At 41.4% G+C, this 288,358-nt stretch overlaps 7 protein-coding genes and 1 pseudogene across 13 annotated transcripts; 4 read left to right on the top strand and 4 right to left on the bottom strand.

The window, feature by feature from the left end:
- Nucleotides 1-12,407: 12,407 nt before the first annotated feature.
- On the bottom strand, nt 12,408-13,519 carry LOC110487744 (annotated as a pseudogene).
- Nucleotides 13,520-27,341: 13,822 nt separating this feature from the next.
- On the top strand, nt 27,342-36,083 carry ctso (cathepsin O). Of its 2 annotated transcripts, none has more exons than XM_021561404.2 (8): nt 27,342-27,685; nt 27,971-28,076; nt 28,314-28,393; nt 28,933-29,100; nt 29,302-29,423; nt 30,752-30,915; nt 31,180-31,272; nt 35,837-36,083. In XM_021561404.2, exons 1-8 carry the CDS (start codon nt 27,473-27,475, stop codon nt 35,869-35,871), a joined length of 981 nt encoding a protein of 326 aa, XP_021417079.2. In that variant the 5' UTR covers nt 27,342-27,472; the 3' UTR covers nt 35,872-36,083. The 2 variants fall into 2 exon arrangements, with proteins under 2 accessions (XP_021417079.2, XP_021417078.2); XM_021561403.2 differs by having other exon boundaries at nt 27,344-27,685; nt 28,269-28,393.
- A 109-nt stretch (nt 36,084-36,192) lies between these two features.
- On the bottom strand, nt 36,193-40,077 carry tdo2a (tryptophan 2,3-dioxygenase a). 2 transcript variants are annotated; one of them, XM_021561402.2, is made up of 12 exons: nt 39,954-40,077; nt 39,687-39,792; nt 39,408-39,498; nt 39,074-39,144; nt 38,603-38,730; nt 37,879-38,065; nt 37,662-37,769; nt 37,433-37,544; nt 37,258-37,315; nt 37,086-37,165; nt 36,840-36,930; nt 36,193-36,716 (listed from the first exon to the last, which is right to left on the bottom strand). In XM_021561402.2, the coding sequence occupies exons 1-12, from the start codon at nt 39,989-39,991 to the stop codon at nt 36,563-36,565; spliced, it is 1,224 nt and encodes a 407-aa protein (XP_021417077.2). In that variant the 5' UTR covers nt 39,992-40,077; the 3' UTR covers nt 36,193-36,562. The 2 variants fall into 2 exon arrangements, 1 of the variants encoding a protein (XP_021417077.2); XR_002468502.2 differs by having other exon boundaries at nt 36,692-36,716; nt 36,840-36,905.
- An 11,713-nt stretch (nt 40,078-51,790) lies between these two features.
- si:dkey-237h12.3 (teneurin-3) lies at nt 51,791-216,826 on the bottom strand. Of its 3 annotated transcripts, XM_036943050.1 has the most exons (30): nt 216,317-216,826; nt 199,205-199,602; nt 196,602-196,877; nt 143,860-144,088; nt 130,924-131,162; nt 125,571-125,696; nt 123,874-124,088; nt 121,194-121,404; nt 118,770-118,871; nt 117,156-117,350; nt 112,896-113,096; nt 110,617-110,802; nt 108,699-108,719; nt 106,961-106,984; nt 105,974-106,120; nt 105,589-105,808; nt 102,129-102,248; nt 100,417-100,678; nt 96,022-96,289; nt 95,241-95,384; nt 81,110-81,359; nt 71,170-71,402; nt 69,320-69,474; nt 66,342-67,216; nt 64,400-64,575; nt 63,734-63,969; nt 62,313-62,609; nt 58,078-59,689; nt 57,690-57,820; nt 51,791-53,829 (listed from the first exon to the last, which is right to left on the bottom strand). In XM_036943050.1, exons 2-30 carry the CDS (start codon nt 199,458-199,460, stop codon nt 53,077-53,079), a joined length of 8,160 nt encoding a protein of 2,719 aa, XP_036798945.1. In that variant the 5' UTR covers nt 199,461-199,602; nt 216,317-216,826; the 3' UTR covers nt 51,791-53,076. The 3 variants fall into 3 exon arrangements, with proteins under 3 accessions (XP_036798945.1, XP_036798946.1, XP_036798947.1); XM_036943051.1 differs by lacking the exon at nt 106,961-106,984 and having other exon boundaries at nt 53,077-53,829; XM_036943052.1 differs by lacking the exons at nt 106,961-106,984; nt 108,699-108,719 and having other exon boundaries at nt 53,077-53,829.
- A 26,447-nt stretch (nt 216,827-243,273) lies between these two features.
- On the top strand, nt 243,274-248,776 carry aga (aspartylglucosaminidase). The gene is made up of 9 exons (XM_021561398.2): nt 243,274-243,586; nt 244,238-244,391; nt 244,548-244,660; nt 244,878-244,990; nt 245,563-245,668; nt 245,762-245,837; nt 247,831-247,938; nt 248,286-248,419; nt 248,512-248,776. Exons 1-9 carry the CDS (start codon nt 243,487-243,489, stop codon nt 248,610-248,612), a joined length of 1,005 nt encoding a protein of 334 aa, XP_021417073.2. The 5' UTR covers nt 243,274-243,486; the 3' UTR covers nt 248,613-248,776.
- A 43-nt stretch (nt 248,777-248,819) lies between these two features.
- Nucleotides 248,820-254,871, bottom strand: neil3 (nei-like DNA glycosylase 3). 2 transcript variants are annotated; one of them, XM_036943053.1, is made up of 11 exons: nt 254,634-254,871; nt 254,407-254,516; nt 254,126-254,260; nt 251,796-252,009; nt 251,451-251,525; nt 251,143-251,309; nt 250,932-250,985; nt 250,573-250,742; nt 249,876-250,302; nt 249,335-249,515; nt 248,820-249,190 (listed from the first exon to the last, which is right to left on the bottom strand). In XM_036943053.1, the coding sequence occupies exons 1-11, from the start codon at nt 254,739-254,741 to the stop codon at nt 249,008-249,010; spliced, it is 1,824 nt and encodes a 607-aa protein (XP_036798948.1). In that variant the 5' UTR covers nt 254,742-254,871; the 3' UTR covers nt 248,820-249,007. The 2 variants fall into 2 exon arrangements, with proteins under 2 accessions (XP_036798948.1, XP_021417072.2); XM_021561397.2 differs by lacking the exon at nt 250,932-250,985 and having other exon boundaries at nt 254,634-254,869.
- Nucleotides 254,872-262,642: 7,771 nt separating this feature from the next.
- Nucleotides 262,643-266,252, top strand: asb5a (ankyrin repeat and SOCS box containing 5a). 2 transcript variants are annotated; one of them, XM_021561396.2, is made up of 7 exons: nt 262,643-262,804; nt 263,189-263,268; nt 263,353-263,460; nt 263,681-263,831; nt 264,582-264,716; nt 265,041-265,232; nt 265,488-266,252. In XM_021561396.2, exons 1-7 carry the CDS (start codon nt 262,756-262,758, stop codon nt 265,613-265,615), a joined length of 843 nt encoding a protein of 280 aa, XP_021417071.2. In that variant the 5' UTR covers nt 262,643-262,755; the 3' UTR covers nt 265,616-266,252. The 2 variants fall into 2 exon arrangements, with proteins under 2 accessions (XP_021417071.2, XP_021417070.2); XM_021561395.2 differs by having other exon boundaries at nt 262,682-263,099.
- Nucleotides 266,253-266,398: 146 nt separating this feature from the next.
- spata4 (spermatogenesis associated 4) lies at nt 266,399-271,514 on the top strand. The gene is given in 6 exon segments (NM_001124526.2): nt 266,399-266,713; nt 269,051-269,180; nt 269,464-269,582; nt 270,729-270,949; nt 271,128-271,241; nt 271,338-271,514. Coding segments are annotated over 6 exon segments (780 nt in total). The 5' UTR covers nt 266,399-266,612; the 3' UTR covers nt 271,433-271,514.
- The last annotated feature ends 16,844 nt before the right edge of the window (nt 271,515-288,358 follow it).

Below are 288,358 nucleotides of genomic sequence, written 5' to 3'. Positions count from 1 at the left end.
ACTGTATATAATTTTTAAAAATGACGTTGCGTGTTGGAAGAGAGCTTTTTTCCTGAAGCAGACAGGCTATACAAATGGATATTTTGGGCATTCATGGACGGATTTAATCGGGAAAAATACCAATTTGTGATGTTTATGGGACATATAGGAGTGCCAACAAAGAATATCATCAAAGGTAATGTTTTATATTTTATTTCTGCGTTTTTGTGTAGCGCCGGCTACGCTAATTCTTTTGTTTACGTCGCCTTCAGGCATTTTGGGGTGTTGCATGCTATCAGATAATAGCTTCTCATGCTTTCGCCGAAAAGCATTTTAAAAATCTGACTTGTTGGCTAGATTCACAACGAGTGTAGCTTTAATTCAATACCCTGCATGTGTATTTTAATGAACATTTGAGTTTTAACGAGTACATTTAGCATTTAGCGTAGCGCATTTGCATTTCCAGGTGCGTCTCAAGTAGGATCAAGAAGTTAACTCATTAGTAATCTTGGGCACCATGGAAAAGTTATTTAATGAGTTACTATCTCCCGACTAAACTCTAAAGATATAAATATCTCTTCCATCAGTCACAGTCAATTCATTAATTCTTATTTACCTCATCAGTCTCATTCTGAATGACGCAAACCTCTTGGATATCTGCACGAACCCTAGCTTAAATGATGAATCAGCGATATACAAATTGGCTTAATTATTTATTTACTAACTAAATAATCACACAGAAATACATAAACACACACACATTATAGTGATTGGTTACTAACACAATGCATGGAAAGGTCCCTAGTGGACTAAACCAATGTGATGGCTTGTTACACAAAATGGCAGATTCAAAAGAGAGGGAAAGGGAGAGACAAAGGAATTTGACTATCGTACATACAGCTGATAACTATGATCATGGAAATGTGAATACCTTGCACATGAATGACCACTCATTCGAAAGAATTGCAATGTACATATTTACGTGTATGCTGTCTTTGCTGTCTTTCTGTTGAAATCGCCGGTCCATCTGTGGAGAGTAATTCATCAGAAGGCTCTGGTTGGATAAGTCTCTGGTTGTCCACCAGAGGTCACCATGTCCTTTGTAGCTGTAGCATCTCTGTCTCGGAGTGTCTGTTAGAACAGTCTTCCAGAGGTCTACCCCGCATTGTTCAGCGAGCACTGTTTGTTTGAATAGAGGTATCTATAGTGGTGAGATTAAATTGTGCTTTGTCTTCTCGTCTTAGGTCGAGTTTACTAGACTAAAGTACTTAAACAGCTGCAGACTGAGTGTTCCTGTATAGTTTCAGAGTTTCTAACCATTTCATACCTTTCAGCTCACGCTGTCAGTCACATTGGTCTAATGTAGAGACTAACCATTTTACATGTCCAGCTTACTGTCTGTGTACTGGTCCCAATGGTGAATTATTCAGGGTACAGCTAGAACCATTATACACGGCAGTAGCAACCCAGCAATGTACTGGTCTGATGTGGGGGTCATTTTTTGGGGCGGCAGTGGTTAGAGCGTTGGACTAGTAACCTGAAGGTTGCAAGTTCAAACCCCTGAGCTGACAAGGTACAAATCTGTCGTTCTGCCCCTGAACAGGCAGTTAACCCACTGTTCCTAGGCCGTCATTGAAAATAATAATTTGTTCTTAACTGACTTGCCTAGTTAAATTAAGTTAAAAAAAATATATATATATATATATATACACTCTGGAAAAGGGGCGGTTCCATTACATTTGGCATAATGTCTGTCCTCACGTGGGCGTGGTTACTGACTGGATAAACTTTATATTAACAACTATTTCTCATTTAGAAGGCTAAGATCACATTTTATCTTTCCACAAATAGTTTCATATTTAATCTTTCCACTTGCCATAAATAGTTTCATATAAGTTCCACAACATTTAGATGTAAATCTGAAAACTGGGAAATATACATATTCAGAGATACAGTTGTAGTGCTACTGTCCTTAGTTACATCACAAATTAGCAACATGATTGTTCTTTAAGTCCACCCCACCAATTACCATATTATTTGTGTCAGGAATATTGTGTCATTCTCCATTTTTGGATCCCATAGTTTTGGCGGGAGGAATCTCCTTGTAACAAAAGGGTTCTTTCCCCTCTATCCTGCAGAGCCCAAAGGCTGAGTTTCTGCAAGGTATTTACGACCGTCATAAAACTGTCCAACTCCATCCCTCTCCCCCTCTGCAGGAGAGAGAGGGCGCTGTAGAGCGGACCCACTGTAACCTGATCCTTCGGATCCTCACAGGAGAGTAGAGTAATGACAATGCCAATGTTATGGGTATAACTGAAGGGCTATTTGATAACAATGGCCGTATATGTCTTCACACCAGAGGGGTATACTACAAAGCAGGATCAATGAGTTAGCCAGCTAACTTTGATGTGTTGGTTAATTAATAAAGCTGAACATATATTTTGTTGTTGAGTCAATTAGACCATGCCCATTTCAAACTTCTCTTTCTAGAAACAAAAAAAGTGATTTCAAACTATGTCAGCTGGCTAACTATTTAGGCATGTTAGCTGGCTAACTCCTTGATCCTGCTTTATAGTATAACCCTCTAGTATAGCAACATGTTTAAAAAATATATATATACGACACATACAATTTGTCTTTGTCGCTGTCCACGTCTGTGTAGGGTTGCTCCAGTAGATATACTGTTACCTGCTGGTGACAATAGTAAAGGATGTGTTAACCCTCATGCTTGTCTCCCATAAGTGCTTGGTAACAGTTGACACCTAGCATGATGTATGGTTCTAAACAATTATTACATTGTTTGAACAGAGAATAAGCACACTGTTGGGATAATAGATTTCTAAAATGAGCAGCTTCTATCTTATTCACTTTCCAGGGGCGGAACAGCAGCTAGGGTTACCAGCCAGTGGCTATTTCAGTGGCAATAAGTTACACAACCTCTTTTAAGATATGTGATTGCTGCTTTTTAGAATACAGAGCGGGAGAAACGCTCACGACACAGCACTACCAATCATGTTCATATAAAAATGATCACTGATGGACATTTCAACGTAATTTACAGTTTTCAATTTTTCCCTTGAATACTGATTCTGCATTGCATAATTTCTGTGTTATGCGTGATCTCTCTTTGTAATGAATCTCCAATCAAATTGTCTAGCCTTGCAGAATGGATGCATGCAATTATCATCGCCCCGCCATGCCTTTCAAAATGAATACATCTGTGGTACAGATATTACTGTTTTAAACGTTGCTTTCTTTGTCAGTGGAAATGAATTCCAAACATTTGACAGAGGACGCCAAACTACATTTGATCAGGTACCACCAATATCAGACCTGCAGTTCTCTGTAAATCGATCAGACCCCACCAATATCAGACCTGCAGTTCTTTGTAAATCTATTAGGTACTACCAATATCAGATCTGCAGTTCTATGTAAATCTATCAGGCATCACCAATATCAGACCTCCAGTTGTCTGTAAATTTATCAGGCACCACAAATATCAGACCTGCATTTCTCTGTAAATCTATCAAAGGACCTTTCTTTGATACGAGACCATAGCTCTGTGAGATAATGACATCATAGACTCCAAACCAGAATGTGATGTGGAATCTCTCTTGTGCTTGGCTTAGGTTTTTATACTATACTGGCTTCTGGCAGCCTCTGAGAACTGAGAAATATGCCAATTAAAGTCCCTCCACATATTTTCAGTCCTTGTTAAAAGACCTTATGTCAGTCTAGTCAGGGAGCAGAAAATTCCACAGATCTCAGATCTGCTATTCTTGGCCACGGCAGAATCAGTTTTGTTTTGTTTTTAATATTATGCATTTTAAATAAGCCATGGAGGGCATTGCAGTTGCCATTTCCAGGGGAAGAGGTTAGTGAGATAATAGTCAAATTAGTAATCTCAGTTAACCCAGAACTAAAGTCTTACGTAATGAGTCAGCTGCTCTATTAAGTTCTGGATCCATACGTGTTAAGAGAAGAGATGAAGAGCTGCTAGAACAAGGAGTGTAATATGAAAAAGGACCTCCACCCCCTCTCTTTGCAAGTTACGTGCCAAATGTCCCATCCCCTCCTAAAATTCGAAAGATGCTAACACCTGCAAAATCACGATTTGTCTAAATAACCAGTGAAAAGCCCACAAACCAGAACTACTGCTGCTCATTATCCCACGCATCCCACTCTTTCCTGACAGATTCTACGGTACCAGTTATGTTTCCGTAGATCTGTCCATGAGAGATTAGCAAATTAGTGGTTGCATTAATAAATAGAGTCTGGATTGATAGATTCTCAAATTTGTCACGTGCTTTGACTGTCCTGGACACCAGGAATGCTTCTTGTGTTTTTATGATGAAACACTGGTCCAAGAAAAATCTGGAGACAAACATTTGTAATTCTATATTCCACAAACTCACATAGAAGCTTAAGATAATTTTGTTCCACTTGGAATTGATTTCAAACTGGTACAAAATACCTTTGCCTTTAACCATTGAGCTAGCTTGCTCATAGGGAAATATATTCCCAGATCATGACTTAACATAAGGAAAGCTCTCCTTTCTTATGTATATCAAAAATGTATACCCTGTGCCTGATGACAAATTGTGTTAGATTGTTTGATTAATCTAATTTCCTTGAACCCACACTTGACACTCCAGCGTCGGTTAACAAACGCAGTAGCCTATTATTCTGTAGTTATCAAGTCTGATCAACATTTTGTTAGAAACAATAATGACAGATAGGCTACACTGCATTTACACGACTTCCATACAGTAAAGAAGATGGATAGCAATATAACAGTTTAGCAAGAAACATGTATCGGCAAAACATTGAGGGCAATGATGGCTTAAGAAACTCTGGGGGCGGTATTTCATTTTTGGATAAAAAACGTTCCCGTTTTAAAACGGGATATTTTGTCACGACAAGATGCTAGACTATGCATATAATTGACAGCTTTGGATAGAAAACACTCTAACGTTTCCAAAACTGCAAAGATATTGTCTGTGAGTATAACAGAACTGATGTTACAGGCGAAACCCAGAAAAAAATCTAATCAGGAAGTCCCCCATATTTTGAAAGCGCTGCATGCCAATGACTCCTTATATGGCTGTGAATGGGCTACGAATGAGCTTACGCTTTCTACGTATTCCCCAAGGTGTCTACAGCATTGTGACGTATTTTTACGCATTTATGTTGAAGAATAGCCGTAAGGGACCACATTGAGCAAGTGGTCACATGATGGCTCCCGCAGAAAATCTTGCGTAAAGTACAGAGGTAGCCATTATTCCAATCGCTTCTAATGAGAAACCAATTGTCCCGGTGGATATATTATTGAATAGATATGTGAAAAACACCTTGAGGATTGATTCTAAACAACGTTTGCCATGTTTCTGTCGATATTATGGAGCTAATTTGGAAAAAAGTTTGGCGTTGTAGTGACCGGTCCATTTCTCAGCCAAACGTGAAGAACAAACGGAGCTATTTCGCCTACAACAATAATCTTTTTGGAAAAAAGGAACATTTGCTATCTAACTGGGAGTCTCCTGAGTGAAAACATCCGAAGTTCTTCAAAGGTAAATGATTTAATTTGATTGCTTTTCTTAATTTCGTGAAAATGTTGCCTGCTGCTAGCAGAGCATAATGCTATGCTAGGCTATGATAAACTTACACAAATACTTGTCTAGCTTTGGCTGTAAAGCATATTTTGAAAATCTGAGGTGACAGGGTGATTAACAAAAGTCTAATATATTTCATTAGTGATTTTCATGAATAGGAATATTTTCTAGGGATATTTATGCCCAATGCGTTATGCAAATTAGTGTCAGGCGATGATTACGCTCCCACATACGGGATGGGGAGTTAGTAGAAGTTAAATTAAGTGTAATTCAGTGAAATTATGTATTGCATTAAAATTATATATCTCCTGTCACGTTCTGACCTTTGTTCTTTTGTTATGTCTTTGTTTTAGTATGGCCAGGGCGTGAGTTGGGTGGGTTGTCTATGTTAGTTTTTCTATGATTCGCTATTTCTGTGTTTGGCCTGGTATGGTTCTCAATCAGAGGCAGCTGTCAATCGTTGTCCATGATTGAGAACCATATTTAGGTAGCCTGTTTTCTATTGTGTTTCGTGGGTGATTATTTTCTGTTCTGTGTTTGTATTTCACCGTTCAGGACCTTTTTAGTTTCGTTCTCGTGTTTTGTTGTTTTTGCAAGTATTCGTTTTCATTAAAAGAGAATATGAATACTTACCACGCTGCACCTTGGTCCTCCTCTCTCTCTCCCAACGACGAGCGTTACATCTCCTATCCTAAAAATGTATGCAATTGTATCTATGGGCATGACGCTTCTGGCAACTGGTATGTGAAATCATCAATGGCGTAGTCAACAAAATAACAACAACCAACATCAAATATCTTCAGCATGTGGGGTTCCAGTAGTCCAATGAGAAGTGGAAGTAGAGAGGAGGAGAGCCAGATAAGTGACGGGAGGAGGAAAATGATAAAGCACCTCTCTTCCCATATGCATTGGTGGCTTGAGCCATCGTAGGAGGCTAGCACCTGGCCTGACAGAGACGACAATGGAGCCTTTACAAACCTCTCCACTGTGAAAACCAAAAGTGGCCAATTAGGTAATTAAACCACCCACTACTTCTATTCTTCCATTTTACTTTACAAGGGTGGTGTGTTCATGTAATATAAGGTTAACAAGGGTGGTGTCTTCATGTAATAGAAGGTTAACAAGGGTGGTGTGTTCATGTAATAGAAGGTTAACAAGGGTGGTGTGTTCATGTAATAGAAGGTTAACAAGGGTGGTGTGTTCATGTAATAGAAGGTTAACAAGGGTGGTGTGTTCATGTAATAGAAGGTTAACAAGGGTGGTGTGTTCATGTAATAGAAGGTTAACAAGGGTGGTGTGTTCATGTAATAGAAGGTTAACAAGGGTGGTGTGTTCATGTAATAGAAGGTTAACAAGGGTGGTGTGTTCATGTAATAGAAGGTTAACAAGGGTGGTGTGTTCATGTAATAGAAGGTTAACAAGGGGGGTGTGTTCATGTAATAGAAGGTTAACAAGGGTGGTGTGTTCATGTAATAGAAGGTTAACAAGGGTGGTGTGTTCATGTAATAGAAGGTTAACAAGGGGGGTGTGTTCATGTAATAGAAGGTTAACAAGGGTGGTGTGTTCATGTAATAGAAGGTTAACAAGGGGGGTGTTTGTGTATTCAAAAGGTGCACCGCTTAATATGGAAGCGCAGGTGTACAGTATGAAGTGTGTGTGTGTGTGTGTGTGTGTGTGTGTGTGTGTGTGTGTGTGTGTGTGTGTGTGTGTGTGTGTGTGTGTGTGTGTGTGTGAAAGGTCAAGGACTAAAGTATATCAAGGTTGTATTTTACATTTAATTTAGTCAACAAGTGTGGATTAGATGTTGTTTGTTTCTGGGGTTTCCTACTGTAGATGGTAACTTGCTAACAACATACTAGAACTGGCTAACTAATCTCTGATTTACCCTCACTTGCTGGGAGATATCTCATTACTGGTTGGAGGATGATTCCAAAGCTTATTCAAAGGTTTTGGTGTTTAAAATTATAAGTACATTGGTTATCAGGATATATCAGGATATATTATTTATATATTCTTCAAGAATGATATATTCTTCAAGAATCAATGGGTATATATATATATATATATATATATATATATATATATGTATATATATATATATATATATATCAATAATTTAAAAGTAAAAACATTTCTGAAAAAAAGGTTACACCATTAGTGTCCATGAGGACTGCATGGCAGTCATAACTCAGTAATCAGTACAGGTCTTGAGTTCCTAAAGTGTCCACCTACTCATCCATTTAGCCTTTGAAAATGAACAGAATAACAACAGCATATAACAGAATGAAAACAGAATATAAACAGAATAATGGAATAATATAGGATAAGAATAACGTAACAGAATAGCAATAGAATAACAACAGACTAACTACAGAATAAAATAATGTGACAGAATGACAACAGAATATAACAATGTAAAATAACATAACAGAGTAACAAAAGAATATAACAGAATCACAAAACGGAATAACAATATAATAACATAATATACACCGATCTCAACAGCAATGGCTCTAGATTGAGAGTAGTGCTGTAACTGCTGCTCAACCAAATCTTAACCTTAAACATTCCACTACTATAAATGGGGAAATGCTGTTACGGTATAATCTCAAAATCAGTAGGGATAGTCTTCTCTGCGAGGCTGTGAACACACTGGGCCTTTCCTCTCTTGGCTGTGATCAAAGAGGTTGGGAGGACATGTTCTTCTTCTTCCCCTGCCTAGGCCTCACGACAGTCAATGATAAATAATAGAACTCATATGTAGCCCAGGGAAGTCAGAACATAGCATCTCCCCAGAAATCAAGGCGCCACGATCAAAAGATTAACTGTGAAAATGTATGCATGGGAGACAAAACAAAAATGTAACGAGTGTGTCAGTGTATGTGTATGCGTAGGGAAAAGGGGGTGCAGTGTGTGTATGTGTGTGCACGCATTAAGGTGTGTAAATGACTCAAGACTGTACTATGCGTGGGTGAGCGAGAGAATGCAAGAGCAAGTATGAGAGGGAGAAAGAGAGAGAGTATAAGTGAAAAGGAGAAATCAAGAGCATAGACACAGGAGTCCTCTCATACTTTAATCAACACAATTAGTTCCAGTGAACTGTTCCTATCATGCACAATCATATTTCATCGGAGTGAGATGCATGATTGTAATATGTGTGCTCAATGCTGCTAGTTGTTTCTGCTGATGCCATCCCACAGGGCACACACTGGTTGAATCAACATTGTTTCCACGTCATTTCAATTAAATTACCTTCAACCAATGTGGGATAGATGTTGAATTGACGTCTGTGCCCGGTGGGATCCTTCATGTTTCTTGGTGATTACCTCTTCCCTGCCTTTCTCTACCAATTTCCATGTTCATACAAATTGAGACTGAAGCATCTAGGGACAAAATGCAAACCAGTTACAAACTATTGCATCTTTCATTACTGTCCAGAGGAAGTTGAAATAGGCAAAAAATATGTAAATTTAAAGATGGACGCCATTATAGAGTGTGTGTTACTGATCTGATGTAGTTTCTTTGTGTCCGTTCCACTCTAATAAGCATTGATCTGATGAAGCGCCTTTGTGTCAGTTCCACTCTAATAAGCACTGATCTGATGAAGCGTCTTTGTGTCAGTTCAACTCTAATAAGCACTGATCTGATGTAGCTTCTTTGTGTCAATTCCACTCTAATTAGCACTGATCTGATGTAGCTTCTTTGTGTCAATTCCACTCTAATTAGCACTGATCTGATGTAGCTTCTTTGTGTCAATTCCACTCTAATTAGCACTGATCTGATGAAGCGTCTTTGTGTCAGTTCCACTCTAATAAGAACTGATCTGATGTAGCGTCTGTGTCAGTTCCACTCTAATAAGCACTGATCTGTTGTAGTTTATTTGTGTCAGTTCCCCTCCAATAAGCACGGATCTGATGTAGCTTCTTTGTGTCAGTTCCACTCTAACAAGCACTGATCTGATGTTTTATTCTGGGAGCAAACAAAGCAGATGGCATACTGCATCTTGGTAACCCATGCACTAGGCAGTGGCACAAGTACGCTCAAGTATTATTTTGTTTTTTGATAGGGGAAATGTTTTATACTATATTAGACTGGAGCAATTGTTTTAGTGCACCAGCCATTGTTTATAGTACCTCACATTGTAGTATTGAAATGGTCTCAAGTTAGGACTTTGCAGTGCTCTTGGCTGAAAGTGGGGCATTGGGAAGATGAAGTCAGAGAATGTGTGGAGTATAGACCTGCCTGGATTCTTCTGGAACATTCTGATTTCCCATGCAGTATCAGCTTCAAAGCAGTCTGGCACAATCCCCCAGAGTACCTCAAGCTGCAGGATGTGGTGAGTCAACACACATCAGCCAAACTACTAACACATATATTTGATATGTATGCAAAAGTGGTTGTTAAAAGTATTTGATCATATATCTAAAATACAATTTCATTGTATGCCTGACCTGTGGCCATAAAACATTTTTGGGAGCTTGAATGTATTCTTATTTGTGAGACTGGTCAACAAAGGAGGCACTAGAACATTCTCAATGACGCTGAAGTGATCAGTGAATTGGCCCTCAAGTAGTCAATGCAAGACTTATCCTGACTAAACCGGCCATGATACATGAGTGAGCGTTGCAAAAATAAATGTACACACGTTATTCAATTATTTCATCTACATTGCTAGTGCACGTCAACGAGCGTCTGCGTGGCCAAATGCTAAAATAGAATAGGGTTACAAGTCCAACCTCTCCCATCTCCTTATTGGTAAAAAAATAAAAAGTACAAACCCACTTGGGTGCTTGAAAGATTAACAACTAACTAGGTTTCCCTTTTTATCCTTGGATTAATCATTGGAGTAGAGAAACACACAATTTAGTATGACTCAGGGTCAAAATTATACAAAGAACCAGCTAAAACTAGGCTACCCTGAGCTGAGCAAGTGTAACGGCTCTCAATGGTGGTAGAAAGAGTAGACCAAGGCGCAGCGTGGAAAGTGTTCATGATTTTAATTCAACAAAACATTTTGTCGTGGAAATTTCCTGTATTTACCAAATCATGAGAGCAAACCACACACAAGTCAGAGTTATCATAAAGTCCATCTTTAATTATATGAACTCCATCACAACCCTGTGACTCTCAGATCAATTCAGTGTCTATAAATGAATCCTCTGAGAGTCCTTACACATTGCAACTGAGATCCTTTATGGCAAAGACACACATAGCCAGACAGCATTGGCCATAAATTATCTTTCAGCTTTGTCTCCTAAACTATGTTATTTTCTCGCTCTCAGAACCATAAAACAAAACCTATCAACAGGCATATATCAAATGCCCCCTCCTTGACAATATCACAGAGACACAGTGACTGGCACAGAGACATTGTGGAGCCAAGAGATACACGCTTGACCTCTCCCCTCTCTGCGGCCCAAGTAACTTAGTCCTGACAGAGAACAGATGACTGCAAATGGCGAACAGTATTATACAAAAATAAACATTCTGATGAGAAATAACTCACAAACATATAATGAATATAAAACATCTTACCTATGTTACCCTGTTATGGATGATGCGAATTTTCGCAGCTTTTTGTAAAAAATCGCGCAACATTTCAAAGTCCTGCTACTCATGCCAGGAATATAGTATATCCATATGATAAGTAGGTGTGTATAGAAAACACTCTGAAGTCTCTAAAACTGGTTAAATCGGGTCTGTGGCTATAACAGAACGTGTTTAGGAGTAAAAATCCCTGGTAAAACTGTTTACCAAAAACACCGCCATTCAATGTATTGTTTAAGGCGACCTAAAATAAATGAGGATCGCCTCATTTATCCTTGGTTACAACACGAATAGACCCCTCCTTTCTTGAGGCGCACCACAGTATGTTGTGAAACTGAAAAAATAGACGATGATTTCCAGACTTGCTGCTATCGAATACAGATCGCCCCGTGATCAATTTGATACATCATTCATCGTTTAGAAAAGTCGTTTGAAGTGATTTGTAAAAGTTTATAGGCGACTTTTGTAATTTTAAAAAGTGACGTTGCGTCTTGTAAATGGGCTTTTTGCAGCATCAGACTGGCCTTCAGCAAATGACATTTTGGGTATACAATGACGGATTTAATCGGGAAAAAGACCCAATTGTGATGTTTATGGGACATATAGGAGTGCCAACAAAGAAGCTCGTCCAAGGTAATGAATGTTTTATATTTGATTTCTGCGTTTTGGGTAGCGCCGGCTACCGCAAAATCTGTTGTTTACGTGTCGTGCTGGTATTTTGGGGGGTGCATGCTATCAGATAATAGCTTCTCATGCTTTCGCCAAAAATCATTTTACAAATCTGACTTGGTGGCTAGATTCACAACGAGTGTAGATTTAATTCAGTACCTTGCATGTGTATTTTTATGAAAGTTAGAGATTTATCGAGTACTATACTCGAGTACTATAGGTGGCGCTCTGAAATTTCCGCTGAGCTGTTCCTGTGCAGGGACCACCTCCGTAAGAAGGTTTACCAACTAATTCTGATTATTCCCCAACAACTTATACAAAATACCGAAAATGAAAACGCACAGTTCTGTCAGGCAACAGTAACTAAACAGAAAACAAGATCCCACAACCTAATGGTGGGAAAAAGGGCTGCCTAAGTATGATCCCCAATCAGAGACAAAGATAGACAGCTGCCTCTGATTGGGAACCACACTCGGCCAAAAACAAAAACAAAAAACACAGAATTTCCCATCCGAGTCACACCCTGACCTAACCAAACAGAGAATAATAAGGATCTCTAAGGTCAGGGCGTGACAGCGAGGCAGTTAACCCACTGTTCCTAGGTTGTCACTGCAAATACAAATTTGTTCTTAACTGACTTGCCTAGTGAAAAGGTTATATGAAAAAAAATGTAAAGGTGTCCATATGCACGTCAGGTAAAATAACAACCCAATATCCATCTCACAGGATGGACTAGCAACAGCTTCATCTTAAGCAAAGTACATTGTCTAGACATGGAAGCTGTTAGTCGGCTACAGACTCTTACATTGAAGTGATAGACAACAACATAAAGGGGCTGAAATGAAAGCTAGTTGTTGTTACATTAACATTTGAGTAATTTAGCAGAAGCTCTTATCCAGTTAGCTATCTAAAGATGAATGCACTAGGTAGGAAAACCACATATCCCAGTCATAGTAAGTACATTTTCCTCAAAGTAGCTATTTGCAAAGTTAGAGCTAGTAAGGTGGAAAAAAGTAAAGTAAGTTTTCTGAAGCTAGGCAGGGACTCTGCTGTCCTAGCTTCAGGGGAAAGCTGGTTCCACAATTAGTGTGCCAGGACAGGGAAGAGCTTGGCCTGGGCTGAGTGGGAGCTGCCCTCCTGTACTCGGATTGTGGTGTAGGGTTTGAGCACAGCCTGAAGATAGGGAGTGGCAGTTCCTTTTGCTGCTCCGTAGGCTAGTACCATGGTCTTGTAGTGGATGCGAGCTTCAAGGAGGACCGGGGTGACATAGGATAACTTGGGAAGGTTGAACTTAAGGCAGATTGCAGCATTCTGGATAAGTTGCAGCGGTTTGATGGCACAAGCGGGGAGCCCAGCCAACAGCGAGTTGCAGTAGTCCATATAGGAGATGACAATTGCCAGGATTAGGACCTGTGCCACTTCCCGTGTGAGGTAGGGTCAAACTCTATGGATGTTGTAGAGAATGAAAGGGTGTTGTCCAGGGTCACGCCAAGTTTCTTCGCACTCTGATAGGGAGACCCTGTGGAGTTGTCAACCATGATGGAGAGGTCTTGCAGCGGGCAGGCCTTCCTCGGGAGGAAGAGCAGCTGTGTCTTGTCGAGGCTGAGTATGAGGTGGTGGGCCGACATCCAAGTAGAGATATCTGCCAGGCATGCAGAGATGCGTGTCGCCACCTGGGTGCCAGAAGGGGGCGGGGGGAGAAAAGTAGTTGAGTGTCATTCATAGCAATGATAGGAGAGACCATGTGAGAACATGACTGAGACGAGTGATTTGGTGTATAGTGATACATTTAGTGATACAGAGTGGCTTTAGCAGCAGATACAGAGGAAGAGAAGGTAGAGATGAGGGAATGATAGGTCCTCCAGAAGTTTAGTTTTCCTCCATTTTCACCCAGCTGCCCGCAGCCCTGTTCTGTAAGCTCACAAGGGGACAGTACAAATCATACAGTGGTTCATCCTTTAAAAGTTGTGTCATACTGCGGCACACCTTGCGGGCTGCTGCAGCATTCTGTGGCACGTTATCTATTTGTCAGAAAATGTTTCTGTTAAGGAGAAGTGTATCTATATTTCCATGTCTAACAATTGTATTTTCATCGACATTTATAATGAGTATTTCTGTAAAATGATGTGGCTCTCTGCAATATCACTGGATGTTTTTGGAACTAGTGAACGTAACGCGGCAATGTATACTGAGATTTTTTTATATAAATATGCACTTCATCAAACAAAACCTATATGTATTGTGTATCATGAAGTCCTATGAGTGTCGTCTGATGAAGATCATCAAAGGTTAGTGATTAAGTTTCTCTCTATTTGTGCTTTTTGTGAAAAATGGCAGGGTTTTTCTGTGACTTGGTGGTGACCTAACCTAATCGGTTGTGGAGCTTTCGCTGTAAACCATTTTTTAAATCAGACACTGTGGCTGGATTAACGAGGATTTTATCTTTAAAATGGGGCCTAATACTTGTATGTTGGAGAAATTTGATTTATGAGATTTCTGTTAATTTGTATTTGGTGCCCCGCTAGCAGAACCCCAGTCCTTGACAGGTTAAGAATATCATGGAATATTTGAACATTTTCGTTTCTCCAATGCTTGTCTCAGAGCAGCACCAAACGGTCCTGAAATAGACATCCACAACGGGAAGGCTATGTATTCTGTGCCCAATTATGGTATCGCTCTTCGGTTACACATCCTTGGAATAGCAGAACAGCATAACGGTCTGGGCAGCCCTTGCTGTGCCTGGTGAGCAGTTCTGTTGTGAGAATAGGAATGGAAATGTCAGGGTGAACCGACAACCTGACGAACCCGCTACGTATGTTGACTGCCTGTCGGAGGTGAAGTTCCAGAGCTCACAGATGTGCCTGGCATGGATTGTGACTCCATCTCATTCCTCGCCCTTTTCAATGCGTCATTCTCCACCTGAATCTCCGCCAATGCCGCCTGACTCTCCGCCAATGCCGCCTGACTCTCCGCCAATGCCGCCTGACTCTCCGCCAATGCCGCCTGCCTCTCCACAAATGCCGCCTGACTCTCCGTTAATGCGGAGTGACTCTCCGCCAATACCGCCTGGCTCTGAACCAATGCATCAGCCATCGCCCATATCTCTGCCCTCAGAGAATGTTTCTCTTTCTGATGGTCTGCCTTCAATGACTCGATCTCGCTCTTCAAAGTTTGAATGTAAATCCATGAGCACCTTCATCAGATGAGCAGAATGGTACCTCCCTGAGCTCCCATCATCAGATGAGCAGAATGGTACCGCCCTGAGCCCCCATCGATTATAGTGGCCTATGATAGAAACAGTATATGAATTAAGAATTAAAAGTGACTCCACCACACAAATGCTCCACCACAAGAATCTAGCTTAACTAATTAATCGACTGCTGTTCTTTACTGTATGCTGCACATTTGTATTTAATTTCCAGCGAGACTATTCAAGCCATTGACTCACTGATGAATGAAGATGAGCGATCGGCAAAGGCAATCTGTGGGCATCACAATATCGCTCTAATCACATTCAGAAGACAGTTGAAGAAACTTGTATGGACTTATGGAAAGGCTCGGTAAGAAATGTTATATATATATATTTATTTTATTTAATTTTATTCTCAGAACATTATCCATGTGTGTGCTTGTTTTGTACTGTTCTGTAGTTGCGACCCAATTATTTGTCTGACAAACTAAGAACTTTGCATCCTGACGGCCCAGGCATGGATCAAAGCTGGTGAGACATTCAATAACGTCATCTTCAAAGACTAATCAACCGTGGCCCTTGAGCAATTTGTTCGCCGAAGATCAAGCAGGCGGAGTCCCAAGCATTCGCTCAAACTCCATGTGTGGGGGACAATTTCACGCCAGGGATCAGGCCTATATTTGATTTTTGATGGTAAGTTAGGCTATTTACAAAGCAAAAGGTACATAAAATATTGTAGTCTACACCTCACGGACTGTTATGTGTTCCACAATAAAACACTCTTGCCTCCTTTTAAGGTACAGTGCCTTGCGAAAGTATTCGACCCCCTTGAACTTTGCGACCTTTTGCCACATTTCAGGTTTCAAACATAAAGATATAAAACTGTATTTTTTTGTGAAGAATCAACAACAAGTGGGACACAATCATGAAGTGGAACGACATTTATTGGATATTTCAAACTTTTTTAACAAATCAAAAACTGAAAAATTGGGCGTGCAAAATTATTCAGCCCCCTTAAGTTAATACTTTGTAGCGCCACCTTTTGCTGCGATTATAGCTGTAAGTCGCTTGGGGTATGTCTCTATCAGTTTTGCACATCGAGAGACTGACATTTTTTCCCATTCCTCCTTGCAAAACAGCTCGAGCTCAGTGAGGTTGGATGGAGAGCATTTGTGAACAGCAGTTTTCAGTTCTTTCCACAGATTCTCGATTGGATTCAGGTCTGGACTTTGACTTGGCCATTCTAACACCTGGATATGTTTATTTTTGAACCATTCCATTGTAGATTTTGCTTTATGTTTTGGATCATTGTCTTGTTGGAAGACAAATCTCCGTCCCAGTCTCAGGTATTTTGCAGACTCCATCAGGTTTTCTTCCAGAATGGTCCTGTATTTGGCTCCATCCATCTTCCCATCAATTTTAACCATCTTCCCTGTCCCTGCTGAAGAAAAGCAGGCCCAAACCATGATGCTGCCACCACCATGTTTGACAGTGGGGATGGTGTGTTCAGCTGTGTTGCTTTTACGCCAAACATAACGTTTTGCATTGTTGCCAAAAAGTTCCATTTTGGTTTCATCTGACCAGAGCACCTTCTTCCACATGTTTGGTGTGTCTCCCAGGTGGCTTGTGGCAAACTTTAAACAACACTTTTTATGGATATCTTTAAGAAATGGCTTTCTTCTTGCCACTCTTCCATAAAGGCCAGATTTGTGCAATATACGACTGATTGTTGTCCTATGGACAGAGTCTCCCACCTCAGCTGTAGATCTCTGCAGTTCATCCAGAGTGATCGTGGGCCTTTTGGCTGCATCTCTGATCAGTCTTCTCCTTGTATGAGCTGAAAGTTTAGAGGGACAGCCAGGTCTTGGTAGATTTGCAGTGGTCTGATACTCCTTCCATTTCAATATTATCGCTTGCACAGTGCTCCTTGGGATGTTTAAAGCTTGGGAAATCTTTTTGTATCCAAATCCGGCTTTAAACTTCTTCACAACAGTATCTCGGACCTGCCTGGTGTGTTCCTTGTTCTTCATGATGCTCTCTGCGCTTTTAACGGACCTCTGAGACTATCACAGTGCAGGTGCATTTATACGGAGACTTGATTACACACAGGTGGATTGTATTTATCATCATTAGTCATTTAGGTCAACATTGGATCATTCAGAGATCCTCACTGAACTTCTGGAGAGAATTTGCTGCACTGAAAGTAAAGGGGCTGAATAATTTTGCACGCCCAATTTTTCAGTTTTTGATTTGTTAAAAAAGTTTGAAATATCCAATAAATGTCCTTCCACTTCATGATTGTGTCCCACTTGTTGTTGATTCTTCACAAAAAATACAGTTTTATATCTTTATGTTTGAAGCCTGAAATGTGGCAAAAGGTCGCAAAGTTCAAGGGGGCCGAATACTTTCGCAAGGCACTGTATCATGGCTCAATATTTCTTTGAGGAAGAAATCATCAAGAGAAATGCTGGACCCTATGTCAGAGAGGTGTTTCTGGGTACACATAGTTTCTTTCAAGGTAGGATTATAGCAATATTTTGTTACATTTAGGCCTACTTACATGTATATTTGTAAATATCCAATATTGGCTAAAGTTTTTTTTTTTTCTCCAAATGCAGACAATGACACAAAACACTCTGCAGCCCGGGTTTGCATTGCAAATGAGGGCATAACCTGGGTTAAGATGCCAGCAGAGTAAGTAGACCTTTATGTAGTAAAATAAAGGTTAAATACATTTCTTTATAAATGACCTACAACACCTTCGGTGGGACTACAGTAAATCGTAAAAACGTTTAAAATAATCTCTACATGTAGGTCTCCTGATTTTAAACCCGTTTGAACTTGTTTGGCATCAACTGAAAACATTAATCCGTAACTGTGCCATGCCGACAAGCACAGATGAACTGGTTCAAGGCCATCAAGATGTTTTGGATAGAGAAATTGATGATACAACAAATACATTGATCATGTCAGCAAGGTTTTACCTGTAGTTATGGAGCTGGGTGGAAGTGCGTCTAAAATGTAGTTCATATAAACATCTGCATTTGAATGTCTTTTTTCTCTTTATTTTATTAACAAAAGCATAAAAATGTTGATGAAGAAATACTGTACTGCTGTTTTGAGTTAGAAATGTAACACTTTAGAGTACTTATGCATCAAATACATTGCAAGTGGAGGGATTTCACACACAGTAGCCGGGCTATAAAAAGTATATTGTTCTGCTAATAGGAAACATTTGCATGATGGGCTACACCTGCAAAGACACAGCATCTTGTTAAGATTCTTTATTGTAACCACAATGTCACACAATTTATATCTACCTTTCCAATTACTTTTAGAGTTTGAGATTTACAAATGTGCGCGTTATTAGTTACACTGTTTTAGTTTGATCGTGGAGACTTTTTTTCTTGAAATGATTGTTTTATGTAGGAAGCTACATTTTCGACCAGTTACAATTGTAAGTAGGCCTAATAAAAAAAATCCTACTTCTATTAGGCTTTTAAGCCTCAGCCTACCTCAACCAGTTAAGTCATTTTATATGTCTAGGCTCCGAAGAAATAGACTCCCATTAAGCCCTCTTATTGTTTGTAAAGTGAAATTCAAATTAAGATTATTATTTAAATGAATTGCTCGACTGTTGTAGGTTCTCCATCTGTTGGTGTGCAAAACCTGCACAACAAGTTGGCTATATTTTCAGCACCAGCCACTGTTCACCTCCTATTGTTTCCGCTGCGGTTGCCAGCAGTTGTTTTTTAATTTGAACCTTTATTTAAACTAGGCAAGTCAGGTAAGAACAAATTCTTATTTACAATGACAGCCAACCCCGGATGACGCTGGGCCAATTGTGAGCCACCCTATGGCACTCCCAATCACCGTCGGATGTGATACAGCCTAAATTCGAACCAGGGACTGTAGTAAAGCCTCTTGCACCAAGATGCAGTGCCTTAGACCGCTGCGCCACTCGGGAGCCATGACCAATATAAACTCAGCAAAAAAAGAAACGTCCCTTTTTCAGGACCCTGTCTTTCACAGATAATTAGTAAAAATCTAAATAACTTCAAGGATCTTCATTGTAAAAGGTTTAAACACTGTTTTCCATGCTTGTTCAATGAACCATAAACAATTAATGAACATGCACTTGTGGAACGGTCGTTAAGACACTAACAGCTTACAAACGGTAAGCAATAAAGGTCACAGTTATGAAAACTCGGACTCCGAAAAACACCAAAAGAAAGATGCCCAGGGTCCCTGCTCATCTATGTGAACGTGCCTTAGGCATGCTGCAAGGAGGCATGAGGACTGCAGATGTTGCCAGGGCAATAAATTGCAATGTCTGTACTGTGAGATGCCTAAGACAGTGCTACAGGGATACAGGGTGGACAGCTTCATCGTCCTCGCAGTGGCAGACCACGTGTAACAACACTTGAACAGGATCGATACATCCGAACATCACACCTGCGGGACAGGTACGGGATAGCAACAACAACTGCACGAGTTACATCAGGAACGCACATTCCCTCCATCAGTGCTCAGACTGTCCGCAATAGGCTGAGAGAGGCTGGACTGAGGGCTTGTAGGCCTGTTGTAAGGCAAGTCCTCACCAGACATCACCGGCAACAACGTCGCCTATGGGCACAAACCTACCGTCGCTGGACCAGACAGGACTGGCAAAAAGTGCTCTTCACTGTCGATTCGCGGTTTTGTCTCACCAGGGGTGATAGTCGGATTCACGTTTATCTTCGAAGGACTGAGCGTTACACCGAGGCCTGTACTCTGGAGCGGGATCCATTTCGAGGTGAAGGGTCTGTCATGGTCTGGGGCAGTGTGTCACAGCATCATCAGACTGAGCTTGTTGTCATTGCAGGCAATCTCAACGCTGTGAGTTACAGGGAAGACATCCTCCTCCCTCATGTGGTACCCTTCCTGCAGGCTCATCCTGACATGACAATGCCACCAGCCATAATGCTTGTTCTGTGCGTGATTTCCTGCAAGACAGGAATGTCAGTGTTCTGCCATGGCAAGCAAAGAGTGCAGATCTCAAACCTATTGAGCACGTCTATCACCTGTTGGATCGGAGGGTGAGGGCTAGGGCCATTCCCCCCAGAAATGTCCAGGAACTTTCAGGAACTTTTTTTTGACCCCCCTTTGTTCAGGGACACATTATTTGATTTCTGTTCGTCACATGTCTGTGGAACTTGTTCAGTTTGTCAGTTGTTGAATCTTATGTTCATACAAATATTTACACATGTTAAGTTGTTGAAAATAAACGCAGTTGACAGTGAGAGGACGTTTCTTTTTTTGCTGATATATATTTTTAAATCAGAACATTAACCGTGTGTAGGTAGATGCTTGTATAGGTAGATGTGGAAAGATAGATACAAATGATTTGTTGCAAGTTGGGGGGTTTCACACCTAGCTCGGCTATTAAACAATTCTTTAGTTAAGGTTGAATAGTCTATTGTTCAGCTAATAGCCCATCCTGCTACGCTTGTGAAAAAGTATTAATATTCGTTTTTCCTTTGGGACCCAAATGCATAATGAGTGCTCTAACTCCCCCTTGTGGTGGTCTGGAGCAATGGAGCCGTGACGCTGGGTACCTCTAAGTCCCGCGGTGTAAGCTCGCAACTTTTAAATGAGGAACCACTGTAGGATGCGCAAAGGGAGGAGAGTAGGTTCAAAGAGGCAGAATCAGGAGACAGGAGGGAGAAGGATTTAGGTTGTGCATGCAGGGTACACTAAATTAGAAGGGTTGCAGCCAAGGCGTGGGGAGTGTCTCTACAGCCTACAGGGAGAAGAGCAAACACTTATAGAAAACACACACATAGTTGAAAAAAGCTACAAAAGACCAAAATGAGATCATCTGAAAAGAACTAGGCGAGATACAAAAGTGAGAGACTAGCGTGGAGCCTTCCTCTCATAACTCTGCAGAACCGTTTCAGTTTTGGCGAGAGACTGCTGCTGATACAACCGCCGCTAAAAAAGACAGGGGAGACTGAAGTACTAACGCTAATTGCTAATTGCCTTGCAGAGGGGAAGAGCACACCTCCCGGTACTAATTGCTGATTGCCTAGGAGAGGAAAAACCACTCCCCCTCCAATACAGCCACTGATTACCAAAACAACAACAGTCACAAATTGCCCTGCCCCATAATCATGGTTGATATGTCAACAATCATCTACAAGTTAATAGCAGTCAGCAGTTTACACACCAAGTAGGCTACTGGGAAGACAGGCAGCACTTGAAGTAGATGGTTGTAGCTTGCAAGACAGTACTAAACAACAGATAAAGACAAAAATAATACTTATCACTCCTGGAGATATTAGGAGTCCTCTAGATATAGAATGAAGCATGGTAATTGTGTAATCATTTACATCCAATTAAAATAGACAGAATCAGATTAGTATGACAAGATGAAGTGTGTGGATATGGAAGATGTCACAACACGCATGTCCCTTGACTGATAATGGATTTTCTCTGACAGGAGATCTCAGCTTGTAGATGTCTTGATGTTTTTCCGAGATTTATGATGCATGATGTTCCGTGAGCACTCCTCCGAGAATCATGCAGGTCTGGCTGGGAACTATGTGGGATGGAAAACAGCAATTTGTGACAGAGTTATCGATGAAACAGGAAATACTGCCATCCAGAGGACAGATTAAAAAGAATCCATGATTCACATTTTTGAAGCCATTTTGTTAATCAATACAATGTTGAACATCCTTCACCGTGAAGATGAGCTCCATACCCTATCTGTCTAGTGCCTGCCACAATGGTATTCCAAACTAATTTCCATGTAGTTCTAGTACTTGCTACTTTCTTATTTTTTGTTAACACTGCCCCTTTAATTGTCTCTACAGGTTCAGGAAAGCACCTTCTCACCCTCAGCTGCCCCTGATGTCACCAGGCAGGCCAAAACTCCATCCCGACATAACAAGCAGACATTTCCAGCGGCTTTTAAAACAACTTGTACACTAACAGGGCATTATCACCATTTTCACAGTACAATTCCAACCTCATAGTGTAATTTTTTTTTATACATGTACTCAATGGGTAGTTGCTCGGCAACCTATCTTATTGTCTCAGACATGTTCAGAAAGGGTGGAAGACGATGACAAAACCAAGACTTGGCTCTATATGATGGGAAATGCACTGGTAGCTGTGTTTCACAATGATGCCATGATATCAGTGGAGATGATTGCATTTGACATTGTCTCAAATAGTTTTAAGGTGATACCAGAAGCCCATAAATATGACATACTGTAATGAGTCCTGCAGGATGGGTGGTTTGACTGTTATTGACTGTGTTGTCTCATACTGAATGGATATTAATATATATATATATATATATATATATGTATTCACACACACACTACTGTTCAAAAGTGTGGGGTCACTTAGAAATGGTCCATTAAAATAACATCACATTGATCAGAAATACAGTGTAGACATTGTTAATGTTGTAAATGACAATTGTAGCTGGAAACGGCAGATTTTTTATGGATTATCTACAGGCGTACAGAGGCCCATTATCAGCAACCATCACTCCTGTATTCCAATGGCACGTTGTGTTAGCTAATCCAAGTTTACAATTTTAAAAGGCTAATTGATCATTAGAAAACCTATGTTAGCACAGCTAACATAAACTGTTGTGCTGATTAACTTTCTCCTGAAACGCATCAGTCTATTCTTGTTCCCTTCACAGAAAAGCACAAACTGGCTCTAATCAGAATAGAAAGAGGAGTGGAAGGCCCCGGTGCACAACTGAGCAAGAGGACAAGTACATTAGAGTGAGTGTCTAGTTTCCTCAACTGGCAGCTTCATTAAATAGTACCCACAAAACACCAGTCTCAACGTCAACAGTGAAGAGCCGACTCCGGGATGCTGGCCTTCTCGGCAGAGTTGCAAAGAAAAAGCCATATCTCAGACTGGCCAATAAAAATAAAATATTAAGATGGGCAAAAGAACACAGATACTGGACAGAGTAACTCTGCCTCGAAGGCCAGCATCCCAAAGTCGCCTCTCACTGTTGCCAATGAGTAGGTGTGTCCTACTCATTGGCAAACTTTTGACTGGTACTGTATATGTATAAACACAGGTCAATCACATGTTTTATTTAACCATTTAACCTTTAACCATGTGGGAGAAATGCAAAACTGACCCAAGATCACCGTCTAAGGGCAACTTCAGCCTATTCCCACCTCAGCCAGCATGTGACAGAGAGGCATCATATTAAACAAACACAGAGGTGGTTTAGGGTGTGTTCCCGACTTCACTAGTCATAACATCGCTGCATGCCACAAGACTTCATAATGTAGGTTCAAACCTTATCTCCAGAGCCCCTGCCTTCCCTATTAGGGTGACCTTTTCCCAAAAGGCCTCAGTCACCAGTCTCCAATTAAAGGTCTGTGTGTGTGTGTGTGAGTGCGTGTGCGTGTGTGTGTGTGTGTGTGTGTGAGTGTGTGTGTGTGTGGAGCGAGGCTAGCTGTTTGATGTGATCAATTTCCCCTGGGCTATCTGGGGTGGTGGTAGTTGCGTGACCTCGAACATTTACATAGATGAAACGTCGTTCTCCAGGATGTTTCCAGCCGAGAGGGTGAACAAGAGGCACATTCTTAAGGAGGTGTCGAGAGAGGAGGTGGGGAGGGAAGGCCGCTGGTGGTGGTGCTGCTACTCGTTTTCCTCCCTCAGCTGGCCATGTGTGCCGCCATTCATTCTCCAGACCCTCGGCCCCCTAAATTAACCACTGAACAATAATCAAATCGCTCCCTGTATACTTGCATTCCTCGATGGTATTAAATATACACATTATACTGTATGTAGGGCTATATAGAGATTGGGAATTCCCTGGGACCTTAAAATGTGTGTGTGTGTGTGTATGTGTGTGTGTGTGTGTGTGTGTGTGTGTGTGTGTGTGTGTGTGTGTGTTCCTGTCTGCCTGCATGCGTGTGTGTAGAAGGATGAATAAGTGAATAAATAAAAGGGGGCTTAGCACAGCATCCACAAATCTTAAAGGGGGCATCTGCATCTGACATCACAGTACTGTTACACCACATCCTTATGAAGGAAAACTTGAAAAGGGATATATACTTCCTACGTCAAAACAACCAATTTAAAGGACCGATAGTTTCACAGGTGAAACTCAAGGTGGTTTCTTCATACACTGTTTCTATATGTCAGTGTATTTATATCAGCCATTTAAAATAACCATTATAAACTTGCTATTCTCCTCTTGATTTTCACAGTCAATAATCTGTTTTGATATAAAACAGGAACAACACTGGATAAAAAAAAGTTTGTGAAAAGTTGACATTTGAAGTGTAAGTCCAATCTTTAGCTGTCGTTACTTTGAGTCACACCAGCCGATGCAATTGTCGAAACGTGCTCTCCGTGCCTTAGGGCTCCTGACTGCAGCATGGACTTTTTCAATCACAGTTGCATAGCAACCCATCTCCAACTCTAACATGGTTCAACCTACCAGGCCAGCTCAACCACCCCCGGAGTAGATTTCACTTTTGTTTCACAGCCTTCCACACTCACTTTCACATGATAAACTGTGTTATTCTGTTAAGTGATTGCTGATTTGACTCAGAATCCATTTCTGGCGAGGTGTGATATTCATGTTCAGCAGTTTCTCACTTTGTCAGTCATAACCTCAGCAATGACTGCAGGGAACTGGTACATCCCATCCCCAGACACGTATGGAAGCCCTATATCAATGGTATTCCTATGCATAAGCTAAACCTTTCATTTTCAGCAAATATCTTGATTGATATTTAATGCTAATAAAATACTGAGTAAATTACAAACTTCTGGTGTAATGTTCCTTTCAAACAGAGCATAGCCTCTTGATTCTTTCAGTTGCCCAAGACATAGCCTTTTTCACCATTCACTTCATAAAGAATTGATTACGCTGCCGTCTGCTGAGATAAAATGGGCTTCTATTAAGTAACTGCAGCTAAGTATGCTGAGTACACAGCGACACAAACCCGCGCACATACAAGCGCATGAAAGCACACACAAACAATGAGTTAAGGGGTGAGCCAAGCGGCAAGCTTTATTATGCAGCCATGGAGCTGGATGGTGAGTGTGTCTGATTTATGTTGGGATGGTCGGGAGAGATTTGTCAGAGTGAAGGGTGGGAAGGAGGGAGAGAGTGTATGTGTGTGTCAGGGACTAACATAATGAGTTGCTGAGCTGTAAAACATCTAAGGGTCAGGAATCTGGTGTTGCAGGTGACTGAGTTTGGAGTCTTTTAAGAGGGCATACAATGTGAAGTCAACTTGACAGAAGGTCTCAGACTAGTTTGGAATGAAACAGTTCTTGCACTGTTTGGGTGTTTGCATGGTTAAAAACATGCCACACAAATAACTGCCACTTTTGCATGGGATGTGTCGCACCATTGGGAGTATAGTAAAGAAAAGTGTGCCTGCGCATTTGTATGTACGGCGCATGCCTGTGTTTGTGTTTGAGGGTTGAAGGTGAAAAGGTGAACACAGTCTGTCAGCTCCCAACTTTTCACCCCTCTCACACCCTTTCTTCATCCCCCTCTCTCTCCTTGTGTGTCACAGCACAGTGGTAGCCTCTCAGGTAAGCAATGAGGTGCTACTGATGTGCGGTCCTGGTGTGGAGGTTGTGGGGACAGGGTAAAGATCACAGAGCACCGTGGAGCCTCTTCTTGTTTTCCATTACTGTCTCATCTCTCACCTGCCCCAACACAATTAAAGTTGCATGTGTGCACAGATACACATGCAAGTATGCCCGCCCGCACGCACGCACGTTTCCAAGAGTCAACAGAATCTAGTCTACACCACACAACAGCATCTAGTCTACACTACACAACAGAATCTAGTCTACACTACACAAAATAATGTCATTAGAAGGTTGAAATAATAACCCAAGCTGACAACAACACTTCATTGAACACATAGCTATTGAAATGTAATTTATTTGTGTCACCAGAATGTTCAAGACAGTGATGCTTTCTTGCCCTGTCTACACCATTCTGGGACCTGATGGCTCCCTCTCAGTAAGATCAACTCACGACGCAAGAACATGTAGGTCATTTCTGAGAAGAAAAAAAACTGTGCCATGCACCCACAGTCTTCATCTGAAGCTATTGATGATGGAGAGTGGTTTGGTGGGGACCAGGGGCGCAACTTTTACTGGAGACAGGGAGGACATTCACCACATTCTGAAATAGCATTTTTGACCCCCCCCCCCCCCCCCCCCCCCCCCCCCCAGTTTTATCATTTGAATGTGATACAAAACGAGGCAATTGTGCTTTAGGACCATGCAGACGCATCCGAGAGGTCGGGTAGGCTGTTTGGATTGTTTATCTGTCTGAATTAAAAAATACATATAATCAAAATAATTATGTTCCCCCCCACTTCTAAAACCAAAGTTGCGCCCCTCGTGGGGGCATACAGTACTTCACTATTTTGCAACTCGGGATAAATTGCCTATGGGTGTCACGGTAACAAGTGCTCTACTTCACCACTAGCCTATCAGAGAGGAGGTTAACATTTTAATACAAGTTTTTGCTGAGTCCTGAGTTATGGAGGACGACACAGTTGTTCACTTGGCCAAAGAATATTAGTCTATTTGTTATCTGGGTTTACAGACTCCTCTGGATGGTAAAAGTGGAGAGCAAACAAATTGCAGCAATTATGAAGGCAAGCCGTGCAGAAAACCTTTTGACATTAATGCAATTTCCTATTTTAAAAATGGAAAAGATGGGACGGCCATAAATTAACAATAAGATGGAGAAGATGTAGACTGGGCTACAGTGGGAAATAACATATTTTATTCATGGAACAGTTTGGCCTAACATTTAATTGAACTGGTGCAAAACATACAGAGCATTCGAGATGCTAGATATAGGCTACCTAAGTATGATTCAAAAACAGTGACATAGGCTACCCCTAAACTGTGTCATAAAAAAAACATGGTTTGGGACTCCAAATAAAATAGACTTAATTACCAGCTAGGACAAAAACAAAGGGGATCTATAAAAATGTGCATGATGATTTCATTTTCACTTATCTACACGTACACAACCACCCTATAGGATATACTGCACATAGGCTACACAGTACATGTTCTTAGACTTCTGGTAATAGTGCTTGCATTAATGGTACTAAAGCACCCTCAAGTGGATAAGACTCTTGCCAGAAAACCATAGGCCACCTTCATCTCATAATGTCCATATCAATCCAGGTGGAATACATACATTTTGTCATTATACTTTTTTGGATTATATGCTTAATTTGTAACGTTACATAATTTATTATGGGCCAATTGTCCACTAAATCCATCATAGCTATGAACTCAATAGGTGGCGGTATTGCATGTGTAAATGTGTAGGTCTAGTCTCCTGAATTGAACCCAGAGAAGAAGAAGAACGGAGACGGCGAAGAGGAAATTGAGCTAAAACGAATATATTTTAGGCTACAATGTCGCTTGTCCTACAATTCAAATGACGGGTGTTACATTGTTTCTCATGTTCCTCCTAAATGTAGGCATACTTACTTTTTCCGATGTTGCTAGTTGTAGTGACGTTTGGCAAACTATCAGGAAGTCCAACTGCTCTGCAGACACTGATGTTGATTTTGAGTCGTTTAGGAAACAATTTCATCGGAATTATAAACTCCACAGCGATTGTTATGATCGGCGCAGATCTTATTTTAAGGTAGGCCTGTCGGTGTTATGGCTTTTTCGTATTTATATTAGTTGAATTAAACTGTATTTGCAGCTGGGGAGTTGCAGCTGTGTGCGGGCACTGTGTCAGAAGAGAGACTAACGTGATTTGCGTAGGAAGAGGGATGGATATACTGTAGGTTTATCAAAGTTTTGAAATATGTTCGTCAATTAACAAATAAATTAAGTGGGGGGTAAGACTATTGTTATACCTTCTGGATATTCCATGAGAGTTAGCCTACTGTGACATGTACAGTGACATTGTGGTCTGTTGCAGAATTCCATCAAAAGGCAGGCATACCTGAACTCATTGTCAACAGACAAAGACTCAGCAAAATATGGCATTAACCAGTTCTCGGATTTATCAATAAATGAATTCAGAGGTAATACTATGCAAAACAAAAACGAATGTATTTGTTTCCCAGTGAACAAAACTGATTGACTGGGTTAGTATTGATTATTAATTTTATATTTAAACCAAAATAAACATGGAGGCTAACCAAACGCCACATTAACTGGAAGAAGATCGCTATAGCCTACTTGAACACTGAAATGTAATTGGACTTTCTCTACAGACCTGTATTTGACTGCCACAGCTGAAACAGTCCCTCCCTACTCAGGACTGAAGACAGGGGGACTGCCTGCCAAGTTTGACTGGAGGGACCAGTCTGCAGTCGGATCAGTACAGAATCAACAAGCAGTAAGAGCTTCCTTTTCCTTAAGATATCAACATACTTGTCTTTTCAAGGTGACACACTTCCTTATTGAAGTTGACTTTGAACTCTGTCTAGAGGTTTTCTCCTCATAGAAGTAAAAAACACTCACTTTGTATTAACTTCTATGAAGAAAAAACCTCTTGACATTGACCTCATGTATGTAAGTGTTATGTTGTGTCACCGTAACCTTGTCCCCAGGCTATTGCGAACGTCTGGTACGAGAGACCCATCACAGTAACTTTGCATTTTTGTTCAACATTTCCGCTACAGTCAGTAGATGGCAGTGGAGAACCATTTTATAGTCTTACTATCCATCTTTTGACACATGGACATTGTTTTCATAATAAGAAATCTTTATACTGCATAAATTCCACACATCCCACATCAAATCACATATTGCTGACATTATCTCTATTTGTTATAAAGTATATTAACAATTTATTTTGATATTTAGATGTTCATGTTAATGTCTCGCTGTAATGTTAAATGCCGATGCTTGAATGTCAAGGGTCTCTCATTGCAGTGTGGAGGTTGCTGGGCGTTCAGTGTTGTGGGCGCCATAGAGTCAGTCTATGCCAAATCAGGCCAGCCATTGAAACAGCTCAGTGTGCAACAAGTCATTGACTGTTCCTACAAGAACCAGGGCTGCAATGGAGGCTCCATTACCAGGGCCTTGAGCTGGCTGAAACAGGTCCAGATATGTTTTCTGAGGCCTTTTAAGCATCTCGTGTAATATCAAATGTTTGTCATTGATTATTTAGAAGTGATGGTGATTTCCACTGTTAGACTACTACTGTATACCTTTTAATCAACAAGATGTTCAACATGAAATATTTTTTACATGTAGTATACACATGCATTGAATTTGCTTCTCCCTGTCCTTTTCTTTCAGACTAGGGTTAAGTTGGTGAAACAGTCAGAATACCCATATAAGGCCGAGACTGGAATTTGCCATTTATTTTCTCAGTCACATGATGGTGTTTTGGTGAAGGACTTTGCTGCCCATGATTTCAGGTATAAGAGTGTCAACACCTTTTTTAAGTTGAATTCTAATGGGTAATATTTAACACATTTATTTAATTTTTTTATGAAGTCATATATGACTGTGACTTGGCATATAGCACAGGCGTATAGTTGCATATAAACAAGACCGTCTGCACAAGTTAAGCACAAATACTCCAATGTTCTTTCGGGAAATGTTTCACGATACAGCAGTATTTTCCCAAGTTCAGGGAGGCAGTTAGCCTAGCGGTTAAGAGCGTTGGGCCAGTAGCCGAAAGGTCGCTGGTTCTAACCCCTGAGCCGACTAGGTGAAAAATCTGTCTGTGCCCTTGAGCAAGGCACTTAACCCTAATTGCTCCTGTAAATCGCTCTGGATGAGAGTGTCCCCATAAATAACTAAAATGTAAAAAATGTAGTGAGTGCAATGTTTTCATTAAGTACTGCACCAAAGGTTCAAAGGTGGTTGCGATTCAGATGCAGTATTACTGTTTACCAGACTAATATGCTGTAGACAGAGACGGGTCATTAACACCGAGGTTCCCGCTGCTGTGTCCCCAACGCTCATATCCTGTTGTTTATTCAGACATGTACTAAGTTATTCCTGTGGCTACGGTGCATTGTGGGTAAATATCACTGCTGACTCAAAACAATGTGATGTTTATGGTCACTGAATAGGGACATTCTTATTTACACAAGTATTTCACTGTGCTGTTTGTTCCATGCATCTTTAATCTCCTCTTTAGTTTTTACAGCTGTCTTAATAATGGTTTTCTAGCTTAGCGTTGCTCCCTTCTCCCTCATACTTTCCCGACCAGGAAGAACTCTGAGCCCTGGTTAAAGGTGTTTGTAGTAGTCTGGTTATGTGGTCAGAAAAAGGGTCCAAGCTCAGATAGTGTTTTGATCCCTGATTTACATCATATATTATTATATAATGTTGTATCAACCTTCTACTGTATGGGCATAGTAATGACGCATTAACGAGGCTAAGTGGTTTAATGTTTCAACATTCACAGGTTTGGTCTCATTTTGGCTGGGATTCAATCCGATCGCGCTTAGTCCACAATGCACATTTCAAAGGCAATATTGCTCTGTTTGCAGAGACCACATTCACAGTAAACACTGCACGTCTGCTCAATAGGAAATTACCTTTACATGGTGCATTGTCCAAATCCACCATCGGATTGAATCCCGACTGGTCTCTTTTTAACCCAGATGTCTACCGCAAATCAACAAATGGTTTTGAAATTACATTTGGACAGTTAATTAAATTTAACATCACCCAAAAGTGGATGTTGATCTAATATCTTTGCCCGGTGGGGTGCCTGTGATGTCTTCTCTAGTGGGCTTGAGGAGGCTATGATGGGCAGGTTGGTGGAGTGGGGACCCTTGGCTGTGACTGTGGATGCCATCAGTTGGCAGGACTATCTGGGTGGCATCATGCAGCACCACTGCTCCTGCCACCATGCCAACCATGCTGTGCTGGTCACTGGTTACGACACCACAGGTATTCCATTCACTCACTAAATATGCATTCATCTGGGCGCCCACACACACACACAAATAAATAAACAACGAAAAATACACACAAGATGCACACAAACAAGACACACACTCAGAAAGTTTGTAGTTGATGTGAATTCTGTCATAATTTTTACATTTTATTACTACAATTTAACATGATGACAATTTCATATGCATGGAATACTTTGTCTACAGTAGTGTTCATAGTGTGTGACTGAACATTCTAAACATTGTCCCTCTGTTTCAGGTGACGTGCCATACTGGATAGTACAAAACTCATGGGGAACGTCATGGGGTAACGAAGGTTATGTTTACATTAAAATGGGAGGCAATGTTTGTGGTGAGTTTGAACTTGTTTACGCTTAGTCTTTACACTGCCTGATGCAACATTGTCCCGGAATTTGTTTGGTGATACCTGTTGACTAAGCATAATGTCAATTCAATGTTTTATATTCTGAGCACTTTTCATTTAAAGGTCCAATGCAGCTGTTTTTATTTCAGAATCAAATAATGTCTGGTGAACGATTAACTACAGTGCCTTGCGAAAGTATTCGGCCCCCTTGAACTTTGCAACCTTTTGCCACATTTCAGGCTTCAAACATAAACATATAAAACTGTATTTTTTTGTGAAGAATCAACAACAAGTGGGACACAATCATGAAGTGGAATGACATTTATTGGATATTTCAAACTTTTTTAACAAATCAAAAACTGAAAAATTGGGCGTGCAAAATTATTCAGCCCCTTTACTTTCAGTGGAGCAAACTCTCTCCAGAAGTTCAGTGAGGATCTCTGAATGATCCAATGTTGACCTAAATGACTAATGATGATAAATACAATCCACATGTGTGTAATCAAGTCTCTGTATAAATGCACCTGCACTGTGATAGTCTCAGAGGTCCGGTAAAAGCGCAGAGAAGAACAAGGAACACACCAGGCAGGTCCGAGATACTGTTGTGAAGAAGTTTAAAGCCGGATTTGGATACAAAAATATTTCCCAAGCTTTAAACATCCCAAGGAGCACTGTGCAAGCGATAATATTGAAATGGAAGGAGTATCAGACCATTGCAAATCTACCAAGACCTGGCCATCCCTCTAAACCTTCAGCTCATACAAGGAGAAGACTGATCAGAGATGCAGCCAAGAGGCCCATGATCACTCTGGATGAACTGCAGAGATCTACAGCTGAGGTGGGAGACTCTGTCCATAGGACAACAATCAGTCTTATATTGCACAAATCTGGCCTTTATGGAAGAGTGGCAAGAAGAAAGCCATTTCTTAAAGATATACATAAAAAGTGTCGTTTAAAGTTTGCCACAAGCCACCTGGGAGACACACCAAACATGTGGAAGAAGGTGCTCTGGTCAGATGAAACCAAAATTGAACTTTTTGGCAACAATGCAAAACGTTATGTTTGGCGTAAAAGCAACACAGCTGAACACACCATCCCCACTGTCAAACATGGCAGTGGCAGCATCATGGTTTGGGCCTGCTTTTCTTCAGCAGAGACAGGGCAGATGGTTAAAATTGATGGGAAGATGGATGGAGCCAAATACAGGACCATTCTGGAAGAAAACCTGATGGAGTCTGCAAAAGACCTGAGACTGGGACGGAGATTTGTCTTCTAACAAGACAATGATCCAAAACATAAATCAAAATCTACAATGGAATGGTTCAAAAATAAACATATCCAGGTGTTAGAATGGCCAAGTCAAAGTCCAGACCTGAATCCAATCGAGAATCTGTGGAAAGAACTGAAAACTGCTGTTCACAAATGCTCTCCATCCAACCTCACTGAGCTCAAGCTGTTTTGCAAGGAGGAATGGGAAAAAATGTCAGTCTCTCGATGTGCAAAACTGATAGAGACATACCCCAAGCGACTTACAGCTGTAATCGCAGCAAAAGGTGGCGCTACAAAGTATTAACTTAAGGGGGCTGAATAATTTTGCACGCCCAATTTTTCAGTTTTTGATTTGTTAAAAAAGTTTGAAATATCCAATAAATGTCGTTCCACTTCATGATTGTGTCCCACTTGTTGTTGATTCTTCAAAAAAAAAACAGTTTATATGTTTATGTTTGAAGCCTGAAATGTGGCAAAAGGTCGCAAAGTTCAAGGGGGCCGAATACTTTCGCAAGGCACTGTACCTTTCTGTGATTTGTTTTCAATTAAAATTGTCAAAAATAATTTAAAAAATAGCTGCTTAGCAATGACCAATTTCTCAGGGACACTCGTTTCACACCACTTCGATTAAAAAATGATTTTTGTAGCAGGTTAGGGGAGCATTTAAGCTAACCCTTTTCCTAACCTTAACTTCATTCTCCTAACTGGCTACGTTAATTCTCTTAAACTGCTACGAAAAATTATCTTTGGTATTGAAGTGGCATGAAAAAACTTTCACCAATTTCTCAAATTATTATTATTATTTTTTTTTGCCTTTTATTTAACTAGGCAAGTCAGTTAAGAACAAATTGGCCTGTGGTCTTAGTGGGGACGGGAACACTGAAAATGAGCTGTTGTTGGCAGAGCGGTTTGGAACTCTGTTTCTTATTGTTGTAACTCATTTAATGCCCAGTTATGTCACCAGGCAGGGCAAACTCCATCCCACCAAAACAGGCTGAAATATCAGTCTGTCTTTTCAAACAGCTCTTACACTAAAAGGGCATTATCATAGTTTCACAATTTCCCACTATTATTCCATTCTCATAGTGTGAATTGTTATACAGATATGTATGTACACTACCGTTCAAAAGTTGGGGGTCATTTAGAAATGTCCTTGTTTTTGAAAGAAAAGCACATTTTTGTCCCGTTTTTAAAATAACATCAAATTGATCCGAAATAAGGTGTAGACATTGTTAATGTTGTAAATGACTATTGTTGCTGGAAACGGCAGATTAATTTTTATGGAATGTCTACATAGGAATACAAAGGCCCATTATCAGCAATGATCATTCCTGTGTTCCAATGGCATATTGTGTTAGTTAATCCAAGTTTATTATTTTAGGCTAATTCATCATTAGAAACCCCTTTTGCAATTATGTTAGCACAGCTAACATAAACTGTTGTGCTGATTAATGAAGCAGTAAAACTGGCCTTTAGACTAGTTGAGCATTTTTGAGCATCAGCATTAGCGAGTTCGAATACATGCTCAAAATGGCCAGAATCAAATAACTTTCTTCTGAAATTTGTCAGGTTATTCTTGTTCTGAGAAATGAAGGCTATTCCAAGTGAGAATTTGCCAAGAAACTGAAGATCTCTTACAACGATGTGTACTACTCCTTTCACAGAACAGCGCAAACTGGCCCTAACCAGAATAGAAAAGAGTGGGAGGCCCTGGTGGACAACTGAGCAAGAGGACAAGTACATTAGAGTGTCTAGTTTGAGAAACAGACGCCTCACAAGTCCTCAACTGGCAGCTTCATTAAATAGTACCCACAAAACACCAGTCTCAACGTCAACAGTGAAGAGGCGACTCTGGGATGCTGGCCTTTGCAGAGTTGCAAAGGAAAAAGCCACATCTCAGACTGGCCAATAAAAAGAAAAGATTAAGATGGGCAAAAGAACACAGACACTGGACAGAGGAACATCCCGGAGTCGCCTCTTCACTGCTGACGTTGAGACTGGTGTTTTGTGGGTACTATTTAATGAAGCTGAGTTTAATGCATTTGAGCCAATCAGTTGTATTGTGACGACAAGGTATTGTTGGTATAGAGAAGATCAAGTCCATATTATGGCAAGAACAGCTCAAGTAAGCAAAGAGAAATGACAGTCCATCATTGCTTTAAGACATGAAGGTCAGTCAATCTGGACAATTTCAAGAACTTTTAAAGTTTTCCTCAAGTGCAGTCGCAAAAACCATCAAGGGCAAATGAAACTGGCTCTCATGAGGACTGCCACAGAAATGGAAGACCCAGAGTTTATTAGAGTTACTAGCCGCAAATTGCAGCCCAAATAAAAGACTTTGAAGTAACAGACACATCTCAACATCAACTGTGCAGAGGAGACTGCCTGACTCAGGCCTTCATGGTTGAATTGCTGCAAAGAAACCACTACTAAAGGACACCAATAATAAGAAGAGACTTGCTTGGGCCAAGAAATATGAGCAATGGACGTTAGACTGGTGGAAATCTGTCCTTTCGTCTGATTCCAAATGTGAGATTTTTGGTTCCAACCGTTGTCTTTGTGGGACTCAGAGTAGGTGAACGGATGATCTCCGCATGTGTGGTTCCCACCGTTAAGCATGGAGGGGAGGTGTGGGGATGCTTTGCTGGTGACACTGTCTGTGATTTATTTAGAATTCAAGGCCCACTTAACCAGCATGGCTACCACAGCATTATGCAGCGATACGCCATCCTATCTTGTTTGCGCTAGTGGGACGATCATTTGTTTTTCAACAGGACAATGACCCAACACACCTCAAGGCTCTCTCTCTCTCTCTATATATATATATATATATACACATACACACCTGTCAAAAGTTTGGACACACCTAGTCATTCAAGGGTTTTTATTTATTTATTTTACATTGTAGAATGAATAGTGAAGACATCAAAACTATGAAATAACACAAATGGAATCATGTAGTACCCAAAAAGAGTTTTAAACAAATCAAAATATATTTTAGATTATTCAAAGCAGCCACCCTTTGCCTTGATGACAGGTCACAAGGTGATGTTTTAACACGTTACCGCATGCATGACCGGCAGGGATTGAGCCACATTCTCCTTCACACTGTAGACATTGTGTTGGGCTCATCTTAATCAGTCTTTCTTTATTGGAGGAGTTCGTTTTCATAAGCAGTGAGTGACTATCAATGATTTGTGCATATTTGCTGTGGAAATGCCCTGTCAATCATTTTACAGTTATAGCTCTATGTCAAATCTCCCCATTCCTGTCCTTTCTGTAGGTATTGCAGACTCTGTGACTGCTGTCTTCCTGTGACTGTGTGAGCCATGGTGACGTTGATGTTTTTTCTAAAGGGATTCATTAGTGTGTTCAGTACTGCCAAATTCTCGATCAACTCTTGAAGGAATTATTTTCAAGACAATTCCCATGGAGGTCAGTCATTTTCTGGCAACCTTTTAAGTACTGTATTTTTATTGAGACAGATACAATGTATATTCTTCTGATACAATAAAATATATTTCTTTGCAGTCCTGTGATCATTTATATGGTGAATAAAGTATACAGTTCATTTTTCTGACATCACATAAAAACACCCAATCCGCCAATATCGAAGTACTGTACAAAAACATTACTCTAAAAAAGATTACCAATAGGCTTCTTTAGGGTACACATTCAGAATAACCCAAAGTGCATGGGTCGGTGCATGATTATCATAATTAGGCCATGTACATAGATCAAATTCTTTCTTACTTTAAATACAGCACAATATTATATAAACAATATACTTTATAAACACTAAATAATTATATAAACAATATATACATGCAGTCAGCTTAAGTGGTTAAGGTTATATACTATGTTACTTGTCCCATTATAAATAAAATGTATTTTATATATATTATATAATGCTCCCTGGGTCACGTGTGTCTTCATAGTTTAAAGGCTCCCTTTTGTTGTCACCTTTCCTCCATCTGATCTGACCATTTTCGACAGTTAATAACAGGTTCTAGTCTGAATCCTCACTACTGCAGTAGGAGCTGTCACAGTACTCTGCAGTGAACAGGAATGTGTGCTCATTGGGGTCCAGCTTGGGCATCCAGTGCCGAGGTATCAAAAATGTGGCCAGGTTGAAGAGATCCACAAAGACTTTGTAGCGATCACTGTTAGAGAGAAGAACGAACACCTACTTAGCTCCTTGAAGGGGTATAAGAGCATGTGCTTGACAGTAACTCTGGATTGCTTTGGATCTGGTTTATTTCAATAGATAATCATATATGACATACCTGACAGTAGAGCGCAGGTAGTGGTAGCCAGAGGAGCCTCCAGTGCCTGCTTTGCTACCAATCATTCTGTGCACCATGCACACATGGTTGTCTGAGACACAAGAGGAATATTACACTTATTTCAACTGTTCCAGATCAATGATACTCTAGACAGTTGAAAGCATGTTATCTAGTGCGAAATACAAATGGTGTAAGGGACACCTGTAACTGTTCTTTACATACAATATGTCTTTGGATGTAACTTACATCTCCATTTTGTCATGAGGGTATCAATGTCCATCAGGTTGGACAGGAGTTGGAAGGGAACCTGGAACCTGGGCTCCTCCCTAAAAATAACAGAGCAATTCACAATGTAATAATGACATCTCAAATGGTGACCAAACATAAGCCTGCCTAAACTGTAAGGAACCCTCCTTACCTGTAGAAGTAAATCATCAGAGCTCCTTGGAGAGCCTTGTAGGAGATCCGTCTCTCACCTGGCCAAACAACAGGATGGTTTCTTAGACCTGGGATCTGTAGTTTTAAACTAATTATGGGTAGTGAATTGTTGAGGCAGTTGGTGTTAGATGCTTAGCCTGGATGCAGGTACTCACCTTTGCTCAAAAGATGCTCATGTCTTTTGATGTCAAACAGAGAAGTGAAGAGCTCTTTTTGCTTCGTCAGCTCTTCCATCATCTCCTCCTTCTCCTCAGTGTCTGGCATTTTCTGCCAAAAGGACAAATAAGATCATAGCTTTTGGTCATATTATTTTATATTTATGTAACCTTATAAGTAATGTTGTGGCAAGTTTTTGGTACTGGATTATTTTAAAACAGCCCATACCACGATTTTCTTTTTCTCAAGACACAATCCTTCAAAGATGTTGGCTTCCAGTTTTTTCCAAAAGTTGAACCCATCGCCTTCAAGACCTGGGGTCCTTTCCAGCCATTTCTGAATAGAACAACAAACAGTATTTCTCAATACTGCTATGATATCAAGTCTTCAAACAGTATCTCTTTTCATATGTTTCAGTAATTTTGCTTTAGTGCTTCTCACACACCTCTACCAATTTCAGTAGACAAGGCTCCTTCTCAGAACTGAGCAGCATCTCACTCTCATGTCCTTTGAAGTTGTCCCTGTAGTGACGCCTGTTGTAGGGGACCCTCAGGTTGTCAGGGACCCCAATCTTGTTCTCCAACAGACGGAATTGGAGACTTTGGAACCCGGAGGCAGGTGACAGATACTCTCTACAACACACACGAGTAAAGAGTGTTACAATTGTAAAGAGGGTATCATTTTATGAGGTTAAAGGTTTGCAAAGATTTATATAAGCTAAAGGTTCTCCATGGGTTAACTATGGGGCTTTAGAAGAAAAAGAAACGCACACCTATTAAGACGAGGTGCTGGCTAGCGGAGTAGAAACTTGAAAATAAAAGAGAGCCGCACACTCTTGAGCTCAGATGCAAAAAATGTAATACCAACGTTTCGACAGCCAGTCTACGTTGAGACAGAAATAAAGGAACTTAAAATCAAGAAATTCAACCAAGACAAAAAAGACAAGGCCGATGGTAAAGTCTACTTCTGGAGAAAACCTGACAAAAGAGGTCCTGCTCCCCCTCTCCATGACAGACGCAGGAGGGATGCCGCTTACTTCTGTCCACCCTTGTCTGATCAACGCTCTACAACCAGCGCCTCATCGGCTTCCAGTGGTAGTTTATTCAACGAGAGACTGGACGGACGGAAGGGCGGAGGAGGCCGCAGGCATATTTAAATATGGGGCTTACCTGAAGTCATAGAAGTCCAAGGCGGTCATTGTCTCGAGCACGGAGAACTGGTCGACCAGCAGCCTGAAGATCACAACGATCCTATGTATGCGGGTGTTGACCTTCAGCATGTTGCGTTCATCACGAACCTGGTGAACCATGACCATTTTAAAGATGAGCTGTATAATTTTTTGGCTTCTAGGGGTGCTGCAATTGGGCCGTATTGGACAGAAAGAAGCACACCGCTTAACACCCATTAAAAAAAGGTTTAGGTCATTGACCTTATTTATATTTTGTGGTTTAATGAGGTAAAGCATTGACTCGTATTGTATTTTCATAATTTATGAACTATATGTTAAATTCAAGCCACAATTTGATGTACACAATAGCAACTTTAATTTCTAGAATGTACCTTTAATTTAGAAAGAAAAACAAACACACTGCTCGGATTGAAATGTTTGTCAGGGTACTCTTGCTTTCTGAGGTACTTACATGTCCACTAATGAAAATCTCTCGCACTGAATCCAGTTCCCAAAGAATCTGCTTGAACCAGAGTTCATATGCTGAAATAAAATAATAAAAATTAAATTAATCATAATGTCCCACCTTTGCAATTAAATTCAATTGATAATTTGTTGATGGAAAGTTGGTGGTGAATTGCTTTCAAGTCTTCCAGGATTAGGTGCAACCACGATGAAATGGTTAGATTGATGTATTGAATTGACTGGATTTCAAATGGAACCAAAGGGCATGCATGCACACTATGATTACAATTCCTCTATTGATTCTCAAATCTTGATGATATTTGACCACAAACATACTTCACCTTGATGGGTGACAATGAAAAGATGTTCATCGTGGATCTTGTTCCCTTTCAGTTCACTCTGAAGAACTTGGGCCGTCACAACCTTGTCAAGCTATAATGGATCAAAACAAATAACATTTAGTACTACAGCTAACACAAATTAAAATTGTACTTCCATTCCACCCCTTATGTTAATTAACCTATAAGAGATGGAGCAAATATTCCATCTGCAGAAGGCAATGATACTATGTTAAAAACCTTGTAGAAGATTAAGTTAGATGAAGATAGAGAACGCTTTACCTGAAGGTAGTCACCATAGATGATGCCACCTTTGCTGGCCTTGTTAATTCCTTTTTGAGAGTCATCTGCCTCCTCCTCATTCAGATGCAGCTTGCTCTTGAATAACCTGGGGAATGAAAATACACATGTATTGGCATTGATTAGCTGTCATACAAATCATAATAATGATAAAGATAATTTATTTAGCATTCAGCTCAATTATATGATGTCTTTGAAATGTCACAAACATTTGACTAAAACAGAATTTGAAATGTAATGATTGCATACAAGTGCTTCTTCTCAAAGTATGGACATCCGCCACTCATTGTTTTCCAAATGATTCAAAATTAAAGTAAAGATTTGATCCACTTCCGTTGGTTTAATAAAACTATCTCTGTGAAAACCCAGGTATTTAAGGGCTCTACACCACGTCATGTTATTGGCATATTTCAACATCCGGCCCACCTCCTTTTGCGCCATCCAAAGTGTGTGTGGGGGGGGTGCATAATATATTTTACAATAGCCCCAACCTTCAGCTACCTGCAACCCCTCCCATCTATCACTGAAGAGCATCCAGTTTAGACTTCTATTTACCATTTATTTTTCAACTGTGCTGTTTCACAAGAGTTCTGAACCTATCTACATTTTTACAGACACGGTATATTTTACATGTGTTATCTTGTTATTTTTTAGTCCCAACCGTTCTTGTTTAACCTTCTCTTGGGTAAACTCACTGGATGTAAAAAGGTCAAAACATCTTAGCAATCTATGTTTGCAATCAACCAAAACATACTTCTATCATCAGATGTGTAATGTGCAGTTCATAATATGAGCTGTTATTCAACCATCACACTGTTTAATGTTAGCATCATGTTACTTGAAAATGTGTATCTTCCTTAGCTTATTCATTTGAGTTTAAGTTTTAAAAAACATGTAGGTCATCAGAGGCCTTGTTATTATCCCAAAGTGTATCTTATAGAATTATCTATAGCCATATCATATCAATTTGAGATCTTTTTCACCTGTGAAATGTCTTTCTGCAGTATTTCTCAATAGTTTTTTTGTATATTGTACATTGTATTTATTGCATTTATTTATGTTTTTATGCATGTACAGTCAATATTGTCTCTTGCAAACTACATCTTATTTATTACAGCTCAAGTATATCCAAACTGACCCTGAGATGTAGTACCCTCACTCTATTGAACTGCCAAGTGGTCAACAATAACTGGATCTGAATTGTAGTACCCTCACTCTATTGAACTGCCAAGTTGTCAACAATAACTGGATCTGAGATGTAGTACCCTCACTCTATTGAACTGCCAAGTGGTCAACAATAACTGGATCTGAGTTGTAGTACCCTCACTCTATTGAACTGCCAAGTTGTCAACAATAACTGGATCTGAGATGTAGTACCCTCACTCTATTGAACTGCCAAGTTGTCAACAATAACTGGATCTGAGTTGTAGTACCCTCACTCTATTGAATTATCAAGTTGTCAACAAGTGAATTATATAATTTCTCAAATGTTCTTTCTGGTGCAAACACGAGTTGGATAAAAAAAAATGGAATTTGTAATGCCATCCAATGTTGTTATGTAATGTTGTTTATCTCTTGTCCCATCCTCGATATTGACCTGATAGATCAGCTTTAATATTGCAGACAGATTGTGGCTTCCATCAACGTAATTATCTGTATAATTTCCAATCATCCATGTATTTTATTGTAAATATATAAAATATAGATATTTAAAAATATATATATTTTCCTTTATTATTTTGCCCTAACCCTACCAACCCTCCCCTAATTGGAGAAAACTAATGGACAACAACATTTAGGCTTCTACTTCCAGCTTAGACATACTATAAAAAAAAGCATTTGTAATGCTGTCCAATGTTTTTTTACCTTTATTTAACCAGGCAAGTCAGTTAAGAACACATTCTTATTTTCAATGACGGCCTAGTGGGTTAACTGCCTGTTCAGGGGCGGAACGACATATTTGTACCTTGTCAGCTCGGGGATTTAGTCCAACGCTCTAACCACTAGGCTACTCTGCCGCCCCTTGTTGTTCTGTAATGTTGTTTATCTCCTGTCCCATCCCCGATATTGACCTGATAAAACAAAATTAAACGTATTTGAGCATACAGATCTAGGATCTTAATTTGATCTATATTGTCACAGCAAAAATAATCCTGCAGCAACAGGATCTGAACGTTTAGTACATAATTTTGCTTGATCGGTGGTTAGGCTATTATCCTAGGCTACATCAAAAGTGCAATACTGTTCATATAACCATGTGTTAGTGTGGTTTTACAGTGAAATTATGCAAATGACAAAGCTCATCTGCGTTTCTCAGCAACAAAAGAGTGATCAAATTAAGATCCTGTAACCTGTAACTGCAGTCATAGGCTACCAGGGAATCAGTCTTTCAATATTTGTAGTTCAGTTAATGTGTAATCTTTGCCATAGAAATGCTGACTTGCTGTAATTTTGTCATTTATATGTATTTTGTTTTCTGAGAACCTTGTTGACACAACCTTGACATAACTATGCCTTTGATCTACTCTCCTGGGCAGCCCATATTGTATTTTGAAGCACAGAGGCTATTGCTGGTCCCTAAACATTCAACACGGCTGGGTTTTTTTTTATAGATGAGAGATGGATAAACCACATCAGTCACACTACAAAACGTGTCCGTAATTACCTATTAGTATGTACATAGTAGTTACATAGGAAAAGTGGAATTACAGTGTAGATACAGGTGTACTTACTTACTTTTCTCTTTGCAGAATGCACAATTTTATTTTACAAATACAAATCAGAAAACTGAGTAATAAACCAATTCATTAGTGAGAGGAAGTTTAGCCACAATCTCTTTCAGTTTGTTTACAAATATTATGTTACAAATATGTTATTATTGTAATTATGTTACAAATATTATGTTACACATGTTACACAACTCACAAATCAAGTCAGTATACCAGTTGTAAGTGTAGCCATGGGTACATAGACTATAATTCCACTCTACCTGCCTATGTGACTCCATACAAATAAATAATGATAGGAAAAACAGACTCTTATTGTAAAGACCTGTATGTGCTGCCTTACTATTTGCTTTGCCCGTCCAGACCCCCTGGTGTAAAATGAGCTGAGTCCCATGTTAAGGGGACATTTTGCCAACAACATCAAAACCTCCTCACCAGACACTGAAGTCAGGAAGACTTTGAGTTTGGTATCAGCCAGGAAGGCTACTTATTATCTTCTTCCATCTGCTTTCTACTCGCTACAGCCTCTAGGAGTAAACAAAGTATGAAAGTACAGCCTTGTCTTTAAGGTGACCATGGCCTCTTTCCACTCTTCCTAACAAATATGGATCATGATACAATATTAGGTAATCATACTACATAATTAACATTTATATAAAATAAGGTAATTCATTTACAAATCCATCTCTGTCACATCCCAACAGAACTTGGTGACAATCATACATAGCTCTTCATAGAACAGTTATCCCAGCAGCATACCACCCTGCATACCACTGCTGGCTTGCTTCTGAAGCTAAGCAGGGTTGGTCCTGGTCAGTTCCTGGATGGGAGACCAGATGCTGCTGGAAGTGGTTTTGGAGGGCCAGTAGGAGTATCCCAATGCCCTGTGTAGGGTGCTTTTTTTCGGATGGAATGTTAAATGGGTGTTCTGACTCTTTGAGGTCATTAAAGATCCCATAGCACTTATCGTAGGGGTGTTAACCCTGGTGTCCTGGCTAAATTCCCAATCTGGCTCTCACAGTCACCTAATAATCCCCAGTTTACAATTGGCTCATTAATCCCCCTCCTCTCCCCTGTAACTATTCCCCAGGTCGTCGTCGTTGCTGCAAATGAGAATGTGTTCTCAGTCAACTTACCTGGTAAAATAATGGATAAATAAATCCCAGTTCCAGCACGCCTCAAGTCACTTTAAATCTCCCAGAGATCATTAGCTATTGATCAATATTGCTCCTGTTTTTCACCAAGTCTCTTTGTAGAACGCCTTTGAGCCAAGTCCCAAAAGCCTTTTGTGCCTCTCCTCAGAAGATCAGAGGCATGATAACAAGCAACTATTTCTGGTTGGGGACACAGTGCCAACCTGCACTGATGCTGCATGCTGCAGAGAGCTAGAGTACACACTAAAGCAGCCACAGCTTTTGTTCTTGTCTTAGCTGGTATACACCCAGCACAGAGATGAGCCATATGGAGGACATGCTAGATGCTTGAAACAGTGACCCAGACACTCTTGATTGATCGCCAAGCCTTTTCAAAGGCCAGACAGTCATCAAGGCCAGTTGTTGGTTTGCTTTCTCCCAGATACTTAATTGATTAGTTCATGACAATGCTGGCCATTAACTACATGTGGTCTCCATGGTCTGAGTCAGTACAACCCTTGATGATGGGCTCTGACATGTGCTCCATCCAGACTAAGGGCTTTATTCAATCCGCATGGCAGAAGCGTGATTGAAATTTAAAGGAACTTTAGTTGCCTGCATTCTAGGCTCACTCTGAAATTACCGTTACATTTAGATTGCAGAATCTGTAACACTTCAGCTTTACAGATCGGATAGAGCCCTAAATACAAAGAAATACATATAGCATCTGACCAAACTTGTGGTCAACCTTTAAAGCTCCAATCATTGCCTGATGTTGGAAGGCTTTTTGAAACAAGGCTGTCAATCTTCCAACATTTCAAGGGAATAGATGACTGTTTTGAGCCCACGGTCGCCAAGTTGGGGAGGCACTTTGTGACAATGGACCGGTAACTGATTGGCTCCGATCAAGCCTTTCAGATGGATGTATCAGGAGCCTGACACCAAAAATGCCATAGATCAAATTCTCCTTACATCAATCCACTCTGGTTTAAAACAGTCTCATCTCTGTGACGGATTTGTCAACAGCTCATTATATCTTTGAAAGTAGCTTGAAGTAGCAGACAGGCCATCTTGTTCAGATATACCATCTTGATCGCAGTTCTGTAGGTTAGTGGCTACAGACTAAAATAACATCTGAGTAGACATCCCTGTACAGGACTGCAATTTACATTTAGGGGAATTTTAGGGAAAACATTTTTTCTCAAGTTGTCTCAATACTTTCAATATGATTTATTTCCATGTCGGGGCCTGAAAATGCCCTTGTCCGGAGCAAAAGATGCCAACTTCAAACTCCCCCAAAAAAAGTGTTTAAAGGCACAGTTAACTTAGTGTATGTAAACCTCTGACCCACTGGAATTGTGATACAGTGAATAATAAGTTAAATAATCGGTCTGTAAACAATTGTTGGAAAAAGTACTGTCATGCACAAGTAGATGTCCTAACCGACTTACCAAAACTATATATATTTGTGGAGTGGTTGGAAAACGAGTTTTAATGACTCCAACCTAAGTGTACTGTATGTAAACTTCTGACTTCAACTGTAATTAGGTTTTAAGTACCCAGTAAAATGCAACTTGAGTAAAAGTCTAAAGTATCAAATTCCATACTAAAGTATCAAAAGTAAATGGAATTGCTGAAATGTACTTAAATATCAAAAGTAAAAGTATAAATAATTTAAAATTCCTTAAACTAGATGGCCCAATTTTTTTATTGACCTATAGCCAGGGGCACACTCCAACACTCAGACATAATTAATAAACTAAGAATTTGTGTTTAGCGAGTCTGTGTGGTATGTCACAAAATCATGTTACGACCATACATTTCAATATTCATTTGATATATCACTATTTTGATAAGTCTTGCTAAGTGGATGGGTCTCTACAAAAGGTGTAAACGGTACAGCCAATGGTTACTTGCATAACAGCAATATCAGAAATAGATATTGTCAATATAAATAAAATATTCACTATGTACATGAACAATATCAACAACGATAGTGATAGATGAGGTGGTTGTATGCATACAATCGAGGGTAAAGTGGCTGAGGAGCAGGATAAAAAAAAATAGTAGCAGCAACGAGAGTCATTTGATGATCATTTGAAAAGAGGCACTGCAGATAGTGCTGATGACTGGTCTATCCGAACCACACATGAACAAAGCAAAGCCAAGCAAATAGTCTGGGTAGCCATCTTATTAGATGTTCAGGAGTCTTATGGCTTGGGGGTAGAACCTATTTATAGAATCCTCTCGGACCTAGACTTGGCGCTCTGGTACAGCTTGCCGTGCGGTAGCAGAGAAAACAGTCTATGACTAAGGTGGCTGGAGTCTTTGACAAGTTTTAGGGCCTTCCTCTGACACCGCCTGGTATAGAGGTCCTGGATGACAGGAAGCTTTGCCCCGGTGGTGTACTGAGCCGTACGCACTACGCTCTGTAGTGCCTTGCGGTTGGAGGCTGAGCAGTTTCCATAACAGGCAGTGACGCAACCAGTCAGGATGTTCTCGATGGTGCAGCTGTAGAACCTTTAGAGTATCTGAGGACCCATGCCAAATCTTTTCAGTCTCCTGAGGGGGAATAGGTTTTGTCGTGCCCTGTTCACGACTGTCTTGGTGTGCTTGGACCATGTTAGTTTGTTGGTGATGTTGACACCAAGGAACTTGAAGCTCTCAACCTGCTCCACTACAGCCCAGTTGATGAGAATGGGGGCGTGCTCAGTCCTCTTTTTCCTGTTGTCCACAATCCTCTCCTTTGTCTTGATCACGTTGAGGGAGAGGTTCTTGTCCTGACACCACATGTTCAGGTCTCTGACCTCCTCCCTATAGGCTGCCTCTTCGTTGTCGGTGATCAGGCCTACCACTGTTGTGTCATCGGCAAATGATGGTGTTGGAGTCGTGCATGGCCGTGCCGTCAAGAGTGAACGGGGAGTACAGGAGGGGACTGAGCATGTACCCCTGAGAGTGTGTTTCTGTCCTTCCCTTGACTATGGTGCAGGGCATGTGATATCCATAGCCTCTTCGTCGCAAAACTCCCTGATCTTCTCAAAAACATACGTTTGTCTAGCTGTGTCCAGTCCAGGTGGTGCTTGTACAGGCAGACCATCTATGGGAGGAAGGATGTCAGCGTTGCGCAGCAGCTGAAACCTGGTCCCGACTGAGTCCGAACGCTCCTTGGCAACAACAACACCAGGCTCCAGAGCATTGACGCTGTTAAACTTGAAGATTTTTTTTAGAAGACATTACATCCTTGCACAACATCAATTCACCTCCCAAGTTTCAATAAGAAGAATAACCTCATACAATGCAATGGAAATTACATTCACCTGAAGTGCTGGTACTGCTTGATCTGTGGCAGCATCCTGAAGTACAGAGTATTGGTATTTGGTATATTATTAGGATCTGAATTAGCTGTTGCAAAAGCAGCAGCTACTCTTACTCGGTTCCACAAAAAACATGAAACATAATACAGAATGACATAATACAGAACATCAATTGACAGGAACAGCTCAAAGACAAAACTACTTACATGTTTTTTTATAGGCACATGTAGCCTACATATCAATGCATACACACAAACTCTGTCACAGTGCTGTCCTTCACAACACCAGCAATCTCAGACAAAGTGTTCACCATGGTCTTTCTGAAGTGCTGCTTGATGAGGCCGAAGCACCAGTCGGGGGCAAACTTGATGTGGCCTGTGATCAGGAAATTAAGGTCCAGACTGCGGTGGAGCTTGTGCATGGTCCGCCAGGCACAAGACCAGAGCACAAACTTGTTCTCGTTTTTGCCACTGCAGTTATCACAATTCAGATCCACACTTGTTTCCCCAACTCCGTAGTTGGTGAAGAAATGGTAAATGTAGTTGATGACTGCTCTGCTGCCTTTGCTGGTTGACATGCCTTGCTGTGACCCCTTATTCATGTCCTTATGCAGTGCAACAAGACCACTCGTGTGTTGCGGTCCAAACACTAAAAAGAGATACCCTCGTCAACTTACCCTCGCCTTATGCCCTTGGGGGAATCCCCGTCGTCATCTTGGAGGGTGCTCCAAATGATTAGCCAAGCAAGGGGAGTTTGCAACGTAAGCCCCTCAGCCCTTGTTTTTAGTCAGCTTTGCGAGTGTCCAATTAAATTCACTCCAGGGCCTGAAACTCTCCATAATTCAATTCACAACAACTGTACATCCGCTAAGAAAAGTCAGTGAAAACATAAAAACAACATCAATGGAGAAGTCAACATACAAGTGTAAGTAAAAACGAATGCAAATAAGTTAGTACACATGATGGCACAAACACGTCTCGTATAAAGTAAATATGTTTTTGTTTGGTTTTCTTTTGGAAATTGTAGAAATAAAACATTTTCCTTCTTCAGAATTTCCAGCTAGGCAGGTTAACGTTAGTTAGCTAATTAATTTGCTAGCTAGCATACAGTAGACCTATATTAATAATTATATATTTAATATAAGTAGACATGCACTCATAATTGACTGTAGCACATATAAAGCACCCACAAGCCACCGGTGGTTGAAAAAATCCATCATCATGGGATGAACGAGTGATGAATTTCCGGCCAAGGGTGGTCCATTTAAAAATCATTCCTCCTCCCACGCACCTTGCCCTGCAAGTGTATACTCATCGTCAGACGTCACGACACATCATCAGAAGTGTCCACTTAATTTGAGGGCTGAGGCAATACAGTAGGGTGTCTCTTTTAAGTGTTTGGACAGCAGCAGGGTCTGCAAAGTTCTCTACTTTTGATATATTTAAAAAAGCAATTTTGGAATCATCATGGTCCCAACAATAAACTGTCAACGCCATCTGCCTGATAGATGAAAATAAAAATAATAATTTTTGTTCAAATATGTTACATTTAATTAGGTTTTAGAGTCATAAAGCAACTGAGGAAAAACTCAATTGCTACAGTGTATACCACTTGAATGAAGAAAAATGCAACTCTTCATAAACTCCATGAAATATCAACACTGTCAGATTTTTGTCTAACGTCAATTCTGTCAGAGTGCTGTTAAAAATCTGATAGAATTATCATCTTTTTATTGAGGATATTCATTTTCAAAAATAAGTCTGTTTTAATCATCGGTTGTCAACTCCGTTAGGGGTTTGTCAAGTCCGTCACTGATGGCTAACCACCTTAAGAAATGTTTTTTGGTCAATATTCTGAAATAATATTTTGTCTCAGGATTGTAATTTGGTGGTTGAAGATATCCCTCTAGTGGTGTGGGGGCTGTGCTTTGGCAAAGTGGTTGGGGTTATATCCTTCCTGTTTGGCCCTGTCTGGGGGTGTCCTCGGATGGGGCTACAGTGTCTCCTGACCCCTCCTGTCTCAGCCTCCAGTATTTATGCTGCAGTACTTTATGTGTCGGGGGGCTAGGGTCAGTTTGTTATATCTGGAGTACTTCTCCTGTCCTATTCGGTGTCCTGTGTGAATTTAAGTGTGCTCTCTCTAATTCTCTCTTTCTCTCTTTCTTTCTCTCTCTCGGAGGACCTGAGCCCTAGGACCATGCCTCAGGACTACCTGACATGATGACTCCTTGCTGTCCCCAGTCCACCTGGCCGTGCTGCTGCTCCAGTTTCAACTGTTCTGCCTTATTATTATTGGGCCATGCTGGTCATTTATGAACATTTGAACATCTTGGCCATGTTCTGTTATAATCTCCACCCGGCACAGCCAGAAGAGGACTGGCCACCCCACATAGCCTGGTTCCTCTCTAGGTTTCTTCCTAGGTTTTGGCCTTTCTAGGGAGTTTTTCCTAGCCACCGTGCTTCTACACTTGCATTGCTTGCTGTTTGGGGTTTTAGGCTGGGTTTCTGTACAGCACTTCGAGATATCAGCTGATGTACGAAGGGCTATATAAATACATTTGATTTGATTTAATCACTGTTCTGCAACATATGCTTAAACAATTGAAATATTTGCTGTGCTAGACCTAAGGGATAATGTTTGCTTTAGAAATGTTGTTTTATGTTGTAAATCTAGAAAAACATGCCAAAATGCTAACGTAATTAACCCTGAAGCCTTTAATAGTGCTATAAAACTAAACAAAAATGTTGATGTTTGATGATTTGTTTTACATATTTGAATATTCTAATGTTACAATTAAACAATCAAGGCCATTAAACATTTGTTGGACAATAATTGTACAAATTGCCTTTTATGGTGTAATTTTATGAAAACATAAAAAAAAAAATGGTTGCTCCTTTATATGGTGTGATAGCTAATATTTTGGGTTTTTTATTTGACCTTTACTTAACTAGGCAAGTCAGTTAAGAACAAATTCTTATTTTCAATGACAGCCTAGGAACAGTGGGTTAACTTCCTGTTCAGGGGCAGAACTTGCAACTTTGCGGTTACTAGTCCAACGCTCTAACCACTAGACTACCCTGCCACCCCGTTATCAAAACATATATTTCAAAATTGTAAACATGAAGACATATATTTGAGATTGTCCCGTCTTTGAAGGATCCCTGAGCTCAGCCCAAAAAAGTCTCAGCCTCATGGCAAAATGTGTGAAATAACAAGAGAATAGTTAGAAAACTGCACATTTTTCTCTATATATTTTTGAGGGGTGAGTGAGGGCCTTGCTCAAAAACTGAGGAGGCTCTGCGAAACTGCGCTATGCCACTGGAATGTTCATGCATTGTCCAAGGCAACACATACCAGTAAACCAATTTCCCTCATTCAAGTTAAAAAAGTGTGTGTACACCCATGCCATGTATGATTGCACTGGTATTTCAGGCCCTGGGACTTTGATTCCTTTGTGTCATATGAAATGAATACGAGTCACATCAATTTAATTTTAGAACATGGATGTCTTTCACATGCGTCTGATGTGCTTATTGCATAATGCTGTTGGTCTTTGATATACTTGGCAAGTTGTGCCATGGCTTTTATGCTGTTCTTTGAAGTAGGTCACATAGCAGTGTGTTGTGATCTGCTGGTTTGCTTTGAATGTGCCTGTTGTGGTCACACAGTGATAGTGGTTATGTTGAGCTATGCCGTTGATAATTTTGCTTACACTTGTACTGGGACACCTTAGCTATTCTGTTTGAAGCATAGGTAAATGTTGCTAAAACTTGGTGATCATGCCCGTTGCTGTGGTTGTCTGATGCTGTCTCTGGGTACTAATAGCCAATGGATGCAGTCATCTGATGCTACGGTGATGTCTGATGCTTCTGCTAAGAAATCATGTCATGGAGTCCTGCAGTCTTCTCTGCAATATAAAACAAACTATGAAAGATATTTTGTTTAATATAAACTCAGTACAGTGACTGGTTGCGTATTGTATAGTAGTAGGTAAAGTACTGATCCCAGATCAAAATCCAGGAATGCAGGCATAATATCTTATCCAAAAATGCTTATCTGGGGTGGCAGGTAGCCTAGTGGTTAGTGCATTGGCCTTGTAACCGAGCTGACAAGGTAAAAATCTGTCGTTCTGCTCTTGAACAAGGCAGTTAACCCACTGTTCCTAGGCCATTGTTGGAAATAAGAATTTGTTCTTAACTGACTTGCCTAGTAAAGTAAATACTACTCTGCTGTAGACACTGTACCACTAGAGAGCAACAGAGGATTGTATAGACATTAAGGGTTCATATGTGTTGTATGAAATGTGGTCCTTCATTTCCTTTAAAACCAATTATTAAAATAGCATGGATCAGAATTACATGTGATTCCTTACAATTAGGCTGGGAACTGCATCACCTGTACATTTTGAAGAAATGTTCATGTTCAACAAATTAGTATCACATTAAGAATTCTTCAAAGGCTCATGCCTATGATTATGTGGGCAGGCTATAATTGAGCCTAAAACTTGTTCTACCGAGTGTGTGCCCTGTGATCTGATGCAACTCTTAAGGCTTTGATAACATTAGGAACGGCAAGCAATTATTACAATCCAAAATCTAATTGGTGTTTCCCCGAAACCCTAGGATTATGAAGTTGATAGAAGCCATCAGTGTTAAGGGGTCTTGTCAAAAATCCTGGTTTGTTACACTCACAAATCGGTTCTGTCACAATTTAAACAATTCAATTCAACTGTTACAAACAGCTGACTTCAAAGAGGAGCAGAATTTGGCCGTTTTAATCATTTTAGGGCACGCATTTAGGAAATTAAGGTCTCATTGAACACTTTCTAAACGCCTTTAGTAAACATCTTTAGTAAAGACTTGGTATTTTACGGTACTACCATTTCATTAGAACAAATGACAAATGAAAATGGCTGACTCGAAAGAAACAGTTTTAATCCATGATCTTATTAATTATACAAAACACAAGTTATGATAGCTGCTAACATGTATGGATTCTATATTTGGACAAACTTGTTTGGGGGATATGCATTCATTAATTATTTGTGTTCATTAAATATTTATTGGACAGGGGCCAAGTCACAAGGCATTATGCGTGATCAACACGCAAGGAGCAAATATTTCACTGAATGTGGTATATAGTGATCGTCTGTACCACTTTAAATAGATTTTGTTTTTACTGTTCCTTGACAGGATATTTCATACCTTATGCAACAAAATCTTGCAGAGACTTCTAAATTACATTTCATAATTCAAAGACGCATTATGATGCAATATCCAATATCGTTTCTTCTGTAACATAATACAAAAAATATATAAAAAAAGGTTTTAGATTTTATTTACAAGGTATAAACACAACATAAATTACTTGGTATAATCATCAATGGTCTGTTAATCAATTTCATAGAAAACAAAACAATAAAACTCATAATTTACAAAACATGGTGTTCCTGTGCTTGGACAAGACAAGTATCTGTGCCAGACTTCCTTCATACATATTTTGCCCGGATCTGCTACCAAGGCAGATGCACAAAACAAATATTTTGTATAATATGTCAATTGTTATGATGTCCCTTTTAAAAGCAACACAAAGGGGTATGAGCCAGGGTTTATCAAAGGGAGTGCTTCTCAATTCCGACATGTTAGGTGTGATGGTCACTGAGTGAGACGAAACCTCAAATTGAAAGGTCATCGATTCAAGACAAACATCTGGTAATGGACATTGCCGATTGAAGAGTAAAAATTCATACATCATATTTCCAGAGAAGTGCAGATATAATGCGTATGTAAACATTTCATTTCACCTTTAAATACTTTCTTTTAATTTTAAGCAGACAACACTTAGTAAAAAACAGAGACAAAAAAAGACTAAATATTTCCCAAAACACTACTATTTCTCCTGGCTCCTGGTTGAGAGTCAACAGTCCAATCAGTTTGTGCTACAGAGGTACATCTTGTCACTGCCCATATTAAGGTTTGGCGTAGTTATACATTTACTCTGTAGTAGTCCCCTGTTTAACAGCATTGCACAGCATTGCTTTCGATCCCATATGATTTACAAAAACACACACCCCACTCGGACATAGCTATATTTAATCTTTGGCCATGCCACTATTGTTGCTTTCGTTCCCACCGTCGCCACGCCTCTATTGAAACAGGCCATTCAAAGTATTTTTTGGCAGCAAGTGCACAATAGTTAGTTACCTTTTCCCTATTTCACTTTGCCGTAGGAACTGAATGTTATTAGCACTGTCCGCTAACTCCGGATATTGCTCGATGGAAAGTGCGTAGTATCCGTCGTACCCTAGCACTTTCCCATTGCTCAGAAGCTGCCTCTTCTCTCCCTCTGTCCATGGGCGGACGCCCTCCTCGCCATCCCGCACCCTCTGCTGTTCCCTGGCCCACACACTCACTAACGCCCTCTGGCGGGCCAACTCAAGCACGCGGGCCTTCTCCTCGTCCACCGTGGAGCCATAGCGCACATGCAGCGCAAGCGCCCCACGCCGCAACTCCACATCTGCGAAACGCCGAGTCCGGCTGTCCATGACCGTGGTGGACTGGGACACGCTGACATTGACACCGTTCTCCAGGGTCTTGCGGCCGCTGGTGAGGCGCAGTGTTGCCAAGTCGCCGTCGGGCAGGCCGGGCTTGACGAAGTAGTGAGTGTCGCAGCCTTCCACAGTGAAGTGCAGGTCTTCAAGGTAGAAGGCATTGTTGAGGACGGTGGCCACCTTGATGCAGTCCTCGTTGGCTACGTTGAGCGTGTGAGTGTGGGCGGTGCCCTTGTAGATGGCAAACATGACGGCCCTACCGATAGGGGACTGGGCGGCTGAAAACCATAACCAAGATTTCTCGCCTCGGCGGCCTCGGCCCGCATTGACCTCCGGCAGCCGCTCAAATGTTAGGAGGGCATGCGCCTGTCTGGTAACTTCCTGCTGGACCCCAGAGATGGACTGTGAAGAGAATGCAGTGAAACGTTAATGTCTGAGCATGGCAGAACTTCACACTGCAGTCCATTCATGAGCAGAAGCAGGCTTCAAACAGTGCCTGCAAGATAATTGTATTACCAGGAAGTGAGATAAAGCTACATCAAGGTCAAATGCCATTGTGGATTTTTATCATATAATGATTACTAGGCAATTCTTGACAGCTTAGTAAGCATTGAATGATGATTATGTTAACAATGACAAGTGGTAACGTCACATATGTAGTGTGTATAAATGTCTATGTATTTCTTGTGAATTTGTATTACAAGTACAGTATAATTATATCTGTGTTATGAATGTGTACTGCAAGGGCAAATATAACACATTGTCTTGGACAGCAGAAAACGTTAACTGGATACAATAAAGTTATTTGCTACTGTGCCAAATGAATTAAATAATAAATGGAAACCAATTTGTACTTCTTCCTATGAAAACGCTGTCCAATTAAATGTGATGCAAATTACAAACATAAAAAAGAAATTAAATAAATAAATAATTGTAGATCAGAAGAGATTACATGCTTCTTTTTCCACTGCTTGTTTGTCATAGTGGTTGATATTCATCCAGCAGACAGCTATGCTCTTTTATATCTCTACATTACTCACGGTTTTCTTACAAGGCCCTACTTCATAAACGTCTGTCTTATCTAGATCATCTTTAATATTGCAGATAAATTGTGGCTTCTATCAATGAAATTGTCTGTATCATTTCCAATCCCCCATATACAAGTGCTCAGCATATGTGGGAACTCCTTCAAGACTGTTGGAAAAGCATTCCTCATGAAGTTGGTTGAGAGAATGCCAGGAGTGTGCAAAGCTGTCATCAAGGCAAAGGGTGGCTACTTTGAAGAATCTAAAACACAAAATATATTTTGTTTTTAACACTTCTTTTGGATACTACATGATTCCATATGTGTTATTTCATAGTTTGAATGTCTTATTATTTTATTATTATTATTATTATTATTATTTTAAAATGTAAAAAATAATAACACATAAAGAAAAACACTGGAATGAGTAAGTGTGTCCAATCTTTTGACTGGTACTGTATATATATATTTTTTTAAATTAGATATATTTTTCCCTAACCCTACCACCCTCCCTTAATTGGAGTAAACTAATGGACAAAAATACTTGTTTTCTACTTCCTGCTTATACATACTATATACATTTTGTGGAAACAGTATATTTTACATTTGTTATCTATTGTTTGCTTTTAGTCCCACCTTTCAGCTACTCTCTACCCCTACCATCCCTCTCTGAAGACCATCCAGATTTGATTTCTAGCTGCCATACAGTATATTTTCCGCTGTGATGTTTCACAAAAGTTCTGAATCTTTCTATTCTCATAGTTTCTACAGATTGTAAATTAAAGATAAACATTTTTGCTAAGAGTATTATTATATTATTGATTGATTGACCACGACTTTTCAAATCACCCAGAAGATCTATTTGCAGATTTGCAGAGTTAGCTTCAAGTAAATGTTCAACTTTTTCTGCCATTCCTGAACCTGCGACCAAAAACCAGCTACATATGGGCAGCACCAAAACAAGTGATCTAATGATTCTGTCTATTCGCAGCTAAATCTGCAGAGCTGGGATGGTTGTATCCCCCAAAAACAGTTGAAGTAGGAAGTTTACATAGACTTAGGTTGGAGTCATTAAAACTCATTTTTCAACCACTCCACAAATGTATTGTTAACAAACAACAGTTTTGGCAAGTCGGTTAGGACATTTACTTTGTGCGTGACAGTAATTTTTCCAATAATTGGTTACAGACAGATTATTTCACTTAAAATTCACTGTATCACAATTCCAGTGGGTCAGAAGTTCACATACACTAAGATGACTGTGCCTTTAAAAAATGTGTAAAATTCCAGAAAATGATGTCATGGCTTTAGAAGCTTCTGATAGGCTAATTGACATGATTTGAGTCAATTGGAGGTGTACCTGTGGATGTTTCACGGCCTACCTTCAAACTCAGTGCCTCTTTGCTTGACATCATGGGAAAATCAAAATAAATCAGTCAAGACCTCAGAAAAAAATTGTAGACCTCCACAAGTCTGGTACCTTCAGCCAAACACCTGAAGGTACCACATTCATCTGTACAAACAATAGTACGCAAGTATAAACACCATGGGACTAAGCAGCCGACATACCGTTCAGAAAGGAGACGCGTTCTGTCTCCTAGAGATGAACGTACTTGGTGCAAAAAGTGTAAATCAATCCCAGAACAACAACAAAGGACCTTGTGAAGATGCTGGAGGAAACAGGTACAAAAGTATCTATATCCACAGTAAAACAAGTCCTATATCGAAATAACCTGAAAGGTCTCTCAGCAAGAAAGAAGCCACTTGCTCCAAAACCGCCAGAAATAAGCCAGGCTACGGTTTGCAACTGCATATGGGGACAAATATCATACTTTTTGGAAACATAAATAGAACTGTTTGGCCATAATGACCATTGTTATGCTTGATGGAAAAAGGGGGATGCTTGCAAGCCGAAGAACACCATCCCAACCGTGAAGCACGGCGGTGGCAGCATCATGTTGTAGGGGTGCTTAGCTGCAGGAGGGACTGGTGCACTTCACAAAATAGGTGGCATCATGAGGCAGGAAAATTATGTGGCTATATTGAAGCAACATCTCAAGACATCAGTCAGGAAGTTAAAGCTTGGTCGTAAATGGTCTTCCAAATGGACAATGACCCCAAGCATACTTCCATACTTTGGCAAAATGGCTTAAGGACAACAAAGTCACGGTATTGGAGTGGCCATCACAAAACCCTGACCCTGTTACTAAGAAAATATGTGGGCCGAACTAAAAAAGCATGTACAAGCAGGGAGGCCTACAAACCTGACTCAGTTACACCAGCTCTGTCAGGAGGAATGGGCCAAAATTCCCCCAACTTATTGTGGGAAGCTTATGGAAGACTACCCGAAATGTTTGACCCAAGTTAAACCATTTAAAGTCAATGCTACCAAATACTAATTGAGTGTATGTACACTTCTGACCCACTGGGAATGTGATGAAAGAAATCAAACCTGAAATAAATCATTCTCTCAACTATTATTCTGACATTTCACATTCTTAAAATAAAGTGTTGATCCTAACTGACCTAAAACAGGGAATTGTTACTAGGATTAAATGTTAGGAAATGTGAAAAACTGAGTTTAAATGTATTTGGCCAAGGTGTTTGTAAACTTCCGACTTCAACTGTATATAACATTCTATTGGTTGCAAGAATGTTGTATAATAATTGATATTATACAAAAAAACATGTGTCATATTATATTCATAAACTATGTGCCATAGAATCGGTACATCAAATATCTTCTCCAAACTATTTTTTCAACCTGTATGGCGCAGCTGTAAATGTTTTAGTTAGCTAGGTAAATCTGCTTTTAGTTTTAGTTTTAATGCACTGTATTGCTGGGAAAAAAAATCTAAATACATTTCATCTAATGTTCTGGTGCCGTTCGGACAGTTTAGAGTACTGATTGGGGAATTATTTGTGAAGGAATATAACTGTTTTCTGGGTGATTTGTGACATTTTACTTGTGCTTCCCATGACTGTGTTTTTGGATTTTAATGTGAATACTGTATATATGTATATTTTGTGTATAGCGTGTATATTTGTGTTGTATTGTGCAGGGCAGGGCACATTTGAAACAGAGACCTAGGTCTCAATACGTCTTCCCTGGTAAAATAAAGGTTACATATTTTGAATATAAAGTTCAACCTGGCTACTTTACATTTCTCTAATATATGGATCACAAATAGCAGGACAATAAAGGAGTGATTGAAATAATGTAAAATATGAAACCAACTGGTAAATCATCCCAGAGCTGGCTCTTCTTCAGTTCATAAGATGGGTGGGTCAGATCAAACTTTGGGACTGGGTAGCCAGGAATGGTGTTGTGTAGATGGAACCCAAAGGTCACCAGCCAGCTATTCACATCTACATGGGACAAATAAGATCAAGGTCATACTAAATATTTAATGACGTGGTTATGTCAAAATAGAAAATATGGTAATGTTTTATCATAAGTAATGAATGTCTTAGTTGTCATGAATAAGCTGGCATGATTGCATGCATTACCAGTTTAAGTATGTTCAAAGATTTCAACATTTGAATAGCACATTTAAATAACATGTTTACACGACGTGCACAATAAATGTTACTAAATAGAATATAAGTGACAAGAAATATCTTACCTGCGACATACTCTCTCACTTCATGTACTTTGCTGATGGGGTTGTTGTTTCTGAACATGTAGAGATTAAAAGGACCTGGCTCTTTCCCCACTCGTTTCCAGGTGTTGATGTCAGGCACAGTCCACCTGCCGGGCATAATGTCATAGTCCCTCTCACCAAAATGCAACAATTTGGTCAGTGGGTCATAGAGCCCCCCGTGGAACCCCAGCACCAGTTGAAAGTCCGGGTTGGAGTCAAAGTAGATCTCCCCATACGCCGTATACTGGACCTGCTTGATCAGGAGGCCATTGCTGGTGAATACGGCCAGAGGGGTTCCGGTGTTGTCACAGGCGATGTAGTACTCCTCTCCGCTGCTGATCTCCTGGGCAAACAGGTGTCCCTGCAGGTCATAGTACAGGGAGGTGATCTCAGAGCTGGAGTGGTTGTAGACGTGTGTGATCCTGCTGGGGTAGCTCAGGTCTGCATAGAAGTACTGCAGATGCTGCCCCAGGCTGTTCTTGGTAGACACCCTCCGGCCCAGGCCGTCGTAGCGGTATTGGATGGTCCAGCTATTGCCCTTGCTGTATACGCGTACCAGGAGGCCCTTTGAGTTGTAGTCGAAGATCTCGGAACCTCGCTGGCGGAGGAAGCCATCCTCGTCCATGCGGTATTGCACGTCTCCCAGGCGGGTGATGCGGTCGCGGAGGTCGTAGCGCAGGGGGAGCAGGCGGGCGCTGTTGCCTGGGTTCAGTAGGTGGAGGTTGCCGTTCAGGTCGTAGGTGTAGCGCCACATGACCTTGTCGTTGAGGTAGACCGTCTGGAGCTGGCCATCTACGTCGTACTCATAGCCGTACTTGGTGGTGTTGGCGAATGGCCCAATCTTGATTTCCCTCTTGGTGCATCGTCCCACGTCATCGTACTGGAAGGTGATCCAGTACATAAGGGATCGGAAGATCTCGTACTGAATCTCCTTGATCCGGCCGTGGGCGTCAAAGTGCTTGGTGTAGGTCATGACGGCCGTGGAGATGATCTGGTTGATGTCATAGTAGATGACGCCAAACTTGCCGAACTGCTCTACCTTGCCGGAGATGTCGTCAAACTGGTAGAGGTCGATGGGCAGCGGCGTCTCGTTGATGACACCTTGCACACTGGTAACGCGCAGGCTGCTGTCGTAGGTGTAGTCAAAGCGGGCGTTGACCATGCCGTCCTCGCTGAAGCGGAAGATCTGCCGGTCCACCAGGGGGCCCACTTGGCGGTAACGGATTGAACAGATGAAGCCCTCGCTCTGCAGGTTGACCGTTTTCAGCACGCCTGCCATCTCATCGTACGTGAAGCTGACCCGCGTGCTGTCATACAGGACTTCGGCTAGCTTGTTCTGCCGTCGGTACTTGTACAGGATCCGGCGGCCCGTGCCCAAGTGCACCACTCGCTGCAGGAGGCCATCCTCGCTGTAGTCCACTGCTACAGAAGCGTTGCTCTCAGGCGGGTGGAAGATGTTGCGATAGTAGCCCACTGAGCGGACTGTGTTCATGGTGTAGCGGGCCACACTGGGCATGGTGACAGCAGATAGCCGGTCCTGAGAGTCAAAGTCGAAGATGTACTGACGCTGGCTATGGAGCAGGAGCACCATCGACTAGAGGAAAGATGAGGAAAGGGAGAAAAAACTAATTATTGCTGTTTTATGACTACAAATAAATATATATGCACACCACCAGCTCACAAAATAGCCTAAACAATTGCATCAAACCTACACATGTTTATTTCTGACTCCATGGCAACTCCATGGCAAATCCATGGCAACTCAGAGTTCATTCATAATGCACTTTGGATGCTAGAAGTGCTTTCATTGGGCCATTGGTTACTTGAGCTCCTAAAGCTTTCAGTGTGCCTCGTGTTTCTTTGTTGACATGGCCTCTCCCTGTCTTGTAATGAGCACAAGGAGGGCCAAGTGAGGGCAAGGAAATCTCTGTATGGTTTTGCACGAGGAAAAGTCTCTGCAGCTGAGCCTTCCAGTAAGTGATCTCACTTATTTTAAGATCTGCCAGGAGTTACAGTAAGGGAAAAAAGTATTTGATCCCCTGCTGATTTTGTACATTTGCCCACTGACAAAGAAATGATCCATCTATAATTTTAATAATAGGTTTATTTGAACAGTGAGAGACAGAATAACAACAAAAAAATCCAGAAAAACGCATGTCAAAAATTTTATAAATTGATCTGCATTTCAATGAGGGAAATAAGTATTTGAACCCTCTGCAAAACATGACTTGGTGGCAAAACCCTTGTTGGCAATCAGAGATCAGACGTTTCTTGTAGTTGGCCACCAGGTTTGTACACATCTCAGGAGGGATTTTGTCCCACTCCTCTTTGCAGATCTTCTCCAAGTCATTAAGGTTTTGAGGCTGATGTTTGGCACCTCGAACCTTCAGCTCCCTCCACAGATTTTCTATGGAATTAAGGTCTGGAGACTGGCTAGGCCACCTGCTCTTGGGGTCATAGGCAGCATTCCTCCTCCTCCAAACACGGCGAGTTGAGTTGATGGCAAAGAGCTCCATTTTGGTCTCATCTGACCACAACACTTTCACCCAGTTGTCCTCTGAATCATTCAGATGTTCATTGGCAAACTTCAGTCGGGCATGTATATGTGCATTCTTGAGCAGGGGGACCTTGTGGGCGCTGCAGGATTTCAGTCCTTCACGGCGTAGTGGTGTCACCAATTGTTTTCTTGGTGACTATGGTCCCAGCTGCCTTGAGATCGTTGACAAGATCCTCCTGTGTAGTTCTGGGTTGATTCCTCACCGTTGTCATGATCATTGCAACTCCACAAGGTGAGATCTTAGGGGGTCAAATAATTATTTCCCTCATTAAAATGCAAATCAATTTATAACATTTTTGACATGCATTTTTCTTAGGGAAGTTCTGCGAGGAGTTCTGTTCTTAGGGAAGTTCTGCGAGGAGTTCTGTTCTTAAAGTGGAGGTGTTACCATAATGAGCAACTCTAATGTAGGCAAGTACCGTGTGTGTGTGTGTGTGTGTGTGTGTGTGTGTGTGTGTGTGTGTGTGTGTGTGAGGTTTAGAAGTTCTGCTTAAAACCTCTGAAAAGTAACTAAATATAATCTAAGTAATCCCCAAAAGTAATTTTTTATCATGAGAGGGCCATAAACAATAACTATAATAGTAATGCTGCATACTCCAAGAAAGGGTCAAATCTCACCTTTCTGGTGTAGGCACTTAAGGACACAAGCTTAATAAGTACACAGTACAAATATGATAGAAAAATGAAAATATGAACTATTTTTTTTGGTCTATTTCCTATTCAACAAAACTGTATGAATAAGGCTTGACATGACTTATATATGTTCTATATATAGTATAATCAATTTAAAAAATGACTAAATATAAGATTTCACCTTCCTTATAACTGTAAAATACATATTTTCTAAAGGTCTCTCTTGATCAAAACATCTGCCTCCATCACATCTCTGAACGTCTGACAGAGCTCCATCTTGGCTTTTTGAACTAGATAGGAACTCGCTTTTCATCTCATATTAATATTGTCCGTCTATGACAAACAGAACGTTTTTATTTTTTATCTATTAATTATTTTAGATTACTGGTATAAATAGATCTCTGAATGCACTACAGCAACGAAATCACTCTCTCCTGCTGCGTTACGATATAAGTGGCTGTGATGTAGGTTTCAGCCAGGAGTTGATGGACAGTCAGAAAGCGAATTAAATGGTAGGAGGGACAGTTCCTCTTCAAGTGGTGTCAGATTTCACATCCTGCTTCACAAAAGCAGAAGACACATACATACTCCTGTGTCCGTGAGAATCAGGGCTACTGCTCAATGCAGGGGCAGCAGGTAGCCTAGTGGTTAGAGTGTTTAGACTAGTAACCAAAAGGTTACAAGATCAAATCCCCAAGCTGACAAGGTAAAAATCTGTCATTCTGCCCCTGAACAAGGCAGTTAACCCACTGTTCCTAGGCCATCATTGAAAATAATAATTTGTTATTAACAGGCTTGTATAGTTAAATAAAGATTTTTTAAAATGCAATACATTTCAATCTATGATGACCACATATACATTTTTAAGCGAAAATATCACGCAAGTCCCCAAAACAGGGAAGAGTTAAGCAAAGTGTGTATGAGGCCTGCATTCCTATACACAATTACTTTCATCATCCATTTGTGTTGTGCACTGAGCGACCAGTGGAGAAACCAAATCCTTTTATTGAATCACTTCAACCCTCACCTTGTCCAGGTATGTGTAACTCCACGTCTTCCCGTCAGCAAACAATCTGGACACAACGCGTCCCTGAGCGTCATACTCCAACCGCTCGCTGGTCTGCCCCCTCTGGAGGGCACTGATCTGACCGTTGCTGCTCCGGCTGACGTTCACGGGAAGCAGCTTACTGCTGGGTACCCACAGCACAGGGTGGCCCGCACCGTCGTAGATAATCTTCAGCAGGAACTTCCTGTGGTCATCGTAAATCTTCTCCATCCTCAGCGTACGGTCGTAATCAACCGATAGAATGTTCCGTCCATTCACCTATTAGTTGGTATGTGTATTGAATCAAAGCCAAGCAAAAACAACAACAGACCATAGAGATCATATTAGATTACTAGAGGGGCTATGTCACAAACCCTCAAAGTTTCAGAATGGTATGAAAATGTCAGCCATTGGGAGAAATCCAAACCAGTCCGAATTGCAGTAGAGGCATAGGTGATGCATTTCATTCTCTTACTTAAGCAGGAAAATACAAGTAAGGCATATGATATATCAGTAATTGTATACTAACCTAAAATATTGTCATATAATTATAAATACAGTATACAAAAGTTTTATATCAATTTGATTTAGAAATAGCCTCTAAAATATATGCAAGCATACCATAAATGTCTTAATGTTGTCTTCTTGGAAAGCTGTAAGTGTTATAATATGATACCATATCAGTACAATATCATTTACAACTTGTCAACAACTGATTTAATCCTGTGTATGGCTATGCATTGACTGCATTGTTTGAATGAAATGTTGGCCTATTGGCAGTAAATTTGACAAATTATTGACTAGGTAGCTCCCAACTCCCTTACCAAAATGGCTGACCTTGTATTCCACCATAAGAAGGTTCATGTCAATTCTAGTAGTCTAATTCCTAATTCTATGCTACAGACTTTTAAGTCACAGAGTCACGGAGAGTGCACTTATTATTTTGTCTGGTGCCCTAAAAACAGCATTTAGTGTGATTGCCGCTCTTTGGCAGTCAGTGAGAGGAGATGAACAGCTCCTTCAAGGGCTTCATTAAACTGAGAGACACTGGCATTTGCTCAGAAACGATTAAACCCAAAATTGCTGTTAAGGAAAGTAACTACCCAAGTTAAGTTCATAACGTCAATTGTAAATCTCATTGGCAGGTTCTGGAGAAGAATACTGGCAGTATAGGGTATTGGGAATTTGGAAGCAGGTACTATTTTACTGCATTTAATTGAAATCAGGTATGCTCATATCTCACACGCAACTCCAGGATTAGTCATTGATGCATCCAGGGAGGCATTTCAATTATTTTGCTGTAGGTCAACACTTCAGGTAAGTGTCACGGTTAATATACAGTAAATTAGTGAACAACATGTCTTACAGATAAATGAAACTCTGATTAATAAAGGTAAACTCACCCTTAGCTTGCGCCCAAAAACAATGACTTTGCCCCTGGTTTGCTCCTTGCGGAAGCGCCACTCAACCAGATTCTGCCCACTCTCCCCTGGCAAACTCATGTTACGCCGTGCCACCGTGGGGTTGGCAGTGCCCGCCAGGATGTGGGGCTCAGTCTGGTAGTGGGTGTCCATTCCGTTGGCATAGGTGATCCTCAGAGAGTTATCATAGCCAACCTGATAACTGCTTCTACATTGATCTGAAATGTTTAAAAGACAGGGTCATAAATGATAACATTGTACTAAGTATTGTAACTCTAAATCATTGTTGTGGATACTCAGGGAAATCTTGCCACCTATATCAAAAAAATAACTACTCACTGGTAGAAAACTGATTAACATTTAAAACATAACTATAGAACTACAACAAATGGAATAATTAAATAAATAGCTCAATACAGTGGACAAAGAGTTACAATACAAGGTTTCTGCTTACCCCACACGCTGAGGAAGTAATCATTTACACTGTCTTCTGTCAAAACCGCTCACCCATAATGATACATGACTTAATCTTACTCAACATTGCCGTGACAACCCAAGCAACAATGACCAATAACTACTTTCAAAATGGCCATCTGAACTGTTTGTACTTGTTTTAGCAAGACAGAGAGGAGGAGATGTGTGGCTTACCCTGAGCCAATGTATAGAAGGCACGAATGGTGGAGGTATTGGTGGTAATGCTAATTTCCTCTTCAGTCAAGGAGCTCTCAATGTCCACGGTCAAGGCCCTGTAGATGTCGGTGTACAGGTTGTTCACTGTTCCGGTGGGGAACGTCACGTTCATTAGCATGCCTTCGCTGTCATAGCTGAAAGATAGATGGAGAAGTTAATGTAAAGGTGTCATTTTTTTCAGAGAATGTAGGCAACATCAAAGGGTCAAAATATGACACTGTGGGCAAATTTTCCAGTGTGTGTCAATGTGAAGGAAGTCACTGTGACTGCCACCAATTTCACATCAAGATGAAAATACACTGCTCAAAAAAATAAAGGGAACACTAAAATAACACATCCTATATCTGAATGAATGAAATATTCTTATTAAATTGTTTTTTCTTTACATAGTTGAATGTGCTGACAACAAAATCACACAAAAATGATCAATGGAAATCAAATGTATCAACCCATGGAGGTCTGGATTTGGAGTCACACTCAAAATTAAAGTGGAAAACCACACTACAGGCTGAACCAACGTTGATGTAATGTCCTTAAAACAAGTCAAAATGAGGCTCAGTAGTGTGTGTGGCCTCCACGTGCCTGTATGACCTCACTACAATGCCTGGGCATGCTCCTAATGAGGTGGCGGATGGTCTCCTGAAGGGATCTCCTCCCAGACCTGGACTAAAGCATCTGCCAACTCCTGGACAGTCTGTGGTGCAACAGGTGGATGGAGCGAGACATGATGTCCCAGATGTGCTCAATTGGATTCAGGTCTGGGGAACGGGCGGGCCAGTCCATAACATCAATGCCTTCCTCTTGCAGGAACTGCTGACACACTCCAGCCACATGAGGTCTAGCATTGTCTTGCATTAGGAGGAACCCAGGGCCAACCGCACCAGCATATGGTCTCACAAGGGGTCTGAGGATCTCATCTCGGTTCCTAATGGCAGTCAGGCTACCTATGGCGAGCACATGAAAGAAATGCCACCCCACACCATGACTGGAGGATGTTGCATCAGAACGTTCTCCACGGCGTCTCCAGACTCTGTCACGTCTGTCACATGTGCTCAGTGTGAACCTGCTTTCATCTGTGAAGAGCACAGGGCGCCTGTGGCGAATTTGCCAATCTTGGTGTTCTCTGGCAAATGCCAAACATCCTGCACGGTGTTGGGCTGTAAACATCGCCGAAACTGTTTACAGCAGGAGGCACATCAATGCGAGCTGTGGCAAGAAGGTTTGCTGTGTCTGTCAGCGTAGTGTCCAGAGCATGGAGGCGCTACCAGGAGACAGGCCAGTACATCAGGAGACGTGGAGGAGGCCGTAGGAGGGCAACAACCCAGCAGCAGGACCGCTACCTCCGCTTTTGTGCAAGAAGGAGCAGGAGGAGCACTGCCAGAGCCCTGCAAAATGACCTCCAGCAGGCCACAAATGTGCATGTGTCTGCTCAAACGGTCAGAAACAGACTCCATGAGGGTGGTATGAGGGCCCGACATCCACAGGTGGAACTGAGAAGTGGTCTGTTGTTCACCACCTGCAGAACCACTCCTTTATTGGGGGTGTCTTGCTAATTGCCTATAATTTCCACCTGTTGTCTATTCCATTTGCACAACAGCATGTGAAATTTATTGTCAATCAGTATTGCTTCCTAAGTGGACAGTTTGATTTCACAGAAGTGTGATTGACTTGGAGTTAGTGTGTTGTTTAAGTGTTCCCTAAACATTTTTGAGCAGTGTATAATATCAATTTAAGTAAATTTTAAGTGCAAAGCAGTAACTTATTTAGCTTACCTTATGATCAATGACTATTTCTTCATATTACTCAAATATAATTATCTAGTCAGACTCTCATCACCCCAAAAAGTGAAGGTCTATTCAGCCATTGCAGGAATCAGACCCTCTTACTTCTGTATACTCACTCGTAGAATGTGGTCCAGCCAATTTCAGAGGTCTTGGTAGCCAGCAGGCCAGTGTTACCATGATAGGTGAGCAGCACCAGTTCCTGGCCCTGAGCCATCAAGGTCTTCAGCCCACCGTTGGTCCCCATGGTCAGCCAGATGACCTGGTTGTCAGGGGCGACTATGCGCACAGGCATGCGGTTAGGGTCGCGGCGGATTCTCAGGGTGTTTCCGTTGCTATCGGTCATGGCGGTTACGTCGTTCTCCGTGCTGTAGCTGAAGGTACACTTCAAGTCACCCGTCATGAGGCTGGCGGTGTGTTGGTGGGTACCATTGGTGTCAAAGACGTACACTTCCTGGGCGTCCGGCGATGCCACCTCGAAGGTGTTGGCATTGGAGGTCAACACAGGCCCGTTCCTACTGACCGCCCGGATGCGGATGTTGCCCAGGTCTGCCATATACAGGGTGCCATCGGGTGCCACGACAAGAGAGGACGGTGCGTTGAGACGGGCGTCTTTGGCGTAGCCATCACCCGTCTGGTAACAATCGCAGTTAACATCGTTCTTACAGTCGCAGTCGGACGGCGACCCCACCAGATGGGTTATTTCACCATCGACGGATACAGTTCGGATTCGGCTCAGCTTCCGCTCGTCAGTTTCGGCGATGAAGATGGCGCCGTGGTAGGACACGGCGATGGCTATGGCAGACTCCAGGGGCGTCAGTGCTGCCCTTTGACCTCCACGGTCCATTCCGGCCAAAGGGCAGTGAATGGGCCGGCCTGCTGCAATGCTGACCTGCCCGTTCTCAGTGATTCGTAGGACCACATTGTTGTCCAGGACGTACAGGGAGTTATCCATGGGGCTGACCGCTAGGTCGGTAGGCCACTCCAGGAGCACCTGCAGATCGGGACATTGTTATAGGCACCACTTCACAGAGACATGGCATTAAAACGTGACTGTCAACCCAAATTACTGTGATCTTCTCCATCTACACATCACCAATGTGACATTGGCAACCTTGTCCCATTAGAAATGTCTACAATCTCTGATATATTTCAGTGTGACATCAGCATTGTCAAAAACTGTGGGAAAACACATCCTTAATCTTCCTTTCCAGACAGTGATTAATAACAAGGCATTTTGCCCTTAAGGCTGTCTCTGTGCCTGCTGTACCATGCATGCCAGCCTGCCAGTCTGCCTTCTTATGCGGGACAACATGCCTTGGGATGCTACAGTCTAGCCAAAAGGATATCTGTGTTGGCCAGTCCGCCTGATGGTTTCATGCCTCCATTAGGGTTCCGATAAGACAAATGGAAATGCTCTCTGGCATGTCCCCTTGGTGTAAAGGGCAGAGGTATGGGACTCCAATCCAAGTTGAGTTTGACTCTCGACTCCAATCCACTCCTGAAACGTCCCCTCTAGAGACCCTAAATATATGGTGTGTAATGGAGGCCCGCCATTCCATTTTAATATGATAAAAGCTTTCTTAGTTTTATTTTCTTCATTATTCATTTGCACCATGTCAGAGACTGTATGTAATGGAAGGGGATAGAGGGGAGATGTTTGAGAGGATAGACAAAGTTATATTGAGTTAATGTTTTAGCCTCATGAGGAGGTAACCTATTGCCTCCTGACAGGGCACTATGCTCATGAGGAGGTAACTTATTACCTCCTGACAGGGCACTATGTTCATGAGGAGGTAACTTATTGCTTCCTGACAGGGCACTATGTTCATGAGGAGGTAACTTATTGCCTCCTGACAGGGCACTATGCTCATGAGGAGGTAACTTATTGCTTCCTGACAGGGCACTATGCTCATGAGGAGGTAACTTATTGCTTCCTGACAGGGCACTATGTTCATGAGGAGGTAACTTATTACCTCCTGACAGGGCACTATGCTCATGAGGAGGTAACTTATTACCTCCTGACAGGGCACTATGTTCATGAGGAGGTAACTTATTGCTTCCTGACAGGGCACTATGTTCATGAGGAGGTAACTTATTGCCTCCTGAAAGGGCACTATGCTCATGAGGAGGTAACTTATTACCTCCTGACTGGGCACTATGTTCATGAGGAGGTAACTTATTGCCTCCTGACAGGGCACTATGTTCATGAGGAGGTAACTTATTACCTCCTGACAGGGCACTATGTTCATGAGGAGGTAACTTATTGCCTTCTTCATGCACCATTATCAACTGTTAAGGGAAGATTTTTGCATCTGTGGAAAGTTGTTGAAATGCTGAAATGTCATGTTGTTTGGTAGGAAAAATCAGTTGCTGACTACATGAACTTCGATTACACCTGATTAAACTAATCAAGGGCTTGGTGGTTATTTGACTTATATGAGTCAGACGTGCTAGTGTAGTGCAATAACAATATGCAGTCCTGAGGGTCCCTAAGGAACAGATTGGGAAACACTTCTCTAGATACCCAACAATAAGCCTCAGCAACTTGAAAGATAGAGGTCCTTAAACCACAATACAATGCCTTCTAATGTATTTTCTTCCCCTGAGATAACCATGCCCAAAGGTGTATTATTTAACTGTGTAAGTACTTCCATTATCATGATTTCATGGCAGTTTTGGGGGTTCGCTGCGGTCATAATTGCTTGATTTTACTGCAGCATATTTTATATTTTGCATGGCAATATGCAATGATTTTGTCCAAATTGTCACAAAAATGGCTTGATTGAACCATTTTATGCTAACCTTCTTTTTGTAGTGTGGTAATCAGACAGTTTAATGCGCTAATATTGCAGAGATTTGATGGTTTTATGCAGTAATAGTGCGATGATTGGTCAAATTGGCATGCCCTTGATAAAAATATATATATTTGCGATCTCAGAATCCTAAAGAGACTGACATGTAACACTCCGGACTGAGTGACTCATAGATGGGCAGGAAGAGAACCACAAGGTGGCGCTGTGATGTGAGCCCTATGGGAACTGACTTGAGGACCGAACAGGCTTGAGGGAGACCTGACTGGTAATCTGACAGTCACCTGATTGATGTCCATGCTGATGTCACAGGTCAGGGGGCGTGCCGACGTGAGGTCATTGGAGCCCAGGAGTGTGGATATGATGCCGCTTTGGTCAACTCTCCGGATCGTGGTGCCGTCCACAAAATATATCAGTCCATTCTTGTCCACAGCGATACCTGTCGAGGCAAAAGGGTGGAAGGTGGGAATAAAAGAAAGGCAGATGATAGATGTGTCAGATGTGGGAAATGTGAAGTTCTTTCTGCTTCCATGACTCTGTGGACAGAACACGACGGATACATGTGTCGAGTTTGGCTTCCCATTATTCAGGTCACTGCAAAAAGCACATCCTTCAATAATTCAACCGCCTGCTTTCCTGCTATTGAATAATTTCTCAGGGTGAAGTGGGAAAGGCTGTATCTCTACTGTATGTGTGCCTGGCACCGCGCATCCCGCCATATCCCACCTCTAAAAACAGAACTCATTGGTACAGTGTCAATGAGCGTGACTTTTTTCCCTTAAATTGCAGCTCCAACACCCAACAATCATCAACCCTCTTCACTCTATCTGTGAAATGGGTGGGCGTGGGGAAATGACGGCTAGGGCCAATTTTAGACGAAACGGGTGAACGACAGGCGGTTGCCATGGTTACGACGGTGGGCAAAATTGCCCGACTGATTGAGTGTCGGCTGAGGGTTCCAACTTTCTGTGCGAGGAGAGAGTGCTTGCCGTAGTAATTTGTCCCACACAGGGAAAATACATTAGCAACCATGGCACACTTCACATCTCATCATGTTATTGTGGGCTCCTAACAGAGAGCAGTGCCTATAGGATTTCAATTAAACCTCTCGTACATTTCCATTTATTTTTTCAATAAGCGCTATAAAACGCTGGTGTAAACACACTGTGGTTGGTTTTTAAACTCAACAGGGTGAGAAAAGTAGATCACAATAGGTGAGGAATTGGTATACATTCTGCCTTTATCAGATTTAATAGCTTCTAAATCAGTTTATTTTTTTATGATTTATTTTTATAGGTGAGTGCTTTGGTTTGACCTGTGGCTACATGTAGGTCTGCACAAAGATTGCCTGGCTACTGAAACATTAAAGAGCTGAGGGACCACCAATGCATTCTGGGAGTCGGAGGGGAAATTCAGACAGATGAAAAGTGTCACATTTGAGCATATTTCAGCAAACGTCTGGAAAAGAAAACCCCAGCCATCTGCCATCTTTCCCCCAGCCTCTACCTCCTCCCATTTCATAGTTAGAGTCACTCCCTCCCAGACTCCCTTCAGTCAAACCCACTCTTTTAAATGCAGTCTAAACTGGGCCATTAGGGGGGACTTTAAAGACTGGCACACACCAGACAAACTAATAATCCATGACTTCTTAACCCCTTATGCTCGTGGAAATTTGCCTATATGGATAGGGCCAAATTGAAACAGAAGAACTTTAAAAAGCATATGCATGACCATGGTAGCAATTGAAAGAGAACACTGGAGATTATGAGGAAATTATTAGACCAAAGGTGAGGACATAATAGTTCACCTGACACGTCTGAATCCACTACTGATTTTATGTGCATTTTACATTTACTGCCAGTTACCCTTGTGTAAACATTTTCTGACCTGGTGAAAAGGGATAACACATTACTTCTAAAACATATTTTGTGCTGTGAATCACCAATCTTTTGAAAGCTTTGCAGGATTCAATTTCAGCCCTGCGGTAGCACATCCAATTCAGCTAATTGTGTTCTAATCAAATGTTTTACTGCAGGGCTGGAACAAAAGCCTGCAGCCTTTACACCCAGGAGTTTTCCAGGAGCGGAATTGGCAAACCCTGGAGGGAACAGACTAATGTTGGCTCAGGTCCTACCTTTTGGCCCAGTGAGCAGGGCCTCCGTGGCCTTGCCCCCATCCCCACAGTGGGTCTCGTCAAAGGGCAGACAGTGCTCCCCGGTCCCTGCCACCACCTCCGCGTTACTCTGCAGTTCCTTGATCCCCGTCAGGACCTTGGGCCGGTAGATCCTCCGCGAGTTGGTGTCGGACACATACAACTGCCCAGTCACTGGGTCGGTGGCCAGGTAATAGCGGTGAGCAGGGTTGTTACTAGGATTGAGGAAATAATGGTGGTTACTGTGATTGCCGCAATATGAACAATCTCAAAATAAACTTGTTTAAAAGGTGTTTTTATGAACAATCCAAAAATAATCAACGCTTTACATGTTTTCCTTTGTTGAATTTAACGGTGTTTTTCCTAAATAACAGAAAGATAATTTGACATTTAGAATGATAATGACCCCAGAAAAAGGAGCCTCTGTATCTGTTTGTGACTTTGTCATTGTGAATGCCCAATTAAGCTTGTGAGTATTTTTGCATAACAAACGGGTGGGGAATAGGTTTGACAGTCAAGGAAAAGAGTCCGAGAATTTAACAGGATATGATTGGAGTGGGTTTGAGTATGACAAAGCGGCAGCGACAACATCAAGTGTGTCAGATTATTTTAACCGTCATCACTCCCCTGCGCGGGGAAGCCTGTAGTAAATATAGAATGAAGTGTTTATGTTAATGACAGTCAACAACTGAATGGCATTTCGTCGGGTTGTGCTTATTTGCATTCATTTTGAATGCCTCAAAATGTGTCGGGCTCCTTCAGAATGAGTTAGGAGAGATGTCTTCAAGGCTTGCTGCTATTATGAAAAAATCATCCAATGTAAGAACAGAATTAATCATTTTCTATGTAGGGCGCTATATGCCATCAACATACAGCAAGTATAGTAGTATTGACTGTTGAATTTTTATCTTTTGTCAAAGGCAATTACATTAAAAATGTTCCAAGCCAGTTACCCATAATCCTCTTACATGACTAAATGACACATTGCACATTGACATATCAAAAGGTCAACTCTTTCCAACTGAGGAAGACACAACTCATCTGTGTGCTCGGAGGCCAATGATAAGCCTGAAACATAAGCTGTTGAATGTGGTTAGAACTTGTTTAACAATCTGGCAATGAAGATAGCCCCAGTAAGTGTTCTTATGTTTAATGGTACATTAGTCAATACTGTAAGCCTTTGACACTTATGAATGGAATAATGTGAGTGTGTTAAAATAAATGTGAGAATGCATTAAACACAGTGAAAAAAAGTCATGTTACATTAGAGAGTGTGGTTATAAAACTGGACACCTTTATGAGCCAAACCAGATGATTAAATAATGCCTTAATGGCTTATCAATTTACCATAAACATATGTTCATAAAAAAATATATTCATTCTTAACACACAGAAAGACAGTGACAGAATTGCACCATCATACACCTACCTGTGTCTAAAATCTTTATTTCTTAGGGTGGGAAGAAAGGAAGGAAGCAGAGAAGAGAAAGACAAAGAGAGACCGTAAAAGTGTGTGACTTAAAAGTCTAGGAAAAACACCATAAAAAAGGAGCAGACAATGAAGATTTGTTGTGCAGAAAGGAGAAGGGGGAAAAGGAGGAGTGACTATGTCTTGGAGTTAAACCCTGCACCCATAACTCACCGAGGGGAGAATATATGTTGTGGAGTTAAACCCTACACCCATAACTCACAGAGGGGACAATATAAAAAACTCCCCCACAAGGGAATGCATTGGGCCATTACACCACTGCTTTTTTCTCCATTCAAATCACCAATAGTGCTGAGCGATTCATTCTTTTTGAGGTCAAATCAGTTTCGGTTCGATTATTTAAACAAGGACAACCGTTTTCAATTTAGATTATTATTTTTTAAACATTAAATGCCGTAGCAACACTGTTGTGTTTAATGCATTCTCACAATTAATTCAAATCCAATAATGGTAGTGTCTGCCGCTTATCATTTATTAAGCATAATTTATTCACACTGCTTTACTTTAATAAAATATTTCAGTTGATGTGTATATTACATTTGTTTTATTTGATGACTATTATTTCATTCCAAGTCATCATCTCTATAGAGCTGCTGCCTATGCTGTCTGACAAAATCACTATTTTAGAAGTTCTTCAAAGTAAATAAGGAATACTTTTATGACTGCTGAATACCAACTATCAATCACTTAGATCAGGTATTTTCAAGGAGAGATATGTCGTGAAAGCAACTGCTCTCTTTCCCTATCGATCGCGCATTCCTTGGTCTCTTTTACGGAGCAGGCATAAAAGAAACACAGACATATGTAAGCGTGCAAGGGATTATGGTCATTGTAGTTAATTACCACGTTTCATGCACTGAACTATGTGGAATATTGGCCTGTTGGAAAATACAACTCCTTAGTACATCACGTTTTTTTTTTTTCGGTTTAGATTATTTTGAACGCTGTAACACAGATTATGGTCATTGTAGGTAATTAACCACCATTTATTCACATTACTTTACTTAAATAAAACATTTTCAGCTGTTGTGTATATCACATTTGTTTTATTGCGTAACTTTTTTATTTCGTCCCAAATTATCATCTCTATGGATTATGGTAATTGTAGTTAATTACCATGTTTTCTTTGCTAAACTATGTAGAATATTGGCCTGTTGGAACCTACAACTCCTTACTACATCACACAGTTCATCCAAATTGACCAAAATGTATGTTAATCCCTCAGCACTAACAACTGAGTATCGGAATATTGATCTTGCCACTTGTTATACAGCTCCATATCTAAATAAAGACTTTATATCCAAAATCCAAATCGTTGGGGCATGCCAGGTTGAGAAGCCAGGTTGGGACTTGCTTACAGATATCTACCTAAATAAAGAAACCACTTGAGTAAATGAGGGATACAAAGTACAGTATGTTGAAATCAGGTGCTCACACACAGGTGGAGTTTCTGAGTAAATGAACTTCTTATGGCTGCAGGGGCAGTATTGAGTAGCTTGGATGAAAGGTGCCCAGAGTCAACAGCCTGCTCCTCAGTCCCAGTTGCTAATATATGCATATTATTATTATTATTGGATATAAAAAACTCTGAAGATTCTAAAACTGTTTGAATTATGTCTGTGAGTATGACAGAACTCATATGGCAGGCAAAAACCTGAGAAAAAATCCAAACAGGAAGTGGAAAATCTGAGGTTGGTCGATTTTCAACCCAGCCCCTATTGAATACACAGTGGGATATTGGTTATTTTGCACTTCCTAAGGCTTCCACTAGATGTCAACAGTCTTTAGAAACTTGACTGAGGCTTCTGCTGTGATGTGGAGCCGGATGGGAGCTGTTTGAGTCAGTGGTCTGGCAGAGAGCCAGGTAATGGTCACGCATTTCACATGATAGCGACCTGCGTTCCATGACTTTACTACAAACATAGGAATTCTCCAGCTGGAACGTTATTGAAGATTTATGATAACAACATCCTAAAGATTGGTTCTATACTTAGTTTAACAAGTTTCTTCGACCTGTAATATAACTTTTTAAAGTTCGGCTGGACCTGCACGAGCGTTTGGATCTGTGTACGAAACGCGCTAACAAAAGTAGCTACTTGGACATAAATAATGGACATTAGCGAACAAAACAAACATTTATTGTGGAACTAGGATTCCTGGGAGTGCATTCTGATGAAAATCATCAAAGGTAAGGGAATATTTATAATTTTATTTCTGATTTCTGTTGACTCCAACATGGTGGATAGTTTTTCTTTTTTTTTCTGAGCGCCGTCTCAGATTATTGCATGGTTTACTTTTTTCGTAAAGTTTTTTTTAAATCTGACACAGTGGTTGCATTAAGGAGAGGTACAGTGGGGCAAAAAAAGTATTTAGTCAGCCACTAATTGTGCAAGTTTTCCCACTTAAAAAGATAAGAGAGGCCTGTAAGATGAGGCCTCTCTCATCTTTTTAAGTGGGAGAACTTGCACAATTGGTGGCTGACTAAATACTTTTTTGCCCCACTGTATATCTATATTTCCATGTCTAACAATTGTATTTATCGACATTTATAATGAGTATTTCTGTAAAATGATGTGGCTCTCTGCAATTTCACCGGATCTTTTTGGAACTAGTGAACGTAACGTGCCAATGTATACTGAGATTTTTTAAATATAAATATGAATTTTATCAAACAAAACATACATGTATTGTGTTACATGAAGTCCTATGAGTGTCATCTGATGAAGATCATCAAAAGTTAGTGAATAATTATATCACTATTTGTGCTTTTTGTGACTCCTCTCTTTGGCTGGAAAAATGGCTGAATTTTTCTGTGAGTTGGTGGTGACCTAACATAATCGTTTGTGGTGCTGTAAAGCCTATTTGATATCGGACACTGTGATGGGATTAACAACAAGATTACCTTTAAAACGGTATAAAATGGTATGTTTGAAAAACAGTATGTATGAGGAATTTTAATTATGAGATTTCTGTTGTTTGAATTTGCCGCCCTGCACTTTCACTGGCTGTTGTCATATCGATCCAGTTAACGGGATTGCAGCCTTAAATTAAGCAATCCTTAGCCATGTATATAAATGGTGGGAAGGATATTATTTTGTCTACCATGGCTATGCCCGCATAGGATGACAATACCGCCCCTCCGCAGGGCACGAGTGGTCACTGAATGGTTTGATGAGCATGAAAACAATGTAAACCATTAACCATGACCGTCTCAGTCACCAGATCTCAACCAATTTGAACACTTATGGGAGATTCTGGCACGGTGCCCGAGACAGCGTTTTCCACCACCATCAACAAAACACCAAATTATGGAATTGCCTGTGGAAGAATGGTGTCACATCCCTCCAGACACTTGTAGAATGCATGCCAAGGGGCATTGAAGCTGTATTTCCTTTATTTGTCAGTGACCTGTAAATACATGCATTATACAGTTTGTCATGACTTGCCCTTTTGGGAGCATGGAGCTGTAGCTACATGCAATTTAAATGGCTACCACCCTAAAGACTAGTTATGTGCAGCGCCAGCTGAATACGTTACAAATGGTTAAGAAATCTACAAAACTAAAGACTACACATTCAGTCTGCAGCTGTATATGTAAAATAGTCTAAGAAACTCAATCGAAGACGAGAGAAGGACATTGAACATTTCCCTATCAAATGACCATTGGTACGTCTGACGGAACACAACCAGAGACTTCTAATGAATTACTCTCCAAAGAAAATGGACCGTGCAATTTCAACAGAGAGAGACGACAAGACATACAAGTGTAAATATGTACATTGCAATTATTTTCGAATGAGCGGCCGTTCGTGTGCAAACTATTAGCATTTCCATGAGCGTAGTTATCAACTGTATGTAGTTGGTCCATTCTGTCTTTACGGCACTTTATCTGTCCCCACCCCTTTCCATTGTCTACCAAGCCATCATATCGGGTCAGTCCACTAAGGACTTTTCATTGTGTAGTTGTGTCATTGTGTAGTAATCAATGTGTAAGTTATCCTGTTTGTGTGTTTATGTAATTCTGTGTGATTATAAATAATTAAGCCAATTTGTATATCGCTGATTCATCATTTATGCTAGGGTTTGTGCAGATATCCAAGAGTTTTGCGACATTCAGAATGAGACTGATAGAAGGTAACAATTAATTTAATGACTGACTGATGACTGAAATGTAAGAGATCTTTATATCTTTAAGAGTTCATTCGGAAAACGGTAACTCGTTAAATACACTTCTTCCACGGTGCCCCAAGATTACTACTTAATTAATTGTTATATGATTAATTGAATTGCGTAATAATTAAATGTAGTTAATTGATTTCATCAAATAATTGTCATCACATTAATGATAGAAAAGACAACAATTTCTTATATTGAGCAATTCAATCATGTTGGCTTAACGTTCTCCATGCACCTATAAGAGAATGTCTTGAAACATAATGAACAGGCAAGGCGGTTGTGAATGTTGTTTGATTTGTGGGGATGTCTTCTATACTGAAGACTGAAGTGCAATCACTGGTGTTTGCAATATGTGGGCCAGGGTCATCAAATTGATTTTAAAAGATAGACACATCAACTGTAGCCTCTTGGTAGACAGATTTCATAAGCTTTGTTGTAAGTAGCCCTGGCTGTAAAACAGCTTTCATTCTAATCAACATCTGCTGTTTCGGAGTCTGCCAATTGGCAAAATGAAGCTTATTGGTGATTGAGGCCAACTTGGCAAATCAGCCTAAATCATCTCAATTACATGGCAAAAGACATGGAGTCTTTCTCTAATTGTAAAGGATATAGTATAGATTCCACATTATGGTGCATTCGGAAAGTATTCAGACCCCTTGAATTTTTTCACATTGTGTTGTTATTATTCTACAATTGATTCAATTGTTTCCACCCTCGTCAATCTACACACAATTTCCCATAATGACAAAGCGGGTTTTTAGATTTTTTAGAAAATGTCTTAAAAAGAGAACTTAAATATCATGTTTAAATAAGTATTCAGACCCTTTACTCAGTACTTCGTTGAAGCACCTTTGGCAGTGATTACAACCTTGAGTCTTACTGGGTATGACTCTACAAGCTTGGCACACGTGTATTTGGGGGAGTTTCTCCCATTCTTCTCTGCAGAGCCTCTCAAGCTCTGTCAGGTTGGATGGGGAGCATCGCTGCACAGCCATTTACAGGTCTCTCCAGAGATGTTCGATCGGGTTCAAGTCCGGGCTCTGGCTGGGCCACTCAAGGACATTCAGAGACTTGTCCCAAAGAAACTCCTGCGTTGTCTTGGCTGTGTGCTTAGGGTCGTTGTCCTATTGGAAGGTGAATCGTCCTCCAGTCTGAGGTCCTGAACGCTCTGGAAGGGGTTTTCATCAAGGTTCTCTCTGTACTTTGCTTCGTTCATTTTTCTCTTGGCCCTGACTAATCTCCCAGTCCCCGCTCTTGAAGAACATCCCCACAGCATGATGCTGCCACCACCATGCTTCACCGTAGGGTCGGTGCATGGTTTCCTTCAGATGTGATGCTTGGTATTCAGGCCAAAGAGTTCAATCTTGTTTTCATCAGACCGGAGAATCTTGTTTCATGGTCTGAGAGTCCTTTAGGTGCCTTTTGGCAAAGTGGGCTGTCATGTGCCTTTTACTGAAGAGTGACTTCCGTCTGGCCACTCTACCATAAAGGCCTGATTGGTGAAGTGCTGCAGAGACGGTTGTCCTTCTGGAAGGTTCTCCCATCTCCACGGTGGAACTCTGGAGTTCTGTTAGAGTGACTACTGGGTTCTTCTACCCCGATTGCCCTTCTACCCCGATTGCTCAGTTTTGCCAGGCGGCCAGCTCCAAGAAGAGTCTTGGCAGTTCCAAACTTCTTCCAATTAAGAATGAATGTGGCCACTGTGCTCTTGGGGACCTTCAATGCTTCAGAAATGTTTTGGTAACCTTCCCCAGAGCTGAGCTTTGACACCATCCTGTCTCAGAGCTCTATGGACAATTCCTTCAACCTGATGGCTTGGTATTTGCTCTGACATGCACTGTCAACTGTGGGATCATATATAGACATATGTGCCTTTCCAAATCATGGAAACAGGATGCACCTGAGTCTCATAGCAAAGGTCTGACTACTTATGTAAATAAGGTATTTACATAAGCAAACTTTTCTAAAAACCTGTTTTCACTTTGTCATTATGGGGTATTGTGTGAAGATTGATGAGGGAAAAAAAATGTTTAAGCAATTTTAGAATAAGGCTGTAACTTAACAAAATGTGGAAAAAGTCAAGGGGTCTGAATACTTTCAGAATGCACTGTAAATAGTAAATCTGTCCGTTTTCCCATTCCATCACATTTGATACTGTGCAAGTACTCTAAAAGGTGTCTGACCACCATGTGCATTGTGAAGATAGTCTCTGAAAACCACTGAATCACAGTTCAAAGAACACCACTTCAGTGCCTTGCAAAAGTATTCATCCACCTTGGCATTTTACCTATTTTGTTGCATTACAACTTGTAATTTAAATAGATTTTTGTTTGGATTTCATGTAATAGACATACACAAAATAGTCCAAGTTGGTGAAGTGAAATTAAAAAAATAACTTGTTTCAAAAAAGTTTTTTTTTTTTACCCGGAAAAGTGGTGTGTGCATATGTATTCACCCTCTTTGCTATGAAGCCCCTAAATAAGATCTGGTGCAACCAATTACCTTCAGAAGCCACATAATTAGTTAAATAAAGTACACCTGTGTGCAATCTACGTGTCACATGATCTGTCACATGATCTCAGAATATATACACCTGTTCTGAAAGGCCCCATAGTCTGCAACACCACTAAGCAAGGGGCACCACCAAGCAAGCAGCCCCATGAAGACCAAGGAGCTCTCCAAACAGGTCAGGGACAAAGTTGTGGAGAAGTACTGATCAGGGTTGGGTTATAAAAAAATATCCTGAACTTTGAACATCCCACAGAGCACCATTAAATCCATTATTAAAAAATTGAAAGAATATGGTACCACAACAAACCTGCCAAGAGAGGACCGCCCAACAAAACTCAAGGACCAGGCAAGGAGGGCATTAATCAGAGGGGCAACAAAGAGACGAAAGATGACCCTGTAGAAGCTGCCAAGCTCCACAGCGGAGATTGGAGAATCTGTCCATAGGACCACTTTAAGCCGTACACTCCAGAAAAAAAGCCATTGCTTAAAGTGTTCGCCAAAAGGCATGTGGGAGACTCCCCAAACATATGGAAGATGGTACTCTGGCAGGTGAGACTAAAATTGAGCTTTTTGGCCATCAAGATAAACGCTATGTCTGGCGCAAACCCAACACATCTCATCACCCTGAGAACACCATTCCCACAGTGAAGCCTGGTGGTGGCAGCATCATGCAGTGGAGATGTTTTTCAGCGGCATGGACTGGGAAACTGGTCAGAAATGAAGGAATGATGGATGGTGCTAAATACAGGGAAATTCTTGAGGAAAACCTGTTTCAGTCTTCCAGAGATTTGAGATTGGGACAGAGGTTCACCTTCCATCAGGACAATGATCCTAAGCATACTGCTAAAGCAACACTCGAGTGGTTTATGGGGAAACCTTTAAATGTCTTGGAATGGCCTTGTCAAAGCCCAGACCTCAATCCAATTGAGAATCTGTGGTATGACTTGAAGATTGCTGTACACCAGCGGAACCCATCCAACTTGAAGGAGCTGGATCAGTTTTTCCTTGAAGAATTCCACTGGCTAGATGTGCCAAGCTTATAGAGACATACCCCAAGATACTTGCAGCTGTAATAGCTGCAAAAGGTGTCTACAAAGTATTGACTTTGGGTGGTTGAATAGTTATGAACGCTCAAGTTTGGAGTTTTTTTGTCTTATTTCTTGCTTGTTTACAATAAAATATATTTTGCATCTTCAAAGTGGTAGGCATGTTGTGTTAATCAAATGATACAAACCCACAAAAAAAGCTATTTTAATTCCAGGATGTAAGGCAACAAAATAGGAAAACTGCCAAGGGGGGAGGGGTGAATACTTTCGCAAGCCATGTCAGATGTCCACCCTTTCAAGATCATGTAACATTTAACCATTTTGATCTGCCTCCAGTGGGGCTTGAACTCACAACCTTCTACACATGCTGCTCAAAGCCAACCATCTTTGCCAACAGAGACTAGTCTGTCACTCTGTGAGCAGCATGCTGCTTTGTATGTACTCCAGCCAACATGCTATGGGTGAGTTTCACATCCATGCAACCCACTCTGTCTTAAACACCACCTCTTTGCACTATTACCTCAGAAGAAATAAAGAATCAATCTCTAATTCGAGGGCCAAAAGGTCTGAACCAATAGGTCAGAGGTTGTGCACTATTACAGAGCCATGCAAAGCCTCAATATCTGAACTAAAGGGACAAAGGGCCAGCACAAAACAACCGTGCACCACCATTATGATTCCATGCAGAACCTGAACTAGCCTGAGCTCCATGACGCTGGTGGCGTTGCCCGATGGGTAGATGCGTCTGATGTAGTTGAAATCGCCCACGTAGAGGCTGCCGTCGATGCCCCACGCCAGGGCCACTGGCGCCAGCAACTTGTTGCCCAGGGCCTGCCCGTTGCAGCTGGGGCACGAGATGCTGCGGCGCCGACCGTTCCCCATCACTGTAGAGATGACGGGAGGCTGCAGCGAGATGAACTGGTTCTCACCGCTGCCTTTGTAGAGGATGCCTGAAAAACAGGAAAAATATAGAGAGTAGTTTCTATGTAATTGATGAGAATGATGACTTTGAGCTGTGCTAATTATAATAATTGTTATAATAATTTTGTTATATGCTGTTTACAACTTTACATAGGTAGAGTGACTATGTGTGCATATTTCGATGTCTCATGAATTGTGATATCATTTTTGTAAGGAACCTGTTCGTAAACTCATCAATTAATAGTAACTTATTTACAGAACATGATGTTCTTTCAATCTCGCCAGGACCCTTTTCCATTTCCTCCCCGTACTCATGGCGAGGAGGGTTAGACAAATGCAGCAGACAATTTACCTTGCAAAAGTAACGGAACTTCAATTGAACTTCATCAGTCATTACAGATAAATATTTGATTGAGGGGAAAATATAACTTTTTTTTTTCGGGGGGAGGGATATGGTGGAGTAGACTTCAAAAGAAAAAAGAAGAAAAAACATCAAAGTGGTGAATTGCATACTGGGAGCACTTAATTATTCACACCCTGGCAACGCGTTTGAATTCCGACTCTCTCTCTTCCTCATTACCAGATCGATGGCAGCACTGAACGCCCAGTGTAGCACCGCCGGTTCCCTTGACATTACCCCCGCACATCTCGATGTATGTTTGTCCCTCTCCGATTAGTCCCTTTCATTGATTAATTAAAAGGGGGGGAACTGAAATTAAGACTTTCTCTAGGGAGACCGCTGGCAAGACAATCCCAGTGCTCCGTTTCTTTGTAACAGAGAGCATTACAAATGTGCGGCTAACAAAGATTAATGGGTACGAGGGACGGCATTGTGTGTGACGCCATCAAACGGATGACCTTGGGGATTTAATTGCACTGCGATCCATCTGTCTGCTCAGCTACATCCTATGTGAGTGATCTAACGTTGAACGAGGGCTGACTCGAAAGCAAGTATTCCCGATAGCCCTATAGCAAAGTAATAACCAAGTAATTATGGAATAACCAGCACAAGATGTCACACATTACCTTCACTATCATTATGCTGAATTTACCCTAATTACACCAAGTCCCAATGAGAGTACCTTTTCTACATATCCAATATAGAGTTCAGTATAAAAAGCTTGAAGCGTTACACCTTTCTAAAAAGTAAGATTAAATATTTTCTAAAAATATTAATTTAATGATTAGGTAAATTTGGCAGCCTGCCCCCAGTACCCTACATTTACACTTACATGTTTACATTTGAGTAATTTAGCAGACGCTCTTATCCAGAGCAACCAAGTTACTGTATTCATCTAAAGATAGCTAGGAAGGACAACCACATATCACAGTCACTTCAATCACAGATATGTCTTCCCATAAGCCATTAGAAAGTCTAATGTAATTAATAAAATACGCACATACATTTTACCCACCTTCTATCTAGCACACACATTAACGGTCCCACCCACTTTACAGTCCCTCTCTCTCTGACAGAATCTGTCTGACAGAGCTACAATATGTCACTGTACCCAGGCTAAGGCCACTGAACATCTGAACATGTTTGTAGGGCTCAACAGCCTTGCTTTAACAGAGGGCATATAGCCACTTTGCAGCAGAGATGGAGGGAAGGAGGGAGGGAGAAGGGGGGAAGAGGTGTAGAGGGAGCATAGCTACAGCACAGGCCTTATCTAGTTAGACAGGCCCCAGAGAAGAGTGAGAGAAAGACTCAAGAGTCCTCGCCAGAGGAGGAGAGGAACACTCTTAACTACATCACAGTAGACTCCTAAGACAGGGAAGGCAAGGGGAAAATGGAGACAGTCACCAGGAGGAGAAGGACTGATACTATATAGCTATGTTTGGAGTCCCCAGGAAAGAGAAGAACTGATACTATATAGCTATGTCTAGGGTCTCCGGGAGGAGAAGGACTGATAATATATAGCTATGTCTGGAGTCACCAGGAAAGAGAATAACTGATACTATATAGCTATGTCTGGAGTCACAAGGAAAGAGAAGAACTGATACTATATAGCTATGTCTGGATTCACCAGGAGGAGAAGGATTCATACCACATACAATTGAAGTCGGAAGTTTACATACACCTTAGCCAAACACATTTAAACTCAGTTTTTCACAATTCCTGACATTTAATCCGAGTAAAAGTTCCCTGTCTTAGGTCAGTTAGGATCACCAGTTAGGCCTCCTTGCTCGCACACACTTTTTTAGTTCTGCCGACAAATTTTATTTAAAAAAAATATATATATATTTCACCTTTATTTAACCAGGTAGGCTAGTTGAGAACAAGTTTGCATTTGCAACTGCAACTCCTCCCCCTTTGGCAGTTCTATCTTGACAGAAAATGTTATAGTTGGGTATGGAAATCTCAGAATTTTTGGTGGCCTTCCTGAGCCAGGATTCAGACACGGCAAGGACATCAGGGTTAGCAGAGTGTGCTAAAGCAGTGAGTAAAACAAACTTAGGGAGGAGGCTTCTGATGTTGACATGCATGAAACCAAGGCTTTTTCGATCACAGAAGTCAACAAATGAGGGTGCCTGGGGACATGCAGGGCCTGGGTTTACCTCCACATCACCCGCGGAACAGAGGAGGAGTAGTATGAGGGTGCGGCTAAAGGCTATCAAAACTGGTCGCCTAGAGCGTTGGGGACAGAGAATAAAAGGAGCAGATTTCTGGGCATGGTAGAATATATTCAGGGCATAATGCGCAGACAGGGGTATGGTGGGGTGCGGGTACAGTGGAAGTAAGCCCAGGCACTGGGTGATGATGAGAGAGGTTGTATCTCTGGACATGCTGGTTGTAATGGGTGAGGTCACTGCATGTGTGGGAGGTGAGACAAAGGAGGTATCAGGGGTATGAAGAGTGGAACTAGGGGCTCCATTGTAAACTAAAACAATGATAACTAACCTGAACAACAGTGTACAAGGCATATTGACATTTGAGAGAGACATACAGCGAGGCATACAGTAATCACAGGTGTTGAATTGGGAGAGCTAGCTAAAACAGTAGGTGAGACAACAGCTAATCAGCTAGCACAACAACAGCAGGTAAAATGGCGTTGACTAGGCAGGGAGGGTCAGATTAACTACACACAGAGCCTGAGTGCGGCTGGGGCCGACAGATAAAACATAAACAAGCAGAATGGAGTACCGTGATTAATGGACAGTCCAGCATGCATCAGCTATGTAGCCAAGTGATCAGTGTCCAGTGGGCAGCGGTGGATGGGGCAGGGAAGCTAGACTGGCGAGTATTATCCAGGTTAAAAAAACTGGCTGGCTGTGCAGAAGGTAAAAGCCACTAGCAGTGGCTAACAATGACTAAATAGCTTGTAGCTAGTTAGCTGGTTAGCTTCTGGAGGTTCTTGAATGTGTTCTAAAAATAAAAAATAATAGCGATTCCGTATCACATTGGGTGAGGCAGGTTACCGGAAGGTATAGTCGAATTAAAAATCGAAAAGAGATTGAAAGTAAATATGGGTCCAGTGAGTGTTTGGGACGCGGCGATTCAGGCAGTTAGCAGGCCTGTGTAAACAAGCTAACAGTTAGTAGGCCGGGGCTAAACAAGGTAGCAGTTAGCGGACCGGGGCTAAACAAGCTAGCAGTTAGCAGGCCGAATTAGCAAGCAAGCAGATAGCAAGGGCTAGAAAGTTAGCCTTTGGGGGACGTCGCGATGGGGTGAGTCTATTTATGCCTCTTCATGCGGTGACATCGATAGACCGGTTTTGGGTCCGGATATTGTAGCCCAGGAGTATGCTTCGGTGGTAGCACAGGAGCTCTGGCCGGGCTAGCTTCAAGCAAAGTGGATGGAAACGCTAGCCAGGAGTAATCATCCGGGGTTGCGGTTAGCTAGTTAGCTAGTGAAGATCCAGCTGAAAATGTTCCGTTTGTGGTGGGAATCCTGTGGGATTCCGGGGATAAAAATAATAGGTCCGTTATGCTCTGGTTAGAGTCGCATTGTTCGAACTGGCGAGAGCTTTTCCGAGCTAAAGGTTAGCTGATGACCGGTTAGCTGATGACCGCTAGCAATGGTTTGCTGACTGATAGCTGGTAGTTAGCTGGCTAGCTTCAGTTGAGGGGTTCCGGATCCGAAGAAAAAAAGCAGATCCGCGCTACATTGGGTGAGGCGGGTTGCAGGAGAGTATTTAGAAGTTGAGGTTCAGCAAAATGTTTTAAAAGATATGCGAAGAAAATATGTAAAAAAAAAACGATATATACAAGGAACACGACAAGACAAGACGTCTGACTGCTACGCCATCTTGGATCCAACAAATGTTCTATAGGTTTGAGGTCAGGGCTTTGTGATGGCCACTCCAATACCTTGACTTTGTTGTCCTTAAGCCATTTTGCCACAACTTTGGAAGTATGCTTGGGGTCATTGTCCATTTGGAAGACCCATTTGCGACCAAGCTTTAACTTCCTGACTGATGTCTTGAGATGTTGCTTCAATATATCCACATAATTTTCCTGCCTCATGGTGGCAACTATTTTTTGAAGTGCACCAGTCCCTCCTGCAGCAAAGCACCCCCACAACATGATGCTGCCACCCCGTGCATCACGGTTGGGATGGAGTTTTTCGGCTTGCAAGCTTTCACCATTTTCCTCCAAACATAAGGATGGTCATTATGGCCAAACAGTTATATTTTTGTTTCATCAGACCAGAGGACATTTCTCCAAAAAGTACAATCTTTGTCCCCATGTGCAGCTGCAAACCGTAGTCTGGCTTTTTTATGGCAGTTTTGGAGCAGTGGCTTCTTCCTTGCTGGTTATGTCGATATAGGACTCGTTTTACTGTGGATAAATATACTTTTGTACCCGTTTCCTCCAGCATCTTCACAAGATCTTTTGCTGTTGTTCTGGGATTGAATTGCACTTTTCGCACCAAAGTACGTTCATCTCTAGGAGACAGAAAGCGTCTCCTTCATGAGCGGTATGACGGCTGCGTACTATTGTTTGTACAGATGAACGTGGTACCTTCAGGCATTTGGAAATTGCTCCCAAGGATGACCCAGACTTGTGGAGGTCTACAATTTTTTTCTGGGGTCTTGGCTGATTTCTTTTGATTTTCCCATGATGTCAAGAAAAGAGGCACTGAGTTTTAAGGTAGGCCTTGAAATACATCCACAGGTACACCTCCAATTGACTCAAATGATGTCAATTTGCCTAGCAGAAGCTTCTAAAGCCATGACATAATTTTTTTAAAATTTTCCAAGCTGTTTAAAGGCACAGTCAACTTAGTGTATGTAAACTTCTGACCTACTGGAATTGTTATACAGTTAATTATAAGTGATATAATCTGTCTGTAAACAATTGTTGGAACAATTTCTTGTGTCATGCACAAAGTAGATGTCTTAACCGACTTGCCAAAACTATAGTTTGTTAACAATACATTTGTGGAGTGGTTGAAAAACAAGTTAATGACTCCAACCTAAGTGTATATAAACTTCCAACATCAACTGCAGCTATTTCTGTAGTCACTAGGTGGAGAAGGACTGATACTATATAGCTATGTCTGGAGTCACCAGGAGGAGAAGGACTGATAGCATACAATGTAGCTTTGTCAGGAGTGTGACTATAGCGGAGCACAACTTGCATGTTTTATCAAAGAATAAGAAATGTACAGCAAGTTGTGATATTTATTTATCAGACTGAATTTGTTAAGGGCCTCAACCTGCAACCAGACACTGCACATTTATGAAATTGATTATTCCAGTTACTAATAAGCATGCACTCATTAAGAAACTTTCTGTAAAAACTTTCAAATCATTGTGAATTGATGAAGATTTGAAAAAGTGTATGGTTGAGAGGGATGAGGCAAAAGGAATGGAAAATAAGTCTGGCTGCACAACAGATTGGCAAACGTACTGCAAATTGAGAAATCATGTGACTAAACTGAATAAAAAGAAGAAGAAACTACACTATGGAACATAGATAAATTACATAAAGAATTACATTTTGGGCAAAAAGGCAAACTAAGCTTCATCATTCATTGAATCAGATGGCTCATTCATCATAAACTACTTTAAAGATTTTTTTCATTGGGAAGATTAGCAAATTTAGGCATGACAGCAACAAACGCTGACACCACACATACAAGTATAACTTATCAAATTATGAAAGACAAGCATTCTAATTCTGACATCTGTGAAGTGAGTGTGAAAGAAGTGAACAACCAACAATGGCAAGCCACCAGGGTCTGACAACTTGGGTGGAAAGTTACTGAGGCTACTAGCGGATGATATTGCCACTCCTATTTGTTATACCTTCAATCTAAGCCTACTAGAACGTGTGTGCCCTCAGTCCTGGAGGGAAGCAAAACTAATTCTGCTACCCAAGAATAGTAAAGCCCCCTGGCTTTACTGGTTCAAATAGCCGATTACCAAACCTTAGTAAACTTTTGAAAAAAATGGTGTTTGACCAGATACAATGCTATTTTACTGTAAACAAATTGATAACAAACTTTCAGCATGTTTATAGGAAAGGACAACAAGCATGGCACTTACACAAATGACTGATGATTGGCTGAGAGAAATTTATGATGAAAAGATTGTGGGATCAGTGTGACTTTTGACATTTTCGATCATAGTCTGCTGATGGAAAAACATACGTGTTATGACTTTACAACCCCTGCTATATTGTGGATAAAGACTTACCTGTTTAACAGAACACATCCGTGTTCTTTAGTGGACGCTTCTCCAACTTAATCCAGGTAGAATCAGGAATTCCCTAGGGCAGCTGTCTAGGCCCCTTACTTGAATTGTTTTTTGTTTTTTTTACTAATGACATGCCACTGGCCTTGAGCCAAAGTGTCTATGTATGCGGATGACTCAACACTATACCGCCATCGATAAAAGACAGTACTGTGCAGCCGTCTTCATCGACCTTGCCAAGGCTTTCGACTCTTGTCAATCACCATATTCTTATCGGCAGACTCAGTAGCCTCGGTTTTTCTGATGACTGCCTTGCCTGGTTCACCAACTACTTTGCAGACAGAGTTCAGTGTGTCAAATCGAAGGGCATGCTGTCCGGTCCTCTGGCAGTCTCTATGGGGGTGCCACAGGGTTCAATTCTCGGGCCGACTCTTTTCTCTGTTAATATCAATGATGTTGCTCTTGCTGCGGGCGATTCCCTCATCCACCTCTACGCAGACGACACCATTCTGTATACTTCCGGCCCGTCCTTGGACACTGTGCTATCTAACCTCCAAACGAGCTTCAATGCCATACAACACTCCTTCCGTGGCCTCCAATTGCTCTTAAACGCTAGTAAAACCAAATGTATGCTTTTCAACCGTTCGCTGCCTGCACCCGCACGCCCGACTAGCATCACCACCCTGGATGGTTCCGACCTAGAATATGTGGACATCTGTAAGTACCTAGGTGTCTGGCTAGACTGTAAACTCTCCTTCCAGACTCATATCAAACATCTCCAATCTAAAACCAAATCTAGAGTCGGCTTTCTATTCCGCAACAAAGCCTCCTTCACTCACACCGCCAAACTTACCCTAGTAAAACTGACTATCCTACCGATCCTCGACTTCGGCGATGTCATCTACAAAATAGCTTCCAACACTCTACTCAGCAAACTGGATGCAGTTTATCACAGTGCCATCTGTTTTGTTACTAAAGCACCTTATACCACCCACCACTGCGACCTGTATGCTCTAGTCGGCTGGCCATCGCTACATATTCGTTGCCAGACCCACTGGCTCCAGGTCATCTACAAGTCCATGCTAGGTAAAGCTCCGCCTTATCTCAGTTCACTGGTCACGATGGCAACACCCACCCGTAGCACGCGCTCCAGCAGGTGTATCTCACTGATCATCCCTAAAGCCAACACCTCATTTGGCCGCCTTTCGTTCCAGTTCTCTGCTGCCTGTGACTGGAACGAATTGCAAAAATCACTGAAGTTGGAGACTTTTATCTCCCTCACCAACTTCAAACATCTGCTATCTGAGCAGCTAACCGATCGCTGCAGCTGTACATAGTCTATCGGTAAATAGCCCACCCAATTTTACCTACCTCATCCCCATACTGTTTTTATTTATTTACTTTTCTGCTCTTTTGCACACCAATATCTCTACCTGTACATGACCATCTGATCATTTATCATTCCAGTGTTAATCTGCAAAATTTTAACTATTCGCCTACCTCCTCATGCCTTTTGTACACAATGTATGTAGACTCTCTTTTTTTCTACTGTGTTATTGACTTGTTAATTGTTTACTCCATGTGTAACTCTGTGTTGTCTGTTCACACTGCTATGCTTTATCTTGGCCAGGTCGCAGTTGCAAATGAGAACTTGTTCTCAACTAGCCTACCTGGTTAAATAAAGGTGAAATAAAAAAATAAAAAAATAAAAAATACATGTCAGCTATTATAGCAAGTGAAATCACTGCAACAATTAACAAAGAGCTGCAGTTAGTTTCAGAATGGGTGGCAAGGAAAAATGCAGTCCTAAATAGTTGAGACAAATCATTCACTAAACCCTAAACCTCAACTAAATCTTGTAATAAATAATTGTCACGTTCTGACCTGTATTTCCTTTGTTTTGTATTTATTTAGTATGGTCAGGGCGTGAGTTGGGTGGGCAGTCTATGTTTGTTTTTCTATGTTTTGGGTTATTTCTATGTTTCGGGTTATTTCTATGTTTCGGCCTAGTATGGTTCTCAATCAGAGGCAGGTGTCATTAGTTGTCTCTGATTGAGAATCATACTTAGGTAGCCTGGGTTTCACTGTGTGTTTGTGGGTGATTGTTCCTGTCTCTGTGTTTTGCACCAGATAGGGCTGTTTTTGGTTTCCATGTTTATTGTTTTGTATTGTTCGTGTTTATCTTTTGTTATTAAACATGAATCAAAGAAACCACGCTGCATTTTGGTCCGCCTCTACTTCACCTAAGGAAAATCCTTACAATAATGTGTAAATTGAGCAAGTTGAGGTGACTAAACTGCTTGGAGTAACCCTGGATTGTAAACTGTCATGGTCAAAACATGGTGATACAACAGCAGCTAATATGGGGAGAAGTCTGTCCATAATAAAGCGCTGCTCTGCCTTTTTAACAACACTACATACGTACAGGCTATAGTTTTGTAACTGGACTGTTCAGTCGTGTGGTCAGGTGCCACAAAGAGGGACCTCAGAAAATTACAATTGGCTCAGAACAGGGCAGCACCGCTGGCCCTTCAATGTACATGGAGAGCTAACATTAATAATATGCATGTAAATATCTCATTGCTCAAAGTGGAGGAGAGATTGAGTTCATCACTACTTGTTTTTGTAAGATGTGTTGACATGCTGAATGTACTGAGGTGTCTGTTTAATGTATACCCCACAAGACATCACACCAAGCCCCAAGAACAGACTATGGGAGCTGCAGAGTACTACATAGAGCCATGGCTACATTGAGCTCTACTCCACATCAGGTAACTGATACAAGCAGTAGAATCAGATTTTAAAAAACAGATACAAATACATCTTATGGAACAGCGGGGACTGTGAAGAAACACACATAGGCATAGACACATACACATGTTAAGACACGCATTCTACACACACGTACACATGGATGTTGTATTGTAAATATGTGATAGTGGAGTAGTGGCTTGAGGGAACACACTAAATGTATTGGGTAAATTGTTATGTAATGTCATGTAATATTTTAAACTGTATATAACTGCCTTAATATAACTGCCTCCAGGTTGCAGTTGTAAATGAGAACTTGTTCTCAACTAGCCTACCTGGTTAAATAAAGGTGAAATAAATCAAATAAAAATGTTGCTGGACCCCAGGAAGAGTAGATGCTGCCTTGGCAGCAGACAATGGGGATTCTTAATAAATACAAATGCAAATACAAAACTAATCCTCATGATTATGTGAAATATCTCATGCCTACGAACAAGGCAGATACAGTATATTAAAATATTAATACATTGTAAAAGGCATACACAATTACATAAGGTGCACACTTTTCCCTGTAATGCCATCATGACATGGCATGTTGTGCCTCTGACATCTAAGGGTCTGTTGACTGGGAAACCGTCAATTATTTCACCCACTTGACATACTATCTGTGGGTGAAACTAATGGGATTGTGAAATGAAAAGTCGAATATTTTTCCCCTATCCTCATTAAAGCAAATTTCTTAACGTATTTGAAGGGTTAGAAAGAAAGAAAAGGAAACTGAACCCTCTTTGGAGTCCTGATAGTAAAGACAAGTAAGACACCATCTGTATCTGCACGTGTCCTTCATTTCAGTCATTCATGTAATCAATTTCAAACTACACAAATCTGCCAAAACAATGCTACCTCATCCCTAATAAACATAATACATCCAGACAAATGCACATTGATACCCAATCTAATGCAGGACACAATAAGTATTTGCATATCATATGCCAAAGATGAAATGGGTATCGCACCTACACATCTGTTGATCATGAAGCTTCACATCTAGAGACAGCGATCCCCCCCACTGTGCGCTGGCGCTGCTGTGTGAAGGCTTTGAGACGAGCTAGCTTTACCCTGAGACAGGTGGGATGAAACACAATGCTCTGGCAGCAGTCAAGCTGGAACAGTTCTCAATGTTCTTTTTCAACGCTCTTTGCAAAACTTTGTGTGCTAGATGTTTTTGACAGATTTGGTTCAGCTAAATATCAGTTATTTTTTTATGTTTAACGAACATCCAGGAAAACACATAGCATCTTGGGGTAAACACAAAAGTCGCAGATTGACTTCTGTACACTAGCTCTATAAAACATTTCCTGAAGAATTCTGTGAGCAATAATCTGTTAAGGGAACCCAGTTTTGTATAATAGCTGGGTTTTTTTTGCTACCAGATCTACTGCATATTGAGCAGATGTTTGCACATTGATACCCATGTAGCTCAGTTGGTAGAGCATAGTGCTTGCAACACCACGGTTGTGTGTTTGATACCCAAGGGGTACCCACAGACTACTGTAAGTCTCTCTAGATAAGAGTGTCTGCAAAATAAAAAAAAGTATATATATATATATATATATATATATATATATATATATATACTTTATATATATATATATATATACTTTATATATATATATATATATATACTTTTTTTTATTTATATATATTTATATATATATATTTATATATATTTATTTATATATATATATATATAGTTGTAGTTGGAAGTTTACATACACTTAGGTTGGAGTCATTAAAACTAATTTTCAACCACTCCACAAATTTCTTGTTAACAAACTATAGTTTTGCCATGTCAGTTAGGACATCTACATTGTGCTTGACACAAGTAAGATTTCCAACAATTGTTTACAGACAGAAAATTTCACTTAGAATTCACTGTATCACAATTCCAGTGGGTCAGACGTTTACATACACTAAGTTGACTGTGCCTTTAAACAGCTTGAAAAATTCCTGAAAATGATGTCATGGCTTTAGAAGCTTCTGCTAGGCTAATTGACATCATTTTAGTCAATTGGAGGTGTACCTGTGGATGTATTTCAAGGCCTACCTTCAAACTCAGTGCCTCTGAGCTTGACATCATGGGAAAATCTAAAGAAATCAGCCAAGACATCAGAAATAAACGCCTGAAGGTACCTTGTTTGTCTGTACAAACAATAGTATGCAAGTATAAACACCATGGGACCACGCAGCCGTCATAATGCTGAGGAAGGAGACAAATTCTGTCTCCTAGAGATGAACGTACTTTGGTGCGAAAAGTGCAATTCAATCCCAGAACAGCAGCAAAGGACCTTGTGAAGATGCTGTAGGAAACAGGTACAACATTATCTATATCCACAGTAAAACAAGTCCAATATCAACATAACCTGAAAGGCCGCTCAGCAAGGAAGAAGCTACTGCTCCATAACCGCCATACAAAAGCCAGACTACTGTTTGCAGCTGCACATGGGGACAAAGATTGTACTTTTTGGATAAATGTCCTCTGGTCTGATGAAACAAAAATAGAACAGTTTTGTCATAATGACCATCGTTATGTTTGAAGGAAAAAGGGGGAGGCTTGCAAGCCGAAGAACTTGTCTGTTTTTTTTATTTACACATATACCAAAAGGCGCCCTTCTTTGAGGCATTGGAAAACCACCCGGGTCTTTGTGGTTGAATTTGAAATTTTGAAATTCACTGCTTGACTGAGGGACCTTACAGATAAATGTATGTGTGGGGTACAGATATGAGGTTAGTTAGAAAAACATAATTCCACCAACATTGGGTGTGAATACTTTCTGAAGGCACTGTATGTATATGATTGTGTATAGACATTATGGATATTATATGAATAGAAATGGTGCATACAGCACTAGTTATATAGGATGAGCCTTGACTAGAATGCAGTATATACATATGAAGTGGTTAAAACAGTATGTAAAATGTTTAAAGTGACCAGTGTTCAATGACTATGTACATAGGACAGTAGTTTCTAAAGTGCAGGGTTGAGGACAGGGTGGTAGCTAGCTAATGAGATTACATGACTGACCAAGGTGTAAAGAAAATGCCAGAGAGTGGTTTTGGAACAGCCCGCAAAATTGTTTATGAATGTATAACCAATTCAAGACAGGAATAAATAAATCAGTTTTCGCTGTAGTAATGGTATAACCATGACAGTAAAGAATCTGCACTCACTTGTTTCTCTATGGCTCAAGCTCAATCATTACAACAATGATTATCGGAGTTATAATTTTTCTAGGTCCAAGGTGCTCCCAAAATAAAATGTCAGGTTTGCACAGCAAAATATTTTGGAGCATAAGCGACCAAAGTGGTCACACTTTAAAGCCCTGGGCTCAGTAGCATAAAACATCTTAAGTGTTTCCCTTAAGGGTTTACCTTAATGAATAATTGTCCCTTAACTAAGGGAATTGTTTAAGGGTGTTGCATAGAGCATCTCAAACATTTCCTTAGGTAAGGGCATAATTTAAGGGTTTTATGGTCATGTAGGCTATGGCAAAAGAGTCTCTGCTTACCATGGAGACAACCTGATTCACTGACAGAAGGTCTCCTCAAAGAGATCCCATTTATTTTGGGAGATCCCAAAATAGAACTTCTACATTCAAGACAGGAGAAACAAATTGATTCAGCGATAATAAAACATTTATTTGAGTTACTTGTTTCTCAACTTGTTTCTATTACTTTCTAGTACGTCAAGCTACCTTGCAGAGTAGGTAGCTAGTTAGCCAGCTAGTTTTGTAGACATGGATTGTGCACCTTCCATTGTTTAGCTACCTAGCTAGCTAGCTGGTGGATGTTTTACTTTTGAAACTAGGGCAGAGGAAAGTAACATTCACCTTTACAAATGCTTTTTACATTCATATCCATATTAACGAAGCACTTAAGGGACCTCATGGGTACCCTTAAACTTTTCACTTAATTTAAGGGTGGTATTCGCTTGAAATGTTTAGTGGAACTGACTTCAAGTTAAGGGAAAAGATAAGGGGAAAATTAACTTAAGATGTTTTATGCAACAGGGCCCTGATCATGCAGTATGTTTTTTTGTCTGTTTGGAGTTTTATTCTTACGCTCATTCAAAAGAGTAGTTTGGATGATAAAAAGCTAAGAACTACAGTATATGTTTCAGTAACTTCTTTACAGATAAATGTATCCCCTCTTGGCACGCAAATGCCATCTTGTTGCAAAACAGCCGAGTAGGGTGGAATCACTGAGTAGGATGGGAGCTCTGCACCCCGGGTCATTGTATCTGATTTATTCCATCATTAATATGAATGATCGACCTGTCAAAACTCTCCTCTATTATCTGTAAATGGTATGATGAACCATATTTAATCTTCATCTGAGTATTTAATGCTGTATTTGAGATTAGAGACCTCCTGAAGCTTCCATCCTACAACCGCACGCACTCACAAACACACACACACACACAGCATCGTCATTGATCAGTGTAAAAAAAAGTCTTACCATTTTGAATGTCCAATACATGGTGCTTGTCCAGCATCCATCCCCCCATGTTAGAGGCATCCAGTTCATAACCTTGTAAAATGGCCGTCCTCTTCTCCCAGAGGATCATATCTAGACATGATTCATACTCATATCCCACAGACACTGGAAACAACAATGGTGTATAATGAATCTATCAATATCTGTTTAAAAAAATAATGAGGCTTGTACTGTATAAAAAAAAGCCTGAAAACTTGTAAAATCTCTTAATGATTGTAGAATCTTCTCTCTAGGAATGAGGTATACTCTCAGATGAGTGTTTACTAGTATGCCAATAGGCATTACAAGCATATAAAGTCTGAGATACTGCTAGCTCACAGTGCATCTGGATGTCAAATTACCATATTACCTGAAATAATATGTGGGTGATTTTTATCAAAATGAATTCATTTATGGACCAAAATACAACAGCGTGGGCATGACGTTAAAAATAAATCATTTTCCCATGGTTTAACTGGTGAGTAATTACACATGCAAAAAAACTAAGTCAGCAGAGTAGTGCCCTTCAGAAATGCAGCCGTCTGGGATTTCTCCTTGATATTTTTCACACCAGCTGTTATACCATATTACAAAACAATGATGCCTCTGACTGCAAAAACAATCAGGAAGTTCAAAGGATATCAATGCCAGGAGTTCATCCAAAGTTCAACCTCCTAGACTACACTAGGACCTGACACCACGATCAGACGATGTTTACATAACATCTCCATACAGCTGTGTTTGATCATCGTTGGGAACTCACCTACAGCCTCTGACAAGCCGTAGACCTTCTGGTTGTAGGCGTCTGTCTTGTCCCAGACAAAGGTGTACGAGAGGTCGGGAAAAGCAGGGAATGATTTCTGGAACAGTCTGCCCATGACAGCAATCATCAGATGGACCTTCATGAGTCCGAATGGGAGTCGTTCCTGGGTCATGAGGACCTTGAGAATGGGTTTGTAGCCGGACGTGCGGGAGCTCAGGTAAACCAGATTGAGGTCACTTCCAGGTATGGCCACTTCCTCATGTAGGACCTATGAGTTTGAGCAGAATCCGTTATGAAAAGATACGGAACATATAACTGAGTGCGTTAAAAAGTTACTTTTCAAAATGTCTGTGCTGCAACAATGGTACATCGTTAATGTGACAAACTCTCTCACAGGATGATTTCAACTTTACCAAGTGCCAAGTTTGCTTGCAATCATCTAACAATAACGCATGTAATGAACTGCATGTCTGGAACCTTTGGTGCGGTTATATCTAGTTTGTAGGAGTGTTGTCACGATACCAGATTTTTTACATCAATACCGATACCAGGTTTAGTATTACGATACATGATACCGTAACAATACTCAATACCAAAACGATACTCGATACCAAAAGATACCACAGCAAAAAAAATAAAACGTGAGTCACAGAAAAACCACGCGGCTTTATTTTTTCAACATTGAACAATATACTGATAACTGGTAGAATAACTAAAATATTTTCTATCCTATATTTCATTTTTTGGGAAAAAATTAAAAACACCCTATTAAATAACAGAAGAATATCTTCAATTTTCCTCATGCAAAACCATATTTGAGACTCAGAGCAGACAAAATATATATACAGTGCCTTGCGAAAGTATTCGGCCCCCTTGAACTTTGCGACCTTTTGCCACATTTCAGGCTTCAAACATAAAGATATAAAACTGTATTTTTTTGTGAAGAATCAACAACAAGTGGGACACAATCATGAAGTGGAACGACATTTATTGGATATTTCAAACTTTTTTAACAAATCAAAAACTGAAAAATTGGGCGTGCAAAATTATTCAGCCCCTTTACTTTCAGTGCAGCAAACTCTCTCCAGAAGTTCAGTGAGGATCTCTGAATGATCCAATGTTGACCTAAATGACTAATGATGATAAATACAATCCACCTGTGTGTAATCAAGTCTCCATATAAATGCACCTGCACTGTGATAGTCTCAGAGGTCCGTTAATAGCGCAGAGAGCATCATGAAGAACAAGGAACACACCAGGCAGGTCCGAGATACTGTTGTGAAGAAGTTTAAAGCCGGATTTGGATACAAAAAGATTTCCCAAGCTTTAAACATCCCAAGGAGCACTGTGCAAGCGATAATATTGAAATGGAAGGAGTATCAGACCACTGCAAATCTACCAAGACCTGGCCGTCCCTCTAAACTTTCAGCTCATACAAGGAGAAGACTGATCAGAGATGCAGCCAAGAGGCCCATGATCACTCTGGATGAACTGCAGAGATCTACAGCTGAGGTGGGAGACTCTGTCCATAGGACAACAATCAGTCGTAGATTGCACAAATCTGGCCTTTATGGAAGAGTGGCAAGAAGAAAGCCATTTCTTAAAGATATCCATAAAAAGTGTTGTTTAAAGTTTGCCACAAGCCACCTGGGAGACCCACCAAACATGTGGAAGAAGGTGCTCTGGTCAGATGAATCCAAAATTAAACTTTTTGGCAACAATGCAAAACGTTATGTTTGGCGTAAAAGCAACACAGCTGAACACACCATCCCCACTGTCAAACATGGTGGTGGCAGCATCATGGTTTGGGCCTGCTTTTCTTCAGCAGGGACAGGGAAGATGGTTAAAATTGATGGGAAGATGGATGGAGCCAAATACAGGACCATTCTGGAAGAAAACCTGATGGAGTCTGCAAAAGACCTGAGACTGGGACGGAGATTTGTCTTCCAACAAGACAATGATCCAAAACATAAAGCAAAATCTACAATGGAATGGTTCAAAAATAAACATATCCAGGTGTTAGAATGGCCAAGTCAAAGTCCAGATTGACTTTACTTTATTTTTGAACCATTCCATTGTAGATTTTGCTTTATGTTTTGGATCATTGTCTTGTTGGAAGACAAATCTCCGTCCCAGTCTCAGGTCTTTTGCAGACTCCATCAGGTTTTCTTCCAGAATGGTCCTGTATTTGGCTCCATCCATCTTCCCATCAATTTTAACCATCTTCCCTGTCCCTGCTGAAGAAAAGCAGGCCCAAACAATGATGCTGCCACCACCATGTTTGACAGTGGGGATGGTGTGTTCAGTGTGATGAGCTGTGTTGCTTTTACCCCAAACATAACATTTTGCATTGTTGCCAAAAAGTTTAATTTTGGATTCATCTGACCAGAGCACCTTCTTCCACATGTTTGGTGTGTCTCCCAGGTGGCTTGTGGCAAACTTTAAACGACACTTTTTATGGATATCTTTAAGAAATGGCTTTCTTCTTGCCACTCTTCCATAAAGGCCAGATTTGTGCAATATACGACTGATTGTTGTCCTATGGACAGAGTCTCCCACCTCAGCTGTAGATCTCTGCAGTTCATCCAGAGTGATCATGGGCCTCTTGGCTGCATCTCTGATCAGTCTTCTCCTTGTATGAGCTGAAAGTTTAGAGGGACGGCCAGGTCTTGGTAGATTTGCAGTGGTCTGATACTCCTTCCATTTCAATATTATCGCTTGCACAGTGCTCCTTGGGATGTTTAAAGCTTGGGAAATCTTTTTTTATCCAAATCCGGCTTTAAACTTAAACTTCACAACAGTATCTCGGACCTGCCTGGTGTGTTCCTTGTTCTTCATGATGCTCTCTGCGCTTTTAACGGACCTCTGAGACTATCACAGTGCAGGTGCATTTATACGGAGACTTGATTACACACAGGTGGATTGTATTTATCATCATTAGTCATTTAGGTCAACATTGGATCATTCAGAGATCCTCACTGAACTTCTGGAGAGAGTTTGCTGCACTGAAAGTAAAGGGGCTGAATAATTTTGCACGCCCAATTTTTCAGTTTTTGATTTGTTAAAAAGGTTTGAAATATCCAATAAATGTCGTTCCACTTCATGACTGTGTCCCACTTGTTGTTGATTCTTCACAAAAAAATACAGTTTTATATCTTTGTTTGAAGCCTTAAATGTGGCAAAAGGTCGCAAAGTTCAAGGGGGCCGAATACTTTCGCAAGGCACTGTATCTATTTTTTACAATTACATCGAAACTGTTTTAAAATGGGATTTGATACATATTAGGGTTCATTTGCAAATCTATGGCTTTAATATTGGGCAAAATGACATTCGTTGAACTATGATTCATTACAGCTAAATAATTTAATGCATTATATGAATAGTTTAGTTCCAAAACTACATAAAAAACATTTAAAGCTAATTTCTGAAACTTCTATATTGCAATAGACCTCGGCAGCTTGTAGTCCTAAAACCTGGAAACAAGTTACATCTGGTTTCTTTCAGCCATCCTTATTGGAAAAATGAATGGGGAAAAAAGGGGTTTTGGAATAAACGCAGAAAATAAGGTCTGAGGTTAACACCTCCTTATCCTGTGTTTACCACAGACCTTATTTTCAGAGTTTATCCAAAACCCATCCAAAAACACCATTCATTTTCCTCATATGCCTTGTCCAATGAATCTTGGCATAGTTAGTGCCTACAAAAAAACACCATTACTATCTCTCTATAGTCTACACACCATAGAAATACAATGGATTTTACACAGCATACTACTACCCCCAGAGTGCATTTGACTTTCCATGGTGCAATGCTCTGCCCAGGGCTGCTGACTGGCTACTGCTACCCAAAGTAGTCTAAATCAGTGTTTCCTAAATCAGTCCTGGGGCCTCCCTCGGGTGCACGTTTTTGTTTTTGCCCCTAGCACTACACAGTTGATTCAAATAACCAACTCATATAACCTCATCATCTGCTCTGTAAGAAAAGCATTCCCATAGTTTGCTTCTGCAGGGAGTTTTGTCAACAAGCTGCGGGTGTGGTGGTAGAAGAAGCCATGCTTTTGGCATTTTCTTTCTCTTCTCATTTGCTTCTCAAAAGTGGCTTGCTCTGTGTCAGCTGGATAGCTACTGCCCCCTTGAGAAGGTTCAGACAAATTACTAGACAGCCTCGATCCTCTCAATCCGTATATGATGTGAAACAGAAGTATTGAAAGTAACAACAATTCTAGTACCGGACAGTTTTTCATGTTCTAGTATTGAAAACCTACAGAAGTTTCAGTATGCTGTGAAATGCTAGTTTGTAGAATTATATATATTGATGTCACCTGTACTGCAGTGCAGGGAAACATGTTAATGCACCCAGCAGTACACTGCCGTGTCTGCCATGGGCTAATCTTACCTGGGTCTCAGGGATGATGGGGCTGTCCTCGGGGGAACTCCTGTAGAAAGTGGACAGGGGCGAGGCCAGGATGAGGGGGCTGGGCCTAAGCAGGCCGCTGAGGTAACAGCTGGGGATATCGTTGTCCTCCCTCTTCATTACCACAGTGTCCATCACGTGGAACACCTTCCAGGGTAACCACACAGTGCGGTGCAGTGTGGGAAAAGGGGCACGCTCCAAACTCAGCGTCAGCGAGGCACCGCCATTGGCCAACAGGTCAAACCTGGAGACATCCCCATGAATGTGGAGAAGTGATGAAAACAATAGATTTACATTTTTACCCTGTGTGATTTCCTTGAAGGCCGGCCATATTACATTTACTTCTCTCCGGAAGACAAAGCATTTCAGTGGAAACTCAAATATATATTCATAAATGTTGGGCTACAAACCAGATTATATTTTTTCAATGGAACAAAGACCTTTTCTTATCCGTTGTCTTATTCCTTCGTGGCTCACATATTATTATTATTCACTGAATCTATTTTATTACGTTTGTTTAGTCAACCATGATGCAGTGAGACACTTAAAGTGTGAACTTGTTGAGAAGTTTCTCTGGTGGACCAGTTTTAATTACTACACATAGTGCAGACAACAGTTACTGGATTGGAAATGAAGGGTGAGTCTTTGAAGTGCTGCTCTCTATATTCAGCCAGCTTTACTACCCAGGGGGTCAAGCATCTGCATGATGACACTACACACATGCACACACACACACACACACACACACACACACACATGAAAACACACACACAAAAACACAAGCACACAGTGAAAGAGAGAAATACAGACACACATTTACACACATACATACACACACACACACCTCAGCTGTGCATCTGACCTGAAACCGTTTCCTCCTCCACTGACCCCCCACCCTTCTCTCCCCCTCTATCCATCCACTTTGGGCAGTGGGGAGCTCACAGCTGCAAGGGGCCAAGCTTTGATGTCGTTTCTGCCCTCTTAACACCCTGAGCGGATACGGTGGCTAACCAAGTGCGATTATCCCCTGCCATTTATCATGCGCTATGTCAGAGGTGTTACAGGGTGGACTATCTGGAGACATCAGCTAATCCTTGGCTATCAGGGGCCCTTACCTCCGCGGTTCCTGCTCCATAAGAGTGACTACGCTAGTCCCAGACATCACTAAATATTATAGGCCTTTCATTCCAGACAAACATAACCCAGATATGTTGGTGATGATTTGAATAAAAAGATCTACACATGCCAGTAAACCCAGACAACCAATAGTATGAAGATAAACTTCCTGTGGAGCTGAATGTTTTCTGTGATATTTATGTATCCAGTATGACTTTGTTTGGTTAAGAGTGAGACCATGCACCACAACTCTATGGTAATAGCCCAAGAAGGTCAGACAGTAATCTTGTGGTAGTCTACACTGCTGGCAGATTGATTCTTCCCTGGCTGATTCAATGCATTTTAAATTGCCTTGTTCTAAATGGCCCCAAACACTGTGACATTTGCATGAGCTATTGTTGTGGGGCACAATGCTCTGTCGTTTGCATTTGCTAGCTTGTTTTGGATATCTGCCATGACATCTCTCCACTGGTGAATCAGGAATAGTATATCACCAGACCTTCACTGAACCTTGTACGGAGGGAAAAAATGTTGGTGTGTGGACGTGTTCATTCTGTGTGTGTGTGTGGCTCTCTTACATGCCGTCCTGGCGCGTGACGGTGTAACCGTACTCTGGGTAGTCCCGGAAGGACACATTGACTCCAATAAGGGGTGTCCCGTCTCCCGTCAGCACCTGACCCCGGATGATTGACGCCAGGCTGCACCCGTAAACAAACACAAAGAGGGTCAAGTAAAGAAACAAAATGCCAGCAGTCAACAACCAGTCATCTCCACTAACATCTGTCCTCCCTCAGCAAGGGTACCGGCAGTCTGATTTAATGAGTGTTAAAAACATACACGTGTCAGCGATTGTTATTCATGAAATGGCTTGCTCTCTCTTTAGACCTTTTAACCGCCCATAACTCATTCCAAAAAGGCTTCACAGCCATCGAGGTCCTCTTACTTTCAGCAGTTTCCCTGGTACATGTTTTCAGCATTGATATTCTACAGGGGCACCCATTTCCATACCAAATATTCCACGTAGCTCTTTCTTGGACCCGACGAGCATTCTCGCATTCCTAATTGTGAGGTAATTTGTTAAGTTGGGCAACCGTCTGAAGGGGGCAAGACGATAGGGGGATGTTTCTTCATCAACAATTCATCAAGGGCGGCTATGTCAAACGTGGATTTTCTTGAGGTTTTTAATTAGCATTTGTCATTGGCGGCAGATCCATGAGGCGCGACGTGTCCCGTTATGCCGTCTTTATCTTCAGGTCATTACGGATATGAGTCAGGGATGATCAACAGCTTTCTCTTCTCTGTTTCCTCACCACAACATGCCTAGCATAACAACGTCTAATTTTTTACTTTGCAGTCTAAGGGAATAAGGCCATTTTAGGAGCTATGGAGGTTCACTATTCTCTCCTTGTCTCGCCATTAATCTTCTACAGGCTGGCTGACCCTACAAGAGCTGACCCGTAAATAAACATTAAGTCGCATAACCTAAGAAATGAGTAATTCCCACAGTCCCTCTTTGTCAATGTCTAGCGGTGGTTTGGTCAAAGACACCATTTTAAGTCAGTTGGGAGAATTGTAAGGGGACATCCGAAATGGCTGTGGGTCTCAACACAAACCATGAAAGGTATTAGTCTTTATGCCATACGAGAGAGGAGAGTTTTGAGAGCATTGGCATGAAACCCAGCCACACAATGAAAACTGTTCGTTTTCATTTGGCTAGCCCACTTGTTTTGGATGGGTTCTTTTATGGGTTTATGTAAAAATAAAAAGACCTCTTGAGATAGGGTGACCAGACGTCCCCGTTTTCCGGGGACAGTCCCCGTTTTTGGTGGCCTGTCCCCGGCTGGAGCTCCATTAAAAACACTGCAAAGTGAAATAATATTTTAAGTGGCAAGAAAGACGTTGGTTGACGTCTGAATCGCGTTGTGCTTGTTTTGTCCAGCTTGCTATAGCAGCTTCACTCACTCTTCTTCTTCTACTAACTACTTGCTCGTGCTAGTTTTAGAGAAAACTGCTGTGGAAAAGCAAGTATCAAGTGAATCCACATCATCCCCACAAACGTCTTTTCAAGTTAGGTAAGTTACTATCGTTTGAGATACTAGCTAGTGATGTTATAATGTCACAATTTATTATATAGATAGGTTATGCTAGCTATTATTAGCTATGTCGACTAAGTTATCTAGCTAGGATAGCTAACGTTAGCTCTGTCATGGTAGCTAGGTTAAAAAACGTTCACATGTAAACATGCAGTAGACGGGCTATTTTGAAAATATGATTATATTAAATGAATGCACAATTAATTATGATATTTATTTGTAGATTGCAATTTTAATGGTTTGACATTATAAGTAGTGTGAAAATATATTTTGAAATTTTCATGGATAACATTAGCATAATGTTTTCTGTTAGAGAGTGAAAGAGAGAGAGGAGGAAAGGTAAAGATTATGATTACAGAGCCTGCCAATGTATTATTCCAAACAATGTTTTTGAGGTAAAATACAAAAATGAGGCAAGCAATGGGAATCTGTTAACCAAAGTATTTTATCTGATAGTGTACTATTTATTATTAAAGATTGGAGAGGAAGGAGAAGGAAAAATGAAGGGAGTAAAAAGAGTGAAGCGAGGAGAGTAGAAGAGTGAGGTGGAAAGGTAAAGAGAAGGAAAGGAAGGAAAACGAGTGAAGAAAAGAAGAGGAGAAAGATTGGAGCAGAAGAAAAAGTCAAGAGAGTAAGAAGAGCAGACAGAGGAGGTACAATTGCTCTTTCCAAGAAACGGAATGAATGATATATGGACAGCAGCAAGAAATAGGTTCACTGTTCCTATGCTTATTGTGAAGACAAACTTCAACCTCCCTTGCCAGGAGTTGATGGAGAAGCTGGCCAAAAACAGAGTAATCCTGAAAAAGATACATTCTTCTGAGAAATATACAGATTAGGTTGGTATAAGTATATTATATAGTTACCAATCACATCATCATCTTATTTTTTTATTATGTTAAGTATTTCACATATTCTATTGTCTGTTTTTTCAATTTTTCTCATGTTCTCTTCTGCTCTTATTCTACCCAGACTACCAGGACCACTGAATGGCTGCTCAGATTGGACAGTTCTGTCTCGTCTGTAGTGTTTCTGTTTTCTCTATCACAGTGTGCCTGTTAGACTAAATATATGAAAGTGGAATTGTCCCCCATTCTACTGGTAGTACCCATCACGGTCTAATCAGCCAAATAAAGTAAAGATATGTAATTTTACTAATGTGCTTATTATGCATCCCATTCACCCTATTTTGCCCAAAATAATTATAAAATAAAGTTATATAGATTTTTGTAACTTCAGACATGTAATTCATTTAGTCAAACTTTGCGGAATGTCTGTGTGCTTAAATACTGAAATTTGCCTGAATGTCTGTGAATATGTAACCAACTTCTTAACGGAGATGAAGATAATAAAATTGACATTTTCAGCGGGTGAACTAATATGCCTCTGCCAGACCGGCTCGGGGATTGCCTCATTCTATATTTGTGGTAAAGCATGCTATTTACATAAGGATTACTCCCAAACTATTCTGTGAGTTGCGGGGATTATATTCCCAAAGCTTTCGGCACACAGTTAGCAATCATTTCCTCTCCATCAGCCGCAAAATAAACTCTACTTATGATCCAGAACAGACTGGGAGAGTGCATTGAGGTTCCCAATGAAAAACATTTCTGTCTGCTGAGAAACTTACTTGCAAATTGATTCTTACTCCTTTATGTCGACAAATGATGAAATGTCATTATTTCCACTACAAGGTTTCACATCCCACTAAGGTTTGATACATCCAATCAGTTTGCTCAATAACAAATTTTTTACCCATACTCATCAAGTCAAGGTCCCTAAAAGAGCTATGCCACAGTTTGTCCTACAGGAGCAACTCTAGGAAAATACGACAAGATTCAATCAACTGAGATTATTTCAATGATACACTACTGACAACTGATTTTGCTTAAAAATTGCTGCGCTTTTGACATCCAACACGACAGATGGACTTGATGGGGATCACCTGCTGTTGAAAGGGTTGTCACCAGGTATCACGTGACAACCACCAGGCCTAACCAAGAAGCTGACGTGTGCGTAAAAGCCCCTGGGGTCCAACGGAGAGGAGGATGACCCTTGACCTTGGCCCACAATGCTTGTGGGGTCTGGGGATCCACGGCAGTAGGCCTGGCCCTGGCAGGAGCTCTGTGAACAGCAGTCTGGGTCCATACAGTCCACCAGTCCATCTATAAGACCAAGATGCAACCGTGTTGATATTGGACAATACCCTAACTCTGCTCTTTCTGTGAATACAGCTGATCAAATAAAAACTCATTAGTTCAACAGTCCATCATACTGACACAAAGTTATATAATTTGCAAAGAGTGAAGAATAATGGACTTTGTTCTTACCCCCCTCATTGTCCTTTCCATCTGAGCAGAGGGTCTCCGTGGAAACGTCACATCCTAGCCCTCTCCACCCTGATTGGCAGATGCAGCGCCACCCGGCTTGGTCCAGAATGCACCTCCCATTGCTGTTGCACAACCCAGGGCACCCATCTGCCAAAACAATCATGTCAATCACACATGCTAGCCAATCAGAGAGAGGGAGACAGGTTGAGGGGAGGAGACACGACTTAGTCATTCAGGGGCAGCACAGAGGGACAAAATGAAAACAACAGTATAAAGTGGACAAACAGGACATATAATTCTGACGGGGGGGAGGGGTGGGGGTGGGAGGGGTCTAAAGATACTGTAATTTCACATGGGTTTTTTCCTTTAACTGATTTCTATACCATTTCAGGGCACTTTGAAATGGAAATGGTTTTGGCAAATGTAGGATATTAATTAACAATGCATAGAGGTCAACACACACTTTGATAATAGGGGTTAGTACTGCGAATATCCTTGCTCTGCTTTTTATGACATGCTGATTAATCAAAGTTACTCTATTCCTATCTGTAGTATTTACCAAATTCAGCACAAAAAACGACACACATTTATCTTGGCCTAAAACCGGCACAACACCCATGTGAAGGTACTATCAAAGAAAAGACAAGGGTAGATAGAGGTAAAGACGAAAGGGTTTGTTGATGTTGTCTCAGCATCTCTACTTGATGCCAGGATATTGCATTTCTTTTTTCACAGGTTTGAACAAGAACAGAGCATACTGTAACTGACTGGCTACATCTGCTTGGCATTTCTTCTGACACACAAGGATTCAGAAAGGAAAAGGGGGACCGAGAGTGTGCTTGACTAGTTAGGACGGACACGTATGAAGGTACTGGGATCACAATAGAAACAGTGATAGACTGGGACATAAGACGTGTGCTTGGGGAAGAAAACAGAGCAGGCGAGTGATTGTTGATGACAATCTCTCTGGGGTAGTCATTCCGTTACCTTTATATCCTATCTTGACTGCTCCTATTACCATTGAGGAGAGGGGAAACATTTGGAAAAGAAAATTACTTATCTCTATTGCAGGAATATCTAGACTGACAAACACAATTATCTGAGTATAGGATACAAGAAGAAAGAAAGAGGTAGAGCTCAGTGCAGATATACCTGACAACTTGGTATGCAATACTTTTCAATTAAGCTTTGTAGGGTTAAAAGCCCAGTGCAGTCAAAAATGTGATTTTCTGTTTTATATACACTCACCGGCCAGTTTATTAGTTACCTCTAATACCGGGTCATATCCCCTTTGCCTCCAGAACAGCCTGAATGCTTCGAGGCATGGATTCTAAAAGTCGGAAACGTTCCACAGGGATGTTGGTCCATGCTGACGCGATGGCCTCAGGCAGTTGCTGCAGATTGGACAGCGGTACACCACCGCCACCAGCCTGTACCGTTGACACCAGGCAGGATGGTTCATAGACACATGCTGCTTACGCCAAATCCTGACTGCCATCACCATGACACAACAGGAACCGGGATTCGTCGGACCATGCAATGTCTTTCCACTCCTCAATTGTCCGGTGTTGGTGATCGCATGCTCGCTGGAGCCGCTTCTGGAATCCGGTGTGGTCGTCTGCTGCAATAGCCCAGTTGTGACGAGGATCGCCGAGTTGTGCGTTCCCGAGATATTGTTCTGCACACCACTGCTGTACTGCCTCGTTATTTGTCTGTTTGTGGCCCGCCTGTTAGCTTGTACAAATCTTGCCATTCTCCTTCAACCTCTCTCATCAACGAGCTGTTTTTGCCCACAGATGTTTTTTGTTTGTCACACCATTCTCAGGGCAGACCCTAGACTCTGTTGTGCGTGAAAAGCCCAGGAGAGCGGTCGTTTCTGAAATATTGGATCCAGTGTGCCTGCCATCCAGTGTGCCATACCACGCTCAAAGTCACTTAAGTCACTTGTTTTGCCCATTCTAACAGTCAATCGAGCAGTCACTGAATGCCTCGATGCCTGTCTGCCTGCTTTATATAGAAAGCCACAGCCAAGTGACTCACTGTCTGTAGAAGCAATCCATTTTCACGAACGGAGTGGTGTACCTAATAAACTGGCATGTGAGTCTATATTCCACACTATGAGGTTGGAATAATATTGTGAAATTGTGAAAATTATGATAATGACCTTTGTGTAAGAGCTGTTTGAAAAGACCGCCTGAAAGTTGACATCACCAGGCAGTAATTAGTTGATAGACCAATAAGACAGAGAGTTCCAAACCTTTCTGCCAATAACAGCTAGTTTTCAGTTTTCCCCTCCCCACTCAGACCACTCCCAAACAGTCCTAGCAAAATTGTTGCTTGAGAAAATAGTATTTGCTAAGAAGCTATTTTTGTTAATTTTTTACCACTTTAATTGAAAACAATCACAGGAAGGTACTTAATTGCTACCTAGAAATTATTTGATATTTAGATAAAAACATCTGCATTAGGCCTTTAAGGTACAGCCCATATTGTTTGTATGTCATTAGCCCTGACAGTGATTGGGATTCTGTTATCACTTTTGTAAATATGATCTTTCATGGTGGATGATGGAGCACAAAAAAACAGCATGGTTGTCACATTCTGATTCTGTTGAGGGAAGTAAAGTTATCTGCTTACCCCATTTAAAGGGGGTTTACATGTTCAGTATGACATTTGTTGGGGGCTATTGATACGAAACAGGAAGGAGAGCAGGTAAGGACATTACCTGATACTCTTGAATCCAGAGCTTGTCAGATGAGAGAAAGAAAACAGGTATTATAGAAGTGTTACTACAGAGAAAACATACACAGACGGCATGAAGAGGAAAATGTAAATACATTTGAACTATGAATGTTTCACAGTTGTGTGTGTTAAGGATCTGCTTGAGCAAATTATCAGGCTTGCCTGGTGAGATACGTTGCCATAGCAGTAGTGGCATGCTTTCATTCCTAACAACACACAACATAACATAACAACATAACAATGTACAGTACATTCACATAGAACATCTAAAGAACCCAGTTTATAACTGAATAGGTGGCAGCTGCTAACAAACACACGCTCAAACATTAATATGCTGTGTTTTAGTGCTGTCTGAATAGCATTCTAGTGTCAACTTTTGCACTTAGCTCTGTTACACCAGCTATACAGCAGCTACAACTATAAGCGCATTTTCCATTCAAGAGTCATGTAGCGTATTATCCTTCAGTTTACTGCAAAGGTGTTTCTATGCATTCAAGTGCTCCTGGGAGTTTACTTCCATGCTTTGTTCCAATGATGAAGTGGTTGAATAGCTCCTGTGTACTCTGAGGACAATCAGCTACATGACTGATAGTTGTAATGTATAGGACTCCTAGATGTGTACTGGGACGACAATATGCTGAAATGCTCCTGGATAGAGCAAAGAAATAACAGCGGTGCTTAAGACTCCCATGCAAAACCAGAATCGCAACGTGTCTGACAATAGTTGGTCCAGGGAAGCGGTCTATTCAAGCCCCTTCGTCAAGGTTTCGCCATGTAATGTGATTAAAGGTGCTTTATGCGAATTGAAGTTATTCAGAGAGCCCTATAAGAAAGGAATAAGCTCCTAGTTCCTGTTAAGAATAGGTAAATGGCTGCCTATTCATCCCAGGCGCATCTACGGCGAGAAATTTGTTTCCTGATGGGGGTTAAACAGGAAGAAGCTGAAAGGGACAGGATTTTAGTTCTCATTGAGGCAGAGATTAATAACATCAGGAATGCAACCCCTCCAATCACCCCAGTGCAATCTCATCTCTCTCTCCTGGTTTCTAACCAGTCAGCTTCATTCTCTGGATGGGATAACTGCTGATGAGGAGAACGTTTTGTAAATATGTAATTAGGGTTTGGAGAGCCGGGGTCTGTTTCAACAAGAGGGTGATGTCACCGAGGGGCTTTGGTCTCTATCAAGGCACAGTGAAGCTGTCATCTCGGAGATGGCTATACCATTGAGCCAAAGCTGAATAAGACCTTAGTACTAGCTGTCCCTCTTTTCCCTTAATACTTTCCCTTATTTGAGTCGTAGAATAGGCGGTAGGACTCTGTAAAGAGCATATTTATATTCTACTGTATAAAGAAAATATTTGGCATGGGTCCTCGGAATCTGAAAAAGTTCTACAGCTGCACCATTGAGAGCATCTTGACTGGCTTCACCTCCGCATATTACCTCAACTACCTCGTGTTACTATTTCCTTTTTATTTAATGCAAATGTTTCTTACGTTTTAACTGTGTATTGTTAGGAAAGGGCTCGTAACAAAGCATTTCACGGTAAAGTCTGCACCTGTTGTATTCGGAGCACGTGACAATTTTTTATTTATTTGATTAGTTGGATTAGTCACTTCTGAAATCCATTTTCAGGTGGATTGGGAAAGGGAAAATGGTGATGTCAGGTGTCAAGGACAGTGAAAGTGAAATGGAATGGGTCATTTAGAAAATTATTTCTTTATGTTTCATAGGGTTATATGATACAAACATTGATTGATAGGAGGCACATTACTTCCAAGCTCTTCAACTTAGACTGCATTCAAGATACTGTTGAAAGCAACTCTTGGGCATATTCAGGAGCATTGATGGAGAATAAATTGGTACATTCCTGCCTCTTTGTACTGGTTCTCTGCCGACTCACCAATGGTGCAGTGCTCTCCGGTCCAGCCCTGGTGACAGTCACATTTGCCCTCTCGGCAGACACCGTGATCTGTACAGCGTGGGTGACAGTCCCTCTGGTCGCACTCTGAGCCTGCCCATCCCTCCTCGCAGTGACAGGTCCCACTGACACACACTCCATGGGGGCCGCAGGCCACAGTGCACACCTCTGACACACAACCACAAACAGAGTCATCCGTCATACACTGGACAGACGTGTGCCATAGTAGTGTACAGTAATTCAATCTGTAAGTACTTGTATGGACATAGTGAATAATAAAAATGTTCTGCTGTCAGTACATTAGTTCCACTGCCACAGCTGAATCATAATCTTTACATATTGATTGAATAAAGAGGCACAAAGCCTGATATTTTTCTCTCCAAATCCAGATGTGATGGGAGACAAGGACACATTTTCCTGCCACAAAAAAAAAAAAATCAAATTTGTTTTGTCTTTTGTTGCTTCGTTTTCATTTATTTAACTGGCAGAGCAGACTAAACAAGGTTTTTACATTTGCCGTCAGTTATCCCCAATGATTTCAGCTTGATCCTGGAACGTTAAATCCCACAACATTTACAAGAGACTGAAGTAAAAGGCTAGCTTGAGACATCTTTAGACCTACAGGCTTTCGAATAAGCAGGTCAACTCACTTATTTTAGTCACCAAGGACCACAAAAGCATAAGACCAACTACTTAAGCAGATGTCTATATGTAGTCAGACAGCAGGCGGTGTGGGTGAGAAACTCTCATTACTGAATCCACAGGTAGTAGGAGACCAAGGAGAGTGCTTCAGTCACTGGCATGCTACAAACCATACTAAAAGCTCCATTCTATTATTGAGGGAAAACCACATGAAACCATGAAGGGAATGGTTTATTCACAGGAACTGACCCAGTATTGCCTTCAGAGGCTCCAGAACACTTTGAAATGTCACCCCAGCAGCCGTTCAGACAGCAAGAACAGACTTTCTAAGATTTGAAAAAACCTCACTTCAAGTAGGCTACAGGAAAAAGCAGTCCGCCACCCACCCATTAAAAGTAGTTGAGTAAGTTTAAGAAAATATCGACACAAATCTAGTCCACCTAGCACCCTTGTGAATATCCTTGAGGATAACACGTCAAGGTTTCAAAATTCACTAATTTTTCTGTTTTCCGCTTATAAGTGAAACCACCTCACCTACCTTAATTTGCACTTTTTTAATAGGTTGCTTTCATCGCCCTCTGAATGGAGTTTTTCTTCGATTGACAGACCTTGGTGGGTCTCTGATTAAGCTTAGACGACACTCCAGAATTTTAACCATGCCTCTGGAGGGGGATTGTTCGATTCCAAGGCCCCCCCCCCCTCCCAAAGGGGAAATCAATTTTCCATGAAATCAATTTTTCATTAGCGCAAAGGTGTTTATCTGCTTTTAGCAAGCCCCTGACTCTGGCACGATGGCAGAGTGGGTGGTCGATCTATGCCACGCCGCTTGTTAATTAAAGTTTATTTAATTGAAGTGGAACTGCTGAGATAATTAAGAGAGAAACCTTGACTACTACCCAGGTGGGCAAATACAAGTTTGGACGGTTGCTTAAGTAAGCTAACCTCACTCCCTTCAATGTAGAATTTTTAACATCGACCGGCATTGGATGTTTCATGGCAGGAAAGAGGGACTCTGTCCTGAATTTCAAAAGTATTTTATAGAATAACAAATGGCCTTACTTTGGATGTTGTCTGAAAGTGAAAAATATTAGAATAATTGAGACAAACTCCCTGGTCCCCTAAATTCCCATTATTCTTTCCTGCCAGCAGTCTAGGTTTTCATCTCATCCATCATTTCAGACTTACAGTACACCCTCTTACGCAAAACCCCTCAGATTTCAATCGCACAATCAAGTAAATGTGCGGCTTAATCAATCTTAGCTCCAGATAGTTAAAAACCCAGTAGGTTCCAATGTGACGCTACTCAATTTGGGTCTCCAACTGTGAACTGCAGATGCAGGTACTAATTTGGCACTGCGATTAGACTAAACTAAATAAAACCCATTCTAGAGAAGGACATTGAGTATGAATCACCTGGTCTTTTAAACAAATGAACCGATTACTAAAACCAAAGCACAGCCCTCAAACTGGCAAAGTACCTACAAGAAAACAAACTAATTGTCTAACATGTTCCTCATATTAATGAGGACCATCATCCTTTTCCTCACTGGAGGAGTCTCCTCACACACAACACAAAGCCAGACAGCTAAACCCGAAATAAAAAGTTAGTGTTGTCTGACCTAAAGAGCAGTCGGAGCCTGTCCAGTTAGCCTCACAGACACAGGTGCCTGTCTCGGTGTGGAAGGTTCCGTGGCTGGAGCACTGTTCAGGACACGTGCTCTTCAGGATCTCACAGCCGATTCCGCCCCAGCCCGGGTTACAGTGGCATTCACTGTGGTGGCAGGCTCCGTGGCCCGAGCAGGTTGGATCCAGACAGTCCGCTAGGAAAACAAGAGAAAGGAAAGGAGATGGTTCAACTACTGTATATGGGATGACTTAATCATGAAATAAACAACTAAACATATGAACATGCTCCATAGCAAGCTTATTACTAGTACAGCCTTTTAGCAAACACATACAAGTATATTGATCTCAGCGACTCATTGAGAATAATTTGGTTCTAATCATAGTGCCTTAAAAAAATATTCATACCCATTGGCTTATTCCATCTGTAGTTGTGTTACAGCCCCAAAATAATGTCCACCTATCTACACACAATACCCCATAATGACAAAGTGAAAACATATATTTAAAAAAATGTAAGCACATTTATTGAAACTTAAATACAGAAATATCTCATTTACATTAGTATTCACACCTCTGGGTCAATACTTTGTAGAAGCACCTTTGGCAGCGATGACAGCTGTGAGTCTCTAACATTTTTTATTTATTTTAATTTTGACCTTTATTTAACTAGGCAAGTCAGTTACTTTTGTGACTAGGGGGCAGTATTTTCAATTTTGGATAAAAAAACGTTCCCGTTTTAAACGGGATATTTTGTCACGACAAGATGCTCGACTATGCATATAATTGACAGCTTTGGATAGAAAACACTCTGACGTTTCCAAAACTGCAAAGATATTGTCTTTGAGTGCAACAGAACTGATGTTACAGGCGAAACCCAGATAAAAATCCAATCAGGAAGTGCCCCATTTTTTGAAAGCGCTGCATGCCAATGACTCCTTATATGGTTGTAAATGGGCTACGAATGAGCTTACGCTTTCTACGTATTCCCCAAGGTGTCTACATCATTGTGACGTCTTTTTACGCATTTATGTTGCAGAATAGCCGTAAGGGACCACATTGAGCAAGTGGTCACATGATGGCTCCCGCAGAAAATCTTGCGTAAAGTACAGAAGTAGCCATTTTTCCAATCGCTTCGAATGAGAAAGCAATTGTCCCGACGGATATATTATCGAATAGATATGTGAAAAATACCTTGAGGATTGATTCTAAACAACATTTGCCATGTTTCTGTCGATATTATGGAGCTAATTTGGAAAAAAGTTTGGCGTTGTAGTGACCGCATTTTCCAGTCGATTTCTCAGCCAAACGTGAAGAACAAACGGGAGCTATTTCGCCTACAAAAATAATATTTTGGGAAAAAAGGAACATTTGCTATCTAACTGGGAGTCTCCTGAGTGAAAACATCCGAAGTTCTTCAAAGGTAAATTATTTAATTTGATTGCTTCTCTTATTTTCGTGAAAATGTTGCCTGCTGCTAGCAGAGCATAATGCTATGCTAGGCTATGATAAACTTACACAAATGCTTGTCTAGCGTTGGCTGTAAAGCATATTTTGAAAATCGGAGATGACATTGTGATTAACAAAAGGCTAAGCTGTGTCTCAATATATTTCATTTGTGATTTTCATGAATAGGAAGACTTTCTAGGGGTATTTATGTCCGCTGCATTATGCTAATTATTTGAGGCGATGATTACGCTCCCGGATCCGGGTTTGAGAGTCGCAAGAAGTTTTAAGAACAAATTCTTATTTTCAATGACGGCCTAGGAACAGTGGGTTAACTGCCTGTTCAGGGGCAACCTTCCGGTTACTAGTCCAACGCTATAACCACTAGGCTACCCTGCCGCCCCATGCTGACCACACCTCTCGTGTCGCAAAATAAATGTACTAGTAATGTACTAATGTACTAAATGTACATGTTATTCAATCATTGCACCCACACTGCTCGCGCGCCACAGTAAGGGTCTGCGTGGCAAGGCGATAAAATAGAAGTTGGTTCAATTTGTGACACTCAACATGCTGCAAATCCTGCCTCTCAAATCTCCTCATTGGTTTTTAGGAGCATATACCCACGTGGGAAAGATGAACTGACATCCACACTCCAGTCGGTTGTAGTAATGCACTGTAAAGTTTGTTGCCAACCGTCATTTAAAGTCCAAAGAAGAAAAAGAAGGAGGAGAGATGATGAGAAACTAATTCGGTTTACCGTTTTATCTGTGGATTAATTGTCAGAGTTGAGGACCTTGTGCATTTCAGGTAAAACAACAACCCAATGTTTATATACCAGGACAAATTAGCTAGCAAAAGCAAGCTAGCTAACTAAATTGCCATAAATGTTGAATGCTTTTTGACCTGTCCCCAAATGAATATAATTGGTTTGTTTTGATATTTCAACCTACCTGTTCTGATCGCTTCTGGTGTGGGGAACAAAATCAACATACGCACGATGGCACGTTTGGTCAGCATGTACAAGTTTTGCATGGTCTGTCAAGTTGGTTGTTGATCATTGCTAGACAGCCACATTCAAGTCTTGCCATAGATTTTCAAGCCGCTTTCAGTCAAAACTGTAACTCGGCCACTCAGGAACATTCAATATCATCTTGACAAGCAACTCAGGGGTAGATATAGCCTTGTGTTTTAGGGTATTGTCCTGCTGAAAGGTAAATTTGTCTCCCAGTGTCTGTTTGAAAGCAGACTATACCAGGTTCTCCTCGAGGATTTTGCCTGTGCTTAGCTGTATACTGTTTTTTTTATCCCCCAAAAACTCCCTAGTTGTTGCTGATGACAAGCATACTCATAACATGATCCAGCCACCACTATGCTTGAACATATGAACAATAGAACTCAGTAATGGGTTCGATTTATCCCCCAAAAACATAACGCTTTCTACTCAGAACATAAAGTTAATTTCTTTTCCAGTTTGTTTGAAGTTTTACTTTAGTGCCATATTTCAAACAGGATGCATGTTTTGAAATATTTGTGTTCTGTACAGGCTTCTTTCTTTTCACTCTGTCATTTAGGTTAGTATTGTGGAGTAACTACTGTACAATGTTGTTGATCCATCCTCAGTTTTCTCCTATCACAGCCATTACACTCTGTAACTGTTTTAAAGTCACCATCCCTGAGCGGTTTCCTTCCTCTCCGGCAACTGAGTTAGGAGGGACACCTGTATCCTTTGGTGACTGGGTGTATGGATATACCATCCAAAGTGTAATTAATAACTTCACCATGCTCAAAGGGATATTCAATGTCTGCTTTTTATTTTATTTTTACCAATCTACCAATAGATTATCTTCTTTGTGAGGTACTGGAAAACATCCCTTGTCTTTGTGGTTGAATCTGTATTTGAAATTCACTGCTTGACTGAGGGACCTTACATGTAATTGTATATGTGGGGTATAGAGATTAGGTTGTTGTTTACTCTTGAACTTATTTAGGCTTGCCATAATAAGGGGGTTGAATACTTATTGACTGAAGACATTTCAGCCTTACATTTTTTATTAATTTGTAAATATTTCTAAAAATATCATTCCACTTTGACAATATGGGGTATTGTGTGTCAGCCAGTGACAAAGGACATCTAAATGTAATAACTTTTAAATTCAGGCTGTAACACAACACAAGGGGTGTGAATATTTTCTGAAGGGACTGTAAGGCAATACCTTGTACCATCATCAAACAAGAAACAAATGTCCAGTTTGAGTCCACTGACAACATTGTCCAACCGTTCCTGCATAATTCCACAATAGCATTTATGTACTTTCTCTCTTAATTCACTTCACAATGAGTGCAACAGTTTTATTTAATTACTCCCTCAACTCAATACGATTTTACACATTGGGTCACTGATCTGCAGATGTAAATCTGACAAGTGAATTGCCTCTGTCTGAATTGGGATCAATGAAGTTAAACTGACTGAACAGGGGGAGAAGAGGTAGAGGGGATAGCGAGAAGTATTTTCGATAACAATGAGAAATAGACCCAGACTGAGAGATATTGAATCTCACAGGGTTCTTGTTCGGGAGCGCACTGAAGCAATCACATTGGATGGACAATTCAGAATCAATTCCAATCCATACCTGTGGTGGCTAAATGGTTGGAGGGAGTTAATGCATGCAGAGTATTGATGGACGAACAAAAGGAATTATTTGCTTGGTGAAGTTGAAAAGAGCTATTGTTTAAGTTGTATAAGTACTGTATACATCGCCGACAGGCTGGGAAATCGAACGGTGACAATACATATTGTTGTGGTGTACCTTGGTGACAGTTGCTTCCCTTGTGGCCGGCATTACACACACAGTTGCCCATCACACAAATCCCATGGCCTCCACATTGGGGGTCTACACACTGGGTAGTAGGCACGTCACACTCTGTGCCCTTCCATCCACTGTAGCACTGACAGCGCCCCCTGGTGTACTGGCCATTGCCACTGCATAGGACAGGACAGGCAGCTGTTGTGGGAAGAAACAATGTTACTCAATAGTATATAAAGCATATTAGTTACTCTGGACCCTGATCTCTCTTTTGCCGAACATATCAAGACTGTTTCAAGGACAGCTTTTTTCCATCTACGTAACATTGCAAAAATCAGAAACTTTCTCTCCAAAAATGATGCAGAAAAATTAATCCATGCTTTTGTCATTTCTTGGTTAGACTACTACAATGCTTTACTTTCTGGCTACCCAGATAAAGCACTAAATAAACTTCAGTTAGTGCTAAACACTGCTGCTAGAATCTTGACTAGAACCAAAAAAATTGATCATATTACTACAGTGCTAAGCCTCTCTACACTGTCTTCCTGTTAATGCAAGGGCTGATTTCAAGGTTTTACTGCTAAACTACAAAGCATTACATGGGCTTGCTCCTACCGATCTTTCCGATTTGGTCCTGCCATACATACCTACACTTACGCTACGGTCAGAAGATGCATGCCTCCTTACTGTCCCTAGAATTTCTAAGCAAACAGCTGGAGGCAGGGCTTTCTCCTATAGAGCTCCATTTTTATGGAATGGTCTGCCTACTCATGTGAGAGACGCAGACTCAGTCTCAACCTTTAAGTATTTATTGAAGGCTCAGCTCTTCAGTAGGTCCTATGATTGAGTGTAGTCTGGCCCAGGAGTGTGAAGGTGAACGGAAAGGCACTGGAGCAACTAACCGCCCTTGCTGTGTCTGCCTGGCCGGTTCCCCTCTCTACACTGGGATTCTCTGCCTCTAACTCTATTACAGGGGCTGAGTCACTGGCTTACTGGTGCTCTTCCATGCCGTCCCTAGGAGGGGTGCGTAACTTAAGTTGGTTGAGTCACTGACGTGATCTTCCTGTCCGGGGTGTCGTCCCCCCCCCCCCCTCCCCCCCCACCCCCTTTGTGAGCTATACTCGACCTTGTCGCAGGATGGTAAGTTGGTGGTTGAAGATATTCCTCTAGTGGTGTGGGGGCTGTGCTTTGGCAAAGTGGGTGGGGTTATATCCTGCCTGTTTGGCCCTGTCCAGGGGTATTGTCAGATGGGGCCATGGTGTCTCCCGACCCCTCCTGTCTCAGCCTCCAGTATTTATACTGCAGTAGTTTGTGTCGGGGGGCTAGGGTCAGTCTGTTATTACTGGAGTATTTCTCCTGTCTTATCCAATGTCCTGCGTGAATTTAAGTATGCACTTTAAATTTTAGTGCTAACCCTGACCATTAGTCTAACCCTAACCCTAACCCTAACCTAAACCTAACCTTGACATTTAGCTTAAACCTAACCCTAAACTAAGAACAAATATCACATGCACATGGTAATTAATTCTGAAAATATAGCCAATATTTGTCCATTGAAGCTTGCTCATGTATAGGTTGCGATATCAATAGATAGATGAGGAGTTGGGAAAAAGATACCTCTTGAACAGTACGGCCCAATGAACCCTGGGAAACAATGGCAGGAGCTGGACACACACTCTCCATTCCCATAACAGTTGTGTGAGCACTCCATAACCGACTCTGTTGGGACAAAAAGAATAAGACCCTCGATATTTATTGGAAGTAGCATCACGCTCATCACTGTGCACTTTCTCTACCCTGTGAAGTTCATCATAATTTATTTAATTTGTAGCCTAATATACAGCATGGTCTCCCGAGTCGTAGTGGGAGGACCACCCAACATATAATTGCGTAACTCCAAATATACTTCAATATGATGGTTAACCGGGCACTGATGACGGCAACCCCTCGCACCTCTCTGATTCAGAGGGGTTGTGTTAAATGCATTCATACTAGGTATCCCCCCTTTCATTTCCCTTTCCAATTATATCACTATTTGCACATAAATGCGTTTCCACCACCAGTTCTCTCACATAATTCATTTTACAGACACAAAAAGATCCCACCATTTCTAGCGAACAAATTGTCTGTGGACATTTAAGAAATTGTACTGACATTTCCTGTTTTTAGCAGCGTCAGGTAATTCATCTGTATGAAATGGTTGGATAGAAACCTGGTTACTGGCATGGCATGCGAGTTCATAATTTTTTCAGTCAGATGTTCTTGCACAAGATTAAGATATCACACCTCTAAAATGTGCCAACCACACATACACGGTTCAAGCAAAAATCCCATGACTGAAACTTAAATCAATCTCAGATTGATTGTCTGGGGCCAAGTTAACCTCCCATTTCATGTAAAAAAAAAAGTAATGACCATCAAGCTTTTAGGGAAAGAGGATCATTTTGTAGATGTTTTAAACTGAGAGTTTGACCAATTCCAGTTCTGTTCAATATTGAAACAAATAAAAAAATAAAAAATAAAAATATTTTCATCGCTGCATATATCATTTCATTACATCATCCAATATCAATATCAACATCAACAAAATATTGATATCAACACAATATTAATGTCTACACATTATCCATATCAACACATCAACAACACATGATCAATATCGACACACAATTAATTTCAACACATGATCAGTATCAATATCAATACATTATCCATGTGAACACATTATCAATATCAATATCCCCACAATATCAATATCAACACATTATCAATGTCAGCACAATAGCAATATCAACCCATTATCAATATCAACACAATAGCAATATCAACCCATTATCAATATCAACACATTATCAATATCAACACAATAGCAATATCAACACATTATCAATATCAACACATGATCAATATCAACACAATATCCAACACATTTGATTGGATTTCATATCACTACTATGATGTCACATACTATTCCATCTTACATTTCCACACAGCCACATTCTCTTATTGCAGTGTTTCCCAACCCTGGTCCTCGAGTACCCCCAACAGTACACGTTTTTGTTGTAGCCCTGGACAAACACACCTCATTGAGGCTTGATGATTAGTTGAGAAGTTGAATCAGGTGTGCTTGTCCAGGGTTACAATAAAAGGTGTACTGTTGGGGGTACTGGAGGACCACGGTTGGGAAACACTGGCTTATTGCATGAATGTACAGTGTACTCTATGTTGGTATGTGTGTACCTCTCATCTGCTGTAGCCTGACAACTCCCATGCCGTCTTGCCCATCACAAATGCAACCCATCACAAACATTTTACATTTCACAGTGCATTTCTAGTTCTTTGACATTTCTTTCTCCGCATGAAAATCTCATGACTGATCATGCCCACACAAGCAACGGGATCAATCTTTGTAAATCCTCTCTCTGAGTTGAAGTTAATCTGACATATCCCACTGACACGTCTTGTGTTCATTCAACAGACCAGCGCTCATAATGGGCACTCCCCCTAGGCTGGGAGCTCCTTTCGATTGTGTTAAGTGGGCAAACTTTTTCGTTTTTATTGCTTTTGAAGACTTGCATTGGATGTACACTACTGGGCTGTCAGTTTCAACACATCCGGGCAACTTTGACCTTGGATTTCGATAACTTCATATCTTTAGAAATCTATCGATTGAATTCCCTAATGCAAAACATTAACTTAGCATGTTTTCTGTTTTCCCACAGTACAATTCCTGAGCACGCACAATAATGAAAAGCCTAAGGGATAGTGATATTCCTGCAATGTAGAGACATAAAATGTGCATAACACAATTCATTAAGCCAAAAGCCCAACAACACATTTTGCTTGCATTATATAGTCTGTAGATCCAGTTTAAATTATTGATTAATGTATATGTTGATCTGGCCTGTCAACTACCCAGTTATTCTCTTAGTTGTGGTAAACGTTCTCCAAGTGCCTTTTCCAGCAATTCAATATAATTGAAAATATTCACCTCATCCATTTCTACATCAATTTTCTACATTATTTCCATGTTATGCTTACCCAGGATGATGGTGTTGTATGATACTGTCTCCAGGCTTTTCCCATCATTGTAGAAAGCCAGATGCCACACCCCAGAGTCCAGAAACTGGATGAAGCCAGCTTGGTGGAGGCTGACCTGGCGCTCCATCCGCCCCCTGGTCTCCTGCGCCGTGGGAGCCCACCTCTCTTTGGCGATGAGCCTGCTGCCATCCAGCAGCTCCACAAAGTCATACTGAAGAAAGGTCAAGCAGAGGTCAGTTGGGACTACGTAATGGGTCACTTCATGACATATGATGTGTGACATATACATTTATGTAAATGTATAAACATTTACAATAACGGTGACATTCTGTAGTTCCAGGTGCATAGAGGGAAAATCTCTGTTTACATTTTTTTCTAATTTGACATTAAAGGAGCTAGCCACAATTTAATTGAGTCAAAGTAAATTTGAGTTTTCCAGGAGACTGATCCTTTTCATTCTGCATGCTAACAGTGTTTAATTCACACAAACGAACACAACACAGGGAGTTGAAAGTAGAAAAGGGCACATTAAAAAAGGATTTAGTATCGGAAATAGGACCTACAGGGGACACGACATCAAGCATCCCTCCAACTGACTCAGTATGGATAGGAAATAAAGCATTAAAGTTAGGGTGAGAGAAGTCAACACTCAGTGGTTTAAACCCTTTTGAGAGGAGCAGAGAAGAGATATTGATTGACCTGTGGATGTAGGCAGTTTTTTATGTGTTGGTGGCCAGGGGACCAAGTAATAAAAGTCCAGAACCCAACCATTCCTTTACTCCCAGGCCAGTGTGTACATCTTGATTGCTTGGCAAAGGCTTATCTCAATCTAACAATAGGAGCAAATAATAATGAACAAGAGGCCAAGCCGAGCCAGGCCAGCTGATGAACCACAAATAATTATTAGCTACACCTGGGAATTCAAACTAGTGTTGATCATTTCTTCACAAAACATAGTTTAAGACAATTGATGAATCATGCAGAGTAAGACACTTACGAACACATGTAGTTGTATTATTTTATTTTGAGCGATTGGTGACGCACTTTAAAGTTGTTCCTCTCCTCAAGCTGTGAATGTAACCAACGGTCAATATCTCTCATTGGGGTCTCATTGGGGTCTTTCATGCTAAGTTAAGTAAACGCATCGATTTATCGCCCTGGCAAATTAACGGACCGTTTCTAAGGCAGTGGCGGTTGACTTTGTGTCTAGGCATTGACAGTCTTGAGCAGGCCAGCGCAGCAATTGCCTTGGACATAAAAGGAGGCTTCTCTGTTTGTTGTATTTGATTTAGGTGGGTTCCTTTTTTCTTTTACCTTAGAAGAGTAATCCCTTCTTTCCTGTTGTCATTTGTATTTCTTTTTTTTCCCCATTCGATAGTGGCCCAATTTCCGGCACGCGAAAGAGGCTCTTCTTCAAGTCAAGTCAGAGAATGTCAAGAAGGTGAAGTTGAAAGATTTCTCTCTAAGGTGAAGTGGAAAATAGCCAGGTCATTCCACAAAAATAGTGCCTTTTGTGTCCCTTTGATATTCTAGATATAAAATGTGCACCAATATTGAATTTTAAAAGCCTGTAATATTACATTAAGTGCCCTTCAATATAGACCACATGGAAAATTCAATCAATATTTTTTAAGGCTTGCTAAAGTGCCAAAATTCAGCATTTTGACATGTCCCCCTGTCACTTCTAGGAAGATTTTAACCCACTTACCACCAAAGTTCTCACCATCATTGACCTAGTTATTTTTTTAAAGTAATTTCTGAAGATTATTTTTTTGTGTGTGTGATTAGTGATTGATTTACATCTGTCTCATTTTAAGGTCAACCCAGTTACGTGAACTGAACTCTCATAATAATATGGTAAAGCTATTCCCTTAAACATTTAGTTTTTTCAAAAGACAGATTTAACATCTATCTAATAGTCCAATCATGCTGTAAAAGCAGGTGGTTCTACTCTTTTTGGCCATTTTTATGGCGTTTTGTGGTGGAAAACTGAGCGGGTCATGCATAACATGGCTAGAAATGTTTTAACAGTGACATTTGTTTGGTGAAGCTTGCATTCAATTGACACTGTGTTGCACACAACAAGCTTACATTCCACCTGTCTCAATGTATGGCTGATTTAAGATGAAACCATCAAACCTGTTACGGTCAACCCTGTTAGAAAATTAAGTTGATTGATAAGTAAAAAAAATAGAAAATAAAAAATGTAAGTAACAAATAATTAAACAGTAGCAGTAAAATAACAATAGCGAGGCTATATACAGGGGATACCGGTAAAGAGTCAATGTGCGGGGGTAATTGAGGTAATATGTATATGTAGGTAGAGTTAAAGTGACTATGCATAGCACAAACGAGGGGTCTGGGTAGCCCTTTGATTAGCTGTTCAGGAGTGTTAGGGCTTGGGGGTAGAAGCTGTTAAGCCTTTTAGACCTAGACTTGGCACTCTGGTACCGCTTGCGCTGCTGTAACAGAGAGAAGAGTGTATGACTAGGGTGGCTGGAGTCTTTGACAATTTCTGGGGCCATCGTCTGACACCGCCTGGTATAGAGGTCCCGGATGGCAGGAAGCTTTGCCCCAATGATGTACTGGGCCGTATGCACTACCCTCTGTAGTGCCTTGCAGTCCGAGGCTGGAAGCCGAGCAATTGCCATACACCCTACCCAACTAATGTACCATTTACCTGTGTGTGAGATGGTGGGAGACCCTTCCTTCCGTAGGCCCCAACCAGTGCATTCTTCTGAACAGAGATGTTGAACTTGAGGAAACGTGGCTGCTCCATAGCCAGCCGAGAGCGCCAGAACACCCCAGGCGGTATTCCCTGACCTACCCTTCGGCCCACTTCCACTTGCCCGGTGTCAATGGAGTTGTTCTCCTGATGGACCGCACCAGTCCTGCCTGGAAGGGAGAAAGAGAGAACACTGAGATAAAGCTAGATGGACATTTTGTGAAGTCAAGCTCACCACAGCTGTATACAGTTTTCATCTGCATTGATTCCATTTTCAACAAAATAATATTTCTCAATATTACCTTAATTTAAATAAAATTATGCAGACACATGACTCCCAGTCTATATCCCTGGCCCAGTGTGTATCCCGGGCCCTTATAGATATGAGTCTTGCTCATTAGGTCAGTCAAACATGGAAATACCAGACAGCTTCAGTAGTTCCAGGTATTTCTATTTCCTGGCACAGTTGATGATAGAAACTTCTTTATTCCCACTCAAATAGACCTCAGCTGATTGCTCCATCATGAGACTGGAACAGATTGTTTCACCATTGATTATTATATATTGTTTTGACCTGACGAAGATCAGTTTCAGATCGAATCGTAGTCAATAAAGCGGTGAATTGGGAGCTTAATGAGTGTGCCTTCTTGTTCTTCGACATTGATTTCCCTATCTTTTGTGTGGTACTTGTGATTCACTGCTAAATGTCTAGGATCTAAATGTACTAGCTGATTCATTACCTGGTACAGTAACAAAACAACAGGACAAGGAAGTGATGATTTTAAAAGGTTATCAAGCAACAAAAAAACACTTGAGCATGAGTCATTCTCACATGAAACGCATTTAGAGCATTTTTGCCTGATATTTATTTCAAAAACCACTTAGGATAAATATCTTTCTTACAATGGACCTCCAGAGTTTTTGTTTGGTTGAAATAAAGACACATTATTACAAAATACTGTACAGTATTGCAATGGATCGCTGGATCAATATGGGACTTTGCACACACACTGCTGCCATCTAGTGGCCAAGATCTAAATGGTTCCAAAACTGCAATATTATATTATGGCCTTTCTCTTGCCTTTCAAAGATGATGAAAAAAATAATATTTGAAAACATATGTTTTTTTGTTTGTATTATCTTTTACCAGATCGAATGTGTTATATTATGTGTTACACATTTCTACAAACTTCAAAGTGTTTCCTTTCAAATGGTATCAAGAATATTCATATCCTGAGCTACAGGCAGTTCGATTTGGGTATGTAATTTTAGGCAAAACATTGAAAAAAATGGTCCAATCCTTAAGAGATTTAAATTAAATCAGTGGCCTTTTTTTGTAAAGGTGAAGAAAGGTGGCATGCATGTGGCAGACATTGCATACAAAATGACAGACACCTACTGGTAAAGGCTGAATGTGTTAAAGCTGTTTGGACTCTGTCGTTCACAATTCAAAAGGTACCTACAGTATAGGATAGGCTCCAGTCTGGGACCGTTTTTGTGCTGAGCCATACACATAACATTCACAAAGCAAAATGGACAAACAAACAAGCATCCAGTGCAATTAAAGGCTAGAAACTTAATCAAAAATATGTGTTCCTTCCCCAAATGTAATCTACAGATATAACAAGTGGGTAAAGGGCTAAGGTTCTTACCATAGTCAACTGAGAGTACTGTCACTATGCTTGGTTGAGTGGGCAAAGCCTTCCCCCCTCCGTTCTCAACCGCTGGTTTGTTTTCCGTTTCTTGAAGTTGCCAATTGAGTCCGAAAAAGTGCATTGCTGTAAAGTGAACAAAAACAGTGGAATATGCTAGGGTTAGGGCAATCAATCAAATCATTACAAAACGAAATACGTGCTGGACAGCATTTCTAGGAAAAATAGATCAGACAATACATCATTTTGTGCCCTGTGGTGGCCTGGCAGTTAGCACCCCCGCACTCAGCACATGAAAGTGGTCATGACTCAGTTCCCTCCCTCCCTCCTTCCTTCCTTCACTCTTTCCTTCCTACACTTCCATGTATCTTCAAGAAACATGCCTGAAAAATACTAAAGAGTAGGAATTATTTTGTACTAGGTTACCTTACTATGGGTGCGCCACATGTAGGCTAAGTGCTCTACTGTAAAACCCAACAGGGGCCAGACACAGCAAGCTCAATCAATACTGAGGAGACGAGGAACACTGTTGTGTCTCTTTGGGGAGCGCTGTTCATTAACACAAACAGCACTGCATCAAAGAGCGCAGCGGGACGTTCTATTTAAAAACCCGAATATCGTCACCAAACAGACAGGAGGAGGTGGACAACGTGCAGCAACATAATGACAGCCCAAATCAAAGCATCTGGAAACCCCAAGTGTATGTATTTGTGTGCGTCAGAAAGAAGGTCAAAGAGGCTTCAAGCCTCAAACTCTCTAATTCTCTTACGTAACCAACCAAACCGCCATGTTCTTCCTCCAACCTCTGTCTCTGAATAGATTGCTATTAAGCTGCATGTCTTGTTGTTTGGGGAAACTGGGTCTTCTATGAACACAGGGAGAGGGCGAGGCTCCTTCAAAGATCGCCAGCCGGGGAGTCGTGCTGAGGAGGCAAAACTCTGATTTCCCAGTGTTTTGATCTGAGGTGGAACTTTTTTCAAACGGGCAGGGGAGGGTATGGGGTATTGACTGCTTAAAAAACATAGCTAACTCACAAGGGATGAAGCAGAATCATAGAGAATACGGAATTGGAGAGGGAGAGAGACAGAGAGAGAGAGAGAGAGAGAGAGACAGAGAGAGAGACAGAGAGAGAGACCAAGGCAGAATGATGTGTGCTTGTACGTATGTATCGGACTGTGTTCTTATCTGTGGGCTGGCAGAGGCGGAGTGTGCTAGTGCATACATAAGCTATTTAAGACATCGCACCTGGCAGGTGTTTTGGCTGCAGATGAAAGAGAGGAAGGTGAAAAACTCAACCTGAGGCAACTGGCAAAGAAGGCCTGTATCTGTTTAACTCACACACTCACAATCAAAAGAACTCCCACACAGGAAACACACTCATGCACTCACGAGACCACACACACACACACACACACACACAAACACACACACCTTAAAGCCATTGGCGTACTCATAAGCTATACACGCGGAATCCAGAAACAAGCCAACCCACCAAACATGCACAGCAAAATCACATGCAACCAATGACAGAGCACGATATCATGAATCAAAAACACATGGCAGGTCCAGATGATAGAGATAATATACATGGATATTAATATAGCACTGTAATGGCCCTCTGCTATGGAGAGCACTCTCCATACTTTTTCTCCATTGCCTCATTTCTCCAGACATATTTCTCTCTATACGAGCATGTTATCCTGTCCTCCCTTCAGCACCATGAGAATGCTACGGCAGTTCAGGGGAAAGTCACGCAGCCCAAGATTAAGAGAGTGTATGACTCAGGAGGACAGAAAGGACAGATAAATCTCCACCCATTTTATCGCTGTGGTCAAGCTGCTAAAGGTTGGTGTAAAAACCAGACAAAGCCCCTTCTGAAGTGGAATTTTGTCCTATGGGTGAGGTTGATGCGTTAAACTAAAGCCTGTGTTCCTAGCTTCCTGGTCGAGATGAAAGCACTTCCTTGAAGAGATTTTGTTGCACCAGAAAATCTTTATAGCTCTCGATTCCTCACATCCTCTCTCATCGCCCCTTCTCAAAATGCTTTGGTGAAGAAGGCTTTCAACTTCTTAGGATAGTTCCCTTTTTGGGGGTTATGCCCCATCAGCACATGACATTGTCACAATGTTGCAAATTGGTTGTGAGAAGGTCAGTCATGACAAGTGATAACCTTGTGATAACCTAATGTGATTGGGGTGCTGGCATTTTGTTTCTTCTGACAGTGTCATTGTAGGGTGTCGAGGGGGATTTCAACCGTGTCTGTCTTTCAGGGCTCCTGTGGAGCTGGGATATGTCAGTGATGTCACTCTGTGGGGCTGGGTCATGTCAGTGATGTCACTCTGTGGAGTTGGGTCATGTCAGTGATGCTGCTCTGTGGACCTGGGTCATGTCAGTGATGTCACTCTGTGGGGCTGGGTCATGTCAGTGATGCTGATCTGTGGGGCTTGGTCATGTCAGTGATGCTGCTCTGTGGGGCTGGGTCATGTCAGTGATGTCAATGTATGGGGCTGGGTCATGTCAATGATGCTGCTATGTGGAGCTGGGTCATGTCAATGATGCTGCACTGTGGAGCTGGGTCATGTCAGTGATGCTGCTCTGTGGGGCTAGGTCAGGTCAGTGATGTCACTCTGTGGGGCTGGGTCATGTCAATGATGCTGCTCTGTGGGGCTGAGTCATGTCAGTGATGTCACTGTGGGGCTGGATCATGTCAGTGATGTCACTCTGTGGGAATGGGTCATGTCAATCATACTGCTCTATGGGGCTGGGTCATGCCAGTGATTCTGCTCTGTGGGCCTGGATCATGTCAGTGTTGTCACTCTGTGGGGCTGGATCATGTCAGTGTTGTCACTCTGTGGGGCTGGATCATGTCAATGATGCTGCTCTGTGGGCCTCCTATCCGGTTAGCAGGATGATGCAGAGCCTTTGCCATTGGAACTGCCATAATCTGACACAGATTCAAACTGTATCATTGGGGATCTGTAGGATGAATTGTCTCTGTATCTGACTGACATATGACAACGGCAGACAGAATGATATTCTAAGGTCTGCTATCTGCTCAGCAAGATCATGCTGAAAGAGCAATACACATTTAGCACAGTTTATAAAGCCATCAGGTCAGTCAACACTGATTCAGCTGACTCAAAGCCATAAAGTCCAGTCAACTTGTATATTAGATAGTTTAGTTTAATTGACTGGGAAGTGCAACAGATATCCAGTGTTGTAACTTTAGTGTGTTGGGTGCTGTCATGAAGTCTCTACTGAGAACTGAAGGCTGGTGCACCACTTACCTTGAATGGAAAGCCATTTATATTTGCAAGGATAATATATTTGAAAGGCGTTGTAGTACAGTAGTTGTCCAGCTAGTTCTTAGGCTTTTTCTATCCACAGCTTCATCTTTGGAGAGTGGGTGTTAAGAGTGCTAAGCCTCCTCTAAAACACCTGAGCAATGCTCGGGGCTTGCTTAGTCGTCTATATACCACAGTATATAGAGCATAAGCAGAGCAATGAGGGAGGGTCATGGTGAACTATGCACTAATACAACAATGTAAACAAGGAGGGCCCATAGTCACAAGGAGGGAACATAGTCACAAGGAGGGGCCATACTACAAGGCTGCCATAGTCACAAGAAGAAGCCATAGTCATAGTCAAAGAGGGGCCATAGTCACGAAGGGGGCATAAGAAAAATGGGGGGCCATAGTCAGAAGGAGGGGCTATAGTTACAAGGAGGGGCCTTAGTTACAAAGTGGGGCCATAGTCACATGGAGGGGTCATAGTCACAAGGAGGGGCCATAGTTACAAGGAGGGCCATTGTCACAAGGAGGAGCCATACTAGAAGGAGGTGCCATAGTTAGAAGGAGGGGCCATAATCACAAGGATGGGCCATAGTCACAAGGAGTCACAAGGCGGTGCCATAGTCACACGGAGAGGCCAGAGTCAAAGGAGGGGCCACAGTCACAAGAAGGGGCCATACTAGAAGGAGGTGCCATAGTTAGAAGGAGGGGCCATAATCACAAGGATGGGCCATAGTCACAAAGGGCTGCCATATTCACAAGGAGGGGCCATAGTCACAAGGAGGGGCCATACTACAAGGAGTGGCCATGGTTAGAAGGAGGGGCCATAATCACATGGATGGGCCAAAGTCACAAGGAGGGGCCATAGTCACAAAGGGGAGCCATAGTCACAAGAAGAAGCCATAGTCACAAAGAGGGGCCATAGTCACAAGGGAGGGCATAGTTAAAATGACGGGCCATAGTCACAAAGGGCTGCCATAGTCACAAGGATGGGCCACAGTCACAAGGAGGGGCCATACTACAAGGAGCAGCCAAAGTTAGAAGAAGGGGCCACAATCACATGGACGGGCAATACTCACAAGGGGCTGTCATAGTCACAACGAGGGGCCATAGTTAGAAAGAGAGGCCATAATCACAAGGAGGGGCCATAGTCACAAGGAGGGGTCATAGTCACATTGGGGGGCCATAGTCACATGGAGGGGTCATAGTTACAAGGAGGGGCAATAGTGACAAGGAGGGGCCACAGTCACAAGGTGTGGCCATAGTCACAAGGAGGGGCCATAGTTACAAGGAGGAGCCATAGCCACAAGGAAAGGCCATAGTCACAAGGGCGGGCAGAGTTAAATGGGGGGGGGCTATAGTCGCAAGGAAGGGCCATAGTTACAAGGAGGTGGCCATAGTCACAAGGAGGCACCATAGTCACAAGAAGGGGCCATAGTTAGAAGGAAGGGCCATAATCACAAGGAAGGGCTATAGTCACAAGGAGGGGCCATAGTTACAAGGAAGGCCCATAGTCACAAAGAGGGGCCATAGTCACAAGGAGGGGCCATAGTCACAAGGAGGGGCCATAGTCACAAGGATGGGCCATAGTCACAAGGAAGAGCCATAGCAGTTACAAAGAGGGGCCATAGTCACAAGGAGGGGCCATAGTCACAAGGATGGGCCATAGTCACAAGGAGGAGCCATAGTAGTTACAAAGAGGGGCCATAGTCACAAGGAGGGGCCATAGTCACAAGGCGGGGGGGGGGCATAGTTAAAATGAGGGGGCATAGTTAAAAGGAGGAGCCATAGTTACAAGTAGGGGCCATAGTCACAAGGGGAGGCATAGTTAAAAGGAGGGGGCATAGTTCAAAGAAGGGGCCATAGTTACAAGGAGGGGCCATAGTTACAAGGAGGGCCGGTAGTCACCAGTAGAGGCCATATTCACAAGGAGGGGCCATAGTCACAAGGAGGAGCCATAGTAGTTACAAGGAGGGACCATAGTTACAAAGAGAGGCCGTAGCAACAAGGAGGGACCATTGTCACAAGGAGGGGCGATAGTCACAAGGAGGGGCCATAGTTACCTATACAGTAGCAGAGCATGATTGAAAGCAGGACAGCCATGCCCACTGCGCTCAGGGCGGTGCATCTCCAAGAGCAGTGCTTGGGCGACTTCTTGAACTTGAAAGCCCCTCTGGAGAGGGTGTTTCTGGGTAGTGGACGTGCCGGGGTGGAGTACACTGCCCCAGTTGCCATGGTGTAACCTGGGGTTGCCGTGCCGAAGAAAGGGGTTGTTCCTGTGCCCGTCTTAAAGAGGAAGTGTCTAGGGAAACAAACCAGAAAAATACAAATTCATATTAGATAATGAATACAGAATCAAATACACATTTATTTGGGTGTACTGTATATTCCTATTAAACCTTTATTTATTCAGGATAATCATTGAAACAACAAATTTTTGCAAGAGAAACCATGGACATATCATTATTCTCCAATGTGAATTGTATATTCAATAGGATAGGCCTCAGTACTAACCCTGACATTGTAAAAGGTGAAGCTAAAAGTACCTCATAAAAACAATCATCTCCCACTTGCTCTTTAACTACAGGGACCGACTAATAGGCCATTATACCTGGGGTAATTAAGGAGGTTTAATCACAAGCACTACTCTGGCTTTGCCACTTAACTTTTTTAACCCGCGTGGAAACCTCTGAAGTAGATAAATTAAGCCTTGATGCCTCTTTTGCTATCACTTACGGATTAATGGCTAAATGTGTGCAGGTTGGACCTATTAAAATGTGACAGACTTACCATTTGAAGTGTTCTCTGTGTAATTAAACTTTTACAGCCCCTTCTTGTCAATACTGCTAACAGTAGAAATAACAAGGGTTCAACTGTCTCAGTGGGTTGGAGCATGATGCTGACCACACCAGCGTTGAGGGTTCAATTCTCTCAATATTGTAGCAAGTGTGCTAGGGAACTGTGAGTAATTGCAATTTCTGTTCTTTATGTTGCATTATCTCACTAACCGTTGTACCTGTGAGGTTGGTTCTTGGTTTGTTACATCAGGGCTCGCATTCATGTGTTTTGTTGGGGTGGTTGATCCGGCACCTGTGGGCATGAAGTGTGTGCCAGGCTATGGGATTGGCCCTCCACTAACTGTTGGTAAGAATCTTTCTGCTGTCCCACTAGCCTATTGGTGCCATTTGGGATTTGATACATAAATATACCCATGAGTTTATAAAGCCATCATTCTACTTCCCCCTCCTTCCCTCCACATTACAACGTGTCACTGTCACATTTTAAGTTCCTTTTTATTAAAGCATCTGCTAAATTATTTATTAAGCTAGTTAACTGTCACTTTCCATGCCAACACTTAAATTGCCACAGCCTTGCCACAGCCATGTTGTTTTGTTAATGCATCTGATCAATGGTTTTCTAATAGCATAAATGTCTAGTATGGCATTTCTAAGCCCCAATTGACAAGCATAGTCATGGATAGTATAAGTCTCTCTCTGTGAAAGAGTACAGCATGTCACAGAGAATGAAGAGTGTGGTATCTGAACAGGGGTGTTCACGGATCTGGCAGGATGTATGGTGTATTCAGCAGCTTGTGTGAAAAGTTGGAGGTCAAGTGTATTATGAGCTTAGTGATCTGTAATATGTCTGTTTTTCTTTTCTCCAAGGTTGATGATTGATGGATTCATCTCACTGTTTGGTCAGAGAAAAGGGTTGGTGGTACACCTATTTCTGAGGTAGTTCAGTAAGGATTTGTGCAGTGATATTGATTTGAGCATACAGTGAATAACTGGGGCCAATTTAAGAGCTGCTTGTCTACGAGAATGAGCATACGGTGGTTATAGGGGTCTATTTACGAGAGAGAATGCACCAAATGATTTCATTTCACACATACTTGATATTGAATAAAAAGGCCAAAAAGTTAGTTCACAATCAAAAGGTTAGTTCACAATCTGAATTATTGAATATCAAGTCCCACTACTACTACTCCCACTATTCTACCATGACTTGTTATAATTTTTGGTACTGTTAGAAGCTAATTTAGAGTAGGAATTTATATTTATTTATGGACCTGATTAAAAATGAACAGAGATAAAATGGCACAATATGGCCTTATAAATCAGTGTATACCAGTATTTAAGCCTACGCAAGGTCAATGACAACCAGCCAACAGTGCTGTGGAGATCACAATGCTCTCAGGACAGTGGTTGAGGCCTGCAGATATATAACATCACTAAACTCTAAAACCGCCAGTAATGTACATCGTACCAGCACCTTCATGGCCTCCTAAGAAAAACAGGCCTTATACCGGTAATTAAAATATATTCTCAGCACGAGCTTCCTATCAAGTTCTCTACATGCACAGTGAAGCTCAGCTTATCATCAACCCACACACCCAAATATTTGTACACTTTAACTTGCTCTATCGTATGTCCAGCCAACGTAGCAATGACATCATTAGTAACATGCCTGGCATTTGAAAATACCATGCATGTTGTTTTACCCAAATTTAGAACCAGCTTTAAATCGTACAGATTTTTTTGTATGATGTTAAATGCTCTTTGGGCATTTTCAAAAGCTAAAGATAAACTACTACCACTTGAATATAGAACAGTATCATATATATAAAAATTAACATCTGCTGTTTCAATAAGATTCCCAATGTTGTTGATATACAAAATGAACAACAGTGGGCCTGAAATAGAACCTTGTGGAACACCTGAGCACACCTCTATGTACTCAGATTTACAACCATCCACCACTACACATTGTGTACGATTTGATAGGTAATTTATAAAACAATCTAGAGCATGACCAGTAATTCCACAACATTTTAACCTTTGCATTAACACAGCATGGTCCACGGTGTCAAATGCCTTCAACAAATCAATATAGACAGACACACAATGTAACTTCTTGTCAAGAGCACAGTGGATGTCATTTAAAACCTTCAATGTTGCTGAAACAGTGCTGTGGCTAGACCTAAAACCTGTTTGCATTCCATTTAAGATGTTGTTTTCTTGGAAGTAGGTCTTTAGCTGCCTACTAACTAAGGACTCCAGTACCTTTGACAGTACAAACAATTTTGATATGTGTCGATAGTTGTCAAGTAGGGAAGGATCTCCACCTTTCAGGAGAGGCAGTACAAAAACAGATTTCCATAACTTGGGGATTTCCTTAACATCAAGCGTGAGGTTAAAAATACATGTTAAGGGGGAGCAATGATGTCTGCAGCTAGGTGTAAGAAGCAGGGGTGTACTTCATCAGAGCCAGGGGATTTTTGTCCATCAATTTCTTTCAAGGCTTTACACACTTCTGAAACAGGGAATGATGAAAAGGAGAATCTGGTGAAGGAGTGCACAGGGGTGTCACGTAATTTCATAGGGGGCTTAATTATACCTTTTCAAATAAACTGCCTGCATCTAAAAAAATTTGATTCAAGGCTTTCAGAATGAAGGTTCTCTCAGTTACAATCAGTGTGTCTACCAACAATTGTTTGGGAAGCGGTGTATCTTTATTGCACTCCAAACTTATGACTACTTTCCAAAATTTGGATGGATTTTTAAATTATCTGAAGTAGATTTCAAGTAGTGGTCTGCTTTCAATTTACGGATCATAGCCACCCCCATATTTCGAAGACGTTTAAAAGCCATCAAATCATCTACCGAACCAGTCCGTCTTGCTTTAGCCCACATAGCATTTTGATCCCTTATAATTTTAGTACGTTTCTCAGTAAACCAATGGTTTTCTCTGCCCTTAATCCTGAATTTTTTTAAAGGGGAACTTTACTGTGAAAATTATGCGTTAGATCACTAAAATCCACTGTAACACAAAGCTGCCCTTTGGCACACATTTTCTGTTGAATAAAATGGCAAAATGTTGAAAAGCAGTATTGCAGTATTGTGTTCTGAATATTAACTTGGCTAACAGACTGCCTGCTAACAGTGGTGGGTAAAATGAAATGCTTTTGGAAATGATTACCAAACACAGTGGCTTGATAAACGTCTGCGGCTATACACACAGGATGATCGTCTGTAATCAATTAGAAGGAGTGTGACGAAATGAAGCACATTACTATGCTAATCCTGGCAGCTCTATTGATGTGTGTGTGTGTGTGCATGCGTGCATGAGCGTGTACGTCTCTTTGAAATGGCCATCGCACAAAAGTAATAGCAAGAGCCGGGTTCCATTGCTCAACTCACTTCCTCGTCATCAGTTTGACATTTGAAACACTTGAGGAGGACAAAAGACAAAACATACAGTGGGTAGATTTGGACCTGGGCTAAGCCCTTCTGTACATCAGAAACAATGAGCACAAACACCCTTTGACTATGTAATCTGCCTATTAGCCATCGTATTGTTAGCATTAGCATTTCAAGGTAAAATTATGGAATAATACGGCTCTTTAATCCATGACCAAGACAGCCTACCGATGTGGCAGGCACCTAAGTCCATCTCTCTCTCCCTTTCTCTCTCACTGTCCCTCCCACTATTTTTCTATCTCGTCCTATCAGTATCTCTCCCTTCCTCTCTATTTTTTCTCCCTCTTTCGGACTCTTGCTCCCTTCTTCTTTTTTAACTCTCCCTATCTCTGTTTCACTCTTCACTCCCCCCCCCTCCCGCTATCCTATGGAGCCACCTGCCCTCTCAGCAGGGGAACTGGTAGCAGGTGCTAACCTAGTGCAGCAGCACACATCTGTGTGACAGTATTTCAGGGGGCAGCCCCCTGGTGTTTCTGGGCCATGTTGCAGAGATCAGAGTGGCGCCATTTTGAGATGCTTCCCCACTGCGCCCGGGCTGCTGCACATAACCAAGTAATGTTGTTTGACTCGCTTTAAGACATGAAAGTGTTGTTTTGAGTACTTGGGGGATGTGTGCATCACGGTCACAACATGAGAGATGGATGATCTGTTGTTGATTTTTAATGATAATCATTTAAAAACACCACAATCTAATTAAGTATTTACTAATGCAGTCCATGTACAGTACACACATTTTTTTCATAGGTTTAAAAAATATATATCTGGAAGAATTTCCCATGGAAGACAGAGACCTACTCTCTATTCTTTCAGGAGTAAGGCACCCATCCTGACATTCTATCGTTGCATGATTTTAGACTCCAGACATCATTTCATTTTACGAGCAGACTCCCCTGACAGGTGAATCTGATGAGGGCCGACAGACCATTTAGAACAGTAGCGTGTGGAACCACAAACGTTGAAGCTGTGTCATAATAGCCGTTTCAAATGCTCTTTATTGAATATGTGTGACAGAGAGTTTAACTGGATTCCACAGGACGCACGAGACAGCCTAACTGCACCTTATTGAGAACAGTACTTATTGTAAATCTGGTTTAAATATATTATAAACCAATTTTACACATTTGGTTCATTTTTAAAACTAATCTGGGAGGGCACCACATTTAAAGGATAATGACCTGGGCGACTTTCCTCTCGAGGCCAATAGCAATTCACACATAAATGGGATTCAGTGGCACCTTTGTATAACACTAATTGAAAATATCTGTATTTCTATAGAGGCGAATGTTAAAAAGTGGAACCTGAGTGGTTGATTGAAAGCCCTCCACACACTTATGAGATGTGGATGTATCCATAGTGGTAGGGAACAGTCCGGAACAGAACAGAGGAGGTAATAACAGGGTTATATTGGCAACTAATTGAGCACTTTATATCGAAGAGCTGGAGTGTTCTCACCATGGATTGGAACAAAAGCTTGAGTGTAATAATTTCTGAAGAATATCTATTCGGTAAGGAAACCTTCATTTCTCACTTTGAAAGTAGTAATTAGATTTAATTCAAAGGGCGGCTAAAAGCCTAAAACTCTTCCAGATTTTGCTAGTTTTATGTCAAGTCAATTCATTTGGAAATTGTTTTAAGTTGGGTATTTTTGCTTGACAGTCAAAATATTTCACTCCCTGTTATGGACTGAGGTTGTTGAATCCCTTAAAAGATCAACAAATTGAATACAAAGCAGGGATACTGAAATATAACATGGAGGTGTAAAAAATAAGGAAGCAGGTGACAGCTGATATCATATAACATCAGCTGTTTTGAATAGTTATGCATGTCTGCTTTGCGCACTCAATATTGGAACATGACAAAAATAAATGCACAGAAGTGACCAGTACATTAAGCATTTCAGGAAATGATAGTCAGTCTATTACCTTTTGACAACACAGACAAACAGCTCTAACTGAACACTAATGACTGTACACTCCATTGTACACTGCATTGAGAATATCTATATAGAGAGAGACTTGTGAAATGGGAGTCTAATAAAAATACATAATGGGGCCCATACATTTCCTCTTGGATAAACACATTAGTAATTGGATGCAGCTTTTCAATAAGTTAACAGAACTGTTCGTTATGAATGTAAGAAGGAACGGGGCCAAATTAGAATGCAAATGCTTTGAAGACCACATTTGTAAAGGGGCAATCTGCAGTTGCTACATCCATTCTTGGACTTCCAGTACCAGTCAAAAGTTTGGAAACATCTACTCATTCCAGGGTTTTTCTTTATTTTTTAAAACTATTATCTACATTGTAGAATAATAGTGAAGACATCAAACTATGAAATAACACACATGGAATCATGTAGTAACCAAAACACTGTGTAAATAAATAAATAAAAATATATTACAGATTTTTCCAAGTAGCCACCCTTTGCCTTGATGACATCTTTGCACAGATTTGGCATTCTCTCAACCAGCTTCATGAGGTAGTCAACTGGAATGCATTTCAATGAACAGGTGGGCCTTGTTCAAAGTTAATTTGTGTAATTGTATTCCCTCTTAATGCGTTTCGGACAATCAGTTGTGTTGTGACAAGGCAGGGGTGGTATAGACAAGATAGCCCTATTTGGTAAAAGACCAAGTCCATATTATGGCAAGAACAGCTCAAATAAGCATAGAGAAATGACAGTCCATCATTACTTTGAGACATGAAGGTCAGTCAATGCGAAACATTGAAAGTATGAAACTTTGAAAGTATCTTCAAGTGCAGTCGCAAAAACCATCAAGGGCTATGGGAAACTGGCTCTCATGAGGACCACCACAGGAAAGGAACACACAGAGTTACCTCTGCTGCAGAGGATAAGTTCATTAGAGTTAACTGCACCTCAGATTGCAGCCCAAATAAATGCTTCACAGAGTTCAAGTAACAGACACATCTCAACATCAACTGTTCAGATGAGACTGCGTGAATCAGGCCTTCGTTAAAAAAAAAATCAATTTCACCTTTATTATCATCTAATTTCTGCAAAGAAACCACTACTAAAGGACACCAATAAGAAGAAGATAATTGCTAGGGCCATGAGCAACATGAGCAATGGACATTAGACTGGTGGAAATCTGTCCTTTGGTTTGATTATTCAGAATTTTAGATTTTTGGTTCCAACCACAGTGTCTTCGTGAGACGCACAGTAGGTGAACAGATGATCACCTAATGTGTGGTTCCCACCATGAAGCGTGTAGGAAGAGGTGTGACGGTGTGGGGGTGCTTTGCTGGTGACACTGTTGGTGATTTATTTAGAATTCAAAGTACACTTAACCAGCATGGCTACCACAGTATACACCATCCCATCTGGTTTGCGCTTATTGGGAATATCATTTGTGTTTTTCAACAAGACAATGACCCAACACATCTTCAGGATGTGTAAGGGCTATTTGACCAAGAAGGAGAGTGATGGAGTGCTGCATCAGATGAACTGGCCTCCACAATCACCCGCCCTCAACCCAATTGAGATGGTTTGGGATGAGTTGAACTGCAGAGTGAAGGAAAAGAAACCAACAAGTGCTCAGCATATGTGGGAACCCCTTCAAGACTGTTGGAAAAGCATTCCAGGTGAAGCTGGTTGAGAGAATGCCAAATCTGTGCAAAGCTGCCATCAAGGCAAAGGGTTTACTTTAAAGAATATTACATTTATTTTGATTTGTTTAACACTCTTTTGGTTACTACATGATTCCATATGTGTTATTTCATAGTTTTGATGTCTTCACTTTTTTCTAGAATGTAGAAAATAGTAAAAATAAAGAAAAACCCTGGAATTACTTTTCACTGTTACTGTGTAAATTATTGATATGTACCCATTAAATGCCTCATGAGCTTAGTTCAACTGTCGTACCCCATCCGAACCCCAAATATTAGCTTGTTTATGCCAATGTTTGTAAACAAAGTAAATGTACGCTAACACTGTAAAGCCTCAAAACATGGTTAAAAACTATAATTGTGATATCATGATGGTCAGTCCTTGCATCCACAGCTCTGTCTAGGAATTTGAGAGCGGTTACATTTCTCCAGCACCATCCCTCAGCTTTTTATCGAAACGGGGCAGGGAAACACTTAGTTATTGTTTCAACCACTGATTGCCGCTTTAATGAGTGCTGTAGTATGATTCATTCATTCTAATGAATCATAACATTAGCTAGTGTGGTCAGTCATTGTGGTTGTTCTATACTTTAAGCCATACTAAAGTTATAGTACAATGGGTAGAAGGAGGCATTACTAAAACCATGCAAATGATAAAACCCCTGACCCTTGTTTGTCCCATTGCATTAGTTATCACCATGAGTTGAACAGAGAAAATACGTGATATGATTTCTGTAGGCATCTCTTTGCCAGTTAACAGAACCAAAACCAGCATGCCTAATATATGTTATCTGGTGCTCTTGTTTGCATTGAACAACCTAGTAGTTTACTGGACAAGCATAGTTATACGCGTAGCTAAGGCCGTCCCATCTGCACCCTGAGGTTACCATGACGCCTGGTTCCTTCTCACAGCGAGGCACTTGCTTTAGAGTACAGTGTGCTGCAGATAGTAATTTCTATACCTGGGTGATGATAGGTGTGTACATATTGTTTTGTCAATACCAGCAAGGCAGTCAAGGTTACAGTGATGTTAGTATTCAATTGCCGTGTCTTCCTCAGCTTGGATGAACAAATGCTGCATAACCCAATTGATTTGGTCCTATCATGATAGCGTCTTACTGCATGCTTCTAAAGAAAAACGTCAAGGCCCAAAATTATCTAGGATGTGTAAGAGTACTCTGAGCCCAGGAAACATCCGGCTGGAATGGATTCATCCACCTGTGTCAATTTGAAGTAGAACGTAATATACTTTCCTGGAATGGTATGGACATTTTGAAACCCCTTTATGGTTTGGAAATAAATAACACTGATGTTTTTTCTCACGGGGGAAATGCTAGACAAAGACTCTTATGACAAAGTAGCTTCCTGTGCAGGGCATCTTCAACTGAAAAAAATAATCTATTTAGACCGAAGTGCCTTCTTGTAAGTTACAACAATCTGATTTCAGGCTGGCAAGCCTCTGGAAACCTGTGCTATTCCATTACCATTATGCCAAACCGCTTTGGATCGTATCAAATGTTGCGAATGATCCATCTCCAGGTCATATTTCCTTTCACCTCAAACGTTTGCTGGTGCTCTAAACTGATTAACTGAACTGATGAGGCAAAGTCCTAGAAGAGGCCCTCTAACCATCTCTTATTGTTGATGAACTATGAATGATTAGTAATTAGTGATAATGCATTAGTTGAAGGGATTATGTCCAGAGGTAAGATTGTATTTGTGAGAGATATACAATTATTTCTTCATGCAATGTACATTGTCCATTTGGTTTCTTTAGAACAGATAGAACAGAACAGACTCACCTAGTTGACATACTTTTAATGCAGTGGGCTAAATCAGGGTCACTCTGAAGCTGTGTTTGAATGTCCATACTAACATACTGTATACTACATACCTAATGAGTATACAATACATACTATATACTATTAGTTCATTTTAGTAACGTAAACTCACCCCATTCCGTACAAATGTGCGCAACCGCGACATTCAAACGAGGCTGCAAAGAAAACCAATGGGTCTATAGTGACTGTGTTGACTTGAAAATATGGGGTGTGAACTACGCTTCTATTCAAGCGTTGATCGACATGGTAATGGCTCTATAGTATTGGAGAAAAGTTTTAAAAATTGACCCTTCGTTACATCGTGACGTGTCATGCCGTAACGTACCGCAACTATTTCTGTCTTATAATCTCTCTCCACCAGGTGTAGCACTTCTGTCATCGTTTAAAAACAAGAAATGGACAGTGACGGGGTAAGGGGGGGAAACCTAGTCATTTTTTAAGTCATCACTGCAAGCAATCATGACTCTCAAAGCCGCTGTTTACTTCTGAAGATCACTTTTTTTTTTTTTTTTACCCCTTTTTCTCCCCAATTTCGTGGTATCCAATTGTTGTAGTAGCTACTATCTTGTCTCATTGCTACAACTCCCGTACAGGCTCGGGAGAGACGAAGGTTGAATGTCATGCGTCCTCCGATACACAACCCAACCAGCCGTACTGCTTCTTAACACAGGGCACATCCAAACCGGAAGCCAGCCGCACCAATGTGTCGGAGGCTACACCGTGCACCTGGCAACCTTGGCTAGCGCGCACTGCGCCCGGCCCGCCACTGCAGTCGCTGGTGTGCGATGAGACAAGGAGATCCCTACCGACCAATCCCTCCCTAACCCGGACGACGCTAGGCCAATTGTGCGTCGCCCCACGGACCTCCCGACAGAGCCTGGGCGCGAACCCAGGGACTCTGATGGCACAGCTGGCGCTGCAGTATAGCGCCCTTAACCACTGAAAAGTTGGAAAGATCGAGTGAAAAAAAAGCAGTTTTCCCACATCATCTCTCCTTCTTACTATCACACATTAGTTTCACTTCCCCACCTGCCATTTTTAAAAAGACCCGACGGAGCTCATTGCCTTCTTGAATCATGCAGAAACGGGCAGCGTGGTTGGTCTCGGCATGAATTTAGTTGGAAAAGGGAGAAATTGTGCTTTACAATGGTATTGACATTCCAGTTGATCTGGAAGTATAACGTTTTTTGAGCGCTAAAATAAGGTCAATTGCACGGACCAAGGCAATGTACAAAAGTGAGTGAGTTGACGTTATACCCTAAACGAATGGTATCCTTTCAGTTGAGCGTACTAGCGCTGTGCCTGTCTACCGGAAGTTGATGCTGTTGCTATGCAACCTCTTGCTAGCTTGTTAGCATAAGAAATTACTAGCTAGATATTTTATGACTTTGGGTGTGTTCTTAAATTCAATCTTGAGTGCCAGAGTGCGCTCAGAATGTGCTCTGGGCATTCATAAATTCAGAGCATTGTCAGATTGTCCATTTGTAAACTCAGAGCGTTTTGCTCTCCGATCGTTCAGTGTGCACTGTACGCTCTGGCCGATGAGTAGGGTTGATTCGAGCGTTCTGACCTTACAATGGCAGTCAAGCACCCAAGCTAACTGGCTAATGTTGGCTAGCTTGCTAGCTACTTTCAGACACAAATGAGAGAATACATCATTCTAACCATTTTACTCGCCCTAGCAGAGCTGGTTAGGCTGTTGTCATCCTGAGTGTTTGTGACTGTAACTGTGCTGCTGGGAAGTTATTCTGCACTCTCGTACACTCAAAGGAAAGTGCTCTGAAATTGGAGTAAGTAGCCAGAGCAAATTTACGAAAGCACCCGAATGTCCATTGAGAAACGCAAAACAACTATACCACTTAGCTAAACTATGAATGACGGGAATAATCAAGTCAATGAACACTGGATAGTTAGTTAGATAGCATATAGTTAATATACTGGCAAGTTTGATGTATTAGTAGCCAACTAACGTTAGGTAGCTAGCTAACATACCGGTACATACTGCTGTAATGATATGTTATGTGGTTCGTAAGGATAGGGTAGCTAGCAAATTGTCAGCCAACATAACGTGAAAGTTAACTTATTTGAAAAGTCATTACTTTATTACATTTGTCATAATTAGTTAAAGCTATGAATTTGAATCCGCTCCCGTTGGACTTTTCTATTTTCTGCCATTTTCTTCAAATCTGAAAACAATATGAAGCCATAACCATTTTCTGAAGAATTTCACCATGGGCCCTTAAAAGGACGGAAATATTGTCCACTGCTTGTAAACTTCGTATTTTGTCGAATGTAGTATGACATCCGGGAACTTTTGGCATACTAACTTTATCCATACTATGACCAATAAACATACTGTATACTCAATTTATGTCACAAATAGTATGGTTAGTGCGGTTGGTATGAGTATTCGAACACAGCTAGAGTGCTTCCTGGTAGTCTTTAACAAATCTACTTTGAAACCATAGTATACACCTCACACACATGGTTATGGGCTATAAAAAAACAAGACACCTGTACCATGTCAGATATAGAGTTTAAATGTGTTCCATTTTTTGTTTGCATTCCAATATTACACTTTATATACATCACAGAAGACTGAAAAAATAACAAAACCGTTTGACATAGAAACACCGGTTTATTAATTATGAAAAAAAATATGAATACAATTTCACCCATGAGGCCACTAGTCATTTTACTGTAGGAAAGGGCTACCCATGACAAGGAGACCAACAGTTCCACTGAGATGCACCAGAAGACACATAGAGAAATGTACATTCAGATTATAACAAACCAACCTCTTTCTTCTCTTAAGTTAAAGGGAAACGTCACCATTTTTCAACTTCATATTCATCAACATATGTACAATTTAGTGCGTTTCTATGTTTTGTAGTAAAAGGAAGATAAGTGGTGTGCATCATGTAATTTTGACCAATTGCGAGGAAGCATTGCCTACTAATTGTTTACTAATTGCCTACTAATTGTTTACTAATTGGTTGATGATGTCATTGGAAACCCTTATCTTCCTATTTTTTTACTACAAAACCTAAAAATGTGTCTTTCTCACATATGTGCTGGAGATGAGAGGAATATGATGTCGAAGATTTTTTTACATTTCCCTTTAATGTACATGTAGATATGACGCTTTCATCGGGGATACTGGTCTTGCAGATGAGTCATTCCCTAAAGGTGCGATTGGTCATCATATCCCCAGGTGTATTGGATGTTACAAACTGTCACAAACCCTCCAGGTGCATTGTGGGTCACTCACCTGCTCTCCAGTGCCACATTGCTGCCCAGGACCCAGCTGTCCTGCAACTGGACACATTCTGCTGCGCTCTGTAACTCGGCCACCAGGCCAGCCGAGGGGGGAGGGCTTGGGCTCCTCTGATTGGCCAGCGAGCCGCGGCTCAACGAAGTAATGGAAGGGTGGTGTTTGTGGTGAGGGGGAGGGGCTGGTGGTAGAGGAGGCGGGCCTTGTTGACTCGACAGTTGGGCTCCTGTTCAAAGGGAAACAGAAAGAGACTGTAAGCACATATGAGAACACCTGAATGTAAAACCAAAAAAAGTATAGTACACCTGCTTGGCATTGCATTGGATTGCTACTATCTTGTGTGGGAGCTGCTTGCAATAAACTGGTGATCGTGTTCTGTATAAAGCTGTGGTTATCTGACAAACCAAGAAAATTAAATGCAACCTAAAATTGCTCTTCAAATGCATGAGATGCTATAGCAACAAAAAAATATTGATAATTATGGCAAACACCAACTGGCTGAATGTTGGGTTCTTTAACCCAGAAGGTCATTTATAGAGACAGCTGTTTCTTTATGGGAGCTTAACAGGATGTTTCACGTTTGATTACAGCCCGAAAAGACTCTCAAATAACTAATGACCAGAACATCCATTAGAGCGCTCAGAGAACAGGTTTTCCAATTTCACACAAAGCTGTGTAATTGGCCCCCGGAATGACACGTCGTGATTATCTATCCATCTTCAACGCTAAGAGGTAAACCTACAATGCTGACATTTCTGATTTGCTCCTGTAAATTCCAAATGGAGGTGGGTTTTTTAAGGGTTAGGGCAATCTTTGAGATAATTGAAAAAGTCAGGACTTTTCTTGAACTATGTCATCATGCAGTAACAGCATGCTTTGATAGGGTAAACAGCTGGATATGAATTTGGATTTTGGCACAATCCTTGTTACATGCTGGATGTCCTAATGGTCACCTAATGGTATGCTGATGTTTCTACTTGTCATTTCGCTGATGGCAGCCCTAGAGAAAGACCCAGAAACAATATGACAAATTAAGGCCAGTAACATGGACTGTGCTAAAATAATATGACAAGAGTGAAGGCCAAAAATAACAACTTTGTTTGAAGGACATCATGCATTGTTTCAGTGAGGCTGCCTCTTTAGTGGCTATGCAAATTGTCCCTGTCAGTGTGCCTTTGCCTCTCGCTGCACACCTGTCAACACGAAGCAAACCTCCAGCAGCTGACAAACAACCCCTACGTCGCTTCCGCAAGGCTGAGGAAATGTATGCGTGTCATTCAGAAATCATTTTCTACAGGAATTATTTCTCAGCTGTATAATTCATTACGGACTCGGGGCCTATGGGAAGGGCAGGCAACAGTTGATAGTGTCCTATTTTAGGGTTATAACCTATGTAGATATTGTTATAATACTGTGTGTACTGAGACACATTATGAGTTAAATCAACATAGTCAAACTTTTCATGTAAAAGTAATACATTATTTATAAAATAAAATGTGTTTAACCTTTATTTAACTAGGCAAGTCAGTTAAGAACAACTTATTATTTACAATGATGGCCTACAATGTTAGACGTTCCAGGAGGGAACATCCATAGCAGGGTGTAATACATGTTATTGTGTGTTAAATCTTCAAGGGGAAGGAGGGTTACCGACATGTTTTAATAGGGCACAGACACTTTTGTTCAGTTTCAAATTTCTCAAAACTCACCCAAAGAACGGCATCAAACACATGTTCTAACATCAAACACAACATAAGCAGCATGTGAAGTGACAACCATTTAACCATCTTAAAACGTAAAATCCAAAACCATTCAAAGTTACTTTTCAGACACTGAAATAATAATTTCATAAGCTTGTATGAATATTGCATAGTGTGAGCTGTGGGTGAAATGTCTGAAACATTGATCTGCTATGGTGACCCTGTAATGGTCTATTGTCTATTGTATAGAAAAAAAGTCTGAGCTGTTGGTGAAACGTCTGAAACATTGATCTGCTATGGTGACCCTGTAATGGTCTATTGTCTTTTGTCTAGAAATATCCTATGTTAGGAACAACACTACACTTTCAATGGTTTATAGATAAGAAAGGTTTTATGTATTTCTACTAGTTCATGTTTATTGGACTTTTGAGTTAGTTTGAGATAAGCTTTACACAAATCCATTGTTATTACAATATTGTATGTATCATACTTTAGCAGCCCTTTCAACCAAATTGTATGTTAATGTAAATGATCAAAACATCTCATTTGAGCTCAATAAAATCTTGAAACTATGGAAATGCCTCTATCTTCATGAGTTCACCTTGTGGGGTCAAATGTAGATTAGCAAAGATATTGACTGGCTCATTGTACTGCCTCAAGGTTTAATGAAGACATACAATTGGTTACAGTGGTTGTTATCCCGTCAAGTTACGCACAGGATGACTACGTGGGAACATGATTACATTACATAACGAAATCATCTTCTTGTACTTGGTTATTAGAATACTTGATACATAAGATAACCCTTTACATACAAATTAGAACACTTCGACTTGGTAGAGTCCATCTGCATATCTAAATATATCTAAATCTAAATATCTAAGCATTTGAGATGCCATATTTTTTCACTATTTATCTTGCTTTGGTAATAGATATTTAATATATTGGGTGGCCAGACATATATGAAGTGGGAATTTCTGCACTTTCTAAACATTCACTTTTTATAAATGTATTTGGTGCTGAGACAAAGGTCAACATCTTTACATTAATTTAATAGATAGTAATTGCACATCTCATGTGATCTCCACACCTCATCAAGTCCAATGTCAACTGCACCGTGATACTGGTAAGCAATCAAACCAATTGGCACCGGTGTGCTTCATCATTAATTGCCACCCATGCGCCAGTGAGTGTGGTGGGAGAGAGAGCGCCTTGCAAATGTTCTCGTGAGAGGATATGCACACGAATGCATGTGTTCAAGTGTGTGAAACAATGATTCTCTGAGACAGCTTGCCATTCTCTTACACCAAAACACAGGCAATTAACCTGATATTTTAAGAGCGAAGAGCCCTGGGATGAAACAGCTGTGTGTTTTCTGGGGCTATGATTTGAAATCAGATCAAGACAGATGCCTCCCTTCCATAACTCCTCAATGTCATCGTGTCATTGTCTCCGTCAGACGAGATGCTTTAATTAAAGGCCCTTTTTGATTCATACTGCATGCTGGCTGCTGAAACGACAACCTCATTCAGATCTTAATGGCGCCTGCGATATCTATCAAACGCCGGGTTTATGAAGCGTCTATGCTTTCACAATAATGTCTCTCGAAGCGGAATTCCCTTTGGTGCGTTTTTAATTCTTGGTTTTTAGAAGAATGTGTTTGTGCTTATTCATCAGGAACCCTTTTGGGAATTGGACCGACAGGTTTTTGCATCTCTTTGTGTCTATGTGTTTTACTTTCCTTTCGACTCCCATCGTCACGTTGCACAATTTAGGATTACAATCAGTCAGTGAAAAAAGCAAGCGGTTTTAAGGTTTCGTTAAGAACATTACATTCTTAAAGACGATTACCATTAACCTCTACAAAATCCATCAGTACAGCTGCTGTTCGATGTCTGATCCATTCTCAACGGCTAAGAGTCCCTTTGCTGTTAGCTGGATTTGTCTTGATCTTTCTCTATCTTGCAATCCCTGGAAAGTCTGCTTCAATGGCTTTCTCAGGTATTCCCTCTTCTGAAATATCTCCTCATGATTAGTCCATTGGTTCTGAATACAGAGTACAATATTTGACACGGCACCAGGTGACAATTAAAAGCTGTTTTGCAGAACAACAACAATCTGAGGACTATAAGCTTGGACAGAATGGTAAAAGGCTTTTAAAAATGTGCAAAAACTGCAAAGGTCTTCAGACACTTAAGTGTCTATTAAGTGACTATTTAGTCCTTCACCATTATGAAAATTGTAGGATATCATCACCATTCCATTGAAAAAAAATAAGAGCAGGAAGTTCCATTGTGTCAGTTCAGGGATCTTGATCTACCATTTCATACCTGCTAGTGAATAATTATGAACATCCCCAGCCTAGAATAATCTCTTTACAGAGTCTTCTGTTTTAGTCACTATAGGAACTATTGTGTCAATTATCACTTTTAAGTGTGTGATCAGGCTGCATGTATTACTATCCTGTCTCTGGTTGGACAATCGGTTAGCTTTAGCAGAGTTCTGTAGTGGAGGCGGCAGCTCAGACTCATATTGGATGGCCTAGGGGAGTGCAGTCAACCCTGCTGGGATCCAGAACCATTAGAACCACCTTCCTGGTGACTTTTAGGAAATTCTTCAGCAAAGAGAAGGGTTGTAGCTTTGAACTATAAGGGCCTGAGGTTCAGGAGAGCTCCTTTTGAATTCCCTCAAACTTCCTGCTACCTTACCCTGTCAAACACACCAGCCCTCTCCTTACCCAGCTTCTCATCACATCAAAGGACTCTTACATTCCCCCCCAATTCATCTCACCACAGAAGGCCAGGGTAACATTTCAATATGACATAATTATTAGTATGAGGGTGTAAAGAAAGATACTATGATGATTATAAACATGGTCATTGTGATGAAATGTTGAACATTCAAAAACATACTTCAGTAGGTCTCCCTGTCTCCCTGACAACTTACAGATCACCAAAACAATCATCACTACTAGCTGTTGCTACAGACATGTATTGCAATTACAAGTTGTAGTTATTCATAAGTAGCTGGGATAAGCCAACTAGCAAGCTGTTAGTCTCATGTTGACAGCTATTATCTCAGTAACCATGTTTCCATCCACAGTTTTTATGCGAGTAAAGTCATACCGAATAACAAAAAATCATGACAGCTGTGATGGAAACCGGATGTTTTGGAACAATGAATTATGTGAGAAATGGCAGTGGAAACACCTTAATGCGCAAATATTGATATAAAAACCATCACATTGAAGTAAACTTGGAGTCACGCGACAATATGGTGTAAGGTCTTTCCACTGCAACTCAGGAAAGCATGCAGTTGTTACGATCGTTTAGAGATGGATTGGACCAAGGTGCAGCGTTGTAAGCGTACATAATTTTATTCGATGAACAAGAAACAAAAATAACAACATACAACCGAACGTGACGCTATATGCAGTAGAGAACGCAACTACACACAAACAAGATCCCACAAATCTAAGGTGGAAAAAGACTGCCTAAGTATGATCCCCAATCAGAGACAACGATAGACAGCTGTGTCACGATCGTCGTATGGAGTGGACCAAAGCGCAGCGTGGTGTGAATCCATTATTTTATTGAATGACGAAAAACACAAAGAACACTTTAAACAAAAACAACAAAACGAACGTGACACTATGATAACGAGTGCTGACACAGGCAACTACACATAGACTATAACCCACGAAATACCCAAAGAAGATGGCTGCCTAAATATGGTTCCCAATCAGAGACAAAGATAAACACCTGCCTCTAATTGAGAACCAATTTAGGCAACCATAGACCAACATAAACACCTAGATGAAAACAACCCCATAAATCTCCAAAAACCCTAAACAGTACAAAGACCCTAGAAAAAACACATATCACCCATGTCACACCCTGACCTAACCAAAATAATAAAGAAAACAAAGAATACTAAGGTTAGAGCGTGACAGTACCCCCCCACAAAGGTGCGGACTCCGGCCGCAAAAACCTAATCTAAATGGGAGGGTCCGGGTGGGCCTCTTTCACGGCGGCGGCTCGGGTGCCGGACGTGGACCCCACTCCACCATAGTCTTAGTCCGCTTTTGTGGCCTCCTAGGAACGGCAACCCTCGCCGCCAACCTAAGACTGGCAACCCTACTAAAGGGCCCCACAAAACTGAGGGGCAGCTCCGGACTGAGGGGCAGCTCCGGACTGAGGGGCAGCTCGGGACTGAGGGGAAGCTCAGGACTGAAGGGTAGCTCAGGACTGAGGGGTAGCTCAGGACTGAGGGGTAGCTCAGGACTGAGGGGTAGCTCAGGACTGAGGGGTAGCTCTGGACTGAGGGGCAGCTCCGGACTGAGGGACAGCTCCGGACTGAAGGGCAGCTCCGGACTGACTGACGGCTTTGGCAGCTCTTGGCTGGCTCACTGCTCTGGCAGCTCCTGGCTGGCTGACGGCTCTGGCAGCTCCTGGCTGGCTGATGGCTCTGGCAGCACCTGGCTGGCTAACGGCTCTGGCAGCTCCTGGCTGGCTGACGGCTCTGGCAGCTCCTTGCTGGCTGATGGCTCTTGCAGGTCCTGGCTGTCTGACGGCTCTGGCAGGTCCTGGCTGACTGACGGCTCTGACAGGTCCTGGCTGACTGACGGTCCTGGCTGACTGACGGCTCTGGCAGCTCCTTGCTGGCTGACGGCTCTGGCAGCTCCAGGCTGACTGATGGCTCAGGACAGACTGGCGGCTCTGATGGCTCAGGACAGACTGGCGGCTCTAGCAGCTCAGGACAGACGGGAGACTCTAGCAGCTCAGGACAGACGGGAGACTCTAGCAGCTCAGGACAGACGGGAGACTCTAGCAGCTCAGGACAGACGGGAGACTCTAGCAGCTCAGGACAGACGGGAGACTCTAGCAGCTCAGGACAGATGGGAGAGTCTGGCGGCTCAGGACAGACAGGAGACTCTAGCAGCTCAGGACAGACGAGGCGCACTGTAGGCCTGGTGCGTGGTGCCGGCACTGGTGGTACTGGGCCGAGGACACGCACCTGAGTGCGAGTGCGGGGAGGAGGAACAGGGAGAACTGAGCTCTGGCGACGCACAGGAAGCCTGGTGCGGGGAGCTGCCACCGGAGGGCTGGTGCATGGAGATGGCACCGGATAGACCGGACCAAGAAGGCGCACTGGAGATCTGGAGCACCGAGCCTGCCCAACCTTACCTGGTTGAATGCTCCCCGTAGCCAGGCCAGTGCGGGGAGGTGGAATAGCCTGCACTGGGCTAGACAATAACCCACGAAATACCCAAAGAAGATGGCTGCCTAAATATGGTTCCCAATCAGAGACAACAATAAACACCTAGATGAAAACAACCCCATAAATCTACAAAACCCCTAGACAGTACAACACCCTAGAAAGAGACAAAAACACACATATCACCCATGTCACACCCTGACCTAACCAAAATAATAAAGAAAACAAAGAATACTAAGGTCAGGGCGTGACAAGCTGCCTCTGATTGGGAACCATACCCGGCCAACAAAGAAATAGAAAAACTAGAATGCCCACCCAAATCACACCCTGACCTAACCAAATAGAGTAATAAAAAGGCTCTTTAAGGTCAGGGCGTGACAGCAGTTTATTGGGCTACAGACTAAATAACAGAGGGTGGTGAAAGTGCACAGTGATCTTGATGCTCCTTCTTATTCTGATCGATGCTTGACTGCCATTTGACAAATAATAATCTCATCATTGTAGACTAGCCTACCTGCACAGCCTACCCGCACTGTATCTGCAAAATGTTGGCTAGAGCGCAGGTCCCATGACAAGAGTCATTATGCACTGATTTTTATCTGCAACAAGTCCATTCGGTGGAAACACACCACTGGTGGGAAAATGTGCATATTGTCTTTATGCGGATTTTAGAATATTCGCTTGAAAATCTGTCGCCAATTTGATGAAAAGATAGCTAGTGTCAGAAAATGTTTAAGATTATTTTAAAGGAGAAATAAATAACAATGTTTTTCATCTTAGATTCAGATGATCCTAATAACCCTGCCATTCAACAGAGAAGAAGCATAACATGTGATGTGACACATGATGGATAGGAGATGGACAGGATATAGACAGGAGATGAAAAACAGCTCTAGGTGTCATTACCCAAACATTAGACAGCCAATTTGTCCTGCCAGCATTACGGGTTCAACCAGGTGCCAAGACCTTTTCTTCATCAAAAAGACTGTCGTGACCTGGATAGGTAGTGCCATTAGTCAGTATGACTGCCTTGTGTTGTCATGGTGATGGACAGACGGCAGCAGGAAATGAATCCTGGTTGAGAGTTGGGGCCTAGTGGAGGCTGGCAAAGGAGTGGCTCCAGAAATGATATTGATTGTAGCATTGCCCCTATTGAACATATGATATACTGTCGGTTTGTAAGGCTCATTGGTCAAACATTATTTTCTGGTCACTTCAAAATTACCCATTCAAAAAGGTATGTAGGCTGCCTGCCTGGAATAGGTGAAGATACCTTAACTGTAAACACCTTCAAAACAATCAGTCATTTCTCTTTTCAAAAAAATGTTTTAGGCTCTAATGGCGTTCTCCGGTGTCTTTAGTGCAGCAATTCAACCCTGTCAGGTGGACTATTGATATGCCTCTTGTTCACTTAGGCCACACCTTCCAAATCACTTGAGCAAATGGAACCAGGAAAAACAGGCCATTTGGGGTTCTAATAGCTGTCACAATGGTTGCTATAATTGCATTTCCCCAGCTAAACACTGTTCAAAGGGATAGAGAAGAGACCTGTCAACAGTTAAAAAGGGGAAAGCATTCCCTTCACAAATAATGGCAAGTATTTTGTTTACAACTTGACACGTTTCCACTTTCAGCTGATTCATTTTTCTAATGGACTACATAACAAAGGCACTCTTTAAATGAGCAACATGTGGACTGAAATACAGCTATAGGGCCTTGATTAGATAGTGCAAGCATTCATCCCCCTGAGTCAACACATGTTAGAAACACCTTTGGCAGTGATTACAGCTGTGTGTCTTCTTGGGTAAGTCTTCACACACCTGTATTGTCCAATGTTTGCCCAAAATTATTCAAGCTCTGTGGGGATTATGACTAGACAGCAATTGTTAAGTATTGGAATACATTTTCGAGCAGATTCATGTCAAAACTGTAACTTTGCCACTCATGAACATTCACTGTTTTCTTGGTAAGCATATCCACTGTAGATTTGGCCTTGTGTTGTAGGTTATTGTCCAACTGAAAGGTGAATTCCTCTCTCAGTGTCTGGGGGAAAGCAGACTGAAGCAGGTTTTTCTCTAGGAGTTTGCCGTTTCTTTTTATTCTGAAAAACTCCCCAGCCTTTGCTAATGTCAAGTATACGTATACCATGATGCAGCAACCACCATGCTTGAAAATAAGGTTGCAGTTACTCAGTTATGTGTTGTCTTGCATTTGCCCCAAACAGGGCTTTGCATTTAGGCCAAAAAGTTTCTTCATTTGCAAATTTTTTGCAGTATTACAGTTCAGAAGGACTGCTGTATCTTTGATGTTTCTGAGTGGTTTAATAAATAATCCACAGCATAATTATAAACTTGACCATGCTTAAAGAGATATTCAATGTCTGATTTGCTATTTCTACACATCTACCAATCACTGCCCTTCTATAAGAGGCTTTCGGAAAAGCTCCCTGATATTTGAAGCTGTGCTTGAAATTCAGAACTTGACTGAGGGACCTTAAAGATGGTGTACCTATGGGGGACAGAGGAAGGGGTAGGGGTTTAAAATAATGTCAACCCATTTTATTTCACACAGAGGGAGTCCATATAACTTATTATGTGATTTGTTAAGCCACATTTGACTTGTGAACTCATTTAGGCTTGTTTAAACAAAGGAGTTGAATACTTATGCAACGACTATGTTTTAGTTATAACAAATAAACAACTTTCTTTTCACTTTGACATCATGGAGTATTTTGTGCAGATTAATTACTGAAATCTATTTCAATCCCACTTTGTAACGCAACAACAACAAAAAAAAGTTCAAGGGAACGTAGACTTTCTATGGGCCCTGTACTTCCTCAAAAGAACCCAACAAATTGACTAACAATGGCATAGCTGCAATCGCTATCTACAGACAATGCTCCACTGCAAATCCTGAGACCAGCGTTACTCTCTGCTTTAGAGATAAACGATGGCTCGGAGGTCGAGACATAATCTGACACCAGTGCTTCCAAAAAAATATGATACCCCACTGTCCAGTATTATCCCCAGTTGTATTGTGACATTGTAGTGGCTGACATCCTGCTTTCTAAGGGAAGGTTTATAAGGCCAAGGCTGTAAATTGATATCCTACCGTTACAGTGCTGTTTGACACAGACCAGGGCATTCTAGAATAATTCAAAGCCAAGGATATGGCTCTTCCAGGGGAGGCAGTTATTTTCCACAACATTGATCCTCTCCCCCACATTCATACACAAATGCACATGAATGCACACATCTAAGCACCATGAACACACACACCACAAGAACCCACCAACCAACCAGTTTGGACTTCCTGATGTTTTCTAATCTTTCTTCATACCATCTCTATCCCTATCCCTCTCTCCCTATCCCTCTATCCCTATCCCCCTCTCCCTATCCCTCTCTCCCTATCCCTCTCTCCCTATCCCTCTATCCCTATCCCTCTCTCCCTATCCCTCTATCCCTATCCCTCTCTCCCTATTCCTCTATCCCTATCCCTCTCTCCCTATCCCTCTCTCCCTATCCCTCTATCCCTATCCCTCTCTCCCTATCCCCCTCTCCCTATCCCTCTCTCCCTATTCCCCTCTCCCTATCCCTCTCTCCCTATCCCCCTCTCCCCATGCCCCTCTCCCTATCCCTCTCTCCCTATCCCTCTCTCCCTATCCCTCTCTCCCTATCCCCCTCTCCCTATCCCTCTCTCCCTATCCCTCTCTCCCTATCCTCCTCTCCCTATCCCTCTATCCCTATCCCTCTCTCCCTATCCCTCTATCCCTATCCCTCTATCCCTATCCCTCTATCCCTATATCCCTATATCCCTATCCCCCTCTCCCTATCCCTCTCTCCCTATCCCTCTCTCCCTATCCCTCTATCCCTATCCCTCTATCTCTATCCCTCTCTCCCTATCCCTATCTCCCTATCCCTCTATCCCTATCCCTCTCTCCCTATCCCCCTCTCAGCATCCCATGTACAGCAACCAGTGTACCCTCTAATGATCCAGCCTGCACAATCAGCACTATGATATGGCCCCAGGCTCCATGCAGAGGACACTGGCAGAGTCTTGAACATTGCATATGCTCAGGGCTAGAAAGTAAAATATGCAGTCTTGATTTGCTGAGGCAACTAAGCCAACTTCAAGTGCACAACATGATGAATAGAACCTTCCCGGTTGAAACCTATGATCAAAGCTATTAATTGTTTGGGGATTCTATCGATCAGTAAAAAAATATAGAAATTGCTTGTTTGTTTGCTTCAGAGTACAGGAAGACTTAGCTGACTGCATCATTAAGCGGGCCTAGCCACTTACATAAAAATTATATTTTGAAACCAGGGCACATAACTGAAAACATTTTAATTGTAATTTTTTAAGTGATGGGGAGAAAAAAAAATGATGGAGAACAATCTATAGGATGAAAATTACTCTAACTTCTTTTTACTTCTTAAATAATGAGCCAACATGTTTACAGCACTTTTATTTCCTTGACTGATCGAACTGGTTTTCTAATGCTCTCTCTTGTCTCTCTGCTGCAGACATATAGTGAGCAATATGTTTGGAACATAAAATTGCGGTAAAATGACAGTATTCAATCGCAATATATAGAATCATGAGAATCGCAATACATATCGTATTGATAAATCACATTTCTCCTGGCAATTCACAGCCCTAATTGTTATTAATGCATGGTTTATGCATCAACGTCAGATAAGTGCATGTATCTCAACTTTATTTGTATTTGAGATTTTGTCTTTGAGATTAATCCCGCACACAACACACTTGTTGAAACCACCATCCACTTCATGAATCCCTTCTGTGGCAGTAGTCGTTACTACCAAATTCATTAGTGAAATTGGCTGGTAAGTTAAGCTGCTGTGCAACAGCCCTTGATTCTGAAGATGCCTTTCTTTTCATTGGCTATTATGGTAACTCAATAGCAGGACCAGCCAGACTTACTGTCCTCCAAACGTGTCTAATGCAGTGGTAACTGACAACAGCAGACAGGCATCAACTGTTCCAGCCTTGATTCACTGAAGACAAATCAGCCTAGGCGGTATCTGTCATGTATCAGACTAAACCTAACATTTCACTTTGTTTGGCAGCTATTGATTTTTCACCTTAATGCTGTCTCCAAGAGGCATCCCACTCTTACATGTAAACCCTCCACTAGATTCCGGAGAATTGTGGATACAGCATAGGTTGTAGATACATGTTTTTCCTCATGTTAGTTTTGGTGGAGTCTAGGTAATTTTAAATCTGTGCTCATCACTTGAATGTAAGGACTAAATACAAAATGACTAATTGATGTATCAGTTGAGAATATGGACTAATATATGAACTAAATAAAAACATTATACTGCAGATATTTTCAATGAACACCTCATGATACTGTACCACTAGAGGAGCAGTAGTTCAAAACTGTTCTACAGGATTTGGACAATCTTCCAACCATGAGCTTCAAGTATTGCATGGATGGTCTTGCATGCACCACAAAGTCGTCAGGGTTAGGCTGTGGAAATTACATATTGTGCCTTTAAACAGCTTTTCTATGAATTATAGCCAGAAGTGACTCTCAGTGGTATGGCCAGTTTACCTGCTGGTGCAGTAAAGCACATGTGTGGATGCTAGGAGAGTGCTAACAGAATAGGGATAGCGAGAATGATACAACAGACAAGCAAGTGGGCTGAAAACACTGCATTACATGTCCATGGCTTCCATACACTTACAGTGCTAATATGCAGAAACAACTTTTGGGTCCACAATGACATGAATCATAATGACAGCCATTAGTTATGCATCATACCGGCAGCCATTAGCTATTAATCATACCGGCAACTATTAGCTATGATTCATACCGACAGCCATTATCTATGAATCATACCGGCAGCCATTAGCTATCAATCATACCGGCAACTATTAGCTATGAATCATACCAGCAACTATTAGCTATGAATCATACCGGCAACTACTAGCTATGAATCATACCGACAGCCATTAGCTATCAATCATACCGGCAACTATTAGCTATGAATCATACCGACAGCCATTATCTATGAATCATACCGGCAGTCATTAGCTATCAATCATACCGGCAACTATTAGCTATGAATCATACCGACAGCCATTATCTATGAATCATACCGGCAGCCATTAGATATGAATCATACCAGCAGTCATTAGCTATGAATCATACCGGAAGCCATTAGATATTAATCATACCGGCCTATATCTATTAACATTCTAGTAAACCATCTTCTCATCCTGGTGCATATCAAGTTCTGAACTACTCATAATACAGTATAATGGAGTCTTTTGAATTTGCCACAGAGCCGAGAAAGAGAACGAGTATTTTCTAGACAACAGGTCACAACCTACTCACAACAATCCACTCCAGAACAAAAAGTAAAACAGCACTTATTTTACCACTCATCCCACTTCATTTCTCTATCAGTATACAGGGTAAGTGACTTATTTAAGACCATATTTGCAATTCAAGACACTATGCTAATCTTTCATTCAATCTACTCTTGTTTGCACCAATTAGATAAGGAAATCACATAATCAACAAGTGCTATTTCAAGTGAGCTATTACGATCTGCCCTCTTCCTATTTCACCCACTAGCAGTGGGAGGTGAAGCCTGGGACATGTAGACACCCCTGCTGTGTTTCCTAAGACTGAAATATACTACTAATCTGAATATGGAGTATTATGACAAAAATACACAATGGAGAGTGAGAAGAAAGCTCACAGGAGAAAAAGTGATTGGAAAAGATTAGACAATTAGAAAATGGCCACATATGGTTCTGTGAAACGATCAGTTATCGGCTTCGAGAGGAGCAGCTGGAAGGTTCCTGGCAGGATACATACTGTATGGCAATAGGGTTTGTTATACTCTGTCAACAAAAGCTTTACTGATATAGTTGGAATTCCATAGCCAACACTCTAGAATCACTTCTTTGATCCAGAGGTTTAATTTGACCTCGACCAATAATGCCGACATAAGCTTTTTTCTAATGCCTTTTTAGCCTCTTTTCCTGTATTTTTCTTGGAAAACTCCTGGCCGCTACTGTAGAGGAGTACAGGGTGTTGATAGGAGACATCTTTTTAACACAAGACTGAGCGAGCTAGGAGTGACAGGGGAGGAGGATCAACTAAAATGTATGGAACAACAACAGGAAACCAGGTTTAGAATGCTGTGGAGAGCAGAGATGCACCATACCTAGACAGGTTTAGAATGCTACGGAGAGCAGATATGCACCACACCTAGCCAGGTTTAGAATGCTACGGAGAGCAGATATGCACCACACCTAGCCAGGTTTAGAATGCTACGGAGGGCAGATATGCACCACACCTAGACAGGTTTAGAATGCTATAGAGAGCAGAGATACACCATACCTAGCCAGATTTAGAATGCTATGGAGAGCAGATATGCACCACACCTAGCAGAGGATGGTGAGTACTGATGTGACTGACAATATTTCCTCAATGCCGGCAGAAAGAAGTAAATAACATATGACCATATGACCTGTTTTTCCGCAAGGCATAACTCAGTGCATCGAGGGCTATATTGGCTATAGATTAGGGCCAATAAAACGTATTTTATTGACAATATGTCATGTCTACATGATGATGAGGATTGTTTGGAATGTTAATCTGGGTTAAGGTGTTCAATACATGCAAGGTTGGTTGGAATGTTAATCTGGGTTAAGGTGTTCAATACATGCAGGGTTGGTTGGAATGTTAATCTGGGTTAAGGTGTTCAATACATACAGGGTTAGTTGGAATGTTAATCTGGGTTAAGGTGTTCAATACATGCAGGGTTAGTTGGAATGTTAATCTGGGTTAAAGTGTTCAATACATGCAGGGTTGATTGGAATGTTAATCTATGTTAAGGTCTTCAATACATGCAGAGTTGGTTGGAATATTCATCTGGGTTAAGGCATTCAATACATGCAGAGATGGTTGGAATGTTAATCTGTGTTAAGGTCTTCAATACATGCAGAGTTGGTTGGAATGTTAATCACGGTTAAGGTGTTCAGTACATGCATGGTTGGTTGATGACAGAATATAAGAGTTACATATTTATCTAAAACAAAGAGTCTATGCAATACAAGCTTAGTCATCGGACCTTGATTTGAAGTGTCCTTGGTTTGCTTGAGTCTGTCTGAAGGACTTAAGAACCTAGGAAAGCCTGGGGGCAGTACTCTCTTATCGAAGTCAATAACAGTGGTGGGGCGCTTTTACCCAGCATCTTTGTGTTCCCCTTAGTGACAATAGCGTCTCATTGTCAGGTGTTTAGCCTGATAAGGTCGCATCACCCAGAGGAGACTGCAGTCTACTTCTCACCAACGTAATGCTTTAAAAACAGGTTTAGCCAACATCGCAGCCTGGATCAACCAATTTAAAGGCTTTTTTGGGGGGGAGGACTCAGAGGAGGGGAAAACCTGGGGAAATATATTGATATTGCTAACAATATCAGGCAAGAGTGTCTGATATCCCTCTCTTTCTGCATGATCAGAATTCCTTCTCTTTTCATTTTTGTTATTCACAGGGAGACGGAGGTATTCGTAGAAAAAAAATGCAAACATAGCCATTTTGTTGAACTAATAAGGCAACAATTATTATAGAATGCCTCTGGTTTCTCCTCTGTGTGGAGGTTACCACACAGTAGCAAGGCTATACTATGTGCCATACCACCCTCAGCATTCCTTTAAACCATGTACGGAGCTAGCAGTAGTTAAATGGGGAGCACGCTGGCTCGTGCTGGGAACGCATGTTGCTCTTTGAGAGCAACGTAATGACTGCTATCAATCTCCTCCGCTTCATGTCATGTTAGAGAACTATCAGGGAGGAGAGCTGGCAAGGAGAATGGTAGAGCGCTGCAAGACATCCTCCAAAGCGGCTGTGGCGATGCATTAATCACTTTGGAGCTGGGTGTCCAAACTAAAAAGTGTCAGGGTAAGAAGTAAAGCCAACATAGAGATGCTAAAGTATGCCTGGAGAGGAATCCTGTCTGCTGTCTGCTCCTGGCTAACTGGCCACCAACAGTCCCTCGTTCTCTGCCTCATCACATTGCAGCTCCCTGATTTGAATTTGTACATTCGTTCAGACAGTGCTGTACAGATATCAGAGACTAAAATGTTAATTTCACTTGCAGCAACTCTATTCTTGTCTCTCTCAAAGCAAAGCAAACAGAAAAGAAAGCATGTATACATATGGGGATGCATCTGCAATAAGATGAACAATCAGCTGTGACTACAGTAGGTATATCAAAGTCCTGCTTTGATACAGTTCTCTGATATAATGAAAATAACTAACATAATTGGATATATCGTTTTTCTAGTACCTAGACTCAGTATACTGTATATCATATTAGATTACATTCCAGCATTACCTATTAATATACAGGTGTTTCCAAAATTACTGGCACCCTTGACAAAAATGAGTAAAAAAGACTACATAAAATAAATAATTCAAATACTGAGATATATTGTATGCTCCCAAAAATGTTGAAATGATATTATGTTATACTAATACAATTGCTCAGAGAAAGAGATTTTGTTTAAGAGGTAATATTGTTCTATTTAAAAAATATCTATAGGGGTTAAAGTTATTGCCACCCCTGTTTTCAATACCTTTCAAAACCTCACCTTGCGAGGATAACGGCACTTAGCCTTTTTCTCAAATGTTTTATGGGATTGGAGAACACAAATGACCTTTGACCTTATTAACAAGGGTTCCAGGATCAGTGGAAGCAAAATAGCCCTATAACGTCAAAGATCCACCACCATATTTTACAGTAGGTATGGGGTTCTTTTCGGCATATGCATCTTTCTTCGACGCCAAACCCACCACTGGTGTGCGTGGCCAAAGAGCTCTATTGCAATGTCATCCAGCAAATGTAAATGCTTGGATTCTGTATGGGTTCTGTACGGAGGAATGGTCTAAGATCCCTCCCAAAGTGTTCTCCACTCTCAGAAAACATTTTAGAAAAAGACTCAGTGTTGTTAACCTTGCAAGGGGAGGGTGATAGAGTATTGAAAACAGGGATGCCAATTATTTTGACCTTTTTTGAGAGAAAAACTAAATCTCTTTCTCTGAGCAATTCTATTAGAATAAAATAATGATAATAATATATATATATAACGATAAAATAAAAAATAAAATAAAAATAGATATACAATATAGCTCAGTATTGAATTATTTATTTTATGCAGTCATTATTTCTCATCTTTATCAAGGGTGCCAATAATTTGGGACCTGACATGAATGTACCCTATATACAGCATATGCAGTATATAACCCATTAAAGTCCATCAATTGAAGCTGGCAGTAGTTGAAGGTTGCTTGGTGCTAGCTGCAAGTTGCTACAAATACCCTCTCTAGGGGAGGAAAACAGATCTACAGGCATAACTTTCTCTCGCTCTCGGTCTACTATAGCAGCACACATCACAGTCAAGTGGTTTATGATGCCTGCCATCAAAATAATGAATAATCTGCCACTTGCAGTAATCCTCCGGTAGAGCAAGCCCATTAATAGCACGGCATCCAGACATAAAATACTAGAGTTCCCTATTCACCTTTCAAAACACAATGCATTTTCCTTAAAAAACGTGAACATTGCCCCCACTGGTATTGCAAGTCAGGGAAATGTACTGTACACAGGTTTACAGAACATGATTCGTTTCAAGTGTTGAATGATTTTGATAATTCAATGTGTTAACCGCTATATCTGGGTCGGGAGTTTAAAGTTTGATCTGCATCCATTTGAAGACAACATCAAAGGTGGGGTAAGCCAACTATTTCAAAAAGTGTCAAGAGCTCACCGAAAAGGTACAGAAATAGAGAAAGACACCTCTGGGCTTCATGTGATGGATGATAGAAGAGAGAGAGAGAGGGGGGAGATATATAGAGATAGAAAGAGAGAGAGTAGAAAGACAGTCACTGAGAATCACAAATACAGAGAGAGAGAGAAAGAGAGAAAGAGAGAGATTGAAGAAAGTGTAAGGTGCAAATGATAGACAGAGAGAGAGAGAGAGAGAGCTAGAGAGAGAGAGAGAGAGAGCTAGAGAGAGAGAGAGATAGTGAGAGAGAGAGAGAGAGAGAGAGAGAGAAATGAAAGAGAGAGAGAGAGAGAGAAATGAAAGAGAGAGAGAGAGAGAGAGAGCTAGAGAGAGATAGAGAGAGAGAGAGAGAGAGAGAAATGAAAGAGAGAGAGAGAGAGAGAGCTAGAGAGAGAGAGAGAGAGAGAGAGGAATGAAAATAGAGAGAGAGAGAGAGCTAGAGAGAGAGAGAGAGAGAGAGAGGGGGGGGGGTGAAAGTGAGGGAGTATATAAAAGGTAGTGTTAATTAGACAGAATGTTTGCCCTCTCCCAGGAACTCCTTCATGTTAGGCCAGAGAAAAACTGAAGCAGATGAATCTGGGAAGAAATATCTGCTTAAGTGGCCTTTTATAGATGGATCAAAGGCTTCTCCTGCCCCCCCCCCCCCCCCCCCCCCCCAAAATCCCGTGTCCCTGATTAATGCAAAGGGTACAGGCGGGTGTGAGGGGGTGCCAGTGATATCTGACGTCTCCTATTGTATGCTGATGTGTTGACAGGTGTGGCATTTGGGATGCAATGTTGGACATGCCTTTCAGTGGCAAGCCCTCAGCCAATTACCAGATAAAGGAAACATCCCAATGCAATACGCTATAAAGGGCTGTGTGAAAATATAGATTTTATGTGTACATAGGACTTGATGTTAAGAATAAGGTCTTAAAATGCAATATTAAATGTTGAACAAATTGAAATGAGTAAAACAATCAGTATCTAGCTCATTTTATAGCTATTTTAAATATGTTTTTTTAATTAAAAAAAAATGCAAACCAAGGTATAAATATCAAAGAACATGAACTTAAAAAATTAAATAATAAGATTGAATCAAATAGGTGTCAAGTGTTAAAATGTGGTTGGAATTTACAATGTAAAATATAAATTATCATAAAAAATTATGAGAAATACATAACACAGAAATGAATAACAGTTAAACAGTATATATAAACAAATATATAGTGATCTCTCCCCTAAAATAGTTCAGTGAAGGGCTACTGGAGCCATTGATGTTTGAAGTGAAGTAGCTAAAGAGAGCATTGAAACCAACGGGGATCGCTGGTGTCACCAATAATCCTTGACCCTATGATGAAAGAGTATTTTCAAATGATTTCAAGGAGAGAAATACTGATACACACAATTATAATGATGAAACTATACAACATAATAGTTAGTAAGGACCCTGTGGGACAATAATATGGTGTCAATGTTTCTTATGGCGCCAATCATGCCAAAGACTAAATTGTGTAAACTGAATTTACCAATTGCTCTGCATAGGTGATGAAACACAAAACAGCACCATTTATATTACTGAATCACATCATACAGTATCATAATATCAAAAAATGTTAGGAATAAACATAACATTGTATTATGGTTCCATAAGAGATAGGACCATTTCTTTTATAAAAATAAAAAAAACATTGCTGTGGATTTCATAATTTTACATTTAAGAACACTATTTAGCTCACATTAATTAACTTAAATCACAACCAGCATTAAAGGCACAAACTGTAACGTTCATGTCCAGTTAATAGTTCGGCCTCTACGTATTTTACAAACTGTGTGGGTGTGTCTTGGAACATTCAACTGCCATTGGGTGATTTGGATGCTGTAGTAACCACATCCAAAACCAGCCTCCTTTGGTTTGGGGGGCACTTACAACAGAATTCCAATATCATGGAAATGTGAGTCACAGTTACATTTGTCAAGTCCCACCCCCACAATCAACAATCAGGTGCAGGGGCAGCACTTTTGACTGGAAATTGAAGTTAGAGATAGTGCCTTTAGGACATAAACTGATATCACAGTTAACACTAGAAACAGCAACACAAATCATTTGAAATAATGAATAATTAAAGTGCACAATATAAATGGGCATCATGGGTATTATAGGAATGCTGGGATAAAACAATACATACTGTATATGAACATCAATATAATGAAAAAATCTGAATTGTTGGCCACTAATAAAATGAATATATCTGATAAATGAGGAAATGGATATATCAAGTGTAATTAATCATGTCCTTCTTATTCAGGTAGCAGCTAAAAATACAGCTACCTTGGCGCACCACTCGCCTTCTGGCCTTGGCAATAAATCATAGCCGTAGCTCCACAGCGATACCTCATATGATGCAATACCCACAGAGAAAAGCTTGTTGAGTTTACCCACTTGCATTTATCTGTCACTTGTAAATATATGTGAATAGCAACTGTATGACCTGGTGTGACACCTGAGCTTATTCCTCTGTGATGCATCTCTACTGCTTATTGCTGGTTGCCACTTGCTACATAGGTCTTCACAACTAGTGCTCTGCTAAGGTCTTCAATATGTCACTGTCTCCAAGGCCATGACGTAGCTCCCACAATGGTTAAATCAAAGGAGTTAAGACCCAGGAAGCAGTACATACCGTCAAGACCAGATTTGTCATAGCCATTACCAATACACATTGGGTGGCAGGTAGCCTAGCGGTTAGAGCGTTAGGCCAGTCACCGAAAGGTGGCTAGTTTGAAAACCCAACAAGGTGAAAAATCATTGATGTGTTGCCTTAAACCCTAAAATGCTCCAGGGGTGCCGTACTACTATGGCTGACCCTGTAAAACAACACATTTCACTGCACCTATCCAGTGTATGTGACAATAAGACATCATTATTTTTTCATTGGCAATGTGCAGAGAACCATAAGAATAGCTGGCCAAATAATACCCATTATCCAACCCTCCCAATGACGCATAATTCCAATTCCATTCTAACCCATTCCCAATTTAACTTAGCTGTTTTTCATTGTTAAAGCACAGGCCATCAAATCTTCTGATGAATTCCATGAGAACATGCATCACTCTGAATATCGCCATTTGAATAGTAGGCTACAACAGAGCCTGCTGTTTTTCCCACAAAACATCTGCTAAAATTGTTGCTGGGCAAGTGTACAGTAACTGGATTCCATGCTGCAATCTGTTTCCAATTTACTTGCAATGTCAATATTTCCAATAGACATAGGTCTTGCCAAGTGCAAACAATTGAGAATTATCAAAAGCTGGTGTCTGGTATTGTTAGGCATCAGGCATATTTTTAGACAATAATAAACATTGAGTCTCCATAACTTAAAAGAATTGAGAGGGGTATACTGTGCTGCAGTCCTAATAAGGCCCAAGCAAATTGTAGAACAGTTACATTCACATGCATGCTGACAAGATATGCATGCCTTTTATAAATGAACCCGCATATATTGCACCACATGAGTTAAGAATTGCTATTTTCTTGAATAACCTGTGGCCAACAAATGAATAAAGATTGTGGAGAATAAAGAAATCTAAGCCTACAAAGTAGGCTATGATAAAATAATAATAATATCCATTACAAAAGTTACCTTTGGCAATGCCTGTGGCTATTCCCTCAAGAGATCCTAACGAGCTTCACTTCTTAGATAGTGTTTCTGTTTTTGTAGCGGCTGTGCAAATGCCCTGGATATCCTCGTCGCCCAGTCTTGATAGATACTACAGTCACACAGTGGACTGGAACGCTATCGCATTCAGTCGCTTGCTGCCACAAGGGTTAAAGCATTCTGGATTAGGAAGTCACACACATGCACGCACGCACGCACACACACACACACACACACACACACACACACACACACACACACACACACAGGAATCGTTCTAGTTGCCAACCTCCCCTGCCACCTTCACTCTCTCTCCCTCTCCTTTCTTCTCCTCGATTTATCTTTCGTTCTCTTCCTCTACGTGAAGCGGTAGACAGAGTGCTGGACACCACTCTATCACGGATCGTGTTACGCTGTCTGGCTCTAGCTGCACTCTCAGACGATAGGCTGAGCGTTGTGTGTGTGTGTGTGTTTACCCTGCATAAGTGGAGGGGAAGAAAGGGACGGAAAGGAGAAAGGGGATAGAGACTGCCACCAGCTAAAGCTCAACCGTGGGGGAAACACACCTCCAAGACATCTCGATAGGTGACATACGGTACATTGACACAATAGAGAAACAGTGAAATGAATTCACATGTGGGACTGTGTGGTAGTTCTGTCACTCAAGTGGTCCTGACCTAAAAGTTGCCACCTTATTCCTGTTTAAACACTGTTTTGATATGAACTTATCCATCAGGGTGACATCACTGTCGTAATAGCCTTCATGTTTTCTCCTCAGTTAAACAATAAGGTTAGATGTTTCATTGTCCTAATGTGTGCTAATTATACCATGAGAAGTTATTGCAAATCAATACAAAGACTAAAGTGCTGAAATGTACATTCACACACACAAACAATATCAATTATTTAATTGGTATTATAATGAACACAAGCTTCTGAAAAAGACTAAGAGACCTTGGTCTCAGCATTACTCCCTGTCAAGATAAAGGTTACATTATCATGGATTACGTTTGAGTGCATATTTCTGAGGAAACGAGAACAATTCCTTCCCATCATGAAAAAGCACAATACATTAAAGATGGTCAAAGGCATACATTTTACTCTTTCTTTTTCAATAAGGACAGTCTACATAGACTTTGATTAAATCATGTTAAATTATATCAAAATAATAGTCTGAGTATATATGTCTCCTTGATTTTGGATGTCACTTGAGATCCTTGACAAAATAGAATATTGATGTGACTTTGTACGTGATATATTTAATAAGTACTGTATATCACATGGTTAAATTAATATTGTTTATTTAACTGTTTCCATGCCATGAAGGGGACATAAATTGTCTTCATTAGCCTCTCAATAGTCTGTGAAATGTACTTGGGAATGTTTATAATTGTCACTTTAATAATAATACATTTTTTTTAAATCGAAACCGTCAAAGTAACTTCTGCATGAAATTTTTTTGAGAAATCGAGGAATTAAATTGTGCTTTAAAGGCACATTTGGTAGTTCATATTTTTATTTAGTGGGAACCTAAATGTTTTTCATGTGTTTTCTTAGGGCTGAGGGGGAGTTTTTTATGTTTAAAATACAAGAAGGAAAGGAACGGGTGCTGGCCAATATGTATCATGGTTTGTTTTTTGTGTATGAAATGCAATGTGCAACCACAGCTGAAAGAAAATTACAGAGTGTGCCTTTAACACCCCTGTCAAGGGCATATGTTAAATTAATAAAATAGATTGGCATTGTGTCCTCAATTCAATTGTCTATTCCTTGAAAAATACTCAAATATAACAAATAGAGAAAATCTATTTGCAATCAATTTTGAAAACCCTCTCTTTTACTCTTGCAAATATGTGTGGTTGATTGAAAGATAATGGTTATGGTCTAGATTCCATTGTTGCTATGAGCACTTCAGTAGTAAACCTATGCATATCCTTGGCCCAATGGCAAACACTAATGCATTAAATATGGTTTTCGAATATTTCATGGTCTGATGACAAACTATTCGATTCAACACTAAGAAATGCATAATGTTATATTGATCTAGAATGCATAATGTAAAAAACATGTCACAACAAGCAAGCCAAAATGGTTGCCTGAAGTGTTAAACGGTGCACTATCGATATCGTAATTATTGGACACGTGCAATCGGGACTGAATCAAAGTCAAGGAATGAATTCCCCCTTGTTGTTCTGGTTTAATGTGGTTGTAGGTCCTTTTTTCGGCCAATGCTGTAGCCTATTTGCACAAGGAAGAATACATTTCAAAGATTTATTTTAATGTATGTGTTCATGTGTTACGGTCAAGCATATCTTTAATATATTTTTGGCTAGAAGATTGAAAACATTAAATATACCTGATTATATTCATAGCTCATAAAAATATATTGTGCATGTCATTAATCAATCATGTACAAGAGCTGGATAACATTGTGCCATCAGCGATCCTTCACTAATAACTTTAAATGGTTTGAACTGATGAGACTTATTTGAAGACGTGTTTGAAAAAAACGTAGGCCTATTTTAGCATGTTGCTTGAAGTACGGCGCTAAAGGTAGAAGTTTATTCTATACACAGACCTAGGATCAGATTACCCAACCCAAATATTAACATGAACCATTAGGAGAATAAAGATATACAACCCTGGACCAGCGGTTAGAGGCAATTTCTACCGAATCCTCGACCTGTGTCAGGAAGACAGCATGAACTCACTAAGCATGTCAATGGTGAGTATCTGCAATGAGTATGGCTCCTCTCCAATTTGTGTAATCTAAGTGTCCCACTGATCCACATTATACAGTATTGAGTGCCCCAAATTAATCTGCTCTGTCCATTATCTATCCTCAAAAAAGGTATTTGGGACATATGACAAGAAACTTTCCAAATGGGGGCTTATATTCGTCATATAAAAACTCCCAGGGTCATTGTTTATTTCCGTTCTTTTCACATAACAGTTGTCCTGTGTGTGATTCCCCTCATTGGATGGTTAAGGGATACTAAATGGGTCAAAGGCATGTGTAAGTCCATGTCTAGGTCCCTCAGGACCCTGTTCTATGTAAATACCCATACAGTACATCACATTATGTATCATTGACCTATCACGTTAACATGTATCCCTGACCTAGGTCATGCAGTAGAGATATTAACAATACTGCCAAATTATATCATATTTCAAAGCAACAATTGTATGTGTATGTTAAGGCTACCCTGTCTTCAAGTGACTTATGGGAATATAATGACTAGTCCTACAGTAAGAGCGCTTAGTTAGAGGACATTGAATAATTGGGAGGAAGAGGTGGTGGGCTTGTGCCTTGATGGTTCGTCTGGAGAATAAATGTAACTGTCTAAAATGTCTTGCCTTTGACAGTCACCCGCTGCTGTTGATCCATCCTCTGTCAAAACAGGCTTACCTCCAAAGCCCTTGGATAAACAGCCACCTATACAGCCAAGTAGCTTGCTTTCACAATAGCTGTATGTACAAAGAGAGAAAAAAAAGTGTTTCTGCACTGGCGAATATACTGCAATGAATTTGGAGTAAACAACCAGAAACCAACATGCATTGTCCTACTTACCGTGCCTCATTCTAAAAGCAAAAGAGAGCCGGGGGAGAATTAATACAAATGGTGGGTATGACAGGTGTTCACTCTGAGTTCTGGAGTTTGGAATTTGACATGCAGAGTGCGTCTGTAGCAGACGCTGATGTTTTCTATGAATAGACAGCGAGAAAGACTGAGGGGGACGCCTCAGTGCTGTTCTGGTTCTTTGGTGTTTCCTCCTCCAGCTGCCCTTTACAATATGGATTATGTGGCCAGGCAGTGGCCAGGGCTGCTCTATGGGGGGGCTGGAGTGGGTGCCCGACTCCTGCGGACTCCCCGCAGAGACCCCTGTGTGAGGGGGACGCTGAAACTAGCAGGCCGCACTCATTGCGATCCTGCAGACAGACGCTTCTCACACTAGCCCATAAGCTAGCATGTGAAAGAGAGGTAGCGAAAAGATAGAGAGAGGGTGAAAGATAAAGGGAGGGAGGGGGCCACAGACTCAGAGTCAAAGCAGAACAGAAAATGGGTTCGCAGCGAAAGCTGTCTGCTATCACCAATCATGCTAATCCACAAACTGTTGCCCTGTAAAAAAGAACAAAATGAAACTCCCAGTGGTTGCAGCTATTACCGATTTACCGTCCAAACAGTCGGGTGTAACAATAATAACGGTCAGATGTGACAGCTACGCTGCAGCGCGGCCCCGCCGACTGAAGCTAACAAGAGGTCCTGGCATTAAGTGCCAGCTCAGACACAAAGGTCTGAACAGTATGGCGCCAGGGCTGGGGCCGCTAGCGCGGCGTTGCTAAATGGAGCAGGTGATTTCCTATCTCCTCCGGTGCCCCGAGGCACAGCCAATCACGACCGGGGAACTGTGGCCCGAACAAGACGAAGGGAGAGGAGGGAGGAGAGGGACCGGGAGTCTGAGAGGATGCATTATTCACACGTACTGCTACGGCTCGAAGACCTCGACAAAGGGAAGGCCTCCGGAAACATTGACTTGTTTCCGATCCATTATTGATGGCAACAGCACACCCCGTACCTTTCCCTGATTCTCTATTCCCTTAATAAAGGCTATTTCCAGTAAAGTAATTCACCGTGGGGAAAATGCTCAATAATATTGAAGCAGTATTTCTTCCAAATGGAAAACTTTTGCATGAAAGCTCCAGGGACACACACTGTAATGTTATAAATAAGTATATTGTGTAGTCAATTATTTTACGTTTCTGTTTCCACTCGTATTTCAATAGCTAACTGGAATTAAATAGATTTTTCTCCCCAACTTGGGATACATGGACGTCACTCGAACCTTGTAAATCACGAGATAGTACAAGTCATGGGTCCCATTACCAAATACCATGTTATGAACGTTACATTTAGAAATGGTATATTCCGAATGCTATTGCAATGACAACCTTCGACAATGAGCCAAATTAGGAAATGCACATCCAAGACTGTTGACCACCAAATATGTATGAACCCACTGGAGGAAATCCCTCCCTGGCTTTTAACTTGAAGACAATTGCTTCACATTTCATGGCGTCCAATCCTAGATTATTACCAGGCACACTTCAAAGATTTCCTCTCAATCTCCCAGGGAAACACAATCAATCTGTTCAGTATGCATGGCAGGGACAGTCGGTCATGTTCCCTTTGAGGATCACCACGTCTTTGACTGATCTGCAGTCGATCCCCAGATTGTGGCTAATCATCATTACCGGCTGCTGAAACAATGCCTTTCCTTCCATCCATGGAGCTTCAGGAAGGACACCGGGGATCTAGGAGTTTTTGTAATGGTAGCTTAGGGCTTGAGTCTGGATTTATAGGAATTAAGGGGGACTTGGACCTAACCAAATGTGTACTCTGGTTGCCCAATCAACTAATTATAGCTTTTAGTGTAAATATGTCCAGCCAAATAGGTAGCCACTCTATGTAGCTACTACAGTTCAATATTGACTAAGAAATATGTTTTAGCTAGCTAAGCACAATCAGAGGATGCATGATTAAAATATACTAGATGGAGGAGAATTTATGACCACAGCACATTACAAGAAGGGAAGGCAAAATACAGAGGTAGGAGAGGACAGTTAGACACATCATTGGACACAATTCGTAAAAAACGGATGCCAGATTATGAGAAATGACTCGTTCCATGCAGTGCTTAAAGGTTAGGTCTCCATTACACAGAGAGCCAAATGTCAGCAGTATCCCCTGAAAGAGTGGACTCCAATATTAATGGAGAGTCCAGGGAATCGGGGAATAGGCTTCCACTCCCTGAATTTCCCCTCTTTCCAGACATGAATTTAGTTGTCAACCAACACCTGGTGCATGTAACACGTACAACTACAAACTAAATGATGGAGTGAGTATGGCCCTCCCTGATATTCAGTCAGTGTTTCTAAATTAATGTTACTCACACACAGGACTGGGATAATGGAATATCAACATTGCTCACACACAGAACTGCGATAATGGGATAGCAACAGACTAGTGCTGGCGAAATGCAGAGTGGTTCGCTTCTGCACAACTGAAGTTGTCTCCCTGGTGGCATTAGCATATTGCCACATTTTTGCCACATTTTCTTGCTAATATCGCACTCTTGTTTTGCCTCTTAGCTACAGTGCCTTGCGAAAGTATTCGGCCCCCTTGAACTTTGCAACCTTTTGCCACATTTCAGGCTTCAAACATAAAGATATAAAACTGTATTTTTTTGTGAAGAATCAACAACAAGTGGGACACAATCATGAAGTGGAACGACATTTATTGGATATTTCAAACTTTTTTAACAAATCAAAAACTGAAAAATTGGGCGTGCAAAATTACCTCTTACAAGGGTGTTAACAACTGCTTTCATCTTATAAGGACGTTAACAACTGCTTTCATGTTACAAAGACATTAACAACTGCTTACCTCTTACAAGGGCGTTAACAACTGCTTTCATCTTACGTAATTAACAACTGCTTTCATCTTACGTAATTAACAACTGCTTTCATCCAACAATAACATTAACAACTGCTTTCATGTTACAAAGACATTAACAACTGCTTACCTCTTACAAGCGCGTTAACAACTGCTTTCATCTTATGTAATTAACAACTGCTTTCATCTTACAAGGTCATTAACAACTGCATTCATCTTACAAGATCATTAACAACAGCTTTCATCTTACAAGCGCGTTAACAACTGCTTTCATCTTACGTAATTAACAACTGCTTTCATCTTACGTAATTAACAACTGCTTTCATCTTACGTAATTAACAACTGCTTTCATCTTACAAGGTCATTAACAACTGCATTCATCTTACAAGGTCATTAACAACTGCTTTCATCTTACAAGCGCGTTAACAACTGCTTTAATCTTACGTAATTAACAACTGCATTCATCTTACGTAATTAACAACTGCTTTCATCTTACAAGGTCATTTACAACTGCATTCATCTTACAAGGACGTTAACAACTGCTTTCATTTACACGCAAAAAGTGCAATTACTCCAGTAGGCTTGGGCGGTATCCTATACATATACCATATACATACCATATATACATACCATATACAGTACATACCATACACATACCATATATGTCATGCTCTGATCTTCATTTCTCTATTTGGTTAGGTCAGGGTGTGATTGGGGTGGGCATTCTAGGTTTTCTGTTTCTATGTTGGTGTGTTTGATTCCCAATCGGGGGCAGCTGTCTATCGTTGTCTCTGATTGGGAATCAGATATAAGTTGTCAGTTTCCTTTTGGGTTTTGTGGGATATTGTCTTTGTTTGTTGCTTTATGCACGACTAACTATACGCTCGGTTTGTGTTCATTGTTTTTTTTCCCGGTGTTACGTTTTCAAATAAAGAGAGAATGTACGCCTACCACACTGCACCTTGGTCCGGTCATTTATCATCCGAGCGTAATAATATATAAATACCATAAACATACCATACGCATTCCATGTATACATAACATATACACTACCGGTCAAAAGATTGGTGGAAATCTGTCCTTTAGTCTGGAGTCCAAATTGGAGATTTTTGGTTCCAACCCCTGTGTCTTTGTGAGACATGGTGTGGGTGAACGGATGATCTCCGCATGTGTATTTCCCACCGTAAAGCATGGAGGAGGAGGTGAGATGGTGTGGGGGTGCTGTGCTGGTGACACTGTCTGTGATCTATTTAGAAGGCACACTTCACCTTTTCATACCTGAGTTCCAAATATTTTTAATGGTTGCCCCAGAGTGAGTTTTTTTATGCACATGATGTTAGAATGTTCTCTCCATTCCGGAATGTGATTGTTACGCAAAAGTATATTTAATTCTCGCTGCCCTCAAACCAAGGCACGCAGCCTGTTTTTATTTATAGGCTGTTTCAACTTGTCAATTTCTAATGATTTTCTAATAAGTTTTTATTTTCTAAGAACAGTTTGAATTGAGGTGTGTTCCGCCTCCTCATTCATTCACATAAAAATTGTTATTTTACTTTTACTATTGCTTAGAAATTGTGTTCACATTTTCCGTCTGTTGCCCGCATCGCAGTCATTGTTGTTTTCATTACTAATAATAACTTTGGAAATGTGTGCGTTTCTATCAAAGTAAGTGCCTTATTATGTTATAATAGTTTATGTTTATTGTTTCTACTGTAGTTTACTGTATGTATGGAGCATAATATATTTGTGTATATTCCTTATAACCGTGGTCACATGAGGTAATGTTACTCATTTCATAACCTTTATGGTGTTATATTCAATCGTGCTTATGTAGCTAGCTACATTCTATTAGTGCTGTAAAACAATGCTAATTGCGTCAGAGAAGTATAAGCTTGCGTTGTATTTTGAAGATATCCTATAACTCCCAAGTGGTGCAGTGGTCTACCGCACAGCATCTCAGTGCTAGAGGTGTCACTACAGACACCCTGGTTCAAATCCAGGCTGTGTTTCTATCAAAGTAAGTACCTTATTAAGTTATAATAGTTTCTGTATGTCGTATTATGCTGTTTCTGTTCTAGCTCCCTGTATGTATGAAGCATAATATATTTGTGTATATTCCTTATAAACACGGACAGGTGAGGTAACGTTACTCATTTCATAACCTTTATGGTGTTATATTCAATCGTGCTTATGTAGCTAGTTCCATTCTTCTATTAGCGCTGTAAAACAATGTAAATTGCGTCACAGAAGTATTATCTTGTGTTGTATTTTAAAGCTACCCTGGCCTTATGACTCCCAAGTGGCGCAGCGGTCTACAGCACTGCATCTCAGAGGTGTCACTACAGACACCCTGGTTCAAATCCAGGCTGTATCACAACTGGCCGTGATTGGGAGTCCCATAGGGCGGTGCACAATTGGTCTAGCATCGTTAGACTTTGGCCAGTGTAGGCCCTCATTGTAAATAATAATTTATTGTTAAATGTCTTGCCTGGTTAAATAATGGTTAGAAAATACATGACCATAGTTTGTTTTCATTTGGCCTATTTAGCATAGCTCTGTTCTGTTCTGCCCTGCCTTGCCCCCTTGTGGAGCTCAAAAGTTACTGTTTCTTACTGTTATAACTCAAATTTGTGATTTTGTCAATGCAATATACTATTTGTATATCAATGTTTATTATGCTACTTTTATCTAATATGGTTTTATTGCTATATCCTTATATTGTATTCTAATTACAAAAAAATCCTCTTTATTCTGTACTTTCAGAAACCACACACAGTATTTGCCAATATCATAACTGGAACTAGAGCTGGACATCTTTGGAGCTGAAGATTGAGGCCAGCTTTTGTATCCTAGCATACACTCCTTATCAGTTTTACTGGATGAAAACACAGCAAGAAAACACATAGGCCAATATGTTATAGTCGTCTATTTTATTGCAGTATTGGTGGTGGTTGGTTGAACAACAACAAACTTGTTTTACTAGAGGGAAAAAAACGGAATATGCATAACCCATATTTCATATTCATTCAGTGACTGAACAACAACTGCATTTCCACCCCCACCTCTAAAGGCATAGTATCATGGCGGGCTATCTGTCAAGTCACCTGTCAGGTCAGTCAGTCACTAATTGCTGCAGATGTGCTCAATAGTGCTTGAGCATATGATACTCTGCAAAGTATGGTGAAATACATAGAGGTGTATCACAAGCTAAACACATGTATTTTGTCAACTTCCTCTGCTTACTTCTCCTGGTGCAAGACAGGCAGACTTTGCAGTGCTGTTTTATTCACATGTTTTCAAGTACCGATGACAAATCATGCATTCCGATTCTTGTATAGATTGTAATGGGCACATATTATGTGTCACGCCCTGATCTGTTTTGACTCTTGCCAGATTCTGGACTCTGTACCCGCCTGCCTGACTATTCTGCCTGCCTTGACCTTGAGCCTGCTTGCCACTCTGTACCTCCTGGACTCTGAACTGGTTTTGACCTTTTGCCTGTCCACGACCATTCTCTTGCCTACCCTTTTGGATTATAATAAATATCAAAGACTCAAACCATCTGCCTCCCATGTCTGCATCTGGGTCTCGCCTTGTGCCCTTATAATTATGTGTGTAAAATACTTTTTTGAAGGTTGTACTGATTATGATGAGCTAAACTAATTCCAGCTGTGTGTGGAGCCATGTTTGTTGACATACAATGCATTCTGGGTTTCACGTAATCGTCGGTCGGACCAAAGATGCTATAACAAAATGAGGTGAGTAAGGGTTTTACTCAACTTCCGGAAGTGAATGGTGCGATGTGAACGATGCTAGATGAAACACCCCCTTCAACATGCATACTATAAACAGACCAAACTCATCTTGGCTTCTCTTATCTTTGGTTTCTGTGAGGAAGAAAAAGTATGGCAGCGTGCAGAAACTACCCATCATCGGATTACTTTTGATTTCTAAAGAGTGGTTAAGTCAATTATTTTGATCAATGGTGAGCTCACACGTGATGTGATTAATTATAAATAGTAATTGCTATTAGCTAATACATTTGTAAATTATGTCAGCCGAGAGTTATTAAAATTTGACCGCTTGTATTACGTCAATCTTTCCTCAGTTAGCACTAGGTCAAATGTAGCCTACATTTTTCCTGTTTGGATGATTGTTTTATGCTGTAGATACTTCTGTGAATGTCTGAACATTGCATCAAAAAATAAACTGCTCACATTCTGGACATAACTTTGTAAGGACTGTGTTTCTCAAATGCTGATTGTTGCGTCATTTAAAACTGGCAGTTCTAAATAAGCATTCTAATCACACTGGTTTGATCTTACGCTACAAATCAAATCAAAGTTTATTTGTCACGTGCAGACATTACAGTGAAATGCTTACTTACAGGCTAACCAACAGTGCAAAGTATATGTTTTTTTTAAGTATTAGGTGAACAATAGGTAAGTAAAGAAATAAAAACAACAGCAAAAAGACAGTAGCGAGGCTATAACAGTAATGAGGATATATACAGGCACCGGAGAGTAGCAGTAGCGTAAAAGAGGGCTTGGCGGGTGATGGGTGGCGGGACACAATGCAGATAGCCGTATGGTACATGAATGTATAGTTAAAGTGACAATGCATACAGTGGGGAGAACAAGTATTTGATACACTGCCGATTTTCCTACTTACAAAGCATGTAGAGTTCTGTAATTTTTATCATAGGTACACTTCAACTGTGAGAGATGAAAAAAAATCCAGAAATCCAGAAAAATCCAGAAAATCACATTGTATGATTTTTAAGTAATTAATTTGCATTTTATTGCGTGACATAAGTATTTGATACATCAGAAAAGCAGAACTTAATATTTGGTACAGAAACCTTTGTTTGCAATTACAGAGATCATACGTTTCCTGTAGTTCTTGATCAGGTTTGCACACACTGCAGCAGGGATTTTGGCCCACTCCTCCATACAGACCTTCTCCAGATCCTTCAGGTTTCGGGGCTGTCGCTGGGCAATACGGACTTTCAGCTCCCTCCAAAGATTTTCTATTGGGTTCAGGTCTGGAGACTGGCTAGGTCACTCCAGGACCTTGAGATGCTTCTTACAGAGCCACTCCTTAGTTGACCTGGCTGTGTGTTTCGGGTCGTTGTCATGCTGGAAGAACCAGCCACGACCCATCTTCAATGCTCTTACTGAGGGAAGGAGGTTGTTGGCCAAGATCTCGCGATACATGGCCCCATCCATCCTCCCCTCAATATGGTGCAGTCGTCCTGTCCCCTTTGCAGAAAAGCATCCCGAAAGAATGATGTTTCCACCTCCATGCTTCACGGTTGGGATGGTGTTCTTGGGGTTGTACTCATCCTTCTTCTTCCTCCAAACACGGCGAGTGGAGTTTAGACCAAAAAGCTACATTTTTGTCTCATCAGACCACATGACCTTCTCCCATTCATCATCCAGGTGGTCATTGGCAAGCTTCAGACGTGCCTGGACATGCGCTGGCTTGAGCAGGGGGACCTTGCGTGCGCTGCAGGATTTTAATCCATGATGGCGTAGTGTGTTACTAATGGTTTTCTTTGAAACTGTGGTCCCAGCTCTCTTCAGGTCATTGACCAGATCCTGCCGTGTAGTTCTGGGCTGATCCCTCACCTTCCTCAAGATCATTGATGCCCCACGAGGTGAGATCTTGCATGGAGCGCCAGACCGAGGGTGATTGACCGTCATCTTGAACTTCTTCCATTTTCTAATAATTGCGCCAACAGTTGTTGCCTTCTCACCAAGCGGCTTGCCTATTGTCCTGTAGCCCAACCCAGCCTTGTGCAGGTCTACAATTTTATCCCTGATGTCCTTACACAGCCCCCTGGTCATGGCCATTGTGGAGAGGTTGGAGTCTGTTTGATTGAGTGTGTGGACAGGTGTCTTTTATACAGGTAACGAGTTCAAAGTGGAGTGGAGAACAGGAGGGCTTCTTAAAGAAAAACGAACAGGTCTGTGAGAGCCAGAATTCTTACGGGTTGGTAGGTGATCAAATACTTATGTCATGCAATAAAATGCTAATTAATTACTTAAAAATCATACAATGGGATTTTCTGTATTTTTGTTTTAGATTCCGTCTCTCACAGTTGATGTGTACCTATGATAAAAATTACAGACCTCTACATGCTTTGTAAGTAGGAAAACCTGCAAAAATCGGCAGTGTATCAAATACTTGTTCTCCCCACTGTATATGATAAACAGAGAGTAGCAGCAGCGTAAAAGAGGGATTGGGAGGGCACACAATGCAAATAGTCCGGCTAGCCATTTGATTACTTGTTCGGAGTCTTATGGCTTGGGGGTAAAAACTGTTGAGAAGCCTTTTTGTCCTAGACTTGGCACTCCGGTACCGCTTGCCATGCGGTAGTAGAGAGAACAGTCTATGACTGGGGTGGCTGGGGTCTTTGACCATTTTTAGGCCCTTCCTCTGACACCGCCTGGTGTAGAGGTCCTGGATGGCAGGCAGCTTAGCCCCAGTGATGTACTGGGCCGTACGCACTACCCGTCTTAGTGCCTTGCGGTCGGAGGCCGAGCAGCTGCCGTACCAGACAGTAATGCAACCAGTCAGGATTCTCTCGATGTTGCAGCTGTAGAACCTTTTGAGGATCTCCGAGGACCCATGCCAAATATTGGGTCCTCAGACCACTGTAGAATGATCTCACCCGAGTGTTGGTACGTGTGAAAAGTTAACCAGCATGGCTACCACAGCATTCTGCAGTGATACGCCATCCCATCTGGTTTGGGCTTAGTGGGACTATCATTTGTGTTTCAACAGGACAATCACTCAACACACCTCCAGGCTGTGTAAGGGCTATTTTACCCAGGAGGAGAGTGATGGAGGGCTGCATCAGATGACCTGGCCTTCACAATCCCCGACCTCAAACAAATTGAGATGGTTTGGGACGAGTCAGACAGAGTGTACAAAGCTGTCATCAAGACAAAGGGTGGCTATTTGAAGAATCTTAAATATAAAGTATATTTGAATTTGTTTAACACGTTTTTGGTTACTACATGATTCCATATGTGTTATTTCATAGTTTTGACATCTTCACTATTATTCTACTATGTTGAAAATAGTAAAATAAAGAAAAACATTTTATATTTTTTACCTTTATTTAACTAGCAAAGTCAGTAAGAACAAATTCTTATTTTCAATGACGGCCTCGGAAGAGTGGGTTAACTGCCTGTTCAGGGGCAAAACGACAGATTTGTACCTTGTCAGCTCGGCGATTTGATCTGCAACCTTTCGGTTACAAGTCCAATGCTCTAACCACTAGGCTACCTGCTGCCCCAAGAAAAACCTTTGAATGAGTAGGTGTTCTAAAACTTTGGACCGGTAGTGTACATACCATACACATACCATATACATACCATACACATACACATACCATATCCATGCCATATACATACATATTTTGAAATACCGACGGTATGATTTTCAATACTGTAAAAAGATATACTGTATACAAGCAGTGGGTGCTACGACACTGCTTATAACTATAAATTAACTATCTAAGACAGGGTTTCCCAAGGGGTGCACATTTTGTTTTTTGCCCTAGCACTACACAGCTGATTCAAATAATGAACTAATCATCAGTTGTGTAGTGTTAGGGCAAGTTTGAGAAACATTGATCTAAATTGTGCATAACTTGCTAGCTAAGTGGCTAGCTTGCAAGATCAACCTTTATGGTTACAGCAGAGACAATCAATCTCCTCCTGGATCAGGATCCCTACTGCCTAAATTTGTTTTGTGCGTCAAAAAAAACATTTTGAAAACAATAGTGCCCCTTGTTTGCACTGGCAGTAAGGAACAGTATGAAGGTATGAACATCTGGTTACTGCCTGACCCTAACCTCCAGTGTATCCATTTTGGCAGGGAAGCGTGTTTGGACCACAGGAAAAGCAAGGAATTCATTATTTGATTTTGTGTTGTACAACATTTGATTTCAAATACTGGACTTCCTCTACACCACTATATTAAATGTGTGAACAGCTAGCCCACTAAACAGTGTCTATGTGTTGCTGTGCTGTAGGAGGAGGTTCACATTGGTGCAGAAACAGGAACAGGGCAGCAGGCCATATTTCAAAAGGGAAGCTGATATATGGCAACAGAATGCTAGGATGATGTAATGTAATATGTATCATGTTATCAGCCCCACCACCAAAGCTTTATCTCAAATGTAACACAGCTTCTGTGTGAGGCAGACTGTAGTGTATTATTTGTGAGTAATGTTGTTCAGCCACAGTAAATTTCTTCTGTTATGCAGCAGAGGGACGGGAGAAAAAATCTCTCTGCAGCCATTATAATGAAGTCCCAAATGTCATCCCCATACTTATTTAAAGAGCAAACTCTAGAAATATTGTGCTATCCCTTGGTGCATCTTTTAAGTGATTGGAAAACAAACAGCTTGGTCGAGAAGGAGTCTGAGTAGACTAAATGTGTCTTTTTCAAGACTCTCAAAGTCCAAAAGAGGGTCAGGAAACAGGTACTTTGCACCATTAAAATATTTGCTTTGATTGCAAGGGATGGATGAAAAACCAGGGTGCTGATTGTTTCTAAATGGGAATGACTACCAAATGTGAATGTCCTATTGTTGGCAGGATAAGTATCATCATCTTCCATCCACGAAAGAAGGCAAATTCCAATCATCACTGTATAATAATGATAGTATGCCAATTTCCCCAGACCCCATTTCTACACCATCCTTGAAGATGCACTCCACAGCTCATTTTCCCCTGCGGTTGTAGGGTGCATTACTGAAGCCTACATACACAATCATGGCTGAAACAAAACACAAAAATGCTCTATTTGCTCCAATCAAGGCACCATTACCTTTTCTTCTTTGAGTTTGCACTTACAAAGACTCCTTCTGGCTTGTTTGTTGGTGTTTTGGAGGACTTCCACACTTATAATAGAAAATAGAAGCTTACAACTACACCTTTTAACATCACCACCATAGGCAATAGCAGAAACCCCATGGCAGCACTGAGAACGGAATTAATTGCTGTTTCTCAGTGTATATATCCCTCTCAGGATGCAGTAGAAGTCTCAGGTTACTCAGTCAACACAACTCACCACATTAAAGGGAGACCATTCTCTCTCAACAACTATAGAGGAGGAAATAATCTTCCAATTATCTAAGGAATATTTATTTCTACAGTGTCCTTGCCACTTCAATTCATGTTTTTATATATGTGTTTGAATGGTACTGAAAGAGACAATTCTATGCAGTGCTGAGGGGGCTGAAATGAGTTTTAGCTTTGATAATTGATGGGAGGGTTAGTGTGCAGTTCCACACATCAAACCAAAACAACCTGATATAGCATTTCTATTTTCCCTCTTCATTTCAAGGTTCATTTTGACACCGCCTATTTGCCTCACCCGATCAAGACCGATTAAGCCTTGTCTACGAAAATAACTATAACTCACTTTTCCTGAGCGAAAATATAAACACATGAAGACTTATTCCAGAAAACAGACAGGTCCTTCAAAAACCAAGAGAAAGAAAAAAATAACAATAGCTAAGGCAACACTACAACTTATTTGCCAGGCTCCGTCATTGGGTGCCTGGTGCTGCTCCATTGTCTAATCCCACTATTGATACCACTAAATGGATAGAGTGGGGTAACAAGATAAATGGGCTGTGACCGAGCTGCTAAAAGGCAACCTGAACAATTTATCGGAGTGACCTCCACTGTTACCACTGCAGGCCATATTAATACACCACACATCGTCCCAGTATGGGATATGGTATGCGTCAAGTACCGGAAGCTCACAGTTTTATTTTTAACTCTTACTGTTACAGGTAAATTGACTGAGAACATATCTTCAGGAACGGCTTGGGAAAGAGATTTTTTGGGGGACTGTGGTCAATCAAACCAAATTACAATATAAGATAGTAGCTAGACAGAGACTGCTGAAAGTTACAAAATGACCAAAACATTCCCATAATCGACCAAAATAAAATATTTTATATTCTTAAAGTGAATTTACCCCTTTCAGAAGTAAACCATTCAAAGGGAAACAAGTTCAATCAACTGTTCAAAGTTCATTGGGTGAGTACACAGGTGCAGCGAAATGCTTTTGTCTCTAGCTCCAACAGTGCAGTAATACCTAGCAATACAAAACTATACACACATTGTCCAAAAAGTTAAAAATAAAGAAATTAAGAAATGTCAGGATGAGCAATGTCATTGTCAGGAATATATACAGTGGGGGCAAAATAGTATTTAGTCAGCCACCAATTGTGCAAGTTCTCCCACTTAAAAAGATGAGAGAGGCCTGTAATTTTCATCATAGGTGGGCTTCAACTATGACAGACAAAATGAGAAGAAAAAAATCCAGAAAATCACATTGTAGGATTTTGAATGAATTTATTTGCAAATTATGGTGGGAAATAAGTATTTGGTCACCTACAAACAAGCAAGATTTCTGGCTCTCAAAGACCTGTAACTTCTTCTTTAAGAGTCTCCTCTGCCCTCCACTCGTTACCTGTATTAATGGCACCTGTTTGAACTTGTTATCAGTATAAAAGACACCTGTCCACAACCTCAAACAGTCACACTACAAACTCCACTATGGCCAATACCAAAGAGCTGTCAAAGGACACCAGAAACAAAATTGTAGACCTGCACCAGGCTGGGAAGACTGAATCTGCAATAGGTAAGCAGCTTGGTTTGAAGAAATCAACTGTGGGAGCAATTATTAGGAAATGGAAGACATGCAAGACCACTGATAATCTCCCTCGATCTGGGGCTCCACGCAAGATCTCACCCCGTGGGGTCAAAATGATCACAAGAACGGTGAGCAAAAATCCCAGAACCACACGGGGGGACCTAGTGAATGACCTGCAGAGAGTAGGGACCAAAGTAACAAAGCCTACCATCAGTAACACACTACGCCGCCAGGGACTCAAATCCTGCAGTGGAAACATCATGCTTTGGGTTTTTCTGCAAAGGGACCAGGACGACTGATCCGTGTAAAGGAAAGAATGAATGGGGCCATGTATCGTGAGATTTTGAGTGAAAACCTCCTTCCATCAGCAAGGACATTGAAGATGAAACGTGGCTGGGTCTTTCAGCATGACAATGATCCCAAACACACCGCCCGGGCAACGAAGGAGTGGCTTGGTAAGAATCATTTCAAGGTCCTGGAGTGGCCTAGCCAGTCTCCAGATCTCAACCCCATAGAAAATCTTTGGAGGGAGTTGAAAGTCTGTGTTGCCCAGCAACAGCCCCAAAACATCACTGCTCTAGAGGAGATCTGCATGGAGGAATGGGCCAAAATACCAGCAACAGTGTGTGAAAATCTTGTGAAGACTTACAGAAAACGTTTGACCTCTGTCATTGCCAACAAAGGGTATATAACAAAGTATTGAGATACATTTTTTGTTATTGACCAAATACTTATTTTCCACCATAATTTGCAAATACATTCATAAAAAATCATACAATGTGATTTTCTGGATTTTCTTCTCATTTTGTCTGTCATAGTTGAAGTGTACCTATGATGAAAATTACAGGCCTCTCTCATCTTTTTAAGTGGGAGAACTTGCACAATTGGTGGCTGACTAAATACTTTTTGCCCCACTGTGTGTGTGTGTGTATATGTATATATATACACACACACACACATTGGGGCAAAAAGTATTTAGTCAGCCACCAATTGTGGCCGATGATGATATATATATATATATATATATTTATATATATATATATATATATATATATATATATATATATATATATATATATATATATATATATATAAATATATACACACACACACAAATATACAGTGCCTTCAGAAAGTATTCATACCCCTTGACTTATTTCACATTTTGTTGTTCATTGCTAGTCTTGCCATAGATTTTCAAGCAGATTTAAGTCAAAACTGTAATTCGGCCACTCAGCAACATTTATTGTCTTCTTGGTAAGCAACTCCAGTGTAGATTTGGTTTAGCATTTTAGGTCATTGTCAGCTGAAAGATGAATCTCCCAGTGTCTGGTTGAAACTGAACCAGGTTTTCCTCTAGGATTTTGCCTGTGCTTAGTTCCATTCCATGTATTTTTTTATCCTGAAAAACTCCCCAGTCCATAACGATTACAAGAATACCCATAAATGATGCAGCCACCATTACGCTTGAAAATATGGAGAGTGGTACTAAGTAATGGGTTGTATTGGATTTGCTCCAAACATAACACTTTGTATTCAGGACAAAAAGTGAATTGCTTTGCCACATTTTTTGCAGTATTACTTTAGTGCCTTGTTGCAAACAGTATGCATGTTTTGGAATATCTGTTATCATCTATAGGCTTCCTTCTTTTCACTCTATCAATTAGGTAAGTATTGGGGAGTAACTACAATGTTGTTGATCCATCCCAGTTTTCTCCTATCACAGCCATTAAACTCCGTAACGGTTTTAAAGTCACCATTGGCCTCATGGTGAAATCGCTGAGCGGTTTCCTTGCTGTCCGGCAACTGAGATAGGAAGGACGCCTGTATCTTTGTAGTGACTGGGTGTATTGATCCCCCATCCAAAGTGTAATGAATGACTTCACCATGCCCAAAGGGATATTAAATGTCTGTTTTTTTATACCCATCTACAAAATATGTACCTTATTTGTGAGGCGTTGGAAAACCTTTGTGGTCTTTGTGGTTGAATCTGTGTTTGAAATTCACTGCTCGACTGAGGGACCTTACAGTATGTGTGGGGTACAGACATGAGGTAGTCATTCAAAAATCATGTTAAACACTATTATTGCACACAGAGTGAGTCCATGCTACTTATTATGTGACTTGACAAGCCCCTTTTTACTCCTGAACTTATTTAGGCTTTTCATAACAAAGGCTTAGAAAACATAATGAGTCAAGACATTTCAGCTTTTCATTCATTTCTATATTTTTTTTTCTTCGAAAAACATAATTCCACTTTGAGAATATGGGGTATTGTGTGTAGGCCAGTGATAAAACAATAAATATAATAAATTTTAAATTCAGACTGTAGCACAACAAAATGTGGAAAAAGTCAAGGATGTACAGTGCCTTCGGAAAGTATTCAGACCCCTTGACAAACACACACACACGCACACACACACACACACACACACACACACACACACACACACACACACACACACACACACACACACACACACACACACACACACACACACACACACACACACACACACACACACACACACGTATATACATACAGTATATACACACTGCATGGTCAAAAGTAGATGGACAACCCTTCAAATTAGTGGATTAAATTATTTCAGCCACACCAGTTTATGACAGATGTATAAAATTGAGCACACAAACATGCAATCTCCATTGACAAACTTGGCAGTAGAATGGCCTGTACTGAAGAGCTCAGTAACTTTCAACGTGACACCTTCATGGGATGCCACCTTTCCAACAAGTCAGTTAGTCAAATTTCTGCCCTGCTAGAGCTGCCCGGTCAACTGTAAGTGTTGCTATTGTGAAGTGGAAACGTCTAGGAGTAACAACGGCTCAGCTGCGAAGTGGTAGGCCACACAAGCTTACAGAACTGGCCGCCGAGTGTTGAAGCATGTAGCATGTAAAAATCATCTGTCTTCAGTAGCAACACTCACTACCGAGTTCCAAACTGCCTCTGGAAGCAACATCAGCAAAATAACTGTTCGTCGGAAGCTTCACAAAATGGGTTTCCATGGCCGAGCAGCCGCACACAAGCCTAAGATCACCATGCGCAAAGCTAAGTGTTGGCTGGATTGGTGTAAAGCTCGCCGCTATTGGATTCTGGAGCAGTGGAAACACGTTCTCTCTAGTGATGAATCACGCTTCACCATCTGGCAGTCCAACGGACAAATCTGGGTTTGGCGGATGCCGGGAGAATGCTACCTGCCTGAATGCATTGTGCCAACTGTAATGTTTGGTGGAGAAAGAATAATAGTCTGGGGATGTTTTTCATGGTTCAGTCTAGGCCACTTAGTTCCATTGAAGGGAAATCTTAATGCTACCGCATATAATGACATTCTAGACAATTCTGTGCTTTCAACTTTTTGGCAACAGTTTGGGGAAGGCCCTTTCCTGTTTCAGCATGACAATGCCCGTGTGCATAAAGCGAGGTCCATACAGAAATGATCTCTCGAGATTGGCATGGAAGAACTTGACTGGCTTGCACAGAGCCCTGATCTCAACCCCATCGAACACCTTTGAGATGAAATACAATGCCGACTGCGAGCCAGGCCTAATCGCCCAACATCAGTGCCCGACTTCATTAATGCTCTTGTGGCTGAATAGAAGCAAGTCCCCGCACCGCAGCAATGTTGCAATGTCTAGTGGAAAGCCTTGATAGAAGATCATTTTTTAGAATATGGCAGTACGTCCAAATGGCCTCACAACCGCAGACCACTTGTAACCACGCGAGCCCAGGACCTCCCCATCTAGCTTCTTCACCTGACGGATCATCTGAGACCAGCCACCCGGGCAGCTAATGAAACTGAGAATGATTTTTGTACAGCCAGTTTGTGGCGAAAAACTAATTCTGATTGGCTGTGCCCCTGCCCAGTCATGTGAAATCCATAGATCAGGGCCTAATGAATGTATTTCAATTGACTGATTTCCTTATATGAAATGTAACTCAGTAAAATCGTTGAAATGTTTATATTTCTGTTCAGTATATATAGCCGTGGGATGTTTTGTACATTGTAAGAAGCGTTATACAGTCAAGGAGAATAGAGATTCTTCACATTTAAGGATTAAAGATGTTCCGTATCACTCATCGTGTGTACAGTATGTGTGTGTGCATGTGCTAAAGTTTGTGTGGGCTTGAGTGAGTGAATGTTCATATGATTGAGTGTTTCTGCTGGGCTGTACTTGAAAATAAATAGAATATGAGAAGAGGAGGACTATATAATAATAATATAATGAGTTTGACAATGAAAGTGACACTGTCCTCCCTGGTCACTGTCATCAATCATCTCAATGGCTCTATTTCCTCTACGTTACATTGACCTTTCTACTACATGTTTTATTTTTATTGATTTATTTCACCTTTATTTAACCAGGTAGGCTAGTTGAGAACAAGTTCTCATTTACAATTGCGACCTGGCCAAGATAATGTAGCGGCTTTCTTCCGTCGAAGGAGAGGAGGACCAAAATGCAGCGTAGTTCGTGTTCAACATGTTTAATGAAAGACGATAATGTGAACACTACACAAATACAAAATAACAAACGTGGCAGCTTCTGGCTGACTGACGGCTCTGGCAGCTCCTGGCTGACTGGCGGCTCTGGCAGATCCTGGCTGAATGGCGGCTCTGGCGGATCCTGGCTGAATGGCAGCTCTGGCGGATCCTGGCTGAATGGCGGCTCTGGCGGATCCTGGCTGACTGGCGGCTCTGGTGGATCCTGGCTGACTGCCGGATCCTGGCTGACTGGCGGCTCTGGCGGCTCTGGCGGCTCCTTGCAGACTGGCGGATCCTGGCTGACTGCCGGCTCTGGCGGCTCTGGCGGCTCCTTGCAGACTGGCGGCTCTGGCGGCTCCTTGCAGACTGCCGGCTCTGGCGGCTCCTTGCAGACTGGCGGCTCTGGCGGCTCATGACAGACGGGAGACTCTAGCAGCTCTGGACCGGCGAGGCGCACTGTAGGCCTGGTACGTGATGCCGGCACTGGTGGTACTGGGCCGAAGACACGCACCTCAGGGTGAGTGCGGGGAAGGGAAACAGGGAGTACTGGGCTCTGGACACGCACAGGAAGCCTGGTGCGGGGGCTGCCACCGGAGGGCTGGTGCGTGTAGGTGGCACTGGATAGACCGGACCGTGCAGGCGCAGTGGACCTCTTGAGGACCAAGCCTGCCCAACCTTACCTGGTTGAATGCTCCCGGTCGCCCTGCCAGTGCCGTCAGAGCCGCCAGTCTGCAAGGAGCCGCCAGAGCCGCCAGTCTGCAAGGAGCCGCCAGAGCCCGCACTGGGCTATGCAGGTGAACCGGGGACACCATGCGTAAGGCTGGCTCCATGTACGCCGGCCAAAGGAGGCGCACTGGAGACCAGATGCGTAGAGCCGGCTTCATGGCACCTGGCTCGATGCCCACTCTAGCCCGGCCGTTACAAGGATCTGGTATGTACCGCACCGGGCTATGCACCCGCACTGGGGACACCGTGTGCTCCACAGCATAACATGGTGCCTGCCCAGTCTCTCTCGCCCTCCGGTAAGCACAGGAAGTTGGCGCAGGTCTCCTATCTGGCTTCGCCACACTTCCTGTGTGCCACCCCCCAATACATTTTTGGGGCTGACTCTCGGGCTTCCATCCGCACCGCCGTGCTCCATCCTCATACCAGCGCCTCTCTGCCTTCGCTGCCTCAAGCTCTTCTTTGGGGCGGCGATATTCTCCTGGCTGTGCCCAGGGTCCTTTCCCGTCTAGGATCTCCTCCCAAGTCCAGAAGTCCTGATTGCGCTGCTCCTCCTGCCGCTGCCTGTCACCACGCTGCTTGGTCCTGTTTTGGTGGGTGATTCTGTCACGGCTTTCTTCCGTCGAAGGAGAGGAGGACCAAAATGCAGCGTAGTTCGTGTTCAACATGTTTAATGAAAGACGATAATGTGAACACTACACAAATACAAAATAACAAACGTGGCAAAACCGAAAAAGTCCTATCTGGTGCAGAGAACACAAAGACAGGAAACAACCACCCACCAAAACCCAACACAAAACAGGCTACCTAAATATGGTTACCAATCAGAGACAATGACTAACACCTGCCTCTGATTGAGAACCATATCAGGCCAAACATAGAAATAGACAAACTAGACATACAACATAGAATGCCCACCCAGCTCACGTCCTGACCAACACTAAAACAAGGAAAACACAAAATAACTATGGTCAGAACGTGACAGATAAAGCAAAGCAGTTCGACACATACAACAACACAGAGTTACACATGGAGTAAAACAAACATACAGTCAATAATACAGTATAAAAAAGTCTATGTACGATGTGAGCAAATGAGGTGAGATAAGGGCGGTAAAGGCAAAGAAAAGATCATGGTGGCGAAGTAAATACAGTATAGTAATTAAAACACTGGAATGGTAGATTTGCAGTGGGAAGAATGTGCGAAGCAGAAATAGAAATAATGGCGTGCAAAGGAGCTAAATAAATAAATAAATACAGTAGGGGAAGAGGTAGTTATTTGGGCTAAATTATAGATGGGCTATGTACAGGTATAAAGTATACAGGTATACAGGAATAAACTAAACATACAGTCAATAATACAGTAGAACAAAAGAAAATAAAAAGTCTATATACAGTGAGTGCAAATGAGGTAAGTTCAGGCAATAAATAGGCCATCGTGGCGAAGTAATTACAATATAGCAATTAAACACTAGAATTGTAGATGTGCAGAAGATGAATGTGCAAGTAGAGATACTGGGGTGCAAAGGAGCAAGATAAATAAATAAATACAGTATGGGGATGAGGTAGGTAAATAGATGGGGGGGTCCAGATTGTCTAGCCCGGCTGATTTGTATGGGTCCAGATTTGTATGGGTCCAGATTTTGCAGCTCTTTCAGAACATCAGCTATCTGGATTTGGGTGAAGGAGTAATGGTGAGGCTTTGGCGGGTTGCTGTGGAGGGTGCCGGGCAGTTGACCGGGGTAGGGGTAGCCAGGTGGAAAGCATGGCCAGCTGTAGAGAAATACTTATTGAAATTCTCAATTATAGTGGATTTATCAGTGGTAACAGTGTTTCCTAGCCTCAGAGCAGTGGGCAGCTGAGAGGAGGTGCTCTTATTCTCCATAGACTTTACAGTGTCACAGAACTTTTTTGAATTAGTACTACAGGATGCAAATTTCTGTTTGAAAAAGCTAGCCTTAGCTTTTCTAACTGCCTGTGTATATTTGTTCCTAACTTACCTGAAAAGTTGCATATCACGGGGGCTATTCGATGCTAATGCAGAACGCCACAGGATGTTTTTGTGCTGGTCAAGGGCAGCCAGTTCTGGAGTGAACCAAGGACTATATCTATTCCTAGTTCTACATTTTTTGAGTGGGGCATGCTTATTTAAGATGGTGAGGAAGGCACTTTTAAAGAATAGCCAGGCATCATCTGCTGAAGCGATGAGGTCAATGTCATTCCAGGATACCCCAGCCAGGTCGACTAGAAAGGCCTGCTCGCAGAAGTGTTTTAGGGAGCGTTTGACAGTGATGAGGGGTGGTCGTTTGGTCGCAGACCCATTACAGATGAGGCAGTGATCGCTGAGATCTTGATTGAAAACAGCAGAGGTGTATTTGGAGGGCGAGTTAGTTAGGATGACATCTATGAGTGTGTCCGTGTTTACGGATTTTGGGTTGTACCTGGTAGGTTCATTGATAATTTGTATGAGAATGAGGGCATCAAACTTAGATTGTAGGATGGCCGGGGTGTTAAGCATGTCCTAGGTCACCTAGTAGCACGAGCTCAGAAGGTAGATGGGGGCAATCAATTCACATATGGTATCGAGGGCACAGCTGGGGGCAGAGGGAGGTCTATAGCAAGCGGCAACAGTGAGAGTTTTGTTTCTGGAAAGGTGAACTTTTAGAAGTAGAAGCTCGAATTGTGTGGGTACAGACTTGGATAGTAATACAGAACTCTGCAGGCCATCTTTGCAGTAGATTGCAACACCGCCCCCTTTGGCAGTTCTAACTTGGCGGGAAGTGTTATATTTAGCGATGGAGATTTCAGGGTTTTTGGTGGTTTTTCTAATCCAGGATTCAGACACAGCTAAGAGATCCAGGTTGGCAGAGTGTGCTAAAGCTGCGAGTTAAAACCTGTTATGGATGATGCGAATTTCCGCAGCTTTTTGTTAAAAATCGCGCAACATTTCAAAGTCCTGCTACTCATGCCAGGAATATAGTATATGCATATGATAAGTATGTGTGGATAGAAAACACTCTGAAGTTTCTAAAACTGGTTAAATCGGGTCTGTGGCTATAACAGAACGTGTTTAGGAGTAAAAATCCCTGGTAAAACTGTTTACCAAAAACAAAACAAAAATATTCGTCCGCCATTCAATGTATTGTTAAAGGCGACCTAAAATAAATGAGTACACTGTAAACGCCTACAGCTTCCACACGATGTCGCCATTGCTGTCATTTTCAGATTAATTTATCCTTGGTTACAACACGAATAAGCCCCTCCTTTCTTGAGGCGCACCACAGTATGTTGTGAAACTGAAAAAATGGACGATGATTTCCAGACTTGCTGCTATCGAATACAGATCGCCCCGTGATCAATTTGATACATCATTAACGTTTATTAATACCTAAAGTTGGTTTAGAAAAGTCGTTTGAAGTGATTTGTAAAAGTTTATAGGCGACTTTTGTCATTTTAAAAAGTGACGTTGCGTCTTGTAAATGGACTTTTTGCAGCATCAGACTGGCCTTCAGCAAATGACATTTTGGGTATACAATGACGGATTTAATCGGGAAAAAGACCCAATTGTGATGTTTATGGGACATATAGGAGTGCCAACAAAGAAGCTCGTCCAAGGTAATGAATGTTTTATATTTTATTTCTGCGTTTTGGGTAGCGCCGGCTACCGCAAAATCTGTTGTTTACGTGTCGTGCTGGTATTTTGGGGGGTGCATGCTATCAGATAATAGCTTCTCATGCTTTCGCCGAAAAGCATTTTACAAATCTGACTTGGTGGCTAGATTCACAACGAGTGTAGCTTTAATTCAGTACCTTGCATGTGTATTTTTATGAAAGTTTGAGATTTATCGAGTACTATACTCAAGTACTATAGGTGGCGCTCTGAAATTTCCGCTGAGCTATCCCTGTGCAGGGACCACCTCCATAAGAAGTTTTTAAACAAACTTAGGGGATAGGCTTCTAATGTTAACATGTATGAAACCAAGGCTTTTACTGTTACAGAAGTCAACAAATGAGAGCACCTGGGGAGTGGGAGTGGAGCTAGGCACTGCAGGACCTGGATTAAGCTCCACATCACCAGAGGAACAGAGGAGAAGTAGGATAAGGGTACAGCTAAAGGCTATATGAACTGATCGTCTAGCACGTTTGGAACAGAGAATAAAAGGAGCAGGTTTCTGGGCACTTAACATTAAGGATCCCAATTTCGCTGAAACATTAAAACGTTCACACCCCTAGCATGCATATTCACAGCATGCATGTCCTCTGACTATTAGACTGATCTTAATGTGAGTTTCCCTCATGTGACTCATGTTTAAAACATACCATATAAGAATATTATTTTTATATTATTATCATATTATTTTTATTTTTATTTTCACTCTTTATAGCTGCTTTTATGTTTCCATAAATTCCCATCTTATTTACAGGGATACACACAGTATTATAATGGCTTGTCAACCATTTTTCCTTCCTTTTCAATATCTGAGCTCATCGGAGAAGAGTTGTCATTCAAAACATATAGTCGACATAGGATCGTCAATAAGCATCAATGTGATTTGGCAAGTTTGACAAGTAGTCTTAACCCGTAGCGTTTGATTTGATCTGATGTCTACAAAAGCTAAGATTGCTCCAGCAATAAAACACAGTGTATCAACAGGGGAAAAGCCACCAACGATCAAAATTAGCTCTGCATTGTATTATTCAAGGAACATGATGTTACACTTGAGTAGATGCTAATGATTCTAATTCTGTTGAAAAGAAAGGAAAATGACAAGTAGCTCTGAGACAGTTCTATATACACCACAGCCTCAACACGCAGCCTAATCCGTTGCCATGTGTTGAGAAATAGACCCCTAACTGTTTCCATGTTGGAGGCTAATACAGCTACTCCATCAGGCTGCCTATTGAAATGAAATGAGCCCTTTCTATATAGTACAGTCAATAGCAGGTCTGGTAATTGACAATGCTAGAGTAGGTCTTAATTATAATAGCATGTTGTGCAGTCTGGCCTGGTGTATGCAACTGTTTACCAAAGGCAATCCAACAATGGCAAGCTCAATGGCATGTTTTGCTTACCAACGGCTAACCAACAATGGCAAGCGCAATCGGTTTGGACAACAAGGCCAGGTTCAATTCCTCTGTAACCACACAGGATGAATTGAAAACTATTTTAGAAAAGAGGTCGTCAAGGTATGAATTGGGCATAAATTATTCTCCACTAGGAGTTAAAAAGAAATGAGTCAAGTCTTATCAAATAAGTAGATCCAATGGAATTGACCCTTTACCCAATGAAACAGCAAGGAAATCTTCCACACCAAGCTCTCTCTGTCTTCCACCAAAATAGAAAGCAGTGTGGGTTCAGTTGATGGATGAGCATGTTACCCCCATGACACCTCTGCGCTGTACACACATCACGCAGCCAGTGTCCTACATACATTGACACGGTCCGACAAAAGATAAAGGCAACTCTTCTGAGAGGGAGCAGTCAATGGGACCAGGAGAGGAGAAAATAACAAGAGTTGGACGTGGCCGGCACTCAGGCCACTAGGGTCTGTGGCTCAAACACACTGATGCGTTCTCAGCTCTTCTTCAAAAACGTCACAGATGTTCAGAGCCTTTGACCAAACTAAAGGTTTTACTTATTCTGTATATTCACAACTTAGGCCATATTGAATTATATAGGCAGTGTGAGGGTGTTTTTATTTTCCATGATCAATAGAATGATTCCACTGTAATCATGATGTGATGCGGATCTGAGGCAGGAGTTGACAGATGGTGTGTAACCTTTGTTTGTTAGACTCTCAAGTGTGTGTGTGTGTGTGTGTGTGTGTGTGTGTGTGTGTGTGTGTGTGTGTGTGTGTGTGTGTGTGTGTGTGTGTGTGTGTGTGTGTGTGTGTGTTAGTGTGTGTGTGTGTATCTGTGAGGTGCTTTCATAAACCCACAGCTCTCTGGTGTGTGCTGTGCTGCACTGCATGTTACAATGTCTTCTCGTGTAATTCAATTAACCTTTTACTGGAAGGGTTCACACAAAGCAGCCAGGAGTTATACTCTATTTGAGAGTGGTGTGTAAAACTGTCTTTGGTGGCTGTCTTCATTGTTTGGATAAATTGGACTTCTTTTGCAATTTTTGCACTGATGAAATGTCACAGACACATAGCATTAATAATATGTTAAAACAGCTGTTAAAATGCTCTTGAGGACATCGGATCAGAAGGCATTGGATTTGTTGTCGACAGGGTACGATTCGACACAATTGTCTCAATCAATTTGTTCACTGTTATTAGACGCTGAACAGACAATAACCCATCATCAGGGCCAACACAACAGTCCAACAAAATAACCAACATCCCAACTAACAAAACAACCAACATCGAAAAAACAACAAAACAACCAACATCCCAAACCAACAAAACAACCAACATCACAACCAACAAAGTAAATCTGTCAATCTGGACCTAAATTCTCTGGATTCTTTTGGAATGAAACACAGCCTGCAAAGACACAGTCTTTAATCTTAGTCTTCTTTCTCTTGGATCAGGCAGTTATTAACAGTTGCAGATGCTATAGCCCGACAGTCTGCCAAGACTGTAGTAGTCTTCTGTGTCTGACTGCCCAGAACGGTGCAAATTACAATGAAATATTGAGTTCATTTATGAATAAGTGGAGCTGAACGCCCCTTTGTAACGGCTTTCACATGCATATTCAGTTGATGGAAACCTTTGGATGGGTAATTCCTCTTAGCTGCTTCATTAAATAGTGAAAGTCGAAAGTGCAATGCTTCATGACAAAAAGAGAGAAAGAATGAGATCTAAAGCAGTATTAAAGGATTACTTTTTCCCCTTTGCTCAAGTTGAAAATTAAAGTAGCCATCTGATACAAGATAAGGATAACACGATAACAAATCAACAATGTAGCTGTTGATTAGTGCATGACACGTCAAGATCTGAACCTCTTATCATTCACAACGAAACATCCAAATAAGGTTAAGCTACAAACGAACAAACAAGCACAAGTGACGGAAAAGTTACCCGTGGTTAGGGTTTAATTAAAATTTGAGAACTCTGGGCATCTTTCCGCGCCTTCTTAACGGGTGGTAGCTTAGCTACCTGCGAACAAGATGTGGCACGTATTGCTTATTTTCCCTATGATTAAAATAATAGGGTGGAAATTGGGCGAGATAAAAGTCACAGCGGGGAGTCGCACTAACAAGAACAAATGAGCGGCAGCACTCCAGACATCTCCAAAAGAGACTCCAAAGGAGAGAGGCTGCGGGGGGTAGTGGGGGTAGGAGGCCAGGTCAGAGCCTTTTGAAGCCAGCTAACTCCAATGCGCTTTCTGAGCCACAGAGATCGCATGTAACAGCTGCAACAAACATGGAGGAAAAGTGATGTAGATAAGAAAACACCTTGTTAGGTGCCTTGAATGTCTTATTTTACTCCCATTACACGTCATCAATGAGTTATTTGGAATGACATTATATGGCGTCACATGAATAATGTGGGGCTTTAAAAAACTAGATGAGGACACAGAAATTGAAGTGTGTGAACAAGCAGATGTTGACTTTGGTGCGAGCATTAATCCTTCCGATCACTAGCCTTGCATCAATTTATTTTCCACACGTTTTTCCATCCAATCAAATGCAAATGTATTTTATAAAGCCCTTTTTACATCAGTAGTAGTCACAAAGTAGTTGGAGACTATAATAAAACAAAATAATGTTATATAAGGAAAAAAGGCACTTAAGAGAGGCGAAAGATCCACGTCTCAGATCTACGTCTCAAGTGTGGTATGGAATATCTCTCTGGAACATGACCAAAATATAAATTGCTTGCTCTGAACACAAAATATTTCCTTTGTACCATGTGACCTTTCTATATGTTCTGGCCAGTTGAAAGTCTGTGGATAATTCTTGGATAATCCACTACTATCTCTCTTTCTTCTGTACTTTTGGTAATGCTTATTGAAAAGTATGGCGATAGCAAACATATGAGATGACAACACATACCACTATGGGAAAATATATTTTCTATGCTTTTTGAGAGCATTAAAGGTAAAAGTATTCCTCAAATTAGCTTAACAGCAGCAAAAGTTGTCAAAACTGCTCTAAGAACAAATTTGAGACCATGGCTGATGTGTAGAAAATATAATAGCACAACGACATGTATAAATAAGTAATAGACAATAACATCACAAAGTTGGAGGCAAAACATTGTACTTTTTGTAAAGTCATTGACGAATGCCGGATAAAAAGTTAAAAAGTTATCACTGCAAGGAATATTATACACTGAAAGTGCCTCACATTCTATACACAACAAAAGCAACAAAATAACTGTGTTTTTAGATAGCTGTATAGACCGCTTTTTGTTTGAGTACAAACCCTTTCTAAATCAAAATGAAAGAGTCATTTATCACTTAAAGCAATATTGATAAGTATAAACAGAAATGTATATCTTTTTTATCCCGCATTTGATGCACAGAAGATCTTCCTTCAAAAGAATACCACAGTCTTAAGTTTTGGGTTTCGAGCATGATCAAATTTGCACTTCAAACCATTGAACCTTCTTAAATCAGCTATTGTGTGTGCTCGTTCAACTACTGTGGAATTTCTATGCGAAATCTCTGACCGACGCTTTACAAAGCTATCTTTGATTACACACTAGCCCAAGGGGAAACTTGATCAAACTCCCTTGCTTCCATGTGGAGATGACCAGGTGACTACCAAACACTCAATTGGAAGACCAAATTCTTATCCACAAGAGGCCATGAAACATGCCTTTTATCCCCAAACAGCAGCTGCACATGCCCAATCAGAATCCACCGCTTATCGCTTCCACCAATGAAAGAGATTTCCTGAGCACCAATGAAATATTACCGGTACAATGCTTACTAGTTTGCACATTTGTTGTGCGATTAACTTCATACTTAAACCTCCACAAAAACAGGAATAAGGGGATCACAATTAACAAATAAAGGTGTGGCAGACTCACCAATTTCGTTGTCCGACTTATTGTCCATTTTGGTGTCTGTCAGGGTAATGGCCGAGTTGGAGCGACTAGACAGGCATGAGCTTTGGCCTGACTTGGCACCCCTGCCCCAGAGAGCCATGGTACGTTCCGGAGATGTGTGCTCATTATTCTTTGTGGGGACCGTTCCTCTGGAGTAGCTACCAAGGGGGTGTGAGAGGCCCGTTTCAGGGCAGAGGGCCAGGCCTCTGCGTGTGGAGGCCTCACATATCCCAAGTTGCCTCAGCGAGAAGGCCTGTCCTGTACAGACAAAACCAAATAGCAGGCCTATAATTTAACAATGTTATCAAACCCCAATCCCAAACCCAGAATATCTGGTGCGGACGTTTTGTTTTATTCTTAACGAGGCAAGTCAGTTAAGAACAAATCCTTATTTACAATGACTGCCATTTTGCCAACATGTGTAGCTTAAATATTTTTGTGATTCTTAAAATGTCTGTTCTTAGAAGGGCAGTAGGCTTAACTCAAATAGAAGCCTCACAAAAATAAAAGCCAACCAGTAAATCAGAAGACAAGTCACAACAGACATACTGTACATTCAAGTAAGATGGAAGATGATAGGACTTCTGCTGAAAACAACATCCCCCCCACCGTGCACGCGCGCCACGCCTATTTCTATGGGCACAAGCACGGTTTGACACAAACTGTTCATACCCCTCTTGTTGGCGGAGAGAACATTTTGCAGGTTTAAACCTTATTTCCTGCAATTCTACACATTTTGACAAGCTGGGCAGTGAACATTTTGCAGTTTTAAAGTCCATTCTCTTGCAATTCTATTCATGTTGCCATGTCTAACGTGTATTCATGTGATATTTGAGTGACTTGAACGTTACAGCAAAATCTATGGCCTAAAAAAACGTTAGCTGACATGGGCTTGTTGATCTGGACATTTCTGACAAGTTATAAATAGCTCTCTAATGCATGCAATGACAAGAGGAAAACTGATGATGCACGACCCAATTTCCAAATTGCACCTTGTGCATTCTACTATTACAACTTTCAAGAGTCCGTTGAAAGCCAGACTGAGTTCCTTAAAAACTGTGGGTGCGTACTCAGAGAAAAGAGACTCCCACTCATTGTACAACTACCCAAATTATTATTTTTTGTAAATTGAAAGAGTTCCACAATTCTGTGTCTAAATTGTTTGTAAATCTGGATCTAAAGTGTTGATTTAATAGAGAAACAAAATGGTGAAAAACAGAGATGCAAAGGAATTTACAGGATGTCAATGCTGGATTTAGAAAAAAGAATGTAATCTGAAGTAAACAGCAAAAATCTACAATTAATGTACTTTTCACTGAATTTATATTTCTAAATGCGTGGACAGAACTAAAACAAGTTTGGATGGAAAATCTTGTTCAGTGTATATATTTATCGATATATATGTTTTCATATATACATTCAAAGTCATTCTATTAAAAAAAATGTATTCAGCTAGCTGAATAATAGAGAATGTAATGTCATGCTGCATAAGATTCCAGACATGTATTTTATCCACATGAATATAGAAATATCATTAGTGCAGACAAGACAGGGAGCAAGATTAATGTAAGTAAATTAGCAATGATGAAATTCATTTAAAACTGTCATTTGATTTAGTTTACTGGTTATTTCATGGCAGAAAACATTTAAACAAGCGAAATTGACAAAGAACATTTTAAAGAAAAAACTGCAGGGGAGCGATTCCGGACTTTGACAATATTGTATGTCATGTGTTAAAAACTTCAAAAGACAATTAATAACCTTAAACTATACATTTGACTTAAGGTGTGAATTTACTTTTAAAAACAGAAACAACTTTGAAATGTGTAGATAACAATTATTGATAATTGAAGTGATAATAAGTCTAATCGCTCATTACCTTTTCATTAAAGGTTGTAATTTGATCTAGAAATAAAGGGGAAATGAACATTATTCCCACAGCCTAATTAGAATGCAATTCATTTCCAGTTGGCGCCAATTAGCAGACATCAATGAGAAATATGCCATAAAATATGCAATTTTAGAAAATCAAGAATCGTCTATGACACTAAAATAAACCAACCAACTTTTTTCTTATTATGAACATTTCCTACCAATTGCCAACAACCAATTACAACGGTGGGTTATTTGCTCAGCAGTTCAATGGGTAATTATCAACGGTACGTCAAGTGGAGCGCGATCATTTCGTTTGGATCTGTACATACTGCACAGATTGAAAAGAGCTCTACTGTTCATCATGGAGTAATACAAACCTCAAATGACGAACTATGAATGCTGGTTAATGGATCATGCATTACCAAGATAAAGTTTTCAAGGAAACCCATGGGAGGCCCTATGAAAGAATGATAAACTTACTAATATAGTATCTCTCTATCTATCTTTCCTATGTCAATGATCTCAACAGCAGACAATTAATTTGAATTCTATAATACACCTTGCAATTTTTTTATTATACCAAACTCCATGTGTTCCCAAGTTAATTAAGTATGTTTAAAAAGTACACGTATGAAACAAATGATATCCAAACAGCAGACCTATTATTATTGGAATAATAATTATTGGAATAGGGCTGTGGCTGTACTGACCTGGCCTGCTGTAGTCATTGGTCTCCTGGTGGGCCATCTCCTTGACTCGGCCTGAGAACAGCAGTCGGGCGGGGTCATGGTCGTAGGCCTGCAGCGTCTCGCTAGAGCTGTAGGACTTCTGGGTTGGCACACGGCAGGCCCCTTCTTGGTCTGTTGATGATGCGGTGTGACGCCGTTCCCTCTCCCTTTCACGGTCTCTCTCTCTCTGGCTCTTGGAGAGTGAGCAGAAAGGCTGCTGCTCCTTCACCTGTTCCATGCTGCCTGCATACTGTGTCCTTCTCTCCTGAGACGCTCGCTTTGGGATATTCCACTCCGGTTTACGCCGTTGGTAAATCTGTCCCTCTGTCTATCCGTCTGTATTTCTGTCTGTCTGTCCACTTAGCCCCATTCGGCTCTACCTAGAAAACAGAGAGGGGAGAGACGAGAAGCTCAGATAACACTAATCCCCCAACTTAATCTTCAAAAGCTCCCACTCACACCCACCACCTCTCAAACCCCACCCGTAAGCCCACTGACACCCACCACCTCTCAATCCCCACCCGTGAGCCCAATCACACCACCACCATCTCTCAAACCCCACCCGTAAGCCCAATCACACCACCACCATCTCTCAAACCCCACCCATAAACCCACTCCACCCACCACCTCTCAAACCCCACCCGTGAGCCCAATCACACCACCACCATCTCTCAAACCCCACCCGTAAATCCACTCCACCCACCACCTCTCAAACCCCACCCGTAAGCCCACTCACACCCACCAACTCTCAAGCCCCATCCGTAAGCACACTCACACCCACCAACTCTCAAACCCCACCCGTAAGCCCACTCACAACCACCATCTCTTTTCTCGACCTCAAAGTTTTTATTGAGAATTTTGCTGAGAAGTCCTTTCACTAGGTGACAGGTTGTTCTTTCTTTCTATGCAGAGATGGAATCTTAAAAGACACTTTCAAACGCAGAGACAAGAGTGGAGATGTTAACCCACATTTACAAAGATTATTGTGCAGTGGCCAAGAACGGATTCACCCACAAACCTCCCCGATTGTGATCCGTTCTGATTTATGGACTTTATACACAGGGGCTGATAGACGATATTGCTAAGAGCCTTGTCTGTCGAGCCGCCGACAACCCAACAGGGGGAATAAGATTAGTGTCCTAATCAGCTATAAGTCCCCATGGGTGTGTTATGGGGAAATGTCGTGGCGGGCCGGATTCTCACAAAGCAAAGTGAACGACCGGGCACGTCTTTAATGTGAACACATACTGCCTTCCTCAGGAGGATCCAAAGTTACTAACGCCAACATTTTTCGGAGTTCATCAAAATGTAATGAAGGTAGTTCCTGTACATGGGGACGCTTTGAGGACACTAGGGAGATACTCATAGAAGCTGTCTGGTGTAGTGTGCTGTGCTGTGAACTCAAGGAAGTTTTATCTAAGGATTAAGCCACTTCGTTGCTTGGATACCAAAAGCACAAATAGACCTACATAATGTTCACGTTGTGCCTTACCGCAATACACCAACAATTATCCCCACGTCTCCCAATTCGGATTGAGAGCTGTCCTACATACTGCTGCTGCTCCAGTTTCAACTGTTCTGCCTTATTATTATTCGACCATGCTGGTCATTTATGAACATTTGAACATCTTGGCAATGTTCTGTTATAATCTCCACCCGGCACAGCCAGAAGAGGACTGGCCACCCCACTTAGCCTGGTTCCTCTCTAGGTTTCTTCCTAGGTTTGTCCTTTCTAGGGAGTTTTTCCTAGCCACCGTGCTTCTACACCTGCATTGCTTGCTGTTTGGGGTTTTAGGCTGGGTTTCTGTACAGCACTTTGAGATATCAGCTGATGTACGAAGGGCTATATAAATACATTTGATTTGTTAGGATGCTAACCCTCTGGTCGGTATGTGTCACCTTTGATAATATGGTTGATTGAGACAGCCAGTCACCCATGACCTCAAGAAGGAAAAGCCGACACTGCAGTATTATAGTGGCACAGTGGGAACGTTGACAAGGCAGTGAGGCAGGGGGAAGTGACACTCCATGATCCATGTAGCGTAGCACAGTACTACACATGTCTATGATTCCCCAGCCAGTTCCTCCTAAACCTGCTTATTCTGTTATATACAGTCTCAATGTTTTTCTAAGCATTAACCATACACCATATATATAATATAGTGTCAAGCAATGTCTTGATGTCAATTTGGTAACATAGTTTTCGAGAATATAAGCTTTTATGATCTAGGCTCAATTCTCTTGTTTGGACACAAAATCAGGGATTGTGTGTTGGAATTTTTTGCTTCACACTCACGATTCACATGAGAGGACCAAAGGAGAAGCCACCACAGACGTGGCTCAGAGCCAATACAGACAAATAAATTGGTTTCAACCAATGTGACCCACATTCCTGACGTAAGCACAAACAGCATTTTGCAAAGAGAGAGTAGAGTAGCCACTGGAGACTTCCCTGCTGAAACGGCAAATCTTCCCGAAGCCCTCTTTGTTCAAGTAATTACATTTCCGAAGGCCTGTTCTAAATATTAACTCAGACCCCCTGACCCAGGGTTTCCGTAAGGAAAATGAGGCGCCGGACAATGTGACCGGGAAGAGTTTAATTTAACGGCCATTTGAGAAATTATGGGACCCATATGCATTGGGTGCGTAACCCATTAGGGAGTCCACCCACGGTGCTCAGAATGACAGAATTCACATTTAAATTATGGTAATTCATCTTAACAGAACTCACAATTCCTGTAATGAAGCAGACAATAAAATGTCATTTACAAACATTTGCCAAAATGCAATTTGCGGGAAAACACCATTCTTAACAGCACATCTGATGCGAGCGGTTCCACATGTGAGATAAAAGAGATAAAAATGTCTGTTAGAAACTTAGAAAGAGGGGAAATCTAAAGATGCAGCAACTAGGGTGGGTTTCTAAAATGACTAGGATTGTGCCTTTGGCTTCTAGACAACGAAAGAAAGTTGATTTGAAAACCAATATAAGAGGAGAAAAATGCTGGTTTCAACTGCATATGAGGAAGTCTTTATAAAATAATTGCCTCTACGTTTCTATGGTTCCTAGGCTACTTTGAAACACGGAAAGACATGCCTCACAATCTGAAGTAAACGTTCAGGTTTTTAAAAAAAATAGTATATGTCTTGAAAATGCATACTGCCTCCAGCTCACATTGGGTGGCATGGTGATAGACTGCCTACCGTTGACTATGCACTTGAATGGCAAATGGGAGGCGCCCTTCAATTTGCCAGTTGAGAAATAAAAATAGTAGCTCTTTTTAATCGTGGCCACGCGATTGCATTTAGAATTGTTGTGCAATGACTGGTCTTATCAAATCACACGTTTCAAGCTCAAAATAAGCTCTGTATGCTGTGCGCATGTGATAGTTGTGTTTGATAAATAAGATAAATGATGACTAATGAAAATACACACGCCCCAATTTAATTCCACTTAAGAACATTAACCTATAAACCTATAAGCGTGATGGTCAAATGTATTTCCATCGACTGATATTTCCATCAATAAACAAAAAGCATTATTTTGTAATAAGATAGTTTTTTTTCTCCCGATCGACTATTACATTTATTGGCTTTAAAAAAAAAGATTGGGTCCAAAAGCCAGTAATTACCACCTGTAGTCTGTAAATAAAGCCAATAAAAACACATGGTTATCGTTTACTACCTGACGTAACCCCTGACTCTGTAGTCTGTAAATAAAGCCAATAAAAACACATGGTTCCATCGTTTCCATCGTGTCCCCCTCTCCCAGATGTTCCACTTGCCACCACGATGCCAAGCTAGCTGCCCTTCCCATCCTTCCACTCTGTGGCCTCACCCTTTTCTATTTGTTTTTGCAGGGACCGTACGGTCCTTTGCCAAGGGAGTCGTGAAAGTGGTGATGGAGGGTGGTGGGGATCAGGCCGGCTCACTTTAACACAGCCAGCACCTCCAACAATAGCCGGCTCTGACAGCTTTGCATAATTCATCTTGTCGAGTCTCTATCCTCTCCTCTCTCCTTTCTCTTCCCTCTCTCTAACTCTCTGGAATGGGGTGAGGAGTAACAAGGGCACTCTTCCATCAGCTGCTGCCTGTTCCCTCCTGACACCAGTGATTTTGGAGACACAGAAGTGTTTGTCTGTTGAAAGCAGATTCCCTGGCTCTGCCTGTGTTCTAGTCTGGATGCCATCAGATTCCCTGGCTCTGCCTATGTTTTAATCTGGATGCCATCAGATTTCCTGGCTCTGCCTGTGTTCTAGTCTTGATGCCATCACATTCCCTGGCTCTGCCTGTGTTTTAATCTGGATGCCATCAGATTTCCTGGCTCTGCCTGTGTTCTAGTCTTGATGCCATCACATTTCCTGGCTCTGCCTGTGTTCTAGTCTTGATGCCATCACATTCCCTGGCTCTGCCTGTGTTCTAGTATTGATGCCATCACATTCCCTGGCTCTGCCTGTGTTTTAATCTGGATGCCATCAGATTTCCTGGCTCTGCCTGTGTTCTAGTCTTGATGCCATCACATTTCCTGGCTCTGCCTGTGTTTTAATCTGGATGCCATCAGATTTCCTGGCTCTGCCTGTGTTCTAGTCTTGATGCCATCACATTCCCTGGCTCTGCCTGTGTTCTAGTCTTGATGCCATCACATTCCCTGGCTCTGCCTATGTTCTAGTCTTGATGCCACACAGATGGTGTGTGTGTGTGTGTGTGTGTGTGTGTGTGTGTGTGTGTGTGTGTGTGTGTGTGTGTGTGTGTGTGTGTGTGTGTGTGTGTGTGTGTGTGTGTGTGTGTGTGTGTGTGTGTGTGTGTCCTTTCACAGAGGCTGTGAGTTGTATCATTAAATACATTCAGGTGTCTTTGCAGAAACCTTTATGTTTTTTTACAATCATGGATAGGATGAGAAATCCAGAAACTCAGGCATCAGTGGACACCAATGCTGAAGTATGTCAATGTCTTACATTAGTATAGACCTCACCTTAAAGCTGAGATATGAGCAAGGTGAAACAGAGCCACTGGCGGTACCAATACAGGTGTTATAGTTTTGTCTTTGAAAAGGAGCGTCAAAAAATGTAGTACATACTCCGTTGTTCTATCACGTGTACTGTTGTGCAATGATGTCAGAGGGAGTATAACAGTGTTAAGATTCCAACTTTAACCAGAACTAACAGGGATTTATTTCTCTGAAATACACAGCGATTCACTTGAGGTAGGCCTGACACGGAGGTGAAATGCATCTCTTCATGTGAGACAGGACACCAAATAATAAACAGCAACGAGATATCTACAAATCCAACCAATCAGCTTTAAGGGGCGGCAGGGTAGCCTAGTGGTTAGAGCGTTGGACTAGTAACCGGAAGGTTGCGAGTTCAAACCCCCGAGCTGACAAGGTACAAATCTGTCGTTCTGCCCCTGAACAGGCAGTTAACCCACTGTTCCCAGGCCGTCATTGAAAATAAGAATTTGTTCTTAACTGACTTGCCTGGTTAAATAAAGGTAAAATAAAAAAATAAATAAATAAATAAAAATAAAAGCACAACGACACTCAAATAAATAATGTTCATTGAGTCTTAATACAAAGCAAAAAATCTGCCGACGCAAGCAAAATCGCAGAATATGAGGCAATCATTATCGCTCTTTGGATATAAAAAACAAATATAAAATGTTGCCTAAGATCACATAGAAAGAGAGATATTGACATGTTGTAGGCTATCTGAAGTGGTAATAGTATGTTTTTCCATGCCCTATTGAAAGTCTGTTTATCTATTTCCAGGCAACCTATATACATACCCTATACTGTTATCAGACTCACACCTCCCCTTATACACTACCTTTCAAAAGTTTAGGGTCCCTTAGAAATGTATTTGATTTTGAAAGAAAAGCACTTCCATTCAATAACATCAAATTGATCAGAAATACAGTGTAGACATTATTAATGTTGTAAACGACTATTTGTAGCTGGAAACAGCTGATTTTTATGGAACATTTACATATGTGTACCGAGGCCCGTTATCATCAACCATCACTCCTGTGTTCCAATGACACGTTGTGTTAGCTAATCCAAGTTGATCATTTTAAAAGGCTAATTGATCATTAGAAAATCATTTTGCAATTACATTAGCACAGCTGAAAACTGTAGTGCTGATTAAAGAAGCAAAAAAACTAGCCTTCTTTAGTCTCGTTGAGTATCTGGAGCATCAGCATTTGTGAGTTCGATTACAGGCTCAAAATGGCCAGAAACTAATAACTTTCTTCTGAAACTTGCCAGTCCATTCTTGTTCTGAGAAATGAAGGCTACTCCATGCGAGAAATTGCCAAGAAACTGAAGATCTCGTACAACGCTGTGTACTACTCCCTTCACAGAACAGCGCAAACTGGCCGTAACCAGAATAGAAAGAGGAGTTGGACTCCCCGGTGCACAACTGAGCAAGAGGACAAGTACATTAGAGTGTCTAGTTTGAGAAACAGGCTCCTCACAAGTCCTCAACTGGCAACTTCATTAAATAGTACCCGTAAAACACCAGTCTCAACGTCAACAGTGAGAGGCGACTACAGGATGCTGGCCTTCTAGGCAGCGTTCCTCTGTCCAGTGTCTGTGTTCTTTTGCCCATCTTAATCTTTTATTTTTATTAGCCAGTCTGAGATATGGCTTTTTCTTTGCAACTCTGCCTAGAAGGCCAGTTTAAAGAAGGCCAGTTTTATTTCTTCTTTAATCAGCACTACAGTTTTCAGCTGTGCTAACATAATTGCAAAAGGGTTTTCTAATGATAAATTAGACTTTTAAAATGATAAACTTGGATTAGCTAACACAACGTGCCATTGGAACACAGGAGTGAAGGTTGCTGATAATGGGCCTCTGTACACCTATGAAGATACTCCATAAAAAATCTGCTGTTTCCAGCTACAATAGTCATTCACAACATGAACAATGTCTACACTGTATTTCTGATCAATTTGGCATTATTTCATGGACAAAAAATGTGCTTTCTAAGTGACCCCAAACTTTTGAATGGTAGTGTATGTATCATATCCACACAATCATATCCACTGCCTTAATTCAATGTTCCATTAGCCTCTGCCTTAATTCAATGTTCCATTAGCCACTGCCTTACTTCAATGTTCCATTAGCCACTGCCTTAATTCAATGTTCCATTAGCCACTGCCTTAATTCAATGTTCCATTAGCCACTGCCTTACTTCAATGTTCCATTAGCCACTGCCTTAATTCAATGTTCCATTAGCCACTGCCTTACTTCAATGTTCCATTAGCCACTGCCTTAATTCAATGTTCCATTAGCCACTGCCTTACTTCAATGTTCCATTAGCCACTGCCTTAATTCAATGTTCCATTAGCCACTGCCTTAATTCAATGTTCCATTAGCCACTGCCTTACTTCAATGTTCCATTAGCCACTGCCTTAATTCAATGTTCCATTAGCCACTGCCTTACTTCAATGTTCCATTAGCCACTGCCTTACTTCAATGTTCCATTAGCCACTGCCTTACATCAATGTTCCATTAGCCACTGCCTTAATTCAATGTTCCATTAGCCACTGCCTTACTTCAATGTTCCATTAGCCACTGCCTTAATTCAATGTTCCATTAGCCACTGCCTTAATTCAATGTTCCATTAGCCACTGCCTTACTTCAATGTTCCATTAGCCACTGCCTTAATTCAATGTTCCATTAGCCACTGCCTTACTTCAATGTTCCATTAGCCACTGCCTTAATTCAATGTTCCATTAGCCACTGCCTTAATTCAATGTTCCATTAGCCACTGCCTTACTTCAATGTTCCATTAGCCACTGCCTTAATTCAATGTTCCATTAGCCACTGCCTTACTTCAATGTTCCATTAGCCACTGCCTTAATTCAATGTTCCATTAGCCACTGCCTTAATTCAATGTTCCATTAGCCACTGCCTTACATCAATGTTCCATTAGCCACTGCCTTACTTCAATGTTCCATTAGCCACTGCCTTAATTCAATGTTCCATTAGTCACTGCCTTACTTCAATGTTCCATTAGCCACTGCCTTAATTCAATGTTCCATTAGCCACTGCCTTACTTCAATGTTCCATTAGCCACTGCCTTAATTCAATGTTCCATTAGCCACTGCCTTAATTCAATGTTCCATTAGCCACTGCCTTAATTCAATGTTCCATTAGCCACTGCCTTAATTCAATGTTCCATTAGCCACTGCCTTAATTCAATGTTCCATTAGCCACTGCCTTAATTCAATGTTCCATTAGCCACTGCCTTAATTCAATGTTCCATTAGCCACTGCCTTAATTCAATGTTCCATTCCTTTTCTAAATAATACACATCAGTACAGCGATATAAGTTGTTTTATTGTATACAGGAGGTACTGAATATTATGAATCTAAATTAACTTAATGGAACTGTGTAGGAATGGCTGCTTGGCCAAGGTTGTGAATATTCACCACATTTAAATGAATTAGGCCTGATTACCTGCATGAGTTGACTGCATCTGAAAATATATCATCAACGGAATTGTAAAAATTTACAGTCAAATAGCACAATGATCAGTATGCCCTTAGAGAAATAAATTACATTTGGGCAGTGGTGGAGTTGTAATGAGGTTGTAAGGCAAGCGCAGGCACTGACGTAAACTGACAATGACTGGTTAAATGAAAACTGAATGACTGGTTCAGTGCTATTTCAAAATATGGCATGATGAACATAACATTTGTCAAACATATTTTCTAATAACTGAAACAAAATGGGACTGAAGCCTCAAATGAAACTGGTGAGGAAATGAAAATAGAGTGTCACACTTCAATTACTGATTGCCAAAATATTTCTCAAACATTCCTAAATGCTAAATTGCACATATCCTTATTTATGTCTCGGTAGTAAATTCTACTTGGATTGTTCCTAAAGTACTTGTTTGCTGGCAATGGCATATGAGGTGGCATAAATGTTGAAGCTTCAAAATAGACATAATATGTATGGATTAAAGCAAAATTGAAACCGAATGCTGTGTGCATTCAAACCATGTTATTGGTTAAACATTAAAATGCTGGATGTTACTCAAAAGTGCTGAGTCTGAATGTAGATAAAAAAAGGCATATTTTCTTTTTTACAAGCAAGGATAAACCCTTCCATTTCTCCTGAGATATATTTTAGTCGTACAATGTGAGCTGGCAATACATTCAACTCATGAATTGGTTACAGGAAGAAATTGTGATTACTGAAAGAGTCTGACTCCACGTTAACAACCTCAGTAAGACAGTCTAAACAATCAGGGAAATGTAATTGTGATAGGATTCTGTTTGTGCAAAGAATGAAGTCTACTACTACATAGTTAAAAAAAACTGGAGCCATCTGTGAATTGTTACATGCACAAATTAGGGACAACATGATCGTATGCAGTTTATGCACTTAACAGAGAATAATATAATGAGTATATTACCACTTAAAGATGTGCATTAATCAAACAACAGAACAAATTAACTGGGGGATTTTATTCTACAGGTGTCAGCATTATGGGGAAGAATATATAGGTCATGATAACACACTATCAGAATACAGAAAGACCGCAGCCCTTATTAAAGAACCATCCATCTGAAATTCCACTGACGTTGCGCTGGCTGTTTCTTAATTTCTGGGGGTGAAAAAGCGCAAATTCTTGAATACAAGTGATGGCGTGCTGGATGTCAATGACCTGTATATCATTACAACATTTTTTCCCCCAAACTACTCAATGTCTTGATTTTTTATATTTTCTGTCTTCACCCCCATTGAGAATGGGGGAGAAGTGTTGCTGAGTAGGGTCCCTCAGGAACTAGCAGCTGGCCCTGGTCTATCATGGCTCTTCATCAGCCTGCCAGACCAGGGGCTTTTGGCATTACCCAGGTCACCTCAACTGAATTATTGAGGTCGTCAAGTGGCTCCATCGACGAGCAGAGCTGACATCCAACATCCCACTGGGCTGTCTGAGGGACACAAAAGAGCCTGACCTGAAGCACTTGGCAGCTCCTTTTCAGAGGAAGCTTGCAAAGGCCAATATTGCATTGTATGGCAAACACTGTCCAGACCTTAGAAAGAGAGGGTTCAAAAGCAACATTTAGGGTGATCAAAGAGATCGTTCTGAGAGTTTCAAGCTTTGTACTCTAGTTCCACGTCTAGAGTGGGTTGTTTTCTTCACACATTTTTTATTGAAATCCTGTAGCATTAAACGACACATGGATATCACGAGAACTAAAGCATCTTTCCAAGTTCTCACTGTGTTCAAACTGTATTTTCAGTGCGTACTGCATGATACAGTGTGATCGAAGGCCGTCATTTATGGATAGGAGGATATCTGTGACAAAGAAGGGTTCAAGTTACACAGGCAACAAGATGAGAATTTGGGTAGATCAATGTTACCGCAGACCAGTCTCCCTACTAAGTGTTAATCGAAAGATACCTGAGGTGCTTTGTTACGATGCCAGCCCCGCTCCTGATCAATCTTATTACTACGGTCCTCTTGCTAAAAGCTGACATATGCTTGCCAGTGAGGAATGTGAATGTAAATCTGTTGGTTCCAGAGACAGGCTCCAGTGAGTCGGGTATGGCCCCTGGCGCCTGGTCAGCAGGATGCCACCATGTGGCTAATCGCAGGTGGCTTTCGGCCCAGAAATAAAAGGCAGAAACAAACCAAAGCTGCAATGCACGCAGCTTAGTTTTTCAAGCACTTAAGGAACCGCGTATTGGAGAACAATTTATTTTCTATCGTGATAAAACAATAGCTGTCTAAAACATATACAGTCTGAGTTTGAACCTGTGTCATCTGTGTGCCTTAATACTGTGTTTTCCAGCTGAGCTAAAGCCTAGGCCTAGTCTTCAGGTCTCAGAAAGGGTTAGTCATCACACAAGCTATCTGACGTCACTTGAAAAGAAACAGTTTACTACCAGAAAAACATCATTAAGATGCCCAATGCCACATTTTGCCTGCTGGGTTTGGCTAGTGAAAAACAAGTACAGCCCATAACTATACTGAACAGGAGTTGCTGGAAACCAATGTACAAAGGTGTGTATGGCTCACATAGATGTTACACAATTCCAAAGGAAAACATACAGCCAAAGCATCTGAAGTGTCCATATTTCAGTGAGCCAAATAAGTGACTTGGATACTAAGTCCAGATGCTATGTGTTTCAATAGTGGCTATGGTTTAAAATAGCTACAGTCTTACAGTAGTAGGTGTTAAAACAAATTGCAGGACAGTTTTGGTAGCCAACTGCCCTAAACATGTAGCCAACTGCCCTTAACATGTGTTAAGAATCATGGTGGCAATACATCACAGGCTGTCATCAAATATCCCTACCATGAGTACATTTCAAGAGCATGCAATCCTCCAAAAAGTATTTGGTTGACTTTCAGAGTACAGCCATCAAGTGTCTGCTGCCACACTGTCAAACTATGTAATTTAATAATAAAATAATATATGTCATTAAGCGGGATGCTTTTATCCAAAGTGACTTACAGTCATGCATGCATACATTTTATGTATAACTTGTATTGTGCTTATCCAAATTAATTCCAGGGAGATAAATGTATCCATTGGGACTTTTTCACATGTATCTATAAAGACCATATCATGTGCCACATATATCAGTCTTTTTATTAAAGACAATTTCAAAGAGAAGCTGTCATTGTCATTCTGATTGAGATCCAAAAGCTTGTTCACCTACCTTAAAATGCAATAACGTAGTACCGTATAACTTTCAACCATGGCACTGCTGCAACAATACACTACTAGAGTCTCATTCATTCATTTATTTCAAAATGTAGCCTACACTAGTTTGAATAAACGTAAGGACACAATTCCTTGCTTTCGTCTACAGTCATATAAAATCAATAAAATATACTCCATCCATATTGATTTATAAACAATATCGATTGGACCATGTAAGAGCTAGAATATCAATCTGTCAAAAACTCAAACAGCGGCAAGAGGATTCAGTGAGGATTCAGAAAAAACAGGTAAGATAACAGATCAGCCAAACAGCAGTATAGCAGGCTGTGCGTTAACAGTAGCAGGCTGTGTGCTAACAGTAGCAGGCTGTGTGCTAACAGTAGCAGGCTGTGTGCTAACAGTAGCAGGCTGTGTGTTAACAGTAGCAGGCTGTGTGTTAACAGTAGCAGGCTGTGTGTTAACAGTAGCAGGCTGTGTGTTAACAGTAGCAGGCTGTGTGTTAACAGTAGCAGGCTGTGTGTTAACAGTAGCAGGCTGTGCGTTAACAGTAGAAGATAGAGGCCAGCAATCATGCAAAGCAAATTATGCCATAAAAAATATCTGCTGGGACCAGGGATCTGTGCACAGTTTGACAAGCTGCATTAACCTTCACACGTTTACTCTGATGTGTTGAAACATATGCCTCAGCCATGCTATTTGACATATCTAATGTAACATACATGCAATGAGCAAGATAACAGGAGGGAGGGAGATGTCCCACCCAGCACCACCCCTCTGGACTGTCTTCAAAAAAATGTTTATTAAAAAAAATGTTAACACCTTCCTAAATGAGGCAACTGACATGTGTGATTGAAATACAAATCGTATTTACATTGTAGGCCTATGGAAAAAAATGAATGAAACTACTTCCAGACCATCATATTTTGCAACCCACAATATATTTCATGTGTTTTGTATGGACAAGTGTCAAAAAATAGGCAAAACATTGTTCAGTTGATGTACCATTTGTGTTAAATGGCTCAGTATAAAGCCTGAAACTCCTATATACTCCTTTGTCACAATAAAGCTTATCTGAAAGTGTGATTGTGAATGTGGTAAAGCAATATATTAGAAGTTGTCTGATTTCATTTAGGTGGACCAGGTCTCAGTGACCACCTGCGCTATCAGCCCCAAAGTGAGAAAAACACTCAAATGAAATCAATTATTCTCCGTCATGACTGGGGGAATCAGGTGAATTATAGGTAGGCTAAGTAATGGCTGTAATGAGGTGTAATGAACTGGGGACTTAATGAACTGCAGTCCCAACCCCAAGCAACATCTCCTGTGGCATTATTTCTGATGGCTGTTATTAGTTGATATGTCCATAACAGGCATATGGGATGTTGGTAACAATTCCTGTGCATAACCTCTTCATAATGCAATATGAGGCATTTATAATGCCTTATGAATTAGCCTATACATTATGCAATATTATATATACATGCAGTCAGGGGTATTGCCAGGTCACAAATAACAACATACACACAAGTACCAAACATCACATTATCCCAAATACAAATATTTCCCTATGCAGAATTGACTTACTGCCTACTGTGAGAGGCAAATGATAATAGGCCCAGCCGTCATTCACTATCATGTATTTATGTATCTAGGCCGACGGATGGGCAACTGCCAGCCCATGGGTACATTTCCAAAAACATTAACACTGAGTGTACAAAACATTAAGAACACCTTCCTAATATTGAGTTGCACCCCAACCTTTTGCCCTCAGAACAGCCTCAATTTGCCAGGGCATGGACTATACAAGATGTTGAAAGCATTCCACATGGATGCTGGCCCTTGATGACTCCAATGCTTCCCACAGTTGTGTCAAGTTGTCTGGATGTCCATTGGGGGGTGGACCATTCTTGAAACACACGGTAAACTGTTGAGTGTGAAAATCCTAGCTGCATTGCAGTTCTTGACACAAACAGGTGCACCTGGAACCTACTACCATACACTGTTCAAAGCTACTTAAATCTTCAGTCTTGCCCATTTACTCTCTGAATTGCACACATACAAAATCCATGTCTCAATTGTCTCCAGGCTTAAAAATCCTTCTGTAACCTGTCTCCTCCCCTTCATCTACACTGTTTGAAGTTGATTTAACATGTGACATCAATAAGGGATCACAGCTTTCATCTGTATTCACCTAGTCATTCTATGTAATGGAAAGAGCAGGTGTCCTTCATTTTTGGTACATTCAGTATATATATATATATATATATATATATATATATATATATATATATATATATATATATATATATCCAACACATTTGTGTATAAACACATTTGTGCACAAAATTTGAGCGAAAGAAGATTGTTGTTCATATTCAAAATTTCTGGGATTTTTTTACACAACATGTAAAGTGTTGCTTCCATGTTTCATGAGCTGAAATAAAAAAATCCCAGAAATTTCGCATATGAACAAAAATCTTATTTCGCTCACATTTTGTGCACAAATGTGTTTACATACCTGTTAGTGAGACTTTCCCCTTTGCCATGATGATCCATCCACCTGACAGGTGTGGCACATCAAGAAGCTGATTAAACAGCATGATCATTACACAGATGCACCTTGTGCTAGGGAAGATAAAAGGCCACTCTAAAATGTGCAGTTTTGTCACACAACACAATGCCATAGATGTTTCAAGTTGAGTGAGCATGAAATTGGCATGCTGACTGCAGGAATGTTCACCAGAGACGTTGCCAGGGAATTGATTGTTCATTTCTCTACCATAAGCCACATTTGGGATGCTCTGGATCAACGTGTACAACAACGTGCTCCAATTACATAATGCTGGTGTTTTGTCCTGTATACACTTGTTAGCAGGGGAAATGCGCAGCGAGTCCATCAGTCTCCACTGGGCTGAGTGCGCTCCACTCTTCTATATGGGTGCTTCTGATATCCTTGCAAACCGTCCCTTGTGTGTCACATGCCACCGCTCATGTGGCACACAAGGGACAGTTTGACGGTACATCCAACCAACCTCACAGCCGCATATCATGTGTAACCACGCCAGTCCAGGACCTCCACATCCGGCTTCTTCACCTGCGGGATTGTCTGAGACCAGCCTCTCAGACAACTGATGAAACTGTTGGTTTGCACAACCAAAGAATTTCTGCACAAATTGTCAGATACCGTCTCAAGGAAGCGCATCTGCTTGCTCGTCTTGCTCACCAGGGTCTTCACCTGACTGCAGTTTGGCGGTGTAACCAACTTCAGTGGGCAAATGCTCGCCTTTGATGGCCACTGGCATGCTGGAGAAGTGTTCTCTTCATTGCTGAATCCCAGTTTCAACTTTACCGGGCAGATGGCAGACAGCTTGTATGGCGTCGTGTGGGCGAGTGGTTTGCTGATGTCAACATTGTGAACAGAGTGCCCCATGGTGGCGGTGGGGTTATGGTATGGGCAGGCATAAGTTATGGACAACAAACACAATTGCATTTTATCAATGGCAATTTGAATGCACAGGAATACCGTGACAAGATCCTGAGGCCCATTGTCGTGCCATTCATCTGCCGCCATCACCTCATGTTTCAACATGATATAGTATGGCTCCACGTCGCAAGGATCTGTACACAATTCCTAGAAGCTGAAAATGTCCCAGTTCTTCCATGGCCTGCATTCTCACCAGACATGTCAGCCATTGAGCATGTTTGGGATGCTCTGGATCAACGTGTACAACAGGGTGCTCCAGTTCTCGCAAATATCCAGGATCTTTGCACAGCTATTGAAGGAGTGGGACAACATTCCACAGGCCACAATCAACATCCTGATCAACTCTATGCAAAGAAGAAGTGTCGCGCTGCATGAGGCGGTCACACCAGATATTGACTGGTTTTCTGATCCATGCCCCTACTTTTTTTTAAGGTATGTGATTTCCCAGTCATGTAAAATCCACAGATTAAGGCCTAATTAACTTATTTCAATTGACTGATTTCCTTATATGAAATGTAACTCAAAAAAGTATTTGAAATTGTTGCATGTTGCGTTTATGTTGAACTTATTGTTGAGTCATAGAGTAGTAGAATACACAAGGTGCAATTTAGAAATTAGGCGGTATACCGTATATACCGTATACAGAGGTATTTGGAAAAAGCCATGGGATGGTTTTTCAATACTGTCAATACCGCTGAAACTATAATTAGTGCAATATGTTAGGAGGTAAAGAAGATTGCATTCTTCATTTCACCTGTCACATAATTTTTCATTATAAAGCTTACCGGTAGTCCCCAGTGTTTGTTTACAAGAACACAAAGATGGGAGCCTTGTGAGTTACTCACTGTTGTGCAGCACGCGCCAGGTGTTCCAGTTACAGTATAGAATTCTCAACTAAACGTTTGCCGACTAGATATCTTATAACTATTAAGTTAACTTTTTAAAAGGTGCTAAATGCTGCAGTTGTGCATTTAACTTGCTAAGATAGTAGCTAGGTAGCTATCGCACTCAAACATCATATTAACATGGCATAATCATGGCAAAATATGTTGAATTGCAGGAAATTAGCTGTAAAACCGCAAACAAAATCTCTGCCCCATGGCAAAATGAATAGAATTGCATGAAAATGGTCATACAATTTCACAATTTCCTCCATGGCAAAATGTGACAAATGTTTCTCTTTGCATGATCACGAGGTGGGGCGTCATTCAAATCTCACTTAGGGCCCCCAACAGGCTAGGACTGGCCCTGGCTACTGGTATTTTGTATTTAGTTAAGAAGTAAGTAGTTTAACTGCACAAATAGATTGATTGCACAAATCAGTTGACTGCATGTGTGGTTATGGATGTGGGTATGCAGACAGAGCCACAGCGGCCACTAATTATGAGTTCAGATTTTTTGTGGCCCCCACCCCATCAAAGTTGCCCATCCCTGATCTAGACAGACAGTAAGACCCATGAACAGATACACTCAAGAATGAACAAACTATCCAGGGGACATAGAACAGTCGTTTTACTTCGACCTATAGGAATGATGATGGATAGGCTAATAATAACCCAATGCCGATTTACTGAGTGGTGGAGCTGCTTGTCTGAACTAGAGTAATGCTTTACTGGACGACAATTGTATGCCACACTGCTAAAGCAAGTACTTGAATGGACTTTTTCTTTTTTTTAATCCATGCCTTATGCGATCAAGTTTATATAAAAAACGCATCTGTTCTGAAGAAACAGTAGGCCTAATTTACTGCCATGAACCTGTAGCCCATAGAACACTACATCTGATGTTATTTAGGCTATTATTTGTCCATGTTTGTGGATAAAATCATCGATTTGAATATTGAAAATAGTAGAATTTCAGTGATAACTAAACACGTATGTGTCAGCACCAAAGGTAATAGTTTTTTTCCCTTCCTTACCTGGTGGAACTAACTGAACAGTCCCGTTGTCCGGAGCCGCAGAACAACTTCCACAAGAGACATCCAAACTTGCGCACCGCGTTGTCCGTCGGTGATGATGGTGAGTGAAATTTCACGCACTCACACCCTCAATATCCTTGAAAATAAAATGTGTGCCAAGTAGTCTTCGTTGTTGCAAATTCCTTAATAACAGACCACGAGACAACGATGTCATGCAGTTTGAAGGTGTGCGGTGCTGAATATCAAGATTTCAGTACATGTCAAAAACACGTACTGCCAAGATTTCTTACAATTATCTTAGTCCGCTCAGGGGTAAGCTATCAATTCCCTTGTCTGCAGCAATTCAGACTGCCTCTTTTTGGTCGTCATGTAAATGCGGACGTCTTATTAATATTGAGGCTTTTTAGTAGTGCAGACGACGCTCTCCAATTACATAATGCTGGTGTTTTGTCCTGTATACACTTGTTAGCAGGAGAAATGCGCAGCGAGTCCATCAGTCTCCACTGGGCTGAGTGCGCTCCACTCTTCTATATGGGTGCTTCTGATATCCTTGCAAACTGTCCCTTGTGTGTCACATGCCACTGCTCATGACAAATTGCATAAAGCATTTGAGTAATGGGAGAAGCCTAAGGTAGGTATTAATTTACATCTCAATTTATTTTTGTAACAAGTGAAACGGTAGGCTACATCACTTCAAAATAAAATGATAGGTAGCCTATACATGTCCAGTACAAATGCTTTATTTATGGATGGAGTTATTACTCATCACACTAGTCACAGCTCTAAATATATAGGCCAGCCTACTTAGAATAACTGTGTGTGTGTCTGTGTGTCTGTGTGTCTGTGTGTCTGTGTGTGTGTGCACGTGTGTGAAAAGTGTATAAACTTTCTAGATCTTTGAGATTACATCCCATTGCCTTCCTCTTTACTCATGTAACATTTGGCTTATTGCTTTGAATTTACTTGAATCAGAAAGATTAATAAACAACTTGTTAACTCAATCTGATGGTATTCAAATGTTAGCATTTAAAGGATCAACAGGGGGGAAAGCAGTTTCATTAATTACAAAAGCATTGACTAATCCCACCTAAGAGGCAAGGGCTCTGCCAGGTTCTAAGACAAGAGGGGTCCGGCAATACCTTGGCACATCAGAAACGTAAACTATAGCTGTGGCAGGTCCAGTGCACAGTAGGGGGACTAACAATACTACTCTGACTGGGCAGTTTTTTTAATCCCCCTTCCTGAATTTACCCCACGTTCGACCACATGCAGCAATGAAGTTATCACAGAAAACAGCTTCTCTCTACCCAACGAGGCCAACCTCGGGTTCGCCATTATCATCCCGACACATCAAAACGTTGCCTTCATCAAATGGCATTATCTGCATGAATGGCAATTGCCCAGAAATCTATCTAAAACTGCCTTTGAATGTTTGCTCAAGGGCATGCCAGAGTAAAAAAGAAATAGGAGATACATTTTTGTAAAAAACAAATGTCCCCTACCTCACAGGCTCCAACGCACAAATATGTCTCTTCTGCAACATGTTCCAAGTTTAGTTTTAAAAAGAAAGTGTTGGATAGTACAACAGTTGAACAAAAAGATGAAGGAACTCAAAGTTTTGCCATTGAGGTGAAGAGCTAAAAGAGCAAACTGTCAATTCTGAAAGTCAGTCCTTGAAGAGACAAAAACTCCCTTTTTATCACTAACACTTTTGCTATTGTCTGACCCTGGTGTGGCAATCCAAACCACTTCAGTGATATGATAGTACCCACTATTTTCCACTCAGACACAGCTTTACCTGGTATCCACATTGCATATAGCACTCGGACATCTCATTTGTTTTTACAGTTATTTTGCGCAAAAGGCAAGTTTCAGTTTCACCTCCACGCTCCATTCAGATCACAGCTACAGTAAATAAAACTTCTCACCTTCTCTCATTTCAGTGTTATATGTTCTAATGCATTTTCAGAGCCTTGTAAACTAAGAACTACTGGAAGGACTGGGTTTCTCTACCACACACAAAAGCACTAACATGTCTATACAGTCTACTATGCCCTCTATTGGAGATAATAACATTCTTATCAACATACAGTACATATAGACTACAAAGTGTGATACTGACAGACAAACTTGACATATCATTAGCTAAAATTAGAATATTTGAATCATAATGCATTTTTTATTATTGTAGCTTGCCCAGCATTGAACCAATGAAATAGTCCCAAAAATGCCAACTCTGCCCTCTCTGTATTACACTTGGAAATATTACCATCTTACTTTCCTCTGCTGTTGTTACTTCTGCAGCTGCCCCAGCATTCATATGCATATACAATAAGAACTAGAAACTTCCGCACTGAAGCCTAGGAGCAAAGCATACATACATTAAGGAATAAAGGGCTCCATGTGGGTTACAGATGCACTGACTCAGGAAACATATGGGTCAAGCCATAAGGACAGTGATGCTACTTGACTCATTCTGTTTCCAGCCTCTATGTGGGAATCTGCCACTGTGGAATCAGACACCGTGAGGCTATCAGTACGTTCAGTATAATGGCCTGTTTTGTCAGTTACATGAATAGGTACATAACATTAAAGAGTATCAATGGCTATTAAGCTCTAGTGTATGTACAGTGTGTTAGCCACATAGTGTGGAGGATGTAGCCTTTTGTTGATACATTATTGTTCTCAACAACTAAATGGAGCTGTATAAAAGGATTGGACAGAACCTCTCCTTTCATGTGGAAATGAATCCCTTCAAAAGGGACAACAAAGCTTTCACCTTTGGTTATACGGAAGGGATTCGAATGTTGCCTGAGGTAAAAGCCCCACAATGTTACGTCACTGATATTAAATGTATTGCGCCACTCTTAGAACCAAAAATAGTTTGAAAGATTTTTGAGTCAGACTTGCCAAAAAAACATGAAATGACAAGGAATAGTTCATGATTTCACTTTGCAGATAAATAAGCAATTACATAGTTACTGTAATTGGGGAGGTGGAACGGAAATTAAATATGAAACAAATGCAATAGGTATATTCTAAATTGAAAAGTCTAGGTAAAATCCAAATGACCAATTACTTTGAAAAACAACCACCACAAAGACTACCTGACTTCAGAAATAAGTTATTTTCAGCTGCTTGAATTTTTCTATTATTTTATTTTTATTTAACTAGACAAGTCAGTTAAGAACAAATTCTTATTTAAAATGACGGCATAGGAACAGTAGGTTAACTGCCTTGTTCAGGGGCAGAAGGACAGATCTTTACCTTGTCAGCTCAGGGATTCGATCCACCAACCTTTCGGTCACTGGCCCAACACTCTAACCACTAGACTACCTGTCGCCCCAAATGATCGATTGGCTTGTAAGCTTGACTGTCGCATTTGTATGGACCAATCACTGACCATTCTCCCATAAATGATGTACAATCAAAGTTACTGAGGAGGAGAAATGTTTTAGACTGTGACATCACCATCAATCATGGTAGTATCATTTAAGTACAGTAAGTGTAGTAAGTGAGTCACACAGTAAGTGTGACTTTCAATGGCTCGTTCCACAAAATAAGACTTAGAAAGAAGTGTCAATTGAAAGATGTCACTTGAAAGAAATGGCACAGCTTTATGTAGCTCACAATACAATCGCTGTGTTTGAAACATGGGTGACTAGCGAGTTTTGACTTTAACTCAGCTAGAAAGAGGATTGAAAATCATTTTGAATGTTTACACATTTAAAAAAAAAAAAAAAAAAACATTGATTTATGACAAATGCTTGGAGAGTGCATAACAGTAAATTGAAAAAAGATAAGAGTCCACACCACAACCTAATGTAGCTGTTATACTTTTTGTCTCAAGATAATGCAAAGTAGTTGGAATGCAGCATTTACACAAAAATAAAAACCATTATTCCACCGATTACAGTGATTCAGTAATAAACCTTTGTTCTACCAAAAAACGGAATTTGTTTTTTACACATGCATGAGATACGGTACTGTGTGCTGAAAGTGCAGGGGCAACAAAACAGAGACCCGTATATCATTGCCTGAATGAACTGTACTGCAATTTTCTGTACTGTACTCCTCCTTCCCCCATTTAATGAAGAGATATGTTCTCCATTATCCCATATTCCTGCAGCAGCGATTAGAAACTCTCCAGAGAGACTCTATCACACAGCATTCACTGAGTCTGGACCTTTGCAAATCTTCATATCCCATGAAATTTTCATAAATTTAAGTCTAATGAGCACGCTTGACATAACTGTGATTTATTGTCTCGCAGGCTTACCAAATTGACCATAGTGTGGTGCAAATTATAGATGCCATAGTGTGGTGCAAATGAATCATATTACAATGTATTCGCAACATGGGGATTCGATACAATGGCGGCCTAAATGTCTTGATCATTTTGTTGTCTGTGTATTGAGATAAAACACAAATATATGCACACACAGGGCGAACAAGCACCCTTATAGGCAGACAAACATTGTGAAGGCTTAATATATTTTTTGCAGATTTGCATACACATAAAAGGGTCACATATGGAAATGGCCTGAAAATTGTCTTAGAAAATCATATTGAAGGAATTGTACTCATGGTACATGTCCCAAGGGCATGATCGAGGCACTTCCCTTGGCCAATTGCCATGCAGACCAGTCAATTGACCAATTAGCATTTACCCAGTCCACTCCATTGTTGAGCAGTGGATGGATGACGTACACCAGAGCTAAAGAGCCCCACTGCTGTAAGGGCACGGCCAGCATCGTCAACATGCTGTACACTCATGACATGATACCATTTTAGTCCGGGGCCACAGTGGCACTGAGCACAAATAAATTGAGACGGATGATCAGTCGATGACTATTTCCATAATCGTTATACCTTCTGTAATTCATCAAGGTAATGATACCCGCGTCCCTAATGACACATTTATTCCATTTTGAGCCGAGCAGAGGGCACACTAAAGGATTCATTACACACAGAGTGATTTCTGCTTCTGCCTTTGAGTGGAGGAGCAATCTGTTATTCTCCCCAAAAATAACAATAAGGGAGGGGAAATGCAATCTAAATCCACTCATACAACTTCCTCTCTCTCTGCTGACAGACAGGCAAACAGGAGGCCATTACAGTAGAGCACAGTTACCATGCTGAAGCTGGAAGAGAGGAGGAGAATCAAATATTTCTGCCGAAAGCAAACTTAGCTATTTTGCACATTTTTGCTTTAGTCTGCTCTATGTAAAGCTAACATGAAGGATTCATCATCCTGACTCAAATCATTAAAATGGAAGAGAATGGATTCTAATCAAATGTTGTTATAAACACAGAATTGAATATTATAAATAAACTGTCTAAAGTCACAATATTTCAAGCCAAATGATCTTGTTGTTTTCAATATCACACTTCATGCATGACCAAGAATTTAAACACGCTTGTAAGAGTATCAACACCATCATACCATATTCAGTGTGTTGTGTCTATTTCTTACTTGTTGGAAAGCAGCCCCTTTGCTTCATGACACCACATACGGACACAATTTATACTTTATTGGTGTTACTGCTTGAATATTAGCACCCATATGAAGGTTTTGGGGACATTTGTGGATGGTTATTAGGAACTTCCATAACAGTCCTAACCTTTGGTAAAACACGCTACAGGCAGAACACAAAAACATCCATGACAATTGCACATTTTGAGTACAACTATTCCCACAGGGGTCATTTACCAGACTTGTTTTTACCAATATGAAAGGGAACTCACAATTAAAAGCTTGGTTTTGACCCCCAAAGTTTAACATGTCAAAGTTTGAGAAATACATGTTCATTCTATTTCATTATTATATCAACACTGCATTAGGGAAGATAAGCTATTGGAATAATGTTTGGCCAGGCTTATACAGCATTCTTAACATACGGTAGTCAAATTTCAATAGTGAACAGCCATTTTGCCTCACCATTTACAAACTCTAACTATGGACATAGGGTTTCTGCCATTTACAAACACAATTTACTGTATATAAGATTTATATCAGTTTAGCACCCATCAGATCTCTGCAATCTTTTCTCTCTCATTCTTTGTCTTTTTCATTCCTTGGCTCCCCCAGACAGAACATCCTCTGGGATGTTGAGGCCATGTCTTGCTACAACATGACTGCATGATCATTTAGATTCAATCAAGTAATGGTCATTATAGTGTCAGATGAAACCACATAGAATCAATGCTGTAACTCAATCAAACTGCAGTGGATGATGCATCACATTCACATGCTAGGACGCACGCACGCACGTACACACCCCAAGGTGCAGAACGTATGACGGTCCCATCAACTCCTTCGCCAGTCCTCATCAAGCCATCATGTCCACTATGTCATCGAGCCATCATGTCCACTATGTCATCAAGCCATCATGTCCACTATGTCATCATGTCCACTACATCATCAAGCCATCATGTCCACTATGTCATCATGTCCACTATGTCATCAAGCCATCATGTCCAATATATGCTGTCATCTAAATGAAACAGGGTGACCACTAGATCTACAAATAGAAAAAGAAAAACAACAACAATTGAAACCATCAAGGGACTTCAGTGCTATAGCATTGAATATCCGTATGTCAACAGATAACAATGTGAGTCTCTGCGGCTTTGTCATCCAGTAAGAATTCACCCAGACACACTTAAATAAATGCACACAAGTAAACATCTCAGATGTTTTGTAAGTAATATGAAACTTTTATTAGCAATTCTTCCTTGCACAAAAACATAACCTGGGGCGACAGGGTAGCCTAGTGGTTAGAGCGTTAGACTAGTAACTGAAAGGTTGCAAGATTGAATCCCCGAGCTGAAACGGTAAAAATATGTCATTCTGCCTATGAACAAGGCAGTTTCCCCACTGTTCCTAGGCCATCATAGAAAATAAGAATTTGTTCTTAACTGACTTACCTAGTTAAATTAAAAATAAATCCATAAAAAAAAAAAAAAACTCCATCGGCAATGTAATGAGCAATGTAATGAGCTGGTGATTGACATGTGGTATTGACCAGCCTCGAGATCAAAAGTCAAGTTGTCAATCACTGTAACAGCTGTAGTCTACAGCATGTCCATCTGTTGAGCCATGGAGAACGACAGACTGGCATTGTAGAATGGGCAACCATCTTATACAGTAATAACTAGGATAATCGACACTTGTTTTGACATCTGTCAATATGGCCAGCCAGTGGAAGCATAAGTAAAACTTAGGGTTCTATTTCGGTCTGGCGTTAAGGCGGTGCTAGTGTCAAACGCACGTTAGTTTGCAATTTAGTCATATAAAAACTGGTGCACTGGCATTTTCCAGCCCTAACGCCAGGTTCAGAGGGGTTGGAAATATTGTAGGCGTGTCCTTAAAAACAAAGTACTAATTTCAGGAATATTTAAGACCAACCAAAAGCTGATTTTAGCGGTAACGTAGTTGGTGATGGAATTGATTCTGACAGTGGAAACACAGCCTATCCAGCCGTGATGCACACTGCCCATATGCACATGGAACAAGAGTAGCCTTATGTGCTTTTGGTGCCTGTATACTTTGTATTTAAAAACATAAAAAAACTAATGTTTTTTCCCAATTCATTTTATTTGGTTAAAAACCAAGCATAGCCTCCCCTCCTCTCAATGAATGCTTCTTTTTTTTTGTGCTGCCCAATGCAATAGCGAAGTAGTCAAGACTGTCAATAAAGGGTTTGGCTCCTGAGACCACTTGGAAATACATCTTAATCACCAAAGCTTTATTCAAATATAGTTTGACAGGAGTAAAACAGTGACCTGACATTCCCTTTTTGTCTATGCATTGTAGGCAGGCCTACATTATTTTAGCCATGCAGTTCCTATTTGAATGTGTGTAAAACCCTACATAGTCTGTGTTGTTTTAATATTAGACGCCCACAGGGAGAAATGATGATGCCTGTAAGTGTGACATAGCCTATTTAAAACAAGTTGTTGTTTCATTTTGATTCGAATTATTCATTCTCTTTTTAGGCCTTATCATTAATAAATTTCATCTTGCTTATTGACAATGTTTGGCATCTCCATGCTCAGCCATAATGCAATTTACAGTAGGCATGGCCCCTATATAAGTGTGATTACTATTGAAGCCATTCAATTACTAAGGACAATGTGGACTGTAAATGGGTTTCAGTTAACGTATTTAGCAAAGATAGGTTTACATTTTATTTAGTTTCTGTAAGCCATTTAACAAACTAGAAAGGGCAAACATTGGAATTGGAGTTGATTCCAAGGCAATACACAACTTGAATCAACCACATATTTTGCTATGGAGCACATTCTGATTGGCCAGTAAGGGGCCAAGCCTCGACACACCCCACAACTTATTTATTCATCAAAACCCAGCCCTTTCGTGCCAATACTAGCAAATTCGACGATAATTGTAACAGCGAAAAAAGCAAAAATATCTGACACACCCCTGAACCTATAACACTACCGCCTGCGCTTAGATTTAACATAGCGTTAGATTTGATAAAATAGAGCCCTTAGTAAGTTAAGTTTGCAATTAAGAAAATAATGACCTCCATAGATTTTCAAGATGAGAGGCGCCTCAACATGGCCACTTGGTAGTGCTCTACAGAGGGCAGGAGCAGCAGGGAGTTTATATAATTGACTTGAAATTGGTCTCCGATGGCAATGAAACATTGTTCCTAGCGATAACTGATTGGAGGAGTGAGTCATGTTTTCCTTTTTGAAAGTAGGTTTATTACCATTGAATCAGCATATTAGGGCATAACGCAGGGTTTAGGAAGATAACAAGATATGTTTTCTAATGCATAGATCTTTTTTGCTTTGACACTTTGCTGTGTGATACAGTAAAATGTCTGTATGTTTTTTATTGTGTGCCTCGCCCCGTGATTTGAGGCTATATTCTACAACAGATTTATGGGGAACTTAAAACTATTCATAAAGTACAAATACTTGATTCCGTGGTTAAAATATTGATTACATTCACTATTAAGTGACACAAATGTAACGTTAGATGTTTAAATGCCCTGCTAGAAGATCATACACAGTAATAGTTATAGAACATAACGTGCTATCACAATGGACCAAGTACATCCACTGGATGACATAATTGGATGCTAAATTATAATCAATATCTCACGCACTCCCTTTTCATCAATATGTTGAGGACAAGCTGCGAGAGCACAGCAGAGGTCCATGCATTGCTCCCAAGATAGAAGACCATTTTGAGAACTAGTTCTTCGAGACATCCAAAATTGAGAACCCACAATCACTTCTTCTACTCCATCAGCTAGGCCTAAAAGAAGGGACCACGTTATGATCCTCCTTTACATTTATGCTGCGGAAGCCAATGACATGTTTTTTTATTTACTAGGGCCTAAAACATTTTAAATGAGGCATAACCAAATCTAATGGTATTCAATCTGGGGTACTACTAATGATAATGATAATAGTCTATCCATATTAGAATTTGTTTTACCACTATTTCAATTTTTGATCCCTTTCATCCTACAGAGGGGTACTTCCACAAAATCATGACTATTGTGATGTTTCTTCCTGCAGCATTAAGCGAAATTATATATATTTAATTGAGTGGACTGGACCCTAAAAACAATTTCAGTAAGGCTGTGTTTGTCTTCAAGGCATTATAAATGTGCTTAAAGAAAGTGTTCCCTTTTTTCTTCTCATTCCAATGTAGTAATGTTGACTTGAAGTTTGACCCAGTCTTTTCTTTCCTCAGCTCTGAGGATGTGAGGAGTGTTGAGGGGAACGGTAAAACAGTCTGTCCGTGGAGTGAATGACGTTACTCATGATAAATTCATAGGAGTGACAGGGCTGAGTGACTCTCCTGCCGTGGGTTAATTTGTCAAGAGGCCTTCTGAAGCTATGAGCCGTGGCAGTGTGACAAAGCAGAATGTCATCCATTTCATCCACTCTGCAAGGGAGAAATAGACCATGAAATGGCTGAATGTTTTTGGATGGCCTTATACGTAGCACAGCATATGATATGCTTACCAAATCATCATGTCCCTTTAGAGTAGTAGGAACCACGGTCTCCTCTTTCTCATTGATTTATTCCTCAGTTGAATTCCCCTTTGACTACCAGTTGTTGATGATGAGCCTTGGTCTCGTTTGAAGTGTCTCTGTGTGTGTATGTGTGCACATCCATTTATGTATTTTTTAAGTGTGGATATTGAGAAATAACAAAAATGAAACGAACACAACTTGTTGGACTAACCTTAACTGTAACACCAGCTTCTCAGATGGCCATCAGATGGGGTGTCTAAATGCACTGCCACAGTCGTCTCGGTAGCCAATGAGAATACGGAGGAGAGCGGTGGAACAGAGTCTCTCCATTAGTCCACATCAAAGGGACGAGGACTCACTCAATCCCTGCCATTCATCTTCCAAGAGTTCAGTGAGGATTCAGAGCAGTGTGCAGGCCAGTGTGTACCCTTTGAGGAAATTAGACAGTGGAAGGCTGTGATCAGGTGGAAAACTTCAAATTGAATGCAAAATTGAATATAATAACTTTTAGTTGAATACAGCCAAGGTCCTGAAGCCAAGGTCCTATGAATAGTCCGTTTGGATGGGACTCCTCTAATAATTATATGAAGGCAATAAATACAGCAGCTCATCGTATTCAGACCATCCACTTGCACAGTCTTTTGGGTACGCGTATTACTCAGGAACTGTGTGACTCAACACGTGTTTATTTCTGTAGAAAATACTATCCAGGCTTTTCATACAGTGTGAATTTGTCCCAAAAAAGGTTTGCGTTACGATGGCATTCAAATGCCAAAGCACACCTCCAGTAGCCTTTCAAGCTTGTAATCGAGTTAGCGTAGATATAATCGTATTATCACATGCTCTGTTCTGGGATTAATTTGCATACATAGTTGTTTTGACATACATCACACGTAGGCTACATAAACTAGGGCCCTGTGTTTTGGATTATCATGTCACAGGATCTAGATTTTAACCTTTATTTTAAGCCTTTAACGTAAATGAGAATTACACCAAAAATTAAAGCAATTGTCTAAGGATGGTGCTGGACCATTTGCCATAAAAAGAAAAGGGGACAGTTTGTTAAACAAGCTTTAAATAACAATTTTAAATCCAGGTCACGTGACATGATTGTCTAAAACACATATCTACATAACATATACGCATATCTAATTTTGCATGATTCAATTTTGTGTTCGAACACAACACTTTCCACCCACCCCGAAGCACCACTTCCGCCTACTCAAAACACAGCAGTTGACTGTGATTATCTACTGATTATGTATTTTGCATGCTATCCGCGAAGCAGCTGGAGAGTTTGGGGAAGAGGAGGGGCATTAAGGGCTTGGCGACTCTGGGACCCCTGCTGAGATGAGAGGGAAGTGTGGAGACGGGCTAACCAATCCACTGTGCTGGAACAGGACTGCTCAGTCGCCCGGGGGTTCTCTCTCTCTCTCCCCCTCCCTCACCTGCCCCATGATAATCATGGGATTGGGCTTCATTCGCCCACTTCCTCCGGCACCGCCCCCAGAGTCCCTCCACCCCCCCTCATATTATTAATATATCTGCAGAAACTAAGGAGATGCGCACACCATCCATCACAATGCACAAATTCTCAGCGCACCGATTCAGCGTCAGACCTAATTAAAAAACCTTTTCCAACTTGCTTTCTTAGAGATAATTAGACTCATCTCACCAGGACACCTCGCTCATCCAAAGATCCATTTCTTTCTTCAAGGCAGGCTCTGAGAGGAGAAAGAGCGGGTCTTTAACCACTTTCCTTCAGGGGACGAGTCAATAATTAAAGATATCTTGAAAAAAGAGACGGTCTGATAAAAATAGACTAATATCTTCAATTCGTGCACTGCAACCCACTGGGCACGGACTGGTTTAATCAACGTTGTTCTTAATCTAATTGAATTGTTCAATGTATTTTTACGTGTAAAATACATTGGATTTGAAAATAGTCATCAACTGTTGTTTTGAGGGTCAAATTTCAACCACAGGATTATGCCATCATGGTGACCACATTTCAACATAGACAAACCTTGTAAAAAATATATTGAATTTGTACCTTTAAACAACGTCAGATTTTCAACATTTTATACACTATGAGAATAGAAGAAAAAAAAACAACAGGCTGGGTGGCACCTCATACTGGAGAATTGATCTATCTACAGCTACCATTTGGTCTCCCATCCAGAGTTTTAACCAAGCCCTGCATGGCTATGATATTTGTCTATGACTATTACCAATGTGAAATATTGTTGAGAGAACTCCACTTAAAAACTATATAGATTCACTGATGCTATCCAAGTAATTCCAAAGGGTAGGTTTAAAAGGGCAAATCAAATGTGACCATACCTTATCATTCATATATCATAATTAAATTATTTAGGCCTATACAGCATTTGGGAAGTCATCAACAGATATTGTTTCAATTCAAACCAGAATTGAAATAAAAAAATACACTAAACCCAGAATTCAACTAAATATGCTGAGGGTTTCAAGCTCTGTTTGATTTTGATCCAACATTTCATTTGTTAACATCTCCACAAGTTAATAGTCTATTTATTTTATTTCAAAAGTGATATTGAATTGTGTTTGGTTGTCAACGCAACCAAATATCAACATGCACTTTAAATAAAATTTGATTTGATTTAGTCCTATTCTATAACTTTGATTTTTGGTTGAGATGGAGACGTGAATCCAACGTATAAATGTTTTATTTGTAGGCAAACTGGAAATAAAGCCAGACTAAGTCAGTAGCACAGATGGAACAATCCAAACAGAATATAAATCTCCTTCAAATGTTGATGTTTGGTTGCAATGACAACCAAACACAATTCAACATCACTTTTGAAATACAATAAATAGCCAATTAACTTGTGATGAGATAACAAATTATATGTTGGATTCATGATTGCATCTCAAACAAAAATACAAGTTCAAAAATGGGATGAAGCCTGTGGCTCAGACGGAACTATCTAAGCAGTAGATATGTCTCTTGTTGATACACTACATGAACAAAAATATGTGGACACCTGCTCGTCGAACATCTCATTCCAAATTCATGGGCATTAACTTGGAGTTGGTCAACCGTTTGCTGCTATAACAGCCTCCATTCTTCTGGGAAGGCATTCCACTAGATGTTGGAACATTGCTGCGGGAAATTGCTTCCATTCAGCCACAAGAGCATTAGTGAGGTCGGGCACTGATGTTGGGCGAATAGCCCTGACACGCAGTCGACGTTCCAATTCATCCCAAAGGTATTTGATAGGGTTGAGGTCAGGGCTCTGTGCAGGCCAGTCAAGTTCTTCCACACCGATCTCAACAAACCATTTCTGAATGGACCTTGCTTTGTGCACAAGGGCATTGTCATGCTGAAACAGGAAAGAGCCTTCTCCAAACTGTTTCCACAAAGTTGGAAGCACAGAATCTTCTAGAATATCATTGTATGCTGTAGAGTTAAGATTTCTCCTCACTGGAACTAAGGGGCCTAGTCCGAACCATTAAAAACAGCCCCAGACCATTATTCGTCCTTCACCAAACTTTAAAAGTGTCACAAAGCATTCAAGCAGGTAACGTTCTCCTGGCATCCGACAAATCATATTCGTCTGTCGGACTGACAGATGTTGAAGTGTGATTCATCACTCCAAAGAGCGCATTTCCACTGATCCAGAGTCCGATGGCGGATGCCAGGAGAGTGTTGCAATCGAGGACAGACGATTTTTACACGCTACGTGCTTCAGCACTCAGTGTTTCTGTGAGCTTGTGTGACCTACCACTTCACGGCTGACCCATTGTTGCACCTAGATGTTTCTACTTGACAATAACAGGACATACAGTTGACCGGGATCTAGCAGGGCAGACATTTGACAAAATGACGGTGCCACGCATCCAATGACGGTGCTACGTTGAAAGTCACTGAGCTATTCAGTAAGGCCATTATACTGGCAATGTTAGGCTATGGAGATTGCATGGCTGTGTGCTCAATTTTATACACCTGTCAGCAACGGGTGTGGCTGAAATAGTCGAATCAACCAATTTGAAGAGTTGTCCACATACCTTTGTATATATAGTGTATTTGGTTCTGTTGTCAACCAACACAATTCAATATTACTTTAGTAATACAGTAAATAGCCTAAAACCCCCTAGAGTTGCCACCTGCACCCACGTGTCAATCTAATTAACATAATAATACAAAAATACATCAAATCTGTCTGTTTAAGCGAGAGATGTTTTTTTGTGTATGGGCTGTGTCTCGATCCACCGCATCTGCCTATGGGCTGCCTCTATCTATTCCTAAGTATTTCCACTCATAAACAGAGAAATATACACTGTGTGTACAAACATTAGAAATACCTTCCTAATGTTGAGTTGCATCGCCTTTCGCCTTCAGAATAGCCTCAATTCATTGGGGCATGGACTTTACATGGTGTCAAAAGCGTTCCACAGGGATGCTGGCCCTTGTTGACTCCAAAGCATCCCACACTTGTGCCAAGTTGGCTGGATGTCCTTTGGGTGATGGAACATTCTTGATACACACAGGAAACTGTTGAGTGTGAAAACCACAGCAGCGTTGCAGTTCTTGACACACTCAAACTGGTGCGCCTGGAACCTATTACCATACCCTGTTCAAAAGCACTTAAATATTTTGGCTTGCCCATTCACCCTCTGAATGGTACACACACACACACACACACACACACACACACACACACACACACACACACACACACACACACACACACACACACACACACACACACACACACACACACACACACCTACCTCTATTTGGGGAGTTTCTCCCATTCTTCTCTGCAGATCCTGTCAAGCTCTGTCAGGTTTGATGGAATGCATTGCTGCACAGCTATTTTCAGGTCTCTCCAGAGATATTCGATTGGGTTCAAGTCCGGGCTCTGGCTGGGCCATTCAATGACATTCAAAGACTTGTCCCGAAGCCACTCCTGCGTTGTCTTGGCTGTGTACTTAGGGTTGTTGTCCTGTTGGAAGGTGAACCTTAGCCCCAGTCTGAGGTCCTGAGCGCTCTGGAGCAGGTTTTCACAGAGAGGCTGCTGCCTACATACAGACTTGAAATCATTGGCCACCTTAATGAATGGAACACTATTCACATTAATAATTTAATCACTTTAATCATGTTTACATATCCAGCATTACTAATCTCATATGTATATACTGTATTCTATACTATCGATTGTATCTTAGCCTATGTGCTCTGAAATTGCCCATCCATATATTTATATATTCTTATTCCATTCCTTTACTTATATTTGGGTGTATTAGGTAGTTTTGGAATTATTAGAAATTACTTGTTAGATATTGCTGCACTGTTGGAACTAGAAGCACAAGCATTTCGCTACACTCACAATAACATCTGCTAACCATGATTTCTCAGTTTGGCTGGGTGGCCAACTCTATGAAGAGTCTTGATGGTTCCAAACTTTTTCCATTTAAGAATGATGGAGGGCACTGTATTATTTGCGACCTCAAATGCTGCAGACATTTTTTTAGTACCCTTCCCCAGATCTGTGCCTCGACAGCTCTAAATCGAATCACATTTTATTTGTCACATACACATGGTTAGCAGATGTTAATGCGAGTGTAGCGAAATGCTTGTGCTTCTAGTTCCGACAATGCAGTAATATCCAACGAGTAATCTAACCTAACAATTTCACAACAACTACTTTATACACACAAGTGTAAAGGAATGAATAAGAATATGTACATGGGAAGAAAAAAAATCCTTCGACCTCATGGCTTGGTTTTTGCTGTGACATGCACTGTCAACTGTGGGACCTTTTATAGACAATTGTGGACCTTTCCAAATCATGTCCAATCATTGGAATTTACCAAAGGTGGACTCCAATCAAGTTGTAGGAATATTTCAAGGATGAAACAGGGTGCACCGGAGCTCAATAACGAGTCTCACAGCAAAGGGTCTGAATAATTATGTATATAAGGTATTTCTGTTTTGAATACATTTGCTAAAATTTTTCGCTTTGTCATTATGGGGTATAGTGTGTAGATTGCTGAGGATTGTATATTTTTATTTAATCCATTGTAGAATAAAGCTGTAATATAACAAAATGTGGAAAAAGTCAGAGGTCTAAATACTTTTCGAAGACACTGTAGGACAGAAACTTTTATTATTTGACTATGTTTGCCATGTATTAAATTGTTATTCAAAGTGTTTGTATGGGCTAATAGCAGTAAGTCCAAATTCAATGTTTCATCCAATATTATTAATAGCTAACTGATCCTTGGTATGACCATCCTATAACAATTCCATATGTTAACCCCAGTCCCGTGTTCTTAGACCTCATTATGGCTATTTTACAAACTAATGTAACAGTCAACCTTAAAATGAGTAACATATCCACTGTAACTATAAATGTCTTCTTATGAAATCATATAAATGCTGCATGTTCAAGATAGTGTGCATAGGTCATCATAGGTCTGTGAAAATCTTCACAATTGCTGTAATAATCTGCGAAGAATCTCAAACAGCATTGATCACTTGCACCATGTACTTTTAATGTAATCTCATCTGCAACCCAGGTGATGTGGTTGTGCTATTAGATGAACAGTGATATCACAATTTGTTGTGTAAATAAACAAAATATCTGACATTGTATTCCCATTTGAACTTTGCTGTGCTTTTAAATGGTTGAAAGCGCAGTGATAGACATTTTGGGCGACAACTTAACCAAAAATCATTATTTTTCCATTGGAATTTGGTTGTGCTTTTAGATGGTTGAAAGCATAGTGATAACACATTGGAAATTCAACTGACTTTTGGCTGTCTTTTTGAGTCGGCAAATATAGCTTGTAATCTGATTGATCAACGTCTCAACCAAATACTACCCAATTATCCACGTTGAAAGGACGTAGTGTGCCCAGTGGGTAGTAAATGACTTCATTGGGAGGGAGACGGAGTGAGGTTATTATCTTTTTTCGAAGAAGAAGAACGTTAGGCTATATTAATGTTTCGGCTTCTGGGGTCAAGCGCTTGAGGCATTGATATTAATTCATTAATTACAGCGCTGTGAGGAGTCCATTTACAATGCGTCCTGGCAAGTACAACTCAAACTAGTATGAAATGAAGGCTATGAGAGCTATAAGGGGCCAGAGAGCTTGAGTCAGCCTGCTATGAGACAGCTGTGAGGGCTGAATAATTGAAGAGTGCAGACCAGCTCCAAAACACAAGGCCGTGTCCTCCCAGCTGTTTCCCAAGCTGAAGCTGACACTTCAACACTCATCAGCCATGTGCAGTTAACAGGGTCCATCTGTTATTGGAATAATGAACATTGTCTTTAAGCGTGGGGAAATTAATCATTATTGTGTTAATGTCTGACGATGCTGGTGATGGCGAAGGTGATAGCGATGGTTTTGGTGATGATGATGCTAGTAGTTTTAAAGATGATATGAGGATAATGTTAGCAATGGTTTTGATGATGATGATGATGATGGTAGTAGTAGTGGTAATTTGAGTAGAAAGTAGCCTACTAGGGATGGTTAATGTTAATCATTCACAGAATTATTCAATCACTCAATAAAGTAATTTACATATGTCCAGGACAACAACAAAAACATTATTGATAGTTGCATGTACAGTAATTGTTGACAGCTCACCATAAACAGATGCCAAATTGAAAACTCATAATTTTAACAGGCCACCGATGAAAGGCATCGAAAGAGCGTAACCTCAAAAATCAATACGCATTCGGCCTTTCATTATATAAGTGACATTTGTTTTCATTTCAGAGATATATATTTATCCCACTTATATCCTTGGTCCCAGAGCAAATTCATTTAGTAATGATTACCTGATTCCGTTAAAAACAATTTCCATTCACTTGTTACCCAAGTTGTTGACAAGGACACAACAAGGCTTACATTTCAGCACTTTTTGGCTCGAATCAGCATCTGATGTCATGGTCCGTGTGTGGATGCATCAATTCAGGGACGGCCTGGGACCAGAATCAGCGTGGGCATTTCTAACACACTGGCCCATTTTTTTTTTTTGGGGGGGGGGGGCCCACACAGTCCCGTTTTTCTCCTCGAAGCCAAATAATTATCATTTTGCAACAACAACAACAAAAACAATTTAGATTGGTCCACTGGGCTAAGGATGGACCAACTTAAAATAGGTCCTTACGGGCCAATGCTATCGCTACAGCTTTTCAACTGAAAATGGACCAGTCTGTCTGGCATTTGCCAGAATTTACCCAAGGCCATCCCTGTATCAATTTCCCATAAGCCCACCAGCGTCTGTCTGCAGAAATGACCGATACCGTGGCTATTTTAATATTTGCAAACATAACAATGCTGCACAATCTGAGGATAGAAAACTGTTCAAGTTGAAATTTGAGCAGGTGTAGCATTCGCTTGACATTATATCGATGCAATTGCCATCATCACATATCCAACAAATATTATAATAAAGTTTTTATTGTATGGACTGCACATTTCAGCTGAAGTAAGAGCACAATGCCCAGAGAGTGGTAATGATGCCCTGACTTACCGCAGCTGCTTGTCTTGTTACAGTAAATAAGAGCTCACTTGTCATATCTAACATAAGGTACTGACGATGTTCATTACAACTTCACTTATCCCTCACACTAACAATTACCAAGACACAGTCACTGTTCTTTCAGTTAACCATTTGTTTATATGCACAACTTGTAAATTAGTCTTGCATCTCTGGAGACGTGCTTCTAAGATACATTTGCCATTAGTGGAAATGTCGACATCGGTGCCATTTCCCCCGGTTTCGTCGGTACACACTCTACATAAAACTACTTCAATACCATCTCGTTCTTTACAGAGATAAGCATTTAAAAACACATCCTTAGACTTGGGCATCATTATGATGCTGTGTCTCTGTAGATCTGCTATTTATGTTTTGCGTGAGTGTTGGTTTAATATTGTCTGGACCTTTGCCACCTTGAGCATATGAACAGGAAGAGAACATCTTTGTTGCTCAACGAGCAGTTGCAAGGAATATCTCACAGCACCCAGTTGTTAATTGGCGACCCTTTCCACCAAGACGAAAGCAATGAAAATTTGACAATCAGGAGGACCGTGTAAGAGTGATCCTTACACGGTGGCAGGAAGCCTAGCGGTTAAGAGCGTTGGCCCAGTAACCTAAAGGTTGCTGGTTCGAGCCAACTAGGTTAAAGATCTGTTAGTGTACTCTTGAGCAAGGCACTTGACCCTAACTGCTCCTGTAAGTCGCTCTGGATAAAAGCGCCAGCTAAATTACTCAAATGTAAATGTAATGATGGTTTGACAAAGCAAACATATTTCTCTGTCCACACTTCCATGTGTTGCTATCATGTCTGGACATGTACCTAACAAGAAGCAGCCAATGAATAAATGAATGTTCTGGAACCAGTCTGGTTCACATTGCCTGTCTAAGGCTGTAACGCGCGAGGAGTAGCCTATTAGCCCTGGCTTTTGATTCCAGACCCACTTTAGGGAGATACTTCCAAAGCTTTGCAGTGCTGAAATGCTGCCCTGCTTTCAAAAGACCCCCTGCTGCTCTTGTCAGAGCGAAGAATCTCTGTGCTAGATAAATTAAAACCTATCCCAATAGTCTCATGGCATTCAACAGAGGCTTCATCACCCTTTCTCAAAGCGCTCCACTAATGAGGACTGTTGTGTGCATCCATCAAACCAAAACAAAAAAGATATATCATTTTGTAACATTTTGTTTTTACATTAGGATTTTGACTACCAAAAGTAGTCAGTCACAGAGGTGGTTTTATAAAGTATTTAATTGACTTTAAGCAGTTAGTGGTGTTATAGACAAATGGAACCAAATTGTGTTCCATTTGTAGATTAGGGTTTATGTACTTTGTACCCTTTTCAGACTGCCAGAGTAATTATCAATTAGATTATTTCCTACTTACTTTCTATTTACTTTACATGTCAATAAGTCTGCTGTTTGGAACGTAATTTTACTTGTGAAAATGTGATTGTTTTATCAATTGTATGTTTATGTTTTAAAGACTCTTGTAAGATTAATCTGAATGAGGAGTAAATGAGATCTTAATAATAAAATAGGTACCCAGGTTGCTTTGAGTCATTACTGCTTCTATAGGTTCTAAGTATTTTGCAATTAAATGGGCAATTTACAAAAGGTATTTTCAAGGCCACACATCTTTTCAAAGCATATCCTCATAATGAAGACTATAGTCCCCCAGGGGTGATAGGATTGATTACACTGTGCAGTGCTCTCTTAGCCTAATTAAAGATGTTAGAAGAAGTCTCTCAGGGGGAAATTAACTCCACTATTTGAACCAAATGTCATGGCATCCCTGGGATGTATGCGACAACATCCTGTTGTGACTCTAGTAAATCGAATGTTTACTCCATTTTGTTAATACATAAGGCCTACTGTAATACACTATATTGTGTACTCTGTGTGACCAGGGGTAAATGTAAAACAAACCTGTAATCTTGGAGATCTTGGTTTTTGGATAATTTTGGGAGATAATGCTGGAAATTATTGTACTTAGTTGATACATAGTTTTAGGTACTAGAAAACATCTGTTTTACTGCGAAAGATATAGCATCTGTGTTTAAATACCTTATTGAGATCAATATCAGCTGTCCCAGGATATCACAGTATTCCGATGTACAGGAAATGATGTATACAACAATTGTGTTTCGTTCAATACTGTAATACAGCTACATTTACACCAGGGAAACACCAGGAAAACATTAGCATAGCTGCTGCTTTCTAAATCAGTCCTCACAGTGTTTTTAACAGAGAACCAGATGGTGGGGAACAAAAATGTATTCAATTACATCGATTCCTCAACAGGTGCCAGTCAAAACGCTGTCACTGATCACTTTGATGACGACAGAACACAGGAATTAAAGTGGTTATTTTACTCTCATTGTTTGGAGTGACACATGCAGCGCTTTTCGACAAACAAATCCATTTCCTCACAACAGCTTCATTTGAATCCAGGTCAATAAGACTTTTTTCTACAATACTCTCAGCGGTTCTGGGACCTTTTCTATTGCCTTGGAATAAATGTCCCTTTAATTGAATTGGTTTTGGTGCTCTTAAATCTTTAGAACACAAATGAGTGTATGCTGTCGGTTGTTAAGTTTCCATCTCCACCCAGGAGTGAAAGGAGGTGTCCAATACTGATTGGGAGCTATTGCCCACTAAACAATTGAAATTAGAAATTTGGTGTACAGATTGACCATCTAATTCAAACGCAATTAATCTAGTTCATACAATTTATTTTAATTAACTGCAAATATCATTCTGCATGTTTACCTCAAAGAAAAATGTAATGTGGTCAGTAATCAGAAAACAAGATCTAATTAATTTGGCATTTGATTGACTGAATTGATTCCCTGAAGTGTACCTTACAACACAAACACATTTAATACAGACTGGCATTGCTAAGCCATTTTATATCATGTGGAAATAACCTCTAGGAAAGGTGTTTATAATTTATAGACCGAGTCTGTGTATATAACATCTAGGATAGGTGTTTAAATTGTATAGTGTGAGTCAATATTTACATCGGTAATATCACCTGGTTGTACCTTGGCGTATTTTGGTACTGCACCTTTTATGTTTTTGAACACTTCTTATTTGTGTACAAATGAAAACAAGATAAATTGGATTTTGTCTGGTGTTGTCAAAGTCTAAAGAGCTGCAAGGGAATTCAAAGCAGGTAAGGAAATAAGATTGCAGTGGAGAGAAAAGGAGACTTCAATTGATACTGCTTTATTTTTCCTAGGAAATATCTTCTGAATATGAACTGACTATCACTGTTAGATTGAGCTGATCATAGCCCACATACTTCACTCAGCTATGTGCATTTGCATGGTTACAATGTATGGCTGCAATTCCAACATGTAAAATAGTGGCCTCCCACCACGTTCACCTCTTTCAGATCAGTGGACTGTTGAAGATAGGATAGGCACAGTTACCTGAAACGTGTTTAGATCCACAATGTTTGCTTGCTACCTTAGTGCTAGCTACAGGAAATGTAACACTCAAAACACTTAATGCCAATAGTATCACAAACAAACCTATTTGCTCTCATGGGGTTACTATCTCATTGTTTCATTAAAGTGGGATCATGACACAGGCATGGCAGAGGCTTTTGTGTTGACACTAGTCACCTAACAGCTTTCTGTAAAGATTGGTGCTCCCCCTAGCACATCATTACCATTTAGAGTAAACAGTTCATCAGTGACTCCATCGAAAGCATAACACCACACCCCGGGTAGTCGCCGCGACCTCTCCGCTGATACAACTAGTGTCTTATCACAGCTGCACAGGCAGTAGAGAAAAGAACAGGCAAAGGAAGATACTTCATACGGTTGCCAAAGCTAGGATAGAGGCTCTTCCTGCTCTCTTGTGTGTGAAGAGGAATTTAAATCTCAAGAGGAATACCTGAGGTTTTGTGATACTTACCAATGGCATTCGTATTCTTCCTCTTCTTGAAATAGCATTCAAACTGCTTTGAATTTGTCTTGGGACGCACCTTTTGCCAAATGTTGATCTGGTACACTGAAGATTTTGGGAGAAAAGCTTTAGAAGAAGTAACCTGGTATAAAGTACAAAATATCATCAAACGTTTTGAATTATGTTTTCCATTCATGTTCATTCACAAGCACTATTTCCAAAAATAAACAAAATATCAATTACTTTATATTTTTGATTGCACGTGAGTAACAAGAACAGTAATTCCTGTGGATCAATCAATGCTGTTGATTCAAAGGATTTTTACAATCATTGTTCATCATGTAGGGTAATATGATGGAGAGGTTCCACTTCAGCCCCATCCACTGGATCTATAGGTCATTACATTGTGTTGGATGTACTGTACACTCTAGTCTGAGCCAAAATAACATACTTCACATCTTGTTCTCATAGCATACATTCTGAATCTTTAATAATTATTGGTCAATCAGCTACTGATGCATGATTGATATTGGCACTGAGTACCTTAACGTTCTAGTCAGAAGAAGAAAAAGACAGCACAGTCTGAATTTACCTTTCACTTCACAAAATGTTGGTCCTTCCACTTGCAGATTCCAAGGAGCCATTCTAGTCCACCTTGGCATCTGCCTTGTATCAATTGCAATGTTAAGCAGTTCACATTCCCCAGTTGTGACAGCAGCAACCTCTGAGAAACAACACACTAGGCCATTCCAAGAGTCAGTCAATGTAACTGGAGAGTACACAACAAAATACATTACACACAGCATTAACAGCCTTAAGTTATATATATATATCTTGCCTCTAAGCCAGTCTCTGAATGTATTACTAGATTGTACACAACTGCTGACAGAGCTGAAAAAGAGGTCATTGCAAATGTTGAATCTCTATGGATATTGTGAGCGTTATAAGTTTGGGGTACATACATAAGCCCACAATAGAATGATAATTAAGTGCTTTGAACAGTTTTGCTCATGCCCCTTTTGAGTAATCTGCTTTACATTCCATTCGTTAATGCATGATGTGAAATTACTTTTAAAGGTATATATCGTTTACATATTTTTAAAGATTTTGGCTGATTAAAAAACACCATAAGACTAAGAGAAATGTTGATTTGCCTTGCATAATAAATATTGATGGACCCGTCCCTCCCCTGTTAAACATTTTGTTTGAAATGTGACAAAGCGTTGCCTGTCCTAGCCTGTGTCCAGAAACAAACCTTTGAATCCGTCTCAGTTCTTAAATGCTTCAACCAAAAGCAAACATTGAGATCTGCTTGAGTAGCCTCGAATGCAAGGCTATTGGAAGGATTTAACGCATTCAAATCGCAATGAAAAGCACAAGGAAATATCCATACATAAGGTTCCTAAGCTTCTTGAAAAGGGTGCTTGGCTGAGCAGAAATGCACCTAATCCACTGATGTTATTGTAGTTTCCTAAAGGAACATTTCAAGTGAAATGTTTTGTCTTTGGGTGCATTTTGTATGCTTATATTTCAGTGAATGTTTGTTTCAAAAACAGTGCCAAATTAAAGTTTATAATGACTCTTTGATATTACAAATAAAATACAATTTGATATTCAACTCATAATAAAAAATGTTTCTCATGGATTTCTTTAATAAAAAGTGTCGGACAAAGTGTGAGTGTAGCTAGCATTATCTTGGTGCTCCAGTTGAGCCATTTTAGAATACATTTTTTAAATATACATATTTAAGTTTACCTATCAGGTTTTTAGTGCATTTTTTTTCACTGAGGCTATTGCATTACCGAACTAGATTGATATAAAAATGAATAAATAAGCTATTGGTTTGCTCTTCACAAGTGCTTCACTTTTTTAATGATAGTTAGAAATTGGCCAACTTTTGGTAATACAGCAATGGACATTTGACTTATTTTAAATATTAACTGTCAAGCTAGGTAATGTGACAAATACACATTGTTGACAAAGATACAAACAGATATACTTAATGTTTATACAGATCTAAGTCTGGATTGATTTAAAATCATCTAACTTTTTTGAAATAAAAGATAAAGATAAAATGTTAGTTTTCAATGAAACGTGTAAAGAAAATACTTTTCATTCGTAAGTTGCAGAAATACAAGAAATTATTATCTGTACTTCATCCAAATCGGCAAAGAAATACAACAAAGAGACTGCCAAGTTGGCCACTGAACTCTGAATAAATCATTTTTGTAATTACCCCCGCAATTAGGATTTTATTGGCATTGTTTGACAGATAAAAATGTGGAAAAGTGCCTACCATCCTTATTATCGTCACGTCACCTTCACCAAATAGCAATATCATTTCTTGTGGGAATACTTCAATAATCAATGCTTTGTTTATTTGCATTTTAATTCCATTGAAGGCAGATCTGTTGTGCTCCACGCTTATTCCAATGCCAGCCGTTTAAAAGAACGTTTTTTTCTTCTTCTGGTCGGGCAGCTGCTATCGCTGTTTACCTAGCTGGCGTCTTACTCCATTTGCTTGCTTTGAAACACTGCTGGTCTTTTATCGGACCTTTAAAATCGCTACCCATGAATCTCTTCACTGCGCATGTGTTGCAAAGCCAGGTCTCTTGACAAATCTCTCTACCATCTGTTTCACATTCAATGATTTTGCTCCAAATGGAACCAACTGACTTTGGTGTTGCTTAGAGTTAAAAAATAAAAAATACAAAAAGTTTATTCCGAGCTATATTTAATCATCTGAAGAGTGGCTAATCATGGAACTCTTCTTAGTCCCTATGGTCATGAGACAAATTGGGAGGATTTAACATGTTTTAAATAGAAACATTAACTATTTGCAAAGTTCCTTTCAAGACAAAAAGTGTAGTTAATGATCTCGCTCTCAAGTTTTTCATGACATGAGCTGAACCCTATCATGATTTTTCTTTTGCGCTATTATCGCCTGTTATCTCACCTCAATTGTGATCCCATGGTCCTTTACAAAGTGAATGCTGCAAAGGTGAAGTTGTAAAAAAAAATGTTACATGAAAAACAGTGGTACACCACTACCACCACCTCGATAACTTGTGGCTTTTAGGGTCCATATCAAATTCATGAGTTGGTGATTTGCACAACTTTTTTTTGTATTAGCCAACACTGTAAAGGCAGAGCAATAAAACACATCATTATTAGGCCTTGCAATTCAATTTGACAAGTTTGACAAGTTCAGTGTCTCAACCATAAACTGCTATAGTGTGCATACAGCTATACGCTATTAATGGATTATTCAGGCCAATCAACTAATGGTTCAGTCAACAACTGATAAAAAAAAAGATGAATCAGTTGAATCATAAATGTTTAACCAATGCCTTTAACATGACCATTCAATAACGATTAGATCATTAGCTCCCTTCAAACCCCACAAGTAAAATGTATGTCACATAAGAAGTCAACACTTGACTGACAAGAGGGCTAATTATTGCTTACTCGGGCTACAGCACACAACAAAGGTCAGGATCACTAACTCCTTGTATCGGATTCATTGGTATTAGTAATCAACGAATAGGGAAAAAAAAAAAAAATCACCCATTTGAATTGACCGACAGCCCAAATGATTTCACATGCTATAAGCATGCATGATATTTTATGTCTTCTTATGAGACTATAGACTCATACAGTATGTGCACGTGGTGTCCTTTCTCACTGTCTTTTATGCTGACATGCAACATTTATTCATAGGATTGAGCTGTGATGCTTATTCTACACAACTATAGGGACATTGTTTATTGAAAAGCTGTGGAGGACATTGTGAAAATTGTATCACAAAGGGCATGTGTGATTGACGAAGTTATATCCTATAAGGGCAATCCTTTTAGCCTCTGCTCTTTCATTTTGATCAATAACACAGAACAAGTTATACTCCATATATTCTCTCTTCATTGTTCCCCAACAGACACCTTGTAACAATCACTGTATGTCATGCCATGTTTAAGGACTAACCAATGAATAAAATATCAGTGAAAATTGTATTTTCCAAATGAATAATGTAAAGGATGACACACTACTAAGGTTCACTTCTCAAGGTTAGACTTGATTGTTTTGTTACTTTCCCTGTGTAGCCTGTGCTTTTGTCTTCTTTTGTTTGAGATGAGAAGATCAAATTAAATCCACTGTTTTCAGGTCTAGCAAAACGTTGAATCCAATATCTCCCGCAACTAACATTAATCGTGAACCTATTTTAAATGGATGGAGTCAGTCCATTTCTATTTCACAGATTTATTGCTAGGCTACAGTTGTGAATGAGTTAACATGTGTGATCTGAATTTAGATAAGCGTTGGCATAATGAGCGCAGCAAACATGGTATTTTTTATTGTTCACTTTATCAAGTTCCATGCAATTGCAGAAAAGCAATGCAGAGCATGAAGCTGTATTTCAACATATGCATTGCACTGAAAAGATACACTGGCCCTTTAATGAAAAGCCTGCCCACTAGTCATGTGCCAAAACAAGGAAGTCGAAAAATGAACGTTCATTCTTAGTGAAATTCTTCATGAAAGCTAGGTTTATTTTTAACCAACTAATTTCAAAACGCCTCGTATATTTTCGAAATACTGTGGACCGTTAAAAAAATCACTTGCAATTAACATGTTCTGGAAAAAAATTGCAGTTGAAACTGAAAGCTAACGTTATTTATTTTGCAAAACTTTTGTCAAAATGCATCTGTGTTTTATATTGATGTTTTTGTTGCCATTTGGTCACGCAACATTGCCTCTTGTTATAAACACATGGCAATTCGAGCATGCTACAGCGGCAGGTAACTATATTCTATCATTTTGTTCTTATTGTTGCAAATAAGTTATCAATTTTGATACAACTTTATCAAATGATACATTGTAAGAAAGACATTCATGAAGTTAGCTAGTTAGATCTGTCCTGCCAGCCCAAGAGATGAATGTGGCCCTCTAAAATATTTCGATTTTATTTTCTGAGTTGATGTGGACAATCCAAGCTGTCGAAATATCACCAGTTGGCATACTAATCCTTGGCAACTGGGGGGGGATCATTGACCAAATGGTTCTTTGGCAGCCTAGGCCTATTCCTTTTTATGGGCAATCCCTTGAGATGGTCATGTTATCTGGCAGGATTGGGACTGTACCGTCTGGCACTCTGATAATATGTGACCAAAATCATGTCTAAATACTGTGAAAAAGTTAAATATTGTGTGCTTCTAGGTTCTACCTCTGCTATATATTGTGAGGGTTGCGTGGGAACCAACATATTATTGTATGTACAAATGATGCTCTTGGGACCCATTCATGTTGAATTGGTGAATCGGGAGGCACATCCATTGATTTTTTATAGAGCATATTTTCACGTGTAGACTTATTCCTAGAATGTAGCAAGACAGTAAGAATATTGCAAAGTCAAACACTCATCTGTCTGTCTGTGACTCTCTCTCTTAAAGCGTGGACTGCTCTGCAGGCTGGGGGCTCTGTGCTGGATGCCGTGGAGAAGGGCTGTGCCCGCTGCGAGGCTGACCAGTGTGATGGCAGTGTGGGGTTTGGAGGGAGCCCAGATGAGAGAGGAGAGACCACCCTGGATGCCATGATCATGAACGGGCAAGTCATACCCACTAACTAGTCATTAGAGTAGGGCTTAGGGGTGTCTAAAACCAATTGATCCCATTTCAGTCAATACAATGTTTAATTAAGTTATTTTTTGGAAATATTATTAATGTTCTTCATTAAAGGTTTCCTGGTTTTGTGTGGATGCAGTAATACAATGGAGGTGGGCGCTGTAGGAGACCTACGCAGAATCAAGAATGCAATTGGGGTGGCCAGAGCCGTGATGGAACGCACCGACCACACACTACTGGTGGGCGAGTCAGGTATTGCAGGATTCAAAATAGGCTTTTATTTGCTAAGGGGACAGACACAGCAAAAACATGACTCCTTTTGCATGTAACTCATCACATATCTTTTAACATACAGTAGCCTCCTACAGCTAACCATTCCATCATATACAGTTAGTAGTACATTGTATTGCTGTTTGCTGCTTTTGACCCTATATTGTTATTTTTAACCCCACTACCATGTTCAACACAGCATCAGTCTTTGCTGAGAACATGGGCTTCACTGCAGAAGACCTTACAACCAACAAATCTATCAGCATTTTCACACAGTGGTTGAAGGACAACTGCCAACCCAATTATCGCAAGGTGTGTGTTTTCTAATATAGCTTTGGTCTGTCATTATCTTGTATGGAAGATGCATGCAGGCTTCCATAATCATATTGATTTATACTGTACTGAAAAAATGTAAGGATATCACCATGTTTGAAAAAGTAATGAATTAAATGGACATCCATGTTATGAATAATGCATTAGGGGACGTATGAAAGAGACTATTGTTTATCCCAACATGCTGTTACCATTGGCACAACCAAAGCCCTGTAGACAATACAATGCTTATGCATATTGGGCTACCGGCTGCTTAAATTACTATTGAGCTGGGTAACCATAGCCAAAAGATTAAGGTGCTTAGGTAGTGTGCTGGTTGAAGTAGAAAATATCTTCATTAAATTGGAAGCCTTCTCTTTGCTTTACTGCAAGTCGCTCTGGATAAGAGCATCTGCTAAATGACAAAAAAAAATCAAATAAAAAAAAATCCTTTACAGAACTGTGGATATATTCACAAACAACCTAATGTGTTATTTGTCTATGGCTGCTGTGATAGAACAGTCTTAACCCAAATTGATGTTGACTAATCTTTCCCCTTTAATTATCAACAGAACGTTTCCCCAGATCCTTCACAATACTGTGGACCATACAAACCTGGAGCCACACTGAGGCAAAAGAGAAAACGACAGATTGATATACATGCACATGACACTATTGGTATAGTTCATTAAATTAATTAATTGTTTTGTAGAGGTCGATAGTCAACTTTGAATTGTACATTTAATATTGTGTACCTTTTCCTGACATTAGGGATGATTGTGATTGGTAAAGATGGCCAAGTTGCAGCAGGAACATCAACCAATGGAGCGAACCATAAGGTCCCGGGGTATGCATGTCTTGTTTAAAATTAAAGTGCCTTCAGAAAGTATTCAGACCCCTTGACTTTTGTAACGTTTACAGCCTTATTGTAAAATTGATTAAATTGTTTTTTTCCTTCATCTACTCACAATACCCCATAGTTACAAAGCAAAAACAGGTTTTTAGAAATGTTTGCTAATTTATTAAAAATTAAACAACTTAAATATAACATTTACATAAGTATTCAGACCCTTTAAGCTATACTTTGTTGAAGCACTTTTGGCAGCGATTACAGTCTTGAGTCTTCTTGGGTATGATGCTACAAGCTTGGCACACCTGTATTTGGGGAGTTTCTCCCATTCTTCTCTGCAGATACTCTCAAGCTCTGTCAGGTTGGATGGAGAGTGTTGATGCACAGCTATTTTCAGGTCTCTCCAGAGATGTTCAAATCGGGTTCATGTCCGGGCTCTGGCTGGGCCACTCAAGGACATTCAGATACTTGTCCCGAAGCCACTCCTGCGTTGTCTTGGCTGTGTGCTTAGGGTCGTTGTCCTGTTGGAAGGTGAACCTTCAACCCAGTCTGAGGTCCTGAGCGCTCTGGAGCAGGTTTTCATCAAGGATCGCTCTGTACTTTGCTCCGTTCATCTTTGTCTCAATCCTAACTAGTCTCCCAGACTGAAAAACATGCCCACAGAATGTTGCTGCTGCCACCACCATGCTTCACCGTAGGGATGGTGCCAGGTTTCCTCCAGACGTGACACTTGGAATTTAGACCAAATAGTTCATTCTTGGTTTCATCAGACCAGAGAATCTTGTTTCTCATGGTCTGAGAGTCTTTAGGTGCCTTTAGGCAAACTCCAAGCAGCTTGTCATGTGCCTTTTACTGAAAAGTGGCCTCCGTCTGGCCACTACCATAAAGGCCTGATTGGTGGAGTGCTGCAGAGATGATTGTTCTTCTGAAAGGTTCTCCCATCTCCACAGAAGAACTCTAGAGCTCTGTCAGAGTGACCACCACATTCTAGGTCACCTCCATGACCAACGCCCTTCTCCCCCGATTGCTCAGTTTGACCAGGTGGCCAGCTCTAGGAAGAGTCTTGGTTCTTCCAAACTTCTTCCATTTAAGAATCATGGAGGCCACTGTGTTCTTGGGGACCTTCAATGCTGCAGAAATGTTTTCGCACCCTTTCCCAGACCTGTGCCTCGACACAATCCTGTCTCGGAGCGCTATGGACAATTCCTTCGACCACATGGTTTGGTTTTTGCTCTGACATGCACTGTCAACTGTTGGACCTTATATAGACATTTACCACAGGTGGACTCCAATCAAGTTGTAGAAACATCTCAAGGATGATCAATGGAAACAGGATGCACCGGAGCTCAACTTCAAGACTCATAGCAAAGGGTCTGAATACTTATGTAAATAAGGTATTTGATATTTATTTTTAATACATTTGCAAAAATGTCTAACCTGTTTTCGCTTTGTCATTATGGGGTATTGTGTGTAAATTGCTGAGGATTATATATTTTTAATCAATTTTAGAATAAGGCTGTAACATAACAAATGTGGAAAAAGTCAAGGGGTCTGAATACTTTCCAAAGGCACTGGTACAGTACTAGTCAAAAGTTTGGACACACACACACACAAAAAAAAGCAGCCTCTCAGCTAGGTGGATAATAAAAAAAATTTAAGAGAAAAAAAAAAAGGTTGGACACAACTCATTCAAGGATTTTTCTTTATTTTTACTATTTTCTACATTGTAGAATAATAGTGAAGACATCAAAACTATGAAATAACACATATGGAATCATGTAGTAACCAAAAAAGTGTCAAATCTAAATATTTTCTATTTGAGATTCTTCAAAGTAGCCACCCTTTGTCTTGATGACAGCTTTGCACACTCTTGGCAGTCCACAATGTAGAAAACCCTTGAATGAGTAGGTGTGTCCAAACTTAACTGGTACTGTATATAATGAATATTGACGATGAGTATACCTGTACATCTCCTTGATTTGTCCTGTAGGCGTGTAGGGGACTCTCCCATCGCTGGAGCAGGGTCCTATGCCGACAGCACCGCAGGGGGTGCGGCAGCAACGGGAGATGGAGATGTCATGATGCGCTTCCTACCTAGGTATCCATCCAGGCTTCTAGCAGAGATGTTCGGAAGGATGTAACGTTAAAGAACGTTCAGATAGAAACATATGGCGTAGACAAAATATGATCGTCATAGAAGTGTCAGCTCGTGTCATGTCAACTCTATTCATTATATTTCTATCTGCAATGCTCAGAACGTTTTACATCACTGAATTACACCCCAGATAAGACTCACATTTCTGCTTTGTCTACATTTGGGTGTACTTTTTAGTCACAGCTGACATTCAATATTTTAAGGATTAGCAAACGGCTTATCATCGCTAAACGTGCTAGATGCCAAAACCAGATACTAATGAAATGTGTTTAATTTGTTTACAAATGCAGTTACCTGGCTGTTGAGCTAATGAAGACAGGAACAGATCCATCCACTGCTTGTAAGACATCCATCTCCAGGATCAAGATACATTACCCAGGGTTCTTTGGGGCTGTCATCTGTGCCAACACAACAGGCCACTATGGTGAGTTCTCTAGATGAACCCAGTTATGGTTACAATGGTCATAATAAATACTATGATAAATGTAATGCTGACCCATTGTTCTGTCTTCTAAGGTGCTGCATGCAACAAAGTTCCTGGCTTCTCTAAATTTCCTTTTGTGGTGTACAACTCAAATACCAAATCTCCACTTTTACAATCAGTTGACTGTTTTTAAAACTATTCAATGTTAATTTGAGGTAATGTGTACCCCTTGTGCCACTATCAATTATGACAATCAATACTTGTCTTATGAGCCATGGATTTTAATCTAAACTGTTTGAATGTTTTCATAAATACAGAAATAGTTCACATTTTATGAATAAACTCATAATACAAAAAGCTGTGCAGTTCATAACATTTCAAATGACAGCCATGGTTTATATTGAAAGCGATCAATTATTTATTTAATGACAGTGATGGATTTTAATATTATAACAAGGGTGAAGCTTAAGAACTTAAGTGATACATTGATTAATTAAAACATTTTACACTAAAATGGATCAATAGCAGTACAAAAAGCAGTGATGTTCAAAACAGTTCTTGTCTTTGTATCTTGCCCCTTTCCTCTCATCAGCAACCAGGAAGGATGGAGATTCCTGGACCATTTTCTGCCCACTGGAAGAAATCACACTGCTTGCCCTTTGGAAAACTGCATACGTAAAAGTTGCGGCCGTTGTTTGGTCCTAGTTTGAGTACAGTCCTCATCAGGCAGCGTTTTGCATGGTTACAGAATGGAAAGTGTGTATCAGCCCACTAAGGACATAAGAGAGAATACAGTCATTCTGAGGCACCAGTTTTTCCTGGTCAGTCTGTCTTCCATGTCTGTAAATCAGGATGTACAAACACATATCTACTTTTGCTAATGGACATGTAGACCAATTCCACCATAATTCTTACCTCAAAAAATTTGCACTGTGTCTCCCTGGGGAGCGAGCAGGTGTAGAACTGTCTTCCTTTGTTGTCCCCCTGCTTGGTGACCAATCGGAGCACACTGGGCCGCCCATGGGACACACAGCAAGGGTTGCTGGGAGGGGACTGGGTCTGTGTACTTCCACTTGGTGCATTGTTTTGAGGGGGACTGACAGGTGGAGAAAAGTATTCTTGTTAGATAAATGGTATAACATTCACTGTCAAAGGATCAGCTGTTAATTTAAATTGAGTATGTTTAATTATCGCTACACTTGATAACATCTTTGAATTTAAACCATTCCACATGCATTAGCTGGCATACAACAGTTTCTGTGAACATTTTATTCAGCACACTGACCTACATTCTGGGCTCACTGAGCGGAGCAACACGTACAGTATGGTCACTAATCAACTATTCTGTAAAGTACAGAGAGCAGGAGGCTTTTCCATCCCAGTTACCCACACAAAAGTCAAACTACCTTGTTATAATATTTTACTTATGAATACGAAAGCACCACCATTCACTCACCTCAAATTATGGTGGGTTCCGTTTTGAGGTTTGTTACTGACAGAAAAGGGACTGTGATCAATTCTCATTTTCTTGTGCGGCTGACTGTAGGAGACCATTGTTGATTCCCCTTTGGAGAGCTCCCCGCTTTTGTCCTGCCAGCCACCAGAGGCATAATTTGGACTACTTCTTTTTCCCTGGCAGACATTGTGTTTACTTAAACCTCTTGCTGTGGAATTTAACTGACTGTTGGTGGAGGATAGAGGAAGGGGAGAGTTGACGCGGCTCGCCTTTGGGCTGAGGTCGGTGAACATCAGGGTGGTGTTCCCGAATGCGGCCCTGCGGTTGACTTTCAGGCCCTCTTGTGGTTTGGAGAAGGCATTGCAGGGGTACTTGATCAGATCTCTGGTGAAGGGTGAACTCTCGGGGCTGGCATTGTCTTTGGGGACTGTGGAGGGGACGAGGACAGTGGGAAAACTGTTTCTTTTATTCAACAATATCAGATTCACATTCTATTCTGTTAGTTTAGAGCTGGATTTTTGGCCTGAAGGGTAGGGTAACTAAATTGAGATTCAACATTGAGAATGCTTTATTAGTCCAGGAGGAGGCTCATTCTGGGTCAAGAAACCTGCACACACACATAAAACCAGACTTAAATGTGATTATAATTGGTTTGACACAACCACATTCGTCCATATAAGAGTAGTTGAATACTCACGCTCAGGCCTAGGGGTCAGGCAGGCATCACAGGCCTTGCTCATAGGCTGGTTGATCAGAGTGCAGAGTTGACAGGCCCACTCCTCTTCCTCCCTCTTGGCCACATGATCGTTGCTCCCCATGCTGCCTTGGTAAGCCCAGCCAACTAACGTGTTCCTGGTTGGGAGCTTGCTAAATAAGAGGAAGTATAAAGGAAGACGAGTTAAATGTGAGTCGCAAATACATTGAATTCTGTTCCACCAGTACTTTTTACATTCAGATTGTACTATATATGCAAAATTCACCTACAAGATGCATAGGTTTAAAAAATATATATATATGCAAGCTTCATTTTTACAAATAAAAAACTAACATTTTTACCTGTTTACCCCTGTGAATCTTGGATTTCTCTCCAGCTGACCTGCTATCATGCAGCTTGATTCAAGCAACGTTTGAGCCCACCGCAGGTGGCCAATGATCAGAACCAATGTTAAATTGTATGCCAGCACATGTGGGGAAAATTCAGAGGTGTCGGGGTCCAAGGCTTTCATCCCAACTCATTTCTAGTTTAATTCAGATCCTGTGACTTTACCTCACGTTAACCTCACTTGGGTCCCCAGTCTGGCAGCGGTTGCAGAAGTACGTCATCCTTCCGTTGTCCCCGAGGCGACAGACGGTGACGGCCCCATTGCACTGACCACACTGAGGCCGTTTGTAGACCTTGTAGTGTTTGTTGAGAGCGGAGCCTGTCTTGCGGCACTGAAGGAAACAGAAGTGAAACAAAAGGGACATGGCTGATGAATACACGGTCTTTACACTACTGTAAAGCATCTTCATTCAATTAAGAGGTCATTTAGCACATAGGATATTGCTTTCATTACATTGCTAAGTGTAGTCTACCTTGTAAAATAGGAGGGTGAAATCTCGTGTCATTTTCACAAGATGGTGGAGCTGGGTATCTGTGAGTTGATTGACCTGAAAGATTTGGAAAATTGTGTCCATGCCATTGACTTGGTTCCATTCTAATTAGCATTTTAGCTAATCTTAACCATTTAGCAAATTATAGCAATGCAATACACTACTCAGTCACCACAGTGCTGAATAAACTCATCCAAAGTCACTTACTGAATGGATTCCCTGTAGTTTGTAATGCATGCTAAATAGCCTAGAGGCAATCCAAAACATGACTGGACCTTGCTCATTATGTATAGGTATCGAAAATGATGGTGTATCAGCTTTACCCACTTTAACAGAAGGGTGAAGACCGGAGTCAAACAGGGCTTCGTTCTTAATGATGTTTCCCACTCCTGGTAGGACGGCCTGGTCTAGGAGTACGTCACACAGCATCCTGTAGCTCTGCCTCCTCATAGTCTCCTCCGCGTGGGAGAAGCTGAATTTACAGGAGCAAACATCCAGACTCTCCATAGCTCTCACTCTCTGTTCACAGTCCTCCGTCAGTCTGCAACAGAGATGTGGACTCAAGTCTGACTCGAGACTCGACTTGATATAAAATAACTTGAAACTTGACTTGGACCCTCAAGACTCGGGACTCGACTTTGACTTGAGGTTGATAATTTGAAATTAATATGGCCAGGTTGAGGCACAGAGTCTACATGCAGCCAGAGAGTTGCAACACCGTCCCTTCAAAAAAAAACTGCAACAAATTGGCTAGTAAACCGCACACACTGGACCAGCAAACTGTCAATCGACACAGATCGGCAAGCTAGTGAACAGATTGCTGATTGGCTGTACAGTTATAGGATCGGGTACAGTGCAAACGTCAAATTGTCTTGACAAGATTGCCATAATAAATATGCAGCCCCCCAAAAATGTGTTGATCAAGAATATTAACTGTTGGCCTCCTGAGTGGCGCAGTGGTCTAAAGCACTGCATCGCAGTGCCACTAGAGATCCTGGTTCGAGTCCAGGCTCTGTCACAGCCGGCCGCGACTGGAAGACTCATGGGGTGGCGCACAATTGTCCCAGCGTCGTCCAGATTAGGGGAGGGTTTGGCCGGCAGGGATGTTCTTGTCCCATCGCGCAGTAGCGGCTCCTGTGGCGGGTCGGGCTCAATGCACACTGACACAGTCGCCAGGTGCATGGTGTTTCCTCCGACACATTGGTGCGGCTGGCTTCCGGGTTAAGTGAGCAGTGTGTCAAGAAGTAGTGCGGCTTGGCTGCGTTTCAGAGGACACATGGCTCTCGACCTTCGCCTCTCCCGAGTCCGTACGGGAGTTGCAGCGATGGGACAGGAACTACCAATTGGATACCGCAAAATTGAGGAGAAAAAGGGGTATAAAAAAGAAATATTAATGGTTTACTTTGCAAGTTCACCAGGAATTGGCAACAATTACTAGCACAGGCCTACTGGTCTTTTGGTATGTAACAATCGCTTGAAATTGATAATCAACTTATGAAGCTTGCATTTGGAATTGTTAGCATTAATTATTACTATTGAGAAGACGCACAATAGGCAAGGCTCTTCACTTGCACTCTCCACACTCCTGCCAGTGGAGTGCTTTCCCCCCCGTTGAAATATTGGCTTTCACACGTTTAAAATGACCTATGCATTTTAAACATCTCTTTATAGTGCGTGCACATGACAGTTTGCAAGACTCATGATGTAGAAGTTCTGTTTATTTGATTCAATGTATGGTTTCCTTTGTTCATATTTCCCAGAGTTATGTCAGAGTTCCGTGTGTCTGTGTCCTATGTCTTTGTCATTTTTGTTGTGCGTAATCGGAGCGCACGTGTCTCAGTGTGCATAGAAATAGGCTATGTGGCCTGAGCTCAATGCTTTGGAAAAGTATTGTTCCATGGATCCATGGTGTTGAAAGATCATTAAGTATGATTAAGACAAAAGTACCAATGTAACAATGGGATGTGGAAATCATATTGTAAAACAAGTTTATTGGTTGTAATTATCAATTGAAAAATTGTTTGGTCCTGGGGGCCAAGTGCTTATATTATGTAGGCCTGTTTCAGCTCCTGTTAGACAGATTCGATTTGGTGTCTCAAGGGGAGGCAGTACAGCCTTGCCCTCTACCTGTGTACATTAAGATAGGAGAGGTTTAGCCTGATATAGAGGCTATTTCTTTTGGGCTATTGCCCATGTATATTTGGTCAATCTACTTGTATATTTTGCATGATATGGTGCTCTCATCATTAGATCACCTAGACCTGTAAATAAATCAACACTCTTTCTGGTAGCCTCAAAAAATAGACAGATGCATAGATTTTTTTTTCTTGACATGAAAACTTGTGACTCAACTTGCTGTTAGAATGCACAACTTGGATTTGACCCGATCTACTTGGGACTCAATTTGAGACTGATATTTTGACTTGAGACCTTGTAACTCAAATAATAGTGACTTGCCTCCCCTCCCCTCCCGTCTGCAATCGTGTGTGTGTGTGTGTGTGTGTGTGTGTGTAGAGAACACCATTTCATGTTAGAATGATTACAATCAAAGGCTGAATTGGAACTATAGGTTGATGCCAGGAGTGGAAGGGTAGTACCTTGATGCCTGCTGCAAGTGCAGGCTTTTGTTCCAGCCCAGTGTGAATTATCCCCCATACCTGATTTCCACAGTAGAGTCAAAGAAGGAGACTGTGTCATTGGTCAGGTGGATCTCCAGCACAGGGGGTGATCCCTTTCTGCTTTTGATGTCAGTGGGGTTGATTCGCATAGAGCCATCCATACCAAAGTGGACTCTGCCATTAGAAGAGAGATAATGACAAATGTAAACAGTTCAGAAATGCATTTTACATGGGTGGTATGTTACACATTTAATACCCGAATTGAATCAGTTGATTCCTAACAATAAAATGACATCACCCCCATAATAGCAGCTAGCTACCTCAGAGCTCTTTGGCCAAAGTACATGAAGAGTTCCTTTCCAAGGGTCTCAACTCCTGTGTATTGACAGCCCATGAATATTTGGAAGGAGATCGTATTGGTGGCATTCCTCTGCAAAAAATAACGTTCGTTACAATCACCTAAAGTTAGCTAGCTACAACAGCAGAGATATAACTGGTAACGTTACTGTAACTAGCTACTGTTAGCTAACTAACAATAGTAACTTACTTGTGTGTTTGTCGTCAAGCTTCCCCTGAATTCTTTCACCTTCTGTCCTCTTTGGACCTTCGAGCGGATCTTTTCTCCATTCAATGTGCATCCTGGACCCTCAACCATTTTATCTTGGTATCTAAAGTTATTGTTGCAAACTATTTGCTAAAAAACATACAACAAGAAGCTGTGCGTACTAAATTTTTACAAAACCAAAACATCCGGATTCCCGCCATATGATTTCATCTATGGTATGAAGGCGGTCGTAAAACAAGGGTTGGAGGTGCATGCCGCCACCTACTGTACGGTTGGTAAACGATAGAAAAAATATTATTTGTATAAAAACCAGCATACAAAATACAAAAATAGACATATTAAAACCCACCCCACTCCTTCAGTCACATTCTTACACAGGCTCAGGGGCCTGTGAGGGAGGAACACTCTTTGACAGGATTTCTTTCAATGTCTAACTGTAAACTCACTGACTCCCAAAAAGCATTCTGCTGCACTCATAATGATTTCAATTTGTGCGGTGCAGTTTATACCATTGCAATAAATGCTACAATGTCCAGCTTTTTGACATTGAATTTTAACATGGTCACATGATTAAAACGTGCATTAAAGTTACTCAATTTTCACCCCGCCATAATGCCATAGAAGAAGAAGAAGAAGATTTAAATCACAGATGGCACAATGAACCAGATATGTCACCGGATGTATAAGTACGAAGCATCCAGTTGGTGTTTCCACTCACTACCAAATATGGTGATGAGAGGAAGCCCAGTAACCGGATGAGGGAGAAGACGGAGCGAGATGATTAAGGCCAACTATCAACAAATTTGATCTCCATACAGTTTTGTGTTTCCAAAAATAGTTTCTGTAACAAACAGAGTGGACTGTATTTTGTAGACCATTGGAAATGACATGCTCTGATCAATCTTGGGTTAGTTATAAAAATATTTGTTTAAATGTGCACATTGTACATTCCTGGATGTCCTATGAGATGCATGGGATCCATCCAGTCATTGATGTAGCAAGATGCACTGTAGCTTGTAGTAGAGAGTAATGTCTTTGCCAGCGAAAACTTTACTTTGAATACAAGTATTCCCTAAAAGGAAAAACAGGTATGTCTTTCAATAACTACCAAATTAATTCATTCTTAGCTTGAAATTATAATTGTTTTATTCAGAAATGTTTACAATCAAATAGGAACATTTTACATACAAAACAACACTTGAATCAATAAACAGAACAAGCAACTAGAAAAAGCATGAATATATCTCTCAACCAGCTTCATGAGGTAGTCACCTGGAATGCATTTCAATTAACAGGTGTGCCTTGTTAAAAGTTAATAAGGATCCTCATCTTTTTTTCAATTTTCGCCTAAAATGACATACCCAAATCTAACTGCCTATAGCTCAGGACCTGACGCAAGAGTATGCATATTTTTGATACCATTTGAAAGGAAACAGTTTGAAGTTTGTGGAAAATGTGAAATGAATGTAGGAGAATATAACACATTCGATATGGTAAAAGATAATACAAAGAAAAAACAAACCTTTTTTAACTTATTTTTGTACCATCATATTCGAAATGCAAGAGAAAGGCCATAATGTTTTATTCCAGCCCAGGTGAAATGTATACTTTGGCCACTAGATGGTAGCAGTGTTGTAGACAGATTCAAAGAAAGATTGAATTTCTGTTCAAAATTCTATATGAAGACTGCCCAAATGTGCCTAATTGGTTTATTAATAACTTTTCAAGTTCATAACTGTGCACTCTCCTCAAACAATAGCATGATATTATTTCACTGTAATAGCTACTGTAAATTGGACAGTGCAGTTAGATTAAAAACAATGTAACCTTTCTGCCAATATCAGATATGTCTTTGTCCTGGGAAATGTTCTTGTTATTTACAACGTCATGCTAATCACATTAGCGCAATTTAGCTCTACCGTTGTGAGGGTGGGACACCGATCTGTAGAGATGGGTGGAATTTCTTTCCTTCTTAATATATTTGAGCCAATCAGTTGTGTTTGGACAAGGTATGGGTGGTATACAGAATATAGCCCTATTTGGTAAAATACAGAGTTCGTATTATGGCAAGAACAGCTCAAATAGGCAAAGAGAAACGACAGTCAATCATTACTTTAAGACATGAAGGTCAGTCAATACGGAACATTTCAAGAAGTTTGAAAGTTTCTTCAAGTGCAGTTGCAAAAACCATCAAGTGCTATGACCAAACTGGCTCTCATGAGGACAGCCACAATAAAGGAAGACCCAGAGTTACCTATGCTGCAGAGGATAAGTTCTTTAAAGTTACCAGCATCACAAATTGCAGCCCAGATAAATGCATCACAGAGTTCAAGTAACAGACACATCTCAACATCAACTGATCAGAGGAGACTGCATGAATTAGGACTTCATGGTCGAATTGCTGCAAATAAACTTTATTTCCTTTCTAATCGACCTGGCTGGGGTATCCTGGAAGGATATTGATCTCATCCCGTCAGTAGAGGATGCCTGGATATTTGTTTTAAATGCCTTCCTAACCATCTTAAATAAACATGCCCCATTCAAGAAATTTAGAACCAGGAACAGATATAGCCCTTGGTTCTCCCCAGACCTGACTGCCCTTAACCAACACAAAAACATCATATGGCGTTCTGCATTAGCATCGAACAGCCCCGGTGATATGCAGCTGTTCAGGGAAGCTAGAAACCATTATACACAGGCAGTTAGAAAAGCTAAGGCTAGCTTTTTCAAGCAGAAATTTGCTTCCTGCAACACTAACTCAAAAAAGTTCTGGGACACTGTAAAGTCCATGGAGAATAAGAACACCTCCTCCCAGCTACCCACTGCAATGAAGATAGGAAACACTGTCACCACTGATAAATCCACCATAATTGAGAATTTCAATAAGCATTTTTCTACTCGCCCAAGCCTTCTCCATTTCTCCTTCTCCCAAATCCGTTCAGCTGATGTTCTGAAAGAGCTGCAAAATCTGGACCCCTACAAATCAGCCGGGCTAGACAATCTGGACCCTTTCTTTCTAAAATTATCTGCCGAAATTTTTGCCACCCCTATTACTAGCCTGTTCAACCTCTATTTCGTGTCGTCTAAGATTCCCAAAGATTGGAAAGCAGCTGCGGTCATCCCCCTCTTCAAAGGGGGGGACACACTTGACCCAAACTGCTACAGACCTATATCTATCCTACCATGCCTTTCTAAGGTCTTCGAATGCCAAGTCAACAAACAGATTACCGACCATTTCGAATCTCACCATACCTTCTCTGCTATGCAATCTGGTTTCAGAGCTGGTCATGGGTGCACCTCAGCCACGCTCAAGGTCCTAAACGATATCTTAACTGCCATCGATAAGAAACATTACTGTGCAGCCGTATTCATTGATCTGGCCAAGGCTTTCGACCCTGTCAATCACCACATCCTCATCGGCAGACTCGACAGCCTTGGTTTCTCAAATGATTGCCTCGCCTGGTTCACCAACTACTTCTCTGATAGAGTTCATTGTGTCAAATCGGAGGGTCTGCTGTCCGGACCTCTGGCAGTCTCTATGGGGGTGCCACAGGGTTCAATTCTTGGACCGACTCTCTTCTCTGTATACATCAATGAGGTCGCTCTTGCTGCTGGTGAGTCTCTGATCCATTTCTACGCAGACAACACCATTCTGTATACTTCTGGCCCTTCTCTGGACACTGTGTTAACAACCCTCCAGGCAAGCTTCAATGCCATACAACTCTCCTTCCGTGGCCTCCAATTGCTCTTAAATACAAGTAAAACTAAATGCATGCTCTTCACCTGCCCGCCTGTCCAACATCACTACTCTGGACGGCTCTGACTTAGAATACGTGGACAGCTACAAATACTTAGGTGTCTGGTTAGACTGTAAACTCTCCTTCCAGACCCATATCAAACATCTCCAATCCAAAGTTAAATCTAGAATTGGCTTCCTATTTCGCAACAAAGCATCCTTCACTCCTGCTGCCAAACATACCCTTGTAAAACTGACCATCCTACCAATCCTCGACTTTGGCGATGTCATTTACAAAATAGCCTCCAATACCCTACTCAACAAATTGGATGCAGTCTATCACAGTGCAATCTGTTTTGTCACCAAAGCCCCATATACTACCCACCATTGCGACCTGTACGCTCTCGTTGGCTGGCCCTCGCTTCATACTCGTCGCCAAACCCACTGGCTCCATGTCATCTACAAGACCCTGCTAGGTAAAGTCCCCCCTTATCTCAGCTCGCTGGTCACCATAGCATCTCCCACCTGTAGCACACGCTCCAGCAGGTATATATCTCTAGTCACCCCCAAAACCAATTCTTTCTTTGGCCTCCTCACCTTCCAGTTCTCTGCTGCCAATGACTGGAACGAACTACAAAAATCTCTGAAACTGGAAACACTTATCTCCCTCACTAGCTTTAAGCACCAACTGTCAGAGCAGCTCACAGATTACTGCACCTGTACATAGCCCACCTATAATTTAGCTCAAACAACTACCTCTTTCCCTACTGTATTTAAATTATTTATTTATTTTGCTCCTTTGCACCCCATTATTTGTATTTCTACTTTGCACATTCTTCCATTGCAAATCTACCATTCCAGTGTTTTACTTGCTATATTGTATTTACTTTGCCACCATGGCCTTTTTTTGCCTTTACCTCCCTTATCTCACCTCATTTGCTCACATCGTATATAGACTTGTTTATACTGTATTTTTGACTGTATGTTTGTTTTACTCCATGTGTAACTCTGTGTCGTTGTATGTGTCGAACTGCTTTGCTTTATCTTGGCCAGGTCGCAATTGTAAATGAGAACGTGTTCTCAACTTGCCTACCTGGTTAAATAAAGGTGAAATAAAATAAAAAAATAAAAACCACTACTAAAGGACATCAATAAGAAGAAGAGACTTGCTTGGGCCAAGAAACATGTGCAATGGACATTAGACAGGTGGAAATCTGTCCTTAAGTCTGATGAATCCAAATTTGAGATATTTGGTTCCAACCACCATGTCTTTGCGAGACGCAGAGTAGTTGAATGGATGATCTCTGCATGTATGATTCCCACCGTGTAGCATGGAGTAGGAGGTGTGAGGGTGTGGGGGTGCTTTGCTGGTGACACTGTCAGTGATTTATTTATAATTCAAGGCACACTTAACCAGCATGGCTACCACAGCATTCTGCATTGATATGCCATCCCATCTGGCTTGCACTTAATGGGACTATCATTTGTTTTTCAACAGGACAATGACCCAACACATTTCCAGGATGTGTAAGGGCTATTTGACCAAGAAGGAGAGTGATGGAGTGCTGCATAAGATGACCTCCACAATAACTCAACCCAATTGAGATGGTTTTGGATGAGTTGGACCGCAGGGTGAAGGATAAGCAGCCAACAAGTGTTCAGCACATGTGGGAAGTCCTTCAAGACTGTTGGAAAAGCATTCCAGGTGAAGCTGGTTAAGAGAATGCCAAGAGTGTGCAAAGCTGTCATCAAGGCAAAAGGTGGCTACTTTGAAGAATATAAAATATATTTTGATTTGTTTACCACTTTTTTGGTTTCTACATGATTCCATAGTTTTGATGACTTCACTATTATTCTACAATCTAGAAAATAGTAAAAATAAAGAAAATCAAAACCCTTGAATGAGTAGGTGTGTCCAAACTTTTGACTGGTACTATAAATATAAATGCAGGAAAAAAAGAAACGTCCTCTCACTGTCAAGTGCGTTTAATTTCAGAAAACTTAACGTGTAAATATTTGTATGAACATGACAAGACTCAACAACTGAGACATAAACGGAACAAGTTCCACAGACATGTGACTAACAGAAATCGAATAATGTGTCCCTGAACAAAGGGGTGGTCAAAATCAAAAGCAACAGCCAGTATCTGGTGTGGCCAGCAGCTGCATTACGTACTGCAGTGCATCTCTTCCTCATGGACTGCCACAGATTTCCCAGTTCTTGTGAGATGTTACCCCACTCTTCCACCAAGGCACCTGCAAGTTCCCGGACATTTCCGGGGGGAATGGTCCTAGCCCTCAGCCTCTGATCCAACAGGTCCCAGACGTGCTCAATGAGATTGAGATCCGAGCTCTTCGCTGGCCATGGCAGAACTCTGACATTCCTGTCTTGCAGGAAATCACGCACAGAACGAGTAGAATGGCTGGTGGCATTGTCAGGCTGGAGGGTCAGGTCAGGATGAGCCTGCAGGAAGGGTACCACATGAGGGAGGAGGATGTCTTCCCTGTAATACACAGCGTTGAGATTGCCTGCAATGACAACAGGCTCAGTCTGATGATGCTGTGACACACCGTCCCAGACCACGATGGACCCTCCACCTCCAAATGTATCTCGCACAAGAGTACAGGCCTCAGTGTAACGCTCATTCCTTCAACAATAAACGCAAATCCGACCATCACCCCTGGTGAGACAAAACTGCGACTTGTCAGTGAAGAGCACTTTTTGCCAGTCCTGTCTGGTCCAGTGACGATGGGTTTGTGCCCATAGGCGACGTTGTTGCTGGTGATGTCTGTTGAGGACCTGCATTACATTAGGCCTACAAGCCATCAGTTCAGCCTCTCTCAGCCTATTGCGGACAGTCTGAGCACTGATAGAGGGATTGTGCGTTCCTGGTGTAACTCGGGCAGTTGTTGTTGCCATCCTGTACCTGTCCCGCAGGTACAAAAAAATGCAATACGTTTATTTTTCCATATAAGTTGAAATTGGCTTGGTTAAAGCTTGAACGTTTGAACACAGAGTTTGTTGTACTGTCTTTTGTTCGAACCTTCCACATCCAAGAAATGTTTGCCCACCCTTGAGCCCCTGGGAATACGTGTGAATTCAAATACTAGGATTGCTCTACTACCGCCAGATGGCGCTATTTTTCCTTATGTCGATTGATGACAAACGATGGCAGCTGGGCTAATACTAGGAAAGCTATTTTGATAAAGAATCATGTCCAAACAAACATTGCAGAAAACAAGGTAAATCAAAACATTATACAGTCATGTTTGATGGCAATTTGTTGATTGTTGTTGGACTACATGGCTGATTCAGCCAGGCTGAAAATAACTAAAGAGAATGGAATGAAATACTGGCAAAATCTCCAACCTTCCCAACGAATAGTGGAACTATACTGTTCTCTGCTGCATTTAACCTACAACATTTATGATACTACCCTGACATGCCTTTAACCAACTCTCTCTCACTCCTTTGTATCAATAATGCTTTAATAGGTCAGAGATGCTGAAATGGGCACTTTGTCTTATTCATATACAGTTGGAAGCTTCACTTTATTGTTGGCATTTTCCTTGTTCCTGGATTAAAAATGCACTCACTGGGGTTGGGTTAAATGCAGAAGACACAATGGTGCAACTGACTAAGTATCTCATTTCCTTCCTTGTAACTTGATTCTGGACAATGCTCAGATTTACTAGATGAATTTAGCACCTAACGTGCCTTGGAACCAGTAGTGGACACTGATTACATGATGATATTGACTGTGCTGAAACTTCCATCATTGAAATGACACTCCACTACACCACAATGAGAATTCAACTATTTTAACACAGGCACAGAAGTTCAGTGAGGACCACTTGAGGGGTGGCATATGATCCCCTCAGTATAGCAGAGCCTGTTCAAAAGAGGGGGCAATATGACAGCGAATCCTTTCGCGTTGCTCCATTATTCCAATGTTTACCTCACCGTAAACATTTCCCTCACCATACTACTGGCTCTGATTTTGGTCAAGGACACAGTGAGTACCCATATCTCTCTACTGTATTAGTCTATTGTCACAACAACAACAAAAATATTATCACAATAAGGATTATTTATAATTTGGCTACTGTGAATAATGCATATACTCACTTTGTTGACCTGAACATGCAAAGTAGCTGAAACATAATAACTGTGTATACGGTACATACCGGTCAGGCTCATTTCTACCCTAAACTATTAATAGAACGGCCCACCCCCCTTGCCCTAGTTTTCATTCCTGACTGACTGTGGTCTGTAGGCAGACTTGCAGACCAAAACAGCACTTAAGCTTCCCAGTGTCAGTGACAGACAGTGTGCCAACATGCTTGGCGCATGGAAAGGGAGCACCAATGCAGCAAACAGCAACACAAAATCGAATCTTGTTGTGCGTTATTAAAGGTCAGTGATGTAGTTTACACTAGTTTTCCCAGAACATGTTATGTTTCTGATTTAGTGTCTTGGTCTTCCATTAATACATCAAGTAGGTTAGGCTAGTTCAAGAGAAAATAGATTTGACGGTTATTGCCAATGGAGACATATTGGCTCACCCTCAATTGGACAACATGGATCCTTAGTACTCTACCTTATATGAAGTGAAATAGAATAGAAGTGTCATAGATCAGTGATATGGAGAAAGGTAACAATGATGATGCAGTCTGGAATGCATCTGGTGCTATTCTGGATATTGACCCAGGTGTGTGTGTGCCCTGTGAAATGGAATCATTCATCAAAACTGTGAGAAGGTGAGCTGTTGTATGTGACAAGCATTTGTGTTTGCTGCAGGGTCCTGGGCAGACCGCTCACCCTTACATGATGCTGCATGCCAAGGTCGTCTCTTAGCTCTGAGGAATCTCATTTTACAGGTGAGCCAAAGGTAATCCAATTCAGTTTGCACCCACTGCTTACCTTCTGCAATGTACTATGGTTGTGTTCTGCTGCTCCCACAGGGCCACAATGTAAATGTAGTCACTATAGACCATGTGAGTCCTCTGCACGTGGCCTGCCTTGGAGACCATGTAGCATGTGCCAGAGCTCTGATCGCTGCAGGAGCCAATGTGAGTCAATGGAGAAGATCCGTTAATAATCAAGAAAACCTTCTTTTTTTTTTAACATGAAACAGTAATAATTTGTACTAAATAATACATTTAAGAAATAGCTTAATAAAGCTTTTGTAAAATACATCTTGTTCTCTGTTATTTGTTATTTTTTCTCTGCCCCAAAATGGTGCTGCGTTATTCAGCTGAACGGTCAGAGTTAACATGAGACTCTGTGCAGGTGAACGTCACCACCATTGATGGGGTGACTCCTCTTTTCAACGCGTGCTCAGTGGGCAGTGTATCATGTGCAGAGGTCCTCCTGGAGAACGGGGCCAAACCCCAGGCTCTGGTATTTCAGCCCTCGCCCATTCACCAAGCCAGCAGTAAAGGTATGCTCAGTACCCTTATCACTCCAACATCCTTATCTTAATTAATCTAGTATGAACCCAATGATGTGTATAAAGCCTGGATGAATGACAAGGGCTGCTGTATTGAAGCCACCGCACAGCCACCTTGGTAATACTCCTCTATTGTAAAAAAATATTTTAATGTCTAAATTAGTTTATTCTATTAGACACTTAATGCATACTTTAAATTATATTATGTGAGCTAAACACATATACATATATATATATATTTTTTTAAATATACATATAAACATTTTCATTTTTTCTGTGAGTACTAATGTTACTGCCCCACTACAAAAAAATACTTAAATACATGTTATCTTGTTCTTGAAACATTTCATTGAAATACTGTTGAATTCCATTTATTCCTGTGAGGTGTACCAATATGGCGGCCGGTGGCTTTAAAGCCTCTCATTGGCTAATACTTAGCATCAGCAATCCATGGTTTATTTACATCATTGGTATGAACCTTCAAGTGTACTTCACTGACCATTTGGGCTGTATGCTAACTTGGGATTGAGGCAAATACATAAATCTTAAAAATCTGAATCAAAATATCACAAATCAGAGTACAGTTTTTGAGATACACAAACATAATTCAAGTCAGAGTATGTCCCATGGTGCTTAGAGGAATCCTCATATTCGGGTACAGAAATAATTAGCTAAAACACCAACCACAATAATTGGAAAGCTGACAGTAATGACTTCCATGTATGTGCCTACGGTCGGTAGGCAACAGTGGGTGTGTGGAGACTCTAATCAGATGGGGAGCCGACGTGGACTTTGACATTCCTCACCTGGGAACGCCCCTCTACACCGCCTGTGTCTCTCAGGAGATAGAATGTGTCCAGAGGCTGCTGAGGGAAGGTGAGGCACGTGCACATCTGCTCTGTCAAATCACCATAGCCAGGTATGATGAGAGGAGGAGAACTAGTGGTAAGATTATTACTGTCTCCCCAAGTGGTGAAATGTATTGTACCTGTATAGCACTCTCACTATGGCCACATCCACCACTAATGCTGTAGTAGCTCAGAGCATCTTCCCATTTCTACTAATATGTTTAACCCACCTGGATAAAAGTCCAAATCCATCATGTTATGACATCGATAAAGTACTTCTTTCCTGTAACTGAATGACATAGGACTATTAAATGTGTGTTATATCCATACCTTGGTTTACGCCTCCACACAGGAGCAAATGTACAGAAAGGTAGATATATGGAGTCTCCCTTACACGCTGCCGCTGAGAAGGACTGCACTGCCATTGTTAAGCTGTTGTTGGACTTTGGGGCAGATATCCATGCCAGGAACATTGAGTTCCAGAGACCTGTGGAGGCTGCTCCCCCCAGCAGCCTGACAGAGGGGTTTCTACTGGTCTATGAGGGTAAGTTCTATAGGCCTATTCACAGTCATCCTTAGAAATCAGTGAATTCCTATAGCCAAAGTATCGTAGTGTTATTGGTTAATCACCCAAGTCAAACTAGCTGTCCTATGTTTATGTATGTAGATGTTTAAAACTAAACCATCATTGTCAGAAATAGAATATCACGTGTTCAAGCAATAGCAAACTAGCCGGGCTGTAGTGGATTTGGTTGAATAGCATGATATGTTTTCCCTTCTCCCTTCCACCTTTCTGCAGCCACGCCCCAACCATTGAGTCAGCTGTGTCGACAGCGTATCCGTGACCGTGTGGGCCGTGACAGGTTTCACCTCATCAACCATCTTCCCCTTCCCAACCCCCTCAGGAACTACCTCCAGTACAGATGAGCTTAGAACGTCACAATCTCAAAGGCTGTGGTGGTGGTGGTGGTGGTGGCATCTTCCTGGTGTCAGTCATTCATGTGAACTCAACAGCCTGCAAGGATAGAAGGAGCACTACTTGCACTTGAAGCAATGAAATACATGCTTGATTTAGCCTATACCAGATTTTAGTATGGTTCACAAGAAACTGCTAAAATTTGGGGTTGGAGCAATGACCAGCAATCATGGTTTGCTATGAACATTTTCAAGGGAGAGTTTCATTTAAATCCAGAGCTGGACTGTTTAAAGGCACTTAGAAAATGTGTTCCTCATCAATATTTTGCAGCAGGTGTATAAATTAATCTGTAGCTGGCTCATATGCTCATACAATAACACAATTTAAAGTGCTTTCATATTATGGAAAATGCATTTAATTTGGATTGTTATATTAACATGGTTTATCACGTTATATATTTTAGATTAGACCTGTGCATCTGCAAAACTTAAAATTCACCAAAATCTTTACCATTATCATTGAGAACACTACTCCTACATTCATATCCTCAAAAAATATAGATATAAACTTGCTTGCTTGATGTGTTTTATGTGTGATCTTATTGACTGAGCTGCTTGCTATTATTTTATTAAAACGTTTTGAATTCCACGTTTTTGCAAGTCTTTCAAAGGCAAGCAGCTCTCTTCAGTGTGCGCAACATGTTCTATTTCCAGTGGGTGGCAACAATGTACCTTCCCGCGATACGTTCACCTTTCCAGGAGAAAGAAGAAGTAAGGCCGTTGCTATGGAACTGTTGATAAACATGTCAAATGTGCCATATGAGCTAGTAAGCTCGTTAGCTTAGCTAGTTCGTTTACCACAAATGTTCTATAAGACACAGTGTTATATAGCAACAACTTAACGAAATACTGAACCAGAAAAGTTAGACCAATAGTAACTTATCTTATCATTTTGTAAGCGTGTGTGGCTGGTTCATAGACGCTAGCTGAATTAACATTACAGCTGACAATGGCTTACGCACAGCCTCCCAAAAAGACAGGACTGCCACGAGAAGTTCTGAAGTGGCTCCAAAGCCTGGATTTGTCATTTTCTCCAAAGAATATGCGCAGGTAAGTGTACATTAGCAAATTGCAAAGCGTGTATATGTGAAATATAACTTGAGAGTTGGTCTATCTAACCAAGTAACCTTAAGGGGACAGTCGGGTAAGTTGAGCTACCTTTGTTTCAAGGAAACAATACACAAGATATATAATTTGACCAAATATTGAGGAAGTGTCAATTTTCATGTAGTCTGTGAAGGAATAAACCACATGGAAAAAGTGGTAAGCAAGTTAGGTAAACAAATGTATATATTTTGAATTGGGTTAGAGGTTTCATGATGCTTGTATCTAAACCAAAGTAGATCCTTTTAAGATTGTTCTATTGGGGTCTCTATAAGCTTTAATATGACGTTCTACACCTAGCTTGAAAGTGCATCTTGTAGTTGTGTTGGCTATAGTCAACATTTTTGCATTGGGGTAAGTTGAGCTAATGGCTATGTGGTAAATTTATCCAAATGTGAAGTTGAACAAATTTAAGTGTTTTCTTCCCAGGCATATAGCAAGGCATGAGGTAAAAAAAAACAAAGCATGTGTTAAAAGATCCTTATAATTATCAAAAGACAAAAAAGCGATTGTTATTGTGTTTGGGAAATAAAAATAGACATGGTTTCAAAAAGGTAACTATAGTGGTAATATTCCAGTCAGTACAGACATTTGGAGGCAGCTTAATTTACCCTGTACAGGGGCTCAACATACCCCAAACCCAGGATAAGTTGTGCCAAGACACCGCTTTTTTTGGATAAGCAATGTTTTCCAATCTGTAATGTTTACAGGAATTCTGATTATTTCCATAATGAATATACAGTGCATTCAGAAAGTATTTAGACCCCTTGACTTTTTCCACATGTTATGTTAGCCTGATTCTACAATGGATTTTTTTAAAAATCTCATCAATCTACAGTTACAGTATGTATATCTTTTTTTAGCGCCATTTACATAAGTATTCAGACCCTTTACTCAGTACTTGGTTGAAGCACCTTTGGCAGCGATTACAGCCTTGAGTCTTCTTGGGTATGACGCTACCAGCATGGCACACCTGTATTTGGGGAGTTTCTCCCATTCTTCTCCGTAGATCCTCTCAAGCTCTGTCAGGTTGGGTGGAGAGTGTCACTGCACAGATATTTTCAGGTCTCTCCAGAGATGTTCATTTGGGTTCAAGTCCGGGCTCTGGCTGGGCCACTCAAAGACATTAAGAGACTTGTCCCGAAGCCAGTCCTGCGTTGTCTTGGCTGTGTGCTTTGGGTTGTTGTCCTGTTGGAAGGTGAACCTTCACCCCAGTCTGAGGTCCTGAGCGCTCTGGGGTAGGTTTTCATCAAGGCTCTCTCTGTACTTTGTCCCGTTCATCATTCCTCGATCCTGACTTGTCTCCCAGTTCCTGCCGCTGAAAAACAGCCCCACAGCATGATGCTGCCACCACCATGCTTCACCGTAGGGATGGTGCCACGTTTCCTCTAGATGTGATGCTTGGTATTGAGGCAAAATAGTTCATTCTTGGTTTCAGAGTCTTTAGGTGCCTTTAGGCAAACTCCAAGCGGGCTGTCATGTGCCTTTTACTGAAGAGTGGCTTTCATCTGGCCACTCTACCATAAATACCTGATTGGTGGAGTGCTGCAGAGATGGTTGTCCTTCATAAGGTTCTCCCATCTACACAGAGGAACTCTGGAGCTCTGTCAGTGACCATCGGGTTCTTGGTCACCTCCCTGACCAAGGCCCTTCTCCCCCAATTGCTCAGTTTGGCCGGGCAGCCAGCTCAAAGAAGAGTCTTAGTGGTTGCAAACTTCTTCCATTTAAAAATGATGGAGGCCACTGTGTTCTTGGTGACCTTCAATGCTGCAGAAATGTTTTTGTACCCTTCCCCAGATCTATGGACAATTTCTTGGACCTCATGGCTGAGTTTTTGCTCTGACATGCATTGTCAACTGTGGGACCTTATATAGACAGGTGTGCCTTTCCAAATCATGTCATATCAAATGCATTTACCACAGGCGGACTCCAATCAAATTGTAGAAACATCTCAAGGATGATAAATGGAAACAGGATAAACTGGAGCTCAATTTCGTATCTCATAGCAAAGGGTATGACTACTTATGTAAATAAGGTATTTCTGTAAAATAATTAAAAATATAAATCTAAAAACCTGTTTTTGCTTTGATATTATGGGGTATTGTAGATTGATGAGGAAAAACATTAATTTAATCAATTTTAGAATAAGGCTGTAGTGTAAATAATGTGGGGGGAAAAGGAAGTAGTCTGAATTATTTCTGAATGCAGTGTAATGAATATAAAAAATGGCTCAACTTATCCCACTCTCCCCTATGTTATGGAGTCACATTTTCCCTTCACCAGGGATTTCTCCAATGGCTACCTTGTGGCAGAGATGTTCTCCTGGTATTATCATGAAGACTTCCCCATGCACTCCTACAACAATGGGACATCACTTCCAACCAAACAGGGCAACTGGGCACAAATAGAGAGGGTAAGAGTTGGAGGGTATGGCCAGGTAGCCTGGTTGTCATCTCTTCTGTTCAGTTATCACATTACACTCCTTAGCTAAACAGACTTGAACCCAGACTAACGGACAGTAACAAAATAGTAGGTGTATGAGTACAAATAAACTGGTGGGTATAATCCTATGTCCACTTGCAAAGTCATCAATGTTTTTGCTGTGAGAAGGCTGTCTTTCTATACTACTGACGTCCTGTATTTTCTTTTGTTTGTCATGTTGAATAATGGAGAATCCATTTCTACTCTCTTATCAGTTTCTAGTGAAACAGAACATCCATCTGCAAAAGGAAGTTCTGGACGGGACCATCCATTGCAAGCCAGGAGCAGCGGAGCTTCTAGTGCAAGAGATTTACACCATCTTAACTAACAGGAGGTGGGACATTTATTTAACCTTTATTTAACTAGGCAAGTCAGTTAAAAACAAATTGTTTTTTACAATGATGGCCAAACCCTAACCCGGATGCTGGGACTCCCAATCACGGCCTGTTATGATACAGCCTGGAATCGAACCAGGGTCTGTAGTGACGCCTCTAGCACTGAGATGCAGTACTTTAGACCGCTGCGCCACTCGGGAGCCTTAGCATGCTCAACCAATTCAAGTCCTCTCCTTTTCATCAATACATTAGGATTACAATAGGCTTTATCAAGAGAGTGAGACAATGGGTTGTCTGTTTTCCAATTGTTACTGAGCCGACTATCCTGGCTAAAATAAATACAATGCATAGACGCTAACTGATCATCAAGTGATTCTCTTCCTTAGCTTTGTGAATCTAGACTGTCTGCTGCACTTACAATATTCACTGGTGAGCATTGTGGTCAGTCTGGTTTAACCAGGCTTTCTTTTACTGCTTTCCAGATCCAGTTCCTCATATTTTTCCATAGAAGCACAAGTATCATACCCCCCCAAAAATGTGTGCGTCTGTAACTTTCTCACTCATTATTATTCATGATTCATTCAGGATTATCCATAATCATGGTAGCATCTCCATTAATGTAGACGTGTTAAGGAACATAATATATTCTTATTTACAATAAAGTGACTCCAAAATGACACTACATTATTTACCAATAATTTCTATTGGGCACAAACTAATCTGAAACACAACCAAAACAAACAGCAAATGCATCTAAGAAGTCGATGGAGTCAGAAGCTTGAATAAATGAATAAAGTGCCTTGTGTGTTATGAATATGGGACCAAATACTTAACTTTTTACTCCTTTAATACACATATCACATAATACACATAATACACTCCTTTAATACACAAGTGAATTTGTCCCAATACTTTTGCTCCCTTAAATGGGGGGACTATGTACAAAAAGCGCTGTTCACCCTATATGGATGAAAATACCTTCAACTTAAAGTTGCCGGTCTGCACTTTAACCTCATTGTCATTGTTTTATTTCAAAACCAAACTTTCATAGTATAAAACCTGAAAGAAGAAGAAATGCTTCACTGTCCCAATAATTATGGAGGGCACTGTAGCTGATAAAACTTATATACTGTATAACTGTCCAGGATCAAAGGGATCCAGGGCAGGGAGATTGACTTCACAGACAGGGACTACCAGGACCAGCTGCCCATGCTAGCTCGGGCCACAGCCTCCAAGGCCATCAAGAACAACCTGCGGCTGACCGAGGTCATAGCCGAGCCCAACATCTCCACCAATCAGAGGAAGGTGCAGGCCATCATCCACATGCACCTGGAGCAGAGGGCGGCCGAGAGAGTCCAGAACCCCAGTGAGTGCACCAACAATCGGGAAAGAGTGGGGTTCTTGGATAGACCATGAGGCTGGTAACATTAGGGTTAGGATTCGACAGGACTATCATGTGATTGTGATTCAATGCTACTGTTATTCAAATACAAATAATGTAATTGAATTGGGATATAAAAAAAAATTGCATTTGTCTCTGGCAGAGCGCTTCAACGTGAAGCCCACCTTGGGAGAACTGGCCGTGAGACTGCCCCCATCTTCTCACCACGGAGATGACAGCTCCGATAGCAACGCCTCAGTACAAAGTGGAACCGCAAGTAAGTCATTCACATAGTTTTTTCACCACCACCAGTTTTACAGTGTCTACACTGTAGTCTCTTTTATCATCACTTACTTTTTCCTCCCTTCTATAGAGTCATGTGAACCATCCATCAGGAGTAAAGCCAGTGTCCATTTCAAGGAGATTGAGGTGCGTCAGATGGACAGACGCTCGCTGATTGCAATTTAAAAGGCCAGGAGATTCAACCGTTTGGTGTGTATTTGTGAGAGATGCCTCTGATACGATACCTCTAATAAAAGTAGCTTTATACCTCTATTTCTGTAATATAAGTACCTCTATACCTTTATTTATCTAATAAAAGTACCTCTATTCCTCTAATGAAAGTACCTCTATACCTCTAATAGAAGTACCTCTATGAACAAATATAAGTACAGCAGTTCTCAATGACTATCATGCAAGATATTACCTTAGGGGTGTTGTTTTACTAGTTATTCACTAGTCCATTAGTTACAGTACTTCAACCATTAGTAGTTGCTCTAAAATTACAATTTCAGGGGGTTACCAGTAGGTGGCGGTGCTGTGTCTGGTTTATAATCATGGGTGAGGCAGGTTGAAAATCAAAGCACGATCAATTGTCGTTTTGATAAATGCATTCTGTATTATAGATCCGTGCTTTTCACAAATGTCTGTTAACATTCCAGTTATTACCTTCACAGCAGTGACTAACAATGGACAATATATTGTCTGCTCATCTCTTCTGCCTGTAAATTCCCTCATTTCAGGTAGGGTCCTTTATACAGTGTTAGGTAATATGCTTGGTGCATCCATCTCAACATCACGTTAATAATGACTAGATTGTTGTGACTGACTGGGTTTGAACCCAGGTCATCTGCACATCACAACTATCTTAGCCAGCTGAGCTAAACCCTAGGTTCCTTTGGGAGTTAACACAAGTCTTCAGGTATCGGACATGGTTAATTACCACCTCTCTCTGCCGTATTACACTGGCTCCATCCAGTTTCAGCTAATGAAGGATGGGAAATTCAATAGCTTTTGTGTGATGAAAGATCCCTAATGTCTTATTTCACCAGCATTAAGATATTGTGCATCATACACCAGATGAAAACCGTAAGTTTTGCACAGCTCATAAAATTCCACCTCTGAGAACTTTACAATGATGTGCAGATCATTTCCTCTTTTCCTTGCACCTGTGATAAGACACAGTAATGCTACCTTTATAATAGAATGAAAGCAGCATTTAGATAAAGGATCCCAAACACACAGCACATGGCCTGCAACATAACCATGCTTCCAATTATCAGGAAGGTATTTTCTTTATACAACTGATTGGAAAAGATCAGAAGCTGATCTGATCTTTTAACTGTCAGGTCTGGTGTCTGGGTACAGTATATTAAATCAAATCAAATGTTATTGGTCACATTGCACTATTGGTTAGAGCCTGTAAGTAAGCATTTCACTGTAAGGTCTACTACACATGTTGTATTCGGCGCACGTGACAAATCAACTTTTGATTTGATTTGACATACACATGGTTAGCAGATGTTAGCAGATGAAATGCTTGTGCTTCTAGTTCTGACCATGCAGTAATATCTAACAAGTAATCTAACAATTTAACAACAACGACCTTATACACACAAGTGTAAAGGAATGAATAAGAATATGTACATATAAATATATGGATGAGCGATGGCCGTGCGGCATATGCAAGATGCAGTAGATGGTATAGAATACAGTATATACATAAGATATGAGTAATGTAGTGTATGTAAACATGATATAAAGTGGCATTGTTTAAAGTGACTAATGATACATTTATTACATCCAATTTTTAATTATTAAAGTGGCTAGAGATTTGAGTCAGTGTGTTGGCAGCAGCCACTCAATGTTAGTGATGGCTGTTGAACAGTGATGGCCTTGAGATAGAAGCTGTTTTTCAGTCTCTCGGTCCCAGCTTTGATGCACCTGTACTGACCTCACCTTCTGGACGATAGCGGGGTGAACAGGCAGTAGCTCGGGTGGTTGTTGTCCTTGATGATCTTTTTGGCCTTCCTGTGACATCGGGTGGTGTAGGTGTCCTGGAGGGCAGGTAGTTTTCCCCCTTGTGATGCGTTGTGTATACCTCACTACCCTCTGGAGAGCCTTACGGTTATGGGCGGAGCAGTTGTCGTACCAGGCGGTGATACAGCCCAATAGGATGCTCTCGATTGTGCATCTGTAAAGGTTTGTGAGTGTTTTCGGTGACAAGCCAAATTTCTTCAGCCTCCTGAGGTTGAAGAGGCGCTGTTGCGCCTTCTTCACCACACTGTCTGTGTGGGTGGACCATTTCATTTTGTCCGTGATGTACGCGCTGAGGAACTTAAACTTTCCACCTTCAATACTGTCCCGTCGATGTGGATATGGGGGTGCTCCCTCTGCTGATTCCTTAAGTCCACGATCATCTCCTTTGTTGACGTTGAGTGTGAGGTTATTTTCCTGACACCACACTCCGAGGGCCCTCACCTCCTCCCTGTAGGCCGTCTCGTCCTTGTTGGTAATCAAGCCTAGCACTGTAGTGTCGTCTGCAAACTTGATGATTGAGTTGGAGGCGTGCATGGCCTCTCAGTCATGGGTGAACAGGGAGTACAGGAGAGGGCTGAGAATGCACCCTTGTGGGGCCCCAGTGTTGAGGATCAGCGGGGTGGAGATGTTGTTTCCTACCCTCATCACCTGGGTGCGGCCCATAAGAAAGTCCAGGACCCAGTTGCAAAGGACGGGTTGAGACCCATGGTCTCGAGCTTAATGACGAGTTTGGAGGGTACTATGGTGTTAAATGCTGAGCTGTAATCGATGAACAGCATTCTTACATAGGTATTCCTCTTGTCCAGATGGGTTAGGGCGGTAATCAAATTGGAGTGGGTATAGGGTGTCAGGTAGGGTGGAGATGATATGATCCTTGACTAGTCTCTCAAAGCACTTCATAATGACGGAAGTGAGTGCTATGGGGCGATAGTTGTTTAGCTCAGTTACCTTAGTTTTCTTGGGAACAGGAACAATGGTGGCCCTCTTGAAGCATGTGGGAACAGCAGACTGGTTTAGGGATTGATTGAATATGTCCATAAACACACCAGCCAGCTGGTCTGCACATTCTCTGAGGACGTGGCTAGGGATGCCATCTGGGCTGGCAGCCTTGTGAGGGTTAACACATTTAAATGTTTTATTCACGTTGGCTGTGGTGAAGCAGAGCCCGCAGGTTTTGGTAGTGGGCCGTGTCAGTGGCACTGTATTGTCCTCAAAGCGAGCAAAGAAGTTGTTTCGTTTGTCTGGGAGCAAGACGTTGGTGTCCGCGATGGGGCTGGTTTTCTTTTTGTAGTCCGAGATTGACTTTAGACCCTGAAACATATGTCTCGTGTGTGAGGCGTTGAATTGCGAATCTACTTTGTCTTTATACTGATGCTTAGCTTGTTTGATTGCCTTGCAGAGGGCATAGCGACACTGTTTGTATTCGGTCTTGTTTCCGGTCGCCTTGCCATGATTAAAAGCAGTGGTTCGCGCTTTCAGTTTTCCACGAATGCTGCCATCAATCCACGGTTTTTGGTTGGGGAAGGTTTAAATAGTCACCGTGGGTACAACATCACCGATGCACTTGCTAATTGTCACGTTCTGACCTTTATTTCCTTTGTTTTGTATTTATTTAGTATGGTCAGGGCGTGAGTTGGGTGGGCAGTCTGTTTGTTTTTCTAGGTTTTGGGTATTTCTATATTTCGGCCTAGTATGGTTCTCAATCAGAGGCAGGTGTCAGTAGTTGTCTCTAATTGAGAATCATACTTAGGTAGCCTGGGTTTCACTGTGTGTTTGTGGGTGATTGTTCCTGTCTCTGTGTTTTGCACAAGATAGGGCTGTTTTTGGTTTTCCACGTTCATTGTTTTGTAGTGTTCGTGTTTATCTTTTTTTTATTAAACATGAATCAATATAACCACGCTGCGTTTTGGTCCGCCTCTACTTCACCACAGGAAAACCCTTACAGAATCACCCACCACAACAGGACCAAGCGGCGTGGTAACGGGCAACAGCGGCGCAAAGAGGAATGGACATGGGACGATGTATTGGATGGCAAGGGTTGCTACACCTGGGAGGAGATCCTGGCGGGAAAGGATCGCCTTCCATGGGAACAGGTGGAGGCAGCTAGGAGAGCAGAGGCAGCCGGAGAGAGGAGCCGGCGATATGAGGGAACACGGCTGGCAAGGAAGCCCGAGAGGCAGCCCCAAAAATGTATTGGGAGGGGGCACACAGGAAGTGTGGCGAAGCCAGGTAGGAGACCTGCGCTAACTTCCTGTGCTTACCGGGGGGCGAGGGAGACTGGGCAGGCACCGTGTTATACTGTGGAGCGCACGGTGTCCCCAGTGCGGGTGCATAGCCCGGTGCGGTACATACCAGCTCCGCGGATCGGCCGGGCTAGAGTGAGCATTGAGCCAAGTGCCATGAAGCCGGCTCTACGTATCTGGTCCCCAGTACGTCTCCTTGGGCCGGCTTACATGGCACCAGCCTTGTGCACGGTGTCCCCGGTTCGCCTGCATAGCCCAGTGCGGGCTATTCCACCTCGCCGCACTGGCAGGGCGACCGGGAGCATTCAACCGGGTAAGGTTGGGCAGGCTCATGCTCCAGTGCGCCTGCACGGTCCGGTCTATCCGTCACCACCTCCACGCACCAGCCCTCCGGTGGCAGCCCCCCGCACCAGGCTGTCTCTCCGGCTCATCCTTACAGGGGCTCCCGCCTGTCCAGCACTGCCGGGGCCTTCCTCCTCTCTAGCGCTGCCGGAGTCTCCCGCCTCTCCGGCGCTGCTAGAGCCTTCCTCCTCTCCAGCGCAGCCGGAGTCTCCCGCCTGTTCGGCGCTACCAGAGCTCCCGCCCCTCAGTCCAGAGGCGCAAGAGCCCCTCATTCCAGAGGCGCCAGAGCTCCTTAGTCCAGCGCTGCCAGAGCCTTCCTCTCCAGCGTTGCCGGAGCTTCCCGTCTGCCCAGCGCCGCCTGACCCGCCCGTCTGCCCAGCGCCGCCTGAGCCGCCCGTCTGCCCAGCGCCGCCTGAGCCGCCCGTCTGCCCAGCGCCGCCTGAGCCGCCCGTCTGCCCAGCGCCGCCTGAGCCGCCCGTCTGCCCAGCGCCGCCTGAGCCACCCGTCTGCGTTTTGGTCCGCCTCTACTTCACCACAGGAAAACCCTTACACTAATAAACTCGCTCACCGAATCAGCGTATCAATGTTGTTGTCTGATGCTATCCGGAACATATCCCAGGACATGTGATCGAAGCAATTTTTAAGCGTGGAATCCGATTTGTCGGATCAGCATTGAACAGACCTGAGCACGGGTCTTTCCTGTTTTAGTTTCTGTCTATAGGCTGGGATCAACAAAATGGAGTCGTTGTCAGATTTGCCGAAAGGAGGGCGAAGGATGGCTTTGTATGCGTCGCGGAAGTTAGAGTAGCAATGATCCAGAATGCTGCCAGCCCGGGTCGCGCATTTGATATGCTGATCAAATGTAGGGAGCCTTGTTTACAGATTAGCTTTGTTTTTAATCCCCAGCAGCCTCAGTATATGTGGTTTCCAGTTTACATAAAGTCCAAGGAAGTTTTTTCTGGGCCGTTGAGATGTCTGCTTGGGGGGGGATATACACGGCTGTGATTATTATCAAAGAGAGTTATCTTGGTAGATAATGACTATACACTTGTTAGAAATTGTATTTCAAACCTTTGTAAAGTCAGCTAATACAGTTGAAGTCGGAAGTTTACATACATCCTGGCCAAATACATTTAAACTCTGTTTTTCACAATTCCTGACATTTAATCCTATTAAAAATTCCCTGTCTTAGGTCAGTTAGAATCCTCACTTTATTTTAAGAATGTGAAATGTCAATAATAGTAGAGAGAATTATTTATTTCAGGTTTTATTTCTTTCATCACATTCCCAGTGGGTCAGAAGTTTACATACACTCAATTAGTATTTGGTAGCATTGTCTTTAAATTGTTTAACTTGGGTCAAACATTTCGGGTAGCCTTCCACAAGCTCCCAACAGTAAGTTGGGTGAATTTGGGATTGAGGTTAGGGCTTTGTGATGGCCACTCCAATTCCTTGACTTGGTTGTCCTTAAGTCATTTTCCCACATCTTTGGAAGTATGCTTGGGGTCATTGTCCATTTGGAAGACCCATTTGCAATCAAGCTTTAAATTTCCTGACTGATGTCTTGAGATGTTGCTTCAATATATCCACATAATTTTCCAGCCTCATGATGCCAACCATTTTGTGAAGTGCACCAGTCCCTCCTGCAGCATAGCACCCCCACAACATGATGCTGCCACCCCTGTGCTTCACGGTTGGGATGGTGTTCTTCGGCTTGCAAGCCTCCCCCTTTTTCCTCCAAACATAACGATGGTCATTATGACCAAAAAGTTATATTTTTGTTTCATCAGACCAGAGGACATTTCTCCAATAAGTGCGATCTTTGTCCCCATGTGCAGTTGTAAAACGTAGTCAAACCATGGTCTTCCTGAGCAGTATGACGGCTGTGTGGTCCCATGGTGTTTATTCTTTCGTACTATTGTGTGTACAGATGAACGTGGTACCTTCAGGCGTTTGGAAATTGCTCCCTAGGATGAACCAGACTTGTGGAGGTCTACAATTAATTTTCTGATGTCTTGGCTGATTTATTTAGATTTTCCCATGATGTCAAGCAAAGAGGCACTGAGTTTGAAGGTCGGCCTTGAAATACATCCACAGGTACACCTCCAATTGTCTCAAATTATGTCAAGCCTATCAGGAGCTTCTAAAACCATGACCCCATTTTCTCGAATTTTCCAAGCTGTTTAAAGGCATAGTCAACTTAGTGTATGTAAACTTCTGACCCACTGTAATTGTGATACAGTGAATTATAAGTGAAATAATCTGTCTATAACCAATAGTTATACAAAGTAGATGTCCTAACTGACTTGCCAAAATCAGTTTGTGAACAAGAAATTTGTGGAGTGGTTGAAAAGCTAGTTTTAATTACTCCAACCTAAGTATATGTAAACTTATGACTTCAACTGTATGTCTGCTTACTGCTGGCATTCCATCATCAGAACGGTTTTCATTGCATAATGATGATTTTCACTATATGACAGCATTACATACATAGTTTCAAATAAAAAGTTATCCTCATAACCACTTAAATTGTTTGTTGTCAAGAGTCTTTACGAGTCTCTTATCATCCTGCAAAATTCAGGAATGTTTTGTGACAAATACCTTCTTACAATCGTCAGCGGAGACAGCTTTCTGCTGCTGCCGTTTGCTCTCCACCTAGATTCAGAGCTGTCTGATTCCCCTGATGGAAAATTCTAACTCCCAATGGGCTGCTCTGTTGGTTCTAAATCTCTCCACACCCTGCTCATTGTATAATAGAGCTGTAAACTGAGTGTAAAAGGATGACGCTAGATAAGTGTTTCTGGCTGTGTGCCCAGCCCTCAATGTGGTCTGAGAAGCCTGTGGTTTAGCAGGTCCCTCAAGCCTGACACATATCTATCTGGCTAGAGATCTCCTGGAGAGGATGTGGAAAAAGAGAGAGACTGCATACTGATATATATACAGTATGTGGTACCATTTTCTCTAATAAAATGGATAGATTTCCTGATTCCATGCATTACCTGTTCATAGCTTAGTGTGTTTAATTGCAGCAATGTTTCAGATAAACCTAAGGGTCAAATGCTATAATGTACTGGCAAATGTTCATGTTTTGTTGATGAACATTGAGGCTATACGATATCCAGCGTCTGCTCAAAGCCGTAAGATGTGCATGTGGTCTTTTACTCTTTTGCCTACAGATGATGCCTATCGACAAATAATTTTTTTAACTACTAGCAGCATTTATTAAGTGAGTCACACTAGATATCTATCTAACTCTCCACAGCGGTTTTGTAAGTTTCTTTCCCTACAACTAAATATAAATTCACTGCCCAGGGCTTCATTCAAAGGACCTTCATCATGTTTCCATGGTTGTCAAAGTGAAGCCCTAGATCACTGGTGTGCTGTAAAATTTGACCTCCATGAATCTTTCAGATTCTGTTGATTTCTCTCAGCTTGACTGGGTGGGAACAAACATTAACACTTACATTAACACATTTTTATTTTATCTTTATTTATCTAGGCAAGTCAGTTAAGAACAAATTCTTATTTTCAATGATGGCCTAGGAACAGTGGCAGAACGACAGATTTGTACCTTGTCAGCTCGGGGATATGAACTTGCAACTTACTAGTCCAACTCTCTAACCACTAGGCTACCCTGCCACCCCAGGGTAGCCTAGCGGTTAACAAACATTAGCACAGAACAACACTCTCTTGCCGTGTTTGGTTGCCCAGTGATTTGTATTGGAATTACTGGGTTTTCAGGTTCAGAAAATAATACAGTAGATTTCAATGGAGAGGAAAAAATCCCACTGTACAAATAATATGAAATATTGAAAATTATTAATTCTGAAATGAGTAGGACAGGGATTTGAGACTGATATAATTCACAGCGTCCTAGGGCAAGCAAAATGGTTATTAAGTATAGTGATTTTTCAACATTAAAATTTTAGCGAAGATGTATAGAGGGAGTGGCTCAGGGTTCAGAGGTGCTGTTTCTATTCTATTACGTTTGTTAGCCTTTTCCTATTGAACAATATATGGGGATGGTTGCTATGGCAACTTGTGAGCGCATAGGAACACAGACTGGAGAGCAACCAGGAGACAGTAATACGCTTACTATGAGCTTGTTTGGCTCCTTCTGTTTATGAATTATGATTAACAAAAAACACTGGCATATAATTTCACACGCACGCACGTACACATGCATTCATACAGAAACAGATTCACCCAAAGACATTTACACAGTCCCACTTCCACACAATTTCATACATGGCTTGGCAGTGATGAGGAATGCATACTGCCTAGATACCCTCGCAGAGTGTTTCGCCATCTGCTATTTTTTATCTCCCTCTCTTCCTCCATTGGTACCGACAGTGCTAAAAAGGAGGGATGGTGGATGCGAGGAAGGGAAGTGGGCACAGGGAGGAGGGGGAGGGAGGGGGTCTGCCCAGGAACATGACTAGCCAGAGAGTGTTGTGGGGGCTTGCAAGCTAAGGATTCCCCCAAACAAGACCCCAACCCCCAACAGCAAATCCCCCACCCCTGTTTAACAAAGCAGCCGTGACAGGCCTGTGTGTGTGAGGGGATGGTATTCAGGCCAAGGGTAGGGCGCTTTGTGTGTGTGTGTGTGTGTGTGTTTAGCACTGCATCCTTTATAGCAAATGTTAATATAGTGTGTGTGTGTGTGTGTGTAATGTAATATAGTGTTCTATATAAAGGATCAGTCAAAAGTTTGGACACACCTACTCATTCCAGGGTTTTTCTTTTATTTGTACTATTTTCTTTCTACATAATAGTGAAGACATCAAAACTACGAAATAACATGTAGTTAACCAAAAAAGTGTTAAATCAAAATGTATTTTATGTTTGAGATTCTTCAAAGTAACCACCATTTGCCTTGATGACAGATTTACACACTCTTGGCATTCTCTCAACCAGCTTCATGAAGTAGTCACCTGGAATGCATTTCAATTAACAGGTGTGCCTTGTTAAAAGTTCATTTGTGGAATTTCTTTCCTTCTTAATGTGTTTGAGCCAATCAGTTATGTTGTGACAAGGTAGGGGTGGTGTAGAGAAAATAGCCCTATTTGGTAAAAGACCAAGTTAAAATTATGGTAAGAACAGCTCAAATAATCAAAGAAAAACGACTGCTTGAATCCGGATTTCATGGTCAAAATGCAACAAATAAACCACTACTAAAAGACACCAATAATGAGAAGATACTTGGGCCAAGATGGGCCAAGATGCACGAGCAATGGACATTAGACCGGAGGAAATCTGTACAAATTTTAGATTTTTGGTTCCAACCGCCGTGTCTTTGTGAGACACAGAGTAGGTGAATGGAATATCTCTGCATGTATGGTTCCCACTGTGAAGCATGGAGGAGGAGGTGTGAGGGTGCTTTGCTGGTGACACTGTCTGTGATTTATGTAGAATTCAAGGCACACTTTAACCAGCATGGCACCACAGCATTATGCAGCGATACGCCATCCAATCTGGTTTGTGCTTAGTGGGACTATCGTTTGTTTTTCAACAGGACAATGACCCAAAACACACCTCCAGGCTGTGTAAGGGATATTTGACCAAGGAGAGTGATGGAGTGCTGCATCAGATGACCTGCTCTCCACAATCAACCGACCTCAACCCAGTTGAGATGGTTTGGGATTTAGATGAACGGCAGAGTGAAGGAAAAGCATAATAAAGTAGTAGGAGAGATTCCTCTGAGGAAAACAAGCAACAAGCGACCTTCTCCAGATGCTTCAGGTTTCGGGGCTGTTGCTGGGCAATATGGACTTTCAGCTCCCTCCAAAGATTTTCTATGAGGTTCAGGCCTGGAGACTGGCTAGGCCACTCCAGGACCTTGAGATGCTTCTTACTCCTTAGTTGCCCTGGCTGTGTGTTTCGGGTCATTGTCATGCTGGAAGAACCAGCCACGACCCATCTTCAATGCTCTTACTGAGGGAAGGAGGTTGTTGGCCAAGATCTCGCGATACATGGCCCCATCCATCCTCCCCTCAATACGGTGCAGTCGTCCTGTCCCCTTTGCAGAAAAGCATCCCGAAAGAATGATGTTTCCACCTCCATGCTTCATGTTTGGGATGGTGTTCTTGGGGTTGTACTCATCCTTCTTCTTCCTCCAAACACAGCGAGTGGAGTTTAGACCAAAAAGCTCTATTTTTGTCTCATCAGACCACATGACCTTCTCCCATTCCTCCTCTGGATCATCCAGGTGGTCATTGGCAAGCTTCAGACGGGCCTGGACATGCACTGGCTTGAGCAGGGGGACCTTGCGTGCGCTGCAGGATTTTAATCCATGACGGCGTAGTGTGTCACTAATGGTTTTCTTTGAAGCTGTGGTCCCAGCTCTCTTCAGGTCATTGACCAGATCCTGCCGTGTAGTTCTGGGCTGATCCCTCACCTTCCTCAAGATCATTGATGCCCCACGAGGTGAGATATTTTATGGAGCGCCAGACCGAGGGTGATTGACCGTCATCTTGAACTTTTTCCAGTTTCTAATAATTGCGCCAACAGTTGTTGCCTTCTCACCAAGCTGCTTGCCTATTGTCCTGTAGCCCATCCCAGCCTTGTGCAGGTCTACAATTGTATCTCTGATGTCCTTACACAGCCCCCTGGTCATGGCCATTGTGGAGAGGTTGGAGTCTGTTTGATTGAGTGTGTGGACAGGTGTCTTTTATACAGGTAACGAGTTCAAAGTGGAGTGGAGAACAGGAGGGCTTCTTAAAGAAACACTAACAGGTCTGTGAGAGCCGGAATTCTTACTGGTTGGTAGGTGATCAAATACTTATGTCATGCAATAAAATGCAAATTAATTACTTAAAGATCATACAATGTGATTTTCTGTATTTTTGTTTTAGATTCCGTCTCTCACAGTTGAAGTGTACCTATGATAAAAATTACATGCTTTGTAAGTAGGAAAACCTGCAAAATCGGCAGTGTATCAAATATTTGTTATCCACACTGTATAGGGAGTATATATATACAGTAATAGAGTGGGGATTGGAACCAGGTGTGTGTAATGATGACGAGACAAGTCTGGGGTTGATGAGTGAAGGGCGTTTGCCAGCAGCAGGATCTCAGCATCTAGAAGGCCAGCAATGCCGAACGCCTGAGCTGGACAGGAGTGGGAGCCAAAGCCAAGGCTGGTGTGACAGTACCCCCCCCCCCCCCCTTGCGGGGCAACACCAACCTTAGGGATGACCCTGGAGACGCGGTGCGGGTCGGTCGGGACAACGCATGTGGAAGTCCCAAATGAGAGAACGATCCAGGACATCCAGCACCGTTCTTCGGGCCCGTACCCCTCGCAGTCGACCAGGTACTGGAGAGACCCCCCACAACGCCGTGAGTACAACAGGCTGTGGACGGAGCACGCCAGGGGGCCCTGGCGTACGCCGGGGGCCCCTCGATGTCCAAGTGAGGGGGAGGTGCGTTGTGGGGTCCAGCACTAGCCAAGGGACCAGCTGTCACCAGCCTGAGGACAGATACATGAAATGATGGTGCGATACGGTAATTGACGTGGAGCTGCAATCTGTACATCACCTCATTGACTCTCCTCAGGACATTGAACAGCCCCACAAACCGCAGGCTCAGCTTCCGGCAGGGCAGGCAGACAGGCAGGCAGGTCCTTCGTAGAATGCCCGACCCTGACACTGGGGTGAAAGACCGGGGCCACACTGCGGTGACGATCGGCCTGCGCCTTCTGCCGGAGGATGACGTGCTGGAGACGGGTGTGCGCTGTGTTCCATACCTACTTGGCGCTCCAGAACCAATCGTCCACCGCAGGAGCCTCGATCTGACTCCGGTGCCAGGGCCGGCTGATATTCTAAAACACACTGAAAGGGTGAGAGGTTAGTAGAGGAGTGATGGAGGGAGTTGTGTGCGTATTCTTTCCAAGGCAGAAACGCAGCCCACTCTCCTGGCCAGTCCTGACAGTAACAATGAAGGTTCCTACTCAGTTCCTGATTTACCCTTTCAACCTGCCCATTTGATTAGGGACGGTACCCGGAGGTGAAGCTGACTTTGACCTCCAGTCGTTCCATGAAGCCCTTCCAGACATGGGAGGTGAGCTGAGGACCACGGTCAGACTTGATGTTCTCCGGGATCCCGTAGTGCCAGAGGACGTGAGAGAAGAGAGCCTCCGCAGTCTGCATGGCCGTAGGAAGACCTGGCAGGGGAATCAAAAGACACGCCTTGGAAAACCTGTCCACAACGACCAGGATGGTGTTGTGCCCCTCCGAAGAGGAAGGTCTGTGACAAAGTGCACGGAAAGATGGGACCAGGGTCGTTGTGGAGCCGGCAGCGGGTGGAGTTTGCCATAGGGGAGGAGTCTCGGTTTCTTGCTCTGTGCAAAGGTAGAGCAGAAAGAGACCCAGACGTCCTGGGCCAAGGTGGGCCACCAGTACTTGGTGGAGAGACAGTTGATAGTACAGGCTATACCCGGGTGCCCCGACACAGGTGCTGTGTGTGCCAATGAGAGGAGACGGTTCCTCACATCAGAGTGCACGTAGGTACGCCCCTCGGGATAGTTGGCAGGTGAGGGCTCGACGGATGTCCGTGTCCACATTCCACACGACAGGAGCCACAATGCAGGACAGGTGAATAATGGATGTCGCCTTCTCCTTCCTCTGTGTCACGTACCCGGGACAACGCATCGGCATTGATGTTCTTAGTGAAGAACCTGGCGAAGAATAGGGCCCACCTGGCCTGACACGGGTTCAGCCTCTTCACTGCTCGAATATACTCTAGGTTCCGGTGGTCTGTCCAAACCAGGAATGGGTGTTGAGCACACTCCGGCCAGTGCCGCCATGTTTTCAGCGCCTTCTTGACGGCCAGAAACTCCCCTGACACTCCTGCGACCAACCCAACAACAACCTCTCTGTCCACAATATCCTGGGGTTATGTAACTGTAACCAGGGGAAACCTAAAACTACGGGGTGTGCAGGAGAGTCTAAGATGAGGAAAGTGATGTGGTTGTGAGCAACTGTGAGGGAAATGGGAATCGTGGTCTGGCAAACCAGTCCTGTTCCTACGAGACGGTTGTCTAGGGCATGGACTGGGATAGGGGGTTGTAAAGGAACTAGAGGAATGCGTAATGATAAGGCCACTGACCGGTCTAGGACATTTCCTGCAGAACCCACTAGGGCAGGACTCAGTGGGGGGCCAGGATAGTCCGGGAAGGTGACAGGAAGGAGGATGGGCTTGTTGGACATGCAAGGCATGTCCATGCCTACCTGGGAAGGTGCAGGAGCGCTCATCGGACTGTCGCTTTCTTGCCTGGTTCTCCTTCTGGGACAGGTGTTCCAGGGGTGGTCCGACTCCTCGCAGTATGAGCAGAGACCCTGTCGACGGCGGCGTTGATGTTCCTCTGGGGGAAGGTGCGTCCATGGGCTCAGTCTTGCTGGAGGTTCCCTGGCATAGACAGAGGAGATGCCCAGCTCCCTCTCGGCCCTCTGTAGGGTGGTTGAAAACGGCACAGAAGAGTTGGGTGAAGCACTCACTGGACTGCACTTCTGGACTGCCCCTCTCCCAGACGGTGTGCGCCCACTCCAGAGCCCTGCCTGTCAGCACCGAGATCACCAAGGCCACCTTGTCCCTCTCTGAGGCTGTCCTGGCATGACAAGCAAGATGGAGGTCACATTGCAGGAGAAACCCCCTACAGTGAGCTGGGGTGCCGTCAAACCGCTCCAGGAGGGGCAGGTGGACTTTGCTGATCTGACTAGGTAATGTAGATGGTGGTGGGGTGGCTGGAACGACTGCGGGGAGCTGGAAAGGTGGTGGTGTAGCTTGCAGCTGGCGTACAGTCCAGAGCACCTCTTCCATGGCAATCAAGAGGTGCTCCAGGCACGAGTCGTGGTATAGGAGCTTCGCTCCTATAGCGGAGAGGTCGGATGTCCTGTTGCTTCCTGTTCTCTTGAGTCGGTCATTCTGTCACAAGTGTAGAGAGGAGTAGGCAGGAGGCATTCACAGGTTTAGAACTACTGAGTTTATTAAAACACTATGATTATAAAAGTGGGACAAAAACCAAAGTCCAAAATAATAAAGTACTCAGGAAATAGTAGGAGAGATTCCTCTAAGGAAAACAAGCAACATTTACAATGACCAACAGACAAATGACGGAGGGAGTATATATACAGTGATAGTGGGGATTGGAACCAGGTGTGTGTAATGATAACGAGACAAGTCTGGGGTTGATGAGTGAAGCAGCAGCAGGTTTGGCAGCAGCTAGAAGGCGGTGACGCTGAATGCCTGAGTTGGACAGGAGGGGGAGCCAAAGTGAAGGCTGGTGTGGCAATTCCTCATGAAGCTGGAGAGAATGCCAAGAGTGTGCAAAGCTGTCATCAAGGCAAAGCGTGGCTACTTTGAAAAATCTAAAATATATTTTGATTTGTTTAACACTTTTTTGATTACTACATGATTCCATATGTGTTATTTCGTAGTTTTGATGTCTTCATTATTATTCTACAATGTAGAAAATAGTGAAAATACAGAAAAACCCTTGAATGAGTAGGTGTGTCCAAACTTTCTGTCATGTACTGTCATGTTGTGTCTTGTCTCTGTCCTTTCCCTTCACCCTGTCTCCCTCTGCTGGTCGTTGTTAGGTTACCTTTTCTCCCCCAATTTCCACCAGCTGTGCCTTGTCTCCTCCTAACCACCTCGTCACCCCGTTTCCCACCTGTTCCCTTTTTCCCTCTGATTAGGTCCCTATATCTCTCTCTGTTTTTGTTCCTGTCCTTGTCGGATTCTTGTTTGTTGTGTTTCGTGCCTGAACCAGACTGTCGTCATGTTTGCTGTAACCTTGTCTTGTCCTGTCGGAATCTGCCGGTCCGTCTGAGCCTACCTATGTTTGGTAATTAAAGAAGCTCTGTTTAAGTTAATTCGCTTTTGGGTCCTCATTCACGCACCGTAACAGAAGAATCCGACCAAGAATGGACCCAGCGACTTCGGATCCTCTCCACTCAGCCGTCGGGATCCAGGGAGCGATGCTAGGCAGACACGAGCAGGAAGTGTCTGCTGCTCGACATGCCGTTGAGACCCTGGCCACCCAAGTCTCCAACCTCACAGAACAGGTTCACCATCTCCGCCTCGATCCACCGGCCACTTCCAGGGCTTTCGAATCTCCGGAGCCCAGAATCAATAACCCGCCGTGTTACTCTGGGGAGCCCACTGAATGCCGCTCGTTCCTCACCCAGTGTGATATTGTGTTTTCTCTCCAGCCCAACACTTACTCCAGGAACACTGCTCGTGTCGCCTACGTCATATCTCTCCTTATTGGACGGGCTCGTGAGTGGGGCACGGCAATCTGGGAGGCAAGGGCTGAGTGTACTAACCAGTATCAGGACTTTAAGGAGGAGATGATACGGGTTTTTGATCGATCTGTTTTTGGGGAGGAGGCTTCCAGGGCCCTGTCTTCCCTATGTCAAGGCAATCGATCCATAACAGACTACTCTATTGAGTTTCGCACTCTTGCTGTCTCCAGTGGCTGGAACGAGCCGGCCTTGCTCGCTCGTCTTCTGGAGGGTCTCCGCGCAGAGGTAAAGGATGAGATTCTCTCCCGGGAGGTTCCTTCCAGCGTGGATTCCTTGATTGAACTCGCTATTCGCATTGAGCGACGGGTTGATCTTCGTCACCGAGCTCGTGGAAAGGAGCTCGCGCTCTCCGTCGCCCCCCTCTCCGCATCACTACCATCTTCCTCTGCCGGCTCGGGTGCTGAGCCCATGCAGCTGGGAGGTATCCGCATCTCGACTAAGGAGAGGGAACGGAGAATCACCAACCGCCTCTGTCTCTATTGCGGTTCCGCTGGTCATTTTGTCACTTCATGTCCAGTAAAAGGCCAGAGCTCGTCAGTAAGTGGAGGGCTACTGGTGAGCACTACTACTCCTGTCTCTCCTTCAAGATCCTGCACTACCTTGTCGGTCCATCTACGCTGGACCGGTTCGTCAGCTTCCTGCAGTGCCTTAATAGACTCTGGGGCGGAGGGCTGTTTTATGGACGAGACCTGGGCTCGGGAACATGACATTCCTCTCAGACAGTTAAAGGAGCCCACGGCCTTGTTCGCCCTGGATGGTAGTCCTCTCCCCAGGATTCAGCGTGAGACGCTACCTTTAACCCTCACTGTTTCTGGTAATCATAGTGAAACCATTTCTTTTTTAATTTTTCGTTCACCTTTTACACCTGTTGTTTTGGGCCATCCCTGGCTAGTTTGTCATAATCCTTCCATTAATTGGTCTAGTAATTCTATCCTCTCCTGGAACGTCTCTTGTCATGTGAAATGTTTAATGTCTGCTATCCCTCCTGTTTCCTCTGTCTCTTCTTCACAGGAGGAGCCTGGTGATTTGACAGGGGTGCCGGAGGAATATCACGATCTGCGCACGGTGTTCAGTCGGTCCAGGGCCACCTCTCTTCCTCCACACCGGTCGTATGATTGTAGTATTGATCTCCTTCCGGGAACCACCCCCCCCCGGGGTAGACTATACTCTCTGTCGGCTCCCGAACG

The sequence above is a fragment of the Oncorhynchus mykiss genome, chromosome 14 (assembly GCF_013265735.2).
Source record: "Oncorhynchus mykiss isolate Arlee chromosome 14, USDA_OmykA_1.1, whole genome shotgun sequence".
Taxonomy (NCBI): Eukaryota; Metazoa; Chordata; class Actinopteri; order Salmoniformes; family Salmonidae; genus Oncorhynchus; species Oncorhynchus mykiss.
Note: the sequence above shows the minus strand (reverse complement) of the source record. Positions and strands in the feature narration are given on the sequence as shown.

What these genes read in the sequence shown, in the direction of transcription:
- neil3 (XM_036943053.1), bottom strand. Translation starts at nt 254,741, where the DNA reads ATGGTTGAGGGTCCAGGATGCACATTGAATGGAGAAAAGATCCGCTCG. An exon ending in GACTCTACTGTGGAAATCAG is followed by an intron (nt 252,010 to 254,125) that starts GTATGGGGGATA and finishes TCTCTGTTGCAG; the next exon opens with ACTGACGGAGGACTGTGAAC. An exon ending in CACAGTGCAAATTTTTTGAG is followed by an intron (nt 249,191 to 249,334) that starts GTAAGAATTATG and finishes TTATGTCCTTAG; the next exon opens with TGGGCTGATACACACTTTCC.
- aga (XM_021561398.2), top strand. Translation starts at nt 243,487, where the DNA reads ATGCATCTGTGTTTTATATTGATGTTTTTGTTGCCATTTGGTCACGCA. An exon ending in ACATGCACATGACACTATTG is followed by an intron (nt 245,669 to 245,761) that starts GTATAGTTCATT and finishes TCCTGACATTAG; the next exon opens with GGATGATTGTGATTGGTAAA. An exon ending in ATGATGCGCTTCCTACCTAG is followed by an intron (nt 247,939 to 248,285) that starts GTATCCATCCAG and finishes TTACAAATGCAG; the next exon opens with TTACCTGGCTGTTGAGCTAA.
- asb5a (XM_021561395.2), top strand. Translation starts at nt 263,033, where the DNA reads ATGGAGAAAGGTAACAATGATGATGCAGTCTGGAATGCATCTGGTGCT. An exon ending in TGATCGCTGCAGGAGCCAAT is followed by an intron (nt 263,461 to 263,680) that starts GTGAGTCAATGG and finishes GACTCTGTGCAG; the next exon opens with GTGAACGTCACCACCATTGA. An exon ending in CCAGAGGCTGCTGAGGGAAG is followed by an intron (nt 264,717 to 265,040) that starts GTGAGGCACGTG and finishes GCCTCCACACAG; the next exon opens with GAGCAAATGTACAGAAAGGT.
- ctso (XM_021561403.2), top strand. Translation starts at nt 27,473, where the DNA reads ATGACGGGTGTTACATTGTTTCTCATGTTCCTCCTAAATGTAGGCATA. An exon ending in GGCGCAGATCTTATTTTAAG is followed by an intron (nt 27,686 to 27,970) that starts GTAGGCCTGTCG and finishes GGTCTGTTGCAG; the next exon opens with AATTCCATCAAAAGGCAGGC. An exon ending in AATGGGAGGCAATGTTTGTG is followed by an intron (nt 31,273 to 35,836) that starts GTGAGTTTGAAC and finishes TCCTTTCTGTAG; the next exon opens with GTATTGCAGACTCTGTGACT.
- si:dkey-237h12.3 (XM_036943050.1), bottom strand. Translation starts at nt 199,460, where the DNA reads ATGGAACAGGTGAAGGAGCAGCAGCCTTTCTGCTCACTCTCCAAGAGC. An exon ending in CAATGACTACAGCAGGCCAG is followed by an intron (nt 196,878 to 199,204) that starts GTCAGTACAGCC and finishes TTGTCTGTACAG; the next exon opens with GACAGGCCTTCTCGCTGAGG. An exon ending in GGCTGGACCACATTCTACGA is followed by an intron (nt 64,576 to 66,341) that starts GTGAGTATACAG and finishes TCTATCTTTCAG; the next exon opens with CTATGACAGCGAAGGCATGC.
- tdo2a (XM_021561402.2), bottom strand. Translation starts at nt 39,991, where the DNA reads ATGAGTGGCGGATGTCCATACTTTGAGAAGAAGCACTT. An exon ending in TACTTTGAGAAGAAGCACTT is followed by an intron (nt 39,793 to 39,953) that starts GTATGCAATCAT and finishes TTCATTCCCCAG; the next exon opens with GTTATTCAAGAGCAAGCTGC. An exon ending in TTTCATTGTCACCCATCAAG is followed by an intron (nt 39,145 to 39,407) that starts GTGAAGTATGTT and finishes ATTTTATTTCAG; the next exon opens with CATATGAACTCTGGTTCAAG.